The sequence below is a fragment of the Chaetodon auriga genome, chromosome 4, assembly GCF_051107435.1.
Source record: "Chaetodon auriga isolate fChaAug3 chromosome 4, fChaAug3.hap1, whole genome shotgun sequence".
Classification (NCBI taxonomy): Eukaryota; Metazoa; Chordata; class Actinopteri; order Chaetodontiformes; family Chaetodontidae; genus Chaetodon; species Chaetodon auriga.
Window position 1 is genome coordinate 26,457,605 of NC_135077.1, and position 288,358 is coordinate 26,745,962.

A 288,358-nucleotide genomic window follows, 5' to 3' on the forward strand; every position below is an offset into this window, starting at 1 on the left:
CCTGTTATCTTCATATCCTTCCCATGTTCTGCAGGGCTAACGCTGGCCACCTTAAATATCATAGATATATATTAGTACCAATGTTTAGTCTGTCATGCCGTTTCACTGCAACATAAACATTGAAGTCCACACTGAATCAGCTTTTCCCTGTTTAGACAACTATGATGAACTCGCTGCCAGGCCCCAGCATACATATGCACTCAGTCAGTGGAAGTGACAGACTGCAGGGAGTGACACATTGCTATGAAATCCTATTAAATAATATAAAAACAGCAAGTTCAAACCAGATCAGCAGCCTGCGGGTTGTGTGGCAGGACGGCAGCACTCATCACTGTCTGGGAGCTGAGGCGCCTCTGCAAGGTGCACCTCGCTGACACAGAACTGAGCCAAACATGACAGAGCCACATCTCCCCCTGTTGAGGGAAAAGTATACTGCTTGTCAAGCCTCTGCAGGAGACGTCTCACGCTTTGGCTGATGCAGGTGGAACTCTACGACTTGTGTGCTAGACTCAGAGAGACTCCAGGGAGAAACTGGAAGTCATGTTTAAAGCTTCACACAGTTATTTAATGTGATGTGACATGACAGAACTCACAAACATGACAGAGTCCATTCTGGCTTGGATTGCCTGATTAAACTTATCAGCCAGTGATAACATATTGGATGATAAGAGGTGACAGTATTAAAAACTGAATGATAGTTGCATACAGGCTGAAGCAATGACTCTGCAAACACAGACTGAAGGAAGATATTTCTAACAGCATGAATACCAGAAATGATGTCAGTGTTGACATTAGTTTTAAAAGTAGCAGTCGTGTCAGTATTTTAAGCATTGCTTTGCTTCCATTTTCTCATTTTCACTTGGCTCTGATTAATTCCAAAGCCATTAAAATCTGTCTCATAGATACATAAGAAAGCAAAATGCAAATGACTGAACAATCACAGAAGTTGTAAAATTAGTAGGATGACTTCAAGGAGGAAATTGCCTTGGAGAGAATTTACTGACAATCCAGCCACTTGGAACAACAAAAACTCCCGAATTATTCTCTTATGTATCACTCCACTTTATGAGTTTCAGTGAAACTGACACTGTTATCATAAAGACCATATATGAACTCATACAAATATCTAATGGAATACACTTACATTCTATAGTGCACACTATGAATAGAACTGATCTCTAACAGTTGCGATACTTGATCTGTTTCAAAATAATTACATTTTGCAAGTACTATTAAACATCCACACCAAACTGTGATGTGCAGTGGCCGTCACAAGCAGGAATCAGAGATGATATCCTCATTCTCCACAGCTCTGCCACAAACTCAGATAAGACTGCCAGCACCTCTGATGGGGATTTTAATGAAACACCGTCTGTCACAGTAAGTATTGTTTGATCACCAGTCACGTCCACATGGAAAACAAACACAGGCTGGCTAACGTGTTGCAAATGAAAGACTTGGAGATTTTGCACATGCTTATGTATATTCTGGCATTATGACAGAATTAACGATGGAAGCCTCAGAGGAATTTCAGTTTATCAGATGGTGTTCTGGTTCAGTCCAATAATCTGCCAAATAAGTCCAGTGAGCACGAGATTTATCTCACTGGCCGTGAGTTTTATTTGAAGAAGACCATTAAGATAAGCCCGCTGGAATCCTAAGTACTGTATGCTAATGTTCTTCAGCGGAGGTCAAAACCTACGAGATAAATGATACAATTTGCATAATGCATGCCTACACGTGACTGGACGTTAATGTAATCTTCTTTGTTCAGACAGAATCTGAAGTTAAATTGAGTTTGTTTAATTGTATGTTAGAATTACTCGTGTCACCTCATCTGCATCATAACAACTCTGAGTCACACTCGATACACACATATTTTCCTGCACAGATGCAGAGTTATGCAAATCAGCCGGTGGTGATAACAATAGCAGTGCTTCTTTTCATTCTCAGTCAATGGTAAATTCTCCTGTAGGCTATATTTTATTGTCAGCTCCTATTTATGCCAAGGCCAAGGGACAAATACGCCCTTTGCAGTCAAAGCAAAAGATCCTTTTTAGCTGCCTGGTGCATAGCAAAAGGAAAACATGTACAGAAAACCTCTGCTATGAACTAAGGACTGATCAGCAGAATGTAAATGCACAGCTGACCCAATGTGCTTATTCTGCATTTCCATATCAAATGTGATCAATTCTTCAGCTTCGTCTGAGTGCTTCATTTGTTGTATGCATGTGAGCATATCTTCAACATTTTAATCCAATGAAAACTCTAATGGAGTTCGGTGGATGCAAATAATTTATTAAACATCTGTTTGAAGCTTTGGTGCATCTGAGTGACTGTATGTGTTTATCCACGTAAGTGTGCAAAGGCATTTCTATAAATCTTTCATATGCAGCAACCACTGTGTCACTGATCTGTGGAAATGCGCATGTAGAAATATATAAACATACTCAAGAGACTTAACTGTTGTGTGTTGTTTGCATTATTGACTCCGTACCAGTTGCCTTTCAACATAACAAGGTTAGGAACAAAGGCGCCACTCTATTCTCCTCAGCTGCAGAGAGAGCTCCCCCGCTGGGACTCCACCCTTAATCAAATCAAACATTTCCAATAGCAATTAATATTAGAGCATGCAAATTGCCCAGGAGAGCAACATGACATTCCCTCGATGGACATCCAGGCTCCCGCTCTATCTCTCCTCCGTGTGCCCCCTTTCCTCAGGAGACAGTGAGAGTGGAGGGCTGGCTTGTTAGCTGTGGCCTTTCCCTGTAACTTTGCTTTTACCAGAAATAAAGGCTGGATGGTCCCTGCTCACCCTCGCTGCCCTGCACAGCTAAAAGGGCTCTGTAGACATCTGTGTAACTCAGCTTAGCCTTTGCTTATAACGTATGTTGACTTATTTTTAAATGCTGTGTATGACATTTAGACTGAAAATGTATTTTTGAGACTGATATCAATGTTAAAGAATAATAAAAAATGTATCAGCCAATGTTTTTAAAAGGAACAGATGCTTTGACAAGGATATCTTAAATTATGGTTATTTAAAGAAATTTAATATTACACTACCAAAAAGCTGGGGGACTCTCAAGAGACAGGTTCATAATAGTATGGTCAATATTGAAGCAGAGGAGGCTTAGATTTACTGACCTTTGGTGCCAAAATGGGTCAAGGCCAAAGAACACTGGATACAACACGTTCCACATGCAGACATTTGTGTCTTGGACTGCATACATATCATGCTTTTATCCAAAGCACTTCACAATTCACCCATTTACACACACACACACACACACACACACACACACACACACACACACACACACACACACACACACACCCCAATGGCAGATAGCTACCATACCCATCGGGAGCAATTTGGGGTTCTGTCTCTAAAACGTGGACAGGAGGTACTGGACATCAAACTGCCAACGCTGCATTTAGTGGATGACTGGCTGTACCTCCTGAGCCACAGCTGCCCCGTTCCATGCTATTCTTCCTGACTGCTAAATGCCAAACCTACACTCTCAACATTGCAGCACTGGCTCCACTATTTGCTGCAGCCTGTTAAGCTCATTGAAATCACTGGAGAGCCCCTTTAAAAGGACAATTACAGTTTGGCTTATCAAACTTATCAAACAACTGCCAAGTATGCAAAATTATTCTGTTTGCAGTCTGTAAAACTTTAAAAGTGACCTGTAATAAACAATAAATGGAACTGCGCTGTTTGTGTATTTTCTTAAAATGAACATAGGATTAGGTGTAATGCACAGTCAATTCTCAACTGGTAGTGATGAGCGCTACCGGTGTTACGGGTCATGTGTGTGACCCGCCCTGCAGCAAACAGCAGACAGACAAAGTTAGTGCCTAACGGATCTTTCCATTAGGAGTTTGTGGAGACTCAACTAGAGCTAAAAACAGTGCTGGTATTGAAATTAAATTCACCAGGTGGGCAGTAACACACCTCCAAATGAATGCTAATGTTGCTCCATGTCTGCTGTGTAAATAGGCAACTGTTTGCTCAAGTGAATATATGTCAATGTTGTTTTTACATCTTGTTAAGCTGGTTCCAAGTAACCAAAATAAATAAATAAATAAATAAAAATTGAATAAATAATAAAATAAAATAAAATAAAATAAACACAGATTTATATGATTTTTAGTTGTGTGGGTAACACTGTTGCTAAATGATCTCAAATATATTTGGGCATTTCATTTTAAGCCTAAGGCCTGATGTAAATGGAAATACATATCTGATAAGATCAAATCGGATCTGCTGATAATAATGGTTTATCTGTGAGGCTTTCACAGCGTTTTTTTTTACAGTTCATGTTTTGGAATTTGAAGTCCTTCGCCAAATGCTGTCAGTAAAAGTGTCTCGTGACAATCATCACAAAGTGTCACATCACATGCAAGCGATGAGAGAGAATAAACTGAAATTTACTGAAAGTGGTCAACATGAAAAAATTCAATCTTGTCGAAGTGTATAAAATGCTGCACTACTCTACTGGAAAACCACACACAGCTTCCACTACCACACATTTAAAGAGAAAGGAAAGGAACGTATGGTTTCCAGAGTATTGACAGGATATGGAAACTAGCAGCGGAATCAGTACGAGCAGGATGGAACTCGCTATCAGTGTGCACTATCTACATAATGAGAAACAGGTACAGTAGCATTGTAAAATAACAAAATAAATAATGTACCCATGTCTGCATAGGTTTTCTCCAGCAGCTGCAACTTCTCCCAAGTGTCCAAAGACATATGCAAGTTGCGTGGGCTGGAGATACTGGCTATGCTTTCCGCTGGCCATGATTCACAGATGGCACTTTTGGCTCAGGAATTCATGGCTTCAGGAGTTATCAGTAGGTTTTTGGTTTGACCATCCAGTCAGGCAGTTTGGTCTCCAGCTCCCATCAGTCACTGATTAGTCCCTGTAAGAAGGTGTAGCTGCAGTTCATAAGGGAGAGATCCAGCACAGTAAGGCGAGTTTATTTGTATCATACATTTCATACACATATGGAATCCATAGTGCTCTGCATAATGCATTGAAGACATGAAAAGGAAACACTGACGGCATAAAACCCTTAATAAAACACATTGCAATTCAACAGCCCCACAAACAGCCTCCAAAATGACCATAGAGTTGAATCAACACCTCTCTGTTTTTTAAAAAAAACTAAACATTAGAAAGCCTTACTGTGGTAGGAACTGCAGGATTTATTGCGACTGTATTACACTGCAGTTTTACTCAGCTGGCAACTGAGTGTCTGTCTTGCATTAATTTCCTGGAGCACATTTTATCACCTGATAAACTTGATATGGGGAACATACTGGCAAAAAGTGGCTCATTTAAACATCCAGCAGACATCTTACAAGTAACTGAATGCTCACCTGAATAATAAGCTGGACTGGACTGACAACACAAATGCATGATGTTAAAAAGACCAGAGCAGACTGTATGAGCTGAGGAGAGTCCAGGGGGCACTCCTACGGGCCTTTTTTGACTCTGTGGCACCGCACTTATGGAGTGGTTTCTGGGGGCAGCAGCATCTCAATTACTTACAGGAAGCGATTTAACAGACAGGTTAAGAAGCCAGCTCTGTCCTGGGCTGCCCCCTCAACCCAGTGGAGGTGGTGGGAGAAAGGAGGATGATGGCTAAGCTATCATCCCTGATGGAGAACATGTTCCACCCCATGCAGGACACTCTGACAGCACTGAGCAGCTCCTTCAGTGACAGGCTGCTACACCCGCGGTGTGTGACGGAGATATTCCGCAGGTCCTTCCTTCCTGCTGCTGTCAGACTTTACAATCAACACTCCTCCCAGAAGACCACACACACTGAAACTGTAGACTCATTTGCAAGACAAGGGCACATTAAACACTGCAATGTCAGTATTTCTTATGTGCAATAATGTACGTTCAACCAGTGTCTCCATTAGTTATTATACTGTTTACATATTATTCCTCTTTGTTTTTGAATGATTCTTCTTACTATTGCACTTAGGTAAGGATTATCTTATCTTATCTTACATATAGCAACATTAGCATTCACATGGCGTCATGCCTGCGTCCACCTGTTTACTTTATGTCCATTATTCAGTTCCTGACAAAAATATCTTGTGCTTACTTAGCTGATAAATATTTCCATTTCTTTTCCAGCTAGTCACTAGCTGCCTGCTTTAGTGCTGGTCAGGTAGTGTGCGGTGAGTTTAATTGGAGATTTGGTGAAAATAGCTGCCCTGTGGATCTGGAAAAGACACTGATGAGAGCAGTAAGCCTGAGCCAAAACAGTTCAGTTGTGGGATGAAAAACCAAGCACACACACACACACACACACACACACATACAAATACTCTCATGGTAACAATACCATTCTGGTATTGTTTTTTCACGAGTTGGAAAATATTGATTAGTGCAGGCGTAAGCTGAATCATTCCAGCTACATGGTTAGCCTTGACACCTATCCTGACTTATGCTAACCTTGGAAAAGACAGAAAACATTTTAAGATGTGCTACTGAGCAAAATGCAAGTGTAGCTTTGTCCCAGTTCCATCCACAATCCCCTGTCTCATTTAAATGACATTTCCCCCCCAATTTGACATAATTACTACATGAAAAGTGCTGCAAATACAGATGGCAGAAATTCACACAGAAACACACGCACACTTTAACATTAACAGACTGTCAGATGTATGCACGAAGGTGTGTGCACATGCATGCACAACCCACCGTCACCATACTGACACACAAACTGTCACCCCCCTGGCCTGACCTCGTAGAGTTTTCCCCTTCGAGCAATTAGGCTTACTTCCTGGAGCGCTCGAGTCCTCGTCATTCAGCTTTTAACTGACCATGACGTCATGGGCCATTGAATCTGTCATTATCAAAGGTGGCCAAAGCAATGTATTGTGAAATGAAACAGACTCAGTTTTCATTATAAGCTGAAGGCAACCACCATGTCCAATATGCAGGTTAAAACCATTGTAGCTGCTCACTGCAGGTTACAAACAGAGCTTTTGATTTGTGCAGCAAATATGAAATATTACCAAATGATTATTTTGTTATTAGACTCAGGTTTCAGGATTGTAGGAAGGACTCGTAAAAGTTTCATATTTTCCACTACTAACCTTAAAATCAGTTTTTACACAGTTTTGAATACAAACACCTGTATGAGACGGGCAGCTCAGGTGCACAGACACATGCAGGAAGGAACAGTTATATAATATACAGTAGTCTGAGGTCAAAAGGTCTTTTCATTTTGGGCAGTTGTACTATTTTTCCATCTTACCCAGACTGAAAGAACCTAATTGATGCCTTTTATGTCCCTCTGCAGGCACATTGTACACTATGTTGAGCAATTCAGGTTCAGTACTCGTAAAAACATTCCACTTGCTCTCATGTGAATGTTATTTGTAGAAAAAAGTTTTTTTTTTTAAACTGCACGAAAAAGAGTGAAACTATTGTACAAAATGATTTTTTTCCAACCTTAACTAGAATTATTTTACCCGGAAGCCGAGGCTAATTTAGTGCAGCCTCTCTTCTGTTTCAATCTAATGTGATATAAATAGAATTGCAGATTCTTACAGATTGTTTTTCTTTGATAAATGTAATGCTGCCATGGCATTCACTCCAAATGCTTAAGATGGACTGATGTTAATCATGTTAGAAGGACAGAGAGAGCAAACAATACATGAGTTATTACTAGAAAGAACAGACAAGAAGAAATGGGCTGACGTTTGGTATGAATCAAAACAAAGAATGGCTTCACATGTTACAAAATCATTTTTAGGGCAAGACCACTTTGCCCTTTGATAGATACAAATTTATTAGGGCATCACGCCCGTCCTCATTGGGAGGCTGCTAGTTATCAGCAGTTAGTTGTTACTTTAGCAACAAGTGAGGCTATCTGGCCAGAAAATTAAGAACACCTTCAACAGTTTTCTAACCGCCTGTCTTCTCTGTCAGGGATACCTCGAGATCCTTAAAACTGTCTTTCCTTTGTTGTGAATGTGTTTAAACTGCGGAGTCCTGTCCTGGGTAGTTTGCTCATTGCTGGAGCTTACCAGGGGAACACAGACAAGGTCAGAATTTCATAATAAGTCATTCATTTCAGAGCTCTGCATTTTCACCAAGCTCTTCTCCTACAGAAAACATTCAAATGTTACATTTAAACCATTGAAGGACATTTTATGCTTCAATACAACTTTTTCCTACTTGTTGTACTTTTAAAAATATCATGTTTTCATTACAAGTGAAAAACCTTAACAATGTTCCAGTTTCGCGTGGAGGTTTTTCTAGCCATGCATTTCAGTTCAGAGCTTCCTTGGATGATACAGTTCACCTTCCAGTTCTGGCAATTAGCTTAATATTTCTGCATAGCTCTTACCTCTCCAGACCAATACCTTTTCTGTTCCAAAGTGTTAGGAATTTGGCTCATCTGTGTGATATTGATACAAAGCATTTATTCCCCCACCCTCTGCGGGCAATTCCTTTCAACTTCCAGCTTTGACAGCATTAAAGTTTAGCTTCCAGCTTTTCTTGCAATATATTTCATCCCTTTACTTCTTCAGGTGAAACAGTTCAGCTTCCAATTCTGCCAGTTGGACATTTCAGCTGTCAGGTTTTTCACCAGTACAGTGACATGCCTTTTAGCTATAAGACTATTCAGGAAATGCATTTCACTTTTCTGCATTTCCAGCAATGCTTTGAAATTGAATATATTCTAGCTGTCAAAATTCACACTGCATTTTCTATAGAACATGCATTTTATATTTGTAGTTCTGAAATTCTGTAGTAGGTCATGCTGGACTGAAAAGAGCTATCCACCTGTTCTTTGCAGCAGGTGATATGCACCATAAAATTAAATCCATGATTTTTTAACCTTAAATTCAATAATGATTCAATTAGTAGTATTCTAACTATTTGGAGTTTAAGGGGGGAATTAAGGGATAATTAAATGTAGCAGAATACATAGAGATATTCTAATTAATTGCTTAATGGGTTAAAAAAAAAACAAAAAAAAAAAACATGTAAACCATACCTTATTAAACTATGCAGATAATCCATTTAAAATCCCCTAACATGCCATATTCCATTGATTTATCCAGTAATTTACCTCAAATTTAGAGTGAAGCCTTGAACCTAAATTGAAATATTATGGTCCTTTCACTGAAGAAATTAAGATGGACATATAAGACAGGCCCTCACACCTTCATGCATGTCGGGGTGTGTGGCAGCGTCAGTGTAGTTACTGTCCAGGGACTGGGTGGCATGGCTAGAAAACAGTCACTTATTAGAGGTTATGTTCCAGTATAACAAGTATCGCCATGAAAATTTCATGCAATCAAGTGATGATTGTCACACAAGGCTTACTTCCTAGTGCCAGTGGGTGGCACAATGAGTATGATTTCTAAGTAGATGTCCTCAGGCTGGAACTCTTAACTCTTAACAACTTCCTGTTTCATGGCGAAACCTAGAAATTTGAAGAAATAAAATTCTCCAAGAGGAGTTTATTCAAGTAGGCTAAAGTACCAGTAAATACAAAAAAATGGGTTGTTGTGTTTATGTTGTGCCAACAAGAGGCTTTTTGTAGATCTAGATATGACACACAAGCCTCACGGTTTTTGTACTGATCCCCCTTGGTACAGCCAAGCTCAAGACCCATGTTACAGTTCCATGTATTTTTGGGCACCTTTAATCACTAAAAGAATGCAATTAAAAAGTGATTGTTTGTTAATTAGCAGGTTATGTCAAAAGTTTGTACCGAATTTGAAAGTTTGGTAAAATGGCTAATTTTGACTAGTTGTAATTATTATGACTATTCAGAATTTTTTATTCAATGTATCTACAAGGTTCATGGAGACATTACTGCCTAAGTCTAATCCTTTCTGTATGCCATTCCTGTTACAAGCCATGCTGACTAAGCTCAAACTTGTTGGCCATTTGCCATTGTTGGATAAGATAAGGTAAGATATAACTTTATTGATCCCATGCTGGGGAAATCAAGATGTTACAGACAGCAATAATAGCAAGAATGAAAAGAAGAACAAAGAAGAAAAAATACATGATAAAAAGAGGGGTACAAAATAACATCAACTATACACACATTATATACAAAAAGAGTATAAAAATAATATTGGCAATGAAAATTTTGCTCGTGGTATGGTATGTATGATGAAATACAGTGTTTTGTACTATTGTACAGTAGAGATTACATAACACAGTAGATATATAGATAGATCTACGTATATCAGGCCAGAAAAAAAAATAATATTGCACAAAGTATTTGTGCTGATGTGATCGCAAATGTTAAACATAAATAATATAAATAGTGAAGAGTGGGTTTATGATGTTATGAATGAATTATGCATGAATTATGCCATTTTTGTTTGATTAATTATAGCCTATGAATTCCTCCATGGTAAGCAAGCATTCTTTTGGGAAAAAATTAGACTGTTTTGTTGTTGACTGTTTTGTAGGAGTCTCAGCACCAGACTTTCTGTCAAGGCTTGAATATCACATGTCATCTGTCATAATGAGCAGCTATCTATATTTAATTCACTTATCTCTCCTTTTTTTGACAGTTAATAGGTTGTTTGCAGTTATGTGATGTTAAATTCAGGCTGGAAGTTAAAACTGCAATGGATGACATGAAGGAAGTTCTTACAGGGCTAGGGATGACAGTCGTTTTGTTTTTCAAGGGTGGGCAGCTTTTATTTTTCTGTGGATTAACAGAGCAGCAAACTTGACATTTACGTCATGGTTGTTTGCTAGGTTAACCAGTCACAAAGGTCCGGTGAAACGCCACACACAGGCAGTTAACAAGCCATTTTCTCTGGCTTTTCAGTTAATTTCTTGGATTTTTCACTCTTTCGAACAAAGCATTTCAACATTTGAATGAAAGCTCCTTGTGATATTTTCAAGTGCCACTTATTGTAGTGGGGATCCCAGCATAGCTTGAGAGCTATCTATTCCACATGGTGGGAGGCCCGTGACGAGGTCCAGAGAGATGTGTGACCTTGGGGTTTGCTGACAGGGGGAGGCGGAATGATGGGGGGTGACTGGACGAGCGACGGACCAAGAAACATCGGCTGGGCCCGGGCGCCGGCTATCCGCTGGATCTGAACGGCTAATCCTGCTGCTGCGGATACCATCATGGCTTCGTATTGCTGGGGGATGCACTCAATCCTCTCAAAGCAATTCTGTGGTGAGGTGGATCTTGCTGGGTCCATGACTGGTCAGGGGGGTGTAGGACCCAATTGCAGTTCCACCAAAACACGAAAGTCACACAGAGTCTTAGATACGAGGCTGTCATTGTTCCATGCGGAACAATGCTGAGGGTCAGGAATTGTTTGGCTGACCAAACAGGCAACAGTCACTAGCAGGACTTGATCCAGGAAATACAGGGCAACAGACGTAGTCAAACACTGAAGGCTAAGTTATTTACCAGGGAGCAGGCGATCAAGGGAAGTCAAAGGCAGGCAGGTCCGGTAACAAGAAAATCAATTCATATCAGTCAATAAAGACAGTAAATACTTGTCTCTCCTGATTAAAATAAAACTCAAGTGTCAGAAAGTTCAGTCAGGAAGACTATGCTTCTTCTCACTCATAAATCTTTCATCTGGTTTCATCTGTCCAATAGCACGATGCTGTCATGTGAGCCCCCCCACCTCCCCAATCTCTTCCCAGATTTGTCAGCTTCAACATTTCATCAGCCTCATCAGCCAATGAGTCTCAGCTGAATCATCAGCCACCACCACCTGTTGGTGTAGTAGATCTGTAGGTACCCCACAGATCAACTGGAAAAGCCTCTCAGAGAAGAACAGTGGACAGACTCCACCATGATGGACACACACAGCTATCATTTTTGCCCCCCATGTATAGTCTCCGAAGCTAAATTAAAAGACATACAACTGTAAACTGTTACTCTGCTGTAGGGCTTCTTTAAAAGTAATGTCCTAAATATGTTACAAATAATATTAGTGCTACTGCTCATAATAACTTTATATCTATAGCACCTTTCAAAACATATAAACAGTGTTTAAGTCAATTTTAAAAACATGAAACAATGAAGAATCAAAGTAAAAACCTCACCAAGAATAAACAGTTCAAGGCAAAGCAATCAATAACCAAAAGAACAGATAAAAGTAAGTCAATACACAGACAATTACAACACAAGATAAAACCAGGCCAAGAGATAAAAACAACTGAGAGAAGATAGAACACAATAAATCAGAGAGGAAAAATAGCTAGGGGGGGAGCAATTTCTGTAAATAAGTTTCCATCTTTTAGTTTCAGTTTAAATTTAAAAGGAAATTCTGGCAGTTGAATGAAGATAGTCATCAGAATGTAGGCTTACTTCAAGAGATAACTGCCTGTCTTTCTCATGGCCCTCAAAGATGTTTCACTGATGTATGGGCCTCATCATCAGCCTTAGGTACTCTCTTGATGGGCCGCCATCATCAACTGCCCCTTCACCATTGTGATCTCAATTGATCTTTATGTTGTGGCTTCTTGCACAACCAAGACTTCACTGGCGATTTCATCTTGTCCAACACAGTCAAACAAAAGCTAAACACATTTGAGACACAGTGTTATGTCAGTCAAGTTTTACTGCCCTAAAAGTATTCAACATAGTCAAATGTTGACAACAGAACCAGCAGCCAAAGGGATCAGTTAGAAACTCAGGTTAACGTAACACTCAAAGCAGCACACTCTATGGTGTTCTTTGGAAAAAACAGATAAACCTTGCATCAGTGTCTTGATGTCATAATACAGAATGTTTATTTGCTTCGATCAACATTTACATAATCCGAGTCTGACGAGTTCAGCCAGGTCAGATGTGGAAGGAAGAACCTCATTATCTGGCCGTGGAAGCAGGAATGTTTTGCCTGCCAATTAGGTTTTACATGTGGCCACCAGTTCCTCCTGCCAGCACCAATACACCGATGTGTCAACGGTCAGACTTAGCTGAAATGTTTCCAACTAACCAGGGATGGGTAGAGTACAGCATAATTGTGTGTTTCTTTGGTGGGAGTACTGTAACTAGCCACGAGGCCAGTGGACAAAAAAATAATAAATTTGCACCCTGCCTGTAGCCTGTAACTATTCTAGCAACTGTAAAATAGAAACATTTTTGACTACTTTGTGAACTGAACACTAGTTCCATTTTTAGTTTGGTCTATATTTTCACACTATATCATTAAAAAACAAGCAATTTAATGATACTTTTATTTGATTTAATTGTGCAGATAAGATTAGTTCATGATCTTCTATGGTTACCACATTTTCGATATATAGATTTCAGGTGAAAACAGCAGGTAACATGTTTATGAGGCTGGTGCAGGCCAGTAAATTATGCTGCAAATAACAGTAACATTAACCAAGTTAACCTAACAGAAGAAGTAATGTTAGCTTATTTTTTACAAGGTATGTGATTAGTGCCAGCAAACATTAACATCATGAGCCATCCTTGTGTATCCTCTGCATTTCTTGCTGACAGCTCCTGTCATGCATGGGCTGCAGTGTTAAAAATCCTGTCAAAAACTCTCTTCAGAACTCTTTTCTCTTTGGCCTCAGGCTGCTCTGACATGGAGGTAAAATGGCTTGTCACACAGTTACAGTTATATATATATATATATATATATATATATATATATATATATATATCTGTGGTTACAGCAGTATAGGGAACTGCTCCCACAAGCCATTTACCATAATTTCTGACATAACTACAGATAGCTGCGAGATATATCATTTGAGATATCTCTAATCAAAATTCATTTGAAGATATCTATAACGTGAAGATATATATCTACAATTAAATTATGATTATTCCTAATTCCATCATTTCTGCCAAAATCACAGATCAAGACATCTACAACATCATTCTGACTAGTTTAAACTTAATATCTGCAATTTACATTGAAGATATCTCCAACTGGACTGTAGAGAAACCCCATACACACAAATGGCAAAAGAAGCTGGAATGTTATTAGTCAAAATTAGAGCTTTGACCAGCCAAATTATAATTACAGATATCTTGAATTAGAGCTTTGAGAAGGCAAAATGATGTTGCAGATATCAGTTATGAATATCCAGTCCAGCTATTGAAACCAGAAATCAGCCATGGTCCAAGGAGCAAGTCATTCATTTTTGGTGTGAGTCAAGAATTTTTGAATGCATTTTTAACACTGAACATGACTGAATTTTACAATCTGTGCCTTAAAATTCATTGATATTCTTGACCTTGGGAACAGTAATTTGACAAATACATACAACAAGGTCCACTTCTTCAACCACTTTCAGGCACATCTCACTCTCCACCAGTGAATAGAGTTGTTGGCTCAGCTGCCAAGGTCACGTGTTTAGAGATGAGCCAGATCAACAATGGAGCCAACATCACTCATAAAGTCCATGATATGTGGTCAAAAGCCCTAAAAAAAAAAGATTGTCTTGGATAATCTAGATTAAAGATTATTCTTTAAACAATATTACATTTTTATTAATTTCTCATCAACTTCAGCACTTAACTACATAAAACATCTGGCACATGATTATCTTTCAATTTGTGTGTTTTTATGCACATATGGTTTCAGAAACAAAGTCATTTTCTTTTCTATTTTCTGTCATGATGAATTTTGACAGTGTGACCTTGGCGATGTCGCAGGGTGCTTTCTAGTTCATTTTATTTGCCCTCCACTTTGACCTCCTTATTTCTTGAGAGCTAAAAATATTTAATGCATCTTTCTTATTTCTGTTCTGCTATAGCCATACCTGGTGAAAGGTTTTTTTTTTTTGCCTGGTGAAGCTGTGACTTAGCTGTAGAAGGAGTTGCACTCTTGTTAACACTGTGACGTTTTATGTAATCCTCCTGCTATTTACTTTCACCAAAAGCCACTCCTCGCCCCTCTCCGAGTCTCCTTCACACTAAATCCTCAGTAATACCAGCCTGTATTGGCAGCCGGTCTCGTGGGGGCACTGCAGTGCACTACCTTGAGATGTCAGCAGAGCCAGCTCTGTTTTGGAATTGATCTCTTGGTAATCTTCTCTCTCCCAGGGGCGCCCAAGCATCTTCCGGCTAAGAACGATTAAAGTCCGTCAACCACCACCACCCCACCTCCCCGTCCCTGCGCTCTATTCCCGACCGTTCTGTCTAGGCCCCCTCGACTCGCGTCAGCAGCAATAGCATCAGTGCACATTAGTAATGACACTGCCCTGTGGTCTGTCTCTCTTCTCTTTTGTTAAGGACAATGAAGGCCTTTGGATATGTGTATCATGTGAACTATGATGACTCTTTCCCATGAGTAACACACTCATCATTGTTAGTCAGATGATATATATTCCCTCAATGCCTCAGCTGAGATATGCACTGTACACTGACAGCATCGATATGAATCAGTCAAACAGTCAGTCTGTGTTGCTGTGGCCATCATCATTATCACCGCTGCAGCTCCAACCATGGCTATTTTAAGAACCGCATAAATAAAAGTGTAAAAGAGCCAGCGATAATTACTTCTGTCCTTTATGCACTATTACTCAGGTCAGCATCTTTAAAAACTGCATTGATACTTGACAAGGTTATGATCATGCTGAAATTAACAGCTTTGTCTTTAATGACTCCATCTCAGTTATTTAACCCTGTTTAAATATGACAGTATTCTTTCTGCTCGACAAACTGGTCTAAACTGCCCTCAGCGAAGGAGGGAAAGGCAGCTTTTTTTATTATTTGAGTCAAATTTCTGTTAGGTTACTTAAGTTTCTTCCAACTAAGTTGTCTATGAATAATTTAGGGGGGGATGCTAGAATAGCTCATTTAAAGTACTTGAGAACTTTGAGAGAACATTAAAACTTCTTGAGATTGCAGTGAAGACTTTCACCTGGAAGCAATTAGGACGAATCACTTTGGCATGAGCCCGATCAATAAATGGATTTGTTTTTACCAATTTGTGATATGGAAATGAACAGTTAATTACTACTACAGGGCAAGAGGTGGCCAGAGTGAAATATTCATGCCGCATATGAAGGCCAAACATATGAAAGTATACTGAGTACAAAAAATTGAGACAGCACAAAACAAATTTGAGTGCTACTCAGTGGGATGATTCGAGCAGTAAGAGGAATTGTGGAAGTGCAGATGAGCCGGCAGGGATTCTCCTGCTCATTAGAGTCACGGTGTCTTGTGCTCACGTTGGGCCGACTCAAACTGAAGTCAGAGCCGTTCAGTTGACCTGGAAGTGACCTGGAGTCATCCTGTCCGACCTTTCTCTTCAAAATAAAAGTTGGCACAGTAGAATATTTTAAACACAAACAAAGAGCAGTGTTTGTTGTCTGTACTGTGTTAAAAAATTGAATGCATTGGCACTAAATGGCTAAAATTACATTCACTTTGTTTCAAATGCTCTAGTTTTAAAGCCATTCATCAGTCAAGGTCATGCAAAAGTAGAGACAGAGAAGCATTCAGATTGTTTTTTTGCCTAGTGTTATTTGTCTGTTTGTCTGTCTCCCCTGTCTGTCTGAGACTGGGCGGGTCTTCCTCTTGCACTGCTGCCCTGCCTAATTTCCTGCATACCTGAGGTGTGTTAGAGCCTGAGTGCTGGCAGTACTTAGGAGAGGCTCTCTGGACACATGGCTGTCAGTTCGTCCTGATCTTGACCGTGTGACCATCCTGTCCCTTGTGTGAGTAATTAACCAAGAAAACCTTTGACAGCCCTGCAATTAAGAATTGTCCTGGAGTTTTCCAGTGGATCTGTTTGTTGTAGTTTTTGGACTTAATGCTTCTGTTTTTGCTCTTCGTTTCAGTGTTCTCAGTCCCGCTTGGTGTGTCTCTCAGCCTCAGTTTACCAGCGTAGTTCTTTGTCATTTCCACTCGGTTTTTGAGTGCACCTTTTGTTCCTCCCTTATGTAAATAAATTCATTTTTGTTTTTGTGACATTGTCTCCTTATTGGTCTGCTCATTTGAGTCCTGAAATAAAACTTATTTAAGGAAAAACCTTAACATTAACATATTGCCATAGAATAAAAAAATAAAGAACCAGATTTTTTGCTTGAGATCAGTGAGAGTGGCGTCTTTGTACAGTAATCTTACATTGTGTCCACACAAGATTTCATGGAAATTTTCACCCCCAAGCTACTTCTCAGCAATAAGCGGTGTTTCCTAATTACAAATAAAGGCAGATACAGTGTTTGGGTACATGTTGGAAAGCCACCAGGCACTCTGACAGAGAAGGCTATATTACAGTATTGATTCTGTGCAAACATCGTAGAAATGTGTACCAACATAATCAAAGCTCATATTTTCTCTGGAATTTCAACCACATTTCAAATCCACTGTATACCAGGTCTGTCTAAATGCATGTGAATTAGTAATATGTAATTAATATGTGCGTGGAAGAAAATACCAACACATGCTTGTTTTCTTTTCTTTATAGGTTGAGTATTATTTCAGCAAATACATAGTATTTCTTTACAAATATTGTAAGAAAATGAGAACACAGTTAACTGACTTCTTTCCATTTAATAAATATGATTATAAATGCATAAAACAATTACACACAGCACAGTTGAGGTCAAACAAAAACACCTGTAACACCTTACCGTCTGTTCTTATACAAAAGCTGTACAGTAATAAAACTCTTTTTTTTTATTATTATTATTAATATTTCTCTACAAAAATAATAATTTTGCTAATTCTGCGGGGAGGAAGAGATGGAGAGGAAGAGAGAGGGAGAGAGAGGAAGAAAGTGTAGCTCAAAGCTAGTCGACAACTTGATACTGTTTCCCATAACCTGCGGTGCTGTCACATCACAGCTTGTCCTAGCCAGGAGGCCAGAGATCCCTCGTGTTAGCAGGATTTCCTGTCTGTTCAACCTGTCCTCCTCCCACTGAAACTCAAAGGTAGAAGGTGCTTTTATCATGACAGACATCCTGATCTTGTCTGGCCAGTCATTTCTTGCTCCCTGGGGTTAAGGTTAGGATTAGTGCTCCGCTGTTTGTGACGGTGGGTCCGGGGTTAAAGGCTACTGTACGTCTCCGTCCAACTGTCAAAATCAGAGCCAGAGCACCCTTTCTAAAATCTGAGATTTGAACATCACATCATTACTTTGCAAGACATGAAAAGAAATCCTTAAATTTCCTTAAGCATAGAAAATCCAATTATTATTGTATTGCTACATTCCTAGACTTTTCATTGATGTTGCTGATTTACAAAACTCCAACCACGGATGTATAAAATCACCCCTCTACGCCATGCAATGGAACAAGATAAATCACCTCTGAGCTGAGTGCAAATTCTGTCCTGCAACCTCAGATGGAACACACACAGCTACAATGGACATGAAGATGGATGCGGAATTGTTTCCAAGATCATCTTAGCATGCAGCTTTTAAATGCTTTTACGCTTCATTTTAAACAGATTTATCACACCTCATCTAAAAAAACATATATTAAAAAAACGCTAACCACTGTAAATGAGAGCAACACACACCGGTGGCATCCTGATCACTCATTCACACACATCATTGGTGCAACTTGGCGAAGTTGAGAGGTTCAGTTCAGCTTTATGCAAATGCTCTTGACACTCTGGACCAACAACCAAAATATGCTTGTTTAGATTCCCTTATTTAACAGAAGCACAAAGCTGTTTTTTACTCCACTCAGCTATGGAAAAGAGCTTCAAATGGAGGACAAGCTGATCTTCATGGTCAGTTCGTTACATTATAACTTGACGGGGACTTGAAACAGTGATAGGAGAACATTGCATGGCAACGCATCCCTCTGGAAATGAACTTATGAACTTGAAAATACCTGAACATTTGCTCTTCAGTATCTAACTTCCAAAACCAGCACAAAGATGCCCACAAGCTTCAGGCTCTTTGTATGTCTTCATGTGAATGCACTGACAGGATACACCACCATCCTATTTGCTAGGATTGCTGCACAGAAAAGCAGCAATGTTATCACATTCCCTCCTCCGACTGACACATCGTCTTTTTGTATCTGATTGACTGAAGTTAGCTTGTGAAAAACAGTTCATCCAATCACCTGCTAAGCAATTTTTAAAAGCGCCTGCCTTTTTCCAAACAGTTTCCAAGGACAACTAGTCTGGCACGTCATATATTACACATTATATACATAAAAAAAACTTGCTGGCCCTCCACTGTGTGACTTTTTCTCCATCTTTGCTTTTTTTGGCAGATCGCTACAGAGCTTCCATTTTCATTTGGATTAAGTTTTCAACCTTTGACCTCTTCATGTTTTCATCATTGTGCAATCCTGCCTCCCTTGATATCACGCAATGGTTTTTAGAAATGATTCATTTGGGTCCCATCTAAAATGAAAACGTCTCTCAGTTGGCATGGTGCTCAGTGGGTCTTCACTGTTGCAGTGGTCAAATGAAGCAACGCCACACGTAGCAGCCAGTGTGTGTTGCACGTACATGTCTAATCATCATCTTTCTCTATAGCCTGTGGTTACCTATCTCGACTGATTGTGTTGCAGCTGAACCACACTACCTCTGTATTTCTGCAACTCCACAAAGTAAAAGAGACAAAATAAATCTGGAAAAGTTGCCTCCAAAGATCAATCAGACATTTACATCTGTCAGATTTCACACACAAAGTACCACAGGGCTTTGCAGCCCTCTGAACAAGCTAACCATCCATGTAGCCCGGTAGCATCTGCGCTCTAGTTCTCCTGCTCCTACAGTGTGATATAATGAGCTGGGATGAAGACGGGTGCAACTGGAGAGCGGGTCAGGACATTAGCCTGAATGTGTCACCAACCTTAGCCAGCCTTGAGCTTGACAGTCCACATTAAGTATTCAACAAGTCAACCACTTCTTATTCTCTCCAATAGAATGTTCTTAATGCGTCATGACCCCAAAAAGCACTCTTCCATCTCTCTCTCTCTCTCTCTCTCTCTCTGTTTCGTTGCCATGCTCTTTGGAATCTCCCACAAAGTAGTTGTATCTCATTCCAACTGCCACCTTAAGTCTGAGCCTTGATAAATTGTACAGTGCCTCTAGTAGGGATGTTGGCTGTGATCAGGGTATGACTGAGGACGACTTTGGAACACTTTTCTTTGTGGGGTAGTCCTCCTGTTTCTGCCTCTACTCCTACAAGGTGCAACGTCTGGTGATATTTGAGGATCACTTGCAGTCGGAAGGTGCAGTGTAGAGCCTTAGCCATTGAGTGGTCTTATTCTGAAGCATAAAACATTGTACAAACCAGTATGTATCATAAATAGTACCAGAAGCGTTAGATTAACAGCAAAGGTTGAATTAATCCAGAAAACTAAACCCTGTATTTCTGTTAATAAATAAAAATCAGGAAAAAAAAAAAAAAAATCAGTAGAAAATGTGTATTGTGCCATAAATCAGCTTTCCAAGAGACAATGGGCCAAAAGCTTTGAAGTACCCTATTGATATTTTTTTTAACAGCATTTCTGTTTAGTATGACACTTGTTATTAAAATACACTAATTTATAACATAGACATTCATGATTTACAAAATAAATGTGTAATTCACTTCAATAACATACTTCATAAAAGTATATTCACATGAATAAATAACACTCTACTGCTGTTAGCTTCATAGAACAGCAAACCAATCTCAGATATGTAAGCAAAACCAAAACATTGTTGCTTATTTCATTTTTTACCCTCTCTAGTTCATGCTGGCGTTTCCTCTGAAGGATGTATCTGACTTGTACAAAGAAATGGAATTTTTAAAATGTTTAATCTATCAGACATATGTTAAAAGAAAATTAAAAACCTGTACACAGTTTCTTCTGGTTTCAATGAAGCACAGTATGTGTCAGCAGGGTCCAACATGCACAGGTATAAAGCTCAAAACCATTGTGTCCCAAATGGTAAAAAGTATCCATGAAGTAGCTGGAGTGGATATCCAGTCCAGAGTTTAGACGATGTACGTGGGGAGTTCTGTGGAGAATTTCACATGTACATGAGGTTTCATACATCCTGGGGGGTAAACAGGACAGGGAGAGAGACAGGTATGAGAGGATCATTTGTACCAGAAGCTGCGTAAATCTGGAATATTTAGTTAATGAAATTTCTCTACTGTGGGACTAATAAAAGTATATCTTATCTTATCTTATCTTACTGATACTTTAAAGCTGCATTCACTGATTTAAGGATCCAGACATGGAGTAACATTATCATAAATTTGAGTATTCCAATCTAAAAAATATTGTACAGTGTAAATTAAACTACTGTAGTTTATTTATTGTTTTGTTTTGGCCTTTTTGGATTCATTGGATAATGCAGCTGTAGACAGACAGGAAAGGGGGCGAGGGGGGGGTGACATACAGCAAATGGCCCAGGGCTGGAACCCGGTAAGCAGTAAGGACACAGCCTTTGTCTCTAGTGTGCCCTGAGCTGTGAAAATCTTTTAAGAAGAAATTATATAGATTACGTTCTAAATTTGATGAGACAGAATGTATGAAAACACAGAAAAGCAGCTATTAAAGTGAGACTGTGTAAGTCTTTTCAACAGCAACCACTGTGGCCATGAGTGACAATTACAAGATAACGGCAGCTTTAGGACTGAATGTAACCATAGCACAAGAGGAAAAAATCAAGTGAACTGACCCAGTGATGTCACACACAATTTCACAACATATCTACCCACATTTTGGTAACACCAGCTAGTATTAGCTGCCATGAGCCACTGGTGATGTCAGACCAGGCTGTATTGGCAAAACTCAAAACTTGAATAGGGGACAGGTGTATTTTACAGTTTATGAAGGCAACTTCTCATTTGTGGGAGAATAAGTTCTTCTATCAAAACTTACACAGTCTCATTCTCAAGGAAAATGAAGCAGAGCAAAGAATGTGACTAATGTGCTATAACAACAGGTAGCAGAGTTAACAGCGTTCATGTTAGTCTAATAATTTTGGTGGAAGCAAAATGATAACTAATCACTTTTTCAAGTTAAGTAATGCAATTACAATTACTGGCATTCAAATGGGCTCTTCGCACCTTATTTTGGTCTCATCTCAGAATCGTGTGTATCTTTCTACCATATTCTACTGTTTAACCAAGACAATACAGATGTAGTTTACAGGTGAGGACACCAGTCATGGCTGCCCTCTGGTGGTAGGGAGTACAGTATTACTAGCTCTTATCACCATAGTTGTAATGGATGCAGTCATAAATATAAAATTTGACAGTTGTCCACAGCAACACTAAAAATAATATAACTAAAATAATATAGCTACATGGGTACATTATAATAATATAAAAAAAAAAAAAAAAAAATAAGGAAATTGTGCAAAAGCAACACAAAGTGGTTGTCAGTGTAAGTAAATACTAATTGTCAGTAAGTTGCACAGCACTGAGTGTTAATCATGGAAATGTCACATTCATAGACCCACAAAAATCTAGCAGGAAAAAAAAGACTGCATTGATTAATTGCACAAGAGTTGGGTTATGTTAGGCCATCACAGTCAAATATCATGTCAGAATATACAGATGGGTGACAAATTAAGGGAAAAACCCTAATAAATGAGTGGAGACACATAAGAAAATGCAGATGCTTCCACACAGGCCATGAGGGTTTAACAAACTGATTGATTAATATAAAAATGATGTGAATGATATGATATGAGGACAATATCTCAACCCAGCTGAACACCTGTGGGAGATTTTCAGGCAACTTTGTTCCACAGACTTGGATAATCTACGACAAGGAGCATTGAAGCTGCACTAGAGACTCCAAATGAAACAACAGCTTACTGGATTTTTCTGTCATTTGTCACCCTACTGTATTCTCAGGTGATTAAAGGCAACAGTGGAAGCTTTAATCACCTGAGAAGGACGACTGAGGAGAACAGTGTGTTATTGTGTTACTGACAAGCAGCTGTACTTTTTCCTCATACTCATTTTTGTTTAGCTCTTGTTGATCACCCCTTGATCAGACCATTTCACCTCTAAAAAACACAGCAAAAAGCATAGGATGAGTCTCATGAAACAGCAAATAATGGTATGAAATAAGCAATGGAGCAAACAGAGGGAAATGGCAGCCACAGATGAGAGTCAAGCGAGATCGGATATTCACCGATGGGCCGTGAGTTAAACTCTGTGTCCAGAATCTCCAAAGAATGCACCAAGTCCCGCTGTGAGCTGGGTGTGGCCTCTCTTGGATTAGCTGGACTCATCATTTCTTGTTCTTTTTCGTTCTGCATCTGCGCATAGACGTTGAGGCCTGGGATCTTCCTTGAGGAAAGATTTACAGTGAGGCAAAGGGATAAAGACAACAGCCTAACTAAAACAAAGAGCGCAAGAACACAACCAGTGGATCGGGAGGATGCTATGTTTGACATCTGCAGCCACACAATATTTTGCGTTTACTCAACTTTTTTGTAACGTCTGGCGATTTCCTAAAGCACATTTGCATGAAAATCAGCATTTGCACAAATACTAAAAGCAATACGGTCTGTAAAACTGCAGCTTCGTTCTGTTCCTGCTTGTCTGCAAATCTTCATGACCCTTCAAGCCCTTTTCCCTTGAAACTGAACCTTGGTGAGGAGACATAATTTAGCATTTCCGAAAGGTCACCCGCCTACGTTCAAAGGGCTTAATATTGATAGCGACTGATGGCTGACTGACATTTCTTTTGCAAAGAATGACTTGACAAAAGAATTTCCACAGGATCTCTGCAGATGTGTGAGGGAAAAGCCAATTCTCCACTGAAGACCCTGGGTATGCTGGAGAAAACGTTTTGACAGGCAGCTATCAACCTTCTGTGCAGCCTCGCAGGCAGCTTTTGTTTACTGAGCTGTCAGGATCCTGTGACACCTCTCACCATCTCCCCATCACGTACAGTGTGACGACTATATAGACATGACATTTCATGAACACTTTACCTCTTGAATTTGTAGATGACAAATACAGCTAAACCCACAACCACTACTGATAGCAGCATTAGCATGGCAGAGCCACTGTGGTTCTCGCTGGTGTCCACTAGGGGCGCTGCAGAGACAGTGAGACAAGAGCCAAGAGTATAAGCAGCCAAGAGTGAACAAAACCTGTATTTCCAGGCAGCTGAATCATGCAATAAGCACTCAACAGGATAATTGACACCTATGCAGTAGATGAATCATTTTAATATACAGTAGTATGGACTTCTCTTACTCTTTATCTTATAAGCCCATTTAGGACAGTAGCAGCATCCCCAATAGGAAGAGGCACACATACTTGTAACGATGCTCACTCTCTGAATGTCTCTGTGTAGCTACATGGTGGGAGCCAATCAGACACAGGGTTGGGGTTATTAGTTGACTGGGGCAGCAAAATAATAAAAATATACCTGACTGTCCACTGCATCTAGGTCTCTTGGTAATTTCATGCTTTATGTTCTATCCCACTCACTACAGAAGTACAAAGGCCCTCCTGGGCAGCTGTGAACACGGGCAGCTGTGTTTGTTTACCTGCAGATAGGTGTGCTGCGTACACGGTGACCTGGACCCCTGGCCGCAACGTGAACTGGACGAGGTTTTGATTTAAGGCGCTGAGCAAAACCTCAGAGAGCTGTTGGGGCAAAGAGGCAGACATGATTAGAATAACAGTTTCATTTCACGCAAAAAAAATGGAGCTGTAGGTAAAGGTCATTACGGAGAGCACCACACCTCAAACTCATCCATCTCAGGGTTTCACACAGCAATTATTAACCCTGTTCCAACATTTCAGAACAAATTTGTTTGTTGTCCTGATCAATCTTTCCACAGATTCATCCATTTTTTTTTAATGTCAGACTGAAAAATAATTGAGTCCAAATATCACTTGCCCTTGACGGCACTTCTGAAGGCGCTGTGGTTTAAATGTCTGCCACGTCAGTTTGGGAATGATTGATTGTAAATGATTGTAAACATAAATCTGAGAGGTCAGGAGACGATTACTAAGACAGAAAGAAGAAAAAGAAGAAGAAAAAAAACAGGTTTCTGCCAAAGAGAAGTTTATCTTGAGACTTAATTAACAAAGTAATTAGATAGATTGGGAACCTTCGATGCACAACTGAGTCAGATTAAGGCTGATTTTTTGGCCACTTGGGGGCAGCAACAGGCTGAAAACACATCACTGGCATATTTTCATCTTATGAGGTTGACATACAGCTGCCTATTTACACATGCAGCAGACACGGAGCACCATTAACATCTGTTCCGAGTTGTGTTTCTGGCAGCCTGCCAGCTGCTATCAAACACAGACACAGACACACACACACACACACACACACACACACACACACACACCCCTCAAGTCAGCTGTGACAAAAAGGAGCATTTCTGATATTTCCCCAAAAGCCCCCTTTCTTCCTTTTAATGATTAAAAAATAAATAAATAAATAAATAAAATTCACAAGACATTCAAAAAACACCTGGATATTTTTTTGGATGACAAAAAGAGACGACTTAATATGATTGTGTGTGTTTCAGTTGGACTTTAAGCTGAATGCTCTACTGTTTTCATCAGCTAGTGACTATAAAAATACAGCCCAGTGCTGCCAATAATGAACTAGCTAATATCTTTGACTTATACAACATCTCAAAAATCATAGCAGTACTGCCTGAGAGAGACAAAATGAAAAGACAGAGCTAAAAACTTTGCATTTACTCAAATCAATACTGACAAAAGGAGCTTACAGAGACATCACAGCATAAGAAGACAATAGAATTGCCACAGTTTTACACTGAACATTATTTGTAAGCGCCCATGACCCAAACAAACCTTACTGTCTTCACCAACAACCCCATCTAAGCTTTCCTGTTTATATAAGAGTCTTTGTCTGTGGGACCTTTCCACTGTGATGCATAATGCATAGGATGTAGCCTCACTTGATCTCTGCTTTCCAGACTGGCAAGTAACCTTCTGCACTGAGAACATCTAACTTTGATATAAATCAGGCAGATTACCTTGACCTGAAGGTAAACTACAGAAAGCCAGAGTCCAATCTCATTCACTCTCAATCTATTTCAGCACATAGATCCTTTCATTCATGCAATTATAAATCTCAATCCCCAGGCTCTAATCCATATACACAATCTCAAAATGAAATGTGCCTCTTTTTAAATGACATTCCAATACCATAAAGCAGTTTTCCTCTATTTAATCTGCACTCACGAAACAAGCACATATGGAGCTACAGAGAGAAGACACAAAGCTAAACAAAATCCTCAGTTTTCTGTCTGCAGATCCCTTTTTTTTTCTATGCAGAGGCTTCATTTATCTTATCTGCCTCATTTGCCAAATTAATTGTGATATGAGTAATTTCTGTAGTGTTTCATCTTCCCCTTTATATTTCTTAGCAGTTTAAATTTAGACTATGCTGTGACTAATTTCTTTTTCCCACTGTATACCAGGGTCAGTAAATCTATTATACATTCTAATAAGCAGAGCACGCTCTACACTTTTAAGATGCCAACCTTGAATGAAGATTTATTGCTGGCTTGTAGGGCAGAGGATCTTTCCAGGCGATCAAGGTGTGAGCGGGGATGGAAGAGGGAAATCAAATTGATTTCCTTCTCAGTTTCCTTCTCTACAGATGCCCGTGGAATTCTTCCCACGGATCCAACGTTATTATCAGTCATTATCTATTACGTGAGGCTCAGAGCTAATTTGGTCCATCTTGATACGGCGGTGATTTAGTGGACTTATCAACCATGGCAATTTCTTTGTCTGGCTTTTTAGGCTCTTTTGAGATTCTGGCCCCCCTCCCACCTCAGCACCCCACAGGATGTGACTTGAGGGAGTTTAAAAGTCATTCCCCCTGATAACTTGTTAATACTTGTCAGCCTTATTGATGAGTCTATTGCAGAGATTCCTCAGGCGTGTTCCCGAATTAGACTCATGGAAAGACCAGGCCATGCTTCAGTAGATCAATACTGACATCTGCTGGAGAAAGGAGGAACTTAAATTTGGGCTGATTTTCTAGGGAGCAATTACCAGACAAGCTGCTGTTAGAAAAAAGATCAGCCATGAATCACAAAACAGAAAAAAAAAAGGAAACAATGTTTCAAAGTTGCGTACGGAGTTGTGGTAGAATTAGAATGAGGATAACAAGGTGAAATCCATCCACCTACACAAACACTGCCTTGGGCTGGAAATAAGGAATGATGGTGTTGCATCAGGCAGAGCAGCAGTTGTTGTCTCACCTGATCTAAATGAGCAGAGTTCTTCTCTGGTTTCCCCTCAGTTAGCTGTTTGTCAGGGAGAAGGAAAAACTCTGCTGCTGTGGGTAAACCTGGGAGGACAGTGACCAGAAGCTGATCCTCTCTCATGCCTGTGGCCTGAAAGAGAGCAAGAGAGAAAGGCGATAAAAGGTTAAAAATGCAGGCATCCTGCCTCTAAGGTGCTCCAGTATGGGAAACTGTCAAGTACCAAAAGCTGCCATTGAATGCTTGCTTAGATTCATACTTCTGTCTGTACTAATTCTATCAAAGAGTGGTTTTGGTATCGGTACTGAAACTCACGTAGTGCAGTGCAACACTTGAACATGGATGGATTACTAAAATAGCTTATCCGGCACAGGCAGAGGGACCCATGAGCTGAAGGTGCCCCTAATCTGCAGCCAAAGCCTCTGTACTACATGACTGTGATTATTATTTCTTGTTGAAAGTCAAAGAGCTCAGTGGAAAGTAGGGGTACCCTGGTCATGTTTTGCTCCTGAAACCGATCCGAGTAGTCAAGGGAATAATTTCCACTGGAGATGGAAGTGCCCCCATTTCTATAGTTTCAGTTTCACGTACATGGTAAAATATCTCTTTCTAACAACCGAAATCCAGATGAGAGAAGCTCTGAGCTGATCAAAATGTTGATATTCTCATTTAAGTCGCCTTCAATTAAAATCAGAGAAATTAAGCTTAACAAGCAGCAGCTAGTGCTTTGCAAACTTTTTTGCCCCGAGTTTCGCCTCTCTGTCATCATACGGACTGCCCTATTTTATTGGGGTTGGATGTTGAGCTTGTACGCAGCCTGGGAGGAAGACTGCAGGCTCGACTCAGTGCAGGAAAATATACGAAGTGCGAGTTTTTTCGAAAAAGACGGAACTATCAATCAGAGATAAAGGAGGAAAGGAACGGGCTCATCATTGAGAAGATGGAAATACAATATTATTCATCATAAAGCGTGAGGTCTCTATGAAGGAAATTAAGCATGATTATAGGGCATTAGTGTGTCAACAATGCAGCAATTTTCTGCTGCATGCTGCTGTGCAATTACATAGCATTCGTAATTCTAACATAAAAATCAACTCTAACACAATCTGTTAAATTAATAGATTGATATAAATATGTAGAAATGTTTTAATATGAATGCAAAGCTTTCATGGATGGATTATAATGTCATAATCTATTGATGTATCGAAGTATCACAAGATTTTAGACCATACCTGGCTCCTGTCAGACACTTCATATTTTTGTAGCTGAATTTTGCTGTATATATGTTGCTGTTCTGCTCAGTCTGCGAGGAAGGTACAACAAATGAAAAGCATGTAATTTACCGCATGTTTTCACTGATCCCTGCAAGAGCCTCTGTTCTTGTTCTAGCTCTTGCACGGATTTGCTGCAGTGAATCTTGTGAATGTGAATGTTTTAAGCTATCACGTCACATTTTCATCTGAAAGTTTATTTTGGTGTTCTGCCTTCCAGGCTGGGGTTGTCATGAAAAAAATGATGTCAGTAACAAATAACAAAACAGACATGTTCACTGAAGACTGAAGAGCGGGGTATATTTTTGGCATCAATTTTGATTTGCTGGATCAAAAACTGTGAAAATATGATGCAAGGCCCAGATTGCTTCTTCCGAGGAATCAGAAACAGTATTGATGTTGTGACAATGTTGTAAAAGAACAGAAAGTTAATGAGGCAAAATCTGTACCTGACATGTCATGTGTGGATTTGAAACATGTCTTGCACTTGACGTGTTGCAAAGCCTCGACTCCAAGCATCCCTCCAGGTCAGTGCAGAAGACACATCAGGCACACACTGACATTTATTCTTCTGTATTCTGTTCCTCTGTGCCTCATCCAGAACCTTGTTACTGTATGGCCCTGAACTCACACTGAGTGTGTGCGAGCCACTGCCATCAGCATGCTCTTGAACTGTATTTTTACCCCTCTCCTCCCTCTTGCCTTGTCATTTATCATCATAAAAGTCAGATTCATGTCTCAAAGCCTCAGGGAGGTCATGCTGCACTTATAGACTGTCAGAGGTCCAGTCAGGCACTGACAGTATTTACCAGAGTAAAGCAATGGTTTCCATAAAAAGACCTCAGAGCTTTACCTGGATCAGAGAGTTCTTGATGACTCGGCTCACATCCAGCCTCCATTCTGCAACATCAGGGTTGTGGTCATCCAGGTTTGATGAAAAGGCAAGCAGATGAGATTGGAAATAGTCTGCAGGGAGAATAGTAAATGCATGTCAGGATGCTTTTATTTTTCATCTGTCATTAGAGGCTGTGTTCTGCCTTTAGATTCAGCTTGTGGACCAAATCTATCACCTTTTTAGCGGGTAATTTATAACAGCCTGTGTCTTATTTTCACAGGTCAGTAGGTCATACTTCATTATTTCAAATCTCATCACAGTAATGGCAGTAAAATGGGAATACACCTAGTCCATCCTTACAAACAACACAAGAGGTCAGACTACCAGGTTGTAAACCACCAAGCAGTTCATCCAAATTATCTAAAGCACTTTATCTGATGGTAAATACCAAAAGTGAGTAAGGAAGTAATTATGTAAGAGCAGACATCACAAAGACTTTCACAGTAAAAAAAAAAAAATAAAAAAACGGAAAAACAGGAGCCTCAAACACAGACTTGAAGGTACCCTGTGCAGGCTTCACCACCAGCAGCACTACGAACCAGTGTTTTTTCGAGTGGGTCCATGTTTTGCACATGCTTAAGCACTGAAACGACAAGATACGCTCCACCAATTCATGCTATTCTGCCAGTCTACAGTTGGTGGCGGTAAAGCATAAAGAAACGTAGCAATGAATCAAAAAAGGCAAGCTGGAGGAAGAGTACAAGCTGACAAACATGGATGCAAACAATGAAGGATTTATAATACTTAAAAAAAATGTCTTTGCAAATGTTTTATGAGGAAAAAGTAGATTCAACACATTTTTTAGAGCAGAAGAATACACACTATGTTTCTTGGTGTTTAACACTGAATGTCCATGACCTTTTGCATGTTTACAAGAATCCACAGGGCACCTTTAAAACATGAATAAGAGAGTAAGGACCTACTGATCCACATATGTTCCTCCCAATATTGATTCTGATACTCTAAAGCCAGTACTGGTGCCACAGCCGATTCCAGTGCATTTCTAAATAATAGCAATAAATAATAAATACAAACTAAACAAAGGCAGAGTTGAACAGGTGGCTATTGAGCTCCTTTTCAAAGATGTATGTAGTACCCACAGATCTTGAGCCCAGGAGTGAGTTTCAAAGTTTAGGAGCAACAATTTCAGTCGCACTTTCTCGGTTAGCTTTAAGCCTGGAGTGAGGACCAACCAGCCAACCTTGATGAGACGACCTCAGAGACCTGCCAGTGACGCAGAGCTGCAGTGGCGGTCTAATGCAGGCAAATGCTTCGCCGTGTGGAGCTTTGAAAGCGTTGTGAATAAGTCTAATGCTTTATTGCACAGGAATTCTGTGCATGTACGCATATATTATGCAGCAGGTCAGCATTGCACGAAGTCCATCTGTAATTTGTGGTGGGTGTTCATGACAGACAGTCTGGAGACAGAATTTTACTGTTTACCTTCTTTTTGTCATTCAGAGAAGTTTGGCTATCCTGGCGGATGGTTTAAAACCTTCTTAAAGAGGTCAGATCTCAGCAATTAGGTGAGGTACCACTTATACCTTCCTGGATGGTTAATAATAATTACTTACTACTACATAATACATCACATATCAGCCATTCGTAAGAAATGTTCATCACTGAACAACCCTTTCTAAAAGCTGACTTACTAGAAATTGGCACCTCTTAGGTACAATGCAACAAGAAGACAATATTATTATTAGCTATGATAGAAGGGTGATAGCCAAAACATGGAAAAAAAGACCCAAGTTATAATTACATGAATTATCCCTTAACAGTGATTTAAATAACATCTTTGTGTATCTTATTAAGTAGCTTGTGTTGTGACATCTTGTCAGTGTGTTTACACAGCTACAGAATCCCAGTGGAGATGGAGTCACAGACTCAGCTCACCATGGACAGCGATGGTTTTTCTGTCCTGCAGAATAGTATTCCCTGCAGACACCTGCACAGTGACTGTACTGATGCCTTCCCGGGAGAACGTGCATGCCACACTTCCCTCTAGGGTGATTACTGGCTGCTGTGTGAGAAAGAGAGAGAGACATAGAGAAGGTAGAGGAGAGGGACATGGAGACAGAGAAAGTCAGAGTCTGGGGGTTCCGGTGAGAGACCCTTATCAACAGCTGGTCTCACACTGCTGTTATTTACACTACAGAGGTGTCAGCCTGCTGTGCACTCTCACACACACACACATGCCTGAGCATACTCTGAGAGCTGCGACACTTTGTGCTGTGCTGCACACAGAGTCGGGGCCCACAGAGAGCTCCCTGCGTAACACCGGCAGCTCCTTGCTGTCATTACTCACGTCTCCATTTGCTCTTCAAAAACTATAAGATGCTAATGCTGCTGCTGTTTATTACCAACTGACATAAGTGGCTGTCCTTGTGGAAGGCCCGTGTTGGTACTGAACAAACACATTTACACAACTACAATTATGAAGACAGATCGAGCCTCTAGTATGCAGTAAACCTGTTGGTCCAGAGAGATGTCGGTTGATTTTTTAGTGTCTCAAAATCATCTTCCAGTCTCCTCTAGCTGTAACATAACATCTTACTAAGATTCAACCAGCATATTGGAAGTGGGTCTGTTTTCTGAAAGTAAATATTTAAAGGGTTAGTGCATGTCAAGGGCATTACTTCTGAAACCTGCTCAGTTGTAGTGCATTTGACATTACAGTAGAGTATTTGGGTGGGCAGAGCACTTGCTCTGGCATCTAATACTGACCCACACATGGGCTTACATTGGAGTAAGATGAAAGTCCAGTGTGAGACGGCAAGGGTCCTGACACAAAATCGTTATTTAACACTCTGGAAATGAGAATGGGTTGTAAAGGATATACAGCTACATCTGGAGAAAAAAAAGGCTCTAGTTTTCAGTAAACATCCCAAAGAATCTGAGCTGAGAAAAATGATAGAGAACTAATCCCTCTGAATAAACTTATTCATCTGCATTGCACCTTTGTTAAAATGACAATATCAAAATCAGATTTTATAATGAGGAATTGAGGATATCAGCATATCAGTACTAGTCAGAAGTTGTGTATAAAGGCCACACGTCGCATATGAAGATGATTAAACATTACCGGTCAGCTGGTTGCCACACAGCTGATGAAGCATAAGTGAAGCTGCTGATGCCAATCAGCTGATGCAAACAACTTAAATTTGCTCTGCCTGAGGAAACGCTGTGTTTCAGTTTTGTCTAATAGCATAAAGTGAGATTGGTTTGGGGCATGTTAGGTTTGCAGGTGTACACATTCTGGTGACTCCAAAGCTATCATACATCCATTCTCTGTCTTATTATCTGACCAGGTAACAACTAGTGACCCTACATTCAGGAATCACCTAGCTTTTGGATGCTGCATACACTCACTGGGGGTAAGCTCGCTGTTGATGATCCATACCTGCACACCATCCACTGGCTGCTTGTTAAACCATACTATCTTCTGTGGTGTGGAAGCTTTCAAGTGGTTGGCTGGCTGAGAAATAGAAAGTAATCTAAAGGTGTATTCAGGCAGAAAATGAAGTGGATTTTAGATGCAGCATAAATGCATACTAAGTCAATGGAAAGGCATCAGTTAGTAAGAATAGACACGTAAACTGAGCCAAGATTTCACAAATATAAATACTGTTGTTGCTGATGGTACTCAGCCAAGTCATCTTACCATCACACATGGGTTACCACAGTATCAATATTTCCATTTTCTTTCTTTCTTTCTTTTTTTTGCTGATGATACTATCTTATTAATGTCCCAGACTCTACCGCGGCCCAGGCGCTGACCTGTGTTTAGTTAGCTTTGGATGCTTTCCAATTATCACTCCTTCACAAATTATTTTTACAAGCAAAGAAACAAAGTGGAGATCCTGGTGAGATGTGAGACCAGTCAGAGACAGACATGCTAAGGCACCTTCCATTCAGGACACTAGTGCTCGTCTAGCAGTTAGATTTGTGAATAGCTCACGGTTCTAATTTGCTTCACTTTTCATCTAAATGAGTGATGATAATCAATGTAAAGCAATGGCATTCTTTCCACGAGTAATGACTAACTGACTACATTTCCTGAGTGATTCTGAAAAGAAACTTTGCTGTGTTGTATTTCTTTCTTTTGCTTTCTTTATAATACACCTTTTCAGTGCTTAGATTAAATCCTGCTCACCTTGGGGTGTCAGAAGAAGTCTCAAAGGCAGAAATCTTCAAATCTGCACGCCTATAACTGAAACTATCTGCATGACTAGATACCACAAGGGGCTGACCCTTCAACTGTTGATCAGCTCTGTCTGGCAGTTTCAGACCTTAGTTGGAGAAGTTCAGAGTAAAGTAAATGATAGATACACTTCTTGTCCACAATAATATACATAGTATGTGTATATTACCTGAAAATAAAAGTAACCCATTTACAGTAGCTTAATATAAAGTCTGGTAGCAAAATGTTTAATGAATAAACAAAACAATTAATTAAACAGGCAAATAGCAGAAAAATCAATGAAACAGGTTTTTCACATAACAATGTGAGAAAATGTGATTAGCAAATGGCAAATGCTGAAAATTAAGATATACAATATGCAGTGTGTCTGACCCAACTAGATTTGTCCAAGTACCAGAACTTTTCTATGCAGATGCTGTGGATGCTGGACATTGAAGTAAAAAAAAAAAAAAAATCTACAAATATTTCACTGTCTTAAGTCATTAAGTCAGTAACTCATAATTAATGCTACTATTAATAACCTACTACCTCGCCAAAGACATGGTGTCTGCTAACACTGACCAAAGATGGATTTCTAAAAGTCTTGTACTTAAGTCAAGTTGCCCTCTGAGAACCGTATGTAGAATGTGGTAAAAAGTTGAGAGGAACTGAAACATTTGGAGTGATACAGCACAATAACTGATTTGTGGACAAGGTCATACCTGAAATGTAACACAAAATTTAAAAAATGCAAACCTTATGCAATTAATGTTTTGGTTAATATTTCTCTTTTTCTTTTTTCTTTTTTTTTTTTTTTCAGAAAATACCGTGAACAATTATGTAAGAGTAAATTGGGCGAAAGGACTGAGGCTGGCCATTTCTCACACAGATGTTAAAAGCAGAGTGAGATTATCCCTTGGCCTGGCAGAATGTAAACAATGTTAAATTTGTGATGCTGCACAAACAGGCTTGCGAATTCCCATGAATAGCAGCCACAAGTTTGCCATCAGAGTGTTTAGTGCTGGAGGCAATGGAGTCGTGTCAGCAGGCATGTCTGAGATCAGCGAAGACTGACATGCTGGTTTTCTTGGCAAAAAATCCATAAAGGCTACAATGAGTGTTGAGAGGAAGAGATTTCAAGAAATCATGTATTAATTATGAATTTTTTTAGAGTGATTTTATTTTATTTGTTCTGCACTTTATCCTAGCCTTCCTGAAAATAAGTAAATAAATAAATAAATAAATAAATACTGTTCACAAGTGGTTATCGGCAAACGGCTGTTTTAGCTGAATGTACAATGTTTAGATACATTGTGTGAAATTTATATTCGGATTTCTATTATTTCATTTTGTGATCACAGTGTTCTGTGGTTTGTCAATTTATAAGCTAAATGTTGGATATCAGTTAAAAATATTCCATTGATTATAGATATGTGCAATACTTAGATTCTGCTCCTGAGCCATCAGTGAATGACCTTCCTGTTTCAGTGTCAGAGATAGTTTACAGGTCCTATTGTTTTTGTACTAGAATTGTTTGATTTCTTATAACTATTACTTTTTCTTTTTTTTTAACTTAACAAAGTCACAGCTTTTGCTATAATTGTTCTATGTTTGATTGTTCTATGTTCTATGCAAATTCATAAAATGTAATCAATACATGTTGGAAGGAATTCATATCTTTAAGTTCATCATTGAACTAGAATATAGAGCAGTTCATATTTTGATGGTATCTCACGCAGTAATGATCACATCACATTTTAAATCTCTTACACACTGAATATTGAACTGATGCTTGACTTTTAAAAGTTGCATTGCAATCAAATCACAACCTGTCAGAAAGATCACAATCGCAAAAAAAAAATCGCAATTAGATTTTTTCCTTTAATCATTCAGCCCCACCTCCACCATAATTCCAACATACACCTGAGACAATGGTTTCAGTTTTCACTTAGTTGACACTAACACAGTTCTGCAGCTTGGCCTCATAAGTGGCAGACTTCGCTTTTCTAAGCCAGGTGTTACTAAAACTCTCCATCTGACACACACTGTCTGGCAGCCATCATGGTCTCTCTGGTCACAAGAGAACTTAGCATAGCATAGAATAGCATATCAGTACAAAGGCTGGCATGTCACTGGGTTTTGTTTTTGGTTCCCAAGCTAAAGACTCAGTCTGTGTGATTGTAAAAATTTACATCTTGTATCACTGTAGAAAGGTCTGCAAAAAGCATCCAGGCCTGTGGATCGAAACAGCCAGAACTCTCTCTTCAACATCATCCACTGTCACCTCTCTGGGCAAGAGATAAGGGAACCTGCGCATCAAAAACCTCAGGGAGGAATGCGGCAGTTTGCTATGCTATCACTGCCGCATGTTGCAACACTTCGTCCCCACAGGGGAACTTGGAGACCAAGCAATCTGCTGCTGTTGTGAAGTAGTTCCTGACATCACAGAAGAATCCTCCTTGCTGAAGGTTAACCTGGGTCTCAATGAATACATGTGTGCTGCCAACGGATAATCCCTCATCAGTTAGCCTCGTTTCTCTAAAGACTAGGTTAACATCCTTTCTCCAACCTTATCTGTCACTTTGACATGTTCAGCTTTGCAAAAGGTGAGCCAAATTGTTTGATGCTGCAGATTTAATGTCAGAAGTAAAGTTCGGATGCAAGGTTCCTCCTTCTGAAGAGTGATTTGCAGTTTCAAACTGGGGAATGGTCTGTTTCAAAAAAAGAGCATAAAGTTTGATTATGGCTCAATCAAGAAGAACCTAAAGCTTCTCTGGATTTGTCTCTTTCTGTTCTTTCTTCCTTTTTTTCTCTGCTGATTTGAACTGTGTGGGGTTAAATGGTGAGGACCTGTTTCCATCTGCTGACTTACTGCTGGTTTGTATTATGGGATTGAAGATTCTGGAATAAAAAAAAAACAAAAACTGGAGGATAGCTTCTTGGTCTTCTTGGTCAGCTAGCTTGCTGGCTGGAACAGGTGTGTGGGGCGAGATGAGGACTTGGGGGAAGTTGAGAGTTTGGTCTTCACAGTGGGACCAACTGAAGACTTGGTTTTCAGGGTGGGACCAGTTCAGTATGTGTGCCGTAGTTCATGGGGATGGGGAATGGCTCATAAGATCATTAATGCTCTGTTCATTGTTCATGGCAAGTGTTCTTACTATGGCTGCTGTTTTGGTGCTGTTTCAGGGAACATCTTTTTAAATATTCTACACACAACATTCACTGCCACTAGATGTCACACAAGAGCACCAGCATTTCAGACCAAAACAAATGGGTGCCACTTATGCCTCTCACATAACCAGAAAGCTACAGAAACTACTCTGGCTCTACAAGCTGTTTTCACCCCCATGTAGAAAGAAGCAGCTTGGTAAGGAGCCATTTCTTCGATCTGCCAGGTAACCTAAATGAATGAACTTTGAATTGCATTCTGCAACCTTGCCTTTACAATAGGAGGTCAATCTTTTAGTCTCTTTTGTGGGTACCGTCAACCAGCTCATTTGTTGTTATCCATTACTTTTGTTTTCCTTCCGTCAAAAAATTGAGTTTGCTGAACACATTTCTCCCTCAGGTTTTGCTTTGTTTTGTTTTCATTTTGGGGAAATACCTGAATACATAGCTAGTGTTTACATTTTTGTTGTAATTTCATATCACCCCTTCAATTTGCCAATACATAAACATTACTCTGAAAATGCATGTATTTCGATGCTCAGTTATGCCCATTACCTGCTGATGCTTGATGAGTGTTGTCAATATCAGTATTGCAGACTGTTCAGAATGTGTGGTGGTGACATCTGGAGATATGTAGGCATGGGCATCTCTCCCAGTAACTTAGTAGAGATTTCTGCAGTGCATGCACTTGCTTTTTTCTTTTTTTTTATCAGCTAGGAATGCCATGATCTGCCTGTCACATTATGATTATAGGTTTCATTGCAATGATTAATATTCTAATTTAACCATCTGAAACACATGGACAACTTACTTTGCAAACTTAACAGATTATCAAGCAAGCTATCTTGCCAATACATACGTAACATTAGGTTAACTGCCCCAGTTAACAATCTCAACTTCCACACCCTCCAGTGTACCTAATTTGGCAAAAAAGACGAGAAAAAATGGTCCTCGCTTGAGCAAGCTGGAGTAAGGAGGCGCAACGAGAGGGATAAAATTAAGGTCAAGTGTGTTATTTATCGATTTGTTGATCCTAGCTACTGTCTGTAAAAATGATTGTAAAATTAAATCGTGCATTTCTCAATCATCCCCACTTGTGAATATTCTTAGGTGGGCGAGTTGAGTCAATCCAGCGATATGATTGGTTGAATTCAGGCTAGCTTCTTGTTGGTGCATTGCTGCTGCCTCTTACTGTCAGACTTGAGTACTGCACAACTAGTCAGGTTCATGAGACATCGCCACCTTTTGCCGTACTTTATAGCAACGAATCATGCCAGCTTACTTTGACATCAAAATGTGTACTGCTTGGCTGGTTTTATCAAAACTGATTAACAAGGCTGTAATTTTTGCAACCTGGATAAACAAAAATAGCTTAACAAAATAATGATTCTCACATTTTAGAGCAGAAGAGTCAGCAACCTACTTAATTGCAAACAGGCAAAGGCGTAACAGAACTAAAAGCTCAGAGAGAAGTAGGAAAGTCTTGGGCGTACAGTACCTCTGTGTTATTTCCGATCCACCAGATGTAGGTGACCGTTCCCACTTGGCTGGGCCACAGAACAGCAGTCAGGTTCACTTCCTTATTCCTCACTGCCACAAAGGGAGCTGAGAGATGGATATACTCCAGCTGACCTACTCAGGCACATATATACATCACAGAGTGAACTCGATGCACTGCACCACAATGTGCAGAAAGAGGAAGAAATAAATACTTTATCGTTTCAAATGCAGAAAAAAAGAGGTAGAGAGCAGATTTAGAGGTGGGTGGGTGGATGGGGGGAGGGGGAGGGGGAATTTGTTCAGAATCCTCTCCTGCTCTGGGACTGTTGGGTGCCATCTGTGTGTTATTTTTCATCCGTGGCACTCCTGTGCCTGCGGTTGCTCTATTTGTTCGGCTGGCAGATAGGATTGACAGATTGGTGGGGGCAACGGTGCTCCCTGATCAATAAGTCAGCTCCGTTACATCTGTCACCCCCTAAATACACCAGGGGTGGTCAGTGGCGTTACATATGAGGCTGCAGTGGCTTCCGTGGGCTGAGCGCCTGTGAAGCATAAGCTGACTTGAGTGAAGTGTAGTGGGATTTGTTCTGTCTGACTTGTTTGTTTGGTTATGGGAGGGGAGCATGTTCTGTGAAGAGATAAAGCACAGAACGTGCTATACTGTGTTTAAGCTGACAACCGCAATTCCACTGAATGTGATAAAAAGTGGCAAGCAGAAAGAACCGAAAGCATGAGCTCAAAAATCTATCGAAATAAATATACATCCACAATTGTATAGACAAATCACAGAAAAGTCCTCAGTAGCTCACATGTTACATGCAGATACAGCATAGTGGTCTCTGAGCCGAGGCTGTTCTCCCCAGTGGCAGTCACCCGGTAGATCCCCACAGCTTTGTAGATGTGTTTGATTCCATCCTCAATGGAGCTCACATTGGAGTAGGTCAGAGCATGGCCGTCTCCGAAGTCCAGCGTGATGCTTGTCCTCGCCCCGTCGCCCTGCATAGGACAAACACTTTCAAGGAATCTGCAGGTTCCTTTATCCCCCACAGACTCACTCAGGTTTCAAGTAGATTGGTAGATTGCACTTCACTTGCACAGAACACTTGGCTCTTCTTGGAAAAAGATGTGTGATGATGTCCTGGAGCTTGACCCTGTCTGTGGTCATTAATGATTAAAAGGTACTCATGCTAAAAAGATACACATCATAATGCCTGATGTTTTCAATAGATAGATCCACCGAGTGGCATACATCATCAAAAGCTTGAATTCTTGCTATATTTCACTGGATCTAAAGTACAAAGTTCATGGGTGCTGAATTACTGGTCCTCTATGAGTCACAGTTCATCCTTGGGATTGGGTAACACCACCTATTTGTAAATTCATTTGTTAGCATCTGTTTGTGTGCAAAGTCTTTTCTGAGTATTAAAGTCTTTAGTAATACTGGCTAGTTTCAAACTTGTTATTTTGCAAGAAATATTTTCCAGAATAAAAGCCTAATTAAAGTAAAACTAAGTGTAAGTTGATGACTTGGACGTGTTGCGTCATCATTTTTTAAATTCTATTATGGTATAATTGATTCATTTCTGTACTTTTTATTACCTGTTTTTGTTTTTTTTTCTTTTCTGAATTGTGTGAATGCATTTGTTATGGAAGCTGGACTCCCACTGACACCCATTAATTTAAATTGAAACTGCTCACCCAGCACAAAAGCCTAGCCAATCTTGCATTGGTAAATGATCATGTACTGTCTCAGCTCTGGTAAAGTTTCACAAATATATAACTTTTATGGATTGAAGGTTCAGAATTCAAATAGTAATAATTGACCTGGTTTGCAGTTTGAGGAATCCTTTCAGTTTTCAAGATATTTCTTTTCTAATGGTGTTCAGTGGGGAATACTGCAAGTGGCTTCTGATACAAATGGCGGTTTTATGGCAGTGTTGCTGTGTCACTATGTCAAAGTCCTGTTTTTGAGAGCAGCAAAGGCTAAGCTAAGCAGTTAGTGAAGATTTTCCACTCTGTATCTATATCTGCATATTTTCTACTTACATAAAACATTTTATATATTCAGTGTTGGTATGCACAGTGAGTGAAAGGTATGGTTATGAACATTAATATGGTCGAAGCTGAGCATAATTTAGATTTTTCATTTTTTGTCTCTGTAGAAACAATTAAGGCAGGGGAGATTTTCTAAAGTGTGATGAAGCAGTTGCCAACATCAGCTTACTGCAATTCCATATTCCATATTATTTGAACAATTTACAATTTACAGACTTCACCCTTGCTTACATTCTGAAAAGAATCTTATCTTATCTTGTCTTAACGACTGCACTAATTACTACACCAATACTATGCCAAATATGTACTTTGTGTGACAGTTCATGAGGCTTCCTGACAAATACAAAAAACAGCTTACCTCCTCCAGAAAAACAAGGAAGGTGACATTGGTGCCCAGTGTGGCTGTAAGTGTGCCCTCACTGGTGACCAGGTGGAGACCTTTGGGTGCTTGGATGGGACACTGCTGCCTCCTGGCTGTGTACTCTGTGCTGACTCCAGCTGTACAGTTATTAGAGACCACCTTTCTGTAGCTGGGGTGGAAAAACATAAAAAGCTTTATATGTCTGGACACAAACTCTGTCACCCTGATAGAGCGAGTAAAACACAATAAAAAAAAAAGGATAGCGAGGGCACTAATATAAAGGGATATCTGAGTCTGAATACATGCTTGAACATAATTTGTCAAAGCTGTGTACATCATTTTCATTGTTCTGTGGTGGCAGGAGATATGGGATTAGACTGGAGGTGGATATCTCAAACCAAAACAATCTGCAAAGCTAGAAGTCACTAGATGTTGATGAGGAAATGAATGGGTGAGCCAACCCTTTTAAAATGTACTCCATGCTTTCCCAAATAGACAACGTGAAATCATCAAATTATGAAGACTACATGTTTTCTCCGTGGCTCTGTAACATACAGGACTGCCCCTGTAGACTCTACACATAACATAGGTTACAGCAAACACACAACACTGGCCACTTCTGCCTTTCTTTGTGTTAATGTAAGCACCTGGAGTGTTGTTTGTGTGGGGAGTAGGTGTAAACAGGAATATAAACTGGGCACCCTTTGACAAGGACTCATGTGGAGAGAATGGCTGTGTCTGTAGTGCACTATAGTTACTGTCCAACTCTGAGTGTGCAAATTTACATACTAAATCGCCCACAAACATTTCACAATAGAAGGAAAAAAGCAGTGTCCAAAACAGCAGTGTTGTTAGCAGAAAGTATTATTCAGTTATATGACATTGTTTTAATTAGCAGATGTTGTTTTAGAAAATGTAGATGTTCAAATTTCCATTTTTCTTTCAGAGCACTAGATGAGCTTGTTTTGTCAGAGAGGATACACTCTTACACTGGACAGGATATTGAATCTTTCATTAACATGTTTTTCAAATCATTGACATGACTTGCAAACACTGTATCTATTATGGTCGATCACACCAGTGCCAGTGGTTTATACTTGCTGCTTCATGATTGTTTTTAAAAGTGAATGTTTGATCATTCAACCCACATTTTCCTCAGCATGTCCTTGTTGTCCCTCAGAAACTAATTAATGTACCCTGAGCTATTCAACTGAAATACACTGTTCACTTTACCAAATGCCTGCAAGTCACTACTGAGAATGTGTGTGCTGATTCTACCCTGCCCTCGGCCTGTGCCTACCCAGTGCTGTTAAGGAAAGTCATCCCTGTGGTGCAACTCCGGGACACTGATGATGGATGGAACCAAAAGGCAGGAGTGCACTTGCCATTGGTCCGCCTCTCGTAGCCATAATCACTGTAATAAACGAGCAGACATAAACAGAAAAGTTAATCCAATCAGGAGCCACAGAGGAGACACTAACAGACAAGACAGATGCAAATATTTCCGAGACCCTGTTTGGAAATTCACTTCTAAAATGAGACAATGTGACACATGCTTCTAAAATGACTGATATTACTCACAGACAAATCAATCAAAATAAATAAATTAATTAAAAAAAGACGAGCTGAAAACAGATCACCTGCTCTGTATTTTAGACATATTGGATATTGAAATTCTGATGCGGAATTGGTGCAAATAGCATGTAAACTTAATGTCATTTCAGTATTGACTTCACAGTAGTTACAGCAACTGTTCTGTGCCTCTTTGGTGCTTTCTGCACACAGCCCATGCGTTGTTTGTCCTACAAATTAAAAGGCAGAGAAATGCTGTGTCCCCAAAATGATAGGGACAAATTGCCCCAATTAGTGCGACATGCACACAGATGCAAAAGTGTTGTGATTGTTAATGAAAGCTATTAGGCTTGGTGATTTATGGTTTTGATGGTGCTTATTCCAAGAGCTGCCTCACCCAAGAGACGTGCAGATTTGGGGAAAAAAGCAACATTTATACTGCTGATAATTCAAAGAAAGCAGGTTGTGAGGCTGTGGAAAACATTCCCGTAAATGCAGTCGCAATATAAAGAGTCACTACAGCAGCTACAAAAGCATCTGTCAATTATTATTTATGCACTTAACAATTTGTCCTTCAAGTGGTGAACAATGGTACGCATTCAGGTGAATATTCGGTAATGTGCTTTCTCTTTGTTTGAAGTTTTAATGGCAGTGGCATTCCAAAGTTGCCGTTTGAGTGACATTAGTCATTGTCATGGTGACCAGATGCCCCTAATCCCGTCCTGTTTGTCCTGAAAGCTAAACCAAAGTTTTGATTAGTGATAGCCTGATAAAACGTGAAATATTGATGGTTGTGAAACATTCAGACGGGCACTGCTCTGGCTTCCCATTGGCTACAGCAGGGACTGAGGGCTGGCCTTTCAAAATGTAAAGGTCCTTAGTCTACACGAATTATCACTGTTGCAGCCTGGTTTTATTTTAGCCATGTACAACAGTGCTGCAGGCAGCCACAGAGGAGCGATCTGATGCGCGTCACACAGACAGATGTGACAGGCATCACACTGATGAAACAAATAACAGAAAATGACTTTTGTAATGGATAATGATAATGAAAGGATTGAGTTTTGACTTTCACATGACACTGAATGTAACGTACTAGTGGCCATGTGACCCCCAAACATCCAGTCACCTTACTCAGTGCATATATTACATCAATTAATGCACATTGATTTCTTGTAAACTAACCATACTGTACCTGTACTTATTACTATTGATATGCAATAATTGATAAATATGAAGTAACTGGGACACATTGTCAGTCCTGAATGACAATTGCACAATGAAGGGGGCATAGCCAAAAGGTGCATTCCACTGCCCTGTGCTCAATAATGAAACAAGACATGTGCAATTCAAAGTGCAGTCTGATTTGATGATTGTGATGTGGGAACTTGTTTTACAGTCTTATTCAAACCACAGCAGGAAAAAAAATACACAGTATATACAGTATAATATACAGTACAGGTGTTGCCTGTAAAGGGAGCCACACAGACTCAATCTGAACACATGTAACAATGGAAAATTCATCACTGATTTAGGCTGCAGTTGAGCATTTAGGACCTGGCTCAAATTCCCATCAACCACACTTGAAGTGGGGTAATCTTAGAACTCAAACCCACATCCCTGTGATGCCTTGATGATAAGTTCACTCACCATTCAAAGTCAGCCTCCGTACAGTCGCAGGGGCCCGACGTCATCGATACAGAGTACGTCTTTCCCATAACGCACCTGGATGTGGGCTTCAGCTTCCGGTAGATTCTTTTCACTCCCATGAGGCACGGCTCGCCCTGTGGGCCCGATTCCAAAAGAGAACCGATGGGAAAGTCACACACAGAGAGAGTTTAAAAAATGAGCCGCTCTCGTACCTCGCCACCATAAATAATTTACACGATGCAACCAAGCATGTGTGCATCACGCTGTGTGTGAAAAGCACCATCGCCTCACTTCAGCTTGTTGTGCATTCCTGTTCAGCGAATATTTACGGGCTTGTGCTGTGTGGTGTGCTAAACTCAACAACTGTTCCTCCGTCGCAAGTGTCACACTGGTGAATGTGCTGCTTGGGTTCTTTTTTAGAGATTTTTTTTTTTTTTTTGTGATATTGAGATGAATGAATAAGAAAGAGCTTCAGCTGCAAAAGCTGCCAGCACCCAATCCATTTTTAGCCATGTATCTATGCGTGGGAAGTGAATATGAAATCAGTTGGCGTATAAAAAAGATGAGAAGATAACACCAGCCTGTTTGACTGCATCTTCCACTACACTGCTGCTCTGTTGTTATTGCCAGAACATTCTGTCTTTGTGCATTAGGTGTCAGTAGTGAGATGCTTAAAAAATCTGCCTGGATCCACAAATAGACTCCCAGCTCCAGAAAATGTTCCTAACTTTCCCAGTGGTCTTAAAACAAAAGCACTGTCCTCTGTTTTGAGGTAGTGTTCAGTTTGTTTTTGCAGCAGACCAGGACCTACTGTACCTCACTCAGGCGGGTTAGCCCTGTAATTGGCTTGGACCCTTGTCGTCTTCCATGCTATGTGTTTTGATCATTAGCCTGCTCTGAGCATATGGGTGTCTAAACCACTTTCGGAACTTGTTCATGAAAAAAGGCACGCTCTAAGTCTCTGGCTCAGCATCAGGCCTGGCCAGGTTGAGAGGGTTCCAGGCAGGTTTAATGTATGCGGGGTGGGGGTGTGTGGGTGTGTGTGTGTGTGCATGTGTGTGTGTGTGTGTGTGTGTGTGTGGGGGGGGCAGTTCACTCAGAACATCAGCAGGATATCTGCATAAGTGCTCTTGGAGCTGAGAGACATCCAGCTTTAGTCCACTCACTACACAGCCAGGCTAAAAGCAGAGATGGTCAGCCAGTGATCAGATCACACATTACGCTGATGCTTGATGCTTGAGTCTGGTGTTTGATCTCTGGGTCCTGCTAAAGCTGACCTCTGCATCAACCAGTCCTTAACAGGCACTGCTACAGAGGACACAAGCTCCACGGATTTTTATATGATTTCATTTTCCACGAAGGAATTGACATTTTCTTTTGAATTATAGTTCATTAAGTCAAAACTTCAATCCTCTTTGGGGATTTTGTTTGAGTGGAACAGAGTGTCCACAGGCTAAGAGTGCTGGCATCCGGCTGTTTCTGAAATCACTCTTATGTTACCTTGAGCACTATATTTCTTCAATATGATTTCACTGTCCTGTGTCCACCATGTAATTCCCTTAATTGTTCCCACAATGGAATGCTTCATTGTTGATAGATGTGGATATCAATGGTTGTATCCAAAATCACTTCCTATTTACTATATAAAACACATTACTTACAATGACGACGCAAAATAATGATGATTCATAAGGCCCCGTGGTCTAAGGGGTCAGGAGGGCCATACACAAGAGCCTCTATATGGAATGGTAATTAACATTTCTTGTTAATGAAGTCAAAGAGTCAAAGTCCCAGGGGCCCATCAAATGGTAACTTGTAATGAGGTATTTTACTCACAGCCCACGTAATAATCCATCGATCATCAGCGAGATGTCATAACTGCAGATAGTCCTACTGTATTCTCTGGCTTTTAACCAAATATTGAGTACATAACCTGTCAGCGATGGTGCAAAATGACGATGATTTGTAAGCATCTTATTGCTGCTCATTATTGAGTAAATGCAGTGTTTATCACGTCGTAAATACTGACGCTGATTCCTCCACCGACTGTCAAAAACACTTTTAGGATGTGTGAAAAACAAGTCCAGTCTTTATTTCTGTGCTGGCATGGAGCGTACCTGGTTGTGCAGGTGCCACGTCTGATAATCCGCCTCTGTACACCTCCTGTTGAAGATGGACCTGAAGTCTATTTTCACCAGCTGCCACTCTGAGCGATGACTGACATGGCCGAATATCCTGGAAAATAGCCATGCGTGTTGTTGCTTTTTACATACAAAATATGCTACTGTGCATCTTATTCCTCTGTGCCATACATGTTTATTGCTGTTAAACTACTAATGTTAATGAGCCCAGTCACCCAGTGCTGCACATACACCCCATGCACCATCTGAAAATGTAGTATACTGATGCTTTAAAACATCTTTGGTTTTGGTCTTTGCCAAAACCTGGAATATCATTTTTGTTTTGTTGTTGCTGTTTTTGTACAACTTTGAACTGAATATGTTTTTGAAAACATGAGCTAATTTCTTCTAAAAGCTAATCATAATGAATATCCAGATTTTTTCAATGGTCAGAGACAAAACAGAATCCAAGGTTATGAGACTAACCAGATAAATATTCCATCTCCAGCTAAATTGAGTGGGTGTGTTTCTCTGCAATGACCTCCCTCACCATTCATACCACAACATATTTATCACAATCAATCTGTCAATTAGCTCTCAAGGCAGCCGACCATGACAGGCACTTACTGTAAAAATGAGTACAAATTGATAAGAAAACAGTGCATGATGGTCTTCTGAAAAATAATGGTGTGTCTGCCAGCTGAGAGGCTCTGCGCTCGAGAACTTATTCTCAGCGCAAACCCGCCAGCATTGTCTTTCCGCTGCACTCCCCCCACTCTCTTTTCTTTTCGTTCAGACTATTGCTGTGCATTTTCCTCTTCTCCCTCTCCCTCTCCGTCTCTCCAGCTGTGCCCTATCACTCTCCTGTAGAGCTGACTACAGAGCTGACTGTCAGTCTGTCATTTATGGCAGGTGTCATGAAACATTGATGTAATGGATGTGGAAACCCTTTGGTAACACATCCCAAAGTCCTAAATCTCTGCTGCAATAAGGGAGTAGTGCTGTGTCATACCATATGCATGCACTCCAGCTCTGGGCTATTCTAATAATAAATGTGAAAGAACACAAAAGAAATCTTCATAAATCTGGTTTCTGAGGACACGCCAAATCATACTCACTGCTCTTCCCAGTCTTTAATGCTGTTAAAACTTTTTTAAAGCAAAGTTTCTTGTCTGTTTTCTCAAGATTTTTTTTTTTTCATCATTTTGATCATTTTCCTTCATGTTCTTCAAATGGACAGTCATGCTGTCGCTGGCTGCTAAAGCATTGATCTCCTGTGATCATAATCTGGAGGCAGCCAGTTTTGATGTTGGGTAGACCTTGAGAGAAATCTTTTTTATTCATGAAAAGGAAAACAGGCAGTCAGGAATGCTGAATCGGGCAGGCTTAGATATAGATGCAAGCAGCACAGGCTCGGGTGAAGGGAGACATAGGCCTACGAGACGTACACACAGAGGCTATTTGCTGTTACTTTGAGTTTTCAGTGTGATTGATTGATTTCCATGTTGACTAATCTTTGTCACTCACGTCATGATAAGAGTCTCCTCTCCAGGCTCTCCCAGTACCCCGTCCACAAACAGAGGCGTGTTGGTGAAGCTGTACTTGTTCCACTGCCGTCCTTCATCAAAGCTCAACCTGGCAATGCAAACAGCCGTCACACAAGGCACCAGCGCTAACCCCCCCCCCCCCCCCCCACTGTGTGCACAAGCTAATGACCCTGAGAATTGTCTAACAACTTTATTTCATATTCCACACATGGCTGAGGTGCTCTGTTCAGTGAACACTGATCAGTCGAAGCGAGGCTCATTATGGCTTCAAACACAGAAAGGTGAAATTGAATCACAATTGTCAAAGCAGAATTCTCCATGGCTGGTGGGTTTTCTACCCTGAATAATATCGTCCCCTGGTTCGAAGACAAACTCATTTGCCTTTGTTTGACTAACTTAAAACTTGGAGCTTCCTCCAAGGGAATTAGTCATGCTGTGACAAATGGCGTCTCTGTCATAATGACTCACCACAGGTGTCGGATGGGAAGCGGAGTGTGTCTTATTGCAACTAAGGCTCCACCTTGGTCGAGATACAGCACTGCATACTCCTCATCGAAGATCTGCAGGGACAAAAAAAAAAAAAAGAGAAAGCACTCACTCTGCAGTGGCTTGTTATCCATGTGCATGTCCAACACACCTCTGCACACACCTACGCTGCATCATTCAAGTAAGTAAAGTAATAATTCACCGCACAAGCACACACAGCACACATCACGCAACTTGTCATGTTTAAAGGAAGAATTGGCCACCTGTCGAAGGTTGCTCCAAACAAATAGGGGGAAGCATATAATCACAGTGACTGCTAACTGCTGCTCATTATACTTATTGTTGTGGCTGTCTATGGCAGTAGCTACTAGCTGCTGTTAGCTAGTTAGTTCAGGTAGTACAGGGAAGCACAGGGGGATTGTTGGTCTTTACACTGTGGGCAACCACACCGGGTTCAGCAGCCTCCCGGTGAACACTGCTGGACCAGAACTGAACACAGCCTATGACACCGAAAGAGGCCAGACAGACAACCAGGAAAACAGTGCTGAGGTGACCAGCACTCTGACACCAGTGACGATGAAGCCACGGCAGGCCGGGCCAGTGGAGCAGTGAACCTGGAGAGCAGCGACAGCGAGGTCAGCCATCACCAGCGTGAAAAAGCACCATCTAGAGCCAGACACTTTTCACATCTACTACGATCCAAATCAGAGTTGGTGATTGTTGTAACAATGAAAATATGTTACACGTTGCACCTTTAATTAGAAACAAGCCCCATAAATTGAAAATGCCAGGGTCAAGTGAGATAAGGGCCACCCACTGGCACCGGAGGACTGAATCAAATAACTCTAAAGATTACATCTGATTCTGGACCTTAAAAAACACAGGTTTATTTCCCTTTGCTGCATGTCATCCGCTCTCACTCTCACCCTTTCCTGTCTCTCTCCAGCTGTCACTATCATAATAAAGCAGAAATCCAGCAGAAATGTCAGCAATTTGACTGGTGCAATGTTTATGTGGGCCAACACTTAAATTCCCATTGTGACGCATGCAGTCAACCAGCTAGAAAGCCAACGGCACTTCCTACTTCACTCTGATCACTTGGAATCACAACATCCATAAAAGAGAGACAGCTAATGCTAGCGAGACCTGCTCCTTCCACCATTTGCAAGCTATCTTAGCTAGTGAGTGTAGCTTGTTAGCTTCCACAATAGAATACAAACTTAACAGCATGATGGGTCCCAAATGTTCCATTCTGCAAAGGGGACAGTGGATTAAGTCACACTTAACAGTTAATAGCCAACAATGGGAAATATCCACCCAGATCTGAAACTTACAGATATATTTTTTGATCATATAAAAAATGAAAAAAAAAAAAATAAATAAAAATCTGCACAGCAGCTACAGTGTCATTGCACTTTCATTCATTCATTCATCTTCTTTACCCGCGCATCCCATTTCGGGGTTGCGGGGGGCTGGAGCCTATCCCAGCTAGCAATGGGCGAGAGGCGGGGTACACCCTGAACCAGTTGCCAGCCGATCGCAGGGCAACATACACAGCACACAGACAACTCACACACTCACACCTACGGACAATTTAGAGACCAATTAACCTAATGAGCATGTTTTTGGTCTGTGGGAGGAAGCCGGAGTGCCCGGAGAGAACCCACGCACAGGAAGAACATGCAAACTTCACACAGAAAGGCCCTGCCCGACCCGGGGATCGAACCAGCAACCTCCTTGCTGTGAGGCACGCGCACTACCTGCTGCGCCACCGTGCCGCCCCTTCATTGCACTTTATACTTACATATTTCACAAAAAAGTGGGAGAATTGAAACCAGTTCAACTTTAACCGCAGGACATTATTACAATGAAAAAGTCCCCTCACCTGTCTCCATGTGTTTCCTGCATCTGAGGTGATAAACACACTGACATTGCTGGTGGTCAGCTCTGAGCCAATGGAGCCTGGAGGTTCACAGAGTAGACAGAAGACAGAGTAAGTGTTTGAGGTGGGAGACTGCATATTGCAGACAAAGGACATCAAGTCCATTTGAGATCAAATGAATTCCAAATTTTATAAAGAGCCTTTAGACTGGCATGGGGATATAGCAGGGGACTCAAGCCTGCAGCTGCAGACTGGGGCTATAATTACAGTGCTCCACAAGACTTACTGTTACTGTGCAGTGCAACATTTGCCCAGACTCCTAAATTAACCAATAAATCCAGATTACTGTATTCATCTTTCAGCAGTTCTGACCATATTAAGACAAGCTTTCCTAATGCTGTGGAGACTGCTGTAATTGCTTCAATTTAGCCTGTAATTGGTGCCAGGTGGTTAAACACGAGGCTAGAAAGTACTGTAAGCATTTCAGAACCATGGTTTTCCACTTGTCTGAACACTTCTTGAGAAACTCTGCATTTAAGTGTAACCTAGCATCAGCTGAAAATCTGAAAATCTGACCTCCAGTGACGCTGCAGTGATGAAGAAGTGTGTGTGTGTGTGTGTGTGTGTGTGTGTGTGTGTGTGTGTGTGTGTCAACCAGATGATGTCAGTAAAACAGTGCTTTTCAGGTTGGTGTTAAGGTACCCTATAAAGAGAAACTTAACACAGTCTGATAGTGGTCCTTACACTGTTGGACTTGCAGGTTCTGTAATGTCACTGTATCCCAGGTGTCACAGATGAAGTTGGTAAGTAAACTTTTATCATAAGGAATGTGAATGATGAACAAAACTGGGATCTAAACAAACTGAATCTTCCCTTAAGGCCCTGCCTTCATTCCCAAGTGGGAGGTAAAACCACTACTGGACAGAGAAGTGTTGGTTATTTTACAAGCTAATAACAAAATACCAGATTCCCCCTCTCTCCATTTGGTTTGGCCATGTTGTAGCTTGATTAATGACAGAGATCAAACAAAAGCAGTCAATTGTTCTATTCCCACATCTCTGAAACCTGTTTAATTCACAGTGTTTCACATAGGTCCAGACACCAATACTTTTAGCGTGAGCTTGGCCTTCTCCAAACACCTGAGGCGTATGCCGATGTGTTATTGACAGTGCCGGTCCATGCGGGAGTAAATATCACTGAGGTGTGAATTCACCTAGGGGGCTGCTGATCTCATATTCCTCCATTTCTTTGTTTTCTCCCCACTGAGTCAATGAGAGTCTCTGCTTTCTCTCCTGTGTTCTCAGGAACAATGATGCTCTGAGGGCTAAAACCATGAGGATTAAATAGTTTTTGCTGCTTTGGCTGTCTGGTTTGTCATTTGGCCCTGTTCAAAGGTGAGAAGTGACACATGCATATTGTACTGATGCTGAACAGGGACAAACAAATAAAAACAGAAGTAAAGAGCAAAATCCTGCAAACAGCCAAATGCATTTTCATGGAAGAGTGCAGCATTGAGAGCAGCATTGCCATACTGGAAACATCACTGCACTGAAATGTTGAGTGCCAAGATTTTCAACTAACTGAAAGAGGCAGATTTCTTTGGGCTTTGTCTGTCTAAGTGACTTTCGTGGTCTTTGTCTCTTCGAGTTAGCATAACGCTATCTAATGCGTCCATGGATAGAGAAAAAAAACTTGAAAAAAAAAAAAAAACAAGACACACTACTCAATTGTGAATGGCAATAAAAAAAAGTAAAAAAAAAAACAAAAAAAAAACAGGTGGGTCTTTTCTTTTCCCCTTTGTTTTCAAGCAAAACACACAATACAGAGTTCATTTCACCGTCTCCATCGTATGCATTCTCTCAACTTTCTTTCTTTCAAAAGTATATAAGACAATTGTGAGGACCAGGTAGAGGTTTTATTCTGACCACTCAAGAACTGCAAACAATTTATTTATGAATCACTGTGTGAGAGATAAAATACAGAGGTTATAAAGGGTATTCACAGGGGCTTTATTATAAAGAAAACCCTTCACAACGCTAAGAGTGAAAAAGTATTAAAAAAAAAAAAAAAAAAACACTTTTGAGTACCTGGCAGAGATTTCATTCTATCAACCCCAAAACATAAAGAAGCTATTTCTTAATTACTACAAAAAGGTCAGATGGAGTGTCAACATCAACTTTATTATCATTTGTTTTTCTTTAGGTAAAACCTTCAGAACTCCAAAAAGAAAGAGAGAAGAGAAACAACATGTCACTCAGAACAGATTCCCTCTCACCCACCTGATGCGACAATGATCCCCGGCGCTGAGTCCCTGCTGGCTATGTTTCCAGATGTGTAGGGATTTGCAGACACGTGAAGATGGAGGTGCAACGAACAGTATGGCTGCAGATAAGAAATCACAAAGTCAATTATCAGTACTATCAAGCCGAGCCAACAGTATCACCAAAAACCTTCAAAAGCTCCTGAATAAAGCGGCTGTTGCATGCACAACCATCCCAACTCATACGTTTTATCACAAACACCATTTCCCCATTGGCTGGTCTCACCATTAATTTTGATTGGGTTAACCTTTACCAACACAATTCTCATTATGACCCAGCAAAATGCCAGTGGTGCAGGCCATGTTGTGACGGGCTGTTTAGAGGTTTATTAAAACTCTGACATTTCCTGACAAATGACTGTATAATATGGGAAGAAGGCAAGGCGTGCAACAGAATTGTTAATTGGTTTATCAAAAAGGCTGATTATTTCTCATGTAAAGTCATATTGAGGGAAGATGTGCCCTGCTGATGATGTGCTAAAGTATGCAGCTGTGACACAAAGCATCAAATCTACACTGTCATCCCTCTCTATGCTAATTTTCTTTCATTCAAGCACACACATCCATCACAGGGTGGCTAATAGGTGTGCTTCATCGACAAACGGCACATCTGGAGTTGAAAAGACACAGTTACTCTAAATTTCCAACTTTGGCTTTTGGTGAAAACTCAAACTCGTCTTGGCCATGGGAAGCATCAAACAGAGGCTTTCAGGAAGAACGACAGAGAAAAAAGAAGCTTCTGCTTTCCTGTCTGACACCTCTTTCTCTCTGTGTTTCTTAAATGGGAGGTCAGCTTATTGGACTGAATCAAAATGGCTGACCTTTCAGCTCAGCAGCCTCAGAGCACTCAGCTTTGACGGGCGCTGCTCTTTCTGAGCTCAGCCTCTCATTGCTGCTGGGATCAGTCAACTCCTGTCAAGGCCTCTCTTTGATGGAAGCGCACACAGATAAAAACATGTATGAACGTGGCACGCTCGCAGACACGCAGACACTCACGAGCACACAGTGAATGCTGTTGGCCCTCAGGTCTTTGCTCGGGGCCTGCAGTAACCTCCAGTCTCTGCCTCTGTTGTAGGTGATGTGCGTCTTCACTTGGTTATCCATCTTTTTGTTGGCTAGGAACATCCCCTTTATTCCCGCTACCTGTGAAATTAGAAAGACGGCAGCTCACAGCTCCAACTGACAACACTCTTCACATGTCCTTCAGATCTTCCGGTCACATTGCAGAAATTGAATGCAAAGCATTGCAAAGCAAATCACATGCCCTGGCGCAATGCAGCCACGCATACTTAGCTCCTCTGTATTCCCAACAAAACCATATACAGCCTCACCGGTTAAGTGGGAAATGATCGCCTGGCTGGGGACTTTTGAGTAATCAATGTGTTTCTTAAATGAATGTGACTTCTTATTGGAGGCCCCAAGGAAAAGCTCAGGGATACTGAATTGAGTCACTGACAGTCACATCAGGCAATGAAACTCCACTTTCGTAATTGACAGATACTTCAATCTCCCTTGGAGGAGAGATTTAGCATATCCTCCGTTTTGGGTGACGACCCCAATCAAGACAGTGGATTTGATTCTATCTCCAGGGCTACAGCAAGACATGAGCAGCATCATCAACAGCCTAATTATTTGATTCAGAGATATAGTTTTAACCTACGTTTGATGCTAATATTTCTCTAAAAAGTCATACCTGCATACCTGAAATCCGGAGCCTCAACATTAGCTCTTGACGCACTTTTTTCCTCTTTGGATTAGGTGCATTTTGTGAAGTAATATCTGCAGTTATTCATCAAAGAAAGAAATAATCTCAGCCTCCTAAAAATCTATATCCGCGGTACAATCCCCTCTTGCCTTTGTTGATGTCAGCACTTTGAAGCTGCTTCGTATTCACACAATGCGCTCTGAAGACTGTAGGCCTACAGCAGCAGGGTTTCTTTCCAAAATGACAAAACAAGTACATTTCATCATCTCGGCCTCTTAGCTCTAAAATATTGATCAGTGTTCACAATAAACTTGCAGGCTGGCCACTCATCAGGCAGGCCTTTATTTGATACTGTTATTTTAAAAGAAGAAAATTCGCCAAAATGAATGCTGCTGACTTGGGTGCAGTACACCTTGGGGGTTGGGGGTAGGCCTCATGTGCAGCATACCAATACAGTACTAAAGCAGACTCATTCTTCTTTCAGCACCGCATGATACTTTGCTACTCGAAGCACAGATTTTCTATAATCATTTGCTACCAGATCAATGTTGGTTTACCTCGTAGAGGTCGACCATGACGTTACCCTCGGGGCCCATGCTGCTGACCACGTTCTCCAGAGCCAGAGTGTAGTAAACCCCAGACGTGTCTGACACATAGAGGTTGTAGGTTTCATTCTGGTTCCACTCCTGCACAGCTGCCACCACACGGTTTTCATCCGTACTGATCACGTGGAGGTCCTGGCGGAGGGGCAAAGGCAACACCAGTGTAGGAATTACAAAGGTACATTATTCACTCTGTCATGTTACCATGTGTTTCATGTTACTTTTTAATATTCTTTTCTATTCTGTTTTGTTTTTATGTGCAGGCTTTGTGTGACTTTTTAATCCTTCATTTTATGCTGTAGTGTAATAGTTGTAACTGAAGTGACAGTTATGTATTGTTACATCAAGAAAGTTTGTCTTTACAAGCGAATGATTTGATTCATAGTGAAGGCAAATACTATATATATATATATATATGTGTGTGTGTTTATTTGCAATGGTAACAGCAACACAGTGCCATACTGGACCGTATTTGGTGTATGTAATGCTATATTTTATTGTTCTGTTCAATGCAATATTCATTGTTATTTCGGATGAAAGGCAAAACCTTTCTTCTCAGCATGCTCCTTGAATACACCTCTGACAAAGTAGAAAGTCTTTTCTTAACATTTATATTCTAAAAATAAATGAATAAATATGCAGCGAACCTGAATATGCTCTAATTTGCAATTGACATTTGAAAGATTTAATTTACAATTAAAAACATGACCTCTTACGTCTCAATGAGAAATATACAAACTTTCAGATTGTATAGTGTTCTTACACTCCTGCTGGGTTTAATCATATTCAATAATCAGAGCTTCGTCATCCTCCGTATTCATGCATTTGAACTAAGAGGATACTACAATCATTACGGTGTCAGGCTTATTGGGCAGAGATTATGCAGGTGAGGCCATGCTGTTTGGTCGTGTGCTTCATCTACCTCTAACTGTGCCAATAACACCTCGCAGTGAGCTGACAGCAACCGGGGCGCCTTAGGCTTGATTGAATAAAACATGTTTAATTGTGAATGGGGACGTGACAAGCAAGACCGCGTGCACACGGAGCAGCACAGAATAATAATTCTAGACACACTGTGAGAGTTACTTTTGGCCTTGATTTGCCCATAAATAACAAAGAGAGTGTCATGCAGCGCCAGCGATGAACTGCCACTTTACTACATCTTTAGCACACATACCAAACAGAGCTGAAGCATATTCTGAGCCTTTGAATGCAGAACACTTCAATGAATGGGAGCACGAGCAACTAAACTGGAAACTTGTCTCATATATTATTGCTGACCCATGATAAGATATGGACTCCTGCTGAGGATTAATGAATTATTTGTTAATTATCAAGATACTCTCATGAGTACCTGTTCATTTGAGTCTATTTAGGCAGTGTACTTGTTACCTTGGGCAGGGTATACTTGGGCAGCTTCATGGGTGTGAAGACATCTCTTTTAGCAGACACATAGTAGATTGGCCTCCCCGCAGTTGACACCTTAATGTGATGAAAGTGTTGAGTGAAAACATTTTGGAGAGACATAAAAAACAGATAAAGCATTTTCCACCACTGCAGGGACACATAAAACTGCACTAATAGCACCTTTCTAAGAATGACCTTGAAAAATTTCCTACAAAATCCTCACACTTTCTGCCTCATACACCGCTCTAATGCTTTTCACTGAGCAAACTGGACAATTACCTACCTGGACAAACACATACTCATCTTGCACCACCAGAGAATTGGGGTCAATGTAGCCGGGGAATGGCTTGCCCTTGTTGGCATCGGTGCAGTTCTGCAGCTTGCAGGTGACATACAGTGCTTCTGCTCACACACACACACACACACACGCACACACACACACACACACACACACACACACACAAAAAGACATACACGTACCCGCACGTCAGGCCATGGCAGCAGCGATGGTATTAGGCAATGAAGAAAGGCAGCCTTCACCCAGAGCCAAGCGGCCTCTTTTGGCTTCCTACATTACTCGTGTCAATAAAGTGGTCCCAATAAGGGAGGAGTCGGGTGGAGGGGAAGACAGATGACCAGAGAGGCCAATTGCTTTCTTTGCCTTCAATCGCAGCACTGGGAGAGAGCCTGTCCCCACGTGTTAGCCTCTGCCAAATATGTGTTGGCTCCCTCCACCTGCACATGATCAATAGTGATGGTCTCTGGCTGTGTAGCCGTAACATCTGACACAGCTGATGTTTGCTATGTGTGTTTGCATGATTGGCTTTTCTCTATAATGTTGGCCTCAGAGACAGCATTCTGAAAAAAAGGTGGCACTTTGATTACAGTATTTACTGAGTATTGAAGGCTTATTCCCAACAATTTTTCTGTTGCACTTCCAGAAAGTTAGAGGGCTTGCAAGTGACAGATTCAAAAAAAAAAAAAAAAAAAAAGAGTGGTCTAAATTGACACAGCAGAGACCAAGGGTTAAGCTTCAAAAATGCTGGATTTTACACTCTCTATAATGCACCCAATAGAAGATTTCTTTAGACAGACTCTGTCTGATTAAAGGGATGGTTTGGGTTTTTTCTGGAGTTGAATGAGGCACATATCCATAGTTAGCATATGGCAGTCAGCACAGCCCCAGTTTGAAGAAGCAGCAAGGACACTCTGCAGATCAACTGTTTGGTCAGAGCTTAAGTGGTTTACAGAAGAGACAACAAATACATGAAAATAAAAATGGGTGCTTATGAGTGCAACGACAAAATGTCGTTCACTGTGTAGGCTAAAGGATATCTTTATGAACCAGAGCATACAGAAGAACGCTTGCAAAGAGAGAGCGAGAGAGAGAGGGGAAACTTCTCTTCTTTACTGGTTGTTTGAAAAGTTGTTTCATTCACTTGTATGTATTTAGCACGTATCTTACCTGATGGTTGGGTATAGCAGTGCTCTTCAGCAAGTGTCTATTTGGCTTATGTGGTGGTTTTACTTAAGAAAAATCATCACTGCAAACACAGAGTTGTCTCAGTGTTGCGTAAGAAGTGCACATGTGTTCAACAGACTGCCTGACAGCAAAGCAGAATGCTGGAAATATTCTAAATTTAGCGTACACTTAAACTGATATTGATTTTATAGGGTGGGCCTTTTCAGCCAGCTAACATATCTTTTGCTGCTGCTCCCTTCCACAACAGCACATTGTTTAGCGATCTGTGCTGGTACTCCTGTCTGCTTCTCCAACCACCATCTACTGTAGGTAATACACTGACTATGGAGAAGTACCTCATACAATGCCACATCAAAAAACCCTACTTATCCCTTTCAGACCCTTGTCTCAAACTTCATGCAGGCATTCTATTATAATTTTGTTAGTTGAGATAATTCGCTGATGACATAATCAGGGGAACAGTATATGATTGTGTTTACAGGCTGATCTTTGTGTAAAATCTTTTAAAGGGGAAGTGGACTTACTCTTTAAAAGTTAATTTCATTAAAGTTTTCTACATCAGTTGTGGATATATTATTTGTTAAGACTGATATTTGAAAAAATATATATAAGTGCTTGGACATGTAATAGTATAGATAGCAAATTGAAGAAATTATGGAAAAATATAAATAAAACTTGTCAAAGTCAAATACTATATGTCAACCCACAATCTCCCAGTGTTCATTGTCATTCAGGAGGATGTGTGATATTTCTCTAAAGCTGCGACAATACCATTGAGCTAAATCACTTGCTTTTAAAAGCATTCTAATATATGCATTACTTTTCTCTCCACTGTCATTGTGTGTCCCCAGACTTGGCCATTTCTTCTGTTCCCACGCATTACCCTTCTGCAGAATTGTCCACACAACTCCCAATTCCTCTCCACTTTAACACAATGCTCACAATACAGTATAAAGACAAGAGTAAATGGAGCGCTGAACTCGAAATTCAATTACTCACGTCCTTCAGAGATGCTGGTTTCCAGGTGAATTAAGCCCGGCTCTTTGTCCAAACCCATTTTCGACCTGAAAGGCAGACAAATCTGTTTCAGGAACATCACCATTGGTCTTTTTGCCTCTGGGCAGGTGCCACCTACTGTAGCTGTTGTCTGACCTGAGAGACTGTATGCTGAAAGTCAGACAAATTTCTGAGTACAGACAGGTTAAGTCAAGTGCCATGACAGTTGTGGTAAACATCAGCAGGAACTGGCCACAGGAATTACCACATCATTGTCTACATTGTTGATGGCCGTTTAAAGTGCAAAAGGACCTGAGGTTTACTGTGTGATCTAAATGTTTAGAGCTCCCAGAAGGTCCGTTTTCCCCCAGACGGATGGAGGAAGACGTTTCCTGACATCATTAGGAGAGGAAAAGCCATTGATTTTCTTGCTACAGTAGGGATGTCCACAGATGGAATAGCATATAATCATTACGGCATTAAATATGTATTAAAAAGACTGCGGGATCAGAGGAGAAGCAAAGGCAGCACACATGGAGGGAGACAGAACGGAGAGGTAGAGAGAGACAAGGGAGAGAAAGAGAGAGAGAGAATGTGTCGACAGGAAGCACACATAAATGGAAAAAAAATAAATAAAGGGGGTCTGTGTGAGGGGAATGAGAAGCAGACATAGTGAGAGACAGTCAGAGACCACCAAAGCTTTTAATCATTATACATATTGGTAGTATTGGTGATTTCCCACATGAAACACAACTGTGAATAGGATGGCCTACTTATCCACACTGCATTTCCATTTTCACTGAATAATCCATTCAGGTACCCAAGAACAGTGTGAGGCAGGCAAAGAATAAGTCTTTGAGTTAGAGGACTTGTATGGTTTGTTTAAACTTGTATATTCACCACTTAATGATGGGAAGCAAAGCTCAGCTTCTACTGTAGTGTGAATGTATCTTACTCGTTTGGACAGCTGTGTGATCTACGAGGAATCTCAGCATCAGAAAAGATGAGCTTTGTCATGAGATGGAGCTGTTGCCTTGTTAAAATATCACCAACAGAAAGCTCCAGATGTTTTTGCAGAGATTTGTAATGTCCTACGCAAACCATTTCATGGCTGCACTCACCAAGCTGACAAACTGATTATAGCTGAATATGGTGGGATTTAGAGTGCTGTTTGTTAAAGTTTGCGCCTCACACACCCAACCTGTGCTGTGTGACTGAGCGGCGCTCAGGTTGACCGAATCGCAAATGAGCTTACAACTTTCATCTTCTTTCCATGTTTGGTGGCCACATGCACGGCAGACATAAGCTCCCTCTTCAGCCTCATTACCAGGCTACCACCACAACTACCGCACAGTGTGCGTCCCAAAATAGAACTCTGACAGCTTCTGCAGCATCAGCCCTCCAGGCTTCCTTCACTCCTGACTGCCCAGCTTGTTACTACCTCGACAGTTCTGCCTCAGTTTGGTGAAGTGAAAGCTTTTTGTTAATGTTAGTTTCTGTATAGGGGCCAGACATACTAGATACCACTGAACTGCACAGCACCTGTGTCATGGTGGTGAGACGCTTTAGCTGAGGAAAGTCAGGAGAGAATCTTTATCTGAAAGAAGTGAAACCATGAATGCAGTCTGGCTTTAAAAGCCTTGCTGAGAGGAACCATTCACTTATTCAGTTCTATAGTTTATTTCATCTCAAAGGACAACAATACTCAGATTGCATCCAAAAATGATTGTGAGGCCTCTCTCCACAGCTGTACACTGTCGGTCACATAATGTAACTGTCTGCCACAGAGGAAGATCAGGCATGTCAGACACATGAATAATGAAAATCTTAAAAACCACTCTGGCTCATCTGCAGAGTCTGTCCAGGACATTCACAATGTCAAAACTGCTCGTGATTTGCTTTTGAGTTCAACGTTAGTTTTACTGGTCGTTGTCATGGAATTGTTGTTTTGTAACAATGTCGAGAACGGCATGAACTATGTGCTGTGTGTTCAAGAACTGATGATCCTTTACATTTAGACTGTTTTGATTTTTCGTTTGTGGTCAGAAAAATCATACAGTCCAGAGTTTTTGAATTGTGGACAAATCCTACATCGCTGGAAATGTCTGACCCTGAAAACCCAAATGAAAAGGGCTGCAAGATTAGTCCTTCTTATATCTAAGTAATTTTCATTATTCATTTTCATTAACATTTTAACAAGTTGTAAGAAATAAAACTTTTGGTCTGTGAAACTTGACTTTGCCTGTTGATATGCAGATTAAGTCTGTTATAGCTAATAAACAGCAAGCCATGAGGTGGAAGAGGGTTTCTGCTGTTTATTTATCTGTTTGGGGAATTTTCCCGTTAAATATACTGTATATTAATAGCATATTGACTCTTTATTCATCATTATAAAGCACTTTTTATTTCTATGTACAACAACTTCCTTACTATCAATGAGCAGGAGGTTATTAAAGGAAAACTCTTAGTTAATGGTGTAGCAGTTGTGAAATACAGTCATGCAGAAGAGAATATTATTTGCATTATAGTGATTAAGAAAGAGCCAATATACTACTAATATGCATGCTGAGAAGCAGCTGGTTAATGGTGAATATGTGTACCTTAATATGCAGTGTTACCATCATTTCTTATGATTACTAGTTGATTAACATGTCCATCTCTGCACTTACCAGTAGAAGCGATTGGGAGCCACTCTCTCATGCACCAGCTGCCACCTCCTCCCAAACTCCACCGAGCTGTAGAGCTGTAGCGAGACAACCAGGCACCGGTGAGTATTTATTCATGTACCATCTCAACAACCAATCAAATTTACCATCTTGTACGACACACACCATCCGACTATCAAATGCTGTGTTTGCCCTCGAAATGATGTGGAATTGCAATGGATGTTTGTCTGGGTTTGTTTTTACACCTTGATTTACTTCATGTTACCTCAGTGATCCGTTTACCAGCAGAAGTGTAACGACACGTGGGAGACGAACTGTCTCACAGTGTAACACACACTCACACATACACGCATACTCTGTGTACAAGTTCTTTATTTGAATCCACTAAATTAGATTAGAATTTACATAAGATTCAAACACCGCAGTGGAATAACATGGCTTAAGGACATTTAGGGATACAAGCATTGTCTGCCTTCCCACACGACTACCCATTACTGCAGAAACTGCAGAGATCTTTGCCACACAAACACAAACTCACACACATACACACACACACACACACACACACACAAACAATGAAGTTGAGAATGGAAGCATAAAGAAAGATGGGCACGTCTTGTCCTGCACTAGAGAAGTGGCCTATGTTGTAACAAACCTGGGAGTGGGATGGGCAGATGAAGAAAGGAGCCCAAGCGTGGCAGGTGGTGCTCACTACAGCCATTGCTCACAAGTCAGTTAATCACCGGATTGCTGAGATTTTACCACGCTACACAGAAAGGGCGGAGATGCATTTGAAAGCTCTGTGTAATGGAACTAACTGTCCATAAAAAAAAAAGAACCTTCAAGTGTCTCAATTTGTTCCCATGATTGTTCCACTGAGATTTCAGAGGTCCCAGTTGAATTCTTTTACTAAATTAAAGACTCAAGATGGGGTCAGCTGGGATGGTGCCTTAAATCTTACACCATACTGTGTTGATTGCCTGAAGCGCATTCTCCTCGACTCATGCTGGGTCACCTCATCACTTCTTGGATAAGCTAGCAAACCTTTAACCTTAGGGCCTTGACTATTTTGGCTGTTTTAACCAGGTATATCCATATGTATTATTATGATGATGATTATTATTATTGTTATTATTTTAGCTATGCCACTCTTCAAAACAGTTTATGTACACAATTTGAAAAAAGAGCTAAATAACTAGTAATGATAAATCCTCAAATTGACCATCATCAGAATGGAAAACGTGTAACTAAATAGTGCTAAAATATATTAACGTTTACTAAATCATGTCCACCGACAAAAATCTACTCAGATGGGAGGTTTGTATTCTGATACAAAGGAAGCCCACTGACTAGGCATCATGTTTGCCTTGACTTTCTGACAGACAGCCACTGTTAATGTGCCGTGCAAAACCAGTCTCCTGGGTGAACATCCTTTGTTTGATCTTTTCATCCACCAAGACGTCTGGTTTAAAGGCAAACGTCTCCCATAAAAACCCAAATAGTTTTGCAAGGTGGACTATCAACTTCCATGAACACAGGTGTAAGACCAAATGTACAAATCATAGGAAAACTCAGAGCGTGGGCTGAGAGGGTCAGGTAGAGTTAATGACTCTCCCACAGGCATCCAGCTTACTTTTCAGGTTGACAGACTATACTGTTGTTGTGATGTTAGCTACATCAGCAGGAGAGCTGCGAGTATCGCTGTCTGCAGCAAGTGCTCTGTCGGTCAGCTAGCCAAATTGTTAATGTTGTTGCCTTGGCGCTACGCGTCCATGAATTTGGAGGGCAGAGTTTTTTAAAGCTGCACTAATCACTATTTCCATTTGTACAATGGATTGGATGATTGGAAAGGGTCAAAGAATTGTCATCAGACCCTGCACTTCCACTCAGCTATAAATAGCTTTTGAGCCTCTTTAAGAGTATCGTTTCAGTTTTCAGGCCAGAAAACTTTCTGTTTGGTTCACTCTCACTGCTTTCATCAACCTTGTTTTCAGATGCAGCAGGCAGCTGTATTCAGAAAAAAAAAAAAAAAAACCCTGAAATTTACAATGCAGCCTGCTCAGCAAGCAACTCTGTGACGACTGACTGATGAACACTGTGGAGCATTAGTTGCTAAAGATCTAGCTATATTAAAAACATGAGTCAATGTGTCTGGAACATGTTCCTGACTTGTTTGTTACTTTATGGCGACATGGTGTGGTGGTATGGTGATTTTTTTTGCTTGCCATGGATTTATGGCCCAAATTGACAAAAAACAAACAAACAAAAAACTTGACTGATGTATCTTTAAACGTAAGTTAAAAATGCTATGAGCACCACGAACAAAACTCCATTCACCTCCATTTTATTGGGGTGGTGACAGAAATCTTAGAGACAGACATCTCTCAACCTGGGCAAACTAAAACTATTTGCATGGATCACGTTCATACCAGTAGAGGTAAGTGCAGTAACCATAACATCATTTTATAATTTAAATGGTCTGAGCCTTCAAATTCTAGTTCAGTGAACAGCCTGAACAGAAGACAAATGAAGTCTTAGCTAACATTCTAGAAAAGACAAGAAATAAGGGCAGAGAGACATATGAAATGACATGAAACAAAGGCCCCTGACCAGACACAGAGCGGGGTCAGTGCGGTCATGGTCAGTGTCTTAACCCCAACTGGCCCAAATAAACAAATCTAAGTTTGCATTCTGCCTACATTCTGTTGGTTGCTCAGTAAATCAGCAATCTCACTGATGCACTCAGTAAAGCCCTTTTGTCTCCAAACACACCTGCATTCTCTGACAAAGCTCACTAACAAATCCGTTTACTCTATAGCTTACAGATGGAATTTAATGAGGCATTAAACTTATTTCAGTGTTTCAAGGTGGACTTTTTCCATTTTAAGCATGAGCAACCACGCATAATGTGTAAACAATCATTTATTAGTGGATAACAAAAATGTGACTCTGTTTGTTTATATTAATTTATTTTCTAATTACATTTATTTACTCTATCACGAAGGGTGAAGTGTAGGCCTGCATTTAAAAAAGCATCCATAGGGACAGTGTCTTTTATCCCATACAGATAATCACTGCTGTCAAATCAGTAATTCAGGACAGTCATTCTTTCAAATCTTTGCTTCCTTATATCTAATTTTATTTCAGCGTCACCAAAAATTCAAGTCAAGGGCTCAAAACCAGCAGCTACTGCTGACTTTAATAGATGGCCTATGGTTATTGCTTCAACCCAAATCAGCTCCACACTCCCAGCTTTCCTACACATATGAGAACGACAGTAAAAAACAGTGAGGCAGGATGTTAATGCAGTCCCAATGTTACGTGAAGCATAAATTTCCTCCATTGTGTCCAGTTCATTGAATCCCTCCACAACGGCATAAGTACGATATATTTATTGTGACTATTGCATCTGGGGTGTGTATATTCTCATGTCAAACAGGGAGAGACAAACAGCACCATAATTTCCATGACTTCCATGCCAAGCTGTGCTAAGCAGATGCAAGGGAAAGGGGATGAGGCTAGGGGAGGGGAGTTGGGGGTGGGGATGTGGGAAATCACTTTGACTAATTATCCTCCCACAGCAAGTCAGTCTGTAGCCAAGCAAGTGACAGTGAAGAGGCAGAAAGCAGAAGACGGGGGAAGTGAGGTGGGGTGGAGGGATTGACGCAGCCTTTACAACCTCCAAAGGTCTCTCAATCAACAAACGCAGCAGCGCTGCCAAAAGGAGGTGAGGAAATTGAAAGAGAAGCAGTTTTGGGGTGGAGACGATGTGTGTGAGTTAGGGTACGGGTGAGAGAGCGGGTGGGTGAGCGAGTCATCACCTGCCATATAGGGAGTGAAGACACAGCACAAATACAGTTAGTGAACCACAGTCTGTTTCAGTAAAACTTTAAAAATAGCCCCAAATGTGTCAAAAAAATCTGTCAAATTCTGTCCCAGTGCTAGTGTCAGCTAGTGTTACAAAAGTACTTCAGTATGAATAAATAAACAACAATTGTGAGATTTATTTTATGGACAAAACTTTATCTCCAGTGTCAACCTCATGTAAGGCTATGATTCCCATCCTAGCGGTTAGGTTGCCCAGATGGGGTCACAACGTGTACCTGACCGAGTCATGAGATGATTAACTAGATGAAAAAGCAGAAAAACGTATTGTTGATCCACAAAACCATGTTTCATTTTCCGACTTGCATTCAGGACTATCCAAATTAAGATTGATGGTCATAACTACAGTATATGCAACAAAGGGTCAAATCTTCCTTTTTTAGGCAGGAAAAGGTTAGTCACTGATGTAGTGGTTAGTGGTTAATTACCACCAATTAAATTTCTTCTCCTATATGCTTGTTCTTGCAGACAGAAACATTAAAATAAACCTGCTAATTATCTGTCTCTGTATGAAGGTAGCGATAAAGAAAGTAATTGCAACTGTAATTAATGTAATTGTATTGTAAATGTATTACTGCATTATACATACCGAACAATATAGTTCATTGTATTCTGTACAAAACTGAAGTATAGAATATGTGAATACAGTAGCATAATTATTCATCCATTATAAAAGTTTGGATATTTTAGGAATTTTGGAAAGGGCTACCCTGAATTTACAGTCTCAAGTGCCTACTGGCTATGTACAAGCTCCACCAGTGTGAGGCTTATGTGTAGGTGGTTAAGGTTATCTGAAGGCCATTGTCAGCCAATCTAGCCAGATCCTTGTATGGAGCCAGCAAAGAAAGGCTGCCTGAGATACCTAACTCTGGGCATCGAGTGTTTTCTTTAATACTGTTGGCAGGGATGTTGGGTTACTTGACAGTGGAAGGAAATTCAAAGTGGATTGCTTTAACAACTATAAAGACATGATCATCTTTGTTTTTAACTCAGACCCAAGCTAAATGAAGAGGCCTTGGCCAATGTGTAAAGTTGTATGTCAGAGTAGGAAGAAACACTGACACTAGTTTCAGTGTTAGAGATTTGAATGAGAATGGATGAATCAAAGCAGAAAGGAGTCAAGACACAACAGTTTTTACTGCAGAAACAGCAAAGAAAATCTGGGACTGGTTCACTCACTACAGCAAAGCGTGCTATCAAACTTTCTGACTTTGAGTTTTTGTGTTGTGCACCTTGCAGGCAACAAGAGTGCACACCAACATGATATGCAGGTAACGTTATTGTGGAGACAACATGAAGCTGAGAACACATTTTAAAAAAGTGTTTTACTTTACTTACTGTGTTAACTTACAACATGTGTATTAGTAAATACACAAAGTCCAAAATGCATTAACAGGCGCTAACACTACTATCAACCAAACTGCAGCAGTGAGTCTTAACAGGAATAATACTGACAGACTAACAACGTTAACAAGCTAGCAAGCACCAAGTCTGCTGCCTGACACATGGACTGATCTGGCGAGCCCTGAAGCCCCAAAGCGGCCTTTTCGGCACTCTTTGGCATTCAGCAGTTGGACTAGCAAGTATATACCATATGAGCAAGTCGTGTCAGGTCAGGTCAAATATGGTTTGTGCTGAATGGTCCCAGTAGTGAGTGCATACAGTTAGTCTACAGCAAGCCCAGAGGGGAAAACGTGTATCAGTAGTCAGTCACCACCTGCACTTCTTAAAGTCAGCTCATCTTTGTCACACAGTGCACGAGCGAGTTTTTTTTTTTACACTGTTTAAGTCTGTAATGTTTCCATTTTGACTGCTCGCACTTTGTCTGGTAACATGTAAAACCCCGGGAGGCAAAGGAAGGTGAGAGCTTCTGTCAGTGTTAGACTGGAGGCAGTATGTACAACAGTAGACCCAGTAAAAACTAAATAAATAATTATTTAAAAAAAAAAATTTTTGTTTCTTTCTTGCAAGTCTTGATCCAATACGCAAGTCAGATAGTCGAATATGATTATGATATACAAGTGGTTTGTCCATGTATTCATGCCTTGCATTCAGTTATTTATAGCCAGTAAGTTGGAGTCACAGCTGATTTCTAAAAGAGGTAAACTGAAATAAAAAAAAAGGCAACTTGAAAATTGATTAGAAATGTGATGCTGTTTATCTGCTTCAGGCATCTCACAATCACCAGAGAGAAAATTGTAGGGCTATGTGCTAAAGGCGTGTATGTGTGTGGTTGTGTGTGTGAAGGATGATGCTTGCTGCACATTGAAAGTGTGATGTTCATTTCAGGAGGGACTCAGAGACAGAGGCATGCTCACAGACACACGTGTCCTCAGCAAAGAGAATACCTTCATTATTCATTATAACTGAAACATTAAACCCAAATGTGCTATGCTGCAAGAAAAGCATTTTATTAATGCAAACGGTTATTTTAAAATGTCTATAAATGACCTCTCTCTTCTCTCTTCTCTCTCTCTCTCTCTCGCTGTCTCACTACTTCACACACACAATTGTTTTTGCCTGCGCTTTGCCTCCTATATTCAGTCATTATTTATTCAAAAAACATTTTCACTAGGTCCCTAGGCTCCAGAAAGGGAGTACTGAAGATGTATGTAGTTTATGGTGGGATATTTGACTGAGCACTAATATAGCTGCGTTTGAACAGTATCTGACTGTCAGCAACGATACTAAAGTTATGCTATATATTATATATACTATGTGTTTTTTGATACCTTACTTAAGTCCATTAATTGATTGTTATGTTTAAACCAGAGTCAGATTTGTCGTATGTTCACACATGCTTGGCCAGTAAAGCCGATGTTATCATGTCGGAATACAAGCCCAACTCCAAAAAGAGATGGGACACAGTGTAAAACATAAATAAAACAAAATGTGATAACTGTTGGTTCTTTTGGACATATATTCAATTGGAAACAATACAAAGACAATATATTTAATGTTTCACCTCATGGACTTCATTGATTTTTGTAAAAGTTGGGACAGGAGCAATGAAAGACTGGGAAAGCTATGGAATGCTCCAAAAACACCCGGAACATTCCACAGGTAAACAGGTTCATTGGTGGTGGTAGTATCATGATTGGGTATGAAAGAGGCATCCTTAAGAGCATTTTTTGGTGAAACTGAAGTTGTGAAATGTGCTGTCTTCACTTAGAGACTATTTTTAGTGGAGTACAGAGGACTGTTAGAGAGCTTCATCACATGGAGCAACAACAATCACCTGAAGATCAATATCAACAGAACCAAATAGCTTGTGGAGAACCACAATGCCTCAAATATGGATGCTGCTGTAAAGAAGCTATAAATTGTAAAGCGAGGATGCTTCACGCACGTCCTCACCCCGGAAGCACAGAAGATCTATAGAATCAGCACAGTTTCAAGGTGGGCACTCAAAATTAGTGCCACCAATTCAGTATTTGACTAAATGTGAAGTATGGTCAAAACCCCCCCTTCTGTTCCTGAGTTAAGGTGTTGAATAATGGCCAGAAAAGTGTTTTTGCAGAACATTATGAGCGTCCTTTGACCGTTGACCACCAAACTCTAATCAGTTCATCCTTGAGTTCAAGTGTACGTTTGTGCCTGATGTAACAAAATTCCCTCAGGGTGTTCCTGAGATATTGTGCTCACAAGAATGGGACGGACGTGTGGTCACAGTGACCTTTGATGACCAAAAATCTAATGAGGGAATTCTTGCAGTGTCCTCACTATGTAACTCCAGGCCTTAAACATGAATTGGGCCATTCAGAGTAGGTTGTGAATTACTGATATGGTGTATTTGATTTAAGTTAGTTATCACTGAATATGGTTGTGGCATCAAAAAACTCCTATGCCTAAAAGCTCAAAGTCATGGTGTAAGGAAGCTCAGTTCTGCCCGGAAAAAAAGAGAAAAAGATCAGGAATGAAAAAGTCAAAATTATGATATAGGTAATCAGAATTACTTAAATATTAAGTGAGAAAATCTTAGTAGAAATATTTATGGGATGTGTCAAATATGTCAAAAGTTTTGAGAAATTAGTCTAAATTCTACCGAAAAACTCTTATTTTAGCGTCACATCATGTTGGTTTAGCTTAATGTTCTTGTTAATATTCATTTTCTTTTCAACTGTTTTTCTCATTCAAATTTTAAAAAAATTGACTTCGACATAAGTTACGCAGTTTTAACTTAAAAAAGATATGTGCTATTCATTAAAAATTACAACTTAGCGACTCTTATTTTGGTAATACAGATTTTGATACATCACTTACTGACTGTATCTTAATTTTGGCTAAACTTTGAGTTAGAACTCATCATTTTGACTATCTCAAAATTTGCTTTACCTTGACCCCCTTTATGCTTTGTATTAATATGTACATTAAAATATAATTTGGCTGATCAGATTGCAATCAGACAGTGTGTGATCATCTGAAAGTGCAGTTGTAGTTGCACCCAAGACACATGAAGGGCGGACTGTGATCCAATCAGCCGCACCATCTCTGGAAGCCGTCCAGGACACACTGTGACCACAGAGAACACAAGAGTAAATGCAACTGCGTTTCCAATCTACATACAACAACTACGTGGGCCAAAAAAACCAATAACCGAACAACATATAGTCGTGTCTTCTGCAAATAAGATCAGAAGTTGAACGGTGCATGTGTAGGTTTGACACGCAGTCTTCATCCACAAAGGCCCCATCATGATCCTCCCCCACCGGTCCTGACTACATTCCTCTGGACAGTAGTAGCACTGACCACAGCTGATTAAAGCAGCTACATAAAAGAGCATTCTCCTCTGCTTTCGTTGTCGGTATTTCAGTTGTTCCAGACGGCTTCTTCCTCGGCTTCAGAAAGCCATCAGAAGTCCATCGATAGCGCCGCTTCATCTTTTTTCAGTTTTGCTTTGTTGTTGTTTTTTGAACCCATGCAAAAGAGAGGAGGGCATCAGAAGGAAGAAGAAGGACAGTCATAAGAAGGAGAAGCTGGACAGAGTGATTGGATCTCATTCATCTCATTCATTCCCTATGTGGACACTGCAATGTGTGCAATGAGGTCAAATCATATCTGGATACAATGGAAGATCAACGTTTTGACTTCATATCATAGATCTTGTTTTATCTGAGAATTTCAATGTAGAAAGTCTGAACTTTTCATCCTCTCTTTTCTTTAACTGGTGAAAATGGATATCTGTATCAGTGAATTTTGAACTACCTGAATCCATGCTGATCCACCTTTCTCCCAAATGAACATCATGAATTCTGACTGTGTGCTCTGAGCCTAACTCTTGTGTAACAGAATCTTACATTTATGCTCTGAGGCACTGCAACACCAGACTGTTGTTTCTTATCGGGCTTAACACTCAGTGTCTTTTCATATCTTTTAACAAGCAGCCGCTAAACTAGCCTTGCCTGTTCTCTAACCTTCTGGTCGTGGCTGTATGCCAGAATCCAGTCTTCCTGCTCGGGGTGGAAAAGCAGGCTGAGGATGTAGAAGTTGAGCCGGTACTTCTGGTAGGTAGCGCCTTCATCAGAGCTGATCAGTAGACTGCTCTCCACCTCTGGATCAGTTAGCAGCATGATCTGAAGATGACAGAAGTATGAGTGATTAGGGATAATGTTAGCAGGTTGGTGGTTTTCAGCACTTAACAGAAAAGCACAAAACAGCGTTCTTTAAAAGCCGTATTCCATTTGATTTCTGCCCTGCACACTGTGTGACTATTTTCCTTTGATTGCCGAATTCTTCCTCTTTTGTCTGTACTTCATCCACTCGCTTGCGTGCCGAAAAGACAGACCACAGTGAGACAAGTCAATCAAGACTGATTATCATATCTGAGATATAAAGTGTATTAATGCAAGCGTGGCTGCAGATTACCATGTTAAAAACTTGTCATCCACAGTCAGTCAGATGATGCCATATCTCAAATAATAATTTGCATGTGTTAGGCTTGATGATATAATCAGTATGATACATCTTGGAGCAAATGTGTGTGTGTGTGTGTGTGTGTGTTTCCTTGGTGAAAATGGAGTGGCTGTGTGTGCCTCGTCGTTCAGATCTCCGCTGTTTGTCTCAGTCTTCATTTTTCGCCGCCTATGCTCAGTCAGGCCTTGAAAGCACTAATTTCCCATGAGCTTCTTTCTTTTCTTAGAGGTCCAACATTTTTTGCCAAATTCTGGCACGGTCCTCAGAAAACTCACAAAAAAAATCCCCAGATAATATCACATGCAAATATAATTGAATCAGTGGACCTCAAGCCACACAAGCACTCTCATCATTAGGAGAGTGTACAGTAGCGAGAGTTTAGAGAGTGACGCTGTGGGCGTGTGCATGTAAATCCAGGATTTCTGCAAGGCTGTGAGTGATACTGTGTGCTCACAGTGAAGTCTGTAACCAATACTGCCACTGGCAAATACTCACCCTGGTAACCCTCGTTATAGATGACGCACATTGGCTTCGTGTACAGCTAGATTTATAGCTGTCAGCTCAAAAGCAGACAAAATCTCAGCCTTGGTTTCATCCATGAACTATACATAAAGATGGATGACCTGAACTCTCTACAAGTGAAGACAAAACCAGAGGTGATTCACGCCGCACTGAAGAGTCATTTTCTGTATCTAAGTCACGTGGTTCCTGCCACTGCACTATCCATTTAGTAGACTAGCAGAAGGTCTTGACTCTATTCAGTGAACGTGAACATGAGCACAGATTATGGCCAATCCTTTCGCCCAGAAGTCACTGAAGTAAGTGCACTCATTTCTCACAGACAGACAAATTACTGCAAAATGAATTTTGTTTGTTTGTGCAGCTCAGCAAGACACTCTCACAAGATCTTTAGAGTTCTGGAGTGAACATATTATGCTAATAGATAAGATAGTAAAGTGTTCTTTGAAGTAAAGGTACAAATACAGCATTATCCATCAGAAAGTATCAGGGATTTATCAAAAAACTAAAATAGGTTTAACACATTTGAAGGAGGGTCAGTGCATGAACAATACACAGGTCTACATGACATTTCTATCCTTCGTTATACTGAAAACTGAATTTTAAGATGAAGTTATATCATCAGAAGGATTTGCGATGATCAAATTTGGTGCATCTGAACCACCACCATGAACAGAAACCAGTATTCTTACCGCTGGTTCATGTCATTTTGCTTAATGGCATCTCTGCCGGTGACGGTGCTTGCAGGATCTTCGAAATAAGAATTAAACAGCCACACTAAAACTATCAAAACACTTCAACTTCTATAAATCTGTGGGGTTTAAAAAAAGATTTGTGGCCAGCCGCCAAAACACAGCACTGATGACACAGATAATGGAGGTGACAGTGTAAGAGGCAGATGAGAGTCCAGCCAGCCATCCTGCGCACACTGCAGTGATCAGAGCTAAAAGTGTCACTTCTGCTCATCAACCCCTCGTTTTGCACATGTAAAATGATCTTCTTAACACTTATATAACACTTAATATTATATTGGCTGTGTAATGCTCCTCTCTTCCTCCATCTCAGTTTTTTTTTCTGTTCTTTTTCTTCCAGAATTCATAAAGTAACAATAAAGGCTGTTTTCGTACAGCTTGTCGTGTCCTTTTTGTCATTTTGGGCTGTAGGTACATCGACTTGAAAATGGTCTGAGCTCGGCTTTTAAACTCACCAAAACCATCTTGGTTAGTCTTTCCACCGTTTCAACAATCACAAAGCCTAAATTCACCGACTTGCTGTTTCTGGTAGTTATCCTGTGAATGCTAACTACCTATAACATCAAGTAAAATATATTTTAGACAGCTCAAGTTTGATGGTTTCAATTGAATGTGAATGACTTCAGCTGAACATTTCGAACTGCACTCTGCCAACTTGCTTTTCCAGTGCTGAGTGGGAACGTCACTCCCTTAATGATAGCAATAATAATACACTATACTTATATAGCCTTTTTCCGGACACATTTAAAGAAGCTTCACAGAGAGAAAATAAATATAAAATAATCTCTTTATAAATACAGAGAGGGTACTCACAATGCGCTAACATGCATGCAGTTGGACCGGCTACCGAAACAAAGAACAGAGAAACTCAGACTCCATCACTCTGCCCCTTACAGTGTGATGTTATTCTCTGTTCAGGCCACCATTACTCCACATTATCTGCATTGGAAATAGCTATATGCTACATTAATAGAACCTTTAATATGATAGGAGAGAAACTGACTGATGTGATTAAACAATTCTAAATGTACTAGTATGTTTTAATTGTGGTTACAGACTGCCTCAAGTGCAACAGCCCTGTTGTCTCGCGATGCCTCTGTCACCAAATAGGTTGATAAAAGTCATTATGTAAGTGCAGAGAAAGTACTGTCCCTGTGTCACACACATGGTCTTACATTATGTCCAGAGGTGGCCAATGGCATGACAATCTCTGAGTGTGCATCATGCCGTCAGACAACAGTGAGAGAGCATACACGCTGCTCTCACAGCCGATACAGTTCTCAGTGTGGCACTGTACAGCAAAGTGTTTCTGGTCGCTCGTGCCACTGACTCATTTGTCAGCACTTGCTTGGGTAACAGCAGCAATGGTGGGCAGACCCACTAACACCAGATCATCAATCACAGGAGGCAGATATAATGCCTCATACGTGAGCCACATGCTGACCCAATCAAATCAAATGCACTCAAACGCAGTCTGAGAACTACAAATCCCAATTAGCGTTTTGCTCTCTCCCTGGAACTTCAACTCTAGACAGAGGTATAAGTGGCTGATGGACTATATTTCTGGAAGATGGAGGATTACAGGAACATCACATGATCATCAGCATTCTTAAAGAAATGTGAATTCCACCAGTCTATGTACTTCAAAAAGGTTTCGGTTTATTCTCTTTTGTGTGTGTGTGTGTGTGTATATATATATATATATGATTGAACTGAGCCTTTAATTTTACTCTGGGTTCTCACCTTCTTGCATTTTTGGCCAAGAGGTTGGCAGTGTCGACTGGAGATGCTGAGACCTTTAACCGCTCCAGCACATCTTTACGACTGACATTTATCAACCTCTTGTGAATACTTTACTCTCTCCTGGCTAGACCTGCTCCCCTTTTACTGCCCTTTGGCTTCAATTATAAGACTCAGTACCTCTGGCTTAAGCACAACCCGCAGCTAACGTTTCCTTAGCTACACTGATACGGATGTGAAATAATCCACAGTTGCTTCTGTGGCTTAGAGGAGCATCTCTACAAGGAGAGAATCCTACCCCTTGTATAGGAGATATACTGCACTTCATCACACACAGAGAATGAATAAAAAGAGGTAAAAGTGCTTTGGAAAGTGATTAGCGCTTTACTCTCTTTCTCTGTTTCTGATGCTGGTTCTTTGAGAAACATGTACACTTTGAAACATATGAATCAAAAAGACAGGTGAGAGGAAGTGTTAGGAAATAGACTCGACCCAGTGTGCTTCAACAGGAGTTTGCAGACATACAGTAACTGAAGAGCAGACAAACACAAAGAAGGCACTTGTCAGATGATAGAATAAATCTGAACTGGCCTTGATCCTATTCCACAGGTGGATCATTCTTTGTTTACAAGTTGTTGTTTGCTCAGAAATCACAACAAACAGAAATTGGGTGGAACCAGTTCATTAACTTGTATTAAATCACTCCCTCCAAGTTGCTGTCACTGTAAAGCCTGAAAATTGACTCGCCCCAGAGAGAATAAATCTCAAGCTCTTTTCTTTGCTCCCCTTTTTGAATGCTTTTCCAATCTGAACCCACTTAAAGTCTGGCGGCAACAAAAAATCTATTTATTGCAGGGTATTGCGGGAAATTAGGCATAGATTTATAGAGGAGTCACAATCCAATTACTGGGTGACTGTGTGAAATGGAAAATATGAAGCTAATTTCATTAATATTCTATCTCTGAGTATTTACGGTAGTGTGGTGGTGGAATTAACTCAAGTATTCCTTACACATATCTTAAATGTCTTCCAGCAGGCACATATACGCTTCATTAACCTTTGTCATTTTCAACCTTTTTGGCCTCATAATTTACAGCCTTTTTTTGCACAGACGTGCTTACACTCACAGTCTACTGTTCCACACTGTGAAATGTTCCTCTCTGTCCATAAGTGTGCTAAATGTGGATTTATTTATTCATCCAGTGCTGATAAGAAAAGTTTGATGGCGAGCTAAGTTCCCAAAGATGCTGTATATGCTAACTATGACAGCTGTATTTCCATGAAGCACTTGTGATATTTTTCACTAATAGGTGTTCTGCTGGACCAAAAGTAAAGTGGTTTAATGCTGCAGTCTCACCTCTACTAAAACAAGCTGTTTGAGGTTAATTAATATAACTTTATTAAAGAACCACTGAAATAAATGGTTAGAAATACCATGAAGACTACATAATAATAATAATAATAATAATAATAATAATAATAATAATAATAATAATAATAATAATAATAACTGCGTTTTAAAAAAAAACTTTTTAATGTTTTTCTTTCTTTATGTATGTATGTATGTGTGTGTGTATATATATAGATAGATAGATAGAGAGATAGATATACGTGCATATACATATATACATGTGTATATACACAAACGTATGTATGTATATACATATAGCAACGATCAACACATGTTCATTGCAGTCCTGTGAGAACCACATTTCTTCTTTCAGTCAACTTTTCATGAGCTCAGAAGAACAGTCCTGTTTTCAGCTTCGTCACAATGCATTTCCCAGCTAATCAAACAAGGTGTTTACATACTTTGTTTCACTTATGGATGTTTCATCTCTAAGTTTATCAGATAAGATAAAATCTGTTGCATGCAGTGGGGTAAAAAGTATAATATTTGCCTCTGAGATGTAGTAGAGTAGAAGTATGCAGTTGCATGAAACGGAAACACTGAAGCACAAGTACTTTAAATTTGTACCTGTTTTCAGTCTCAGTCTTGTCTTTTTTGTGTGTGTGCACTCAGTGTGATTTGGTTGTGCAGCAGCCCCTCTCAGCTTCCTTCTTGCCACAGTCTCACACTGTCTCCAGTATAGAGCTTCTCCTTCAATTTCACACCATGGGCTCCATACTGTTTTTGTTTGACTTGTCTTTGTTCCAGTATTTCCTGGACTGGCTTGGTTACTGTGCTTGGAAGCAACTGCTTTTTTAGAACTGTGTTCTCAGGCGACACCCCATAAGGAGCAGAGCTGGCGATGCTCCTACATCATCTAATGGTGTGTTCCTGAGGTCCTTTATCTGCATGCGCTTTCTTTAGCATGAGTTTGACGGTTTAAACTCCCCTCTCTGCTAATCCGTCTGACTGTATGTGTTCAATTCCCCAGTCCTTTGAGATCTTTTTGTACACATCTATCTTTTGAGTACACTGAGTAAGTCTTCGTTTTTGTTGGGTGCAAGGAGACTGATCTGACACTGATCTTTTGCCATGGCCTCTGGCTGCAGTGGCTCAATGCAAGGTGCCCTTCTGTGTGTGTTACACACTGAACAACTGCTAACTCTCTCTTTTAGCTCTTGGCCAAAAGAGCAGATTCTTCACTCTCCTCCTTCAGTTTCCCAACCCAAAGTGACTCACATGAACGCCATCAAGCATGTCCTGTCAGTAATTGTGATACAGTGATTCGGCCTCTGTTGAAGAAGGTTCCATTGTAACATGTTTTCTCTTCTTCTCTGTAGTTCCAGTAGTCTTGAATGTTTCTGGGGATTTGGCTCCTCCGTTCTGGCCAGCCTGCATGAACCACCTGTCTCAGTGTGTTTCATCATCAGCTGTCTCCTTTCTACTGTTTTGTAGCTTGTCAATAGACACACACACACACACACACTTGCTACAAACATGTGTACATGAGTCTCTTGATCATTTGTTGCTGTGTCTGATAGGTAAGCTCTTGATAAGGCATCTGGAACTATAATTTCTTTACCAGATGGGTATTTAACATTCATCTGGTTCTTGCGTGCTCTCAGCAGTAACCTCTGCATTCTTGCAGGTGCACAGCTGAGTGTCTTTTTTTTAGGATTTTGTGGTTTGTGAACACATTCAACTTCACTTTCTTTGTCATACACAAACAGATGAAATCTTTCAAGTCAAATAACTTTTGCTGAAGTTTATTTCTCAATTTATGGATAGCATTGCACAGTTTACTCACAGCTCCTGAGGCAAATGCAACAGGTTCTTCTTCCTTTAGAGGCACTGGTCTTATGCTCCCTCGGTTGAGGTCCAAATAATATAGTAGAGGTGCTTCTGTGAGCATTGTTTTCAGTTTGGTATGAGCTCCTTCATGTTTCTTTTTCCAATACCACATCACACAGCAGTGCTGTATGGTCACATACATTATATTAGATATGTTATCATTACCAGCAATCTTTCCCTGTCTTTTTTTGCACTGTGGCATTGACATGTTCTTTATTGCCTCCAAATCGCTCCGCTTTCAGTCCACCGTTAGATAAAAAGTGTTTGGTACAGATTTTATTTCCTCTGGTCCTGTGTCTCATTTTTCTAAATGTAGTTTCAGGTTTGTAGCCCTGGTTTGTTCCAAAACTTGTTTCATTCTCTCATGGTGCGGTTCTTCAGTGTCAGCCCGCACCAGGGTGTCATTGATGTATGTTTCCGCACCATCCAGTCCTTCAAAAACCTGCTTCATTTTCCTATCAGAAACCTCTGCTGCACAATTTACCCCAAATGGAACCCTTAAGAACTGATAGAGTCTAATTGGTGTGCTGAATGCACATTGGCAAGAGCTTTTGTCATCGAGTTTGATTTGCCAGAAACCAGTACTAGCATCAAGGGCTGAGATGTATTTTGCATTTTCTAATTTGGATGTGATTTCATCCGCAGTTGGAGACTGACAGTGCTCTCTTTTCTTCTCAGTTTTTAGATCTTATGGATCAAGACAGATCCTGAGACTTCCAGTCATCCAGGCTCATCAATTTTCTTCACAATTTCATTTCTTTCCACCCTACAGAGCTTCTCTTTCAGTTCAGGACAGGTTTTTTTTCTTGGAGATTGTACTTTTGGCACAGCAGTCTTTTCAAGTGGTGTGTTCTTCTTCTTGGCAGCCCTGGAAGACATCTTTATATTCAGAGAGTCACTATTTGTGTTCTCATCTAGTAGGAAGTTTGTCTTTGTTCCGCCTTTTCACATTTGGTGACTGCATGCACCTTCTTTGTATTATACAGCCGAGCAAAGTGGTTCACTTTTTGAATGTGAAGCATGTTAACCAAACTTCACTGACAAACTCAGCGCCAGCCAATCACTGTCAACCAACCGCCAAAATCTGGCGAAGTGGTATCATTATTCTGCGGAGTGTTACATTATCATGCCAGTTTGTGTCAGCTCCAAAGGCTGTGTGTGTGTAGGCTCTAAAACTACACTGAAACCTCTTAACGCAGAGCTATAACTCTAGCTTTAACCGTAGCAGTGGGATATCAGAAAACACTAGCAGGAATTTTATTTTACCCATGATTTGTAACGAATATCCTCTTAACAGGAGCATCAGATCAGAAAATACTTATATGGGTCAGATGACTTAAGATCTGCAGTGTACCTCATGTAGAATTATTTGCTATTATGATCACATATGTTGATGTCACTCACTCAATTTATCTTTGATTTAAGTGCTGTCACATTCTGTGCCATGACAATGCTATTCTGAACTTAATGCACTACATCTTACAGATTAGTTATGGCAACTTCTCTTTCATACCCATATCCATGCATTGAATATGAGCAGGGGTTCAAGCCAGGCCATCCTGGACTTTCTCTTGTAAATGTAATACGTGCAGCTTGGCTGACTGAGACCATCAAATAATTTGATTTGCACTTCAGAAAAATATATGTGCACTTTCAGGTTAAGACTCACAGGAAATCAGTAAAAGTAAATGGATTGAGTGGTGTACAGGACAGTGTTAGGATTAAAAAGTTCTGTATGCTACAGCCGCATGCCTTTGTTTTAATGTGTGAAACAAAGATGAAAAATGTGTATTTTAATCTCATAATAGAGTCTTGACAGTGTATGACCTGCATTGTGTGTGTCCGTGCTCACATAAAAAGTTTGTTTATGTCAGTAGTGTCACTCAGTAGCACATACACCTGTAGATAACCATTCACTGTCAGCTGCTACTAAATCAGATGGTTAACAATCAAAGCTAATCTTAACAGACATACCGTGAGGGGAGACCGGCAGTGTTAATAATGAGTTAACTGTATCCTTCAATTTCAAGACGGGCCTCTGAGCATCCATGTGGAACTATGTTAAGTTTGCAAACTGCATTGACAGCACGTAGCGAATCAAATCACTCTTGCTGCTTCTTTTCATGAATATTCATGGTAAACAGTAGCTATCAAACTCCATCAAGCTACGTGGCTCTAAGTGCAGGACATGAAAGCAAAAAGAGTCGATACACATATTCATAATTATTACTTCTCTTTTCCCGCTGCCTCGTCCACAGCATCGACCAGGTGCTTTCAACTGTTTGATCCGTCTTATTAAACGCAACTCCTGTCTCTTGATCTGAGGCATTTAAGCCTCGGCTAATTGAACACTGCCTGACATTTTAGTTCACCCAGACCCCTGCCAGACCTGACAAACAGTAACATGTCAGCTTCTGCGTTTCAGTATAATTGGGTTTCCATCTCGGCTAGTGAGCTAGCTGCCCCTTATAGCAGAGCACAAGTTGCGAGGCGTGTAAGCAGTGTGTGAAAACACAGAGCTACACATTAATTACGTATCAATGAACAGAGACAAGACAAACAAGACATGTTTAGATAATTAACTAGCAGCATTGCCACTTTAGACATCTTGATCTGTCTTGAGCTACTGAAATAATGAATTCTTCACAGTTATCATTAATAAATAACACAACAGCATATGCCATTTGGTTCACACTGAGCATGACTGAATGCTTTTGCAGGGGGACCTGCCATTTGGTGCACGCTCAGCCTGTGTTAATGCTTTTGAAGGGGAATTCAGGTCCCGTACTCTGGTGGTGTCAGGTGCACTGAATTGTATAGTTTTCACCCCCAATGCTGAGGAAGTGGTCAATGTCCCGCAAAGGCAAGTAAGACAAAATTTGATGGAATACCACAATTCAAGTAGATTTACCCTTCCCATCCTCCTTACCACTCCACCGCTCTCTCTCTCTCCTATCCCTGTGTCTCACACTGTCAACCTGTCTCCTTCTCTCTCCATCTCTCCATCCATCTGTATTTGTGTCATTCAGCCTGTCTCTCCTCCTCTGTTGCTGTGTCTTCTCGCAGGCTCCGGGGCGCTTGCCTCTCTGCTCATCGCAGCCATTTGGAGATTGTGCCTTAGGGCTGACAGATGTTGCGTCCCCTCCCAGCACCACCTACCCCCACCAGCCCCCACCCCACCACCTCAAACAAAACCATCATCCGTTAGCTTGTCCTGGATTGCGTTACCACCGCTGCGTGCGCTGCATTCCAGCCAGCAAAGCATGGCTGATTTGCAGTGATTCATTTGGCATGCATTGTGCCCTTAAAAAGCTGGTAGACACAAAAAAAAACAAAAAAACTTTCTTTTCCCTGCTTTATCTCAATGTAATGTGCAGTTAAAGGATGTGTTGATTTCCGTGTGCTGCTCTTGCAGCAGGTGGTATTGCTTCAGGTATGTCTGGTGTAAGTAAGCATGTGTCGTAATGACACTTGACCTGTTTAATCAGGAACAGCTCCGTAATTTCACTGTTGCACTAATTCTGCTCTTGGCAAGTTTATGCAGTGTTTTACATTGAGAATATATAGAAAGTTACAACAAAAGCTCTCCTTTGCATTCTATTCTTTTGAATATTAATTTACATAAATAAGTTGCAGTGTGTATCTCGATGTCTTTCGTCTTAAGGGGGATATCTGCTCTTTTGCTGTCATTGAAATTCCAGTGTGTTCACTGAAACAAATGTTATCCGAATGAAAGTCTTAAACTGATCCATCAGCTGACGCGATCCAGAAAACTGGGAAATTGTTTTCTCCTGATTCATGTAGTTATGCAGAAGTATATTTAAGACCAAAACAGATTTGGAAATGATCGTGAAGCCTGAAATGTGACAATTATTTTCAATTTATTACCATTTAATTGCTCCTCATAACACGCAATCTGGACTTAACAAACTGATCATGAGCTCTACATTGTTTCAAAATTGTCCCTTTCAACAAAGGAGGTCTGTCTGTCCCCGTCGTTCCTCACACTCGGACTATGAAACTGTCGCCAAAACAGAACAATTCTGATATTTACTACCCTTAAAAGCATTTCAACAGCAATGCCAAACTTCAGCAGACATATTTACAGTATCAGCAGTATGAGGCTGCCAAGCTTTAACGTACATTGCAATGACACAATCAAGGTTTCATATTCTTCCCCTTGAGTCCTTTAAGTGTACTCGACATGCATTCTCTATGCAACTGACTTAAAAAAAAAAAAAAAAAGTTATTTTAATTAATTCAATCTTTGTTTTTAAGGTCAAACAGAATGTATTTTGCTTGACTTGTTCTCATCCTAATATCAGAGTTATATATGTTAAATACTGAAAATCTGATCACATTCATGATTCTTGCACCTTTGTATTTTAAAGTCTTTATTTTTGGTCTTATTTTTGGTTTTACATATTTGTTTCCTACAAATCGACTCCATCAAGTTTTCACAGTCTATTGAAGCGTCCCAGTAAGCCATGACTGTGACAGTGGCAGCTTATCACCAGAGTAACTAACTGCTCCTCTTTACTGTAGCCGTGTTTGGCTGTCGCTATTAGCTGCTTGTTTGTTGTAATATTGGAAAGACAGTTCTGGCCAGTTTCATTTTGTTTCTGTCAAGTGTGAATGAATTGTGTTTTATGATGTTTTATGACCTTTGTAATTAAGCTCCTCTTTAGTCAATAAAAGAGGGAACACGTGAATTCAGGAAGTATACAATTGTATTTTTCTATTTAATAAGGAAAATACAAGAATATTTCCTTTCTTGACATTTTGTTTGTTTATTTATTACACTTGAAAAGCTAAGAGCGCTTGTCAGAACTGTGATCAATACTTTTTCATGTTCTGTTGATAATAATAACATATATATGGAACTACAATTCTGGCCATATCTTATACATTGCACCTTTAACTGCAAAACAACACCATTGCAACCAATCAGCAACAGCTGGTGTTTGTGCTTGTGTGCGACACAATATTCTCTCTCTCCTTCACACTGCAGTTACACATGTTAATGTGTAACTGCAGTGTGAAGAAGGAGAGATGGCAGAACCAACGATCCTTCTCCAGAATGATTCAGTCACCTTTAAGATTTTCATGAAATGAAAAAGTTTTTGATACTGTATTTTTTCTGCCCTTTAATGCATTTAAATTTGTGTAATTACCTTCAGTATAATAGCTTTCATTGGTAGTGGCAAGGTCCACCATTGCCACACTGGATGGGAGCACAAGACTTTGACAGGAAGTGACGAATGGGTGAAATCTCATCAATATCAGTCTCAGTGTTTATTCTCTTAATGATGTATCACAGCTGTATGAAGTACCAACATTGACAGAGCATCCTGCTGCTGCGCCAAAGTAACAGCATTCAACTGGTGAAACACGTTCTTGTGAAGAAGCCACAGGAAATGCAGTGTATGTGTATTTGTGTATTTCTTTCTTTCTTTCTTTCTTTTTTTCGGGTTTAGGAGCTGCAGGCCACAGGTGTGATTTCAGGAGGGAAATCTTAAAAATTGCAATGTGAAGTAGAACAAAGATGACCTTCCCTGCTGTGTGTGCAAAACAATCACACCCATCTACAAGCCTCTGCAAACTTAATAAACTTTGTATGCTTCACACAGTCAGACCAGCCTCCCCTCTGCAACAGCACCCGAGGACACCACCGAAACCTTGCCGACATCTATGCTTCACAGAATCATCTAGAAAGTGTCTCGTCCAGTTTCAGAGACCCGTGAAAAGCCCATCATGTAACATCCAAAGCCAAGAAATCAATGCAGATTGAAGGAAAATTAACATAAAACGGACCTGAGTTCAATTTATAATGCTCTCCTTTTCACTCACATGGTGCTTTGATGTTTTTTCATCTCTTTGTTTGTCTGCTTTCCATGATTTCTTAATCCAATTTCAATAGTCTGATGTTGCTGATGTTGGTCTTATTATCCAATGCCTATATTCTAAGAGCTTTAAAATGACTCATCAAATAAACATTTGACTTGTCCGTGGCCCAAATGACTTGTTATCAGACTAACTGGCTTAGAGGGAGCAGTCCTATGTTGTTTTTATTAAGATATATATATAATACATATAACATCAGGTCAATAAAGTTATTATCTGTACTATAAATGCAGTCATAAAGGAAAATGTCGAAGCAAAACTAAACAATCCAGTCAAAAATTCATTTAAAACAGCATGAATGAGGAGAGGAGATGTCTTGGTGATACTATCATCAGGTTGCTCTGTTCCTCTCACGCTCAGTGAATATTTATCGAGCCTAACCTTCCCATGAGGTGACACACAGCTACTGCAGAGAAAGGCATGTTTATTAAATCATGGTGAATTTTTGTTATGACATTCCTCTAAGTTTTTGCATCACGCTGTTAGTCTTTGGACACTCTCCCTTTTCTCTGATAGTTTACGGATTCAGCTTCTTTCTGCTCGACTTTTTTGTTATTGCCATTTTGAGGACAGTTCGAGGATATGAAATATTAAAGTTCACTTTTAAGTCTGATCTTGTATCCAAAAGTGAGACAATAAACAAAAGTCTTTGAAGCTTGACAGTGGGAGAGGTCTCATCTGAGGTGAATTCATATTCCACCCACCTGCCTGTTGTTGCTCTCGGAGCCACACAAGGCCGTAATTGTTTTTGAATGCCGTGCATGCAAACACATGCATGCACACACACAGACAAGAAGGCAGACACACGCAAACACAATTGAGGCCTTTGCTGTGAAAACAGTTGAGCCCAGCGATTGTTGTTTTAGTAAATACATTCATGAGAAAAAGCAGTTATGTATTCCTTAAAGACAACTCCAGCTGAGTGTAAAGTAGCAGAGACTGAATCCATCTGTCACTCATCCGCTTCCTCTGGAAAATTTCTCTTTGTTTTCAAACCATTAGAGGCATTACCCATTTGTATGAGGCTGCAATTTGTGAGGGTTGGGTTTTTTTAAACCAGCACTCACCATCCCGAGCCATTTACTGTAATAATGTGCTCTCACACAAAATCTCAGGCTAAAACCCAAAATAATCTCCCCTAATGTGTACTCGAGATGTGTTCTCTCATGTACAGGCTCAGTATGAAGCCACAATCTGAAAATTGATGATGTAATTGCTGTAATTGCCGTGTTGTCACTCTGTTTTCTCCGTGGGTGACCCCTGGGCCATCTCTCTGTTTTTTTCTCTCACTCTATTTTTTTTTTTTCTTTTCCACTCTCCACTCTTCCACTCTCACTTGCTCTCTGTCAGTCTATTTGCTGTCTCTTTCCCCCTCTCATAAAAGCATCTCCCGCTCCATCTCCTCCTCCCCCTCCTCCAGTGCTTTACTCCCTCTAGCCCCGGCAGCCACAGAGGCCTGATTTACTTCCACGACTGGGTGAAGAGAGGGGCTTTTGTCTGCCACCAGCAGCGGTCACATGGCGCCATGCCGGGGGTGACAGCAAGATTGGCAAACCTGCAGTCTCTGCGACCCTCCCTCACAAGCATGCATGCATGTGCTTGGAATGAACTGCGTGTGGGTGGGAGTGACAGAATTTGTGTTTGTGTGTATTTGCATTGTATTTGAATCGCCTTCTGTCTTTTTTTTTTGTCTGTTTCTCTCCATTATTTTTACTTGTATTTAATTTTAACCACACTAGCGGCATGGATGATAGTCCACCTGTCGCTCTGTCAATCTAATGCTACGATCCGGATTGAAATATTTCAACAACTTTTGGATTGATTGCCATTAGATTTCCTCCGCACCGTATTGTCTGCATGAGGTAATTTCTTCTGTCTTTAGTGATCTCTTGAATTTCCATGTAGCGCTGCAATTTACGACACTTCAGTTGATGAGCAGAAACTTCTCAATCTAGGTACACAGTTCCTGTCAGCCTCAGCTCTACTTTGAGATCAGTGCTGCCACACACTGCTAATACTCTACCAGCATCCTAACACACACAGTAACGTACTGTTTTAATTTCATATGTTATTATACTGACAGTATACAGACACACACTCTCATTCAATGGTTTTTCTTTATATGTATTAGTTCCTATATTCTAGATCAATAGTACAGACATCAAAGCTATGAAACAACAATTTATGTAGCAAGCAAGAAAAAAAAAAAAACTGTGGACACAGCAAAACATGTTTTATATTTTACATTCTTCAAAGTAGCCAAAGTAGCTTTGAAGACAGCTTTGCACACTGCTGGCATTCCCTCAACCAGCCTGATGAGGTGACCTGGGGTGCTTTTCCAACTGTTTTGAAGGAGTTCCATATATGCTGAGCACTTGTTGGCTGCTTTTATTTCACTCTGCAGTCCAACTCATCCCAAGGCATCTCAATTGGGTTCAGGTGGGGTGATTGTGGAGGCCAGGTCATCTGTGCAGCTCTCCATCACTCTCCTTGGTCAAATAGCTTTACACCGCCTGGAAGCGTGTTTTGGATCATTGTCCTGCTGCAAAATAAATGATGGTTCCACAACGCACAAATCAGATGGGATGGCATGTCACCGATTAAATGTGCCTTGAATTTTAAAAAAGAATCAACAACAGTGTCACCAGCAAAGCACCTCGACACCAAAACACCTCCTCCTCAGTGCTTCATGATGGGAGCCACACAGTGGCTTATTGCTGTGGTCCCATTGGGTTTTCCAGCTCGTAAGTCCCAGATATAACCATCTGCAAGCATCTGTTTGTAAAAAAAAAATATTCAGGCGGAAAAAACAAGACCTTCTGCTTTACTTCTATTTCTCAATGCCAGGAGTACTTACAGTGATTCTGACTGCTGGGGATAAAAGTTACCTTGTGTGTCACCTTTCAAAAGAGACCAATACCATGCATGTACTCCAAATGGTTCAAGAACAGATATCAATTTTCTTTGGGTATGCCTTGAATAGGCTTTTTAGGGTAATTGTTACTGGAATAGTAAGAGCTTTGTACTTGTACAGAGAGCTGAAGGGAAAAAAAGCCCGCCACTTATCACTACAATTATGTTTTTATTTTCATTCTTTTATATTTGCTCCCGTTTGACACCAGAGTTGCGACCGAAAGAGTAAGGCTAAAATAGTCATGCACACCATAAGAATATACCGAAGCAATGCATGAATTTAAGGGAATACACAAATGCAATTATAGCCAGATACTCATGCCCTAATCATGAAGTAGTGATAATATGAGCCCATAAAGTTTCTCAATTCACACAGTTGGCAATTTTTCCCAGCTGTCTTTGCTGTATTTGGCAGCTACAACTGTGTCCCTTTTAGTCTGCATTGTGTTAAACCTATTTGTCCAGTATTATACTGTGCCCTTCATTTGTAGTTTATGCTGCTCTGCTGCTGGTAGACTTCTCCATGTTTGCAATTGGTCTTATGCTGCGAACATTGTCCCTTTCATGTGGATGTACTGATGGCTATATTGGTAAAACCTGGGCTGTCTGACCGAGTTGATAACCACTGTCATGTGACTGTTCAGCTTATTTGCTTAGTAAAGCCAGATAATAAAAAGATATTCTGGCTATGTTGAACTTGTGCTTCATTGTCCAGGCCCCAGATGTCACTTGTTGAAGAGTAGCCAACCCATCTCCTCAGTCTCCTATTTCTTTCAAGTGTGATTTCATGGTTCCATGGGAATGTCATGATATATTGAAAGCATTTGAAAAATTAGATCATATGAATGCCCTTTGTTAAAATCTTCCAACCTTTCAAACTCACTTCAAATTCACGAGGGCACTGCAGAGAGTGTTACACAGTAGAAACCTGGGCCCACCCCCTTGTATGACTGGTCCATCCCACACACATACATAACACATATCATTGTATGGAGGCTGTACAGCAGCAGATGATGGGCAAAAAAAAAAAAAAAGAAAAGAAAGAAAAATCTATCTGATATTGTATGCTAAAGCTAGATTAATTCATTGTTATGGCACAGCAGGCATTGATTTATAAATACTGTAAAAGAGTTAGAACAGAGTCGCCACAGCTGGAAATTCCTGCCTGACTTGATTACTTCTATATTGAAAGCATAGGCGGTTTCTGTTTAGACAACACTGGGCTGCTCTCTCTCATTCAAGTCAATCTAGCTCACCCAACGCTCGAATAGAATTAAAATGTCAGTGTTCTAACTGAATGGATGCATTGTACCGCACAATCTATAGCAAAAAATAAACATGATAGATTGGTTTTATTTAATTTTCACATGATCTGAGCAATATACCTGCGTGTGCAGCTTGTAATAAAGACTGCACAGACTGTCACAGGTAGATAATAATCTAATCTCTGCACTGAAAATGTTTTAGAAAAAGATTTGAAAAGTTTTAGAATCCACCAGAGATACTAGTTGCCTTCCACAGCATGATATCTGCCCTTTGTGTTGAAAATTTGAAAGGCGAGCAGGCAGTATTAATTTCTGTAAATAAAAGGTCCAGCCAAAATTACTTTGGCACATCAAAACCTAAATTCTGGCGCCATGCCTAGAGCGGTCATCCCCCTATCAGAAGGCTGGAGGTTTGATCCCTGGCCTCGCAGCCTACATGTCGAAGTATCCTTGGGCAAGATACTGACACTGAAAAGGTGTGTGACTGTGTTAATGCTCAAAATTAACAGTATGAGCTCACAATGAGCAGGTGGCCTTGCCACCATTGTGTGAATGAGTGAATGCAGGCTTCTGTTGTAAAAGCGCTTTGAGTCGCCGTTGTGAGGGAATTTTCTATCATGGGCCCTCTGCACAGTTAGGAACCCAAAGGTCTCAAGGTTGGACAAGACAGAGACCTCAGACAGAGACACGTTAACATAAAATTTAGAGACCATTCTAGCAGATAGGTAACCTCTCCCCCTGTTCTTACCATGGAGGTAGCCAAGGTCTTCTAGATAAACTGTGCAGACATGGACCAGACCAATTCTAGGAGGACTGCTCGAGTTCACATTTTAATAGGTCAAAGTGTCCTCAGTTGGAGGTCGGGCATACGTAAGTACAGTAGGAGTTATTGTCTTGGTTCACTTGTGGACATTGTGTTGCTCATCAACTTCTCCTTGATGCATCAAGCCTTTAATAAATACTTCTGCATAAGACATCTGAAATCTCCTGGTGAACTCCCTCCTTCTGCTCACAAGAATTTCCACCACAGTCGTCAGACTAGAAAAGCGCTATGTGAATACAGTCCATTTACCATTTCAGGAGATGGTAAAAGCAATGACATTTAACAAAGTTTCTGTTCAGTCACCTTGAAGAATGGACCTGTTGACATGAGGCACCCCTTCTCTTCTCTTTCAGGCACTTCATTATTACATATATTAAATGTATATATTGAAACTTTGACAGAAGCCAAGTCACAATTGTGAATGGTTGATGTAAAAGCTTTTCACATGTCCAGGTAAAGGTTCAAGTAATACTTGTAATTATGGTAACTCTGGCAAGAATTGAACACCGCATTAGATGCTAACACTCAGCCCAAAGCTTAATTTAGTCTTGGCTTTACTTTCAGGCTGAGCTGTCTGAGATGTCTTGAAATGGACACTGTTCAGATGATAAACCCTTTTGATTTAGACCAAAACTTAAATTAAAACTTTCTTTTTCTCGCACTCTCACACCACCTTTACATTTTGTGATAGACTTGTGAAAAGGACCTGTGGTTAGCAAAGCTGTGTCTCTATTTTTCATCCTTCCAACAACTCCTTCCTTGCATGTAATCACTATAACCTCATGGGGCAGCTGGTGTTGCTATAGACTTTTCAGTCTTGTTTATATTTTCTATATCATTAAAGATGTCATACTTTGGCAGCATGGGGCGAGTCTGAGAGAGAAGTACGACCCAGAGGGTTTACGAACGTGTGTGACAAAGATTATTAGAATGTGTGCCCGTGTGTGAATGTAAGTGAGGGTGACAGGAGGTAGAAGCAAGGATAGTAGACAGACAACAATAGACACAATGTATATGTGTGTACATCTGAGAGGCTGATGGCCTGCTTGTGTGGATCTCAGAGTGTGTACCTAAGTGTTTCTCAGTGTTCCAGTGTGCAAAACAATAACGACCCATCAGTTTTTTTGCAGGTCTTTCTCTGCTCATTGTGCTGTGAGTTTAATCTGAGGCATGCCATTGTAGAGCGAGCTGGTTTCCTAGACTCAAAGGCTCATGCTTTCCCATTGTCTCTCCAGCAGCACTACCACCACATTAGAAAACCTTCAAAATTTCTTCAGTGGCTTTGCCAAGGTCCAACAGAACATGCACTGTTAATTCAAAACACAAGCAATGGCAACAAAAGGAAGCAAAGAAAGGAATTTCTTCCTCACTTTGCCTCTCTTACAGTACTTTAAGTCACTTCAGTGGGTGCTATTTCACAGCATGTTCAAGGGCTCCATACTTAGTCAAAATAATAAATTACACTAAAGAGCTGTTGTCTGCTACCTATCGCAGAGGCATCCAATGGATAAGCGGGTTTAACTAATGGATACACAGACAAAGAAAACTGCAAACAAAGCACGCTGAACCTGAGTATGTGTGAATTAATACCAATGTAAAAACCAGAAGAGAGTTTAAAAAATCTGTGGGGCTTTTGTCCTGGAGCTAGGGCTTCTTACTAGATCTTCCTAGACATTTTTACCGTATTTCCAAACAGTCATGCCAGGTACAATCCTTTGTGCATGAGGGACTTTTTACTGGAACATTAAAAACCGCCATCATGACTGTCAATGTGGTCTCCCTCTCCAGTTACAATAAAACCAAGATGGTGCAACAAGTTCAGGCAAGGGAAAAAGAGATCCTTTGGGGTTAGAAAAAGATGTTTCAGACATCTAGACAGAGCTTAGAGTAGAGTCACTGCTCCTTTGCATCAAAAGAAACCAATTGAGGTGAGTATCTGATAAGGTTATCACCTTGGCACCTGAACTGAAGGAGAACCTGGGATAGCCCCAGAACACACTAGAGGGATTAGGTACGTCATCTGTTGTGGTAACGCCTCAGGATCCCCCAGGAGTAACAGAAAGATGCAGGGGAGAGAGACGTCAGGACTACTTTTCAGGGGTGGAGGAGCCAAGGACATCTCATTGAAGAGCAAGACAATATTCAAGCACAACTGAATCAGAAACACTGTAGTAGACTGATAAAAGAAAGTGGGTGAAATAAAGAGTGGATTATAGTAAATGTTCTGATGATGACATTCTACAATACATTGTTCATCTAGCGCACAGACTCCAGCGCCATGGCTGCAATGCAGCTGGAGTGGCCATTGCAGACAATGCTTGTGATTCCACCAGTAGCACTGCAGTGTGTTACAGAAGTGTCTCTCAGCTTTGCTCCACTGAAATTACACAGAAGCCACATGAAACTGCATGGAGCAGATCCAGTCGGTCAGGACACCCTGTGCAGACTCCCGACTGTCAAGTGAGCAAAGTCGGACCACTTGTGCTTCTGAAATGCTCCCAGTGGGGTACGAGACGGTGTGGAGGACTGAACAAAATCATGTTACAGCTGGAACGCGACACAGCCTTTCCTAGTGAATAAAGCCCCTAAAGTGTAAAGGGCAACAAACACTGGCTGTCTTGACACTTGTCTTTTAACACCTGTTGCACACACAACATGAAAACAATTTGATGTGCATGTCTTGCAGACAAAAGTAATGAAGATATTATATTTAACATAATCTGGCATGGAGTCTTCTGGGGAGGAAATGTGATGAAACAGTTCACGGGGAAATAGGGCAATGGCTTTGCTGACGCAGGTGTGTTTTTTCTCCCTGTGTATTTTTTTTGAAATGGATCTTCATCTGTTTAATTCTCACAGAATTATACTATAATATTTCTCCTGTTGAGTGGGACTGCATCTTATCCCTCCCTTGATAACAAGATAAGGACATTCCAGCCTCCTTGTATAGTCGAGGGTGGCCCTCTCTCTGTTCAAGTTTCACCCGTCTCTGTCCCATTGACTGGCCCAATACCTTTAACTGAGCTCAGGGATGTCCCAGTTACTGACAGACCGTCTAACTGGATCAGGGGGGTGCCTGGGGCTGCATTTCATATTCATTATTAGATAACAATTAACCAATCTGAGTCACGCAAACAGAGAAATGTGAAACTGGAGTGAATAGAGACAGATGGTTCTAGCTATTAATTGACCAAAGCACAGGAAAATGCAGGGGGAATGGCTGCAAATATGAATCAATCCTTGTCATTTGCCCCATTCATCTTGTAATTAATTCAGTTTCAGAAAGAAAGAAATTAAAATAGAAACATATTTTAATTTCACAAACTGGAGAATGTTTTCTTTTTTGCAAGCTAATTGTCTGATTGGATTACACATGTCAATAAATTAACTACTGCTGAATGCATCTTACTGACAATGTAGAAAGTGACAGGCTGAGAGACAGATATCAGACAGAAAATGATGAGTCTGCCCATATTGACTTTGTACATTGTGTATCAGACCAACAGTGGAAGGAAAGAATACCAACTCACACAATCAAGACGATTATCAAAGTCAAAGGAAGTAACAGAAGAGTAACATTACCTTCCTCTTGTTGTTAGGGCTCACGTACAAATAACTGAGTATTGTCTTTGCTCCTACTTTGTCATTCAGCTTCTGGTACGTTGCTCCGTAGTCAGTTGACCTGAAATTTAATCAGAAAGGTCTGATGAGCACTTGATGAATTACTTGTTGCAATTAAAAGTTTCCCTTGAGAATTCAGTTTGAGAAAGGAAAGAGCACTGACGTAATTCAGTCCCTTTTGTGCTCAATGCAACAACATGAACCCCAAAGGGAGAAAAGGGGCAACTTCATTACGGTCACTACACAGTCGCTTGAGCTGCTGTATTTATAACGCACATGAACAACCTGAAACCACAGCTGTCACTGAATATTCAATATTTACCTGTTTTTACCAAGTCAAAAAGCAGAAGAAAATTAAAAAAAAAAAAAAAAGTTAGTGAAAGTGCTTTTTTAGCACAAATGATCATATCTGTATTCAAGAGTTATAAACACACACAGTTTTTTTGATTTCTTTTCTCCAGATGCCCATTGTCAGTGTGGTTCAATACAAATTATATTTTTGAGTTATGATACACTCTTATGATTCAATTCCTTACCTACAAGGCATATTAAATGCACTATACAGGGATTTTTTGTGGCATTCATGCAGAAATGTAAACAAGTTAAATATAACAGTGCATGCTGTGGGATCCACAAGGGTGAAAGCTTTTACCACATTTTAGACATGTTCAAGGAACTAGAAACTATGAAAATATGGATTTCGCTGGAGAAATGAAGAAAACACTGATCCAACATATTCAAGATTCAACCTAAATTTGTGATAATTTGTCCAACAGAGAAACAATAAGACACATTTTGGTTCAAACATCATGTATGGTAAGAGGTTAGAAGGACATGGATGCATGACCCTGGGTTCACCTGGTGTTTTTCAATGTTTTTAACAGTAGTAGTGAGGTACACCGAATTGTTATTTTAACATGTTTCACTGTCAACTCTGCCCTTTGTGTTCCCTGGATGTTAGCATTTCCAATGCCAATTATTTGCATCATGGAACCTGATGCAGTTAAACTGACCAGTTTCTTGGTTATTTTGCAGCAGCCTGGAGCTGATTGTCCAGTGATATAATGATGGATTGCTGTGAATAATTGTTATTTTTTTTCTTTAGATTAAAGGCTACAGATACAATACACCTATCTATCATATACCTGCTTCAATGAGCTGAAGAAGGAGTCTGTCATAAGGATTAAAAGCAGCTGTCCAATTACTCAATAATCTGCATATACTAAATTGTTAGAAAAACACCTGAAAAATACATTAAAAAGTATCATCATACAGTTTCATGCAGTCCAAAAATTTTTGTGTTTAATCTGATGTCGAATATGTGTTTCCATTTAGGTCACATTAAACTGTATACCTTTGTTTCAGAGCACTGTCAAATGACTACACCAGTCAGCTCAAGCATCTGATTTAGCAACAAAAATACAAAGACACAAAGGGTAAATCATCCAAAAGTGCTTTGTATTAAACAGTAGAGGTGTGCACAAAGCAGCATTGTCTGTATTTGTTTATGGATAAAAGTGGAAATAGGCCAAACAATTGTGTTTTTGTTTTTATCAGATTTGTAATTTTAGGGTATTAAAGTATTAATTTAAGTGTTCTGGAATAAACTATGACCATAATTTTGAATATTTCAATATAATATTGGGTCATAAACCCACTGATGAACATAGACACTGATAACAGAGCTAAAAATGGAGGTTAACTGCAGATCCTGCTGTTTGCAAAAACAAGCGGGGCCAAACTGGCTATGCAAATATCTTAATCCTTGTCAACTGCAGATGCAATTTGAAAAAAAATCACACAAAAAGTAGTCCTCGTTCTGCACTGCCAACAATATAGGCTACGTTACAGGGCTAACAGGTCAACCAAGCTCCGTTGTGTCTTCTAAGCTGAAATCGGCACAGAAACTTTGCTTGAACACTTTGAATACCATTCTGTTTCTCCAGGGTGATATCTGCAACTGTGCGACTGAGCAGCGAGCACGCCGTGGAGCTGAACAAGCTAACGACACCATCAGAGCTAACATAGGCTAATTTCATCCTGTCGGTCAAACAAACTCATCTTCACAGGAAGACAAAACACAAGTCACACTATAATAAGCTGCTTCAGCAAACCAGTTAAGGTGAAAAAAGAAACAGTACCCACATTTTGCTGTTTCTTTTCACTCTGTGCTCTCTCTCACCCTTCGATTGTCTTCCTGCCACATTAGCATAAATACAGACCATGCTCACAGTTATGAGGAACACCAGCTGTTTGATAGGTTTGTTTTTTTCCCCGAAAGCAATTTTTCAAATTTTTGTATGAAATACATAACCTTTAAAACCCACTATTTGTGCTTCGCTGAATACTGTCATTGGATTCAGGTCCACACTTTAAAACAAACAAACAAACAAAAAAACGCCCTAAAGTCTGAGCTGGTGTGAATGATTATGATCTTCCTCTCATGCCTCTTCTCTCCCAGCACCTAACCAAATACTCAGCTGTCATGTATGTTCACAGGACTACTGGCTGTAATATTCAGGGTCCACTTCATGCCACCTTCTGCACATAATATTCATGAAACTGGAGTATTGAGTTTTGTCTGACATGACTGGGAAGCAGAGCCACTTAATAATTTCTCAAGCTTAATATCCAGAAAGAGTGGAAAACTAGCTTTCAACAGTTAAATCAAGAGCAGCTCTGAATGAGTCTTGAAATATTCAAATGTTGGTCAGAGCGAAATTTGTGCCTGGTTGAAAAGTAGCATTTCAGACTGTCTCGGAAAGTTTGAACAAATTATTTGAGCTGTCAGGTCTAATTTATGTTGAGGGGTGTGAGTCTCAATCAAGGAGCTATTCTAATTTCACACGCAGATAGAGAAAAAGCCCAAAGCATGCAAATCTTAAAAATCCAGCAAAGACACGGCGGAATGCCTCGTGTGACTTCAAATGAAGCAATCACTCGCATCGACTGATGTTTTTTTTCCTCCACCTTCTTTCCGTGTAGCTGTTAAATCCAGACTTAAGTCCTTGTGTGAAAGGTTCTGAGTTTTCTGAGAGCTTCACGCCTGAAGTTTACAAACAGCCATGAAAATACAGAAATATTCATGGCACACTGGCAATTTTCTCTCATTTATTGGCCCTTTGAGATTTATTACTGGCTGGCTTCCATGGTGCAAAAATACATTGCCACCAGGCGAACACCCCTGGATGAGTCCACTATCATTCATCAGACACCATCAACACCCAGGACCATGGGACAATGACATCATCGGGCTATTGATCGACTCCACAGAGGCCCCTGTAACATAATCACTTGATTTAGGGGCCAATGACATATTTTTAGTGTCACAGCAACTTTCAACATGAACCAATAAAATGGCCCAACCCCAGTAGATCCTGGGAAGATGAAAAGTTATATTAAATGGAAAATGAAAGTTTCTCAAGGACAGCGAATCGGAGTGAAACTCCTGTGCCTTGCTTGTGGTTTCTGAAAGGCTGGTCAATGGTTATGTGTGAGTGTGAAACGCAACTGTGAGCACACAGCTGTGATTTTATGCATAGTGAGGATGCTTGCTCCACAGGGGCTGTAGGTTAGCCAAACGCTTCAGACTGTCCACATGTTGGATTAAATAAGGAGGGAGTAAATGAAACATTGTACAAGGACACAAGAATGATATCAGTCCTATTACAGTGATATGGCTCACTGAGGAAAATGGATTCTGGATATGCTAGGAGGATGACTGAGCTATTCCCTATAACATTTAGAAACACACTCTTTCACACACATACACACACTCAATCAAAGGCCTAAAACCTCCTTGATTCAACCCCACTTTTTACTTTCTCTGAAAGAGATTACAATTATGTCTATGGACACTTATTAAAAGGTTTATTAGATAGAGTTTCAATTAGAATTTCCTGAGTCTACTATAGGCAGCTACTACACATATTTTACATTTTCCGTGGGGGATTCGATTAATCACGCTTTGGAGGATGAGAGCTGCATACATCTTGGGATAGTTAACATTAGGTCACTCACTGCATTAGAGCGCTGAAAAAAACCAACAGCTTGAGACACTGGACAAATGGCAGCTGAGCTGAGTGTTCCAGGATGAATTTATGAAACCCTCAGCATGCTCAGACAGTATATCTTCTGAGTAGCAGGCTAAATCATACCCTTCCCTGCCTCCCTCCACATCCGCAGTCCCTTCCATCATATTTCTGCCCTTCAGGTCTGGTGGCAAACGTCCACTCTTAAAGCTACACTACACTGGATTGGGTTTAAAAAGGTAAAGGCTGGAGATTGTAACAGAGATGAGCATCCCCATATGACAAGCTACTTCCTGGTGTCACTGTCACAAATCCATCCAATCAGAGGAAACAGATGTTATAAGCAGCCTACTGTAATTTGTAAAAAGTGTTTTTTTTTTCCAATGATACACTCAGAAATATCCAGAAATCTATGTTATTTTGCCTCAAATCAATCAAATAGTTTTCTTCAGTATCAGAAATAATTGAGCTGATTGTTTGATGGTTACTGAGTGATCAGGAAGTATAATATAGCATAATGCCAAATTGAGACTAAAGTAAATGTGTTTGCCCAGCCAAGGAAAACGACAATGTGTAACTCTATAATCTGGACCTTTATTGTGGAGGATGTAAGGACTGGACCTTCTGGAATTTTAGCTGAATACCCCTGCTGTGGAGTCATAGTATTGTACGTCAGTATTAGGTCATGCTATGTTCCACTGGTTTGCATTTGCCTGTAAAACTGACATGCATATCCATTCGTATGATATTTGTTTATCTTTGCAATGGAAAAACCTTGGACATACAAGAAAAAATAAATCAATCAACAATCTTTGCAGGGAAAGATAACAACCTACTGCTCAACGTCAACAAAAGGAGGGAGGTGATTGGTGATTTTAGAGAAAAGCAAGCAAAGACGCAATGTCAGTCTAAGTCAGTGGAGCAGAGAGGGAGCAGGTGACCATTGGTTATTAAGGAAACTTAATAGTCGGGGAGGCAAATTCTCAAAAATGAGTTGAACCTGACATGGTTTGCCATACTTTTTATTTGTGTTTTTTTCTGTTAACTTTGACCCTAAGAACCAATAATTGGAGGGTCTGCTCTGACGGAAATATCGCAAATAAAAAAAAAAAAATAAAAAAAAAATGTGGCCATTGGGTGTATTAGTGTATGCTCCCTTTATTTTTTATCAGAAAAATGTGAAAAATGATTTTTTTTTTCCCTCAAATCCTCAGTGTATTGGGTAGGCTGTCAATAAATGCATCCCAGATACACAGAACACATGTGCTGACAACATCCACTGAAAAAATAACTCTTAAAACACATTTTACATGATTTTGCATCAATTTAATGCAAAATATTAGGTGTTTTCTCACTTGTTTCCAATATTTTCATCTTTACTTCATTGGCAATCAACTATTCCCCCAAGTTATGACATCAGTCAATATGCCATTCTTTTCACCAAACAGTACACTCATTCCACAGAAAAAATTATAAAAATCCAAGAAAAATCATTGGAACTGTGATGATTTCACTACTAGTTGGCAATCAACAGGCTCAGAACCTAAATAGACTTTTAGGCTACTCTCAAAATTCCGAACGACATACTGGATATTTAACATGGTTGTTAATGTCCACATTATTAAACATCATGGCCTAGGCATCATTTTAATTCTGAATAGATGACAACTATTACAACTTTAACAGAACAAAAAAAATTAACATAACTTAATTAACTAGGTGCAGGTCCCTGTGAGGTGGGATAATCAGGAGGGTGGCACACTGCCGATACTGCCCTGGGGACAGACCTTCACCCTCACCACCCGAGGAGACAGCAAACAAGACCGGCAGGGTGGGTTATACGGCAGGGCGATAAAAGATGCCCCCCCCCCAACACACAAACACACACACACACATTTTGTATTGTAAGATCTGAAGTTGCAACATCATACTTCCCCGCCAGAGTTTCTGTGATGGCATGAACAGGTAGGAAGATATCCATCGTCTAGTACATGCACATCATGATCACACCTGTGTCAGTCGCAACCACTATAGCCCGTTTGTGGTGCAGAATTTGTACTGAGTATGCAATGTGAGCAAACATCCTGGCATCTGCCTCCTCATGTTTCTCACAGGAAAGTTCTGGAAGCTCAACCTGACAATTCGCTGACAAGAGGACAGTGCGACCAGGATCACAAAAGATTCCACCAAGAATAAGTGTGCATCCTGCAGGAAGTGACTTGTTCTGATGCTTCCCACATGTAGTTCAACAGATTAGCTTTATTCAGTGGATTGTGAATGAAGCCTTTCCATTCAGGTATAGGGAGAGTATCATGTGGCTTGTACTCCTTCATTTTACTGGGGCAGGTCATCATCCTCTTCTCTCGTTCCTCACCTTTCGGGATTTCAGCAGGGGAGACATCATATCGATCACCAACAAAGTGGATGCAGTGACACTTGTCTGGGAGGATTCTAAGGAACTGCCTCAGATACGTTCCTTGCAGTTCATGGAAGGTGCTGCTCCCAAGATGTTGGTAATGTTGAATGAACGCCATGGCATCTACTACCATTACAACAGGCTTGTCAGACGGCGGTAGTTTGTCCCCTTCCACTTGTCCACTGTTGTAGGTTTTTTCAAGTACCATGTCTGTCCAGACACCATTGAACCGTCCTTCTGTTTGGCGTACAGCGAACTTCCCATCCTTGAATTCCCTATAGATGTTTGGAGCCAGTGTAGGCAAGCTTCTCATAGCTTCTAGATAGTGGGGATGCAGGATACGTAATTGTAGTGGCCAGCCATTACAAGGTATGGTAACATCTTTTCCACTGCAGCCAGGTGTTCCTCCCACAGTCCTGCACGCTCAGCATGGATGAACCGTCTAAGAATCATCACCATATCCATGTACATTAGCCATAGCTTTGTGGTAGGTGAGGTACGTGCTTCATTAAACTCAGCCATCAAACATGACAGCTTTTTCAGTTGGTCAGTTGCATCAGCTCATGCAGAAGTTGCCTTCTCTACATTCTCTTCTGACAGGGCATCTAGGAGTAGCTGGACATTGTTGCTAAGCACACACGTACTCCAGGTCCTTCCTTTCATCGACCAACCATCTGGCAAATGCTTCCCAGTGTAGGGCAAACATGGCTGCATACACCATAGTGTAGGCATGCAGCATTGAATAGTAGAATCTCTTTCGACCGAAATTAGCTAAAACAGCTAAAGCTAGCTAAGTAAACAAGTAGAGCATTAATGCTGCTTCTAGAGGGATACGTTTGGGATGAGGAATCATCAGAAATATACTTGTTTGAAGACTAGCGCTGTCCTTTCAGTAAATTACCATTACAATATCCATATAACCATTCTTTACCCACAACGCTAGGGCAGACCTACCGGTATTCACTAAAGTTACTGTCACTTACCACAGACAATAATGAGCAGCTTCGAAGTCCGTTGGTAACCATTGGTTGGTTGTTCCAACCTCATCCAAATTACTAAGATCATGTGTGTCTGTGTGTAAGTGTATCATGATGCTAAATATCCAGCATGTTTTTTCAGAATTTTGAGAGTAGTCTAAAATTCTATTGAAGTTCTGAGCCTATTGATTGCCAACTAGTGGTTAAATCATCACAGAACCAATGATTTTAGTTAGATTTGTACATTTTCTTTCTGTGGGATGAGAATACTGTTTGGTAAAAAGAATGGCATATTGACTGATGTCATAACTTGGGGAAATAGTTGATTGCCAATGAAGTTAAGATGAAAATATTGGGAAAAAAAGTGAGAAAATGCCTTATTTTTTACATTAAATTCAGCCAAAATCATGTAGAAATGTGTTTTAAGAGTTATTTTTCATTGGATGTTGTCACCACATGTGTTCTGTGCGTCTGTAATGCATTTATTGACAGCTTACCCAGCCCACTGAGGATTTGAGGAAAATTTTCATTTTCCAAAATTTTCTATCAAAAAATGAAGGGTGCATACACTAATTGGCCACATTTATTTTTTTGTTTTGTTTTGTTTTTGCAATGTTTCCGTCAGAGCAGACCCTCCAAATATTGGTTCTTAGGGTCAAGGTTAACAGAAAAAACAAATAAAATAAAAAGTATGGGAGACCATGTCAGGTTCAACCCATTTTATTGAGCTTTTGAGACTTTAGCTTCCTGACTACAAGAAAACTTATGAAGGTAGTACAGAGGACCAATAGAAAGCATCCTGACTGTAAGCATTGCAAACTGTCATCAGGGGTGCACAGAACAGGAAAGGAAGGCTCTGCAGTGGATGATTAGAGCCACAAAGAACATCATCGACTGAGCATCAGCAATATCAGTGAGGTGCCTGCGCTCAGCCCAAAGGATGTTAAAAGCCCACCCCAGCCACAGCCTGGTCACCCTGCTGCCGTCTGGCAAGTGATACAGAAGTATCTGCTGCTGTACCACCAGACTACAGAGCAGCTCCTTTACTCAGGCCTTAACTCATCTTCCTCACTCCACCATAAAAACAGAGTTTTATTTTTATAACTCATTATTTATTCATCCATTTATATATTTTCTATTTAGTGAGTAACATGCAAGGACTACAGCTTGCATTTCATAATACAACCCTGTGTTTTTTCAGATGATAAATGAATGAACCTTGTACCTTGTACTGCAAGCCTGTAAATAAAGGGAATGAAAACTGAGGAGAAAAAAAACCCTTTATTTGTGTTAAAGCTCATCAGCGTGAGACCTTTTGCTTCATATGTTCTGTTGCATAAAGCAGTGACAGACAGGTTGACAGACTTGTGCATGCTCAAATCATGCCACGTGATTTCTAGGTATAGAAGTTTCAAGCTGTTACCTCATGCTGCTATTTGAGGCCACAACAGGCAGAGATGCCTAGTTTAGCTTCAAACTCTCCCTGAGGAGTGCTGGATTTCTGGCAGACCAATTGGCTATCTTAAATGCAGTTATCTGTTGGTTTGCTGCTCGCTTTCCTGGCTGTAAATTGCTCACTAATGTTCTGTGCTCTCATTTTCCTCTTCGCTCTCTTAAAATGTATATCATCTGTTCTCTCATCTGTCTTTCTGTCAATCTGTCTGCTTACCCACGTGCACCTTTAATCATCCATCCATTACTAAGAGCTCTGTTTTCTCAAGGCATCAGATTTATAATAATGTGAGTGAATCAGTAGTAGATGTACCATTACGAGGGTAATGCAGTACCATCATCTGAGACACAGAGCAATAGCCGCACTTGGGCCTCGATGGGTCATGTAATGGTACATTTACCATAGCTCTGGGTGAGAGTTTAAGCCTTTAGGCAGACTCTGAGGAAAACTGTGTGTTGTTTACTCCTTAAGCCTGATGCCTTTTTCCTCCCACAATGGCAAAAGAGAAGAGAGAATCAGGAAATACTTTTATCAAGTAGGCTAACAGCAATTCTACCAATTCAATCAGCCACTATTCAAGTTCATCTGTCAAGACTATATGAAAAAACAGTCCTTCATTAAAAGGGTCTTTTTTCTTTGATTTGACAAATGGAATACAATTATATGAATATGTTCCAAGATCCAAAGGTGTATGGATTAAGTGTCATGGTATAGTGTTTTTCAAACAATTTAATGATGCAATGTATAAAGATTGTATTATTATGATCACCAATATTACTAAAGTGGGTGTATTGGATATGGCGGATATGGCAGGTAAGGCAGCCACTAGCAGCAATTCCAACTACATGATCTCCTTGATTTTGTCCCAGTACCATCATCCAAATCCCAAATATCCTCTAAACTTACCTCACCACCTATGTGCACGATTGGTCAGAGTTGAGAAAAGTAAATGTACATTTTGTTGCTCCACCTCATGTGTTTTAAGAGGGAGGACTATTTATTTATTTATTTATTTATTTATTTATTTATTTATTTAAAATCAAGATTTAAGATTTTATATAAGAGTTAATTTCCCTGGTCAGTTTACAGTTATAATTATATCTGCTAATCACTACTTTTAAGCTATTTCTTTCTTGTATTTCTTTTCTAATATCAATATCACCAAAGTTACTGCTAACTGTTGGTCGCTATAATCTTTGCTGTAGCTGTCTTGGCTGTAGCTCTTAGCTGCAGTTAGCTAGTTAGCTCAGTTAACTGTGCAGCCAGTGGCCCTATTAGCTGACCTGAGTCTGCTATGACCAAGAGCTTGATTGTTGGTGTTTACACTATGGGCAACAGAATCGGGCTCAGCCGCCCTCAGGGAACGCAGCTGGGTTGGGACTGAACACCGCATCCATTCCAGGACGGAAAGAGGCCAGTTTGACAACAGGAAAAATGGTGTTGTGGTGATTTGCAGTGGCTCCGATCAGGATTCTAACTACAGGGACGATAAAGACTCATCAGGCTAGTTGTATTTTTCTGTTTAATAGGGAAATGGGTGTAAGATGTTTCCTTTCTTGACATTTTGCGAGTTTATTTTATTCATTCATTGGATTAAAACAAGCTAAGAGCCCTCGTGAAATGTAACAAACTCACATACATCTCCCAGCTGAAACAACAGCGGGCTATATTATTGGACTATCACCTCTTGAGGTACAAAGAGGAAATCTGAAAATCTTCTGTGGCCCCACTATGATCAACACAGGAGATTATAGTTCTATTTCATAAACAGAACACCTCTCAGTGATGTGGATTTACAGCAATGCAGTACAAATTAAGTTCTGGCGGTTTGACACTGGATAATAAAACATGTATCCATACAATTTTACAATATCCAAGCCATGACAACATGAAGATAAAACAGATAGAAAATATCACCTGAATGTTGAATGAGGCCAACACTTGCAAATTCGTGAACACATGCATTCTGATACAGTTATTACAGTCCATTACAGCTGGGCTCAGTGCTGTGTAATATTTGAGGTGTTTAATGGCACGAGTCCATAAAATTATATTAGCACAAGATTTACTCCAATCTCTGTGATACTACACACAAACACTCTATCTGGATACACTGGACATGAATCACACGTTGGGTGATGTTACATTTCGTCACCTGTAACTCACCTAATGAGAAGGGCGATGTTGCTGCATGGCAGCTGTCAGAAGTCTTCCTCTCTCGCTGACTGGATGTCAGCTTTAGGCAAAATCAGGCCCAACATCTATTTTATTCTTACACTTTGTCTTTAAAGCCACAAGTGCTGAAAATCCTGTTTCACACAGATAAGTGGGAGCAAAGGCATCAGAAACATCAATGCCTCCTTAGACAGATCAGTATATTCAGAGAAAACATGCATCCAGACGTATGCCAAGTGCTTCTGTGTGAAGATCACTTTTGAAGTGGTATCACAAGAAAACTCCACAAGGATGTCCTGCAACTGAGACCTATGATGGCATCCTCATTATGGCGGCAAATGGATTCTGGATCCAGCTGCGTTGCTTGCTGAGCACAGGGACGTATTCCTGGAGCTGACTCCTCAGGGTTTGCAGGTACTGTCTGATGGCACCTGTCACAGAGGTCAGATCTGTCTCTCCTCTTTGTTGAGAAATTCACACAGATTTTCAAAGGACTTGTAGTTGTTCTGAACCACTCTTCTGTCCCACAACTCCAGCTTCCTTATTGTGGCTTCTCGCTTACTGTGGACATGACATATGGTTGCTGCTTTTTCTTGGAGGGATAGCCGAAAGCCACTTGAAGTCACTGAATTGATCTGACAGCTCAAACCAGGTGTCCACGAAAAATGTCCTGACTTCATCTCACAGTTCAAAACGTGGATGCAACTGCTTTCCTCCAGCTCAGATACTCTCAGCTTGTTTCCAAAAAAATGGTCACAGCATGGGTGAATATTGTCCATGTTTAGATTCTAGATGGCGGCACAGCTTGCATGGTTGCAGGGCCTCATAGCTAGCACCTCCAAGCCTATCACACATACAGGCAGGGGACTGTCTTCTGGTCCCACACTTAAGTTGTTTGTACGAGTCCTTTCCGTTTTCACAAATTCTTTTAGGTTTTCTGATGATTTGCTTGTTGTGGTTGTTTCTCCACTAACAGCTCTCCTGTTGCCGCCATAGGTCCATTTTAACTCATCCCCTCCAATGATGAGGTATACAACTACGATTCCTGACTAGTGATACAGATCAAAAAAAAGAGATAATTTAAATAATGTGGCTTTGTTTTATTACTTCTGGTTACTTTTTCAAATAGAAATATTTAATCCTAACCCTTTTAAGATCATTTCAAACTTAATTACAACATTGAAAATCAAAAATATTTGATTGCTTGAATGTAACTGACCTCTCACAGCCCACCTGCACTGGGAATCACTCCCCCAAACCAGTGTGTTTAATTTGAAATGAGTGCTGTTTTTAAGTCAGTGTGACGCTTCATTTCAGCCAGCATCTGGCTCACTTAGTTTAAGTTTTAGTTATCATTGTGCAATCTCCCTCTCCATCTCCTCTCCCCTCTCCTCCACCAGCCTGGGTCTCCATTCACTCTACCGGCAGCTACCTCAGAAGTGAATGGCTGTTGAGCATCTGATAGCAGCCCTTCACTCAACCCTCATCTTGGAGAATTAAGCAGCATAATTCCACAAGACCTTGGGGTGAATACAGTCAAACAAGTACTCCTGGATGGTTTTCTAGTTCATCTCTCCTCAGAAAAGAAACACACTTTTGCCTGCGAATGGTGCCAAAACAGACCTTGGCTTGAGTACTCTGTGACAGGCGACCCTTTCATGCCATACGTCATGTCAAGAGTCAGCGGCTCTTCTGGCAGCAGCGTCCCTCCCTCTACTCTGTACAGGCAGGAGTAAGAGTGAGCTCCTTTTCAGTTTAGTTTGGAGTGATATTCAGTATCAGTGAAGTAGGTGCATTCTGTGACATTACCCACCTCAGGGTCTGGGTCATAATAATCATGTCAAGTTAATAATCACGGTCAAAGATAAGTAAGTATGGTTGATCAGGATACTTGTTAACCTTCAGACATCACAGCCTAAATCAGGAGACCAAATCTAGCGAGGGTATCTGAAGATCTTCACAATTCCATTCATGATTTTACATAAGCATAACTTAATAACAAAATAATTCAACGGCTTGTGTTTTGTCTATTTGCATGTGCTCAGTTGCAGTGCTTTGACCTCTCAGGGCCTCCATCCGTTTAAGAATTGTTTCACTTTAAAATATGTTGCATATAGCTGATCACTCACTACGTTTACATGCAGTCAATATTCAGGTTATGGTCAATATTCCGGTTTCTGAAACATTCGCAATAACCTGTTTACATGCGTGAGCAAACAGGGTTATTCCTCAATTGGGATATCCCGATCAAAACAGCGATGCACGGACAACATGTCGACGCACGGAGAACGTCATGACGCAATGCGCGTCATTTCAGCTGAACGTAGCGTAACTTTTCGCTCACCTTCTTGTATATCTCGCTATCCCGGTACTTTCTACCGTCTACAAAGGACATGATATTCATGTCTTTCACCACACTTACGCGGTGACTTGTCTCCTCCTCGCTCCAAAAGGTGTCCTCTGTTTCGCCATGTTTTCAACAAGTAGTTCCTGCACTCAAAAGACCAAGATTCTTTGCGAATAGAACATGCGCAGAACACAAATTAACGTTCCGTTTGATGGGGATATTCCGATAGGCGTATACATGACCAAATATTAGGGTTAGAAAAGGAGTAATCCAGGGGTCATATTCATTTTTTTAAAAACCCGAATATGATCATATTCCGGTTATTCAAGGTGTTTACATGGCCGTGCGCAACCGGGTTATTGCTGATATTCCGGTTATGAAAGGGTTTTTGACTGCATGTAAACATGGTCACACACCCAAGTTCTGTGCATCATGTGTTGTTTAGGCAGTGCACGTTTCCTTCATGTTCTTTGCTCTATGTGTTCTATTTGTATTTCATTACCATTCATTCATACATTTATTCATTCTTTAAATTTATTTTCATGTAGTCAGTCTTTTTCACCAACGTTCTCTCCCTCTGAGTCAAGATTACTTTCCTTGAGAGAGCATGTCTGTGGTACTATATTTCATACACAACAACAATAATGAAAAATATTTTTCATAATGATAAGTACTTTTGTGGATCCTCTTTGGTTATGACATTCTTTCTTTATGGCACATACGTAAGTTACATCAGAATCGAGTCAGAAATGAGGCCAACACTCCAAGCAAGGCTACGCTGTGTTCAAGGCTGGTCAAGGTAATTTGCTGGATAACACTGCCAGCTCCAGTGTTGATTAGTGACTTTCATGTGAGGGATTTCTGGTGCGGCTGTTCAGGGTTGTCATTTGAGGAGATTTTTTTTAGACTGTTGCCTTTTTCTCAAGCTTTGAATGTTTCATTAATTCCCATTATGAGATCCTTGTTAGTATTGGTATTCTTTATTCCTAAGAGCAGTGCTGGGAGCAGTTTAAACCACAGGATTAAATAGATCAGAAATACATACAACTAAGCTCAGCAGTCCCTTCTGGCCAATTTATTGTGTCAAACTTGTTTTTCAAGGCTTTTCTAGAAATGTCACAAGCTCATGTAGTGTGAGAAGCTTACCTCCATAATGAACTCTCAGTCACGCTGTTGAGGTTGAAGTCGAATAGTTTGGTCAGCATCAAAATCACCTGCAGAACAAGACAAGTATGGCAGTCAATGGACAGGGCTATTGAAAAAATATCTAGTTAGAAAATTAAACATTAGAAATGCAAAATTAACAAGAAAGACAACAAATAGCCATTATTTGAGACCCTCTTGTATCCATTATGGTAGAGTCATTGTTTGGTTTTGTTGTTTTTTTTTGGAAATAGAGATCTTCACGGGTCCCCATGTTCCTAGTAACTGGGACGTGATCCAGAACTTTAGTAAAATTGGGTCCAGGTAGGTTCATGTAGGGTTTTGCTCTGCAGATCTGTGTGTCAATAGTCAGGTTTCCATCCAAATGTAGCAAAGGAGTTGAGCAGTGAGCACATTGAGGAAAAACAGCTGGTGGAACCAATTTCAGTTCTGATGTTCAGATCAGATTCAGTTCAGATCTGATGTTTTCATTTCATGCTATTTTTCGCTTGAGTGAAAAATAAGCTACATGCTTCATATAGATTATGATCCATTCACCAAGTGTGTTTCCATTGCATTTTGAATTTATCAATACATCAAGCTTTCCACTTCAGACAGGCATAAAAACTTTATTGCAATATTTGTACTTTGAAATGCTCCTGAAAATAATTGGGTGGAAACTCCCTTATTGTGTGCATGAATCCACTGCTCTCTATCAGTTTTGATCTCGTGGTATTTAATAACCATCACAGGTGAATATTATGCCTTTTGATGTGACACAGAGAGTGTGAACTGTGCAGGAAAAATGCCACGTGTTGCTCCTCTTTTCACCTGCATCTGTCATATGCTGCTGCTAGCATTAGTGTTCCTTTTCAATTTGCCCCTGTTTGGGTTGACCACATTTTGGATTGCATCAAACTATCCTCAGGTCTATGTGGAACAGGTCGTTTTGAACTATGAAGACCTGCAGTTTGAAAGTGTGAAACTTATCCCTAAAAACCAAACTAAAAAAATACAATTTACATATTCTAATCTTTTATCTCCGTGTTTTAGACTTAGGTTAAGACTTTACTTTATTGATCCCAATTGGGAAATTCTTCTGTTGCAGCAGTAGGTTAAAGATACCCATACACATAAAATATACGCAGTAAAGAATAAGGATGAGAATAAAACTAAGAGAAAAGAATGTTCTCAAAAAATATAATAGAGTATGGATCAACACAGAGTAGCAGCATTTCTGAGAATAAAATTAAGAATATAACTAAGTATATAAACAGAATAATAGCAATTGTTAAAAATATAACAAAGTACAACTAATTTTAATTTATTTTTTTTTAACGTCCCTTCAAAACATTAAATGCATTTACAAAAAATTATCCAATCTAGTGTGATTAGGAATGACCACCTCATCACGTAAACCTGCACTTGAATAATTATGAGCTGTATTATGGGACCTGTTGTAAATGAACTCTGCCATTCCACTGCGTCTTTAAGTTTGTCTTTAATTAGGTGCCTTGATTAATCTTAATTTTAGGACTCAAATCATTGCGTAATATGAGGCGTTAGTGTTTGCCAACAGCAGGGACCTACGCCCATGCCACCCACCATGCATACTGCACATTGCTGAACATGATTCCTTCTAATTGTTTCAAACTCATTACTTAATCATATCAGATTGATTCTAAACACTCCACTGTAAATATTCCTTATTCTGTTAAAACCCTCAAGGTGCACAAGATGAGGGAAAGTGGGTCAGCCAAAGTCTTCAGGGAAAAGCAGAGGCAGAAACATCACATTTTGCTCCAAGCATAAAAGAAGTAAAGCAGCACGGAAACTCACAATCTATTTACTTTGTGACTGGAGGTGTATTTGAAATGGATAAAATTCCAAAGAAGCAGAAGAGGCAAGAAAAAAAAAATCTTCACAGGGAATGCTGCAGTTTCAGTTTAATATAGTCTTTTTTAACAGTTGTGCAACGTTCTTTCCCTGCTCATGAGTTATGTTTCATGTTGATAACACTGTGAAAATCCTCAGGGATACTGTGGTTGACAGTTATCTGATGACCCTTATGTATTGTAGGTAACCCACTGCACAATGGTCAGGTGATATGGTGTGGGCGAAGAGGAGATGCTGCCAATGGAGGAGCATCTATTCGCATTATGTATTGCTCTTGATTTGGTAGTGCATCCTTATCTCCAACGTTGCTATCGAGGAAGCGGTTGTACAAGGCAGGCGATGCACGCAGATATTTCCCAGTGCATGGAGTAAAATAAACAACCTGAGTCAAACAATTTAGATTTGCTGTCTTGATGTCATGTGACACACTGTGCACAGCAAATATCTGACTGTTTCCTCTTGGCTTGACCGCCTTTTGATACCTCCGCTGCCTCTTATTGCGGCCTGACCGAGCCACTGTATGACTTGTGTGACTTTGTGAAACAGTTCCACCAGCATGGGGTTCCTGTGAGTACAAGCAGAACAGATGCACCTTGGGTAGCGGAATTACATTGCGAGGTTGGGGCTCCTGTGATCAAGCTTATTAAGTATGCACTAACATCTGCAGCCCCCAAAACACTGAAAACGTGCAGTGCACTCAGCCGAGCTGTGGCTGGCAGGGTTTTGGAGTGTTGTTGAGGATACGTTATGGAAAACAACCACCAGGACAACAACAAGTGGTAAAAAAGGCATTGATTAAGAGCGATTCAGGAAATAGCTGGGTGTTTTCAGCATGGGGAGGATTAGCCTGGGGAATGAATAACCTTAAATGTCCAGACTAGACCTTTGCATGCTAATGACTGACCAAGTCCATTTAGCTGCCCAGCTGGGAGCTGAATTCACACTCGCACCACGCAGCTTCTCTCTTTCTCTGTATTCCCTCACTTTCTTTTTTTTTTTCCACTCTCCATAGATCCTTGTTTCTCTCTCCCATCACATCTCAACATCATTTTCTACCGTGAGTCTTCATGTGTGTGCACATGTGAGTATGTGTAGGAGAGAGAGTGGTGAAGGTGAGGGTAATGGCACAATTATGTTTTTTAGCATCTCTGAGTCAGTCTGCTCTGTGTGTGTGTGTGTGTGTGTGTGTGTGTGTGTGTGTGTGTGTGTGTGTGTGTGTGTGATGGCGGGGGGTATCTGGATGTAGGTGAAGGTGAGGAAGGAGTAATGCTTTTACAACTCTGAGTTCTCGCTTGTGGCTTTTGTATATGTTTGGCTGTGTATATTTTTGGGTGTGTGCATGCTGTGAGAAGTGGCAGTCTGGCTCCAGATTCTGAATGAAGTCCTCTAAATGGCTGAGGTATAATCCAGGTGACTTAGCTTCATTAGTTGAAGGGCAGTGTGCATACGGGCCCTTCTGTCTGCCACATATGGAGACTATGTGGGCAGTCATCAGTGAGTGGCCCTGTCAGATGGGCTCCCACTGGAAAGTGCATATGCTCCATTGCTGACCATGCCAATTAGGCCTGTGGGCTTCTCCTACTGTAAATACTACGATGCAGCAAGCCTCCCCTCCGCCAGGGCCAGCAGAGACGGCCTCTGGACAGACACACATTCGCTTCTGACAGTTCCGAGACGTGCAGAGAAGCATGAAGGCATCAGATTGAGACAAGATATACCTGGTGGCCGAGTGTAACAGTTTGAGAATAGAGATGCAGTGATTAACAGATGTTTTAAAACTCTGCAGTTACAAGTTCCATGCAGTTAGAAAGCAGTCTCTCCTTTGCAAAAGATTGTACTGTACCTGTGAATTACGATGTCAGTGTGTTTTTGTACAAAGGCTGCATTGACAGACAGAGGGGAGACGATATCGTCAATGTAATGTATGTGCCCCGAAAAACAACCAGAGTGAAATCCACTAATGAAAGAGTGGCTGCCATAGTGTCAAAGACATCTAACTCGGAACAGTAGCTTCAGGATCACCAGTCAGCCTTGCCTGCTACAGTCCAGATAACAAGAGGGACGAACAGGAGGAGCACTGGTGTCTGTGGCAAATTGCTTCAGAAAAGTTTAAGCTGCGTTCTGTAACTCTCTGTACATTGAAACTACCGCAGAGATGACAACTGGTGCATGTACATATACAGTTGTTTCAGCTCATTGTTTTTGGTGCTTTTGTGTGTGTGTGTGTGTGTGTGTGTGTGTGTGTGTGTTTTCTTTCAAAGGGGAGTCTTCAGAGGAAAAAGTAAAAGTCTTGAAAGTACAGACAATGATTTCCTGTACTGTGAAATTCATTTAAACATTTGGACACTGTTGTTGTGTTGTTCCATTTGCCGTTTGTCTTGTAATGTCCAGCTGCTATTATTGGCTACAGAAAGCACGAGTCAAACGCTGTGGTCATGATCACTTCCGCATTTTTGAGGAGATCATATAACATGACATCACCATTTCAACCATTTCAGTAAAAAGACAACCCTTGACCTGCAGCAATAACTTGCTTATAGCTAGCCCCACTAACTTACTTGTCATTTAACTTTATATTATGTAATAGAGATGTTATCACTAGTAACATTTTCAATAATCAGTTTGTTTCACAATAAATAAGGCCAAGTCATGGAAAATCTGTCATGGACTGTGTGTAATACTGTAACTAACTAGTTCTGTGTTACAGGTAAAGAAATACTGAGAAACACTCTTTTTAAAGAATGGTTTCTGTTATGATATGACATTGTTATAAACACATATTAAAACACAACTACCATCACAGTCTGACGAGTCACCATGATTATTATATCAGTAACATGGACAGCTGATCCTAGAGCTGTGTGGGAGAACTGATCTAATTAGTGCAGCGATGTAAGCGGTGGATATTTGCTGGAGAGGAAAGTCTCTTCCAGCTCTGCCTGCCCTTCATGTTATATTATAAAACTGGTCAGCTATTTGCTAAAATGTGGGCACAGGGTGATCGCAAGCGGCAGATGTCAGTCCACACAAGGTGAAACACCACCACTTCAGGTGCAGACAGGAAGTTTAAAGGTATAAGATAGTAATATATAGTAGATCAGTATAGGTCATAGTGTCAGTGTTTTATAACTAAGGGAGTCGCTATGATGCTGTTTTGTTGTTTTGTTTGCACTGCACATGAGCATGAGATCTTATAGTTGTCATGATGCATTGAGCAAGCTGTAGAAAACAGCATCGCCAACCTACAGGTGCAACCAGACAAACCACATCAAGATTTCTTCGATAGCAGACCCACACCCTGCCAGAAAGATGGATAGAGTAGCAATATACTAATTAAAATAAATGTAGCTTCTGCGAGAGAAGAGGGGATTACACAATTAGCAACTGTTGATTCAGCTGCTGATTCTTGAATTCTAAACACAACTACATGTGTTCAGTGATGTGGAGTGTTTGTTTTCTATTCAGGACTAAAATAAATATTTGAATCAATTCAAAAAATGTTAAATTCTACAATTATTAAAAACTTCTTTGTTGCTGTCTATTTTTTCTTCATTCATTTTCTGACCATAATCATATCATCAAATCTGATTCAGCCTTGGTTGAAAATCCACAGTATTGATTGGTTGAGCAAGCTTCTTCTTTGGACATGATTTTGAGGGAGACAGAGCGCAGCTCCAAAAACTTGGGATGCTGTTTAAGAAGGTTTCCAAATGTGTGATGAAAAAGTGCAGCGACATTAGTCATGCAAAGGGAAGCCTCAGCTCCGGGTGGGGATCAGTAACAACTGTGTCTGTGCAAAGCTTTAGGTGTTTAAAATATCTCCCCATTATTTCTTTTAATCAAAAGTATGCCTTTGCTGCTAGCAAACACTGTTATCTCCTATACTGGTTGGTAATTGTCCTTGGATGGAGGAGAGGAAATATCATCATGGATCAAAATACCCAAACATGCATATACAAACAACAATTACCATTTCCTGGGGCACAAGGAGGCAGAATAAACAAATATGAAATGCAAAGTATTAGCACACATTCTAAAGCATCCAAAACAGGAAAAAGTGCTGGGTTCATGTTCTGCAGGGCATTATGAACTATTTGCTTTCCTCACATCTCATTTTTGTAATCACGTGAGACCAGATTTCTCTAGGGGACAGATCTTTTTGCACTGTTTCATTACAGGGGAAAAAAGATCCAAGCCCAGAAGACGATGCATATTCAGAGGAACAAAAATAAAGTTTCTTGCCACACTGATGCATTTAATGAAACTGAATACTGTTTGCGGTTTCTTTAATAAATTCTTTTAGTAATGAAGATTCAGTGAGAGAAAACACTGCAATACACACATATAATGATGTAAACAAGTTTTACCTGCCGACATTTCCAAATACCTCAAACTGTCAGGCTCATGGGGGATCATTGAGCCAGGAACGCTCCTCTCTGTGGATTAGCCTGTCACATCTTCCTTTGGAAGATTCACCACTTGTGCCTATTGCTAATATAAAAGTGAAACATATCAGGGAAACAGAGTTTTCAGGTGCTTGTCACATATCTAAAAATAACATGTCGTCATCAGCATCAAAATCGATCAAGACATGTCAGAAGTGTGCGTCCCACGGATGTTATAGATGTCATGGCATACTAATGTTCAGCAATCTGTGCTGCGTATAGCCAGCAAATAATCAGTCTTTTGTGGCCTCATTTAGCCTGATTTCTCTCAGTTTTCATTAGAACGCATGCACGCTGTAGGAAAGCATAATTTAAACATGTGCCCGCCTGCAATGTAGAGTGTGCTATGCTTTCAAATTATTAAAATCTCATTTCTCCCATTTTTTTTCCCTGAGATAACAGAAAACATATACATTTTCTATTTTTGATTCACATTGGAGCACTTTATTTTTGGATGTGTGATGTTTGAAGAGATGCTCACAGAATACTGAGGAAGTCTTGAGCTTTTGTGTCTACCTTCAGTTTCATGTGCTGCTTGTTTGATCCACACAGACCTGTCACCTTGGTTTTGTTTATTTTTTGATGATGACGTGGCTTTAAGATTGCAGGCAAGTATCTTCCCTGATCTTTAGCTATTTGCTACTCCTAATTGGTTGTTAACCCACTTTCCAACTTGTAGATTTTCCTCTACAGTATCTTGGAGGGATTCAGTGGATGAAAATTATTGCAATTAAGTCGCTGATCTTTCAAGTGTGGAGTCTGTGGATGCATTTCCAGACATGAAAGGCTTAAGGAAGACATTAAGAGGATACTTACTGATAATAAGCATTAAGAATATGCAGATAAATCATTCAGGGTATCACAAGTTTTGTTTGTGATGTGACACAGATGTGAAATGAAGAGGAGAGTTTGAATCTCTACCATGGTTCAAACCCTCTTCATTTCACATATCATTATCGATAATATCCATGAGAAAAACTGTTTTGTTAACATATGCATGGCTATGTATTAATATGGCCATGAATAATTCCATGTGAAATGTGTCAGTGTGTATAATGGGCTGTGCAAGCTTCAAGTCGTTCTGGTTCTTTCACATAAAACCCCAATTCCAAAAAAGTTGGGACGCTGTGTAAAATATAAATAAAACAGAATGTGATCCTTTTCTGACATATACTCCATGGAAAACACCACATTGACAATGTATTTAATGTTTGACATCATCAACTTCATTGATTTCTGGAAATACATGCTTATTATGAATTCGATGCAGCAACACGTTTCAAACAAGTTGGGGTTGTACGTACATTCTTTCAGATCCATATAGGTATGTAGGTCCTTTCACACACGTACAGTATTTTCATATTTCTATACCACCCTAAATATCATAAGTATCCTATTATCCTCATTCACACATATACACTATAATCTCAAACATATTATTCCTTCTGCACTCCATATATAATTACTCATCTCACATACGTACTTCATCTGAATGTCTCAGGAGGATAGTGGGACTGATGGATTGTATGGATGTCTTCATTTTTTGCTGACTGCTTATAAAATCAGACAAAGAACCATGTCTGAGAGCAGTTATGTCCTGTAGCCTCCATCTGTCTTGACAGCAAGGGAGACCTTGATGCAGTATTTAAGGATCCTATAAAATTTGAATACTCAAGTTTCTTGAATACTCAAGACCCTGCACCAGCTTCTTAGCCAATTAGAATGTGGTAAATGACCTATTTTTGGTTTCCAAGATGCTCTCACATACACAGTACACTTATTCTTTTCTGACATACACACTGTACATACTGTTTTTTTTTTTAAATTTCAGTGTTGAATTATTGTGTTTGTAGTGAAACTACATGATTATTAAAGGGAAAATAGATGTGTGTGAGAGGCCCAAAATGATTGTATGTGAGGGTGAAAGTCGAAAGGCCTCCCATGTATGGGTATACTTTGCTGTGAAAAACTTTCACAGCTTTATTGGAGTGATGTGCCTGGATAGAATGTATGTTTAGGCAATAAATCACTGCTTAGCACTTTGTCATAAGGGGGAGATAACACTTGACACAATTATTGAAAAGAAATTCATGGACACTCGTCCTGCTGATAACAAACACATCATCACTCCAAATGTGTTATGTGCTCCTGCACTGAATGAAAAACTAAACAACACTTCAAAGCTGGGTTCCGCACCTAATGGAGGTGGATCATGTTTTTAAGGAAATACTGTCTCTCTATTCTGATCACTTGAACAAAAAGAGTGAATATATGAATTTTAATGGCATGTATCAATTTTGCTGTTACCCAAGGATGTTTTTCATATGCTGCGATAAATAAAAAACATGGATGCGAGTGCCATTTTTGTGAAGTTTGTGAGAACTGCTGAAGGCACTGCCTCGCTCCAGAGATAGATGTATTCGTCCCCAAGCGGTGTTATAAAGTAGAATCAGGAGTTTGAATGGAATGAATAGAGAGTATATTCTTTGGAGAGGCTGCTGGGACCTGGAAATAAATGCAGAAAATCAGGGAATCTCTGTCATGTCATCATTTTAGCTTACTTTGAAATCTGTTATCATATAGGTACAAAAGATGGACTGTGATGAATTGAACCAGAAGAATCTTGCCAATGTAGATTCATTATTAAACTTGGCATTGACATGAGTACCCTGGTTGGCTAATTGGTTTATTAGGCCTATAAAGGAATTTACAATAACATCATCCCAAGCCAAATGCTGTGGTTACAGAGGGAATGAGGGAAAGAATTTTGTCAACTTTCTCAAAGAGAATTAAGCCTCATTGATTTTGCTTAATTTCATCCAGTTCGGACGCTTTAGGGATGGGTAACTGTTGCCCAAGGCGGTGCTAGATTAAAAGAAGTCCCCTTAGGACCTGCCTGGAGAGCAAACCAATGGCGGTAACTAACAAGCTCTTATGTTTCCTCCCATCTCTCCCTTTGTTCCCATTATTCTGAATTAAAGATTCCCTATTCACATCATTTGCATTTGATTAAAGGTGATTAGACAACACTGTGATGAAAAAAGAAGCACTTCTTCAGAGCAGCTCACCTAACCTCCACTACAGCTTAATCAACACAGACAACAATGCAGAACAGACATTGACTCCCGTTTGTTTTTGCCTACTCCTTGTGTATCATTGAAATACAGTGTAATTTACTCTCTCAAATGCCTGCATTAAATGTGTAATTCACTCCAGTGGGATATCTGTGTTAAAGAGTACTGACAGTGTTTAAAATGATAGAAAATTAAATAACACAAAAGACGAACAGGCCTTTTGAGGAAAGCTGACACGTGTTGAGGCGAGGACGTACAGGAATGTTAAGTTATGATCACACTGGTCGTGACCTTGTCTCAATGCCATAGTAATGAGATGATCAAGTGCCACCCCCCACGCCTGGAAGTGACCTTTTTTCCACATGTACATACAGTTACAGCTGTACGCCCATACTTTTGCTAAGAGAATTGAATTGGAGACATATGGTGCACAAAAAATAATCTATAGATCATTTAATGTAGGTGCTGCGGTTGTTGGTTTTAAGTACACCAACAGATACACCTTTTAATCAGGAAGGTCAAACCTGACAGACTTTACTTCAGTTACTTTTGGCATTTGATCCATCTCCTCATGATACCAGTCCTGACCAAGTCTTCAACTCAGCCCACACAGGATGTCATTCAAGGCCAGGCTGTCGAGCCAGCCGTGGCCTTGGCTGCAGTGTGCATGTACAAGCTGAGACAGAAGGCATGCTGGCTCCCCTATTAGAGGAATAAATCCAAGGACAAATGAGCAAGCTTGGCAGGACTGAAAGCGAAAGGAAAACAGGCAAATCAGAGGAATTGAGCCGTTTCTCTCTTTAAGTATCATCTGTAGAAACTTGGTGGTTCGTAACCACAGAATCCATTTGCAGACAGTTCAGTCAGAACCACTGATCTCAATGAGAGTCATTAAATGCAGGTTAATGTATACATCATGAGTAAACATGATCAATGTAAATGGTGTAAATAACCACAGGCCATCAATGTGAAGCTCAGTTCAATACAACTGTTGGCCTTCTAGTACTGCTGCTGATTATATGGAGGATATCATATTGGTGTTCTCCTCCCAAGGTGCTCTTTAAAGTTCCAATGCTCACTAATTACATCAAATGCTATTTTTGATACTATTTGTGGCAATTTTCAAAGGCAGTTCAATGTGCAGTATTTGCATGCTGCAGTTGCCTTTCCACATTTGAATTTGAAATGGTTTGGGTTTTGAAGTGTACACACAACAAATATCTGTGTATCAATTGATTGAGGAGCGTATACTACTGACATCTAACGTCCATGCCTTTTGTCAGCCCTTCACTTTATCTGTTTTCAATGGCTCTGCTGCTTGCCATGCCATCACTGGAAAGAGTGAGTCACATCGATTCCAGGAATGTGTGTATCATGTCTGTATGTTCAGATTTCACAGAATTATGACTCAGAAGAAGGGGTGCATGTTTTGACTAAAATTACATTAATCAAGTTTCAAAGGATAAGCTTATGATTGTGCCCTCACTCTTAATGCTGACCTCCAGGTATGTGACATTAAAAGCATTGAACAGTTCACAAAGGCTTGAAACCAGAGACAAATTCTTATTAAAAAACAACTCAAAGGAAATTATGTGTGATGTTGTATGGGTGGAGGCCTGATGGCTGAGGAGGGAGAGTGATTGATTGTTGACCTGCTTCTGCCAGCTGCTTTATAGTTTTTAATGATATTCCTAACACCACCCAATTACTTACTGTGGTATAGAGCTTGCACTGACGAGTGGATACCATTGGAAATTTCAAACTGGACCTGTTCCAACTTAATGCATAAATTAATAATTGCCTGGCTGGGACAGGAATGTGGAGTCTATTGCAGATTGTAGGGCACAGGAGCAAACTCTAAATACAGCTCCACCATAGAAAGCCATAAACCTCAGAGTTACTGGGGAACCATACCTTTCCACTCCTTATCTGCAAGTGTATTTATTGTTTACTGTGGCTTCCTTTAGTCACAAAACAAAAGCTCAGCTCACTTCTGCTCACTAGAAAAGAGAGGGGTGATCCAGGAGGATTTTGTGTGGTCAGCTAAAATCAGCAGAGGGAAGAAATCCTCAAAGAAGATATATGCAAATTATGGAAAGAATTACCTACTGATAGGTGTATAGGTCGCTTCAAGTTTGTTTGTTTTTTTTAATCAATATGACTTTCTGACCAAGTATAAGATTCATAATAAAGCTTGTAAACTGACCTTGACCCAAATATTTCATTTTTACTAATAAAGTGGAGAGATTAAAAGATGAGTTTACACCTACATGTTTTCCACAACCAAGTCTGCTGGAGACTTGTCATTCGAATGACTGGAAGCTGTGAAGAAGACAATGTGCCTTTTTCTGACTAATACATTGGATTTGTAGGAGTAGAGCTGTCAGTTTCAATACAGACTTGATGAAATGAAACTTATCCTGGCTACGATCAAATCAAAAAGGGAATCTGTGAAAGGTCATTGACTAATTTGTCAAATAGTTATGAGCAGATTGGTTTGTGGGCTTTGACAATCCCCTGTAAATCTGCACATTTCTGGAATGTAAATGACATTTTCAAATGTTCTCTGTGGTTGGAGTAAAATGAATGGCGGGGCTTTATTGTACTTCAGCTTCGGTGTGCTCAGTGAAATGCAATTACTGTTGTGTATCCAGGAGATATTGTGATTAGCAAAGGATGTACGAGTGCCTAAAGGAGCAAGGGCCTGGCTCAACATTACAATTCTTTTCCTTCTCTCACCAAATTTGCTTTATCAGCACTCACATAATTTGTCTGATCAATTTCACTGTCTTCTGTAATTAAAAATTGGCTCAACGCTGGAGGCTGGAGTTAACTGTTACTCTCACTAAACAGCAAACAAGGACTTTGCTCAGTCCTATGACAGCAGTCATATTTTGTAGTTCATTTTCTGATGGCTTCATAGTATCAGTAAGACTGTCAGCAAGAGCACCATTAATTCCCTCAGAAATGGCACTAAAGTCCAAAAATGTCACAACCCTGACAAGGTACACAGCAAAAATACAATGGATAGTGTCCTATACAGAATCAGAAAACAGTGAACAGAGGTGTGAACATCTCTTCCAATTACTTCACCTCACAGTCTACAATGCCTGGACAACTCATCAATCCTACAGTAAATTCTGTCCCTGCTTCAACCATCAAGCTTGTTTCCAGATCTCTTTATTGCCACCAATAATAGATAGACTATGGAATATAGAATATAGATCTGCTGTTGTTCAGTGATGGCTGGAAAAAAAGACAATGGAATTCAGAGAATTCAGAACTCTGTTATTGGGATTAAGAATGGGTACATCATCATCCTGTGTAAGACCTTGAAAAATGGTTAAAAGTGTGGACACTAATGCAACTATACAGGCTAATCGAAGTTGACTCATAGAAATAATATCTCTTACACATGACATGACATATCGATGGCTGTGACAACTGTTAACTGCTGCAAGCAACCGCTACTGAAGCGTCATTGTAGACTTAAAATGATGCTAACATAACTGATACATCAGTGGCTCCTGATTGTTTAAAAATAACATTTCCAAAGAGAAGCTAAAAAGAACAAAATTGATTGTTTGACAACCTACACCATATACATAAACTTCTTTGCTGAAAACACTGTGCCTACTAGGAGAGGCAAGTATAGCTACAGGAGGAAGCTTGAGGAGAGCTTTCAGGGGAACAACGCCAGAGAGGTCTAGAGAGGCCTGAAAACCATCTCAGGCCACAACAGTGACAGGAAAAAGAAGAAGCTGAGGAAGATGAAGGCCAGGACGGCTACAGGCCCTGATGGCATCTGCTCCTGACTGCTCAGGGACTGCGCAGATCAGCTCTGTGGGGTCATTCTCCACATCTTTAACATAAGACTCAGTCTGAGGAGAGCTCCAGCCCTGTGGAAAACTTCCTGTGTGGTTCCAGTCCCAAAGACTGCGCATCCCAGAGAGCCCAACCACTTCAGGTCTTAACTTCTGACATGATGAAGACCATGGAGAGGATTATACTGAACCAGCTCCGTCACAAGGTGAGCTGCAAGCTGGACCCCACACAGTGATCTACCTGTTTCACTGCTCTTTTTCCCATCTGGATAACACTGGGAGAACTGTGAGGGTCATGTTTGTTCACTTCTCCAGTGCTTTCAACACAATCCAACCATCACTGCTCAGGGGGAAGCTGGAGTAGACTGCCACCTGGCTGCATAGACCATCAACGACCTCACCAACAGACCACAGTATGTGAGGCTTCACAACTGTGTGTCTGATGTGGTAGTCTGCAGCACGGGGACTCCGCAGGGTACAGTGCTCTCTCCTTTCCTTTTCACTCTCTACACATCAGACTTTGGACACAACACTGACAGGTGTCACGTCCAGAAGTTCTCTGATGATACGGCTTTCATTGGACATGTAGCACAGGGGAATAAACTGAAATGCAGGGAATTCGTCACAACTTTTCAAATGGTGTGGACTGAACCATTTGCCCATAAAAGACAAAGGGGATGGTGATAGACTTCCACAGGAAGATGCCACAGATTATACCAGGGGACATCCAGGGTTTGGACATTGAGATCTAGGTGTTCACCTCAACAACAAACTGGACTGGACTAACAACATAGATGTCCTGTCAAGTTGACTACATCAGCTAAGGACACTGAAGTCAACTTAGGTAGGTATGATAGTTTGTAGGGGATTGTTAAAAACAATTTAAGGTGTTTATTTATTTATTTGTTTGGTGGCATCTGCTATTTTCTAGCAGAAAAAGACTATACAAACTGGTCAGAAGAACTGGCTGACGGGGGTTCCCTCAGCCCCTGTACGAGATGGTGGGGGCCCTAAGTAGCTCCTTCAGTAACAGACTGCTCCACCCACTCTGTGAAAAAGAACGCTACACTACTGGCTCTGCCCTGGATTGCCCTCTGGACACCATTGAGGAAGTGGATGAGAGAACGATGTTAGCCAGGCTTTTTTTTTTTTTTTTTTTTTGACCTTTTTATGCCACTGTGTTTGCTCTGTTTGGCTTCAACGACTGAATTTCCCCAGTGTGGGATCAATAAAGTCTTATCTTATCTAATCTTATCTGAACATAATCCAGGCAATGTTTATTTTTGTCACCATAACATAATTATGAATGTAAATGAATTGGATGTAAAGGTAATTTCTGGGAGACAGGGTTGCAAAAACTCCCCAGCAGAAATCATGGATGGATTGATAATAATAGTATTGATACTATAACGACTGCATTGAAGAATCAATACTGTACAAGCTAAATATTATTAATCAGTTCAAAGCAAAATACCACACAACTGCATTATGGCCATCTGCTGTCAAAAAATTAATTTGGCCATAGATGCTGCTCTTCTTCAGGCCAGGTGGTCATGATATACAGTCAGGCTGTACAGCACCACAGTTATATGCAAACATATCAACAGTTAATCAGGAGAGTGAGCATTCAAAGTACCAAAGAGATGGAGAAGCCTCTATGAGGCTGAAACAAATTCCAGTGATGGTTGCCTTCTGGATAAGCCGAGAGTTTTCAGATAGGATACTTTTTGTTGGATTGCACTGTGATATTATGATAATTATTCTTACGATCATAATTCAGGAGTTCAGTGCAGGAACATTGTTGAGCAGGAACTGAGAGTTCCTGAGAGCCTGCTGCCTGAGACTGAAGCCATCTTTATTTTTTTCTTACTTTTGGCTGTCATGTGTGATTTGCTGGGGATTACTCAAGATCTTTTGATGGGCTTCTGGAGCATATGTTGAGTGACCTCCCAGCAATCAATTATACATGTATAGATATCACCACTAAGTGGTCTGAGGGAGCAACAGTGCCTTAGCCCAGATTTGGTTTAGGAGCATTTAATCTGTCAACAGAGGATCTTCTGTAGATTCAGATTCTTGTGGATACAAGATGTAAAAAAGCATGGTCGATAGGGTTAAATAATGGCAATAGGGTTAAAAAATAATAGATTTGGTTAGCTTTTCTCGTACCAATAGTTCCCAATGCAAGCTGTATCAATTATGTTCAAAACAGATGAAAGCAGAAAGTGTTCTGGTTAGTATGGTGAACACAAACACATCTCTCAGCTGTACAAACAAATGGATGGGCAGCAGATGGGTCAGTGCAAAAGCTGCTCTTTAACAGTCTGCCCATGATCAGATGAGAGGAATGTTGCATCCTTTCTTTTCTTTCTTTCTTTCTTTCTTTCTTTTTTTTTGAGATCTGTGTTTGTAGTAAAGGAGATTAGAGATTTGGTGGGTGAGTAGACTGGGCTCCTCTGGTCTGAGCGTTGAGCAGTAGCTATGGGATTTGTGGAGTGTAGGTGGTGAAATATGTTCACTGTCTGCCATGTCTATTCTCTGCTCTGCAATCTAGAGTCAGTCTTCACAGTGTGTTGCACTTCGTTCCCCCTCCAATTTCATTTAGGGTAGCACCTCTCCCAGCTGTGTGAACAGGTTACTTTCCACTGTCTTCCACCATTCCATCCAACCATCCCCATCTTTTTAAGCAGCGATTCAATGGCAGGACAGGCCCATTTTTTACACTGATGCTCAGAATTAGGCAGACTTCTGTGGTGAGCTGCAGGCAAGAGCTAACTGGAGCAAGTAGAGCACAGCCCATCAACATAGCACAGTATGATTGCTTTAAGGACCTCTAGCACTAGTCTGTATGGTGACTACATGTGACGGGGCCAAATGAGAGGCCTCAAGATATCCATGTGTCTTGTGATAATTGCTCTTTCAACATTGGCTTGGGGTTATTTGGACATTGTTTTGTCTTTTATTTCAATCTGTACTTTCTTCAGTATATAAGGCTTCACTCCTTACTGCTACTCCTTGAATCATTATTTTATAGAAAAATGATTCAAATCAAAATGTGTCACATAAAAGGTGTTACTTGTACAGACAAATCACAAAAAAATTGGTTACTCAACTCTGCAAGTCCCTTAACTCTGCAAAGAGCTTTAGCTTCTTATAGCTAATTGTTTTGGTTTTCTTGGTCACACACATTGGAAGAGCATTCATTTACCATTTCTGTCCCCACAACTCATATCTACTTTTATGACTAACATTAATGTTTCTTTCTCTTGTAACAGAAGATATTTTTTGTTAATTACAACCACCCTGGACACTTAAAACAGTCTAATTTCCCTGTTCCCTGTTTCCCTGCTCTTGTGTTGTCTTACAAACACTTTTTAAAAATATTTCATGAACGAATGTCCCGTTTACTCATGAAACAGCTGGTCCTGCCTCTGACCATACAATCATAGCCAATCATAGTTTAGCCAATCAAGCCACGCCCCTCGACACACCCTGCTGTAGACATCTTTCAGACTGTGCAGGCACACAGGAATTGCAGGAGTGGCAAGAGGAAAGTGGTGGACTTGCTATTGTCATTAACAGCAAATGATGTAATCCTGGTCATGTCACAGTTAAAGAATATGTGTAGCCCACAACTTTCTTGCTGTGAGCTTTTGGCCATTTTATTTGCAAAAAGACAGGGTCCTTTAACTTGTGATGTAATGTCAGTGAAAGATAGGAGAGGAGACGATATGGTTGAGTTTAAGTTTTACCCATATAATAGTTAGATTAATTTATTGACAATTCTGATGGAACCACTAAACAAAATGATTATTAGCATTATTTTCACATTTTCATGTATGTAACATATCCACAAGGTCAGTATTATTAAAGAAACAGACTTCATTTGTTTGTCATTTAAAAACATAAAATAAAATATTTCATTGTTATGATTAGATGTGAAATAGAATACTGCTGGATATGTCACAGACAATTAAACAAATTAATGTAACCGACACTTTCAGCATCAAGATAAATATTCTCATTTCACTGCTGGCTTTAAATGTGTTTGTAACCATGAGATTGTCTATAATAACCTTTTATAAATTAGAAACAGGATCGAAAACATCTGCCGCCCAGCCACAAACAATCTGTGAAAGGAAGATAATGAACCAAATTAGTCCAATTAGGTTAATTATTTAGACTAATTATCCAAATTAAATGATGTCATTGAAAAGGTTTCTCTAGACGGCAGAAAATGAGTAATTCTACGTCTTAAGCTGTTGGGCCCTCTTGCAACTTTCTCCAAACACAATCTAATCATTCCAGTGATAATGACAGAATTAATGAGATTTTCAACACTGTCTGGCTGACAAACACACTGTTTAATTTGGGATCATTTCCAACCAAAACAACATGTAAGGAGCACTTAGGAAGCGACTACAAGAGAAAGGACCAATGTTCAGTTGGGAGTTTACTGTTGGAATCTTATTCCATTGTGTCTCTATTACTGCTAAGCTGCTGTCAATATCCATGAAAAGGGAAGGATAATATTAGAAAGTAATACTGATGACGGTCAGTGCACTGAATAACAATCCCAACCTTGCAGGTGTTCTAAATGATCTAGTGATGAGGAAACAAGGATACTTGCGTGAAAAATGATGACAACATACTAAGAGAGTTGAAAGAAATATTTCAGCGATTATCTGAAGCTCTCTTTAAAGAAAGAAGATGTTGTTGTTTTTCACGCAGCTGTTTGCTGTAATGGAAGGCTAGTGGATAACATATATAAGAGACCTTGAAAGCCTTTCAGCATATTATACCTTCATGCAAGGTCTATTTATCAAAACACAATGTCACCTTCTTGTCATTCTTCCTCTTTAAAGGTATAATGTATATGAATTGGCCACATCCTCCAAACAGATAGGCGGCAGCATATAACCAGAGTAACCATTAACTGCTGCTCATTACTACCCTGTCTTTGGCTGTAGCTACTAGCTGCTGTTAGATAGTTAGTGAGTTAGTTATTTAGCTCAGTTAGCTGTGCAGCTAGTGGCCTATTAGCTGACTGGAGTCTAGCCTCACTGAAAGCTCGGTGGAGGCAGATTGCTGGAGTTTACACTGCGGGTAACAAAACCGGGCTCAGCAGCCTCCAAGTGAACATGGTCCAATCAGGACCGTACACAGCCTCCGAGACCGAAGGAGGCCAGATTGACAACAGGGAAAATGGTGCCGAGGTAATTTACAGTGAGACGATGAGACATGAAGCAGGAGAGCAGCGAGAAGAGGGTTGTCTTCATCAGCCTCAAAAAGCAACTACTATTTTAGACTACAAAAGCTGAGAGCTTTTGCGAAACGTAGCAAACTCGCATACATCTCTCAAGTCTTGTTCAGTAGATATCTCTGCAATATAATACATAGACGTCTTTAATATACCGTCAGAACTGTTACTTCTTCACGTTCTGTTGATAATGTTCTTGTTTTGAATGTTTTAAACTACAATTTTGGTTGTATTTTACACATTGTGTCTTTAACCCTTGGTGTTTTAGTACAGCACATGTCTAAATATGTGCTAGATCCACTGGCTGTGCTTTGTGTAGTGGCAGACGTTCTCCACCCAGAATGCTGAAGTCTGGCGGTCTGACAGTGGAGTTGTTTCACTGCATAGATCTCATTACTTAAAATCCTCAGCTCTGAAACAGAAGGTCAGGGATCAGCAAATCCTCACTTCTGGCCAGGCTTATGATTCCATTCTGATGCAATTTTCCAACTCCAATTCCCTGATTATCACACTCCTGCCCGCCAATTTGATATCTCATCTGTCTAAGTTCAGACACATTCACTCTGCTTCAATTTTCACCAAGCTCTGGCACTGACAAAGCATTCCACGGGCTACTTTTCCAAAACAATTTATAGCTTGCTTTTCACTCTACACTGTTGGCGTGCACTTGCTGACACACTCTCAACAAGGACTGTACATCTGAAACGCTGACCCTTTAAGCATTTCTTTTTTTTTCATCTCGGCCAAAAAGATTTGGAAAACAAAGGTTAATTCTCCATATTACTAAATTGTCTGTTCCTGACTGTTACCTGTGTAATTGCTTACCACTTTAAATCTATTCCAATCCTTCAGAAAATAATACATTTGAGAAATGTAATTCAAACAAAATGTAATTAACACTTGAGTCTGGGGTGTAATTTAATTTGATGTTTGTAGTGTTGTATTAACAGTCATGAATTGGAAATAAATATACTTTTGTAATTTTTGAAAAACTATTAATGGAATATTGAATTAATATTGTTATATGTGACTACAACTACTATGCTTTAACCATTTAATGGTCCCCAGTAAGACATTTCCAAAATTTTGCTCAGTGACCCCTCTGAAGCTAAAGTAAGTTTAAGAGTCTACAGCCACCAGTAGCAGAGATGCTTTGAGGTAATCACTACCTTTAGCATGCTAACATGCTGATGCTATATAAAGTACCATTTTCAGCATCAGAGTTTGGTGTGTTGACATGCTCACACTTGCTCATTAGCATAAAACACAAAGCACAGCTGAGGCTACTGAATGTCATTAGTTTTGCAGATACGTAACCAATGTATTGGACAAATACTTGGATGAATTTTATAGATATTTTATTATACTTTTTGACTCATAACAATCTTGAGTTTTACTGCTTCGTGTACCTCTATATGCCTTTATATATGTTATGTCTTTTTGTAATTGTTGTTTTCTTTTTGTAAAGCACTTTGAGCTGCATGAAAGGTGTATGTATATATGCAAGTCTATGTGTGAATGGTTCTGTATAAATACATTGTATTATTATTATTATTATTATTATTATTAATCACTAGTAGTAGTAGTATTAGTAGTATCAGTGGTTTTGCACATATTTGGTTATAACCAAACTATATGACTAAGAAAAAAAATTCACCAAATGATTGTGCTAAACAAAAAGTTACATCACCAAAGTTATTACAATTTATCCTTTGGGAAACATAAGCGCTGTAACAAGCTTCAAGACCAAAAAAGCTTGATCTGGTGGTGGCGCTAGAAAAAAAAGCAAATAGGATTCGTCCTCCGTGTACCTTGAATGTCAAACAAGATTTCAAAATTTCATGATAATCCATCCAATAGCTGTCGAGGTATTCAAGTGTGGACTTAATTGGTGAACCAACTGACAAACACTGCCATATAGAGTACAGTAAGCTGCTACCACTGGTCAAAAATATGATTACCTATGAAAACTATAAAAAGTTTCCAGCAGCACAAGCAATATAGCTGTCAATTTAATCCAAAGGAAGTGAATTATTCTCTGTGCACACACCAAATGATAAACAAGCACACATGGTAACCCCACCAAAATCTAATGCATATCCTGGAAACATTTCCAACAATTCCATAATGTTATCTCAAAAATAACATCAGATGATGCATAATTAGGTGTCTCAGAGGTGAAAAATGTCCCTGCAGCTAGACAAACAGGTGGCAAATCTGATTACAACAGTGTCAAGGTGGAGGGAATCTCAGCTTTGAGGCTCCTTGGAGGCACTGCAGATAAGATTTATGGTGGACAAAATGAGCCGTGTTCACATGTTATAAGTGAATCCATTGATCCAGCATCAATAAGAAGCTCTGCCATCTTGTAGATATATGTATCAGGACTGAATATAATTTTGGTAACAATTTATAGCAATGGTAAGTTAACATTCAGAGCTGTTCAAAAACTGTATTGGGACACCTTTAGCTGTTCCCGCTTCCACTCCCTCTGACTCATAGTGAAAAGCAGCAAAAATTAGGTTAAGAAATGCTTTGAAACATAAATTTAGGGTTTACACCTCCAAAACATATAGTTTAAACTTTAAGAATTGCAGGAGGCAAAAATGCAACATTAATACTGCCTATTATTCCACAGCCTGATTCCCTTTGATGCAGCCTTTCGCAGGGACCTTTAAAAGAAGCTGCTTAGTGAGAGCCATGAAGATCTCTGGGTGAATAATGTCCCGACTTTTCTTATCAAGGTCTGACACGACAGCTGACAAAGTATTACCATAACAAGCTGCAGTGCATTTTCAGGACTTGACGAGCAGAATCATTGGTGTCAGCAAAACAAAATATGGCTATAACAACATGCACGCCCTGGTCTTAAGCCTTAAAGGGAAGAAAGAAAAGAGGGGAGTGCGATACAACAGCAGCAGCCTTTGAAATTACATTCATTATGTATTTGATGCTAATATGTATTGCTAACTCCTCAACAATAAGGCCATGGAAAACATGCTCCAGGATCCATATTTAGAGCAAAAACACATTTTCTAACCACACTGGGTGTTTCCATTACTGTATCAGGCAAACAATCTCTAATTGCCTTCATGAGGTAGCATTTGGGGAAAATGTAGGGCATTAACAGACGCACCTCCCCACCATTTTAGGGGCATCCAAAAATGAAAAAGGAAGCCTTTTCCCCTGTGTGTGTGCCCAGTGAGACATGACTAGGAGTCGTGCCAGGCACTTGCAAATGTGTTCTGCGCCCCTCAATAGTGATCCTTTAAGCTGCTATCAGCACAAATAGAACAGAAAGCCAGTACTTTACATTTTCATTGATTGAGGATTAACTTTTCTTGTGATTAAAAAAAAAAAAAAATGCTCTTTCGAAGAGGGATGCCTCTGTGTGGCCATTAGGCCGTATCTTGTCTTTTGCTCCCTCCACCACCCGCAGCCCCCCCATTACTGTCAGCAAATCTATGATATCCAAGAGCAGTGTTTCACGCCAGGGCTCCCCTTCTACTGACAGTCCCGAGTGGACAGATGCTGCCAACACAGTATCTGATGCTTCCAATCTTTTAAAGGATACTGTCTTGAATTCTAAAGGCTGTTACACATTAGTAGCCTAAACCTATTTATATACAGAGATCATTTATCTAAGCAAAGTATGTCTGTCCTTTATAATTAGCAGGACTATGCTTATTAGTTTCCAAAGTGTGCAAACAGCTCACACCAGGCGGCTGTGTGTTTGCTTTTATATCTGTAGAATGCATCCTCCCACAGAGGGAGTGGATATCCAGAGAAAGGATGAAGCATTTAATATATATGTAATATATGCAGCCCATTTTATTGTAAGCTGGGGATGTAAGGTGATAGCTTGGACCAGAAATTGCAGGTGTAAGCAGAACATGGACAAAATGAAAGTGGCCAAGCTGGACTTTAGCTCCGTGCTAATCACCGAGATCATCCTGCAGTAAGTTCAAGAACTAAATGGAAAATAAATGTAATGAGACTCAAAGTAATGCGACAAATTCATGGAATGCAAGAATCTTTTCATTCATTAGATTTGGAGATCTTGTTTTCAAGTAATTTAATGCATTGTCTTAATAGAGGTCATGCAGTTAAAACTTTTTAAAATCTTTTTGACACATGATAATAATCAGCAAACAATCCCCGAAACAACTGAGATAATCTTAAAAGTCAGGCAGCATTATGTTGCAGAAGTTTTGGGCCCTTCCTCTTATATTCAGATTTATTACCTGCATATTATTGCTCATGAATTAAACATTGCAGTACATTTGAAAGCAATTTCATGAATTTAGGGATTATGGCTTAGTTAAAATTCTCCAACTGATCCCATAAAACAGCCACTTTAGAGGCTTTGTATAGGCAAAGGAAAGACTACAGACGCAGCCTTTCTGTCACTTTGAAATTTCCAGGTAAATGTATAATAAAGATTAATGGCTTGCATAAAAGAAAAGCATGGGAGCTAAACTGCAGCTTTAGAATAGCAGCATATCATAATTACACAAGTGTCTCAACATTTTATAGTGAATCACAGCACAGGCCTGAGACTGCACTGCAGCGCTGCTCAGTAATGCCTCATCATTACTCCCCAACAATGAAAAGCAGGAATCAAAGAGGCGATAATTGATGAAGAAGTTCATTTGTGCTTTGTGTCATCCTTCACAGTGGTCCCATAAATGTTGGAATTACAGCAATTACCAAATAGCAAGGGACTCGTGAGTAGAAAATAGTAAATAGAAAAGAAATAGTAAATAGTTAACCCAAAAGCAAAAGTACTAAGCATTATACAGCCTGGCATAATCCCTCCCCTATGTCATCAGTTTAAGGAGAAACATCTCATTTGGGGCCAGCAACGCAGTCACTGATCGCCACACAACAGCTGGCAAGGGCACTATAAAGAGGGCACCGTGGCTGATGTTCCTCACATTAACTTTGAGCTTGTGGATAGTGTGGCTCTTCTCCAGCTGTATCTTCAGCCCCACCATTATGACTGCCAAGGTCATATCTGATGAAAACATGATGAAGCAGCAGTTTATCTTTGCACCCTTTCTTCTCTTTCCTTCCCCCTCTCTCTCTTTCTTTCTATCTACCTCTCTCAATCTCCATCCCCACCTTTCTGTCTCTCTCTCTCTCCTGGCACAGAGTTATTGAACAGTGGGGGGCCGCTGAGTTTTAATTACAAGAAGATCCGTGGAGTTAATTGAACATAGCGCAGGCCCTAATTTCACTTTACGCAAATCAAGATGTTAGTTATGTAAATTCCATCCTGTCCCACTGGGACACTGGAGACTTCTGCCAGACACCAAAGTCATTCTCTTCCCACTGGCACCAAGCTGCTGTCTCTGCAACTTACCTGAAGGACTTTTTATTAGAATACTCCCTTAAAGATACTTCATACACTCACCAGGGCAGCACACACACACACACACACACACACACACACACACACACACACACACACACACACACAAAAACACACCTCCACCAAGGCAGCACAATCCTCTAGATTTGTTTTTCTAATAATAGTAAATGTTTAAAAACTTTAATATGCATCAAAATTTGGATCTGTATCAAAATACACAGAGGGATGGATAATCATGCTATTTGACAGATGGCAGCCATGATTTTGAAGAAGACCTAAATCCTTTTCTGCCACCTATGGGCAAAAGGGCATCAAATTTGTTTTTATATGTCTCTGTCATATAAGGTTGGTTGCAATTACATGATTAATAGCAATCAAAGGAACATATGTAATCTGAAAATAAAATGCCTTTGGTTGGGCTTATAGGCAATTCTAATCTTTCATATAGCAAACATGATTAAATGAATTTTTTTGAAGCTGTGGTGAAACTCAAACTGTTTTGCAATAGATTTAAAGGTAGCCTATGTGTTTTCAGTAGCTCAGCTCTTTGATTGATGAAGTTATGTAGTGGGGTCCACACCAGCTAGATTTTTCTCAAATATTTCTGAGGCTCAAATGAAGCGGAGCTTGCAGTCAGAAAGCTAAGGATTAGTAGGTGATGCAACTGACGTACATGGACGTGTTTGTGGAGCCAACAGATGCACTTCCATATGACAGTTACATCATGCACCAATCCTTGATCCCTACGACGTCTCTGCTTCGATGTACTAAATTACCTTTGCCATGGTACTGTTGCTTAGCTTGCTACATTTCTCTGGGGGTAGCTTTGGCGGAGTGAAGCTTCATTTAATGTAGAGTAACTGGTAGCTTAGTTCACTACACTTTCCAAGTAGCTTCCACAACACTGAAAATCACTAATTGCAAACATAACAACATAACTCTGTTTATAAGAAATAATCTCTTTAGGAAGGCATGGACAGGGTCTATGCAGATTTGTCTTGACCCAGAGAATTCATGTATTCTCAATCTTTGGTTTTACATTGATGAAAACTTGTGGAGTCTCTTTGTTGCTTTCAGCCCATTCATCTCAGTGATCCAGGGTTTGATGCTATCAATACGGGATACAAAAGTAGAAAACAAACAAACAAAAAAACACACAGTGGTTTCGAGGAGGAGTTATGAGCAAAAATGTTGGAATGGCCACATTGTGCATTGTTCACGTGCCACAGATTGGCTCCAAAAAACTAGCCACTTGTTCTTCGGCCGATAGCCTAAATGGACAAACAATTGGGACCACAAATATATAGAGTCTACCTTCCTGGCAGAAGAAATAACAGATGTGTCATCACTGTAGGTGATGTGTGTTTCTGTTCCAATGAATCCAGTTTACACCCAAAATCTGGCATACACATGCTCTAACTACATTTTCAAGACTGACAGCTGTAGAGGGCTGCTGCACCACTGGATGCTATGGAGCATTTTAATGAGATCAAATAGATTAGAAGGAATCCTTTACTGCTGACAAGGTGTTAACTGTAGCCTGTGTCTTAAGGCCCTGTCCAATATCCCAAGGACTTATGGGAACACAGCAAAAGACTGAAATCTCTGATCCAATTTAAAAACAATGTGGCGCCATTAAATTCATCAGCACACAAACCTGAACATAACTAGGGATTATGTTTGTTGGGTTGATTTGATTTTAAAGTGATGATGAGGTCTAAAGGGGAAAGATGTGTGGATGCCAATCTTCCATTCTGAATGCAACTCTGTTGAGCTGTAAAATGGAAGGAAGCTTCACATGTATTGATTGAATTGAGGTCTCTAAGGGGATGATTGGCTGGCAACGTCCAGACAGGTTTTGTTTGAAGTCCCACGATACCAAGCGCAGCCGCCCTCCCTCCGCAGGAGGTTCGCTCACTCAGTTCCCCATAAGGTCTGTTTGCGCTCCAGGTCTCGTGGGAAATCCCATACAGCCGCGGGCATGGTTGATAACAAAAGAACGTGGTCTGTCGGCCTCTCTCCCCCATCTCTCTCCATCTCCACCTGGGCCTTATCTTAAATACCTTGAAGTGGATGGAGGCACTGGTTTGTTAGATGCTGTCAGCAGTGCTCCAATGAGAGGGGCCTCTCTGGGGTTGATAGGATTGTGGTTAGCTCCATACTCAACATAACATGAAGCTGCATTACACAGTTGGGGCTTGTACATTTTTCATATGCTGCAGTGAAATTGCCTTAAAAAAGAGCAGCGCTCAAATTCTATAAATATGGAAACATGCCTAAAGAAATGATGTGGGAACTGAAAAAGTAATGCCCATTTTTATCCATGCTGTATTGTGGAGACATCTCAAAAGAGCTTGAGCAAAACAAAGATTCAAGAAGTTAACTAACTTCGCATTTGCGGTGGAAGAATACGTTTCATTCGTTTCCCCAATTTTGTTCTATCCTCTGTGACCTGACCACAAATGAGCTTTCAGCTCAAAAGGATGTTTCTAAAAGCCCCAAGAACTCAATGAGACAGCATGAGTCCTTGTGAATTATCACAAGAAGCACCTTTACAAACACCTCTCACAGACATGACGACCTCTCTCCACACTGCGGGCTATTTTGCCACTCTGATGTCTTGGCAGAAGTGAATGATACGTAGTGTTCTTCTGTGGGATCCACTGCCAAAGCCCTCATGGTGAGGACTGCTTGCATCAGTTTCCAAGATAAGACAGCTAGTGAGAGATTTAGGGATGGCGAAGTCAAAGGCGAAAGCATGGCACTTACTTAAATGTCATACTGTCTATTTCATTTGCATGTGGGAAGCATCAGGACCAGAGAGACTGCCAAGCCTCAGACAGCAGCGCTCTACGTATTGGCTGTGTGTGTGAGATGGGAGGAGAATACGGATCTCTAGGAAGACAGCAAGTTGGATGAGCTATTGAACATAAACATGGCTATTTACTTCAAGAAAGTTAAGTCTTTAATGCGGCAGATTATCATTAAAAGCATATTTTACAGTTCTGGGATCCTATTCATAGTCAAGCATGAAGATGATTTCTTTGCAGGTGTTTCATGCAGCTTAACATTTTCCCTCTACTTTCCCAAGTCTTAAATTTTGAGTCAGTAAGTAGCACATCATCTTGGAGAACATTTCATATACAATATTTGAAATCGAGTTGTTTTTTTTTTTTTTTTTTTTTTTTTTTTAGATCTGTCATTCATGTTTCAGTCAAGTCAGTCAGTCAGTCCAGAAAAGATCCCCTGTGCCCCCAAAAGTCTGTGGTTCTTCTAATTATTATAGGTGTTAAAATCTGAGCAAACAGAGCCAAATCATGGGTAGAAAAAACAAAATGATGTCTGTGAATGAAGAAACATGGCTGGCCAAGCATTGACAAAAAAAAAGCTGTCTGTGCCTCACTCTTCATTCCTGTCCTTCACTGGGTTTGCATTTCTCTTTTTGCCTCTCATCCCGACAGAGACTAATTATTTTACCTGTTCCCGCAAAAATGGAGTGATGGCATGAAAGACAGAGTTTTTTTTTTTTTTTTTTTGCGCTTGACTTTGATTTTTGCATACTGCTTCAGGTTTATTTATGTTGCTGTCTGCTGTCGTCTCTTTTACGGGGGCAGGAAGAGACAGTTGAATGGCAGCTATAGCATAAGCAGAATATTACTGAAGGGTCAAAGGACTGTGTCACTAATTTGTTGGTCTTCTTCATCATCATCATCATCATATCCATGTAGAAGCCTCATCACCTCACAGTGAATGAGAACTGCAGAGTTACAGTCAATGATGATGAACTGTACACCCAGAAAAAAAAAAGGTGGTAAAAAGTGTCTTTTTTTTTTCAACCATGCTGTCAACACTTGTCCCAGAAACGTGATAAGCACTGAGCCTCAAGCACACTAACACGTTTTATTTGGCTTATTCAAATTTCTAGACTTGGGCGGATTGCGTCTGACAAGACATATGTGTTTTCATTTTTATGAGAAGCACATCTCTGGCTAAAATGGGAGACTAATTTGCACACAGGCTCACGCACAGTTTCAGGGTAATGATTGATAATGTTTTATTAATGCAAAATATTCTCTGCCAAGGATGTAAACAAATTGTGGCAATTTAGGCTTTCCATTGTGTGGTATCAATCATTTCCACCAAGGAAAGATCATGCATCAATGCCATTTTCCCATAAAAGAGGTTCACAGGTCCAGAGGCAGCAGCTGCACATTTTTGGCAGAAGAAAATCAAAAGTTTTTTTTTTTTTTTTTTTTTTTTAAGCCTGATGACATTTTCTGAATTGTTTATGTGCTAAATGATTTACCTGGAGGGTAAGGCTTTGATTGTAAGTCTTGCTATGTATGCAATAAACAATTTATGAACACAGACTTTTACACAGAGAAGAAACTAAATGTTTCTGCAGGTCTAATGAGTAGCCAGCCATAGACACAAAGCAAGCAAAGTCCCAGGGCTTACTGCACTGAGGTATTTTTCTCTTTATAAAAAACCTTTTTTGTGTATTTTGACATGGACACCATTTAATGAGGAAGTCTCCATTACTGAATATGGTGTACTTTTTCTGTGTGTTTGTGTTTATCTCTCTACCTGTGACCATAATTCTGGAACCTGTTTTCTGTTTATCTAAAACCTGAAACCATCACGTGTTGACCTTTACGCCTGTTTATTATAGTTAGGATTCATGCCTGCTCCTTTTGGATTTACTTGCCTGTGTTGGACTGCTGCCTTCTGGTTTTTACCCTTGCTACCTCACTTTCCCGTAAGCCTTTTTGTACCTTGATTTTTGCAATTAATCATTCAACTGCACCAAACTCTCCTTAAAAGTCTGCATTTGGGTGGTTCCCCCATTACCCTGTTTGAACCAGCCAGTTTTGGCCACCTCAGTAGCTTCATGGCCCCACAGTCTGATTCTGGTTGGGAACCTCTGTTGGATGTCATAACTCTCTCTCCTCCCATCTACAGGGAGAGAGATAAAACAATGAATTGATAACAAAAACCTTTGTGCCCACTGTCCCCACACACACGAAAAAAAACACACAGTAAGTATTGCACACTAATCAGCAATTTAAGAGCCCACACTTATAGAATCTGGGGTTACAGAGTGTAACCAATGTTCACTTGGTTTAGCCATTACTGTACCAGAAAGAATTTGATGAGTATTTATCAAGAGTGTAGATATGGAGGCCTATTGTGTCAATTACAACAAACTAGAGCTAGAACTAGAGCTTGGTAAATCCCCCACTGGCCCAGCGCCCAAAGGGCATGTACACCACAGACCACCACTGGCCGGGCCTGCTTTTTGGGTCCCAGTTGGACCAGGAAGTTGCAATTACACGGTTTGACCACTACATCAAATTGGCTTCAAAATCTGCTGCTGTTTCTGGAGGCTTGCTCAGAAATATTCAACCGGTTTCAGAGCTGTACAACTCAACTTACTGACTGAGTATCAAGTGATCCAGTCAGTGACTCGCACAGACTGAACCCACTCTCAGCCCGCACTTATCCACATGATTACACCAAGAGTTCTCAAAGGCAAAATGCTTCTTTTTAAATCTCTTCCTCTCAATAACCTTGTTAATAATGGGATGTTGACTGAACGAAAAAAGTGTAACTCAACTGTGAGGGAGTGTATCACCCATCATCAGCACGCACATGTTAGAGTTGTATATAGTTCATCTTCAAACGAGGCAGTGGTTGCAAGCTTTTCTCTGGGTATTTTGCACTATGAATGTGAAGTATAATTTGAATACATTCTACACTGTCACATAGAAACTAACGATAGTGGAGCAGAGAAGGCCCTGGACTGGGAGAATGAGCACAGAGCTGAAACAAGCACCAAAGTGGTTGCTTTCTCACAGGGCCAGATTAATGCAGTGATAAACTTGATAGATTTCTACAAATACAACTATAAAAATTGCATAGTAAAGTGAGTGACACATGGTCTCGCCTCATTTTAGCAGTTTGCACTGGCTAGTAGCAGATAGGAGGGGCGAGTCAGTGAATGAGTAAGTGGAGATGCAGACTGAATCAGTGAAAAGAGTTTGTTTCAAATGACGCATTCATGATTCGAACATCACTTTTAGCTCGGAGTACATCATGAACCAGCAAGGCCATGTTGTTCAGCTGAAAGAAGGCATTCCATCTTGACATCTTGGATGAACAGCTGCAGTTTCATGACCAGTAAGCATGCATGAGTCCACCTTGCGTGGTGCATCCTTCTGCATCACCTTGAAGGCAAAATCATGATCCAGGAATTTGGAGAAATCCATTTGGCATCTTCACTCCTTCGCTACTGCAAGAAACTGGGAGGTGTTCAAACTGCCCTGCTGCAGTGTAGGTTGTATCATTGAGATCGAGAGTTATTTTCAAATGTCTAACTTGTGGCTATAAAGGAGAAAAGTAAAGTGAGGATAATCTTCAATGCCGTGCAGCTGGTCGCCCATACCCAGATCTAGGCCCGGGTGAGTGGAGTGCAGCAGCAACTAGGGCCACTGAAGGCCATCGTAGTCCCGCTGTGGGTCCAGCTAAGGCAGTGAGGCCCAAGGATGCACCAGCAGAGCGGATCTCTCCATTCTGCCGCTGCTTCACCCCCGATGCCAGATCAATTCTGTCTGTCAGCTTAATAGTCCTTCAGATCTACTACAACTGTTGCATTGGCAAATCAAGTAGCTCAGTCCTGGTCAATTTGACAAAAAAAAAAAAAAAAAAAGGAAACGTAAATCTGAAAAAGGACATTTGCACAGTGTAATTTCTTTTCTGATTGCTTTATCAGTTTCATCACACCAATCTTCATTGAAGATGAAATTTGGAAATTTTCATTGGACCAAAACGATGTCAATATTTTAATCTGGTTTTCTAGGTTAGGGAGGATGTCCTCCATTGATTTTAAATTTTCTTGCCTCTCAAAGATAGAGGAGGAGCAACCACCTCTGCCTCTGTGGAACAGCCTCCTCTGGTTCCCACAGTTCATACAAAGGACATTTTCTTCCATCAACTCTGGTCTCCAACTGTCTCCAAACCATTTGTGTTTTGTGGAGCAGTTCAGAGGAAGTTTAATAAAAGTGACTGGTGCGACACAGTTAATGAACTATAATAGCATCCTCCATTTTAGACTAACCAGCCTCCCATTTTCTCAGTGGTAAGCATATTTTATATGGCTTGCTATTGGTGCTATTGGTTGTGCAGATTTACATCGCCACTGTGAGTGAATTCACGAACTGCAGTGACTTGATTTCACCATTTTAAATGCCAGTGTGACTGAGCTTTAACACCAACTCCCCGGACACACCAAAGGAAAAAGGTAGCATGACTGTAAGATGAGGCAATCTTTTAGGTAAAAAAATGTTACTGATGTTTGTGTGGAGTACTCCTGGCAGTCACTTGTGAATGATGCCTGCCAGCCTGACCTTCACAATTCTCCCTGCACATTCAGCTGGAGGAGGAAGAAATGGAAATATGTCGTCCAGCTGCCAGTTCAGGGAGATCAATCACTTTAGACGGGTCATTGTTCTTCTCAGTAGTTAAAAGGACGGAGGTCTATCCATGAAGTAAGGAGGGTGCTTCAGGCAGGAGCCTTGGCCACCAGCCTGAGCACCAGTGCCTGTGGATTAATCATGAAGGTGCATGCCAAGGATGATATGGAGGGATGCTATGAGGACTCTGGACTATTTGTTTCTACAATAAAATGTCACACATTTTAAAAACTCAAGTTAGAGATAAATATGAATGCATTCATTTTTATAAGGTCTAGATTTTATGGAATCTTGATATTATCTCAACGTGACGTCAACTGAAATTCATCTTTCATGTCCAACTGCCCTTCCTCAACAAGCATGTTACTATATGCACATTTTTGCACGCATCTTCCAAGTTAAATGATATATTTTTTTGTGTATTTTATTGACTTACATCAGACATATATTTTCACATTTGTGCATCACCTGACAGTTAGAATCCATTGGTAGTTCCTTGTGTACTATACTGTATTTCATGTATTTTTTTCTAGGCTAATTTATCAAGCCAGTAAGATTTTTCAGCAATGTTTTTCTATTGCCCACATTACCTCAAACATATCACTCATGTGCTTATTCAAATTGAGTTATCAATTAGTCTACGAGAGACAGCTTGGTCTGTGCTGTGCCCACTTAACTGAGAAGCACCTGGGTAGTTAGCTAATCAAGCTCAAAATCAAAGTAAATCGCCTTTTGCTATCATATGTAAAGCAGGTCTCTGTTGAGAGGAACCCCTCTGTGAACAAAAATTGTCCACTTTTTGATTCATAATAATGATGGAAAACCACATGAAATGATAACAATATGTGACATGGCTGAGCATTAGTAACATACTGAAGTGGCACAGTCCACTTGACCTCTAGAATAAGATGTTGTTCGATTTTCTTTATTTTCACTGATGAGATCTTAGGACAACCTTCTTGTAGACTGAAACTTTCTGAAATCAAGTGCCTCTGCTTGTTTTATTTTCTCTGTGGTGCATTGAGCCTGTTTTTTTTTTTTGAAGTAAGTAGATCTACAGATGTCACTCGTATAACCGCGGTAATGCTGCAGAGGCAGTGAAGGGGGATGCAATTATTTAACATATCCAGGAACAGCTGCAGTACACACCAACAACACCTAGGTGGCACTTGTGAGGAGTCATTACAGATAGCGACCATGCTGAGTATGCAGACAACATGGGGAACACAGAAATGCCATGAAACTCTTGTGGTGAGCCACTGCACTCTGTTAAATTGTCTACTGAGCCTGTACAATAAACTTACATGTCACAAACTCTTAATGTCATTGTGAACATTTGTGTGATAATATTGGAATGAAAAATGTGCCAATACAATTTAGATGTATCTATCAGATGCCGTTTTAATAATTAATGACAATAATTATCTTCATTGTCACGTTCATCAATGATGATAACTGATCTGAAGCCATTATTGTTTTATTAGACTTGGAAGTAGTAGCATTTCCTTGAAACAACAGGTCTGAAATTTGCAAGGTTTCCTTGATTAATCTCCATATTTCCTACAAAGAACTCTTCAGTGTTCTTTGTTGATATCCAAATGCACATCTCTCATGAAGACCATGATATTACGCATGACATCACTTGGGAATTCCCAGAAATAGATAAATTACGCAGTCCCTGAACACACAGGCACACACAGATACCCATTGTCCCCTCTTAGCATTCATCCACAATGGAAAGACAGATGAAAGAAAAATATCAGGAACAAACACAGAAGGCCAGCTAATGAATATCAGCTCAAACAAAGAAAAGTCTCACATGTCGTGGATTCAACAAGTGGAAATACGGACAGCGCCACTCTGACATTACAACCCACTTTGTGTTATCAAGTTATCAAGTGTAGCCCACACGTAAGTCCCAAAACTAGTGACGTGTCCCAGTTTGACTGTTGACAAAATGACTGATTTGGTTTTACTCTGTCTGAAACAAAAAGTCAGTTTAATTAAGTCTTTTATATTATCAACTTATATCACAAGTATTTGTCAGATGATGAAGTTCAACTAATCAAATCATACATTAAAGGGAAAAAAAAAAAGGCTCAGCATTACAACACAAAAGGAAACAAAAATGACGCACAATACCAAGTGGCAAACTTAACAAAGCAACCACAGACCGTCTGCAAAGAAAAATATATCCTCAGAAAACTGTTTTAGGCTGCCCTGCATGGGTCAGACAAATAGAGTGCCAAATCATAGAGCAGCAGTTCAGTTTCTATCAAGGTGGAATACCGAAACAAGAGTCAGATGAAACTTTTTTTTTTAACCCAGTACATTATTTTATACATATATTAGAGTGGGTTCAGTTAAGGGGCTCAAGCTGTTGTTAATCCATCTCTGTATTTGTCTCTACATCACTGAATGTGAGGGAGCGTTGCTTTCAGACATACATACAATTGACTATGTTGCCCGGCAGGCAAGTAGGATGGATAGGGCTGAATGTAAATAGCATTACAAAATACAGTTGTGTCTAAATTCATGGCAGGAAAAAGATGTGAAATGTGAGCAGGGAGAAGAGGGGAAGAAAAGGAAGAGAGAATGTGAAAATGAGGGGGAGATGGAGAAAGTTGGTTGGTGGTTGTAATGCTGCCTGACTTGCTTGTGATGGAGAAGGGAAGAAATTACTGGTGAATCTTGACTTTTATTGTCATTCATCTGTCTTGCCATAGGTGCTACCGAAAAACATTTGTTTCACATACTGTGCCTTCCCTGGAATAGTCAGCTACTGAATTGTTATAGCACTACAGATGTGACAAATAAGCAAGTGAACTGGTCAAGAGATGTCTGAATGGCAGAAAATCACTGAACACTGTTTGAGCAAACTATTGATTAAAAGATCCACAAAGAATGGAGGTGGGCAGTGAGTAGATGATGAAAACTCTTACAATTAGCAGAGGATCAGGGCTAAATCTTCTTTCATAGGTTTAAGTAACACAGTGTAAAACCCCGGAGACAAGCAAAAGCTTTGCATCAATACCCAGTATGCAGTAATTGCAGCAGTGACACAAATAATGACCATGTGCAAAGAAATATCTAACAATATTGATCACTAATGCTTAGAAGGGGGTGTAGAAGGTCCAACATTTCAAATATAATTAGCATGTAAGCATTTTACAGAGTCAAAAGGAAGTTTTCAAAAATATGATATTTGGCCTGCCCTCCATTGGCCACGTGAGATCAATATGGCCTGAATTAATGGGCGACTTAACAAGGCACTTAAAACCCTCTTAACAGGACAGATAAAAACCCAGTGAACTTTGAAAGGTAATGAGCATTTTTTATCCTTACGAAGCTGTTGGCTTTATTAGCTGAAACAAATGGAGCAGGCACTTAAATCAGACACTAAAATTGACTTCTAAATAAATTAAGGTGGCTGAAAAACAGGTCTTCTAGTCAGCTTTGCAGAAAATCATGAGTAGGCAAAGCGTGAAGAGATGATATGTGTATTCTCCAGCTTCTTCCCTGAGCACTCCACATAGACAGAGACGTTCTAAGACCATCAGCAGCTCCAGACTGCGACGTGGTGTTTGAAGAACGGAGCCTAAATTCATCATTCATTCATCTTGTTTCTTGTGATAATAGCAGTCAGCCAGTTTGCTGTCCATCACATTTGTCTGATCAGGACAATGGGGAGACCAAATCAGAATCCAGCTGTCATATTTATTTCCTTCAAATTGTGCATCGGGCTTCAAAAGTTTATTCACCTAATTTTCCAGCTTTTGAGGTGGGATGAAAAGCTTCCTCTCAGTGATACATTTTCTTTCTTTGCCTTGCCTAATAAATCTTACCTAAAGGAACTACCTAAAACAGGCTGTCCAAAATAACCATATAGCTATTAAAAAAGAGTGTTTTCTGATCTGCCACCTCTACGATTAAAGGCACAAAAGTAAATCTTTCCATATGAACAGTGGGCCAGATGACTGGCACTGTGAAATGGGTCACTCATGGTGACGAGACCGCAGACATCTATTATCCTACTCTGCTGTTCCTGTAAGCTCTACACAGCTTTTTAGCTGCTTGTAGCTGATTATTTTGGTTTTCTCAGTACTCTCATCAACCTTGTTTCCAGCTACAAGAAGCGTAGCAAATACCTGATGAACCCACTGTACATTACCTGCCCTGCACCAAATGACTACATGCTAAGTAAACAGCTAGTGTAGATGGCGAACATAGTGGAGCACAGCAGCTAAAGAAAGAGATTCCCTTCAGGAAGTAAAAGTAAAAGACAGTGACTATTATCAGATGACCGGGAACATGATTCCAATGAATGCTAATGAATGTTTGTTCAAGATTATTTTGGGGCATTCTTTTGATTTTTTACAAACAAACTAAGTAGGAACAGTCATTGAGTTATACAGACTGACACATAACTCGTTGATTGGACAGTGTTGGGATGCATCATCAGTACATTATCAGGACCCACATGGAGAAATAAAATTCCAGTGACTGACTGAAGTTTATGCAGCACTTAACGCTTTTGATGTATATATTTTTGTTTTGTGGTACCTCAAAGACATAACTGATTATGAGCATTATTAGTATTGTTAGACTGCATATCGACTGCATGTTATGATTAATGAGGAACAGGTAGAGACAGGTCCAAAGGAGGTGTCTGGAACAGATACAGGGCTTTTTACTTTAGGATCGCTGTCAGACACTTTTTAATGAACTGACAAGGTACACACAGCAGGATACAAGCGCAGCAGTTTTAACAACTTTTGACCTGTTAATCAGTAAAAATACCCGTGCTGACATGCATACGTGTTACCATGGTTACCAAATGATTTGCATAAATATATACAGGCTTATACAGATTAATTATGAGATTGCTTCCTGAACAGACCTCACGATCAGCAGATGGATTTATTAGTCATTTAGCTTTTAAAATCACATTTGTGCCATCATAAAATCCTGTGGTTGTTCTATGTCCTCAGGATACGAGGAACACTGTGTGCTAACATGTTCAGCATGGACACTTTCTAAGTTGTTGTTATGCTTACAGAGGAAATAAAATGTAATTAATGCAGCCTTAAAGTTAAAGTAGCTTAAACTGCTTGATTAAGGTTCAGGAAAGATTGTGCTGGTAGTTACCCCCCCCCCCCCACACACACACACACACACATCATGTGTTCATTATCATTTGTATGATGATGTGGCCCTTTGTAAGATGTACAATACATTATTCTAAAAAGCCCTAATGGTACTATTTTGACATCACAGTGAAATGTTATGAGCTGATTTTTTTTATGATTCATCATTCATAAACTGTTATAAATGCATTATGACAAACTGAACCCGGATCTGTCATAAGTGATCCAGTCACACTTCTACAAATTTCTTGTGCGACACTGTCGACACAACTTTCTTTTGACGTCTTATTACCTTTCTGACTGTATTTCTTTGGTTTTTGTTACATTTGGTATGGTTATCTTATCCTTTAGGGCGGCACGGTGGGGCAGCAGGTAGTGCGCGTGCCTCACAGCAAGGAGGTCGTGGGTTTGATCCCCGGGTTGGGCAGGGCCTTTCTGTCTGAAGTTTGCCGTGCACGCGTGGGTTCTCTCCGGGCACTCCGGCTTCCTCCCACAGACCAAAAACATGTTCATTAGGTTAATTGGTGACTCTAAATTGTCCATAGGTGTGAGTGTGAATGGTTGTATGTCTGTCTATGTTACCCTGCAATCAGCTGGCAACCGGTTCGGGGTGTACCCCGCCTCTCTCGCTCCAGGCTCCAGCCCCCCGCAACCCGGAAAGGGATACGCGGGTATAGAAGATGAAGGAATGAATGAATGAATCTTATCCTTTATAGTACAAATGGCTAAACATGTTTGCCTACATGCCAGGATGTCCTGGAGCCTGCTTAAGAAAGAATGGCTCACAGTCAGCGCTCACTGCAGTTAACTTCATGAGTGCACAGCCTTTGGCAAAGATTCTTGTGCATTGCAAGCAAAGCTATTTTAGATCACTTGAAAACACTGCACACCAGAGACTTTATGACACCCTAACAACAATATGTCATGCTTGTAATGAAATGCATCTTAGAAACAGTGGTCATTATTTTTCAAGAAAGTTTGTCAGGACAGTGTGAACATAGACTGTCTTAAGCAGTCAAACAAATGACTAATGCTGCTCTTCCTTTGGTGTGGAGGATAAGAGGTAGCTGAGTAATAGTGTCGTAGTGAATAGTGTAGCACTAAAATGACTTAGTACTCATTACTACCCTAAAAACCATGTGATTTCTTAAATACCAGTCCTGGATGCTAACGATCCCGAAGAGACAACTCTAATGTCATCCAGAGAAAGGGCCTCCAGGAACGAGCTACAATATTACCCTTTAATGAGAAACAAGTCAATGTCATTTCTAAGTGAACCAATCCAATTTTAAAGAACAGATTAACAGCTAACTGCATTAATTGACTCGCATGGAGAGCACCAAGGAGGATTCCATGAAAACATCATCTCCATAATGTTAATTCACTTGGGACCCACCTACACCTTTGAGTTCACCCTGTGACACAAACCTTTACCCCTCTGGATTGCTGATTCTGGATTGCTGATTTTTGACAGGAGCGACAAACTTTGTTTGGTGAATTATCAGAGGCTGTGATGGGAGCCGCACTCCCCCGAGCAGATGGCTCCTTTTGCTATAATCAGTGTGCTAAACACTGGATGATACAAACTTTAATGAGTTCAATGCAAACTTTCTCTCACTCACAGCTGCTTTGCCTCAGAGTCACAAATCAATCCATTATTACAGGTAAAACAACAGCAGAGCGAGAGGGAGGGAACTGTGGTCATTAGTGCTGACAAATGAAAGGCCTGGGGATCCAGGGTAATTCATCTGGAGCTGAATATTCTGCTTCCAAAGCCAATAAGGAGACCAGGTTTTGGACCACTTCAAATACAACTATAATGTATAGTTAATGTGGCATTTCAACAAACAATTCTGCTTTAAAATAAAACTTATAGAGTTTTTTTTTTTTTGTTCCCTTCTGTGTTTCCTTTTTATAGTCATGCCACTGTTGTTAATTTCCCCTACGCGGGATTAATTAAGTGTTATCTTATCTTATATGTTATCCGAAATGACGGTTGTGGGGTTGTCAGTCAAACCACACCCACACAGCCTTTAAACATGTGGGTCAAAATGACATGTGAAAATAATTTAAAATAACTTTTTTTTTTTCCTGCCAGGAAATTATATGTCAGATCACAAGGTCAACTTACTCACTAGTTCAGAAGCTTTTATCCATATCAAACGGTCTTTATTATCTTATGAATTTTGCTCAGTTGTCATGGAACTGTAACTGCTGACATTTTTTTGTTTCCAAGGTCAAGAATGAGCTGTCAACTTATATTTTCACGGTTTCACTTTAAAGGCACTTTAATGTTTGCTTTTTTGCAAGTTTTGGACAAGAAATACAAAAATATTTCAAGTTTACAGCAAAGACAAACCAAGTTCAAGAGAGAGTCTCAGTAATTCCAAAACCCTCTGTGCAGATGACTGTGAACTAAAAAAACCTATACGACAATCTCTTCCACCCTATGGACAGACTGTGCTCACATTTATTAAGTGAACAGGGATTTACACCCCCAAAAAATCCACATAAATCATATGAAGTAGCCTATGTTGCGGAAAGCCCAGAAGCCCCTGTTTGGCTTGCTCTCTGTTAGTGCTTGTCCTGAGTCCTGCAGACAGCGAATTTAGGTGAGGCCTGTAGCAATGGATCTCTGGGGCACCGAATGACAGATTTAACAACGGCAGCTAAAGCTACCGTTATTTAGGGCTTCATTTAGTTGAATCCACGCTCACTGAGAATGCGTAAGGGAACCAGCTGCAATTATTCAAAGGCCTTCAGACTGTGTAGACCTGCCAATCGAAGCAAATCACATACACGTGATATTGTTTCTATTTTTGTGTCATTTTCCCCGGCATACTGTATCGCTGGTCAGAGTGTAACCCTAAGAAAGAAGAGCAGTTAAAAAAGATGTGTATGGGTCTATACCAGACATTACTACTTTCAAAATACAGTTCAAAAGCTTTCGCACTTGACTTGATGCAACTCATACTTAGGACCATTAATAATGAATTGTTTCTTTAAATGCTATAGCTTCATGAATATATTATCATGATGTAGAGAATGTGTTGGCAGAAATCTCATATATGTTACACCCCCAATCATATTTAATGAATGTGTTTTTTTTTTTTTTTTTAAATGACTGCTTTTGAAGGCTGCATACGTATAATGTGCTGCTTCCCAGCACCTGATCCTGAAAGAAAAGGTTAAAGAGATAAACAGATTATTCTTAATCAGAGAAATACTAATATTTAAGTAAGATGACAAGTACCTTTACAGGTATAAAAACATGAATATACCTCAGCTGAAACCTGGCTAACTTAGTAAAAACAACAATCGCACTCCCTTTGTGTGAACAAGACCCAAATCCTTACAAATGACTTGACAGACTGTGTTGCTCCTTTGAAAAGAAACTTGATATTATTACAAATGACATAACAACGGAGAGACCAAACATTTGTCTGATGAGCTTTTTAGCTCAGGATGACAAATGATGGTGCATAATGTGTTGTAATTATGCAGAGTAATGCAATTCTCCATAAAGCTCTATTCTCTGCAGCCTTTTGATAGGGAAAACAAACCAAAAGCAGAATCAGCTTCAGTTCAGCACAGAGCTGTCTGTCTGGGCCAGCTGTTTAACAGGGATAACAAAGAACCTCCATTCAAACTCACACTGAACACTGCAAGTCTTTTGATTTGCTTTCTCTTTAAAGTGCTTTGAAAGTGCTAAATAGAGAGAAATCTCATTTGATGCTGTGAACCTCTTCAAAAGTCCTCATATTGTGCCACTAGTAATAGGTACTACCTGTCTTCAAGTTGTCATTGATTTTTGAACAACACTCACATGTCGTCCTTTCAAAACTGTACCACTGCCTTTGACTGTTGGCAACATAGGTGTGGGCTCAGATTTTTTTCTGTGAAGATCACTGGCTGTATTATCAGCAAATGTGCTTCCATTATATGCTGAATTATCACACTGTACCATATCTAATCTGGCTGATTACCAGTCTACTGCGTACAGCAGCACACACTGAGCATTTCATACCGATGCTCATGTAAAAAGCTTTCAGGGACTTCCATCTATTACAATTAACTATCTTCGATTCAGAGTTTCACTTAAAACGGCGTTAAGGAGATGAGCAGAAACACAGCGAAGAGGAGCTAATTTGAACTACTTTATATACAGTTGCACAGTTAAATCTGAAAACTTGCATCTTATTTTAGACTCAGATTTTTGAATTTAAAATCTCGAAATGTACATAACTAATAACCGCAGTTGGAACATAAATTCATTGGAGTAAAAAGTACAATATATGCCTTTCAAATGTAGTGAAGAAGAAGCATAAACTTACATAAAATAGAAATTTGGAAGTGAGGTACAAGTACCTCAAATCTGTCCTTTCAAGCATGGGCACCAGCAGCAGCACTTGAAGTGGAAATAGACAACTTTTCAACCCCCACCCCCCAGCATTTCCGAGTGACATTACAGTTGGTGCCGCTGTCGCGCTGCTTTTGTTTTCCTCAGCGCCACAACTACCAACAACTCAGCACACGCAGCATTTGTTTCCACGATGAAATGAGAGGCACCACATTGGAAAAAAGACAGAAGAAAGACAGATGCTTACTGAAGAGGTAAAGCGTATTGGGATGGCATTGCTTCATGCAAACAAGTAATTACAGGCCAGGTGGTGATATGTGTTTTTTTAGGAATGCATTCACTCGATGAAAAAACTTTTTTAATGCTTCTCCTTGGTGGCGAGTGAGCTGTCTTCACTCACTGTTTGAAGCACCCACATGAATGAGGAATCTTTTTACTGTATGTCATAATAAGGTATAAACTGTGTGGAAAGAGATACTGCAGACGCTGTGAGGCTTTCTAGACAGCTTCAGCTAATCTCACCGCGAGCTCACATTCTGCTACATCACACTATTTCCTCATGAGCTTGAAGGCAGTGAATAACTGAAATAGCTTTAATTGTATCAAGACCTTTAATAAAACAATAATTGGTTAATATTTTACAACCAGACACCTCTTGGGGACACAGTACATTAGACAGTGACTTCGTAAATGTGCCACATGCGGATTTAATTCAAGTTTTCTTAATTCTAATGAAGATGGCCATCATTCTGTAATGTGAGTGATAAGTTTTCAAATTGAGCTGTGGTGCAACATTAATCATCCCCAATGCAACTAGGAGGTGTGAAAAAGAATTACAAATTATATGGTGCACATCAGAGTGCTGAAACTCCTACCTGTTTGATGTCTGGCTAGATGTCATGACTACACACAATGACTGATGGATATACACAATCTGTCCTCTCTTCTGGGCGCTGACGGGCTGGAGTGTGAATAAAAAATGTCACTGACATTAAAAGGAGAGTTATGGTCCTCTAGGGGGAAGATCAGAGAGAAGCATCACATAGCTGCACACTACAGGATCAGTACAAACATGTTATTCAAATGACAGCAAAGAGCTGGATTATCACCCCACGCAGGGGAATGGGAGGAAAACAGCAACATGCCAATATACAGGAGAAGAAAACAGATGTCTGTCCAATTTGCAGCTAAATGGAGTTAGATTGCAAATTGTTCATTCTGCATTTCATCCAATTTCCCGATTTGTCACACACAATGTCTAATTGTGAATCAAAACGGGCGCTGCTAATCACACTTCTCTGCTTCTGTCTTTTCAGGGAAGTTTGATGATGATCACACCGGCTGCTTCTTATTTCAACCTCTCAGTCTACAACTAATAAAAACTGTAATTAAAAACCTTAGCACACAGTAAATCAGGCCGCACCATGGAGATGTTATTGAGATAGTTAATTGCGTTTGCCACACCGCTGTTAGAGCAAAACAACGCTGACTAGTTCAGGTAGAGGACTTCATGCATAATTCACGTCATATCGGGTTATGTCAGCTGACTTTCACTTTGTCACACATTAGATGGCGTCACTTAAAAATGCCACGACTATGCTATCGATCGTTACAGATCATGATCAAAGTATTCTGCTGTTCGCTAAGATCTGCTGCAGGTAATAAGAAATGAGAAGCAACTCCGACACGAGCTGTTTATTTTTTCAACGCTGAATTGTTTTGTAATGCTTGAATGATCTTCATATACTGTATATACAATCCAACCAATCAGAATTAATCACATAATAAAGAATGAAAAAAGAAGATCTCTTAAATAGCGGTTTGGAAGCTATAGTCAGAAATAAGCCCTTCTGAAAAGTCTATGATTAAAACTGAGGAGAAATGGATAAAACGGTCACAGTAGTTCATTGTGTCATACTGTAAAATTCAAAAATGAGTAAGTAAGTGAATTAAATGAAGGTTGTGCATGTAAGGGGAGGGGGTCCGAATGAAAAGGAAAAATGAGTAAATGACACCTGTGCTGAAGCAGTAAAACTTTGTGAAAAGTTTTTTCACTATCAACAATGTTTGAATATTGAACTGAAAACTATCTTCACCTTTGTGTGAATGTGTTTTTTTGATGATATTTCTTTTGACATTTTGGCAAATCAGCACCAGGGAAAGTTATGCTACATACTATCAGTTCTTGGTTGTAGTCAAACCATGGATGATAACAATCAGTTGAATTACTGTTGATACTGAAGACAACGTCTACATCTTTTGACATGGAAGATAAATATGGAGTAACAGGAGTGCCCTCTTTATAGAACTTGTGGATTTATATCAGAAATGCCACTCTCACTGTAAAGAGTGAGTGCATTTGAGGTAAATTGTGTTGAGCAGGTGACGGGTCGACTAGGAAAAAGAAAAGCAAATAATATCGCACAAATTTGGAAGCCATTAACATCTATCAAGGGTGCATAATTTACTCATATCCAAATATTATACTTGGTTACATCCCCTTGTACTGACTAATGTATTCCAATGATGGCTGTTAACATCCTGAATTCCAAATAAGGGGTGTGAGCATCCAACCACTTGCAACCATCGCTTATTCATCCCAGTTAACTATTTTTTAAACAAACATTTCATTTCTATTTATCATTAAGTCTTAAATCATTCCCTCATTGCTCATTATACACTCACATTCATTTCTGCAACATTAGTTTTTTAAAGCTTTTAAAAGCTTTAATTTCTCCTTGCTGTGACATTGCTTGGCTGGAACCATCCCTATGAACTAAATATGTGTGTAAAGACAGGCAGAAATAGCAAAGGAGACTGAAGCCAACATTAATCACTGAAATTAACAATTTCATGATTGATGGTAATGAAAAAACTGCCTCAACTCTCCTCCCCTGTGAATTCCATTAGCCAAGTTCAACACCGTCATGGATGCTGGAGATATCTGTTTTCTCTGTAGCGTTATTACCACGCCTTGTGCAGAATCTCAAGCTACGTTTGACTTATATGTCTGGATATGTAAACAGTAAACTGTCAGAAATAGAGAAAATGTCCCCAAATGTATCAAGCTGTACCAGCTGTCTGTGTTCTACACGAAACAGCCAGAAGCCAAAATAAAAATGCACTGAGTGCAATAAAAACTGAAGTAGAACAAATGAAAACTTGGGTTTTTTTTGACAAGTTGCAAGTTTAAAAAACTTACCTTTTGGATACCCTCAACACAGCGAGATGTTACCATCTGCCATTGAAAGGTATACTAATTAACGCTGCTGTATTTTTTCCATATGGATCCTGGTTGATATGACAAAAGATCCCGTTTAATGACACAATGCCTCTGTCATTCTGACTGATGCTCATTACTCCAACAATTAAAACCTGCAAAGTGCTGGTAAACACAAGATAAGAAAGCTTTAACTGATGCCACCATCCGAGAGTGAAGCTCTTTTTTATTTTGTTTTTCCCTCAGATCAACTCATCAGTGTTGGGTTGAGGCATCAAACAGGCTGGAATTTCCTTGAGGTGTGAATCTGAAGTCCTTCAATTGAGGAATACGATAATAAGACCTCCTCTAACTGAGCATGGCTCTTGAAGCCCCCAGGCGAGGGGAAAAGCATGAGGAAATCTCATTAGGCACAATGCTTTTTTTTTCTACACGGCTGCCCCATCACAATGTCGAACTTAAGGAATCCCAGCAGTCAAGTTTAAGGACAGTGAAAGAAGGAGTATCAGCGCGGAGAAACAAAGACATCCCGCTCGCCTCGTTGTGCCTCGGTGGCACTGAAACAGACGCTTTTAAAAAAAGCTGCCGAGCTGCAAATTTCCCGCCATGAGATGAAGTAAAAGTGCTTGAACCAGCAATATTTTAGATTCCCAAGTGGAGGAACGGAAGCTCTTGCATACGAAGCACATATAAACAGAAAAAAGTCTCTCTGAGATAAAAATAGACAGCTTCAAACAAGTCTAGACTTTGTTCAGTTGCTTTCTGAAGAAAGAAACCTTTCTATGAGTCAACACTGCTGCTGAAGAGATGCTGGTGGAACTATCTTCAAGGCCAGCTGCAACTTTATAGTCCCAAGAAAAATGCACTCATGCTATAATTTTACTTTAAAATTTTCAATGAGGAGCTTTTTGTCTTCAATGAATCGCCCACTTTAATCTGTAAAAAATGTATTTATAAAAACCATGGAGCTGGATGAAACTCACCTCTGTTGAGCCTGAGTCATTGAATTTATGAGGGAGTTTTATCTACGACTGCACTGATTAAATTGATATAGCAAAGAATTGATTACTTCAGTGCACATGGTTGACCTTGGAGGAGGTATAGAGGCTCAGTGGTTAGCACTCGGTATGGCACTCAACCTATTTTTAAAGGATCTCTTTCCTGAATAAATTGTTTTTTATAGTATAAAAGCTTGAGCCAAAGTCAAATGCCTCCATGTTCACTGCTGTCTTCTTTTGTTATTTTTCATGGAATCTTGCCTATTTAATTGACACTGAAGACAGAAAAATCTTATCAAACCGTATGTCAAAAAGATTAAAGCTGCATAGCTTTTGTATGGCTGCTGGAGGGCTGTGTAAACAGCTGAAAATATTTGACATGTTCGCAACTTAACATCCATGTGATTTATTGTTATTGTAAAATAAATAATTAGTGTAGCTTTTGGGTGCACGGTGGCACAGTGCTAACACTGTCACCTCACAGCTAGAAGGTCCGGGGTTCGATTCCCGCCTGGGGCGCTGTGGGCGCTGGGGGTGTGTCCTCCACCATGCCTTTGGTGCCTGCTGTCCCTTATCGTGAGGAAAGGGGCCTTTTTGTGTGGAGTTTGCATGTTCTCCCCGTGTTCACCTGGGGTATCCTCCATAAAAAACCCCACTAAAAACATACAAGAAGATCACCACCTGACCAATGGTGACAAGGAACTAGGTCCCCGGGCGCCGCTGTCGGCTGGCAGCCCACCGCTCCGGGTCTGCTGCGGAGGAAGGACTTCCAGGATGGGTTAAATGCGGAAGAAGAAATTTCACCGAAGCATGGCATGTGCATGTAGTGTTGTTGTGTGTACCGAAGCATAGCATATGCATGTTGTGTTGTGTGATTAATAAAGGAAAGTCTTAATCTTAATGTTAATCTTTAAGGCTGCTGTTGCAGTCCTTTGGCACTTGAAAGTTTACTGGAAGAATTCATCACTAAATAATTATCTTATTCTGTAAACATAATCCTTAGATTCTTGTTGGCATATGATGTTAATACAAGGTAATATGAGTGTGTATGTTTGTAGGTGACTCTATATGTGTCCCACACTCCCCCACAGACAGACACTGGAGAGCCTCTTGTAGTAGAGATGCTACCTGAGCATCAACACAGATACTCACACGGTGACTCTCGAATGAACAGCAGTCTTCACTGGTTGGTTCAAACTACAGGCTCTACGTCACATTCCATAATACACTGAGTGGTCATCAGTCACCGCCCCCGTCATGTTCCCTGACCCTCTGTGTCACACTGCGTCACACAGTACATAGCCACAAGGCCACGCCTCTGACAGTCATTGACTCCTCACTGCCTCTACTGCATTTTGTAAATATGCTGGGAGGGAAAGTTTTAGCAGAAAGAAAAAAAAAATGCATTTTATTGGCACACATAAAAAAACTACAAAAAGATATCTTTCCAGATAGCATGACTCTTTGGGCCACATGTGGCCACAGGTTGACTTGCAACGTCACAGTCAAACTGTGGGATCACTTTAAAACTACCTCAGTTTTACTGTTGCCCTTCAGGTGTAGGTCAAACCTGATCTGGATTCATAATGAGTTTGGGCCAAATAGATGGATTACATCTTGGCCCAAAGTCTTAATAACCCTGTGATGGACTGGTAACGAATGACAAGGTGGTAGTCCAGATGATTGCAGTTGTTATTTTACGATAATTGTAGCGAGTATAGATGCAAAAAAATGACATATGGTCGATATTCAGATTACTGAGAGCTCAGTCATAACTCACTTGACAGCTAACAGCTCCACGGTTAAGAACTCAGTCTTGCTCCTATCTATGTGCTGTTTCTCAGGTTGTAATGTGGAGTTTACTCCCATCGTCAAAGGTGGAAACTGGAAACGTTTTGTGTTTGTCCGTGATGACTCTCCTTACCCCTCTCTGTGACCATGAATAAGATAAAAATGGATGAACACAAGGCTGTTTGGCCACGGGTGCTGAATTAATTTCAAAAGCCTTGAGTGCAGTCATCAGAAGAAAACAGATTACAGCTAATTTTACAACTAATATTTAGCACTAACATGCACTCAGCCAGCATTTGCATGATATGCACTGCAATACTCAAAATTATCATGCTATTCTGGGAGGAAGTAACGTCTGATCTAAGTGTGAGGACACTGAAAACAGGTAGAGAAATGTGTTGTGGGTGAAACTACGGATTCAGGCAATGCCAAGAACAGGCAGACAGGCAGAGAGCCACTTAATGTCAAGACTATCTGTGCTCATTGTGTCAGACTTTATTTGAATAACAAATCAGTAAATGTCACAGTCACATCAAGTAAAACCTGTCGTGTTCTGTCACCGCACCACTATCAGCAAAGCGCTTTATTACTCTGTGTCTCTGTGCTGCCTATAAATCAGAAAACACTTATATTGTTTGAGATTATAGATCTCTCTGATTTACATGCATATTTCAATAGTCATTGCTTGTTCTTAATTCATATTTAAGTCTGTTTCCCTTTCCAGTTACTCCTGCACACCTGCACGACACATTCACAGGTCTCTTTTTTTTGCAGGTTAGATAAGCACGTTTTCCTGGGGAAGGAAGCAAGTGTGTGCATCTCAATATCCAAACAGGGTAGATGCATTGTCATTTTCATCAGCGATGCTTCTGTTTCTGCACCTCCCATCTCTAACCTGATTCAGTCAACATCTGACAGCAGAGAGTGAGATGGAAAAAGAAACAGTGGAAAGAGGGAGATGTAAGGAAATACCCCCACACAAAGCAAATACTGTTCCTGTCTTTGTCTCTGCCTCTGAGAAATGTGAGAGGTGTCATGTTGTGGGTTATTAGTCCGGGAGGATTGTGTACTCTTGATCTGGTGATAAACTGCTAATTTATGAGGATTTCACACAAAACAGCCAAAATATGACAAAGCTTCTGACTTACATCAGATATGAAAAATCCGAATCTAATTATCTTTTAACACCTCTGACTGCATTTATTTCAGCTAAATTTAGATATCCATCTAAATTTGTGATCATTACATCCTGACAGTTTTAATGCTCTTTATCAAACTCTTATCTTCTATATTTTTTTTTATTCAAATCAATAACTGCGTCTATAATCTCCATCTGCAGGCAAATACCATTGTATCAACAGCTCGGTCGTGTGCAGCTCTGGGGATGTTTCACATGAGCCACTGGCTGAGCTGCTTTTTACAGATACCAAGCGAATAGATATGCTTGTACAGTTCCTTCTACGAGTAACCTCGACCTTGTACAGGCCTGCAGGGGGAGTGTGCATTGTGTGGAGAGTGGTCAGATCATTTTGAGATCCAGCTACCCTCAGTATGCTATTCTGCAATGGACTCTGCCATTTCATTATTCATTGTTCCTTTCTTAATTTACAGCAATCAAGCTGGGAGAAGTGATGCAAAAGGACTGCATGGCCTCTGGCATGGTCATTTGACCTTGAATTCAAGTCTGTCCTGATTGGCGATATTATGAAGAATTGCTGATTTTATTTCAAACCTGGGCAGACTGTACTATGCTGTAAGTATTGTACTGTGTCTATACCAGAGAACGTATATAAATCTGATATTAATGTAAGCCCAAATATTTCCACTCAGCAAATGTCAGTTTTACTTGGTAAGGGACATACAGTACAATTGCAATGGCTTCTGCTTCAGTATGTACTTATTTATGATTTTTTTTTTTTTTTTTTCTCAGGTCTGTTTGTAGTCATACATTTCTGCCTTTTAGGATTCTTCATTTTCATGGCCAGTGGTCTCCAGAAGGACTCAAGGGGAGGGCTGAGTGATGTAGCCCCATGGAAGGGCCATCTGGCTTGAAGAGCGCTACCTGACCCCAGCCCCTACACCGGGGCCACGGGCACCTGGTAAAGCTGGCAAGGCACGCCTTGGCAGGTTTCCAGTTATGGAAGGATATAACCTGGATTTGGATGGGCCCACTCAGCATGGAGGTCCTCTGGCTGGAAGGTTACCAAATAGAGTGGAGGAAGTTCAAAGGGCAGCTCTGCTGGAGCTTCATATGCAACTCACACTAACAAAAACAATCTAACTGAAACAGGGATGCTTTTCAGAAATTAAGCAGCATTATAAGTGGATAAATTAATATGAGCGAATTGTAGTGGTGATAGCCCAAAGGTCAGGACACGCAGTTAACACTTCATTTAGTACAACAAATTTAAACTGAAGAAAGTAAAACATAGTTTAACGGTTTCCCTGAAACATTAACAAGCTGCCATTAAAACTGTGTTTATGAGAGGACTTAAAGTATAAGGCTGGCAATATTCTATATTTTCATTATGGTTGACAAATCCCATAATTGCTATCTTTCATTATTTTCTGACATTCTTACCTCGCCTGTGTCACTTAGCCTCAAGCCCATGTGTTCCCACTGAAGGCTACAGGACTTCCTGAAACAGCTGCGCACTGCAAATGTTATTCAAACAGAACTAAATGCTGTATATGGTGCAGACTATTTTGGGCTTTTTAGCGAGGATCTTTAAGACTAGCTGACGGCAGGATGTGTAAATGGGATAGATTCTAAATAAATGACAATGCCCATGTTCGTGGTACTGAAGGGACCTGTCAGCCACTGTAATGGTGTGGCTTACTGATGTGTTTTTGTTGTGTTTAATTTGCTGGAGAAAGAAGCAGAATCCTTGTTAATAGGATCAATTCACAGTTGTGGTATTTTGTTGACAATAAGAATACAGTAGAATATAACCACACTTCCCTTACTGAGAAGGATATATAATTATTTTACTAAAAAAAAAAAAATTCACTACTTATTGTTAACTGATAAAATCAGAAAAAAAATGCCATTAGGAATAATCAAAGTAAAAACCTATTGATCAACCTGAATCAATGTGTAATCTGTATTATACATTGATTCAGGCTGACACGTACCATTCCTCTGATCAATCTACTGAATCTCACTTCATCAAAAATGTGACATTGGAAAAAGCCTTTCTCTGCTCTAAGGAATAGATTTGTGATTTCTGTTTATTAGTTAAATGCCAAAGACAATCCTGTAGATTCTTAAAATATTAGAGGTAGTGTCCTGAATCCACCAAACTACTCCTCTCATCCGCCTCCCACTATCATACACCTCCACACAGCACCGCTCGGGCAAGTGGTGAGTCAAAGATGTGAAGTGCCTACCACTCACACAAGGATAATCACATGGAGTATCACCTCATCTCACGCGGTTGAACCTGAGCTTGATTTTGACTCTCTGTACATTACCTCGACAGCCGAGAGAAGTATGAAAGGCATGACGCATGGAGAGAGCGCTCAATTACGTGTGACGGCCACACTGTTTTTTAAACTGGAGTGGGCTGATTTCTTTTCAGTCCATCTCAGCCCTGGGAAGGATTCCTGCCATGATATAGTCCTTTATAAGGTCCTCGCTGCCCCCTGGACAGACTCACTGCTGGGTGGATGAATTAATTAGACCCCTGTATTCCTAGTGTCCAACAGGAAGATCTGAAATACTAATGAGCCTGATGTAGGCAGACACGGCAATCCAATCTATCATCCTGTCACCTGCACTTCACCTTTTTATATAAAACATATTATAACCAAAAAACAGCTTTTTTATTTTTTATTCTCAGGTGAAATCCAACTTTGTCCTTTTCAAATTGTTGCTATAGGGCCTTTATCTAGCTGATGATTTGAAGGCTTATTTTGAGATGAGTCTTTACTTCTTTCTTTTAATCTTCATTCCTAATTTCCCTCTTCCTTTTGAAGTACATTATATCATATTTAAAAAAAAAAAAATGTCTGTTGCTCTAATTCTCTGTTGATGATATATGCTATTTATGCCAACCCGAAACATCTTCTATAATTTACATTTTCACACTTTCATCACTACATCACTACAATTTCATCACTACAACAACAGTCATGTCCTACTCTTCTGCCGAGATTCTTCTTTCTCTTTTCACCTCTGGTCATGGGTACTGTGTGTGTGTGTGCTGCTTGCATTATAATCTTAAGTGTGTTGCTTTTTATAGTATCTTTTTTATTCTATTAATATTTTTATGCCATATACTTGTAATTATACATTACTTTTTCACCTTTCTCTATTCATCTCTACAGCTACACATGTCCTTGTGTGGCTGCAACACCTAAATTTCCCCTCTGGGGATGCTCTCATTAATAAATTGTAGCTGGTTCTACTTTGCCATTCTGCACTGACGATAGGTTGAGAGCAAAGAGCAGAATAGGAAAGTAGAAGGATTTGAATTTTGGTTAAAAAAAGAAGATTGGTAAGAGACTGACATGCCATTGTTTTTGTACTGAAGTTATTTCTGTGGTGTCTTCATTTATGGTATTTACTGACTGCAGGATTGGTGAGCTGTGAATAGTGTATATACATATGATTGCTTAATTAAAGAAGATACAGTTACAGTTGTGTTAAAAGTGACTGAGGGCTGTGTCATATTCATCACTCTGCTGCTCTGCTGCTGGACTGATAGAACTACTGCCATGTGAGCAGGTTATTCAAACCCCTTCAATATATTTGTGTATAAAACTATTTTTGTGAGAATGTACAGTATGCACTAACATGCTATGTATATGACTTTCTCTCTGTATGTTTCTGAGCTGTTAATAGCAGATGGATATTTTCTAAATGTGATCCAGTGCTGCTGCTGTAGCTGCCATGTCAACAGTCTCACTTTGCTGCTGTGTAATGGGCTTTGATGCCTGGGTGCTGGCTTCAAGAGCTGTGACAAGGGGAGCTGGGCCGATCAAAGCATCATCCGAGGGATACATGCTAAATCACATGGTAATGACAGGGGTGAGGTAAATGTATTTAGACATTAGCAGATGTGGCAGGTACTGTATCTCCAGATGTCTTCATCTGTCCCTAGTGTGTCTTTTCAAGGATGACTCTATACACAGATGGGGCCTGCCAAAGCGCAGGAAGTGATTTATTTTTTTTAGGCAAGTATCCTGGTTCATAAAACACATGGACACCTCTTGCAGGGCATTGCCAATGGCAGAAGAAAAGCTTAAGACTGTTCATGGAGAGCTGGTGCCAAAAGTCAGCAAGAATGTAGGACAGCTTGATCTGCCCACACCTTTTTGTACTGAACAATACCTAATTTATGAATTCACACCTGTTGACGAGATGTTTGTCTCACTTGTAAAATGTCTCGCATTTAGTTATTGCTGCAGCAGCTTTGTCATTTTGATTCCACAGATTTCTACAGTACAGAGGGCTCTTCAGCAGCCATCAGTCTTAAAGCTACAAGAAATGGAACAATCTGAGCAACAAAAGAACCCATGAAGCATTGTTCTTTGAAGATGCAACATCATTTTTATCCTCACATACCACAAAATGATAATATTCAGAGGGATTTAATGGGGCAGAGCAACACAAATTACTCAGTGACGATGTTATCAGGTACTGACACTCCTGGCTTTTAAAACACACGTTTGGACCTGCAGATTATTTTGCATGGAGAAGTGTCAACACATTTTCTGCAAAATTATTTAGCAAATGTTTTATTTATCTATTTATTTTAGTGTGCGTGCAAATTATACCATGATCTGTAGAACCAGAGATCAGTGACTATTATGGGTTGTCTGCATATCCTCAACAACTGAAACGATCCATTGCCCATGACTCCCAAAATTGCATACATTGCTGTTGGAGGGTACCAGCCACAGGCAGACCTTTGTGGAACTGGACGTTCATCCTCATGCATTTAACGCTGTATAATGGTTGCAGTTTGCTCATGTTTAGGCACCAAAAGTATGTCGATAGGTTAAGGAAGAGATCATGCGTTAGAATCTGTATGTTACTTTTACAAACACATTGTCATTTGAGTACTTGCTGTGACTTAAAATAGGTTAACATTGACTTTCAGTCTCACATGGCATACAGCAGCCTCTTGGGTGAAAGTCCTGTGTTTCTTTGACCCATCCATCCACTCCACCTTCCTCCAAATGTTGACTTTCTTGCTCTCTATACTATGTCACCTGACTTCCACCTTTGCTCCCATCATAATTACTTACAATAAACATAAATATGAGTGTAATACCCTGCTTCCACAGCTGACCTGACTGTTTTTCTGTCCAGGACAGAACAAAAAAGAATTATCTAAATATAATAATTGAATATTTTTGACCCTCGGTACCTGACTGATGTGTTGTGCATTTCTGCATCAAAACCAGACCACTTCATGTCTGTGTCGTGATTCAAACTAGTGGCGCTCCTTTAAATGTGAGACAGTGCCTCATAAATCATCTAAATCAGTAATGAATCTTTTAGATGTTGTTTGTACACCCATGGTCACAGAGCATGAACTATAACGGTGCACATTCACCAAAATGTAAAGAATAAAGGGAATCAGTTACCACAAACTGAATACATACAGTATGCACCCTATATTGATTGTCTTCGTATACTGTTTTGCAGTTACAAAACAAACAAATAAGATTTAAAAAAAATCAAAAAATCAAAAAAATCAATGTATTTAAATTTTATAGCAACAGCAGACTACAACACACACCAAAGCATGTTAACCAAAATGCTATTTTGGAATTTCAGTGCCAATTAGACATACCAACAAGACAGCAACATATATTTTCAAAGATTCAGCAGTTCTTTTCTAAAGCTGTCTGGTCTTCATAAAGCTGTTCTAGGACTGTGTTATATTTTTCACCTGTGAGCAGTTCCTCTCTTTCCTTACTGCAATGCATTGTGGAAATATGGTGTCAACCAGCAAGCTCAGAAACATGTTTTTCACACCTATCCTATGTGAACACACTTTATAATCAAAACCTGCTTAGAGCTGGTATGTAGTATGGATGTGGGACACCATGTGTGTCAAATTTATTCAACATACTAATTCTCTACAGTATATACTACATACTAATCTTTATTAGGTTACTGTTGCAGCAGGTAGTGTGCTAATAAAACGTCACAAACAGACATCAGTTTTTCAATGAAAAGAAGAAAAACAGTTTACATGGAGTGCTGCTCAGGTGTAAAAACAAACAAAGAGAATCGTTTTGGATATACTAAATGAAAGCTACGCAATACCCAGGTTTGAATCGAGGGAACTCCATTTCTCTCTGTTTCTGTAACTGCCCTTTATTTAGAAATTTTTATTTTCTCTTTTGCCTTTGTGTACTGAAAATTGAAGATGCTGTTTCTGTCTGTTGCTTCTGTTCCCTAAAGAAGGCCTTATGGCTGAAACATGGAAGCATGTGCTTACTTGTATTTTCAATTAATAACCAAGGCTTTTTGATACAATACCTCCTTGATCGCCTGAGGCTTCTTTACCGGCTCCAGACATCAGTTTTTCTTTGGGAACTCTTTCACCACCATGCACAATTTATTTATTTTTTTTATTTTTTTATTTCCGCTTTGAACTGCTCCTCCATTTCTTTGTGTATTGCATTGTGGGAGAATAGTGTGCCTTAACAGCAAACTCAAAAATCAGCCATATTTTGTATGCATTATTTTGTCACTTGTGTGAATATTTCTCATACTGAAAATCTGCTTAGAATTAGTATGGCGTACTTAATTTTCAAATCACCCAAAGCATGATGGGAAATGGATAAAATCCATCAAAACAGGTTGTTTTGTTTTACACTTGTCAAGTTTTTATTATTACATTAGATTACAAAGGCTCAGTATGGCCCATCAACATGGATGTTGTATCTCTGGAACAATGACTGTCTCCTCTGTCCATTCATATACAGATATTTCATGGGTTTGGAATTCCAGTGGACATACAGGTAGTGATGAAGTGATGAAAACTATTTCAATTTGCATACTTTTTTTTATTGCAAGATTTGTTGTATAAAGTGGAGTAAAACATATATAATATAAATGACATGCTGATTGGTGGCATTTATGGTAGCCCACCTCATTGTTCAAATAACAATATATGGCATCCCTAGCTAAAAATATGAACCTGTAGATAAAGGGAGTGGAATGCAAGTACACATCCCAGCCCACTATTTATAGCATTAATTTTCCTTTTCCGTCCATCCAACAGTATTAGCTCACAGAATTGATGTTACCTCCACAAAGTTGCTAAAGCTGTGAGTAGCTTCTCTTCCAGCAGTCAAGTCCATTCTGAGATTCAGCTGTACTGAATCTCTGCAATCTGCAGGGAATTATTACAACTCTAAGACTGCTCAGCCTCTTTACAAAGAGTTTCTGTCTGTCTCTGTATTATCTTTCCATCAACAAACATCATAATTACAGGATCAGCTTTAAGTGTCTATTTCTGGATTGTGTACTGTCACTTTCACATTACCAATTATAATTCATTGTGTTGATTTGCTGCACTAATGTGACATTATGCACTAAACAGAGGTGTTAACGGAGCTATTAGTCACACACTGAAATAAGCATTTTAAATGCCATGTGTTTGATGAATATACATTCATGTTTCATACGTTCTTAATTATAAGTAGGCTCACAACAAAGACCTAATAGGAGGTAATTATTTGTAACTTTTCTAATGACGCTGATAGATAAATTATGATTATTCAAAACAGGGGGCTTTATTCTCTACTGTTTGGCTGATCAATGTAATGTACTCTGTGGTTCTGCAGCAGCTGCTACATCACACACACACACATACACACTCATGCGCCCACAATGGATGCCCTAAACCAGCCCTTAACAACCTTGGCAGCTCACAGAGAAAAGAAACACTGTGTGAACTTCACCACCCAGCAAGATAAGAGAAAAATGAGAAATAATGAATTTCAGCACAAGTTCTTAACAGCATTGTTTGTATTGTACTTTTTCAAGCAGCAGCATTTGTACAAGGAAGCAGGAGAATGTATTGATCATGATGAAAAACATTGTGATACGGACTCATTAAACGATTTGTGAATTGCTACATTGGGTCATCTACGCATGCAGAGCCAGGAAGTGTGTGGGCCGTTGTAAAAGCAGAGAAAATGAACAAGGCTCAGTTGTTTTTACTTTTGAACATTAAGCATTCTCCGTGCACCATGTCAATTTCAAGAGCATGAGTGGGCAACACAAGGTCCCTGATTGAGTCTTATTTTGATACACACAGAAAGAGAACAGGAAAAAACTGTTTATCAAAAACAACAACTAGCATGTGTTGAAATGCAGAAACTGATCCATCGCTATTCTTCCTTGTGTTGTTTAGGGTCTTTCTGGGTTATTCCTAGCACTCTGTGTCTCCATGTTATATCAGACTTGGTCAATTAACTTGACCGGCCATCTCATCTGCTCCTCACAGTCAGTCTGCCTGGCTCTTGAAAAACACCTTTTTCATCTTCACTTTCAGACACATTGCCATGGTTTACAGATTGCCAGGGATTCAATTTGTGCCACAGAAATGTCCCATACAATTCTGAACCTGATCAGCGGGTGAGATGGGACTCTCTGCCTCCTGAAAGAAGACCTCTGACTGCCTTGCAATAGCTGTGAGAATCATCCTTGTCAATCTGAATTGCTACGAGGGGGAAGAGGTTTCAAAGGAAGCAGATAATATATAAACACCATGACCAGCAATTGAATCCTTGTGCCTCACACTGAAAATCTGCAGTCAGGGGGTATCAGCTATTTCACCATGAACCCCATCCGGCAAATCTGACTTTTTCAGATATTCCAAAGTAAATTTCACTCCTTGCTCTTACTTAATACTCTCTGTGTAGTGTATAAATTACGTTTGCTCCCCTAACTGTCACAAATGTCCAGACAAAATCTGATCTGTGAGTGTGCTCCACCTTGCAGCTCAGCCTCTAAGCTGCGCTTCAGTACTCTCGTAATAGTTTGCAGAGCTCCTCTCTCCCACAAACCCATCACCTCAATCACCATCACTCACATCAAAGTGTCAATCACGTCACAGAGCAGTAGGGCAGCTGCAGTAATGTCACCAGAAAATACAGTGCACTGATATTTGTGAAGAGATTATGCCAAGTACATGTGTTGTATCTAACTTGCACACAGATACAGTCACATGCAATATACAAGTTGTGGCTAAAGGTTATTTTTCATCTTGAATGCAGGAATAGCAGCCTTAGATGTGCTTTGCTCCAAAGCTAACAAATCTTCTTTCAAATGTTTTATTTCTCCTAGCTCCTATTAGCAAAAAGCAATGTATCTTATAAAATAGGAAATAGTTCAGGAAACCGTTCTCTAATATTATATGGCACACAACTACCTTTGTCGGTTCAAATGACTAATGACTTTGTGAACAGGAGGTTATATCTGCTTCAGTTCCAAATTCCTTTAGTAACGTGTCCAAAAATCAAGAGGAAACTCTTGGCTATTTGTTTTATTAGTGTCCTCGCTACAAATAGCTGGTACTGATTTATTGTTGAAGAAAATGCAATACATACATATGGTTCTTCATGAAAAGATCAATACCACCGTCATGTTCTGTGTTACGTATGGAGTTACAGCAAGGAGGTGGTTACCTTACCATAGCATAAAAAGGCACTGGAAGTAAGGTGATGTAGTATAAAGACCAATAAAGTCTGCATTTGGAAGAAGGTGACATGGATTGATGGGTCAAACAAACACGGGACTTCCACCCAGGAGGTTGCTGGTCGTGTCCCCTGTGAAACAGAAAGTCAACGTTGACCCATTTTAACTTGCATAATGTACTTAAGTTATGTCATGTACGTAACAGTACGGTACTTATTTTAACCCATGATCTTTTCCACAACCTAATCAAGTAATTTGGTGCTCAAACCTAACCAAGTACTTTTGGTTTCAGTTTCACAACTTAAACCCCATGAGGACAAAGATCCGGTATCACAAAGGTACACCTGTTACTGGTACTCTCTAATGGTGATATCTGTCATTTTAGGAGTCATGGGTAATCAACCTATTCATTCATTCAGGTATGAGGATGTTGGCAAAATCTAAGCATTTGTGCCTCCTAAATATGCCACAGACACTCTCACTTCTACTTTGTCCTCTTCCCTGGACTTTCTCGGTCCTCTCACGTCTTGGCAGGCAGCTCCAGCTCCGTGGTTGTCTGATTCAGTGCATGCTGACAGATCCACCATATGTGGTCTGAGGACCTCCTTACCTGTCAATGCCCACTCTCCTCTTTTCATCTCAACCACCTCATTAATAAATGTTTGAAAACAGGCTCTGAAGTCACCCTGTTCACATCCTGCCTCAAGGACTGCACTTACAGGGTAACTTGAAGAGATTCTGTGTCTGAACCTTGTTGCCTGAGTACTGAGGTCCCTCCAGGTTCTGTTCTGGGTCTAATTCTGTCTTTTCCCCAGTCTGAAACCCATGTGGCAGCTCAAATCTTGCTGTATCTGACTGACATCTCTTGTGTGTATGTCTAAAGACAACCTGAAGCTCAACCTTGACAAGACTGTTCTTCCATCTAGGAAAGGCCTCTCCTCTTGAGATCTCTGTGGTGTCCCAAGCTCAGACTGCAAGGAACTTGTGAGGATACGTCTATTCCTAACCAAGGAGGCGGCAAAGGATCTGGTCCAGGCTCTTGTTATCTTGTGTCTAGACATCTCCTCCTCTCACCTAGCTGGTGGCCCTGTTTGTACTATCCAATCTCTGCAGCTCATCTAGAATGCAGCAGCTCTGCTGGTCTTCAACCTGCCCAAGTTCTCAGACCCATCATTCATCCAGGACATGGTCAAACCATCCAAGCCTGTCCACTATGTCCTGCTATTGTCCAATGACTTGCTATTATTTCAGTATGAATGGGACCAAGGTACTGCTCAACAAAATCATGGCTGCGGTCAAGACAGCAGTAACTCTAAACATACTCCTTAGCAAACTCATCTGTTCATACTGCAGATTAGCATCCCCAAAACCCCTCTATCTCTCTTTTTTTAAAAAAAAAAAAAACAAAAAACAAAAAACATAGCACTTGCATGATTCTTGCAGTTTTGGGTTTGCACACGACATGGGTGAAAGCACTTACTGTAAGTTGCTTTGGATAAAAGCATCAGTTAAGTAACGTAATGTTAGGAGTGAGACAAAAATGTAAATAGGACTGCAAAGGGAGAGAGAACAAGGATTTCCATAAACCAGCCTCCTTCATGAGATACAGTAAATTGAAGGGGCAACAAATTGAGTGGGCTGTGAGAGAGCACAAGCAGAAATATCGTCATTGCATGCCTGAAAAAGAACTTAAGGGGGAGAAGCAGAAAGAAGAAGAAACAATAAGAACGATACTCCCAAGAGCATCTAAGAGCATTTACTGAAATAAAGTGTGCGTTCCTGAAGCCTCACAGGTTTGAGAGTACCCCAACATATGACCCAGAAAGTGAATATTTGTTTTGTCTAGAACCTGTCTACAGGAAGACTCTGACTACTCTAGAGACAGAGTTTTACAGCATATAACTTCAGACTAAATAATGACTTATTTGTGAGATTTTCACATGGCATTTTTGCTTCTAGAAAGAGAGAGGGACTGGGAACCTAGTTTGTTTATGGGCATATGCAGCCTGATGGCAAGTAAATGCTGCTCACTGGAGCGTGACACCGTCCGCCTGCCTGATCACTCCTAGGCACATACCCGAAGGATCACTTAGCCCACACAGTGGCTTCAGTTATGCTTGTTGCTTCAATGTGTCCTTTTTTTTTAAATTCTCTCCTCTCAGCAGGATTTGTTAAGTAACAGGTCTGACAGTACACAGATTATTCTGTACTTGTGTTGCAATTGGATGTTCACAAGGTGATTTGTAAGTTCACATAGTGATTTGTAGCATTACATGTAATGAATGTGGCTGAGATACAAGGTGCATGTGAGCAAAGTGGATGGTGATCAAGGAGAGAAGAGGAAGACAGACACATGGGCACAGATTTAAGAAACTAAAAGCAAGTCATTGAGAAAGTACATATGATGTTACCAAATCCAAGACCCACATGGTCACACCTTTGACTCAAGTGTGTTGGATAATGTAAACCTATTATCTATGATGGATAACTACGGTAACTCAGACTTGTCTTTTTTGGATTTTGTCATTTTTCCTCAATTTACAAAAAGGAAAAGATAAATTAAGGTGGAGAATCACCTGGATTTTCTACCCACATCCAAAACTCTGTTTGCTGTGAGAAGACTGAGGTTTACAATAGACAGGGACCCCTTGAAAGTGAAGAGAAAAAAGAAATATTAAGAAATAAAACCGAAAGATATTTGCAGAGTCTGTTGACTCAGTAATTACCAGTTTTATGAGTGTGACTAGAAGTGCAGTGCTCAACATAATTTCTAAATGGTACAATATAGAGGTTATTTTGGGGTTCTACTGAAATTTTCACTTCCCTTGTTGTTGGTAGCTTCAAGGTAAGACTTAGCTATGCTATTGCTTGTCGTCATGGTTATGTTAATGGCTTCTTTGGGGCAGTTTAATCACTATCAAAAATTGTTACCTATGTACTTGTTTGTTAGTGTGAAAAAAGAAAAAAAAAGATTTTTTTAATGGACCGGACTCCATCTCTATTCATTCTGCTTGAAATGGTTTAGTTTTAAGCACCACCAGGCAATTCGTAAATAAGAACCTTTTCTAAAAAAAGCATTGAAGCATTGAATGTAGCACACATGTCGCAGCTGATCACATCAATGCATCATGGCCTGTGTTCATTCTGTGAGTGTTCATTCATTCATTTTCTATACCCGCGTATCCCTTTCGGGGTTGTGGAGCCTATCCCAGCTAGCAATGGGCGAGAGGCGGGGTACACCCTGAACTGGTCGCCAGCCGATCGCAGGGCAACCTGATGTGGGAGGAAGCCGGAGTGCCTGGAGAGAACCCACGCATGCACAGGAAGGCCCTGCCCAACCCGGGGATCGAACCAGCGACCTCCTTGCTGTGAGGCACGCGCACTACCTGCTGAGTGTTGTGTTTTCCAAAAGAAATGGACAAACACTACACTACACTGCCTACATTAGTTTGTGAGGACACAGTCACAGTGATGATGTGTTGTGGTGAGTGAGCTAATAACCCTAACCCTCATTCAGAAGGAGATTTGTGAAGGAGTGCTTTGATGCTGCTGTGGAGCTGCTAGCACCAGACAAAATAAAATTGTGTCAGTTTGTCTGGAATAATTCACAGAGATGAAGGAAAACCAGACGTGGAAACTCAGTGATAGCAAGTGTGTGATCTTGCCTTCATGGTGGACATTACCATGCAGTTCGCAGAGCAGAACCTCAAGCTCCAGCAGCTTCTCAGCTCTCTGCTTTCAAATGTGAAAACATTTGATGTGGAATTAAAGCTGTGGAAAGTGCAGCTGGAAAGAGGGAACAGTGAGCATTTTCCTTGATTTGGAACCAGCTGATGTACCTTCAACACAAAATCACTCAGCTGCAAAGCAACAACCTACAAGTTTGAACAGCTTTTCAAAACTGACTCTGCTCCAAAGTGAGCAGATGAGCTGAACCCCCCCCCCCCCCCAATATTCAGCTCACCGCCACCAACGCCATCCCCCACTGCTCCTCCCAGCTCCCCATCCACATCACAAGACACTCAGCCCCCCTGCTCCAACACCTCTCCAGGTGAGGGATCAGCTCAGGAGGATAAAGACCAGGAAGGCTGCAGGATCAGATGGCCTCAGTCCCAGGTTCCTCAGATCCTGCTCTGATCAGCTGAGTGGGATCATAGGACATCTGTTTAACCTGAGCCTGAGACTGGGAAGGGTGCCACGCCTCTGGAAGACATCATGCATGGTACCTGTGCCAAAAAACCCCACATCCCAAGGACCCTAGCTGCTACATGCTGGTGGCCCTAACGTCCCACCCACAGAAGGCCCTGGAGCAGCTGGTCCTTGCCCACCTGCACCCCCTGGTGAGCTTGTCCATGGACCTGCTGCAGTTCGCGTACCAGCCTGGCATCGGAGTGAACGATGCCCTCATCTTCCTCCTCTATCGAGCTCTGTCTCACCTGGAGTTGCCTGGGAGCTCTGTTCAGGTCCTTTTCCTGGACCTCAGCAGTGCTTTCAACACCATCAGGCCGGCCATCCTGAGAAACAAGCTGGAGCTGGATAGTGCATTACCTCTCCAACCACCCACAGTATGTGAGGACATGGGACTGTTTGTCAGGGACTGTCCTCTGCAGTGTAGGGGCCCCCCAGGGAACGGTGCTGGCACTGTTCCTCTTCACCCTCTATACAGCTGACTTTTGCCACCTGCCACCTGCAGTTTTCTGATGACTCTGCCATTGGTGGCCTCATCACAGATGGGGACGACAGGTCATACAGAGAAGTCATCCAGGATTTTGTGGACTGGTGCCAGGACAACCACCTCCTGATTAATGCTGGAAAAACCAAGGAGCTGGTTGTGGACTTCCGTCGGCACCCATACTCTTCCCCATCACCAGTGAACATCCAGGGAAGGGACACTGAGATGGTGACATCTTATAAATACCTGGGTGTTCATCTGAACAACAAACTGGACTGGACTCATAACACCACTGCACTTTATAAAAAAGGACAGAGCAGACTCTATCTGCTCAGGAGGCTGAGGTCTTTTGGGGTGCATGGGGCACTCCCGAAGACCTCCTATGACTCTGGTGTAGCCTCTGCCATGTTTTACAGTGTAGTCTGCTGGGGGAGCAGCATCACAACAGCTGACAGGAAGAGGCTGGACAAACTCATCAGGAAGGCCAGCTCTGTCCTGGGATGCCCTCTGGAACTGGTGGAGGTGGTGGTGGAGAGGAGGATGACAGCCAAGCCACTGCACTGAGGAGCTCCATCAGTGACAGGATGCTACATCCAAAGTGTGTGAAGGTGCGGTATCGCGGGTCATTCCTTCCTGCAGCTGTCAGACTACACAACAAAAACTGCTGCAAGTAATCTGTGAATTATCTGTGCGATAATCTATGCAATCCAACCTGTACATAAAAGTCTGTAAATACTATTTATAATTTCTGTGTTACATTATCCGCTTTATTGGTGCTGCTGTAAACTGGAATTTCCCCTTGTGGGACTAATAAAGGAATATTGAATTGAATTGAATTGAATGTCATCATCATCGTCATCATCACTACCATCTGAGATAAGATGCCTCGCCAAAGAGAAGCAATTCCAACCATCACAAAGGTTATTGTGATATATGTTTTCACCCCCCCTCCCAAAATACCAAAGGGTGAGTAGTACTATCTTCTAACCTCACCACTTACTCCTGCAGCACAAATCTTGTACATTTAGCATACTTCTGTCCTAAACTGCATGTTTGATTTCTGCCATCTCGGATGAGTAGGTTGTAAATGTGTTCAATTTATAGCTCTTTCTACAAGTCCATGTGGCAATGACACCCATCAAATGTCTGAAAATGAGCAAATTATGAAGGCTTCATCATGTAGAGAGAATATCGCTGCACAGCAGAGACATGACTTTGGTGAAACAAATCTGGGGTTGGCAGTAAATTGAGCATTGCCATGGCTATAAGAACACACACACACAACCATATATTCCCTCAACACCTAGAGAGGTAGTGCCAGGCTGTCAACTCAGATAGCAGATGTGAGTGAGTTTCTTAAAGCACTTGTGAAGTGATCGACTCTGCATTAATTGGTGACAAAATCTTTTTATATATTACTTGTGTGTCTATGAGAGTAAAACCGAGACACCACTGTTGTCTCTGTGGAGTTTCATTTTAGAATTTACATGCTTCTATTTGCTTTTATTGGACATGTTCCAGCAGGACATGGCATATGTCTCCAGCAGCAATAAAGCTCAAGAGTAAACTTCTTAGACTGATAGACAGTATGTCAGCCTGAATCAATATGAGTGACAAAGCAAAGTACTCAATGCCTGACATTTCCTCATGTAAATAATACTGTTCTGGTACATGTTGTACATCCATCTGAGCAATATGCCACCGGCCCCATGGTGAGACTGTTCTTGGTAACCTTTTTCTCAGAATCTCAGTGCTGCTCTGCCAGTGCCAAGACCTCAGCGGGTATATGTTTGATCAGTCTTATTTCTCTCTCTGTTTCCATAACTGCAGATAGGAGCTTCAAGGTGCCTTTATTTTCTGGACCACTCCAGTAATTACATATCGAATAAGTGAGTTTTGCTGCTTTTTCACAGCTTCAATGACGTGGTACGACATGGGATTAATTACAGCCACACGGAAATTTTTGACTTTGGAGCTCCTCTGTGGTAGTATGAAAAACATGTTGTGGCAGACAGCAATATACACCAATACCCTCCATGGATCCCACCAGAGACTTAAAACAACACATAGACAATTTACACAAGGATTGTGTAATATTCCACAAATTTACACCATCATCAGAATCAACTGAAACCGTCTTTACTCAACGTATTGTAGCCTGTAATTGTGTACAGGTTCAAACTGTGTAATAGTATGGTTAAATGAGGTTTGCTCAGAGTATCAAGCTTAAGAGAACATTATTTTCTTTGTGTTTAAGTATTAATCATTCCCAAGGTATAAGACAAAGCTAAAAAATAGCATCTTAGTTTTCTAACTCCTGCTGTGAGAAAAGAAAAGTGAACAACTCCATTCTCTCTGGCTGTTTCTGAAACTGAGGGCCATAAATGTTACATGACACTGATGCTCCAAGCTGTCCTGGTTCACTGCCTCCAATCTAAGCTACACACCCATACGAGTTTAAACCATTCTTAAAGTGCTAGCAAGTTGTGAATACATTACTGAAACAGCCTCTTAACCTGCTTATAATTTACCATATTAACCTCGATTATCGAGAATCACCCTTTTTCTTGAGACTCCATTTTGGATTTTTTGAAGATCAAATCTTGCTTTTAGAAAGAAAAGATTTAAATCTTACCAGCATACACCAGCAACACATTGAAAAAGACAAGACGGGCTGATATGCAGTCAGTAATTTGAGTGAATGACACCTTGTCAATACATGTTATAGGCAATGTTCCTACATACTGCCACTTGCTGTACCGGAGGGGAATGCAGCAAACTAGCATCATCATCAAACAGGTGATTATGCCTCCTATCAGGAGGGAAGTGTAAAATGTGGAAGAATCCCAGAGCAAATGAGAGGGTTAACAGGTCTGTACACTTGTTTGAATGAAAATAATTAAAATGCAGCCTACTGGTAGATCTATTTCTAATATATTTTAAGAATCTAAAAGTGAAAAATAGAACCAGAGATTATATTTTGTAATTAGACTCTGATCAACATTAAAATTAGAATCATTCTCCTCCTCAATTCTTAGTTTATTTGGCCTACTTTCAACACTCTGAAAATGATGGTGGGTTATCTGGCATTAGCATTAGTGCTTTTTGAAGGTGGCTGTGAGCTCAGCTTTTAAGCATCATATGAATCTTGGAATGAATTTGTTGATATCCAACATGTCATGCTATCTTACTGGAAAACAGGCTAAGTGTTCCTCCAAAGTTGAACCATCATTACCGCAAGGTCTGTGACATCTCAATGTCAAAGGACTGCTTACAATAACTTCTAATAACCACTTCATGAGCTCACCTCATCTCTGTGACAAATGAGGGACCTGCTGCTGTTCTCAGTGGCTGTTTCTGAAACTGAGGGCCATGTGTGTCATGTTCAGCTTCGCTAGGTTTGTATGATGCTGATTAATTCATGTTATACAAGCTAAATTCCTGGCTGACTGCCTTCAAACTAAGTAGCTTCTGATACGAGCTTAAACCACTCCTAAACTGTGTGAGTTGTTCTCACCTTTCGTTTGAAAGAAATTAGTCAAAAGCTGTTTTCCCTTAGTTTGCCTTCTTTCTCTTTCCTTTTTTTCCTATCTTTTTTTCTTATCTCTTGGTGCTCCATCATTTAGCGATGACTCCTAGTGCAGAGCACAATCTGAGTTCTCAACAATTACTTTGAAGAGTACAATGTTGCCACAATTGAGAGAGCTGATGACATAACTTGCAATAAACCATTTTCCAAAACTAAGTAATAAGCATGTTTAGGATAATACAGTCAGAGAGGAAGTGCTGCCTTGCTGGCAAAACTGAGGACAAAGTCAGCCTGCTCATGCTACACAATAAGAGTTTAAGAGCTTGTTCCACAAATCTGTCTAGAAAGCAAATAATCCCAGGAAATATTGTTATATACCAAAAGTGACCTTTTTATGGATGATTGTATTTTAAAACTCAAAAAAAGGAGATAATGTTATGCATTTTGATCAATCAATTGACAGCCAAACATGTCAGAAGTATGTTGCATGTTGCACTATTGAGTGATTTTATCATTATTGTGCATCATTATGAAAATGTATAACCCGTTTTTTGTTTGTTTGTTTTTTTGTTTTTTTGTTTTTTTTACTGTTGTATCTTTATTTATTCTATTATGTTGAGAGTCAATTTAGCCTGTAGTTTGGGAATAAAAAAAAAAAAAAAAAATCCCTTGTAATCATGGATAACAGTTGATTATGTAAAACACAGAAACAGAGTTGTTATTTTATCAAATATTAAAATCTTAATTTGTGACGAAATATTCAGTTACATGAAATGTTGTATCCTTAAAAAAAAAACTGTTTGACAGTGCTGGTATTGAATGAGATGCATGTCTCAACTGCAGAGGGACTCATTCTTTAGATCTTTCCTTACCACCACTACAGAGCTGTCCACCTACACAGCTCAATGCACAAGTTCACACCAGTTCTCCGAGAGCTATCAAATGTCTTTCTAGACAACGCAGGGAAATCAGTAACTGAAGCAGACAGATGCAAAGGAAAGGCTGAGAGGAAGTGGATACTACGACAAAAGAAATTCCAACCAAATTACAAGTAAATTCTGGTATAAAACTGATAAAGCAGTGAGTTTCAGGTCACATTGGGTGAGTCGTTTTTGGAGAAGGTTAAGCTTTGGCTCAATGCTGAATGTGGTACAAAACTTGGGTCATGATCAGATCATGGATTTTGCCCAAAGTAAGGCTTAAACCAAGAACACAACACACTTTTTTTCTCCTTTTAAACAGTGTTGCTTATATTTACATATATTTACGTACATATACAAATGTATGTAAGTACACAGAGTAAGGGGTAAAACATACTCACTACAGTCTGCATCTCTTACAATACCATTTTGCCATCATGTGCTAAATTCAGAACAGTCCATTCAGCTGCCGTGTGTGTATTTTTACTAATAATACATGCTTTCCCTGTTTTTGCTGTACAAAGCTTCAGCATGAGTCATAATTATAACCTCCAATCCAATCTGACATACAGGCTTCCAGTGATGTGAGACGGTTAAAAGACAAGCTTTATAAATGCCTTAAAGGTTAAATATTAAGAGCAGCGAAGCCCTTATCTGTATCCTTTTCACTTTAGCTCTGTGGCATGCTGTTGACTCATCTGTTTATTTATACAGCAGCTCAGATTGTAAAGACAGAGGACGTCTGTTCCTGCTTATAGCAACAACTCTACATTTTTAATGTCGGATCCTCTATTCTCGCACGGCCTCCAGTAAGTTGTCTGCGTCAACTGAAAGAATAGGGGCAAATTGTTTCATAGTTACACAAGTAACATTTATTCATATCACAAAATCAAACATGGCTGCTAAATAGTAATGGCTCATTTGTTTTGAGGGTAAACACAAATTGGCAGAAGCAGAATAGCAAAAATGGAAAGAATCCTGTTTCTGACATTTTCAGGACTTTTTTTTTTTTTTTCGCCTTCACTGTAAGGTCACTTTTTGTCATGAGCCACAGTAGTTTGTCAAGCCCACAGAAACACCTGAGGCGCAGGATGGAATTTCAGTCAGAAGCGAAGTGGAGGGCATGGGAGCTGGTGATACGTGTTTGACTGTAATTGGTTTTGTTACAGACAGGGCTAAGTGGTGTGGGTGGAACAGCGAGCTGTGCAGTTGTGGAACCGTCAGGACACTGACTCATGGAAAGCCCAGTTTGAGGATAAACGCTCACTTTTTCCTTCCAGGATGGCAGATTTTGTTGGATAAAAGACAATTTTAGGCGTTTTATTGCCTTTGATTCTCAGTCCATGCTAATTATATTTTGACTCTGAAGTAGAAGCAGTCGTGTTGAGATATCAGTCCTTGCAGCAAATGAATACATTTGAACTGTGCTCCAGTGCTTTTTTGGGTTAAGCTGCCTGAAGACATTCTTCTTCCCGTGTTAATTAAAGTTAAAAGCAACAATCTAAAATTGCATTTAGGCTTAGATTATCTCTTGGGATACAACATAAAGAATGTTTGTATAGGTTCAAATTAATGCTGAGATTCAACACAAGACGGTTTCTCTTTCTCTCCCACATCTAGTAAGAAAATGCTGCATTAAAGGCAGCTGATAAAACCTGTAGTAAAATGCATTGTAACGTGGATGGCACTGAGCAGAATGGCACATCCAGCAGCACTGCCCGTTATATTGTAGAGGTAGATTCACTGCACATTAATGCTCCAAGGAGACAAGCTGTTCAGGGACTCCAGCAAAGATTTCTGAAAAACCGAAGTGTTTGTTCTCAAAAAATTCCGACATTCTCTGACATTTGCTCCTTTTCTTCAATGTTGTATTATTATTTACATTGAAGTGGAAGACATCTTAAGAGAATCCAGGAGCTGTGACGCCGTAGATGTGACAGAAGACAGCACGAGTGCCTGGAAGAGCTGAACTCAGGCGAGGGACATGTTTGACACTGTCATCGCCTGGACAGTGACACTTCAGAAAATGCTCACTATTTGTGTTGTGGACATTCATTAATTAGAGAACCTTACCTCAAAATTTTGCCTTACCAGTGTTGATATGACAATTTCAGTTTCAGTTCTGATACTAAAACAATACTTTAAAAACCATTTGTGAAACCAGCCGTCGATTTATTGATCGTCATAAAAAATTCTCTGCAACAATTTTGATAACAGATTAATAGTTTCAGTCATTTTTCACACATATGTAAAACATTCCACAGACTCTATTGTAAGGATTTGCTCTACTTGTAAACTGAATATCTGCAATTTAGGCTGGTGAATGGACAAAAAAAAAGTTAAATTAAATATCACACTGGGCTCTGACAAATTACAATTAGCATTTTTTCACTATTCTTGACCTTTCATTAATGACATAATTAATTGATGACTTGAACAAATAATAAGTAGTTGAAAATGCCTACAGTATTTTTCTCAATACTTTTCTTTGAGAAGTATGAGCATGTGTTTTTTTTTCTGACAAACCATCTTTTTCTTTTATTAAAAAAAATGAAAATAAATAAATAAACATGTGTCCAGAGATTTGATGTCAGCTTTTTGCACATAATGGTGATCTAAAGCAACAAGGTGTTACATACACAGGTAGGTACCAAAAAAGCACAGAGGTTTGATAGTCAGCCCTGCTGCTGGTCATCTGATTTGGATATGTGCTCCACCCTTGTCAGACTCAAATGTAAAGCAAGTAACTGATCTTATTACCTGCTATAGTCTGGAGCACCTTTAAGGTCCTTGCTGCCTGATGAAGAACTGCTTCACTGATCTGATCTTCTCATTCCTGCTATTACATGGCAGGATCTAATGCCAACAAGTGAAGAGGCTAAGAAAAGAGGCTGCTCTGCAGCTTCAAAGTTTGTGGGCACTTTAGGCCTGTGGCTCAGGAAACCTGGCTTCAGAAAAGGAAGGAGGAGGGCTGAAATTGCTTAACCTCTCCCTAAACCTTCAGAGCTACTTGAAAATCCTGCCCTCTGGTCAGAGATGCTCCCTGCTCAACAGGAACAGCTTTCACCCGACATCAATTCAGCTGCTCAGACTGAAGAAGCTGCTGAGATAAAGCCTCTCTCTCTTTCTCTCTCTCTCTCTCACTCCTCTACTACAGGCTACACTGTCCCTCTACAACTTAAATGAAAGACCTCATCGTACCAAAAGTGCATGCATTTGTCAAGCTGAAATTTCATCTGTAATCAAAGTGTTGTGGCTTAAATAATCTCAGTTCAATAGAAATGGAAAAACACCACCATCTGAATGCCATTCTATACCAAGTTCATTATGCACTGAAACCCAAGCATTCAATCTTGGGTTGAAACATAGATGTGAAGGTGTTTAGTGAAAGACAGATGTCTGGCAGCAGTTTCATCTCATAACTTGGAGTTGACAATTTAATTAAAGAAGTGTGCTGCTCTTTTGGGCTCGCTCTCCGTTTCTTCTGCTTGCACACATACACGCGAGCGCACGCACACACACACACACACACACACACACACACACACACACACACACACACATTCATCTTAAACGAAGATTTACTTCCTCTCCCTCGAGGATAATGTGTGCGCACCTGACGGCTATCATGAGCGCACATCTCCCTCCTCTGTGGATTCGCGCATACGCCCAGTGATGCTTAAAGCGGACATAAGAATAACTTACACTGCTGTTCTGGCCGGACCAGTGCACCATAGCCTGGTTGTGAGATGAATCCCCGGTTAAGGCGAACGTTGAACTGTTAAGTTTTAGCTCCTCCTGCCTTGGACCGGCGGCTCTCCGCTCCTCTCCGCCCCAGCGCAATTCAGAGCGCGTCACTCTGCGTCCAGCCGCCGAGCTCATGCCCTCTGCCGGGTCTTCACTCTGGGTGGAAAGCAGCAGTCTCGCTTTATCGTCATCACTGTTCCTTCTGGCGCGCTTTCTGTACCTGGAGGCAGAGGTAAAACCTGCACCACCGCTGCTCTTCTGCTGACCACTCATGTTGACATGAGAAACTTTCATCTTGGCAAACTCGCTCTCACCAATGTCGCCTTTTGCGCGCAAGTTGTCAGTATTCCGTTTCAGCCTTGGCTCCGTGTGTCCCGCCCGTTCAGGAGCGCATTCAGCGGACCCTGATGCGCAACGGAGCCGCCGACTTTCGGCACTTGCAGCCTCGGATCTCCTTGCCGGGTCTCCGCGTCCAAAAACTTCTCCCTTTAATCCTGTTGCGGATTCACTTGTGTCGAATTTCAGCAGTAATTCCTGTGCACGCCACTTATTTCCAGGCTGGCATGACCTGCAAGTTATTTCAGCTTTAGCTGCATGAAATAAACAGAGCATCATCAATAGCAGAAACCAAAGCGCACTGTGCCACTTCGGACAAAATATGACCCCCCTCTCCATTGCTGGCGGCAGAGAAAGATGCTGTGGATGCAAGGAGTCCTTTTCCGCGCTCTTCTCTTTGCCTTTTCGGAGACTGAATTGCCGCTCGGCGGTGGAAGGGGAACTGCTGCGCAAGTTGTGGCGTTGCTCAAATGCAGTGTTGAAAAAGTGCGGCTGAGTCTAAGTGGTCCAAGTTGAAGGATTTGATCAAATGAAGCCCTCCACGCATGGGGGAGGAGCTGAGGAGCCAGACGGAGAGATGGAGGATAATGTTGAACTGTCTTTCTCCATATTTGTTATTTTCTACCATATGGTCGGCTATAATTAAAACAGTCCGTATAACAGTCGTTTTGTTGTGCTTCTCTTTTATTTCTCCTCACAGCCACATTTTCAGAGAAGCTATTCCTGGTAGTTTTTCTCCTGATGCAGATTTTATCACCAGCCTGCCCTCAGGGAAAGTAAATCGCTTAATTTAGCAAATGAAACTGTTCTTTTTTGCCTATGATGAACCTGTTTCGATTCAGTCCTTTCAAGTCTCAACAGGGGTTTCCGGTAATTGTACATATTAATATGTTTCCAATTAAGTGCAGTGTCAGGGTTGGTTGCTTCTATGACTTATTAAACAGGAATAAAGAATTCAACAGCCCACAAAGGAACATGAGATTTTTGCACAACACAGCTCGCATGCATTTTAAAACTGATCTTTCATCCCTGCAGGATAATACTTTGAGTTATTTTTGTGTATGCACCAGACCGACTGAGGGCAAGCCAGGAAATCACCTGTAAGGTGAAACATACACTCTGGATGAAGAATATTTAAATGCTTTGCAAAAGAAGGAAAAGACATCATGTTTAAGTATATACCAAGAAGAAACCAGAAACCGTCTTCACTGACAGGAGTGTTACACTAGTTTAAACAACAAGGCTGGAAGTTCTGATTTCGGCCCTGCAGCTCTCCATGTCTAATGACTGGGGCTTATGATGATTGCTGATGAGCACTTAGTAGCGCAAAGGGATATACAAATGGCCACAGACAACTACAACAGCTGGTTGCTTTCTAGTTCACAGCAGAGGATGCTGCCATGAGGGAGTAAAATTGGCAGATTGTGCCTGGAGAGGTGATTCATTTTACCACATGGAAATATAAGATTAAAGAGTCAAGGATTATAGAATTACAGTGTCACGTTAAAACCTATTTAGACTAATGTTTCCTCCCAACACATGTTGCATCGTGTGTTCTGGACAAGAGAGCCGAATATAAACACATTCGTTTAAAGACAGTCATATGCTGATAATGACCCATCTGTGGTGATTACAGCTCGATACTGCTCATTCCACCACATTCATTCTCCTTCTGTTGTTAGAGCACAGAACTATTTCCTGAGGACAAGTCTACCTAATCCCATTTTTATCTCTATATCAATCATAAGGTAATTTAATTGTTTGCTTGTTTTTAGTTGTTTAGTTTAGACACTATGTGAACTGCATGCAAATTACTTTGTTTTTGTAGTTGGTTTTCAATTCTGAGTGTGGGGTCACCTGGAACATCCTCATTTGTGTGTTTAAATGGTCAGTTTGTGAACATCACAAACAATATTCCATAGATTTCCTTTAATTGTACAATGTGTAACTTTGAGGAAAACCTTTGTTATTAATGACACTGGTGGCCGTTAAGTGAACTGCCTCATGTTAGCTCCACGATAGCAACTAGCTTTTCGTTTGCAAATTATTGTGACAGCTGACATTGCGAAGCAGCCAACACCAGGTCCATTCCACGTAGCTAAGTGACAGCTAGCTGGCTAACTTTAGCTTAGCTTAGGTTACAGTTAGCTTGTTGGCTATCCCTGTATTTCTTTGCTCTCACTAAGTGGGAGACCGTCATTGGTTATAATGTCACAGCTTAGCTTGGCACTCTCCCATCATTTACTGTTGGCTAAAAATTGAGGTAATTTGGAAATAGAACCTTCATTACAAACATTTTCCAACAAAGAACATTGATAAGCTGATATTTCAATTTTAAAATGTCCCGCTCGTTAGGCCTATGTAAAACAACAACAACAAAAACACAAATCTCACTTATCCATATCAAGATAGTTCATTTATGTTATGGCATGGTGGTACAATGTCAATGTCTGTATGTGCCTCAGCAATCCTTTCAGTCAGGCTACAGATTACACGTAATTTTTCTTGCAATTCCCAGTTTGTTGCTTCAAAAAAAACCATATTTGATCTGAGTCTGCTCAGATCCATTTGGGTACTGCTTACTTACACACAGTCCTACCTGATCTGATTCAACTTCGTTTATGGGTTGGTTTGGGCTGGAAATGGGACCTGGGACAGTCTCCTGCCTCTTACTGCACTGTTACGGCTACATACAGTGACCTTAAAAGTATCTGCATGACTAGACACCACTAAAGGTAAGAGAGAGAAAATATGTTTTTTCATAATGTGAGTGAAACGACCCTTTAAATTACACTTTTAAACTGAAGTCTGATTACACCCTCCTTTTTTTGGAGGGCGGAGGGATCCTCCCCAGCAATGTCTGACCAGAGACGTTAAAGATGATAAGTGTCGCCTCTCCTCATAGCACACAGCATTAAGCAGACATATTGTATTGGATTAATGGTGCTGCAATGGACAGGGCCCATATGGCTCGCAGACACTTATCAACCAGTTCTCTGTTGTGTTCTGTGTGTGTGTGTCTGTGTGTGTGTGTCTGTGTGTGTGTGTCTGTGTGTGTGTGTGTGTGAGAGAGAGAGAGAGAAAGAGAGAGTGTGTGCGTGTCCAATGGTAACACACCGCATCATCTCCTGTCCCCGCCTGGACTCACCATCCATTCACAGGGAATCGATGTCCTGCCAATAGCAGAAATGGATTTTTGAGGATGTTGCAGAAGGCAATATGCAGGCCTGAGTTGTCTGTTTTGTATGTACCCCCTCAGACTGCGAATCTACAACAAGGTGTTAAGCTTCAGAAATCTGAGGAAAATGTTCTTGTATACACAAGTGAGGGCAGAGAATATGCCCTCCGGCTGAAATGTAACATAGTAAAGAGAGCATGATTGAAAGCCTTTCCAGAGGCAGGTGCGGCCTCACATTTGGTCTTTTATACTTGCATGCTTCCAACATATGTTTATTGACATCTTAAAAAGTGCTATTACAGTCTGTAGCTTGTCTGGCTTTTCAGATAAACACTATATGTAAAAAATACCCTCTAAACTCACAGTCCTCGTAGCGCCTTCTTTCAAAGCTTTCACATTATTTCAGTCATTCGATCGAAGCATGACACTGACTCATAAAGTCTCTTTTCACAACTTTTTACAACATTGTTCCCCCTCTCTTGCTCAGCTCCCAGGGCTACGCTCAGCCCAGTAAAAGCTTTAGAGCATTAACACAAACAAGACTTGGACTCAGTGGAACAAACAGCGACATGCTCTTTTTTTTCCCGAGCCAAAACATTCCCCTTTCTAACAAGAGTCAGAGACAAAAGAAGCCCAATAAATGTTGAAGCAAAAGCTCAGGTTTTAAAGGTTCTAGGTGAACAAGTGAGAGTTGAAAAGAGGAAGGAAGTCAAAAAAAAAAAAAAAAACAGGAGGCGAGCAAGAAAGAGAAGAAGGGGAGGGGGGATTAAGTAAATGGCTCTTTTATATTCCCTGTGTTCGACTCAAATGGAAAGTTACTCATGATAAATAAGTTTCCCAGTAACATATACTCTATTGGTATTCACTCACAGCAGAGAGCAGACATGGGGTCAGGAACAATCAGTTTGCCGTGGGCTCATGCAGAGGGGTTCAACATCTGAGTTCAGCATCTTTCAATTTCCAACAATTTTTGGCATGTTTGTGTCTCAGCCTGCCATTAATTGCAAAACCATCCACCCATAACAATATGAGTTTGTGAGATATAGACTGCAGCCTGAATCAAAGCCAGTCCTTCACCAGGCAAAAAAAAAAAAAAAAACAGCCTACAGAAATAGACCAGTGGTTAGTTAGGATTCCATTTCCAATTCATGAATGGAATTTCAAGCAGTGTCCCAAATTGGCTGAGCTGGACCGCAGCTCTGCTCTGTATTGTCATGGCATTTGAAAAGCAGTAATTGGATAATCCATTAAGATGCTGATGAAACCCCAAACTTATGCCAGTGAGTGATCTCCCAACTGACTGCGGATGTCATCTCGAACAACAGCCTCCATGACGTACAGTAACCTTGGCACTGTCAATCTAGCTGCTCAGTGCATAAACATCCTTTGAGAAACTCGTCCTGTGCAGCACTTTCAAGCTCACTTCTTCTCTATAGAGATTACTTGCTAGCAAATAGTGGCTCTTATTTATTCCCCTCACACTGGACTTTATCTTCGAGCAATTTATGCCCCACTGCCCACTTTCCATTGGTAAGGTTCTGCCCAAGGCTCAATCCTTATTGCACTCCCTTTAATTCAGTTAATGCAAATATAATAGCCACAAATTGATGTTTTCTTGCAATACACCAAATAGGCCAATGAAGCAGCTACTGTGGCTTGTCGAAGTTGTAATTGTCAGTGAACAACAGAGGAAGAAGGAAGGATTTCTCTGTCTATTGAAGGAGGCATTTCACTACACAGTGACTTCATTCATGCGGTTTAGGAAATGTGCATATTTCACACACAAAGCCAGCTCTCACTAGCAGCATTCAGCTTCTTCTGAGATGTGTTCTGCCCTCCTAGAAATTCCCCCTTTTCAACATCCTGCTGGGGTGAAATAGCTCTCTCATAAAGCGCTGGTGATTGGACACATAATCAGCTGTGCTTCTAATATTCAGAGCAGACCTGAATCCAGCTGCTGTTTATTTGCAAGGTGTTGTTCAGCCACAGATAAGCAATTAGCTCATATTCATCAGACTGGCTTTTCTTTTCCTCAAGAAGAATACAAACAGAGAGGTGGGAAGCACAATTTATGGGACTGTCACCGTGGTTTCCTGCTAACATCTTGAGTTGTCAGATCAACACCAGCCATAAGAGAGGGGGGAAAAGTTTTGGAGAGCTAGGTAAAGAGAGAGAACATGATCTGTCTTAATCCATTTGAAAGGCCAAATGAGTGACTGCTTTAAAAGCTTGCCTGCCGGGGCTGAAATATTAATATTTGCTGCTCAGGAACATTACCAGTATCCTCGGAGTGAGGCAACGATAATTATTAATGAATCTCATTTTCAGACCACTGTGCTCGATGTTCAAAGTGCCTGCGACCTTCAGAGGGAAAGCAAAGCACAGCACCGCCTTCTACCGGGAGTCAGCAAACTAGAAATGAACAATCTGTTACAATTCTCTTATTGCAGTTGGAGCTCATCTTGCTGATTTGTTTACCTCAGTGGTTTTGCTCTAGATGACTTATTCATGAACATGTGGAAAACCAGAAGATGCAATTTGAATAGACTGATCAGACTCTTTCTTACTCAATGATGCTTCTGACAAGGACATTGTTTGAAGCGGCCAGTGTCACTCTGTAAGAGAGACAATGTTAGCATGAGGTCCTTGAGGATAAAAAAAAAAAAAAACATGTTCTACAACCCACAAGCATTACAAATGGCATCAGAACGCAGAAGCTATTGTACGCCAGAAACATGTCACAAGGACAGAAGTTCATCTGCTTTTTAGCGAGACTAACATTTGCTGAACAGCGGCCACTGTGGTGAAAAGTGGTAATTACAGGATAATGGCTCTGAATTTCACAGATTGTCCCAAGATTCTCTGAAGCCAGTTGCTTTAAAGCTGCTCAAATCAAAATGTTAGAAATATATGTAATGCCTATGCAATGTGCAGGAATAGAAATAGTTTGAGAATATTGCACTCAACATAAGTTACAACAATGAAGTGAGTTTTTATTCTCCTCACATGTCTGCATGGCATTCCTCGATCTAGTCCACGTTCAACCTTTCTGTTTGTTCATTCTCAAAGAGGAACATCTCTCTCTCACCCTCTGAGCCCCCCAAGGTTTTCAACAAGTTTTGAGCTGAAGCAGTCAAAACTATAACAGGGATTACTGTGAAAAACAGCAGACTGTCCTCACAAACCTCACTGAAGGGAAACGTTCCTGTCACCTGGAGAATCCCCAACATGCAATTTAGCATTCAGCATTTAGCATTTACCCAGACCCAGCATGCACTTGCTAGTCACACAGCATAGTGGGTGCATATGATTAGGATCACTTAGTGTACACGCCTGGTGGGAGATACAACATTTTTTAACAATGCTGACGTACAATAAAGCTAACCTTTACCCATAACGACCTCATCCTTAATTTTACTGCATCGGTTTGTACTGTTCACTAACTGCTAGCTGTCTCACACCTCTCATACCCCTCTGACACTCAGCCAGTGAATGCTGACATGTAGAACATGTGTGTTTTCTCATCAACCTCATTTGTTCATTTATCTCCAGGAGTTGGTCAAGACTGGAACAGGGTTAAAATATAAGATAGAACTTTATCGATTTATCGCAGTTTTGAGAAAGAATTTCCTTTTTACGCCATGTTATTTTCCCCATAAACTTTAATTACGGATCCAAAAAAAAGTCAGCGAGAGAAGGAGAGTCTGTCTGTCAAGAAACACGTTTTACCTTGTTTATTTTCATTCCATTCCACTCAGTCACATGTGAGGGTGATAATCCTGAACATTTAACCTAATGAATGATTTCCAGATTCCAAAATACATCATAATCATATTCTGGGTTATTACGTAATGAATTCACAATGAGAATATCGTATAATAAAAACAGATGCAAATAATGAATAACAATATAATGATATGAATGTATTCTGCAGTAGAAATAGTTTCTGTGCCTCTGAGTGTATGCTGGTGTCAAACAGGTAATAGGCTACAGAGAGGAAACATTGCTGCTCTGCCTCTGATAAATGTGCGCCTTTGTTAATACGAGCACAGTGCACATGTGTGCAGACACATACTCATCAAAAGTCTCTACAGCTGTTAAAGCTGACTAACAGCTAATTGAGCTGCTGCTGCCATGAGAAACTGACGTGGCTTCACAAGACGCTCCTCTCCACGCATGCATTTCCTTGTATCGCTCCATGTATGCTTGGTGGGAGGGACTGAGATGCAAGAAAAAAAATAAATTGAGGCAAGCATGGATGCAATTTACTTGGGATTAACTTGTAGTCTTTCTTTTATCATCACACTTTCCCGTCTGCTTTGGCAGAATAATGATCAAGATTTACATATTTTTGTGAGGACACATCTTTCGAAGTACATACTACAGTTGGAAGATAACTGATTAATTTTTTCCTGAGGATGAAATTGCACACCACCCACTAACATGCACCTCCATGCAAGTAAGTATATTTGTAATTGACCTCACATCTGAGCAGAGCCATCGGTCTAAGAGGATAATTATGAGAGGAGCCGTGCTAATGATGTCTTTAAGTTTCAGTGCCCTTCGCCACCCAGTCAACTTTGACCTGAGGAATAGTTTGCAATGGTATGATTGTGAAAAGTTCAATTAAGCTGCAATTTGAGGCAGAGACTGCTGAATAATTGCAAGACAGTGGGTGGTCATTTAGTTAAGTATGAGCATGTCTAATAAGCAGCCTGTCTCACTTCTCACCAGCTATTAGCATCTGTTCCCTGATACGACATCCTGCTGAAGAATGCCAAAAAGAGGCAACAGAACCTTCCTGTGTTTATGATTTATGTCTGGTGTCTTCAAAGTTCAGAGAAAAATAATGAAGAGCTGTTGTTGCCCTGCATTCGATGGGTTAATCATCCCAACTACCTGAAATACACAGAAACCATATACACGTTTTACGACCTAGAAACAGGAAGGCTAGGTGTTTTTTGAGAATTTCTTTGCACAGTTGCTTGTAGCTAACAGCTCATATACAACTCCCTGACCCTTGTTAAACGTCAAAGATCTTCTTCCTTAGAAAATTCTGAAAATTTTCAATCTTCTCTGTATCTGATGTATTGGCCATAATTACCGGAAATATGCTGGACTGGGTATCAGGACACATCTGTTCTATCAAGGGGCACATGCTCCTGGGGATTTCTATACGAGTGCTTTCATTAATGAACTCACTTAGAGAGCAGTGAAAGGAAAAAAAAAAAGGAAAAACACAAGATTCAATGAATGCACTGCACGTTGTCCTATGAAGTATAATCGATTGTTTTCAATCACAAAAATGGCACAACTCCTTACTGCCCTCGAACCACATGGAAACAAATCACTCCAAAATTGGTGACAATTACCCCGGCACCTCGGATTCCTTCACCTGAGTCAAATAAATAACGTGCTTGTTTCTGAAAGGGGTTCATGGTAAACTATGGCCAGGATGGCTGTGTGTATAACACGCTGAGTAATTGAGTCCACCATGCATATTTATGACTAAATAGACACCCTGTCGGCCCCTGGATTTATTGGGGAGAGTTGTGGTTTTGGCGGACGCTCTGCTCTGCAATCTATGGCTTTATAAAAGGGCTTTAGCGAGCAAAACAGTCAATCTGTCATTCCTAGAATGATGTGGGATATATCAGCAAAATGACTGCATGGTCAACAGATCATGTTTCTATAGGCTCAAAACAGGCCACAGAAAGGAAGTGATCACCATCAGCCAAATACACCAGTAAGAATAGATCAGAGCTGAATGCATCAAATACAGAAATATTAGCAAATTCATTTTATTCAGTTAATAACAGTTGATGTTTTAAAACTTCATGGAAAATAATGACAAAATCAACGGATATAGAAAAAAACAGAAAACCTTTTGTAGTTTTTATTTGCATTCTCATAAAAAGAAGATTGCCTCTCATATTGATGGACTGAAGATAATGACATGTAGATGTTTGGAACCTATTTTGCAGGTTTAAATATTGCTTATAAGCAACCCAGCTCAATTTAACCACATTACTCTTTTATTTCAGGTTCATAGCACGGCATATTTCTGAATGAGTCAAGGGTGAAAAATGATAATGACATGTATATTGTATAAAACACACTTCATATTTCATAGGAAATGATCCAATCATTAAAATGTTTGAATGAGGCACACATCGCAAAAGACCCATTGCTTAAATAGAATATGTCACATACAATATTTCAGGTAGCCATAAAAGCCAAATTAATCAAAGCGTGCAGATGTGATGTGCCACTGAACTGAGTGGGAAAATCCCCCATCGAAGCAGATTTGCTCTGGTGGTGAATTGATCGAGAGAATTCATTCTTTGAGTTCATTACAGCTAAGTAATTAAAATGATACTGTGGCTATGATGCTATTAAACAGCCTGGATATGACACCGGGGCAGTCTGGACTACACCACAGCAGTGATGTGAGCGAACAGTGTTTAACAAACATGCTGCATAGAGATGCAGGGGACTGTCTATACCCTGGAGGCATTGTTAATGTGATGGCATTTACAACTCCTGGCTCAGTGTCTTGATCAGAGAGAGAAGTGCAGTGTCTGCTAAGTTTTCTCACTAAACCTCTCAGTGACGCAGCGATGTGAAAAACACAACATAGCGAGAAACATTCAAAGGTCATCATCTAATTAGGTGACTCGGAATTGATATTAACCACTTGTTCTGCTGATTAAACTGGTGTAGATATAATGATATTTCATAAAGTTATCCCTGTAGGTTTAATATGTGGTGAGGAGACTTTAAAGACTTTCAGGTGTGGTTCTTAAACTCTTTGCTGACTGCGTGCGCCTTTTGTAAGCAGTGCTGTGCTTCACATTCAATACTGCGTAGTTACACACTTTTACACCTGCCTGCCAAGTGCCAAGCATCTCCCACTACTGGCCACTGAGCAATTTCACTGGAGCTATTAAGTTTGCTGAGACACCCCGACTGGAACAGTGGAGCTGTTTTATTTGATCTTCCAGCTGAGATTTTAACAACTGCTTCTCAACTCTGAATATTAGAATGGAAACTTCATACATATGTGTATTTCTGAATATTCAGTTTATGAAATATCTCATGTCATGTTGAAGTTTTATGTGAAACACAACTTAGGCAGTTTATAAGTACATGACATACATTTTAACCTCAAAAGAAATCAAAAACAAAACAGAATCACAGTCTTATTGGTGTTAGAGACAATGTTAGTTATATAAAAAAACATAATAATTCAGTAATGCATATACCTGCATACATATAAACATGTACGCAAATGAAAAGGCAAGTTGGAATTAAAAAAGAAGTAATTTACCACCATGCCAATAAAAAACACCATTTCACATAATTTCTGGAATAATCAAATAATCATTTGAGCTCTACATTTATAAAAATTACAAAAATTTCCTGTCACAATTTCCTAAAGCCCAAAGGTGATGTTTTGAAAAGTCTTGGTTTGTCTGACAAACATTCGAGCAACCAAATATAATCAGTTTACCGTCACTTAAGACAAAAAATACAGAAAAAAAGTGACAAATCCTCAGTCCTGACAAGCTGAATTCATGTTTGGCATCTTGGCATTTGCCTTAAAAATGACAGACAATGAATCAGCTATCAAAATTGTTGTCAATTAATTTTCTGTCAATCAACTAACTGATTACATGTTTCAGCTTCAGAATGTTAGTGTTTGTGAATGTCATGGATATGGAAGAAGCCAAGTCAGGGCTTTGATATTACTGCTGCCATGCTGGTAAATTGGAAAGGGAGCTGTAACATTTTCTGTGCTAACAAATTAATCATTGTTTCATTGAACTTAAAACTGCAACCACAAAGAAAGGAATTTCAAATATCAGGTGTTGTAGTAAATGCTAATTTTTCTAATAAAATGGACAGCAAACCCCTGGGTACACAATATGAAAGAAACAATCAAATTTATGATTGCACTCAGTTAGAGAAAGTAATGGAACAGCGGCTGGCCTGGGCGAGATGCAGGTCCTGCATTAGAGGACAATCGGACAGAGGCCGACATCACTGACACCGAGTACTTCTTTCATCGATCTTTCTGAAAAAGTCAAACTTGCTCCTGGGGTTTATTATTCACAAATAAATGAGTACCTACTACAACAAGCTCAACGACAGTTCGTTTGTTGGGATTCAAAAAACCACAGCTCCACAGCGAAGTGTCGTCAGCATGGCAGTGACCACACTGAACGCACAAACATTTTAACCGAAATGTGACTATTGAATCAAAACGTACTGACTACCGGAGTGCTGCTGTTTATGTTAGCGGGCCACTGATAATAAAATCCAACCACAATCACACAGTCCAAATGAAGTGTTTTTGAACATTAATATATTTAATATTGGTGTTAATATAGTGTTACTAGTACTGATAAAGATTTCCCCCAAACTTTGACTTAGATATGTATAACTAAATATGCACGTCTAAGGCTGCAGAAAAATACTGTTTTCATTTGAAACCACAGTTTCAGGCGTTTTCTGGGCAGAACCCAGAAGCTCTTATTATTTTACACTCTGTGCAGAGTTTTAAGCCTTCTTTTAAAGGTGCTCATAATTGGGGTGTATTTTCATGGAGGGCTGGTCTGGAACAGACCATGATGAGCTGGCTTTTCATGACTGCAGTATTTTGAGTCAGTCATGCTACATTTCGCATTTCATTTCTCTGCAGAACATGTGTTCAAGTACATGGGAGATTAAAATGGATCATGCCATAGGTACAGTACGTTCCCCTCTACTGTGAAATAGTAGGTCGGTCCTCATCTCAATTTAAGCATGCCCTCAAGTAACAATAAAGAAATATTGGAAACAGAGGAATATGTAATGTGAACACTATAAATGAGCGACAAAGAAAAATGTTCCACCGGATTTCTTTTTATCTACTTCACTATCTTCCTCCCTGTGTCTGGACCACCATCGTTATGACACTGTACAACACATACTTTTTAACACAGCCGCTTTCAATTATTCACCACCTTTGCAATTTTCATGAGCTAGGTGATTACATAGTGAAATGGTACTGCAGGCAAAACAGGAAAGTATTTCTTCACAGCATTAGCAGCGCTGTGGCAGAAGCAGCAGAGGACTTCCCAACATGCCAAAGGAAGAAGAAGAAGAAGAAGAAGAAAAAAAACATTTTGAAAGATATTCTAATTCAGTTCAAGGCATCTAAAAATGTCTTCCCTGCAAACTGTCTGTTGCACCTTCTAATGAGGGCCATGACCTCTGGCTGGGTTGTGCAGAAGGAAAAGATTTTTGTATACAGGGAGTGTGGGAGCGATGCATGAATAATGGAGACTTGCAGTTGAAGTCATTTTAAGCAGTGCCCACAGGGTCTTCAGTTTGATGGTTTGGTCAATGACTTCAATTGTGCCAGCGGAACCTTTGCTTTATATGGCTGATGTGGATCAAGACCTGTGGTGCTCTCTGATCTGGTGCAAAATAACTGGCATAAAAATTAAATTAGTATCCACTAAATATCTGGGTGTCACGGTCCTGTCACAGTCCTTTTTGGTTTTGTTGTCTGTTTCCCTCCTGTGTTCCTGAGTTCCCTCCACACTCTCTCCCCACACCTGCCCTGCATCTGCCTTGATAGCTCTGCCCTGTTCCCAGTGTTTTCCCCAGCCAATCAGCTCCTTTCCTGTTCTTCCTCATTACCTCATTCCCCTCACCTGAGCTCCTCTGAACATCTCTCCACCTGCACTTAATCCCTCATCTGTTTAATTTGTGTTTTAGGTCTAGTCCACATATACAAAGGTAGGTTTTAAAACACATTTTTTTTCTGTGGAGTTTTGACTTTATGTCCACAAACAAATGCAGTTTTAGATCAGTGGAAACTGAGCTGTAGGAAAATTTCTTCCAGGGCTATGTCTGTCACTACTGCCTTCTTCTCTTGTTTGTCTATCAGTACAATGTCTGGTTGGTTAGCAACCACCATCTTGTCAGTCTGGATCTGGAAGTCGCACACAATCTTGGCTTGGTCATTCTCCACCACCTTAGGAGGTGTCTCCCATTTTGACCTTGGGGCTTTCAGCCCATACTCAGTACAAATGTTCTTGTACACTTTGCCTGCCACTTGGTTATGGCCCTCCATGTATGCTTTTCCTGCCAGTATCTTAAACCATGCTGCTATGTGCTGAACTGTCTCAGGGGCACCTTTGCACAGTCTGTACCTGGGGTCCTGTCCGGTGTGGTAGATCCCTGCTGCTATTGATCTTGTACTGAGGGCTTGTTCTTGTGCAACCATGATTAGTGCCTCTGTGCTGTCTTTTAGTCCAGCCTTTTCGAGCTACTGGTAGGATTTCTTGATAACAGCCACACAAGGGCTTGTCCTTACATGATGGTTGGTCCTCCTCTTCTGCATTTTCAAGCTTTTGTTGCCTGAGGTATGAGCAAATTGACCTCATTTTGTTGTTATTTCCTTGGCTTTATTTTGAGTTTTAGTTGTGTGCTGGACAGTGTTGGGAAAGTTCACTTTCTACATGAACTAGTTAAAAGTTCAGTTCACAAATTTTAAAATGAATTAGTTCAGTTCATAGTTCATAATTCAATTCAAAATTTTGAACTAAGTTCACTGTTCTAAAAATGAACTAGTTCATAGTTTTTTTTCCATATGTTGCTGCGAGCTATTATTTTTCAAAATTATTTCCACAGCCCATATAGAACCACAGATAGCAATTATTTTTCAGTTTTAACACTGTAACTATGCATTAGAACATACCTTGAAAGGCTAGCTGGGTGCTTCAGTTCAATGTGCCATTTCAGGTTTGCTGTGGATGTGACTGAAGTGCGGATTTTCTTTTTAAAAGCCGGGGGGCAAGGTTTGCATAGAAATGTAAGATTTTTCCCAGATTTTTTATATGGATGAAACAAAACAGATATATCATGTTAAGAAGTGAGATTAAGAGAGTTGGTTGGCAGGTTTTTGGACAAAATCTGGCTAGCTTTTCCCCCTCCTTTCAGCCTTTATGCTAAGCTAAGCAATTGCCTGCTGACTGTACCTTCATATTTACTGAACAGACATGAGGGTGCTACCATTCTTCTAATCTAACTCTCACTAAAAAAGCATTTAAGTGTTGTTTCCAATAACTCAAAGTGTTCTTTTAAGCCCTTATAATTTAATCCGATCTACTGGCACATATTCCATTAATGATTTGCAAATTATCAAAATACAACAAACCAGATGACACACAATGAATATGCTGCCTTTAGGGCCAGTGGAGACCAGAGGCAGTTGCCCACTTTGCCCAGTTGATGGTCCAGCCCTGTGTAACACAGTCAAGTCTTAAGTAAAGGTGTAACCACCTGTCATACTGTCTATGAAATAAAAATGTTGTGTTTTGGATAATTCAAATTCTTAACTCGTGTATTTGTATGCAGTTAATTGAGTCCACAAAAAACGTGAGCTTGAGACAAAGCAGTGATTAAATTTTAGAAGAATTAAGGACTGTCAGCCGTGCTGTGTTGGGCTCAGGAAATCCTTAAATCTTGCGGGTGAGGCTATCCATCTTTGTCCACAGCCTCAACAAGAGAATGATAGATGCACTCAATAAATGCGGTCTTGAGAAATCTGCAGGAAATGATTAAGAGTGATAAATGGGGACACAGGATTTTTTCACGACCAAGTTTCATGTGACATCCATTATATCATCAGTGGCAAAATGGGCTTTTCAAAGCACATGATGGCAACAGCTTAAGTAATCTGTGTAAACTCTTGCCATATTTCTGCATGTGTCTTTGAAGCAGGCAGACAGAACATTGTCTTTGAAGCAATTATCTGTAAAAACCTGCACTGACAATAATAAGAATAGTATGATGAATGTTTCATTGGGTGAAAAAAATGTCGAAGCTAATTAGCCAACAATTTGTCACATTCTTAAAAGCACGAAAACTCTAAGTGCAAATGTTTTTACCTCGACTCTGACAATCAGTAAGTGAACTAGTTCTCACAGAACTTTAATGCAAAATGCATAGGACAGTTGACAGCATCCGTGAGACTGTTTTTTTTTTTTTTTTTTTTTCCTTTTTTTTAGCTCTGCTGGCATTTCTTTGCTCGTAATAAGTGCTAAGAAATGAGGGCTAACTCTAAATGCAGCTACGCATGAAGGGAAACAGACAGACCCTGTGCTCCCTTCTATTGTTCAAATGGAGTCTTTGTTACTGAGGATGGATGCCTATAGGGGCTGTGTTTGTCACATAGTCACCGTGTTCTCTTACAAGAGATCACACTAACTCTGAAGAGATGTAGAGGGACCAAACCAAGCTGTCAAACCTCCAGAGAAAGCACAGTACCTGTAGCGGAGAAAGCGTATCAAAGCAAGTGCTCCACTTATGAGGATACAAGTTGGTTTTAATGTACTTTCCTGCTGCTAAATCCTTTTCTTTTTTTTAATTCTATCAAAATGTTCTTTTAGTTGCTGTGGTATTAAAGCATTTTCGATTGGGTGTTGTTTTAAACACACTGATCTTTGGAGAACAGACACTGGATTGTCTTTGTAAGCATAGTCTCTTCTGGTTTTTGACAGTGTTGAAATTGTGGAGAGGTTTCAGAAAACATATGCCTTCCTTCAGCCTTTGGGAGAAAGGCAATGCCTTCTAGGTGACATATTAATTCTCCAGCCAGATAGCTGGGCTTGATTGATTCAAAGTCTATTCTTAGTTGGCATTTAGCTTAGTGCTAAATGATTTTCAGCTCGAACTGTCTCCCTGGCTCTGCTGGCCTCTCACTTCCTCTATTTCCCCCTTTTTTGTGTTTCTGTCTCTCTCCCTTAGTGGCTTTTTCCTTCCATCTTTCCCTTCTTCCCTCACCTCATCTTCTCTGTCTTGCTTCCTAATTACATCTCTTTCCCCATTCTCTCTCTCCCCTCTCCACTCCATCACTCCTAATTTCTTGGTGTAAAAAGCCGTGGTCTGCATTCTGACTGGCTGTGAACAGCTGCCTCTCCAGTTGCTAAGGCATGGACAGATCTTGTTACAGAGCTGGATAAACTACTTTTTAGGCCGGCCATCGTGAGCATATAACTCTTTCACTCTCTCCTCTTAAGTTTGGGGTAAAACTGTTCTCCCAGTCAGCTTCATTTGATTGTTCAAGTTAGGGGACAAGGAGAAGAAGCAAGGTCGACAGCTTTATGTATTGTAGAGGGTCATAGGTTTCTGGCACATCCGTAACATTTTTCCTCAGCCAGTCTGGGAAATGAGCCGTGCTGCTAAAAATGAATGCTACTATAAGATGCACTAGCCACAATGGGAGATACTGGCAATCAGGCAGTAGATTGTAATAGGTGGTCGCCAACTTGGATGCTAAGTCCAGGATCGTAGCAAGGGGAAATTTTTAACCATGGTCTACTGGTAGTTGTGAGGGTTGTGAAGAAAAACTGGCACAGTTTCCTGCTGTCCAGGGTAGCGTCCATCTTTTCTCAAATGCTGATTTAACCTATCCGATTCTCTGCATCATCACCATCATCCTCTGCCTTTGCATCTCCTCTCTTTTTTCATCAAACTGACTCACTGACTGACTGACACTAAGGGTCTTTGGGAAGAGAAGAAGACTTTCACATAACATAATAAAGCTAAATACTGTCTACATATGAGGTGGCTGTGGGTCAGGAGGCAGAGCGGTCAACATACTGATGCTGTTGACTCGCTCCTGGTGCTGAGCCATCAGTGTGTGAATGTGCATGAATGGTTATTGCTCTTGATGAGCAGGTGGCACCTTGCATGGTAAGCTGAACCACCAAATGTATGAATGTGTGTGAATGCTGAGTTGTGTTTCAAAGTGCTTCTGTAAGACTAGAAAAGTACTATTTAAATGCTGTCTATTAACCATTTGAATATATCACAGTAAATTCAGGAAAAAGTGTTAAATTCAACAAGTTGGATTAGAAATGTTAAACCTAAATCAATAAGAATTTTACTGTAATAACAATGTAGGCAGCAGGGTAGCAGTGTTACTTCATGACTGTGATGTGATCACAGTGTTTTGGGGTTCAGGGTTCTTTAACACTGATGACATTAGCACAAACTTGAGGTCTTGTTAATGGATGTCATCGCTCCTCCTCAATGCAGGAAATCCTTTTTCTACTCTATCGATACATTGTCCCTTTAATGTCACCCTTTTCATTTAGTGGCATTTCTTTCATTTCTTCCTTGCAGGCTCATTTTGGGTTTAGTTTTTGGTTGATAACTTGAAAATACCAGTTCATTTTCTCATGTCATCTCATTCAACTCAATCAGATATTAACAGTAGATGATGCACCCTGCGTGTGAGGTGTGTCTCTGCCGCCATCATACTGCAGCAGGTTCTGATGTGTTCATATTGTAGAAAATGCTTTGTTCTACTTTGAATGTTCTAATGAGTGAAATGCCAAAACCAAGCGACAGGAAATAACATATTGCAGGTTATTTTACAATATTTTGCTGTTACTATTCGACATATATAAAAAAAATTATTAACCTTGTTATTAATGTTATATATCAGTAAGCTGGTGAAAATGGTATCTATCAACTTCTCAATACATTTCTATGACATTAGAGCTGAATTTATTGACCTCTCTTGTATAATCTTGCAGCCCCAAGTCATTTATTTATTTATTTATTTTGTGCAAACATGTAAGATTAATTTAGCACAATTGTTACATTGCGACTGCACAACCCTGCTGATACATTATGTGTGGCTTAGAAAGTAAATTAACCAAACATGAATATTTCACTAGACATGTAATTAAAAACTTTTGTGAGTCCTGTCATAAATTCAATTCAATTCAATTCAGTTTTATTTGTATAGCGCCAAATCACAACAAAAGTTGTCTCAGGACACTTTCCATATAGAGCTGGCACAGGCCAAGCTCTTTTATCTACAGAGACCCAACAATTCCCTCATGAGCAAGCACTTGGCGACAGTGGCGAGGAAAAACTTCCTTTTAACAGGCAGAAACCTCAGGCAGAACCAGGCTCTGGGTGGGCGGCCATCTGACTTGATCGGTTGGGTGAGAGAGGGAGAGCAAGAGAGAGAGTGAGACAGACAGAGAGAGACAGACAGAAATGCAGTCAGAGAGAGAGAGAGACAGACCAGTAGCAGTTGCAGTGGATGTCAGGCAAGGCCACGGCAGGAGACGCAGCTGTAATCCACAATCCAGATTCAGCCACTATCCATGGGAACCTGCGAGACGACAAAGCACAGAGACTCCGGGGAAGAAGCTAAGTTAGTAACATGCCGTGGTAGGACATGAAAACATGCAGATGGAGAGGGAGAGAAGGACAGAGGAGCTCGTGTATCTTTGGAGGTCCCCCGACAGTCCAATGCTATAGCAGCATAACTAGGGGCTGGTCCAGCGCAAGCCCGAGCCAGCCCTAACTATAAGATTTACCAAAAAGGAAAGTTTTAAGCCTGCTCTTAAATGTAGAGACAGTGTCTGCCTCCCGGACAAAGACTGGAAGATGGTTCCACAAGACTGCTTACTTAAAATCTTTTTGTAGTTTAAAATTGTAATTGTATTGTATGACAGCCAGGTTACATGCAGTAAAAAAAAAACAAAAAAAAAAAACTTATTAGTAAACTAATTAGTTTCTACTAATTATATCCAGTAAGTTAAGCTTTAATTATTAAATTATAGAAATATGAAATTACTGTTTCTATCATCATGACCATTTTTATATGAAAACCTTCATCTTGAATAGAATTTCATAAATAAATGTCTTGCATGTGGAAGAAACCAACCGCTTGCATCTGGTTGAAAATTCAGTCAGTTGAGATGACTTTAATTGTGGATAGACCTCTTGCCTCAATAGACTTAGATGCATGGGACATCCCCGGAACATGGAATGTGCACAGCTTGGAACATGGCTTTTGAGCAGATTATCGATTACAACTACGAATTTGCATAGCAATGCACCACTGACTCACATCACGCAAAAGCAAGTGGTTTTGTCTCACACACATGCATTACAAAGCTGCATGGCATGAGTGCTACTGCTGTAATAGCATTCATCACACAGACCTTGTCTTTGTAGCACATGCAAGATTTAAGTCACACTGCACAGCTCTGAGACACACAAAGCAGTTATTATGTTTAATAAATAAAATTACATTCTGACTGTAGTTGAGTCCACAGATGGAACGGTTAACAGGAGAAGATGAGTTATTACCTGTAGCCTCAGGCGGCTCCAATGACCTCTTCCATTTCATAAGCTGCAGACTGTCTTCACAGTGCTCAGCTGAAGAGTAAATATGTCCAATGCATTTTTATGCACTTACAACCCTGATTGCATTAAAGTTGGGATGCTGTGTAGGACAGGAATAAAAACAGAATGCGATCATCTACAAATGGAGTGTGCTCAACAGGTTTACAAAGTGTTCCTGAGCCCATGCAGTAATATCCTGTATACAATCATGTGTTCACAAAGTGGTGAACCTCGCTCGACTGAGCCTTTCCAGGATGCCCCTTTCATACCCAATCATGATACTATCACCTGTTACCAATGAGCTTGTTTACCTGTGGAATGTTCCAAACAGGTGTTTTTGGAGCGTTCCACATCTTTCCCAGTCTTTAGTTGCTCCTGTCCCAACATGTTTTAAACATGTTGGCATCATATCCATAATAAGCATATGATGGCTGTGGACTATTCCACCTTGGAATATTACATGAAAAAGTCAGAATAACAGGTGGCTTCCTGGTCGCTCTTCCCTGTCAGTTGTGAGTGCTGTATAAGTGGTGACTTTATAGATATAAAGGCAGGGTCCACAATTATGCAATTCATCATCACCCTCTTGTTTCTGTTGGAAACATGAGGGGCTTTGAAAGGTCAGTTAGACTGCGGAGGTTGTGGCTAATATGGCTCTCCATGTTAAATGGCAGCAGGTTCCAAAATGGAATGGACTGAGCTGATATTTAGCTCAGGCACAAAGTCATTACCAGGTCAAGGTCAGCCTGAAATGAGAGCACAAACACCCACACACACTCTCAGACACACACATATACAATATTGGTTTAGGTGGAAAAAAAAAAAAAAATGCAGCATACAGTCTGTAATGGATATGATTTAACACTTAATATGATTTACTGTTTGATCAGCCCTGCAGAATTGAATTTCAGTGAAAACAGTTGCTGATAACAGGAGATGGAGCTCTTCATACAAAGAACTGATTGCCTGTGAGGTCTATGTTACTGTATTATACAGATGCATCAGTTAAACTATAAATCATTTGTGAATTACATTCCTGTGCAGTAAAACCCCATGCTTTTTACCAAGATATTTAATACATGTACTTAAGGTGTCCGAGAGCTTCATGATAATTACAATAACAGTAATACTTCCTACAGTGTCTTCGTGTAATTTATGCAGCCTGTCACTGCTGTTCTCTTTTATATAGGTCATTCTGAGTGGCTGATTTATGAAAGCTCCAAGCGAAACTTCTTATCTGTCCAGTTTTATACCTCCATTAGGCCCTCTTTGGGTGTTATTGATGGGTCTGCAGAGATACATCATTTATGTCACTACTTCTGACACAATTCCTCTAGATCAAAATCTGGGGCCAAGGCGTTGTGTCTCCACTTCCTCCAACGGCCTTCTCTGTTTGTCTCCCCTCCTGTCCGTCTTCTTTATTTCTTCTTTAGAACTTCTCTCTCTCTCTCTCTCTCTCTCCAGTAGTTTATAAAGATGCATGGAGATTAAGTGTCTTGGATAATAACAATTTTAATGTCCAAAAGTAATGTGCTGCACTGATGTGGCTCGCCACCATGGAAACAGCTGGTGGGCAAACTTCAAATCCCTAATGTGTACTACAACATTTGGCACATGGTGGTTGGTTGACAAACCACTTCCATGATTGACGGCGAGGATTGCTTTAATTACACTCATTCGCTGAAATGAATGACAAAATGTCATTGATTTAGAGGATTTTAATTGTATTTGATTTTTTTTTTCTCGGCAGCTCTATTTTTGTTGCTGTAGGGTGGCTACACAGTTCTTGATTCACAAACATTTCTCTGCTAAGGATAAAGTTGTAACTGCTGCTGTCACAATGCTCAGTCTCTTAAAGCAGTTGATGATGTGAAAGTATGCAGAGGATGTGACCGACTATCAGATTTCAATACCATACTCATAAATTACAGGTATGTTCTCTGAGGCTTCTTTTTTGGAGTGACAAGCATGCAAACCAGTGCTGCAAACTAATGCCAAGAGTATTGAGCATTTATAAGCAGTAAACGTGTCATAAATGCTTCATAACATACTGTAAAGCAGATATGAGGCCATTTTCACCTGTTCATTGATAGCAGCAAGAATAATAATAAACTTTAGTTGTGCAGCAATTTTTATACAAGAATTGTGACTCAAAGTGTGTTACAATATGTTGTATTTGTAAAGATTTATTACTTCTCATATGGAAGGTATATTTGATATTATTGTAACAGTGTTTTACTATATTGTCATTCATTATCTGGTTATACATCTGCTACCAGATATGGGTGCCCACAGGATGAGTTATAGTTGGCAATGACATTAATAAATGCTTATGTCGACTTACAACTACATTATAGCATAATCTTGTTTGTGCATTACAGCTTCCATCCCCCAGCCTGCAGCTTGCTAGGGTTAATGAAAACATTGGGCACCTAAATGCAGTTTAGTTAAATACATAGGTACACTTCCTATTACTGTTGACATTTTCCAAAGCATACCTTAAGGTTAAGACTGATTCCCTGGCCACTTGTTTCATGAATATCAAGTGCTTAAATTGAAAGTTGCTGGAGATTGGTAATCTACTTCACTGAACATTACGCTGCCTTCAGTTTTTGTCAGAAATTCAGAATATATGATTCAGCCCCTGAACATCTTTCATGCCCTTTTCATTGCTTCACATGCATATTTTGTATTGAGTCAGTTTGGCTGACAGATTTGAAAGTAGCTGACTTACAAATTGTTGGATTTTATTGTGTGTACTGTACTGAATAGTATTTTAAATCAGTACCTGTATTGCAATTTGAAAACAAGCATTATGAAGCCGCACAACAGACGGACACTTCTTAAAGAATCAACAGTCGATCACCAGTGCAGACAACACAGAGCTTATGGTATAAACAATGTAAACTCCACAGCGACTGCAGCCACAAATGCACATATTAAAGCAGAGAGCTGCAGTTTTTACTCACCACGTAGTGCACACACACACAAACCCACATTGCTTGGCAATGCAGTGGTTGCTGATGCTGAAAAGTGAGTTTGTTCACATGTCTGAATGGCATTCCACAACCTGCTCTCAGTTCAACTTCTCTGTTGGTTCATTTTCGGTGCATAATACAACCACTCCACTCAGTCTCTTGGTGCAACTGAGCTCTTCTAAGTTTTCAAACATTTTGAGCTGAATGAAGCTCTGCAGTAACAGCTTTGAAGGGAATTAACAGTCAGAACAGCAGAAAGTCCTCACACACCTCACCAAAGGTAAACATTCCTCAGTGAACAGTGGAGGATCCACCATAAGCACTTTAGCTTTTAGCGTTGAGCCACGCACTGCACGCACGTGTTGGTGCCACCTCGCCAGGTGGTGCATTAAACAAGTGATGGAAGTAAATGTAATCTTTTTAAACTATGCTGACATACAATTATGACAACCATAACCATAACCCATGATGTCCTCAATTTTATGGCTGTGCAATTTTTACTGGCCCTGGTGTGACCGCACACCCTGACACAGCCAGTGAACATACACATTTAGAACGTATGTTTTCCAGAGTGTCAGCTGATTACAGAGTAGAGCTCTCTGGAGCACTGCTCTCCTGCAGCCGCAGACACACCAGCAGCTTCTTCTGTGTTGCAGCTGCTTAAAAAACCACACACAAAGACCATCATAAGTCACTGTTTCATAACACAAATTATGCCACGGCCACTAATAATTTTTGATTCTGACTCGTTGAAAGGTGTGTCTTAACCTTTAGCAACCGGACATTAGCCTTCGTGTCATCCATTACAATCATTAGTCCTTACTTAAAATGATATGCTGTATGTGTACGGCATGCATTTGTACATACATACTGTAAAAGTATGTGTGGATGTATATAAATGTTTCTACAGAACTAATATTGATTTGACTCTTTTCTGACTTATTTTTTGGAAATACTTCAAGTTAAAGGATACTGTGTAGGACTGCATTAATGATTATGGTTTTGTTAGTGTCTGATCACCTGAAAAGAAGAATCATTGTGCAGACAAATCAAACATTTGCTGTAGAGAGTGCCCCAGACCTTTCCACCACAGACGAGGTGAGGAGAGGGGTATTCGGTTACAACCTCACTGCTAGATACAACTAAATCCTATGCACTGGACCCTTAAGTAGACATAGTTATGGAGTGGTAATTTGACCTATCAACTTATCCTGTACCTGCTGGACTGTTGGTGATCGGTTTAAAACATAGTCAGTTCCAGCATACTGAGACATAAATTGTGTTATTCTGTTTCGCTGTGCAGTGAAAATAAAAGACTGGAGGAAAAAGTGTTAATTTGGTTCATTTGAGTGTGCAAATGCCTTTTGAATCTGGAAAATAAGACTTGTACTTGACATGACTGGTATTCAGTCTCACTGATCTGGGTCGCATTTTGCTACCTCTCTGGTTGACGCCATCAATAAAGTCTGTTCAAACCACAACTACTGCACATACAGTGACAGCATCCTATACCATAATCTGAATTTCTTGTGATAGTTTAGTGTGTCATTTTCTTACTTTGGCAGATCAGAAATTTGGTCAAGTTTTGTTTTGGCTATTTTGAAGCTCCCCTCTCGATGCTCTGCCATTTTTGTAGTAGCATGTAGAAAGCTGGCTGATTATGATAAAAGAGATTAAATTAATTTGGGCAGTACTTACATTTAAAAGCACTGTGCTCAATTAAAAAGCAGCCTTGGACTACACAACCACAAGTTACATTTCAAACAGAAAATTATTCTTCTTTAACCTGACTGCAATTGCTTCTCTGACGAGAACACGCAGGAAACATACTCAGCTATGTGATGTCTGCGTATGATGGACTTCTCCCCTAAAGAACATTCTCTCAATGAACACATACAGAATGTCTTTGCAGGCCAGACTGCCAAAATTATGCAAATACTGGTTTTCAGACAGCACAGTGACATAAGAACATCACAAGACGACAATTCTGACAGTATCCTCAGTGGTAAGGGAGGAGGAATTAAGCCATACAAACTATACCAACTTTTACACATTATAATGAAACTCCTGGCGATGCAGAAAGCTTATCTGCACTGCAGAGTGGGCGATGTATACTGTGCATAAGTGTTTAGAGCCTAATAATTTGCTCATAGAACTAATTTAGCCACCATTTGAAAAACAAGCCATTAAGGAAAACCACAGGGGTAACATGATAATTGTGCATGTGCCATCTCCATCAAACCCTCTCTTGAGCCTTTTCAGGGTCTCCACCCTCTTACTCAGCTGGTGAAGGAAATATTAGCTCACTGATACTGCAGCACACTTACTAAAACAGCAAATTGCTAATTGTCAAATTTGTTCACATGTCAGCGTATTCTAAATAGGGCTCATGAAGGGGAAAAAGCTGCTAGCACAGCCGAGAGCGGTAGCAGAGGTGGGGCTGCACTGGCCGTGGGACTGCCGCTAGCTGCGAGCTTAGTGGGGGCGGCAGATCTTGAATAGTCCTCTTCATTGCCAGCATGGCTCTGAACAATGCTGGGAAGTCAAAAGAATCACTGAACAGTCAGAAGAAGTAAGAACACTTTTTCTTTTTTTTTTTTCTTTTCTGTTTTTTTTTTTTTTTTTGGGGGGGGGAACCTAGGCCTATCTTTGTTTCCTCCCCTGGGGGATTAAGTCCTTGAGCATCGAATGGCACAGACTTGTTAAACCAACGCGCTTTACTGAACCAGAAGAGGCTGCAGAGAGGAGCTGTGAATCTATCAACCCCTTCTTTGTCCAGGGGCATCACAAAACATTACTGCATTGAGAGTGTTCAAGGCAGGGCACGAATGAAAAGGACAGTTTTATGAAAAGCAGAGCTTCTTGCAAATTTGAGCTAAAAATAAAAGGCTGTAGTTTTCTATTAAAACAAAAACATCAAATATGTTGGGATATACCTATAATTGCTTGTTGAATACAGAATAGTTGTGCTTAAGATGAAACTATGTGCATGTTTTATCATTTGTAGCATATACTATTTACCATACATTTAAAAAAAAATGGTTACCTTCACTCCCACATTCGACCGACTGCTCACAGTTGCACATAAGCACTCTGTACTATCAATTTCAACTAAATAATTTTCACCTTGTTGCAGCCACTATAAGTTTCACTTACAATGGTTAATTACTTTCATTTGCTGCATGAGAACAAAAATCCTGTGATGAGTAATGCTGTCAGCCGTCTCTGTGTGTGGTTCTGTTTACACACAATTCTAATAAAGGCCAAGATCTGGCTTAGGGGATCCATCCCAGTGCTTTCCCCTTTAATAAGACAAGAAGGATGCCAATTATGGGTCCTTTGCTGCAGACTCAACTCCCAGACCTCCCCTTTAAATTGGACGCTTGAGCTGTCGATGTGTACAGAATGTCTACCCTGTCCTGCACTTGCGTTGAAGTTTAACAGAGGAGGGGAGGAAGAGACAGGTCTTGTAGGCATACAACAAGCTGCTTTATTTGGAAGGTTACAGTGAAATATGTCATTTATTCATCATCAGTCGTCAGTGTCAGGGGCCTTGAGAGGGATCTGGAATGTTACAAGAGGAGAAGAGGTTATAGCCTTTTAAAGGAATAGGAAGAGGGGGAAGAGGTTGGGGTCATCATCTATCACAGAGGAAGTGATTTAGTGATAATCTATGGATGGATGTTTGAATTTGCTTCATAGGCTATGTGTGCTGAGGATCAACAATATAGCCAATACAGCTTGTATGTAATTGCGAAGGAAAACTGAATAAAAATCATGTAAAGTTTATTAAGAGATTGCTCCATGAAGGGGCACATCAATCTCTTTTTATATGTCATATGTCCTTAGAATTCTTGCAATGTTAAAATGCACATTATTTCTGTTGTAAGGTTTTAAATTTCAAGTGGAATTTCAAACAATTTTTTCACTGCCTGTATTCATGAATGACCTTCAGTATAGTCCCAGAGGTACCGGTGGGAATGAATGAATCATACCTGTGTTTACCAGAACAAATACTCAGCACCTTGTGCTGCATAGTGCTACCTGATTCACTTGGTAGAGCTGTGTGGAGAATGGACCTCACAGAAATACTTCTGAATTTAGATGCTTCTCATGTGCTAATTTAATATAATACACTAATTTGAATAATCTGTCATTTTTAAAAACAAATGTAAGCTGTAGAGTCTTTTCTCTGCTGCTATTTAAGTTGAATCCATATGCACTTTAAATGAAGTATTGTTTATATAGCTGCACTGTATATTACATTAATGATAATAGTCTTCTTAATTCTCTAACACTTTTTGAAAGTGCTTGTATTTTTTGTTTTTTTGTTTTTTTCAAATTAACAGATCAATTAAACAGAATTTTCTGAGAAAACAGTGATGTCAGTCCTGATAACCTTAATGCCCATACTGATACATTTGATCAGTAGCAAATACAATCAAATAAATTAATTCAAGGAGTGTCTTAAGAGAAAAGTTTGCACACTGCACAGAGGTGGCCATTGTGTTTTGCACGTGTCAGTGTACTCAGACCCCTGACTGTACTATATACCACAGATGTCTGTATCTGGACTAAAGCATGAACAAAGTTTAAGATGACAGCCATGCGAGTGGGTCTGTTAGGCTGTACTAAGGCACAGTGGTGCTTTGAGCTAAATACTTACTAGTGCTAAGGCATTTGGTCATAAACCAAAGTACTGGACAGATTAAAACCTTTGTCCTGATGAGAGCACTTGATGAAAAGCCAGGGGATATCATGAACGTGATTAAATTTACCCTTTGAGGGTTACAGTCTGAATATACAAATTTAACATCAATCCACTTGGTGGTTGTCCCCAAAGTGGGGACCCGTTACCATGTCTAAAAAAAAAAATCAAATTTGTAATTAATTTTTCAATTATTCACTCCACCTGCCAATTAACTAATGTAGCCAATAGAACAGTGAGTGTAGGCTAATAACTGACCTGACTGCTGCCAAACATTTGGAAAGTCTGGTTAAGTTTTGAGATTTTCAAATGGAATTTATTAAACTATGGAAACTTTTACTGTAAGTAAAGGATCAGGATCAGGGATTGCCCCCCGCACTTTCCCTCTTTAACTTTAGAGTGGCTATCGTCAGCATAAAAATGGAAGAGGACATCTTCTGTGTGGCCAAGAGGTACAAAACAATATAAGAACTTTTGACAATTCCATTTCTGTTTCTTTCTTTTCTGACCAAGCCACATAAAGGGTGTTGGTGTTGTCCATTCAAGGATTTAGTTAGAAAACAGGTTCAGTTAATCCAACAGTGGACGCCAAAGCACTGGCTTTAAAGGCCCAATCCTTTACATCAGAACGCACCATGAACTCGCAAGGCTGTTAAAAACAAAACACGTGCACACAAAAGAGCACTAATCATTGTGTGTGCGCCACATTGATCTGTCCTAGTCCTACTCCTCTGAGCTGATCCAATCACCAACATGTTTTCAGTGTGTAGATGGTATTACCAAGAAAGATTAGAAGACAGCTAGGATATACTTAGGGGCTTAGGGCACCCTTTTGAAAATACAGGAAGAGACGCTTATCAGAACAGGTCAGCTACCTACAGGGCCTATACAGACTGCAAAATTATTCATTTGTTATACTCTTCATGTGTATTTGGAGTCAGCACAGTTCTATATGTAAATACAAATGAAATTTAATGTCTTTTGGCTGTTGTGTTCTTTGCAACTTCAAGATACAATTCTGTAAATTAAAGAAAAGGCTGAATAACACATCCACTTTGGAAAAGGAGGTAAAGAAGGGGTAAATTCACGGCTTATTAGAGCTTTTGAGGCAAGTGTGAGAGTGAAAGATATTCCCAAAAAGTGAGGGGAACTGAAGAGTCTGGTGATAATTCTCTGTGGATTGATCATTATACACCCCATTTACACTGCACATAGTGTTTTCACCCATTGGAAATATTGACTGGTGCAGCTTTAAGAGCAGGACTGTTATAAATGTGTCTCTGTCATTAATAAAGATATGTTCCACTATAATAATCCATACCAATTATGTTAATAATATGTCAACCATGCCCTTTTTTAGAAGATACGTGGACAAAATGCCTTGTTGTGGGGCAACCCTGCAGCGCTTCCATATGTTTTAAATGTATTTCAGAAATGTCACAGAGGACATAAGGCCCTGATCACTGATGAATGAGATGGACTTACCATATGCAACATCTATTTCAATGGCTATGGCGAACCCACATTCAGATTCAGAATATGCAATCACTACACTAATACATAAAAACAAGTGCTGAAATAACCATAATGAAACAATACATCTTAAGGCAGAAAAATCTATATTCCAATAGGTATACTATCACCACTATAAAACAACTATTTGTGTACCATTGTCTACATACCAGTATCTCACACATCTTATACTCAAAGAAGACCTCTGGTGTTCCTGGATGAGGTGAGCTGCCTGTCCTGGTTCTAATATATATTCAGTCTTTTGAAAGAAGGGTGAAATTAAAGAAAAAAAGGGTGAGAAAAGTCCTGTTTTCCTTTTTCTGGTACCTAATAGTGTACATTTCTTCAAAGGGTGATAGGTCCTGGCCTATGATTTTTGATACAGATCGCACCACTGTATCCAGCTATTTCATGTCTTGAGCTGAAGTGTTACAACACCACACAGTTATTGCAAGAGTGAGAGGCATTTTTTCTGTCCTAAAGCCACTGTGTACACAAGTAGTTTTAATTAGGTTTAACAAATTCTCCTTTTCTCAGTTCATGTACATGCACAAGCTTTCTTTGTTAGAGACTCACCTCAACTCAGGAAACACTTGTTCATAACATCTTGTTTTTAAAACAATAAGCAATTGATTAGAATTTTTTATGTGCCCTTGATTATGCACATTAGGTTTACAGAAGAGAAACTGATGCTGATAAGCATGTTGGATTGAAATAATTAAACAGATTGAATGCATTCGTGTTTACTCATTAATAAGGCTATTAGTTACAACGTGTAAAGCCTTTGTAAAGTCATCCTTACTAGCAAGTGGAGCTGAAAGGAACTATATATGTTTTTATGTGAAGGTCAGGCTTGCCATTTTGTAGCATGCTAAGCATATTGTTTGCCAGAGGAATCTGAAAAACAAAACGGAGCTCTTAATTATGTGTTGAAATTATACTAGTGTTAAGTTCCCCAGTGCCCAAACCTTCCACATCATGCCTCTGCACTCCAAAAACTCAATTTCACAAAAGTATGAGATATTGATTCCATACAGATGCAGTCATGTCTGAGCTGTTACATTAGGACTTGGTTAATCTCAGGCCTAGAGAGAGGACTGAATGTGGTGGGCATAAGCCATAAATCTACACCTCCCCTAAACCTGCAAAAAATCCTCCCACAGTAGCTCCACATTGCTGATGTATTAAAAGCAACCAAGTGTAAACATCTCTTGATAGACTTGGGGATGTGTGAATCAAACTTTCACTCTTGCTCAGTATGTAAAATCACAAACCTACTGCAACTTGTGACATTAATACTAGACTAATCTTTGTCACTAAACAGAAACAGCTGAAATGCTTAAATTTTTAAACCTTTATGACCTCTAAAAGGGGAAGTTTATCTTAGCGTGGCAACATAAAAGGCAGCCTATTATGTGTGTTAGACTCCTTTAGCTGTGTCAGCTCAAGCTCAGAGAACATGTTGGTGGTCTTTTCATACAACAGTGGAGCATGGCCTTGGAGCAAAACCAAAGTCCCGAACTTGTTCCACCCCACAGCCTTGGACTTTGGTGAATGGTAGAAACCTGCAAGGGAGACTTTCCCCCCACTGCTCTATGCCAGAGGCTCTCCATCTGGAGAACAAGTTTCAAACCCTGGAGGCCGCAACTGATGTCCTCGTTCAGCTGGAGTTCCCCCCTCCGTGGGGATGACCCCAATCCTCCATGCGATCCTCTCTGGCCATGCCTGGGCAGTCTGTTGCCCAAAGAAACATGCCAGCATAGCAGCTCGCTCTCGTCTGGCAATCAAGCAACATTGCGGACCTCCTCCTTGCTCCTCCTTGTCGGTGTGCCAGCTTTCCCCTTGTGCATGCTTTAGGCTAACCACAGTCAGTCACCTTCAGATCAAGAGGTGCTGCACCTCCTGCCACCCAGGTGCCCTTGTTAAGGATTCAGGACATTAACACCTATGGCCTGCACCTACTGCGTCAGCACCCAACATTCCCTGTATGGTCAGTGAGTACTTGTCTCACAGTTTGTCCCATCATAAAAAACTAGACCCATGCACTATTCCAGTAATCAACAATAAACATAACTGTAGTAAAATATCACTTAGATCAGTCAACCATTATGGTACTCGGAAAATCTGTTACACCCGCTACCTGCTAGAATTTGAAGGCTGGCACTGCTAAATATCTTATCCTTGACCACAAAACTTTGTTTTCATTGTTAATGACATTATATGTAACAACACGATTGTATTATGCTCACTAAGACCTGGCTGGATGAGACTGGTAACAAATAGTTGATACAAACTTCACTTACAGAGTTGCTGATCATTCAAGCTTTACTTATATGTTTTTGGAATTTTCTCATCTTTTGAATATGTTGGTGATGTTTGTAAATCTGTATCTCCTGCTCCATGACCCTCTTTAACTCAAACATGGCTTCTTAGAGGAATTTATTAAGCTACTATCCAAAATTTAGGTTGAATTTAATTGCATTATAATCTCAGGGGCATTCAGCATTTATAACCCCAATAATCCAGATACAAAACTGTTTACTGAACTGTTCATTTAAATTCTCACATGTTACAGGGCTTACTCACAGAAAAGGCCACACGGTTGACCTGGTTATCTCAAAGGTTCTGAATATTACAGTTAGTTCCATTCTAGATGTTGCGATCACAGTCCATGCATATTCTTAATATGACCTCGCTCCCAAAGCACAGCAATGCAGTCACAACCATAACTAAGCATTTCATCCATGAAAATGCAATAGGTACACTGAAAAAAAAGGACTTTTTGGTATAGTAAAATGTATTCAATTTATTGTCATAATATCTACATTATAATATCAAGATTCAGTGAGAACTACAATTTCATCAGCAAAAATTTAATTATTTACTCCTTTTATTCGTGTAAAAAATGAACTGTGTGAGAAGAGTAAGTTGTATTATAGATTTACTCATAATATTTAAACGTTTTATTGTCACTGTACTTAAACTCAGAAATACTAAGTAAATTTTAATGTGAAAAGTCGAGCACATGTGTCCTTGGACGATACACGGCTCCTGCCATTTCAGTGTTTGAACGCCTTGGACCAGAGAAGTCAGGGGCTGCATTGAAGGTGCTGCACAGCTGGATTATCTCCAATATAATGTAAATTATTGCTTTTCTGTTTCAATATGATAATACGGGTTTGTGTGCATTTTGATAGTTTAAGTCATGTTTGGTTGAGGCAAAATACGCTATTATTCATTTTTACTAGGTTAAATAATAGCTTACTTGCCTAACTGTTCTGGAAAGCTTGATGACTTCTTTGACTTCTATAAAACTATCCTGTGCCAAAGAGGGGAAAGGTAGTTGAAAGTAGCGGAGAGCATGAGTGGTAAATATAGAAATAGTTACCCTGTCAAGTTGGGGCAATGAAAGTAGTGATTATTAAGTTCACGATAAAACTCTTACTTTAACAGGTAACTTATCAAAATGAGCCAAAATAATAAGAAAAAAACGCTGGTAAGACCAGTTTGTGTGCTGACTATTCGGACAAATCGTTTATACATTGCAGAAAGTCTTTTCACATTTAACCAAGTGGAAAATGTGGTCATTTTCCGCATGTGTTCATTTTGCAATGATAGTTAAGTCACTTTGAATGACTGAAGCAGTTCTATTTGTATTTGTTTCTCAATAGAGGTTTCTTGAATTTTTCTTTGTAAACTGTATGCATGAGGACAGCCACAGTGAGCCCACACAGTACATCCTTAAGATCCTGGTCATCCATGGTGCTGATGGAGAGGATCCAGTGGATGTATCCATCCTCCTTGAAGGCAAGGAGATACTGCCAGGATGCAGCAGTACCACTAAAGCTTCCACGCTACATTTACTGCAACAACTTGTAAAGACACTGTCAGCTCCATTGGACCCTGCACTCACATACTGTTGTGTCTATATTGCATGTCCCTAACGACTGTCGTTGCAGCGCACTGGGTTCTAACAATGGAGATGTCATCCTTGACAGTGAAGAGTTGGTTCTACAGCGTGGATCGGTGTGATTCTTTGCTCTGCTGAAGTGGGTGTGGCCTATTTAATTTTCACAGGATAAAACCACCATGGACGCACAGTTCAAGCGCACAACAAGAACACAACAGAGACTCCATGTTGACTTTGTTTCCAATCCCCTTTCCCTGCAACTTAGTATTGTAAATTAATAGGTAATAAAAGATCTTCATAGCATAAAGGAAATGCTGGTTCATTGACTCTTTCCCTGCACCTAAAACATACAACAGCTGGGCTTTATATGGACCCCCACTGTCCAGACACTCAGACTTTCGATCTTCTTCCCAGCGATCTTTTTTAGTTTTGAATCTCCAAAGGACTTGGATGTGGTCAAATATGGCCAATACGTGTGGAGTTTGAAAACTATTTTGCTGTTTTTAAGATGGTTTTAAAGCATAGATGCAAACATAACTGTTGTGAACTGATAATGTATGGTGTGTCAGTGTGAGTATCAGTAATCCTTCCATTAGAAACTCTTGGCTCCAGTATTCTAAGACCAAACAGACAAAAGCAAAACAAAAACCATGATGGGGGCTTCTGTGATGTTGTCCTGCTCGTACCCTAGTGGAGAATTAGCACTTTGCCTTTGAGTTCAAGAAATGCAGAAATTAGCAGTGATCTTTTTTATTTGACATATTTTAAAGGGGTATTATGCTGCTGCCATATAATGTGCTTGGGTTTTGCTTGTCCAATATGGTGGCCGAATTGTAACAAACTCATATTACAGTTAAACAGATATGTTTCTTAAAAAAATTGAGGCAAGAAATATGTCATGCATTAACAGAACCTGTGTTCCTATTTGATCAATACTGCATTGTTTTACAGTTAAAGTTTTCAGGCTTGTTTCTCATAATACAGTGCTTTATATCTGTCAGTTTGTTTCCAGATTTACACTGGGGTTCAATGTTTAGAAAATAAACAGTTTAACTGTATTGTATTTTGTGTGATTTGTCATAAAAGTATGCCAAATGCATTTAGAAAATTTATCAAAAGAAAGCAATATGAATGGAATTACAGGTCAACAGAAGGCATTCTTAGCTTGCTGGTGTCCATGCACATCGCTCTCCAGAGTTGCAGCTACATTGTAGAGTGATAGCAGAGCTGTATGTTTAGTCAAGGCCAAACTGTTGTTGGAAAATATTTTCCACTGGTAAAACATAATGGGACTGTTTTGGTGACTGCATAGAGTATAAACTCTTGTAAACTCAAATGACAGTGACCCAAAGAGCGCTTTTAGTAGCTGCAAATATTATCAAGGAGCATTAGCAAGCTAGCATATATAGTGATTCACTTCAGAGATTAACAAAGCTGTTATTTGTCATTAACAAGGAAAGCAGAGGTATAAGTGATAATATTGCAAATGACTGAATTCCATTTAGGTGAGATACAGTAGTTCCAGGGTACTGGTATTGTGTGTATTGTGTGTGCTGGCTAGCTATTGCTTATTGGGCTACTTGACAGAACTGAACAATATTTTATCTGTGCTTTCCTGCTATTAGTCAAAAAAAAGTCATGAAAAGGGAATTCACTGCAGTTAAATGTGAGGCTGCCAACCAGTAAAATTGGAAATGAAAGAATTGTGTGGAGCATAAAAAGTCCTACTCAATCAGTGTTTACCTTTGTCCACCAAAGTATTTTTTCACGGCTGGAAACACCAGGCAGTCTTCTGATAACGCCCAGTCAGGAGCTTTAGAGGTGTAACGTTTTTACAGCTGATACGCTTTTGGTTGATACATAATATTTTCTGAAGTAACATTAATAATTTATGTTTTGCAAGTCCCTAATTTCAGCGACAGTGTGTGTTGTCAACAAATACTGAATATACAAATGTCGGCTTCAGGTAGAATACTTCCTCTGGCCATTGCTCCAGATGAAGGGGAGGCTAAAGCACGTTGGAAGAGAGGACGGCCCGGCTGGTCTCTGTGGGTTCATGAGGTGCTGCGAGGCAACATGTTGGTGAGTAGCATCATTTGGTTCAACAGCTGAAGTTGGATGGATCCCAGTTCAAGAAGTAACTACTTTCGTATGACAGTGAGGAGTGTAGCGTTTTACCTGAAGCTTAACATTTCTCAATTCTCTTTGACGACAAAATAATGCCACACGCTATAAGCTCTCAGCATAGAATAAAACACTGAGCTCATGCTGCTGACGTTTACAGCGTATCATATAAACATGGTGTCCCTATTGCAAACAATTAAAAACAGATTCTGGCCTCAGGAAAAATACTTTGGTGGACGCAGCCCTCTTCTCTTCTGAGGTGTTTATAGCAGGACTAGAAGTCAAGGTGGTTACATCGCCGTTCTTAGAGTGATAGAGTTTATCTTATCAACACCAAACAATTGTATCAAAGTGTTTCTGCCTGTTGTCATTAACGTAGAATGCACAGGTAATATTATGAAATGTTTTGAACCAGTTTTGGACCCAGTGTTTTATTGTGAGACTCGTGATGTTATCCATGGTCCTGTGAGGTTGTGTGGGTAATGGTGTTCAGCATATGTTATGTCAAGTAACAATTTAAATAGGACAGTGATGTCATAGAGAGTTTATAATGAACAACTAATAGAATAACACGCCTGCCCTGATCCTGATGCTTAATAATAGGCTTAGATGTTCCATATTCAGTAAGCAGCAATAATTGCATTACCAATCTGCTCATTAGCCAACCCACAGACTACCCTTAGTCTCACTTTTTAAGTGTAAAATTAAAGCTACCATGCCAGACAGCAATAAGCCTTTATCTAATACTGTGGCATCCCTACCACGCTGTATGCCTGGCTTCCAAAGGCAAGATGATAGAGCCTATAATCTATCACAGAGAATACTAACCACTTTCCCCCAGCAGAGTTGAAGAGGTGAACGATTTCCCCCCAAAGGGATCTTTTCAGAAGGCTTGAATATGGATGAAAACATTCATCTTTTTTTGTGTTGCATGAGGATATCGAGGATATTGATTCAGCGGAGCTGAATGGACAGTCATATTAAGGATGTCCTCTAAAGCTGCAGACATTTTCTGACGGTGTTGGCTGCAGCGTTGATGGAGGATTCCTCAGAATACTGAGCATGTCTGTTTCATGACAAAGCAGGGTTAATTAAAGCCTTGTATTGATGACCGATTTTTATTAATGAGAAAGTAGATAAGTGGGACCCCTTCACCATTTTATAATTTGTGAAAAGTCGAGGGAGGTGGGATGGTATGACTTACACTGTGTCTGTATTCATGCCCTGAGTCAAAAACCCTGATTAGCCCTTCTACTTTTAATTACTGAGGTTTTTCTGCACTGGAACTCGCTGCTAAAAGAGTTCTTCGTTCTGGCAGCTTTGAACTGTCTTGTGTGTACATGTGTGTGAGAATGCAAGTGCAGGAGAGAAGCAGCAAGAAAAAAGAAAGAGAGGGAGTGCAAGCTAAGCCCTGGCCTAAACTGGAGTCAGATGGAATCCATGCAGCTCATTAGTAGAATTTTTGTTCTTGAACAAAAGCTGAGGCTAAAAAATATTGTAATTGATTTCTACACTGGCTCACCCAGCCTTCTTTTAATGAATAATTACTTCAAATGAGCACTGAGCAAAGAACTGAGGTAAGGTGGCTATTTTTATATGTAGCTTTCATATATTTCATTATATTTCATTTTTTCATTTGTCCACTACAAAATAAGTGACATAGGTCCATCTATAATTGCACCATTGATAAATGTACCAGAGAGGACGTGATGCAGCTAAATGTCAGAGGAAGACATCAAAAAATACAAGCCAATTAGTGACTCTCCATCGATCTCCCTCAGCTCAGAGATGAACAAAGGGTTGGACATTAGTTCATGACTGTAATACTTGTGTTTTGCAGAGTAAAGTTTGAGAAACCATTTCTCTGCCTTGAAACTACTTTGCCAATGCCAGAACCAAACAGCTCAGAGGCTTTGTTTTTGAGATCCATCTACTGTAAATATGCAAAACACGCAGAGGTCCCATTTTTTATACTGCAGCTGGGGCACTGCTAGACACTGCTGGGTTTTTTCAGCCATGTAAAAATACAGAGGGAACCACGGTTTTATGCAGACAGATTTATTTTTTTTATATCTTAATGTATAAAATGGCATACAATTATTTCTGATAATGAGTTCACTTGTGTGTTACCTGTGGAAATGATTTTCCTGGCCGATCACACCTGAACTGTTCCATACATGCAAGTACACACAGCCCATCATACTCGTGGAAAATGCGTTTTCAACACATCTTGATATGATAAATGATCATATCAACTGACAAATGAGAAATCATCATATCAAGCCTAAAACTCTAATAGAGACAAATAGAGACATGCCCCCCTCTCCTGCTGCTGGATTCAGTGGTTCCTTTGCTATTGTAAAGAGTGAAAGTAATGAAATACAAAGTCATTTTTGTGTATTTGTACTTTTGGATTATTTCACAATTTACATTACGTACTTTTTATGAAGTATTGCACTTTGCTACATGTCAAGACATGTCCGTCGGAGAGTAAACACAAAGGCTGAATGAGAAAGTCTTGATGAACTGTATGAGAATGAAAGAAAGGAGAAGAATGGAGTCAAATTCGCAGCTGTAACAGAGAGGAAGCTGCTGGTGCGTCTGCAAAAGCTGGAGAGCAGAGCTCCAGAGAGGAGACACTATACACAACCGAAGTGACAAGTAAAACACACTGGTTCTACATGTGTACATTCATGGGCTGAATGTCAAGGGGTGTGAGAGGTGGTGAACAGCTAGAGCACTTTGTGAACAGTACAAAAAAATACACAAAAATGTAATACAATTCATAATTAATATCGTATGGAATTAGTGTTTTCATGCCTTCTGTATCTATGCCCAATGAACATGAAAATGTAAATGAGCAATGGATCAATTCAAATGTAAACATCTTAAGACCATCCAACCAGCCACCTCACCGACTCAATGGAGGTGAACGGAATTTTACTTGAGGAGCTGAAAGCACTGAAAAAATTGAGTTTTCACTGGAACTACATTCTGCTGAAAAAGTAGTCCCAATGGAAGTGATTGACAGTGAGGTCTGTGCATTACCTATGATAGCTGTGATATGGTTTGTGGAAAGACACAGTGCAGCACATTCTCGCTCCCAGCTTGTCATATGCACAACCTTGGTCAGGCTTGCCTTCACTTTTTAAGGCATTGGGTACTTCGTTAGTGTCATTTTTCAACATGCAGAGTTCCACACTCAAGCTAGCAGCCATAAATATGCAGCATCTCCTTAGCAGTGTCCAGGTAGATTTTTCTAAATGAAGCTGGTTGGGAGCAATAATGGACATCATCAAATGGCGGCACTTTGGTTAGATTTAAACAACAGAAGTACTTGGCTACCCATAGGCACCAACATCTTTTGGGTTAGGTTTCGGAAAAAAACATAGTGTGGCTTAAAATAAGTCCATTATGTACAGTTGTTACGTACGTTATATACATACATTAAGTTACACATGTACGTTACTTTGCTCACAAAACAGATCAGCCTATACTTTTGGTTTCATACGGGACATGAACTGCAGTCTCGTGGGGAAAAGTCCTGTGCTTGACCCATCCACCCAACCCAACCTCCTCCATAGGTAGACCTATTTCAGTCGTTATACCCCATCATTTGACGTGTTGGGAGTGAGAACAGGCTGTTGATAGAACTGTATAGGACTACCCTACATGCTCGATTTTTTAGCAAAAGCCTCTGGAGGGCTACTCATATACAGCTCCCTCTACATTTTTAATGACTGGCATAGCAAGCGTTTTAGAGACGCATATGTCAAAATGTGGGCACATAAACTTTCAGCAAAACATAGATACCTTGGTTAACTAAGCATTTACATTCTCCCATCAACAAATGTTGTGCTCCTGAATGTATGAAACATTTTGATGTGAGCAAAAGCCTCTTTGTTACATTTACTCTGACCTTCAAATATTGTGTATGTCTCGCCATTCAAAACAAAGTGCATTTGTTTTCCCTTTTTTATGTACACATCTTAAAATGAATTCAGTTTTCTGATCAATATATACACAATACTCCACAGTGACCGATAAAGCAGGTGTTAGTTTATTAAAAATAAAAGACTGGCATACCATTTAAGCATTCAGACTCTTGTTATGACACTGGCAGTAGAGCTCTGGTGTATCGTACCAGATGGTCCATGAGATGCCTCTACAACTTGATTGGAGTCCCTCTGAACCTAATTTAATTCATTAGACATAATTAGAAAAGGCACCCAGCTGTCTATATAAGGTCTCACAGCTGATAGTACACAGTATGTCAGAATGAAAAACAAGCCATTAGGTTGAGAGAATTGTCTGTAGACCCATGAGACAAGATTTTGTCAAGGCAGAAATCTGAGGAAGGATACAAGAGAATTTCTGTAGCATTGAAAGTGCCCATGTGTAACAGGGATGTTAGGACCCAAATGCAGGACCGCCAGAACACGGATATAGCTTGTACCAACTTTAATCTCAAAGTCTAGCTTGGATATAAAGTGTCAGTATAATTAATGCCGCAAAGCACTCAATGACCTGAGGAGGCTCACTAAATTCAGTCTTTTTCATTGGACTCTGAGTCTGTCACAATCCACCCCTGAACTTACCTGCCAGTCTTCTCAGACACACCGTGGTCACCTGCGTACCTGGAACTAATCAGGCTCATCAGCTAGGGTATTTAAGGAGTAGTGTTTCACCAGCTCAGTGCCAGATTGTGATAGCTTCTTGCCAGACTTTCCAGCCTTTTTTCCTTGCCTGATTCCAAGTTTTGGACCCTGTTTCACCCTGACCTGATCTCCTCGCCCGTTTCATGGGTTTGTTGTTGCTTTGCCTGTCAAGACCTTGGATATGTTGGGTAGGAAACATCTTTTTCCTTATTCAAGATCTGCATCTCCTCCTCTGAAGTCTGCCAGTGATTTTAGAGGTCAAAGCAGAGACTACAGTAAACCCATCTGAGCTTGCTCTCGGCTTAGTACGGTACACTGTTGGCTTGGTTTCCCTGTTGCCTATCATCTTCGGTAAGTTACTGCACTTGGGTCCTTTACTTGCCCGTGATAGAGTCTCTTGAAGTATTTGGTGAAACAAACACTAAACTGTCGCAGTCAATGAGTGAGTGTGGGAGAGCAGCTTAAACACTGGGCTGATTGGGAAAGAGGATCTGGTGAGGATCAGGTGAGTGGATAGATGGACGTGGCTGGCAAGGAGAGTGAGGGTGGAAAAGCACTAACTGAGCAAGTGAACAGATGAAAAGAAATGGCAGAAGCTAGGAGACTGAAGGCTCTGTGACACCATTAGCATCGTACCCTCCATTATTATCAAAGGGAATTGACCACCAAACCAAAATGAGCGATTAGAGAAAAGGGGCATTAGTCAGACTGGTTATCAAGATGCCAATGTTCACTAGGAATGAGATCCAGAGTTGCTTTGTGGAGATGGGTAAACTTTACAGAAGAACAATCATCAGTGCAGCACTTCACCAATCAGGCTTGACTGAAAATATCCTCACTAAAAGGCACATGACATCCAACTAAATGAAATGACCAGACGTATCTAAGTAGCAGCTGTGATAAAAGCTGTTCAAATTATCTAAATGCAAAGGAAAAAGGCATTCCTTTCATATGTGTTTTAGCAAAGGATACACTGGACCATCTTGTATAAAAAAAAGGTGATAATGCTGTTCCGCAATTCCTTGTGGTGGCAACATTTAAAGCGATGCATCATTTGGCTGTTGACAACTACAAACAATCAACATATCAAGTTACACATCCACAGGCTTTATCAGCCATAACTTCAAAGCACAATCAAGTCAACATTTCAAGGTGTTTGCTGAATTGTTAAGCTTTAATGTGCATGGGTTTATAATCAGATGAAAATCAGCACATTGACCCAGAACTGTCTTTCAAGAAAAGGGCATATGAAACATTTTTAGCAAGATGATGTTTTTAATTCAATTTGGTTGAAACTTAAGATTTTACTATCATATTAAAATTTGTAGGCCCAACTCATTACACCTCATGGATAAAGAAGAAAATGCATGGGGTTAACCCTTAGATGCATAAGTGGGGTCAAAAATGACCCCAGTGATTGTTTTTTGGCAATATCTTTGTCATTTTAATTTTTTATCATTTGATCTTCCATGTATTCCTCAAACAGGTTGTCTTTGACATGATGCCATTTGGATTTGTATCTAATTGTTATATTTTTTAAGTAATTGCATTTTTTGTATCAGTACCACACTCTTCCATACGTGGGGTCAAAAATGACCCCAAGCATTTTCTATGGAATTCTATGGAATATGGGGAAGTTCAACCCTAGGAACCTTTGATTTTTATCAACTGTGACTGTCAGGTATACATTTACTGTCAATCCACACATCTTATACCAGCAGTCTCACCACCCTGAAGGTTATTTTTACACAGCAGCAAACCTGTAAGTATAATCATCATTTTTATACCTCATAATATATGTGCTGTTAGAAAATATGAACTTATTTTCCACATCCACGAATTTTTGTGCGATAGTGGAAAATTGTCATCATCAAATTATTATTTTGTAGTTAGCTACACTAAGCTAACACTAAGCTAACTAAGCTAACAGTAGGTAACTAAGCTAGCAAAAATCATTGCATTTGTTGTGTAGAGAAACGGACTCTTACTATGATATTTAAAGCTTCCAGTAATAAAACCTAACCCATTAGGTGGCCTATTATACCATTATACTCAATGATATCATAAGTGTGTGTGTGTGTATGTGTATGTGTGTGCATGTACTTATGCAGCTACATATTGATTCATAGTTTTGTGTGCCAATCAAAAAATCTTCTTTTATGTTCTCATCTAGAGTATCATGGCTGCTAGGATGCCTGCTAAGATTTCTTTGGACCTTGCCATAGAAATGATCCTGAAAGATGATGAACCCATCATGGGGTTTGACTCAGGATCTGACATCTCAGAGGAAGAGGACCCAATAGAGGACCCAGACTATTGTCCACCTGGCGTTGTCAGGCCATGTGTGGACGTGCAACAGAGGGACACACAAACACTGAAAGTTAATGTTTTGATAGCTGTATTGATAGCAAGTTTGTGTTCAAATGAAAGATGATAAGAAATTAACATGTAAAATATGAAATTATTCTCATGTTGGGATTATTTTGGATGTTTACTTTTTTTTTTACCTTTCTCAAAGTTGTTTTGTGATAAAATGTTAATAAAAACTGATAAAGGAACATGTCAAACATGAAATAATTCTTTTGTTGACCAAAATGTGATAAAAATAATCATCTTTAACCAAAAGGAAAGAAATTTCTTAAGTTTACAGCTTAAAACGCATTCATTCTAATTGGGGTCATTTTTGACCCCACTCATGGAAGAGTGTAGGTACTGGTAGGTCATGCATCTAAGGGTTAAGTAAGATGTACATTCTGACCTCTTTAGATGGTGCTGCAAGAGTGGCAGTAGTGATTTGCTTTTTACTCTTTCCTGAATTACTTAAAACAACACTGGGAGATCCGTTCGACCATTGTTTACATTTGGGAACAGCTGATAGGACTGTGCCACATGAAGTTACTCTCAAAGGAAAGAGCGGAGATCCCTACAGAAATAAGGAGAAGGATAAGGGGATGCAGAGCAGGGGCAAAGTGTGCTGTGAGGAGAAAATTGGTATATTCCATTCATCTCTTGTTATGGAGAATATGAGATCTCTCCCTAATAAGATGGAAGCGTTAATGGTGCTAACCAGACTGCAGAGGGAAAACCAGAAGTGTAGCATTATGTGCTTCACTGAGACGTGGCTGAACGAACTCACACCAGACACGCATGTTAGATTGGAGAGGGACAGAATGTGGAAAGAGGCTGGGTGGGGTAGCAATGTTTGTGAACAACAGATGGTGTAACCCAGGGCACATCAGTATAAAGGAGCAGCACTGCATGACAGACATAGAGCTATATTAGCATTCGGCAATATTATCTCCCAAGGGAGTTCTCGCATGTCATTGTGATAATGGTGTACATTCCTCCATCGGCTGATGGTGTAGCAGCATACAAGTTAGAGAGACATCTTTTATTAGTCGCGCCACACAGTATATGCAAACACACACGCCATGCTTGGTGAAATTCTTCTTTTGACCCATCCTTGGTCAGTCCGCGGCAGACCAGGAGCGGTGGCCTGCCAGCCAACCGGCGCCCAATCGTCACCACTGGTGCATGTTTTTAGAGGAGGGTTTCATTTTATGAGCACGGCCCCTTTCCTCGAGATAAGGGCAGCAGGCATGGTGGAGGACACGCCCTCAGCGCCCACAGGGCCCCAGGTCGAACCCGGGACCTTCTAGCTGTGAGGCGACAGTGTTGCCACTGTCCTACCGTGCCAGCATACTGTGGTTTCACAGCTGCAGACATGGTATCCAACGGCCCCCTCATCTCTGGAGACTTCAACCAGACTTCCCTGTCTTGGTGAAAAAACTGCAAAACATGACAGAAGTCATCACCAACTTTGTCAACTGGTGCGGACTGAACCACCTGCACATAAACACCAACCAAACGAGGGAGATGGTGATAAATTTGCGCAGGAATGTGCCACAGATTACACTGGTTGAGATTGTGAAAGAGGTACACATACCTGGGTGTTCACCTCAACCACAAACTGAAAAGGACAAACAACACAGATGTCCTGTAAAGGAAGGGCTAAAGTAATCTCCATCAACTGAGAAGACTGAGGTCCTTTGAAGTTGGACACTGTTAAGAACATTTTATAACACAGTGGTCTGCTGGGGCTGTGGGACCTCTGAGAGGGACAGAAAACAACTAAAAAAAAAAAAATGGTCAGGAGAGCTGGCTCTGTCCTGGACTATCCTCTGGACACCATTGAGGAGGTGGGTGAGAAGAGGATATAAGTCAAGCTGACATCAATCATGGACAACCCCTCTCACTCTCAAGATTCTCATATCCTAGCCGCTTAAAGCGGCTTGCACGAGAACGGTCTTGTGACCTTATTTGTAAATAGTTTATCTGAGGATTTAAAAGATGAGCTTGCCATTCAGGATGAGCCAGAATCGTTCGAGGAACTCATTTCATTAGTTATCTCATTAGATAACAGATTGAGGGAGAGAGCCAGGGAGAAATCAGGCAAGTTGAAGACTGGTCTTCAGTCTCCTGCCCTTCCCAGAACCATTCTGCATGGAGGGACTGGAGCGCCCCCTGCAGGAGAGGGGGAACCTATGCAACTGGGTCGAGCACGTTTATCCCCCAGTGAGAGACAACGGCGGGTACAGATGAGACTCTGCCTGTACTGTGGACAAGCTGGACACTACATCTCCTCCTGCCCTCAGACACCAAAAGACATGGCTCACCAGTGAAAGGGGACACACTGGTGAGCTGATCCCCTTCTCAACACAGCCCTCCTCCACAAGTAAGTTTACCAGCCATCTTACATTGTCACCATTGTCAAGCGCCGCTTACAGTGTTAGTGGACTCAGGGGCCGATGATAATTTTATTGATAGGGATTTAGTGAACAAACTCGGATTTCCCTAAGGATGCTAGTGGTCTTGATGGCAGGTTAATTGCCAGGGTAACCTACCGTACAGTTCCCCTAACCCTAGTCTTGCTGGGTAACCACAGTTTTGTGTTCTCCTCACTTCCACTTCCCTTGTGGTTCTTGGGCTTCCCTGGCTACATGTCCACAATCCCAATATTGACTAGCAAACCATTAGAATAACCAGTTGGAGTTCAATTTGTCACACCCATTGTCTTCAGTCTGCTGTTCCTATCTCTGATTCATTTCCATTAACATCTCGAGAGTCACTGGACTTATCCTCTGTGCCTCCTGAGTATCACCATCTGTCCCAAGTCTTTAAGAAAGATTTAGCCCTCTCCTTGCCACCCCATAGACCGTATGATATGGCCATAGACCTCCTTACAGGTGCTAAACTTCCAGCTAGTAGACTGTACAATACCACCCCCCCCCCCCCCCCCCCCCGAGACGGAGGCCATGGAGAAATATATTTCGGAGTTGCTGGTACCTGGCATTATCCGACCATCTTCATCCGCCCTAGGAGCTGGATTTTTTCTTCCCAGAAAAGAAGGATAAGACACTCTGCCTGTGCATTGACTTCTGTGGTCTAAATGAAATCACCATCAAGAACAAATACTCCTTGTCTCTCATAAATCCCTCCTTTGAACCATTATACAAAGCTACAGTCTTCATTAAGCTGGATCTCCACAACGCATATCAGCCTTTAACACACCTCTAGGCCACTTTGAATACCTGGTAATGCCTTTTGGCTTGACAAATGCCCCCACTGTTTTCCAGACTCTGATTAAAGATGTGTTAAGGGACATGCTTAACAGATTTGTGTTCTTCTACGTAGACGATATTCTCATCTTTTCCCAGTCACATGAGGAGCACACACTACAGGTTCAACAGGTTCTACAGCGTCTCCTGGAAAATCGCTTGTAAGTAAAACCCAAAAAGTATGAGTTCCATGCCAAGTCTGTCAACTTTCTGGGATATGTGATTGCATGGGGACAGCTGCAACCGGATCCTGCCAAAGTAAAAGCAGTGGCAGAGGGGCCCATCCCTACTTCAAACAACTTCAGCGCTTTCTAGCTTTCGTTAATTTTTACCGGAGATTTGTGACTACAGTAAAGTAGCAGTCCCTCTCATGAAACTCAAAAGACCCCTACTGCTGGAGTCCTGAGGCTAAAAGTGCCTTTCGTGGGCTGAAAGACCTGTTCACCCAGGCTCTGGTGCTCCTAAACCCTGACCCCGAGCGGCAATTTGTTGTGGATGTTGATGCGTCCATGTCTGGCATAGGAGTGGTCCTGTCACAACGGAGCCCCAAAACTAACAAAATCCATCCTTGTGCATTCTTTTCCAGGCAATTATCCGCTGCGGGGAAGAATTATGAGTTTGGAATCCGTGAGCTTCTAGTGGTCGTGCTGGCACTCCAGGAATGGTGGCATTTGCTTGAAGGTGCAGCTCACCCATTTCTGGTATGGACAGACACAAAAATTTGGCTTGCCTGCGGACAGCGAGGAGATTAAATTCCCAACAAACACGGTGGACCTCATTTCTAAGTAGATTCCACTTCTCACTGTCCTACTGCCCAGGCTCAAGCAATGTTAAACCAGATGCTCTGTCCTGTCAGTTTTCCTCTGACTCCTCTGACACAGATCCTGAAACCATCTTGCATCCATCCTTCATTGTCGGGGCAGCTTTGTGGGAGATTGAGAGGGTGGTCAGGGAGACACAGAGGAGTGAACCAAATCCTGGTAATGGGCCTGTCGGCCGCATGTTTGTTCCGAACTCTGTTCATTCACAGGTTTTTCTGTGGGGACATTTGTCTAAATTAACATGTCATCCTGGTCTTCTCCTCAGTATCATCTGGGACAGCAAGTCTGGCTCTCCTCCGCGACCTTCCTCTCATGGTGGACTCGCGTAAATTGGCACTACTCTACAAAAGGTTCGTTTGAGATTGTTAAAGTCATTAATCCCTCTGCTGTCTGTTTAAAATTGCCAAAGTCTATGAATGTACACCTCACCTTTCACATGTCTTTGCTGAAGCAACCAGAGGTGAAGAAAGCCAGCCTTATATACAGCTGGTCTGATGAGCCTGATTGGTAGCAGGTGCGCAGGTGATTAGGTGGGAGCCAGCGGAGAGTGTCGGAGACCACGCCCAGATCCAGACAGACAAGGGAACAGACAGATGGAAAAATAACACGAAGGGAAAGGGGGAAAAGGAAAACACTAGTGACAGACAGGTGAGCAGATCCTAACGCTGTCTTTTTATACTTCGCTGGATGTAACAATTTAATTTCCCCAGTGTGGAATTAATAAGGTTTTAATTATCTTATCTAATCCTAGTAGGCAATCTTCGTAACACTGTAGTTTCACCATGGTAGACCCATGTCAATAGCGTCCACTGTTGCATACTTATGTTGGACACTTACATAGCTCTGTGGTTGTCTTTTCCAAAGTCCTTATGAATTCTCCTTCATGCCTTTCCTTGACTTCATGAAGTTTTCCATTAAAGTCAAGGAAAAGTGTGTTGGACATAACACAAGATGTAATTTTTTGACCATTCAACTGAACCCATTGCTGGAGAGATCTGAAAATGGATGTGCACCGACACCCTCTATCCAACAATTCTGCCAATATAAAGGTGTATCGAGCTTGTGGGAATATTTCCAAAAAGATTCCAGCCAGTCATTGCTGTCAAATTAGCTTTAAGTGAAAGGTCTGAATACTTATGTAAATGGAATATTTTGTGTAAATTGATAAAAATCTAAATCTTGAGAAAAAATAATCAATTTTAAGATGAGTCTGAAACATAACAAAATGTGGAAAACTCAAAAGGGTCTGAAAGGGTTTGAATGCACTGCAAACATGTTTTTATGTTGTTTAGAAATCTCTCCACAGGAGATGAGCCACTCCTGGAACTCTTAACATTATCATCTCTTTCCTTCCAAAATCCCCTCCTAGAGAGGGTCAATTCCAGCGAAATTAAAACCCTGGAAATATACCTGAGTGGCACTCAATATAACCCTACTAGACATTTCTTAAATTCAATCAAGATGGACTGAATGATTCATGACCACCTTACATGACTGATAATGTGACAGCCATTCAAGTAGCCCGACAACCCCACACTAGGAGAGTAGGAAAAATTCCAAAAGGAGCAACAATGAAGATTACAAAGCCTTCTCAAGGAAAAATACTTAATATCACTCTGAAGGAATCAATAAACTAATTTGAGATTTTTCTTTTGAGTTCTCAGAGTCACAGGTAATGGGCATTTTGGAGGTATTAATTGCTTCTTTGTGTTTCATTGAACCCGGAATGGATGGTGATGTTTTGGGAGCTAAGATTTTTACAAAGGGCTGTGATTCAACTTGTAATCACGCAGTCCAATTTAGAGGCTGCTGCTGCTCAGTAATATAGTATCTGTATAATTTATTAGATAATGATCCCATTGACTGTCTTATCTGTGAAAAATATGTACTTAGTCTTGGTGAAAGTATATAAAAAAAAAGCTTTTATTGCATAATCTCAAAAAATAAAAAAATAAAAAAATAAAAAAATCTGTCAAAATTTTACAGGAGAAATATCCCAAATCCAGAAACTATTCTCCAACACTGTTGATCCAGCTGGTCAACTGACAGATCAGCTGACACAGCTGGATCAGCTGTCAGTCAGCATTAACAGCTATAGAGAGTTTGATGAATTTGTGTCTGCACACATGTGCATCGTGCTAATACAATGCCAAGGCACACAGTTATCAGAGCCAGAGCAGCAGTGTTTTCTCTCTGTAGCCTGTTACCTGTACACCTGCACATTAATAGCAACCTTGAGGGAAAATTTATATTATGTAACTTATTATGTAACTTGTACCTTGCATGAAAAGTCTTTGTTGACAGACTTTACCACTCTCTCTGACTTTAATTGGATCCATAATAAAAGTTAATGGAATAAATAACACATTTGAAAATAAAATCTTTCTTATAACTGAAAAAAGTTGTTTGTGGTCCTTTTGTTGTTCAGATCTACAATAATACAGATTAATAACTAGATGGTGAATCAGAAAACAATTAAAATATAAAACTTGGGAGTGATATACTTGAATTCCATCTGTTATCTGTCTTCACTTTGGTGTGAAACTCCAGTGATATTGTGATGTGTCAGTTCATTTCGATCAGCTGCATTGTCCAATTAAGAACTGTCCAACAAAGGGGTGTGTCAACCAGTAAAACACTTCCTTGAAGGCTGCTCTTTTAAATCTTCACTACGGGCTCCTCAGAGAACAGTCATCTGTCCTCGGAGCAGTGAAAAATTAAAAAAGGCAAAGTCTTTATTGAAGAATCAGGTAGTCATACGCGGGAAGTCAGTCTGATTACGACAAACAAATCCAGGCAGGGATTTAGGGTGCTTGAGCTGCTTTGGCATCAGGGCTTTCCTGGGCCAGCTCGTCATCACTTTCTGCCTAAGTGGACTGACCAGGGTGATCTGGAACTTTGGCCATTTGAGGATTTTAAACTAAGGACGCCATGAAACAGTCTGGGAAAAGGTCTGTCCCAGGGCCAGTGGAGGAGGTGGAAGCTGGAAACTTCTCTTTTTTTCTCACATCAAACTTCTGCTGCATTGAAGCCAAAGCTGTGGCAAAAATGCTGCCCTCATCCTCATCTTCCTCAGATTTTAGGAGCTTGAAGGGGTTGTCGTCATATTCCAAGGCCAGTGCATCTTCCATAGGTGGAGCTGGCTGCTGGTGAGGCTTGGTCCAGCTGTGAGCCCCAGCTGGTATCAGCACAGAGACTGGCATCCTTATTAGTCCCTTCCTTGTTGTCAGCAGGCAAGTAAGGGTCCCCTCCCGATAAGCCAGCTTGGCATGCTAGCCATAAATGGAAACAAGGGCTATGATTGAGAAATGTATATATTTTATTAGATTCTTTGAAAGTCTTCACTACATGTAATATATGAATCTGGACAAACATGGATGTAAATTGCGACTTGATCGGCTGGTGTGATTATTTGTAAAACTTATAAACAAGATAATCAATAGTGAAAATAACTGTTGGTTGCACTGCTAGTATTCTTCTTGGACAACTGTGTTACTTGTTATAACCTGTTCTTTCTTCTGATACCTGCACCAAAACCAACCCCCAGCCATTTTCTGCTGTTTTGACCTTTCAGAGACCCATAGGAAAGCATGCATAGCATAACCTGGTTAGCAGCCTCTCACCAGTTAAACTTTCCACCATAAGGAATCTGACTGCATGTGGTCAAGCTCATGCGGCCCAGCTCTGCATGCAGAGCACTGGAGGAGGACTGTAATCGGGTTGCAGAACTGACAGTGGGCCGGTGGCAATCAAATGTAATGGAACAAGCCTGAGGATCAATATAAGCCAGTGATCGCAGACAGACAAAGGTTGTTTAGCAGAAGGTAGCACTAACTGAAATCAATGGCTAATCTGATGACAGTTCTTAACCTTTACACCTCTGAGGATTCATAAAGGGGTGAGAATCATGGAGGAGCAGCAGGCAGACTGCCATCTATGTACAATTACTTTGCCCCACAACACCTTTGTTATTCTGCTGATTCACACTTTCTAAGATGCCTAACTAAGCCACTCAATGAGGGTACATTTCCCAGGATCAATACAGTACAGTATTAACACTTTGGTTTAATGGTGATTCTGCTCTATGTGGTGATTTATTAATAAAACCATAAAGGTAAATAAAATATACATGTTGACATCCAATTGTGAAAAGTCCATACTGCATGTGGAAAGTCATTCATCTGGTCATTGATTAATTCACTGAGGAAATAGAAGTGTCAAATAGGGCCATAGAATTTAAATTTAAATTAAATTCATATAGATGCACATGGTAAGGTGAATGTGGTGTCTATCAAATAGGATTGAACCCAATTTATTTGCAATTACATGTAATGCCCTTAAAGTATTGTATAATTGATCGAGAAGCTGTAGTCTATTTTGTATGGAGGATGAACCACTAGTCAGGTGTCAACCGGTGTGACAGCCTAAGAAAGGAAGATGAAACTTAGACCAGACATTTTAATCACCAGATGTCAATAACCAATCAGGCAGGACGGCACTAAAATAGATAACATGGTGAGTTGTCACAAACAAATTGTCAAAAAAAATCATAAGAAAACATTTGAAGTTGATTGGTCACTGAACGCACTGTCACTTTCGGCTGAGGGATAATTTTCTGAGCAATATCTCATGTTCCGGAGCTCACTGGATTTCCAAGCAAAACACCACTAAAGTGAAATTATATAGTTTCATGATTGCAACACTAATTAGCAGCCTACAGCTATATTTTCATTATTCAGTCCAATGTTCCTGCAACAGCTACTCTCAGCCTGAGTTGTAGGTGAGTAGGAGTACACAATAGAGACATCAAGTGTGTTGTAGTAAGATAATTACCTCAAGGGGTTTAAATATATAATAGGTAATGTTCTTCTGTGGAGAAATAGCACACATAGCCACACAACTGCCCTACTATAACTTGATGACTAAAACGTTTCTCTATACTTGTATAGTTGACCCTCTGTTTAATTGTGCTCTCTTTAAATGCAGGTGCAGTATTCACTGTGTGGGAAGAGCATGCTTGACATGTGTGAGATTGTTAAAACACAGGCACAGAATAATGTGTAAGATGAAACTTTATTGATCGTCCTGTGGGAAATTAGGTATGCAGGTAATGCCGACCAGTGGTGTGTTGTACCTTTCTGTTGCCAGACTCAAAGAGATCTTTTATATAGGTGAAGCAGAATCTTTTATGTCTTCATCATCTGTGAAGTTATAATTTCAAACAAGACAAGATATTCCATTTGCTCCAGCTGTTGCTTGGTGATGGCTTGCTTTCCACAAGGTCCTTGGAAAACTACAAAAGTGGGATGTGTATTATGCTATCAAAGTAGTTGCTGCTTTCTTGTCTAATTTGAAATCAGAACAGTGTGTCTGTATTTGAACAAGGCTTTGATTCATGCATAGACACACTTCCTGATCCCCCTGCTTAATCCCTCTATTGGCTGGGACAAGGACAAGATGACAATTTAAGACCTCTTCCCTCAAACTCTCTTAAACAGTCCTGTTGACCGATCACAGCATAGTCTCTGGGATTTAGAAGCATGCTTTAATTAATCAGCTTGGAACGGGCAACCCAACTAGGTAAATATATTCTCAACAAGCTGACATTTCCTCAGAATGGCTAACTGGCAGGTGATATTCTGAAAAGTTTCATCTACAGTCAAGTTTGTTTAACAATGTTTGTATTGCATGGAGTGTTTAATAGCTCCATGAGGAATTTAACGGTCATTGTTTTATTTAATACTCTCTGTAGTCTCATTCTGTAAGGATTATAATTTGGTACTATTTTCAGGGAAAAATAGGAATGTCATTGAATGAACAGCTCCTTTTAAACCCAAATAAATTTTCAGTCATTATTTGTTGGAAATTTTGCTCTCCACATATGAGAATGTTGCCTGCTCTCTTCACTCTAAGACCAGATAAGATGAATTTACTTTAAACATTTGAGGTAACTGGTTGCAAGGATCACAACAGATCACATCAAAATACATCACTGAATACACTTTGGATAGTTTTGCAACAAAATTTAAACCATCAGCTTGTGTAGAAGAAAAAATTCTAACCATATCCTAAATTAACAATGCTGCCAGTATGGGGTTACTTTCCTAATGCTAGGACTGGGTAAATAAATAATCATTTTATTTATCAAGATCATTACTTGAACAATCAAAAATGTTTTCTTACAATCCCAAGAATATGCTAAAAATGCTAACTTGTTTTAATAACCTCTTAAGATTTTTGTTAGATATTACTTTAACACCACTCAAGTCCTGACAATGTGTTCTACTGATCCATCAGTATATGGTACTTGGAAATTTAGCAAAATAACAGGTTTTGAACAAATGAACGAGGGGTCTTGTGAAAGAGAATCGAATCAAACCACAACATCAGTCCCAAGACCATAAGACATAAAGTGCAACCAATACAAACATGTTTTTTCTAAAAGTGCAACACTGAAAACTAAGCACCTCATATCTGGAGCAGCAGTGTAACGACCAGAAACCTGTTTTACACTGTAAGCAGATTTTTCAGAGTTTGAATTTTGGGTACCAACTGACTTTTACAGAGGTTGAGCATCACCTGCTGGACAAAGTAGAAAGTGTTTTTCATCAGTCCAAAAAGGACACAGAAGGCCTGAGGAAGGATTGCTAGCTCATCCATCTCCTCACTCCCTTCCAAGACGATTCCCGCTCTGGATGGGTTCAGCTGAGGGTTTCCTTCATCAAAGCAAAGGATTCCCACTGGAGTTTGACTGTATGAGTCTTTGTCAATTGCACTCTTACAGAGAAAGAAACAGATCGACAGGAAGATGATAATGTTATTTGTTCCATGTATTAAATTAGCCAATTTGCATTAGCCTTAACTGAGCCCATTTCAATAAATAGTCATCTCAAAATACAATGTATTCACTTACATTAGCTTAACGGCACGTACCAGACACTGCAGACTGTAGTGAGACAGCCAGACCATCGCCCTTCTCTCTGTTTGGCTGGAGGCACGGTGTGCAGCCGGCTTCGTAGGACCGTGTCCGTAATGCGGACAAGAAAAGTAGTTAGCTAGCTAACTTGTGGCTGACAGATGAAAATGTCCATCAAACTGGTAAAGGTTAAAACAAAATTTTCACTGCTTGAAGGTTAAAACAAACCTTCCCATTAGTCACCATCAGCCACTCAAATCCACATAACAGTTATGCAGAAAAGTGCATTGTGTGACTTTGTTGCGTGGAGGAGCAGTGCACACTTACATTTTGGAAATAAATAAAGAAAAGCATTTTTTTCTTCTGTATTTACAAGTATTAGAGTGGTACTTGACTTACGTTATGTGGGGATCTATTATTTCCTTCTTAAGTTCAAATTGTCACTAAATAATTTATAAGTAAATCTCTTCCTTGGGACTAATTGAAACAAAACACCATCCAAACTCCCTCTCTCTTTGGTGGAAGGTGGTCTGTAATTGTTATAGACTATAAACTTAAAGTAAACAGGAGCTACAGGCTAATATGAGAGCCAATCTGCTGCAAAAATATCGACTAAAGAGGCAACATGTTGACATGGAAAGTATAATTCATATATTAGGTGACAATCTGCCATTTGTGATTAGAGAATGAGACTTATTAACTGATGTATCTGTAATGTCCGGCTTGACACTGATAGCAGCACACTGCTTTGATGAGTAATTGAAAATGCCAGCGTGAATGTGTGTTAAAGCAGCTCAGGAGTATAAAAGTAAGCTTTGAAGGCCTAAAGTCTCAGTACCTGGCAAAGTAATTGTGGAGTCACTAGTATTGATCAGAAAATGCTATCAACCTCCGACAGATGTAACACAGTCATGTGTGTTGTGAGGCAGTAAAAGTCTTACTTTTATCCCCTTTAACCTTTTCCTCTTGAGAGAAGGTCTGCTGCTGTTTTCTGGATGTGCACAGCTTCACATTCACACACTTCCATGCAATTACACCTCATGTTGCCTGATGCAATCACAGTCTTTGTGTTGTGCTGTGGAGATTTGATGCCTTGCTCAAAGGTAAAACAGACTATTGATACTGACTATTGATTAACTTTCCCGTCACTGTGTTCTGCTGGGCTTAACTTAAAAATCATCAAGCCAGCATCTTCCTCTTTAAAACTGATTGACTGAGCCATGGTCTGTGTTCATTCTAACCATGACTTCACCATTTATTCTGAAGTGAGTTTTTACAATAGATAACATGTATTTTACTCAGCTAGGTATGGAAGCCCAGTTTTGCCAAGACATGCCTTAAGCATGATTTTTAAAAGAAATACTCATGGCAGTACTAAGTACTAGTACTAAGTCAGAATTAAGTATTTTTTTTTTAATTTTATAATGTTACTTTTAATCTTTTTTCCTTTCTTTTGCAGGTGGACATGGGCTTTCATCGTGAATGTTGTGTTAAGAAAGGATCAAAGTTGATCAGCTGCACACCTGTGGTGCATCAGGCTGATTAGTTCTGGAGTATTTAAGGTCTCGGTTCTCAGTTCTCTCTTGTGACTAATAAGTGTTTCCCAGTGTGAGTAGCACCAAGAATATTTTGCCAATTGATTCCTCATGTCTGCTAAGAACTTTGATATTGGATTTTTTGTTCTGGATTGCCACTCACGTGTGCTCTTTTTCTTTCCATGCCGACCAGCCACGTCCAGTCTTTGCTTTGCCTCAACCCGTCCAGTTGTGTTCTTTTGTTATTTTTTTTCTCCCGCTCCTAGAGAGAGTGTTTTTGTTATTACCCGCTCTTTGAGACTGCGCTTGTGTTTATCATTCATTGTGTAAATAAATTACTTTTTTGTTTGTTATCTTGACTCCGGTCTGCACATCTGAGTCCAGTCAACAATTCTAGGCGAAAGCCTAACAGAAGTTTTGTGTTTGATTTAGATTTTTAAAGCCACTGTGTAAAAATTTTTGAAAAGATTTGAAGTCTGGTGCAACCTATTAATAAAGGCACTGTGGCATGCTGCACATTTGCACCAATTTTCATCTGGCTTGAAATGAACTTTTGGTGAAAGTTTGATAAGATAGATCTTTTCCCTCACATTTTGCCTTTCTTCCTCTTCACTTAAATTTCTGTGATTGCCTCTTTCTTATCTTCTTAAATTTCCAGTTAATGGAGACCAAGCTGGTCTCTTAAGAGTGAATTAGTAATAATCTACATTCTTTAGCTGTAATTCATGACGAAGTGAAAAAGTTCTGTTAACACGTGTACCTTATTTGTGGAAACATTTCAGAATTGATACAATGCATGAGTTGGCAAAATGTCCAGCTGGTCGTCCACTTAACACATCAAATCAAGTTGTTTAGAAACACATTAACTTATTGACATACTTTCCAGCATGAATTGTATTTGGTTTGTAATTCTCCAGAAAGCCTTCTTTTTACAAATTTGAATAAAGTTACGATTGAGTTTCTTATCTGTTGTTTTATACATGTGTTTCAGTCAGATGACTGACATGGTCTCTCCAATTAAAATTAAAATTCATGCAATGTAATTTATACAATATAGAGCCAGGATGCTGCTCTTTAAATATAACTACAATCAGTTAACATCTATAATTATTACTATTATTATAATCTTATCCAACAATCCATCAGTGTCCAATGGACAACCTCCCCATCACTGCTTCAGGATGTTCAGAGAAATTCAGCTTAGAATTCTGTTCCCGTCTTCCACCTGCTGGCGTAACTCCACCACCATCTGGCCATCGACTCTATCGTTAATAATAACATTGCACTCACCCAAGTTCCTGACAGTTTGGTAATAATTCAACCATTCGCATCTGTTTTCTTGTTTTTGTAAAACCTGCCCAATCATTTGATGTCTTGTGCTTGACACCCCATTGGGCTGATATGCATGGTTGTCGCCACACACCCAGACCTCGTCTCTTAAATAATTTGATGAACGCAATGTTGTTAGATTATTTCTTGCCCGTAACAGTAATTTCCTGAAGTCTTGTCATCAGCATGAGGTTGCCAGGCAAGACTTCAGAAAATTACTGCTCATAGCCAAGAAATAGTCCTACATGTAATGCTGCCTGTAAAACCGCATATTGTAATTTGTCATGTACAGATCAGAGATTGGTATTGATCTTCTTATCGAACTCAAAGTCTTTCTACCCTCAACAAATATTTTTGGACACTTCCAGTTGATCTCTCCGAATTGAAATGAAGCTGGTGGATAGAGTAAGAGTAAATTGTTTTGAGTGGTACTGCCACTTTCTAGCCACATCAAACAGGTTGCAAGTATTACCCTTAATCTACGATTAAGTAATCCTGTGATGTACCTTCTTAAGTCAAAGCTGACATCAGGAGTTGGTTAAAAATGAAGTCAGCTCATCCCTGAAGTTGTGCTGCAGGTGCTGGCAGGTCTGTGTCTATGTGGAATATTTCTATGTCTGTCTAGCCTGCAGCTCAGTGCAGCGCTTCATGTTGTGCCCCAGTATTCCTTGTCCACATTCTAGGTTGATGGTCAGCATGGTGGAACATGTGTTGGGCCTGTGCAATGCTGTCATCCATGCTGATTGTTTATTTGTTCATATTTGTTGCCTGGACACAATGCTGCTGTTCACAGTGTTGTTTATTTGTGCATTTTGTAGCTGTGAGCACACAATGATTCTGCACATGCTGATACTGTCTATTATGTGAGTATCTGCTATGATGCTTTTGTGCCCACCTCCCCTGTAAATCAAATGCCCTCTCTGTTTATTTGCCAGGGTTGCAGGGAGGGAGTTTTCCATTTTGCATTCAGCAGCGGGAGACATGTTCAGTTTCCTGTCAAGGAGATGCGAGGAATTGTCACAGTATATGTTAGCTGGACCACAGTCCCATTTGAACAACAAGCAGCTCTTGTATTTTAGCAGACAAACAAGTTGAGATAATGATGACTTCTCCCATTGGGGGGAGATAAAGGGTAGACAGGGAGACAGCACAGGTCTTTTGAAAAAGAACACAGTGTGAAGCACCAGAAGTCATCAACTGGAATTACACTTCAACTTGTATTTCTCCCTTCTTTTAGGTTGTGCCAGGCAATCACCAACAGAGGGGACACAACACACTCCCAGAACAGACCTGCACTTCTTTACAATCAAGCTCCAAGCTCTTCAGCTCTTCAACAGCATCAAGCTAGGTAGCAAAGAAAAAAGTGGCTTGATTCTGGGCACAAAACAATAAAGAATTGAAATTGGGTGGCAGTGGCTACACCCTCAAGGTATAAATCTGTTGCAAACTGTCTCTTCTGCTACATTTTATTACTGGTGGGAGAATGCCACATGATCTTCACAAAGAAGACGGAGAAATAGGTCACGGTATGACATTGTGATCACTTGAGACACACTCCAAACAGTTACTGCTGAGAGATATGGTTTGTCCTGCTAGATAATTAGTGAACAATGATGAGCGCAGTTCGATGAAAATATCACTCATGCTTTCCCTCAAAGACATTCCATAGGAGGATTATCAGTCACCTTTTTACTTTTATACTTGGTAAATTTGGGGGTTTGTGAGTGCATGTGTTTTGGGCGTGTGCAAGAAGAATGCTTGCGGGCATGACGGTCTGTGTGGGTGGTTGTTTGTTGCAAGTGTTTGAGCGACTGTCTCAGTGTCTGTCACTGTCTCATTGTAAGATGTAGACATCCATCTGGTTTACTGAGAAAGGAAACACATGGAAACCTTTTTTTTACCACATGGATTCATCAGGTTGAAGAGTTGTTTCCTCAGAGGGTGTGGTGGTGAAGCATCTTGTCACGGGAAAACACACAGAGCCTCACAAGCCTGAGATGACTCGCATCAGAGCACACGCTCAGATTTAATAAAAAACAAAGAAGCGATGAGGGAAGATGACTCATTCCTCATGAAGAAATTAAGAATTGTTTCATTCTTCAAGTCCAACAATTTTTAAATCATCTTCACGACCACCAACAGTTTTTCCCCCAATGAATACTAAGAGAGAATCAAAATCTCTAATTCAAGCCTGGTGTTTTGCATCTCCATCATTCAGTGCCAGTCCAGCTGGATGAGCAATGGCACACTGCAGTGGAATCTGACAGTGAGTGCTTTTGCTTTAAAATGGCAGCTCTGTGTGAGAAGAAGCGAACTACCCACGGGGTACTGATACTCTCATGTGAAGTAAGCAATCTGTCAACTCCTCCGCTCTAAAAATAACCACCAAATAAAGGGACAATATCTTATTTATCTCTCTATGTGTGAGTGTATAATCCCTCTGTTTCTGCTTGTTGTCTTCATAACTGACGAGAGCATCATAACCCGTGGAACAAAGCGTTGATTGCTTGATATATTGCATTACTCACCCTGAGTGAGCCCAGTGTCTAACTGCATCAGATTCAAACAGGGGGACTGAATATGTGAAGGACTCTCATACCGCTTCACTTAAATTCACAGGATGGAAAGAATCTCAGATTAAGGGGATTGGAGATGATAGTTGTGGCAATCCATCCAATTTCCCGGGTGGTGACTGTGTGAGTGTGAGGCTTGACATTGTGACTGATTGCTGACAATGCTGCTATGTGTCACTCATCAGGTAAGAGGTGAAAATCACATCATGTCAGAGATCTGCTGTTAATTGAGATGCATGTAACAAATCTGTTTAACTCTACCTATAACACAGGAAAGCAGTTCTCTTCTTCATTAGCTCCTCATTCAGTGTTCATTGCTAACACTTATTTTAATGCCCCCTGTTATAGGATTATAAACATATAACAGATACACAATGAATAGATTGTAACATATGGGAACACACAATAAATAGTGTTAAGCAGAAACATGTATTACTGTTGTTGTTTTCAACAATTATAACTTGTTTTATGAAGCATCCTCATTGGGTATAAAAACAGTTATGCAGTATGATACTGTCTTCACTTTCACCTGCTGATTGGGGACTGTTGTTTAGTCTATCTTTCTGATACACCTTACGTATATAATGTCACTAAATCAATTTACATATGGGATTATTCTGATTCAGCAGAGATCTTAATTGTCACGCTTGTGCATCCAGACTTCGCTTCAAAACAAGTCTAAGAACGTCCAAACTGAGCTGGATGGGTGGACTGGTTCTGGAGGAGGGACTCGGGGCAAGTGGCCTGGGAGATGAAGAGCAGAATCAGAGCAGAATCGGGGGGAGTCATTCCCCTTTATTCGTCACACACATGTACATGCAGGACACTGCACACGTTGTCCTCCGCTTTTCACCCATCCTGGTCGTCCCTCCTCCGAGGCAGACCAGGAGCGGTGGGCAGCCAGACCAGCGCCCGGGGACCCATCTCGTCGTCACCATTGGTCAGGTGGTGATCTTCTTGCATGTTTTTAGTGGGGGTATACTTAATGGAGGATACCCCAGGTGAACACAGGGAGAACATGCAAACTCCACACAGAAGCAGCAGGCACCCCCGGTGCCCGCAGCAAGAATCGAACCCAGGACCTTCTTGCTGTGAGGCGACAGCAAGAATCGAATCCAGGACCTTCTTGCTGTGAGGCGACAGTGTTGCCACTGTGCCACCCGGATGGGGGGCTAGACAGTGGCAGGACAGGAAACGTCTAGCAGGCGACCTGGTGGCTAGACACATGGGTGAAGCCGCTCAGGAGATAAGCAAGATGCAAGGACACTTGGATCGACCCACTTAGGAGTTTATGGCAAGAGGACAGCCAGGCAGTCAGAGTCACTCTGGAGGATGGCCTGAAACCTGAGCGGGCAGATGAAGCTGGCAATGAAGGCAGAACTCCCCTGGAGGATGGGCAGGAGGCAGGAGGCGAAGGCAGAAGCCCTTTGGAAGTTGTAGGAGGCCAGCAGCAAAAATAGAACCCCTCTGGAGGTTGCGCATGAGGTCAGCAGCAAAGGTGGAATCCTTCTAGAGGTCAGGCTGGAGGCCAATGGTAAAGGTGGAATCCCTGTTAAGATTGGGCAGGAGGCCAGCAGTGTAGGCAGGACCCCTTGGAAGCTGGCGACATGGTTGGAGCTCAGGACCAGCAGTAGGAAATCTGAGCTGGAAATGAGAGGGTGGTAAGACTGGAGACCAGTGGCAGAGAGACTGCTGCAGCTCAGTAAGAACAAAGGTTTGCTGCAGTCAACCGTATCAGGAGACAGTTGAAGCAATGACATCGAAGACTGCTTCAGCTCAGGAACTGCTTGCTGCAGCTGCCCTGGAACGGGAAACTGCTGCAGTTCAGCAAAAACAGGAGGTCACCACAGGTCAGCAGGATCAGGAAATTGCTGTAGCACTGGCACTGATCACGGCAGCAGGTAAAAGCTGCAGCTCCAGGTAAGTGGATCTCACTGCAGCACAAGAACAGGAGACAGGTGCAACGCAGACTCAGGGGGTTGCAGTTGTTAAGGTTGACGAGATCACCGCAACATGGGAACTGATTATTGGTTGGACCACCGACTGGGAGCCAGGAGCAGGTGTCGGTGGAACCACCAACTGGAAACCAGTAACTGACGTGGCATTGGGTGACCCAATTGTTGAAAGGACATCAGACTCAGGAACAGGAGCAACGTGAAGCTCAGACTCTGGAACAGATGAGGCATCAATAGACCCAGGGGCTAAGTTAGCAGTGATCGACACAGGTGCTGGGCAGTGGAACCTCCACAGCAGCGTTGAAGAGAGAAATGGACTCAGAAAGGAAGCTAGCCAACTCAGCAAATGGACACGGCTGGAGGTGAGGAAGCCAGTGGCTAGCCAATTCAGGAAGTGGAGCTGGCAGTGGTGGCTAGCAGGCTGGTGGCTAGCAGGCCAAGGTGCAGACCGAAAGCTAGAGGGCTGAATGCTAGGAGGCCGAGGAGCAGACTTGAAGGGATCTGATTAGATGCTAGAAGGTCAAGATGCAGACTAGAAGCTAACAAGCTGCAGGTTAGATGACTGGGAAGCAGGCTGAATAGATATGAAACCAACATGCAGTGAGGCTGGTGAATCAGACAGGACAGAAACAGGATAGCTTGGCTGCTGTAAGCAAACAGCTTGAGCCATTGGGTTTGACAGGGGGCTGGCTGAATTCATGCAAAGACAAACATGAGAGCCACTAGGAGAATCCAGATTAGTCAGCATGGTCTTATTAAGATTATCATTCCCATTTAACAATTCTGTCACGCCTGGAGCTTAAAAAAAAAAAAAAAAAAAAATCAGGTATCGAGCTGGTAGCTAGTTCAAAGGGGTTTATGGTCCTAAACCAATTATTAAAGTCTATACAACTACTCAAACAAAAGTCTGCTGTGTCCATCTCTGGCCAGGTTGTACTGTCACACAGGGAAACAAGGAAACATTAATAGTTGTACCGCATCATTATAAGCATTTAAAGATATATTTGGCATTTCTAAAAATAAGATTTTAAAGGGAAGACACCCACTGTTTAATATATAAACTATGCAAGGGTTTCCATGTTAAACTAAGAATTTTCTTAGTTGTAGTCAAGCAAGAAAAATAACAAAAATAATAACAAACACTTAATATCATTATATTTGCTTACACAGAGATTGTAGTGTTTTATAGTGTGTTAGAAACATTTATGTTTATGAATGTTTATATCTTGCTTAGAAATACTAAGTATGATGGTTAAATAAAGTATTACTGCAGAACCACAGTGAAGCTTAAAGAAAGTGCCTTCTTTATATCTCTCCAAGCATTTTTCCAAAAGACCTAAATGTGTCTTACAGAGTGTGTGAGCTTATTAACTGCTACGTTTTCACATGCAACTCTCCAAAAGGTTCAAAAACTGTATCTCTAATCTGGACTTCACTCATGCTGTTTTTCTGGATGTACAGTATTCTCTGGGGAAGCTTTCCTTTTAGTGTAAAGTTTCTTAATACACAAATTGTAAGTAGTTAAGAGAGGGAGACAAGATGAAACTCGGGTCTGTAAATCCTTGTCACAGTGATTGGTTTTCTCTGACAAGGCAAGGAAAAAAAAAAAGTTCAAATTCATCCCTGTGCCAAAAACACAAATAAAAGTAATTAAACACAGCAACATCATCAATCTCCCCAACAGTGTGCCTGCCAGGCTGGTTTCTGCACTGAATGAACACTGGGTGGGCTATTGCTGGCCAGGGTGGTGGCTGTCTGGCAGCCTGGACTTACTATCTTACCTGGCGCTGAGCCAGAGTAAGATGCTTTGATTGGACATGAGAGATGGGAGCACATCGTTCACTCCGGGGGACGATCATCTGAGACTGTTTATGATGAGATTATTCTACAACCAGTTGATTAAGTGCATGCAGACATATCTGTCTTGGGAGTGAAGGGATTACACCGGGTGGACTGGGACACACAGCAAATTCTATGCACAACATTCATGTGAAAATGCATCAAGAAAAAGTTCATACTGTAATCCTGTCGATTAGCCATTTCCTTGTGCATTGCTTAAGCATTCTGTGAATGAGATTCTGACTTCCAGTCTGGGTTGCCTGTAAATGGAACCTGTAAATATCCCATGAGGACCATGTGATCATGATTATATGTATCTTTATGATATCAGTGTACCATAGCAACCTATTAATTCATGGATGACATCCTGCATGCAAGCTTGCTTCATGTATTAGTAATGTGCGATCGTAAACATTAGCATTAGCTTATCCTCTAACTGCTTTTAGACATTCAGCAGGAGATGTGTGACTGCCTCCCTTCTTCCTACCACTCCATCTCAAACTACACTTGGGCAACAGTGGATGTCCACATGATAAATGTGATCATTTGATGTCACTCAGGTTAATTAAAAGGCTGTCGCATCTGACTGGTGATGGAGAGGATGTGATGAAATAGGCTTGAATAACCAATTCTTTCTCTTGCCTGTTATGAAAATGAGCAGATTTGAGTGCTGGTTTCTCCCTTGCTGATGTAAAAGCCATTATTTTTGTTCTGTCCTTCACTGTGCAGTGTCACAAGATAGGAAAAAAAAAGAAAACAATAATTATATTAGGAAAAATAATAAGAATGAATATTCTAAACAATTCTGATGGTGCAAACTGCAGAAAAATTAAACAATATTGTTGATAATTGTTGACTTATGTTTTGCTTTCAGCTCATTAATCTCAATATCCTCAGGTATGATCAGAGTTGGGAGGTGCTTCACTCACGAATAAACAATCACTTTTGGTTTCACAAAGGGCACGAACCCCAGTCCCCTGGATGAAAGTCCTGTGCTTGACTAACAACCACCATATTGGTAGACTTTTCTTCCTCTTTATACCACGCTATTTGATGTGTTGGGAGTGAGAATGGGTTCACATACCACTAGTCAAAGTGACATACCTCTCAGAATCAATATGTGACACTAAAAAGAATGGCACACTAACAGTATGCCAGTCGATAGTGGTATCTGCCAGTAGGTGAGTAACAAGCTGTTAATAAGTCATATGAACAATCTGCACATGATAATTAGAAATAACATATGTAAATGGATTGGTCATATTCCAGTGAAAAGTGGCACAAACATGAGTGACATACCGTTTAGTAATACAGTTGAACAGTAACAACATACCAAAAACAGTGACATGCCATTTAGAATGGACATATGCCACTAGAACAAGCTGTGACATACCATCAGCCTCTTCTCTCCACTTCACTGCTTAGATCTCTGCGTCCCTCTCAGCATCTTACAAATCATGTGCTGCACAAAATGCATTTCCCTTGTAGAGCACCATTATAATAGAGACATCTGTAAAACTGTAGACAGAATACCTTGCAAACAAGGTCAATTATTACTTCTTGTAGCTTAAAGGTTCCATATTTTTAAAGTTTCCAGAGCTTAGAAAAGCTTTTTGTGTGATGCCATCTCATTGTAATGTCTAGGACGGTTGGGCTTGGCCAGAGACACTTGCTCTCAAATTGTTTGTCACATAATACAAAAAAAGCAGGAGGGAGGAAACTTGAACTTTTTTATGTAAGGTGTGAAGCTTTCATTATAAATGTCAATGCCTGGTAACCAGCTCTCAAAATACATCCATGGGCAGGACACAGACAAACAATAAAATTCACACCTAATGGCAACTTCCATGATAAAAAAAAAAAAAAGCTGGCATTAGTTTGACAATTTCTGGATTGCAGTGGCACACAGTTTACAGTCAGCTTTGTTCTGGGGAATGTGGTTAATCAAACCCTCAGCTGCTGCTGACATTTGGCTTTCCACAACAGCTCTCTTCAGGGTGACAGTAATCATATATTTCCTTGTCTCCCTGATTTTATCTCATATTTTTTAACTTTGTTCCTGCCTACTGCTGCTGTCGTCAGACAACCCCAAGGTGTTGGTTTGTGCCAAACCTCCCCTCCCCCTATCTGTCAGTCTCCACCCTATTTTTCCTGAGTGTGAGGTAATTACCTCCATATGAATTCACTGACAACTAGATCTGCGACAGATATGATAAAAATAGCTGACAGCGATTTTGACATAATAGTCACATTGTCTCATAGAGAAAGGGGCTTCTAATGAATTCCGATGAGGCCCACCTCGATAATTATCTCCATGTCATTCAGATGAGGCCAGGATAAGACATTTTGTTTGCTAAGGCTGGCAGTGATTGTTGAGCAAAAGTGACTCGCAGCTGACTTTAGGACAACCTTGGTTTGGAGTTTATGATGACTTTGTCTAGACTGAAAATGCTGTTCTGCAAGATATCCTTGAATGATAATCGAGTGTCTGGTCCAGTGGGTTGTCCGCTGTCTTTGTCGTTATGCACGGACATCTTTATTTGCAGCATAAAAGCAGCTGTTAGTTCAATCAAATTCCCAGTAGTGGGCCTTTTAGAGTTTATAAGCAAGAAGAAAAATCTAAGATTTGTGAATAAAAAGCTCTCCTAATCCTCAGAAGCTTTTTTGAGGGTGGCAAGAAATGGGAATATGACTGCAGAGACAGTCAACCTAACACCTTTCAATAGTTATTTACAAAAAATGTTTTCCAGCCAACAGATTAACAGTACCCCAGAGTGTATTAAGTGGAAAGCCACATTGAATCTCATCATAGTTAAGAATTTTCATTTTTCTTTATAGAGTCACATTTCCAGCCAAGGTCAGACTCTCTCTGAATCAGTCCCACAGGGACACAATACATTAATAGCTACATTAATTGCTTTCTAATGGTGAACTGAGCTGACCTGTAAAAGCCAAAACCATGCTAAGAAAAGAGTGTCCTGGGCGTTGTGTTGTACAGGTGAAGAGACCAAAGGGAAGCCATTGCCTCCTTGGCTGTTTACAATCAAATTGACACAGGGGTTTGTCCTTTGCATGCTGCAGTGTGAATCTTATCAGAGAGGCTACAGGAATCGCACAGGGATCTGCCATGTCAGCCTTTTCTGATCCTCGAGTGAGAGACTAGCACGCTGTCGCTCAAGAATTTAATTTGGAGAACAAACCTGTAATTATCTACTTGGGCTGTAATGACAAAGATGAGTATGTTTTGGTGTTGCACTTGACAGAGCAATAATTGCAGCAAAGAAACAGAGCTTGCTTTAAGGTTTTTGTCATAGAGCTAAATTTGAGTTTTACCAGGAGCAGGGACGAGGAGCTGCCTATTGATTTTAAGTACAAATAAAAGGAACACCTATCATCACATTTCCCTTTACTATAAAAATAACTATAGAAGCAATAAAAAGTCCTGTCCACATGAGGTCTAAATGACTCTATTGTAGAGTTAAATATCTTCTGTGCCATGTTCAAATTCTTAAAAATTCTGAGAAACTCTCACACATCACATGTATCAGGGATAAAGTGAGTTTGATACAGAATGTAAAAAGAGAGAGAGAGAAACATTTTCGTACTTGTAATGTCTAAAGTCCATTCTGTTTGATCACTGCTCCAGCTGAAATCTGCAGGCAATTTATAACACGTGATTCAACACCATATAAAATCCTGATGATGTGCAGTGGATGGATACTCAACACAGAAGCTAATTTATTTTCTCCCAGCTCTCTCATTCTCTCTGTGCTGTAATCTCTATATGATTCTATTCTTGAGAACTATGAAGGGTTTTAAGGGCTGAAACTAATTTTATAAATACATAAATCATTCTATGAATAAATGCTTAAACAATTAATAAATGTGTAATTATATATATATATAAAAATCAAATGATTATACAATGCGTAATATTAGGCATCAAATTTATTGATATTATGTATTTATTTATTATTTATTTGTTTAGATATAAATGTGTTTATATATTCACACATTTCATTCATATATCTGCTTATTTATTAATTTATTCACCCATTTATTTTTCTCTTTACTATTTATATATACTTTGACTTATCCATAGGGTAAGTTTCTGCAGTGAAAATAAATCTGTCATCTTCATCCATCAAAAGTCAGGGGGTGGACTCTGCTCTGTGATTGGTGGTTGGACTTGAATCTCCTGCTTTTGCCTTGGATTAGGCAACCTGTGCAGATGTTAACGAACTCTTAGGTGCCACAATGGTATATGTCGACTGGAGCTGAACAGATGGATGCAAATGCCAGTTCTTATGTTTTCGTAGATCAGATCGAGGCGTTGGAATGATATTGGCCTTGACTGACACAGAAATTTAGCTGTATTCACAATTCTCATGGAGATACTACAGCAACTGAGGCTGCAGGGTAATGGAGCAGCAACACGTCCTTCTTTTGATTTATCCGCTGACACAACTGAACATTACCTGCTGTGTGGCCTGAAAATCCAAAGCTTCTGGAGTGCCCAAGCATATGATTAAGAGGTGAATGGAGCACAGAGGCATCAGGTCAGTAAAGGTGAAGATGGTTAATCTTTGCTGGTAGTGTAGTGTTACGTTATCACAACTGAGGACCTGCAAGATAACCATGTCACGGTCATACTGTTAGTACTGTCAAAGTGAACGTGTTCATTTTTTAATTAATTAGAAATATTCAATGCATTCGAAACTTAAGATGAATGCATTACTGCTTGTCAGAGGCAGTAGTGGGCTCAGTTTTAAAGATGGAGTAAATATTCTGGCATTATATGAAACTAGATGACCAAAGCTCAGGGCTGCTCAGGGCTGATAAAACACTCCAAAGCTATGCCTAATTTAGAGAGGGGGAATCTAGTTTTTCATATTTGCATTGACTAATGTGGACCTTGTCAAAATTCAACTGATTATGGGACACATTTATTGTTGTTAATTATTATTTTTATGAGTGCATATAAGAAACAATTGTCTTCTAAGCTGATATCTAACTTTAATGGCCTTCATGGTTTTGAAATCAGATGGTACTTTGACATATAGGCCTATGTTTTGTTATTATTTCTGTTAGGTCATGTAAGAAATATATGTTTAAAGCTGACAGCCACCTTGATGGTATTATCTATAGTTCATGGGACAGAATCTTTGTTCAGAGTGAAATTATTAAAATAGTATTAAATACTATTAATCAATAGTATTTGATCTGAAATATACTTAAATGGTGTTGCTTCTACATTAATTCTCTTTTTTTACATTTTGATATCCGTTATTATCAGCCTCAATATAAAGAAGGAGAAAAAGTGATTAATCACAATTAAACACTGCAAATTGCGAGAGGATTTATTTATTATTATTATTTTTTAAATCAGTGTCTGTCTGTCTGTCAAAACATCTACCCCACCCACAAGCACACAGGTTTTTATGCACAAAAACACTTTTGTAAGATATTTAAAATAGCACTGCCTAATGAATCAAAAACATTATGCTGTAGAGCAAATGATCCCCAGGGGCATTTGCCATATTATACCTTCTTTCTTTTCTTTTGATTCTGTTATAGTAGGAAAGAGAGACACAACATGACAAACTCAAACAAATGAATGGGTAAAATGAATAAATCCAAGCTCAACCACATTCTTTGGACCACAGTAAAGGTTGCTGTTAGTTTGCCAACTGAGATCCAAACACACCTCCTACTAAGATATTCATAACGGTCATGTGCTGTTTCATATGATGGTCAGGGTAGGCTTATCATGCCAAATCACATTTGACAGGATACATTTATGTAATGAGTTAAAGGGAAGTCATAAAGTTCTATTTTTTGAGATATGTGGCCGATAAACACAGAGGCACAGGAGAACTTAGACGTGTAGTTTTCATTTCACTAGTCTTTAACATGCATGTTACTTTGTCATTTAATAACATGCTGATATTTTGTTTAGCATGGATGAACAGGAGCAAGAGCATTTGGCAAGATTTGCCAGTACACCTTAAAGTGTAGCTGAGGCCAAATTAAAAATGAGTGTATAACCAGAGTTATTGAGATTAAGCCTCTGGGAACTTTTAAAATTTGTACCAAACTCATGCTACTCCATGCAGTAGTTGTTGGTATATTCCATTTCAAAGACTTGGGCAGCCAGACCAACTTAATCAACACTGCTATCCCTAGATCAAGGATAACCAACATGGTGCCCATGGGCACCTGGTCGCCCACAGGGACCAGGTGAGTTGCCCAAAGGGCATGTTCTAAAAATAGCACTAGTCACCATGGAGTTCCATCTAAAATTGTATTTAATTGTGTTGCTCTTCTTTTTGAATCAATAACACTTGCATTGATGGTTGGTTGATGGCAGGTTTGAAAATGACAATATTAATTACAAAGTTTTGAAAATACAAATGTTTTATGTACACTACTCACACAAAGATAGCCCTCAGGTCATTGAGGGAGTTACGAGCCTCTACACAACAACTCAGCTGATCCTACAGGTTTTCTATGAGATTCAGGTCTGGAGAAAGTACAGGCCCCTCCATTTGAGGTACCCCAGTCTCCAGCAGACGTTTCCTAATGATGCGACCTGGATCAGTTGGAGCATTGTCATCCATGAAGATGAAATAAGGCCTGTGTTGTTCATGCAGGGGCACAATGACTGGATTAATGATGTTATTCAGGTAGTATGGGCTTGTCACTGTACCATTCACAAAGTGTAGGGCAGTTCTGTATTGACTGGACACACCTGCCCACACTGTAACACCACCACCACCAAAGGCACGTCTGGTGACAACAGTGGGTGATGCATAGCGTCTCCAATATCATTGGCAGCCATTATTTCTGCTCAACGTGAATCGACTTTCATCAGAGAGCAGCACTGAGGCCCACTGGTCCCTCGTCCGGGGTAAATGCTCCCTGGCCCATGCAAGACGATGACGCCTATGCCTGGTGGTGTGGTCAGGTACCCTTGCAGGTTGTCTAGCACACAGACCATGCTGATGTAAACGGTTTCAAATGGTCTGACGTGACACGTGGGTGCCCCGCACCTCCCTTAAATGTGCCTGAGTTGAGTGGCATCCATCATCTGGTACCGCAGGCCACTGTTCACAATGAAGCAGTCATCAGTGTGGTATGTGTCGAAAGTATGTGTAAAGTTCTATGCCTTTCTGTGACTCTTCTGGTTTCTCTGTATCTCTGTTGCAACCTGCTGATGACACTCTGTGACACTCTAAGCTTAGTGACCACTTCCCTCTGAGAACATCACGTTTGAAGCCTCGCAATGGCGAGGTGCTGTTGATCAATTGTTAGGTGTCGTTTTGGTCTCATGATATCAAAACAACATGATGAAGAGGAGTGTTTAAATACCAATTCTAATTGAACCAGGAAATTTATTGGTCGATTCATGGATCAAACACTTGTGAATTTTGCCGTTCAGCTCCTTGTTAGAGAAGAGCAAGCTGTGCAAAAAGTACTGAAACACTGAACAGTTGGATATGTGCATTCAAAAGTTTATAGAAGGTCAAATTAAATTCAGTTGTAAAGATTATAGTTTATTTTAGGTTCATCCTAAAATTTCACTCGAAAGCCGAATATCCCTAACTTTTTTGAGTAGTGTATATATGAAATCCAACCTTGTCTGGGGTCAAAGTTCAATATCGCGTGCAAGACAAACCTCCATCTCACTCTTTGCTGAGACAAGCAAGCGAGCGCAGCTATGATGGGGAGCTAGAAAATAGAAAGAAAGAAAACGTACTATTTTCACAATGATTGGGAGGAAGAGTTCTGTCAGTGAAAGAAAAGTGTATATGTCTCATTTGTGGGACTGTGGTTTAGCATCCAGTGCGACCACTCTGGGACACCAGAACATCGCAGCTGATATTTATCCGAATGGTGTTTGATGATAACTGATAATTTGTACAAACACGGGACAGAGCTCATATTTTGTTCAAAAATGTTCCAAAAGAAGTGGTTAGTACAAATGGGACATGATTTGAAGATGTGATGGTTAATGGTTTCCGAAAAAAATGTTATAGAAGTGATAATTTGGTGTGATTTTGAACAAAATACTACAAATGTGCCCATTCAACCCTAAACAAATGTTGAATGTTTAAATATATCTGTTTCCTACCATGCTAAATTTTTGTTAATAATAATTGTGAGGAATCATTAACATTAACATGTGATCTCTCCACATATATGAATATTTATTATTAATACTAATATTATTTTCATTAAAGGTGAACCGTGAAACTTTATGTTGTATCAAACAAGTAGCCCTTTGTATTACTCAGCACCCTTGAAGTAGCTCTCAGTTTCAAAAAGGTTGGTGACCCCTGCCCTAGATCTACACTGCTGGCATAACTCAATAAAATATAAATAAAATAAGCATCCAGGAGTTTGTCAGCCTCTGCATAAATAAGGAAAGTAGTATATTCCCCACCAAACTTTAACTGACATTGTTCTGCATTGAAGCACATCTCTTTGCACCACTGGATTCCATACAACAGACATCAGTTACGTGACCTCCCACACTCTTAAGGGCTTTGTTTCTGCAAAGTGGAGAGATAAAGCAAAGATAGCCTGAGGGTAGTAATCCAGCTATGGCTCTCTCAGGTGAAGAGGGAGTCTGGATCTCAAGGCCTTGGGACATAGCAAAAGGTATGATGTGACACATGCGGCCCTGGGGGTCATTTGCAGTACAGCATAATTAATCTAACATGTCACGTTCAGCTTGTTAACGCTGGTGTTCAAAGGAAAACAAACGAGCGCCGCCACGCAGCGTCCGGTTCTGCACTGTCAACATGAATGCACTCAAGGATTCCTTTGAGATGTAATGGATAAAAAGGGGCTGGAATAATGAATAATTTATCACAGTGTATTAATTTCATGGTCCGCTAGTATCCTGGACAATGGCACAATGTGTAACATCCTACTGAAGGAATATTATGCAATTCACCCTCTCAGAACAAGAATTAACATTTATACCGTGAGTTAAATAAAGAGCCACAGAAAAGAATGTCAGCATTTTTTTTTTTCTTACTAAATCGCAGCAAAATAATGATATTAATAATGTGACATTAACGGTCATGTTTATTTAATGTCTTGTTAATAAGGAGTCCAGCTGTGGTTAGTGTTTCTAATCAAATCCTGATTACATGAGTCTAATCATAATTCATAGACGCTTTCATATTAATAGAGCATATTTATTTCCTTATGGGGTACATGTGGATATTTGTAATGACACGGCCAAGAGGGCCTCTTCTAATGTCACTATCATATTTGACACCTTGTTGGACAATGTCCTCACACACACACACACACACACACACACACACACACAACTGTTGTGTTAGCTGTCATAGCAATGCATATTACAAACAAAATGACCCAGATTGTCTCTGAATGAAATCAAAGATGTTATGGCAATATAATTCACAGTTTGCAGCATTATCTTAATAATCTCTGCTGTTTAGCAGCACAGGTGGAATGCAACAGTGCATTTACTCAAATACAGTGCTTGAGTGCAAATTTAAATTTGGTATTTTTCCTTTCATTCCTCTTTGTACTTATTCGCCACTAAATTTCAATTTAAAAGACCTCATCATCTATGTTGCATTGTTTTAGACACTGAACTGAAGTATATTAAATGGTTAAAAATGCCTCAACCACAAACATGAATATATATGCCAATGTATATACCAGAGTACACATTGTATTTGAATCACACACATTACAACTATGTATTATTTTCTTCATCATTTGTGGCACACTAAAAAGTAGCCCCATGAAGTCAGCAAAGCTTTTCAGTAACAAAACAATTTGTTGACATTCAATTGTTTGCTGAATTAGCATTAACATTAACCTCCGCAGGGTCCCCATCATACCAGACCAAGTGACGCTGTGGCAGCAAAACTCGTGAGTGCATTCAATTTATTTTTTTTATATATAATATTAATATATTTCTTCTTTCAAAAATGTCTCACTGTAACAAAGCTCCAGCAGAACTACTTAACAATCACCTGGTATTGAGCTCAGATTATATGATTTTTTTGGCACTTCAGGAAACATGCTGTCTTTTCTCTGTTAATTTGATCAAATACAGAACACTGGGAACAGTCTGCAATCCTTACAATTACTACTGCGGTCAATATGGTCGTTGTGAGGGATGATTCCACGCAGGATAACTCTCTCTATAAGGGTGGAGTTGGTTCAAACAGACTCCAACATGACCTTTAGGAATTAGATGATGTAGCAACTTTACGTGCTGCTGTTCTCCCCCGTCCTAAGGCCTCCAGTCATGTTTCCTCCACTCTCTCCCTCTCCACCATGTTTTCTGTTTGTCCCAAGTTCTCCCTTGAACCACTCTAAAATATGCACACGCACACACACACACACACACACACACACACACACATACACACACACGAATATAATTGAATTCAGAGCAGGAAGTTTGTGCTGTGCAAGTGTTCTCCTTTATCTGCCCACCGACTGAGTCAGATCTAAATCTTTTTACTGTTATCTTTGATTGCACCAGTCTAATGTTTATCTTATGGGTGAATAATGGCCAATAGGAGTGTCTTCAACAATTATAATCTATAGGGGGAAAGAGATGTAGATTTCAGTGCAGTGCATTCTTGACAGCGTCAGTATTAAGGAATTAGAGAGTAATCCATGATGCATTGGCCTGGGCTTGCTACATTTGCATGACTTCTCCTGTGGTGTGGAGGGAGATAAACACCACTACACAAACAGGCAAAACTGCAACAGCCTTCACAAGTGTGGAACCTTTTTCTGGTGTTCTCTTAACTGAGACACATTTCCTTGAAAACTTGCACAGATGCTTTGACCCCTGCTGCATGGCCGTGAATAAACCCATGATTAATTTCTTGCAATGATGAAGAAACGAGCCTGTTCTGTATGGAAATTTTAATTACAATAATACAATGCAGGTCTGGTTTAGAATTCTCAACTGCCCCTAGCTAGCTCATTTACCATGGCCATAACTTAATGAAAGATGAATGCTAATATTGAATTCATGCCATTTAGGGTTCATTATACTAATAAATCTTGTACGCTGTTAAATGGCATGAAACTGTTGGTTGCGTCTCCACAGCAACCCTTTTTTTTATTATCATCCACGACACAGATGACATGACCTATTCTGGATTCATAAAAGGAAACTTTGGAGGGGTTGGTGTGATATTCGCAGGCTTGCTCTGGGGGTTTTGCATACTTTATATGGGGAATCGACGTTTTGGGGCTTCATGACCTTTCTGCTGATCTGACCAGAGTTGTGAATGACAAGTGCATTGATTCCTGTAGCGGGTGCTTTGTTCCTACATTAAAGGTGAGACTGCTGCTGTGATAGGAAACAGGAGTCTACCGCTGACCACAGAGAGCAACAATATAATGTTAGAAGGTCCACACAAGCAACAGATTCAATTTTCCATGTACACTTATTTTTCAAGGTAATCAGCACACATTTTAATAATAGCTAAGTAATAATAATCAGTAGTAATTGTCCCTTTGAGACCACTTTTCAAACATGCACACCATTCTGATTTGGAAAATATTCTTTATGGTGAATTTAAGATGAGAATTAATCATCCTTATCTCAGCAAGTAAATGCCTGTCATGCTACACCTAGTGCAAGCAGTCCTTGCTTCAGGGATTCAAATATCATTGGCGAGAGGGTCTTATTGTCCCGGTTAAGAGGAAACGTGGGACATAAATAACCTTGAGCTCTCATTGACAGCTTGTTACTCAGTCTTTATTAGCAAAAGGGGCCTATAAATCATGGCCTTAGAAATGATTAGCTCACCATGTGAGCTATGGTGTGTGTCAGCAAAGGAGTTAACAGAGGTGGGAGAGAGTCTAGGATCTTTAGGGATATGGAGCAGAATACCTTTTAAATCGTGTATTTAATTCATTTAATATAAGACTTCTTGTCTCACAATTAACTAATCTGGATTTTAGTTTGGGATGCGTTCTCCATCACAAATTCAATCCCCAAATCTAGCACAATCACTTTTGCTATGAAAATGCACAAAAGCCAGCATTGCCTTGATGTATTCCTGTCACACTTGTTGCACCACATAATGAATGCCATGTGCTCCACCCTGCCTCACTCTCTACCAGATGATTTTTAGGGACCTTGAAAGTAGTTCCCCTGCAATTTTCAACCTTTCGAAAAGCTTCCCACCTCTGTCTGGCTCCCCTGGGGTTCTTGACAGCGCTGCAGCCCTGGGCATCATCAAAGCCCTTCTGCGAAATCTCTGACATTGAAGCACCTCGTGCCATATTCTGCAGGCTATGCACCCCGGCAATGATCGCTCTGGAAATGTCTGCCAGTTTAGCACTGCAGGTAGTAATGGGAGTTCCATTTCGCTTCCCAAATGACCTGCCTTTACTCTAAAGCTTATTCCCCGTATGTCATTCTCTTGGTTCCTGTCAGAGGTAAGCTGACAGTAATACGGCTAACTAACAGTACCCCATGAGGATCATGGGACTGAAATTATCGTTAGGACTGGACATGGAGTCTGACGTTCACTCCTTTTCCACTTCAGTAATGTGGTAGCAGAGCAGGAGTAGCCACATATATCATCTGTTTTCACAGGATTCTTGTGCTGTTTCTTTTACTTGTATGTGAGCCCCTGATGACCTTTTTATCATCTTTGACATCATGTTCTTTGTTTTTTTTATGTCTGCTGCACAGACAGAACCAGAGTCACATTAATTGTCAATAAAGTGAAGGTTGAGCTGAAACTGGTACAAAGATTTAAGTTATTGCTTCCAATATTATTGAGACATCTTTGCTCAAGATGTCTCTGAGTAAAGTTGCTGCTGATGTATTTGAGGACCACATTATTTTCACTGGCTCGTGCATTCCAAATGAGGAAAATAAATAAGATTAGATAATGCTGTAGCCCGATATGAGTTCAGATGTCCATCATGATCAAATCAATTACACGATGCAGAGTTGGTTGGAGACTTTTCCTCTAAACAGCTGAGGCAAAGACTGCACCGTTGAATATCCAAACACATGTCAATTACTGATGGTGAATTAAAGACTAGCGCTTGGCAGAGAGGGAGAAGGCTGCATCCAGCATGTGCTCTCATGCTTTGGTTCTGGTAAGTTCTTGATGCACGGCTGAGTTGATTTTTACGCAGTGATATATTTACAGGAGCTCTAAGTGTCTTAGTTACATTTAAGCAAACTGTGGCAGTGTGGGTAGTCTAATTATTATGGACCGAGGAACACTCATATCAGTAGAAATAATTACTATAAATGGCAACAATCAACATGTTTAATTTCACCTACTAGTAGAACAAGTTTGCAACATCTGATGCTGGACTGGTTATATTGTGGTCAAACTTGTTATGGTACATTTTATTTTTCCCCTCTTTTCCCCTTCTAAATAAGAAGAAAACAGCTGTTGGTAGAAATATTTTTTCATCACTTCCATGCATAAAGAGTGTATTCTGTGTTTTTCCATCTAACCCTTGTTCATATTATTTTAAGTAGTTGATTTTAAAGGAAACATAAAGCTCTGACGCAGACAGGACTGTTACTGTGCATATGGCAAAGCTGTAAGTGTAATGTCAACAATTCCATTGTAGACTAATGAAACAATTAGTCAGCAATTGAAGGCTGAAATAAATAAGGGAAGAGGAAATAAAAGACAATTGCCTGCTCTCTCAAAACATAACTCTCAATCTCCCACCCTCTAAACAATTTCCATACAGTCTCTAATTTGGTTTAGTTTCTCCTCTCATTAACATTGTTTCCAGCTGCAGCAGGCAGGCAGCTGATTTCAGCTACAGGTATGTTACCTGTCCAGCACCAAATGGCAAAAAGCCATCGCTAGAAGCTAGCTTGGAAACATGTTGGCATATACATTGTTCTGAAAAGATGTTGAAGATCATGCTGAGATAAAAGAAGAGTGAATATTGGACTTAAATTTGGCAAACACTCCTCCAAATGAATGCTGATTGTGCTCCAAATCTGTCAGATGTTTAGGCAATTGTATGCAAACAAATTAAGTATAAGAGCTTTATATGTCGGTAATTTGTCAGATGTTGTGTTCTGCTGTGCTTGTTCCACTGCCCCCAAGTGGAACCAGAAATCTATTATCCTGGCTTTAAATTACCACATTTCCAAAATCACAAACAATATGAAGATGAACATGTATCCGAGAGCATCCAGACATTATGTGACAAAAAGCCCTGTGTCCCTGGGCTATTACTGCAGATTAGAGGAGTGCTAAACAAAGTAGTTGAACCAAATAAGATCCACTTCCAGCCTTTTTTAGTAATGCATATTCATTAGACTGAGCCCATATAGTGCAGTGTGGAGATCAAGCTGGGAATTCACACTGAAACTTGGATAACTGCACTGATTCGGAGGTCTGCCTTCCATATGCTCCCACTAATGAGGTCAGACCAAGTCTCACACTTTTGCGAGTGGTCCAGCTGCCTTATAATAAGGCTCCATGTTTGTGTATGCTAATGATCTTGCTGCTAATAATCTCATTTAGAAACCTGCCAACATTTCTCCCTCTCAGATAGTTGATTCTTCATGTATCGCCGTCTCTTTCTATATGAATATGAATTCTAAATATGACATACGACCTGTGGAACAAGGGCTGAGCAAATGTCAAGGTTTGCTAGCTGGGCATCAGCAAAATCTGAGACACATAGAGTGCAGCTGCTAACAAGGGAAGTTGAAGAGGTTTTTGTGGAAACAACTAGATGAGACACCAGTCTAAGGCTTTAATGTGAAAAACATTGCAAGTGGAAACAAGCCATTTTAATGTTTATTTCTCATTGCTGCAATTAAGGCTTTTCAGTGTCGGATATAAAACATTCATGCAGGATCTGGGAGTAAAAGTCTCTCTGCTGTCCAGACTCTTAAGCTGTTTCCACTTCCACGCTTTTATCTGATACAGGGAATATTCTCATGAAAGCCATTGACAGAATCTACTGATTTACGTGAACTCATTTAGAAAAAAATCCATATTCTGTCATTAAAAACACTTGGCCTGTCCTATCTTGTCAGTACTAATCCAGCAAAGGAATGTCGAGTCAACAATTTAAGATTTATTTGTTTATTTATCTTTAGTAACCTGTACCTCAGCTGCTTAGAAACAATCTAGAAAAACAGATTGATTGTGAAATAATATTAATATTTAAAAAAACATAATTCTTCCAAAAGCTAATACTAATTATACACCACATTTATATTGATTTATTTGACCACTCAAGGAAATCAATCTGTAGACTATGTTAGAGTGTTTATCTTGGTCCATCATCACTATTGGACAGTTTAATTTGATTGTAGCATCTTCCCAAGTCATGGATGTCATTTTCAGTATGGCTAACTGCTGATCCAGAAAGGACAGCACTAATTTCTACAATGCATTGACTGAATTCTAATTTTCATTAATGATTTATCAAATAAGAGCGAGACTCTTTGTCTCCAAGAAATTTATGTCAAATATTGTGGGCAGTAATCTGTAAAACTGCCATTATTGCATTGACCTTGGCATAATGAGATGAATAAAAAAGAAGTGACCCCCAAGTTCACCTACTGACCAGCAGCAACAGAAATAGCACCAAAAATTCATCTAAACACAATATGGATCACTTTAGTCGCCGGTGTTAGTTTATTTCCAGACCACATAGCATATAACAACATTACTTTGACAACAATTGTATTGGCATTTCTCAAAGTAGTGTACAGTAAAGTCATTTAAAAGCAGTACCGTAAGCATGTTTCACTCTTTTATCTGATTGGTGGAAAAAGGCAAATACAGCAGGTCATTGAGCTGTTGAAACCAAAATGCTGATCCAGTAAAAAAAATCTTTGATTTTTAAGGGAGAAGCTGGAAATACACAGCCTTTGGGCATATACAGAAGCTGAAATATATTCTGGCTTTAGCTGATGATTTCCCAAACTACTGTCTCTGATCACACTGGCATATATAATAGATTAGTGAGCCTTGGTCTCTAAACTTTCCGTAAAGGTATCATGTTATATTCAGTCCTTGGATTCTCTTACTGCTCTTCTTTCCTGTATTTTCATGCGGTAACTTATAGATAATACAGCACATTGCACAAGTTTTAAATCTCCCCTAAATCACTGGCTTTGCACTAAATGGAGACAAAACACCGTTTCTGGGGGGCTATTATGATGCCAATGATTAGTTATTTTCCATTTCATGTGCCCTGAACCATCGCGGATGTTCAGCTCCTCATTGCACTGCTTCATTTTACTGTCCTTCCTCAACCCCCTCTGATCACCTCATGTTTCACTGTATCTCATGTAAGCCGCTCCTGGCTATTATTCACAGCCTTTCTTCCTTCTTTTTTTTTTTCTTTTGCCTGCAGAGGATTTTGCCACATTGTGTGATAAGGTCTGAAATCTTGACACGAGGGGCTGGAAGCAGACTGCTTCCTCTGCAGGGGAAGGAGAGTGGTGTGTTCTATGGAGTCCATCTCAGCATTAATGAATGCCCACTGTAGGACTCACAAATGTATTTTGGGATTTATGTATGAATGACTCCACGTAAATATTTTTCAATGCACACAAAAAATATTGAGCATTGTATATAAATGTATAACAAATCCACATATAAAAAAAATATGGGACACAAATGTATTTTTGATGCACACACAAATATTTCTGTTCTTAAACAAATGTAGTAGAAATGCACTCATATATGTATTTAAAAGTATTTGAAGTTTTCAACAAAAACCTCTTCGATGTAACATTTCTATACCAACTGTTGAACCTGCATTTACAAACTGCTTGAACTTCACTGCATTTGTGTGTGAGTTTGTGACTCCAAATGCATTTTTTTCCACCATGGAATTATCTGTAGCCAATCAGATGGCTCCTTTTGTTTCAGCCCATTGTGAAAGCATTGATTAGACCGCATCATTTAACGTGATCATGGAGCGTTACATCCATAAATATGAGAAACAATATGGTAAAACCACTTCACAGCTGTGAAATAGTGTTCCCTGTTGTATAATACTGTCACTTGGTCTTGCCATTTCCTTTGTCAGAACATCCAAAAGCAGCATAAAAGTCAGACATTTTGTCCTATTTGAATAAGTCAGAAACAACCCTGAAAGAAATGCAACTTACAAGCCTGAATGTGGCATCTGCTTTCTACTGTCTCGATGGCATTATGGACGGGTCAACCTCAACATAGAAGTAGCTGCTAGTGGTAACCCTCTCTTAGCAGTAATATGAAGACTTTTCAAATATAGGTAAACCTGCTAAAAGTAGGTGACTGACTCCTTTCCTGTAGGCAGGAGATAAGTTTGCCTTTCTGTTTTTTTGTTTGTTTGTTTTTGTTTTTTAATGGTGTGTTAAGTTCAACGTCACAAACTCACTGTTTTCCTCTGTTCCTCTGAACAGGGAACAGAGGAAAACAGCATGAAGGCCAGTGACAATGTTACGGTAGTTACTTTTTAATGTCTTCTACTTGAGACTCTCATTGAAAGTCGCTAACTGAATGACGTTGGAGTGGAGCTATTTATGTGCCAATGTCCAGAATTTCAACAGGTGTCATTGCATTGTGCTGGATGAGGGGAGAAAATGAATGTGTCCACCAGAGCTCCAATAAATACCATCATTTGGCTGTTTGTGCCCTTTCCCTCTGAAGACAAAAGGCTGATGTTAGTGGGTGTTAATAGGGTTTTTGCCCAGTGTGAGGGGTTTTAGTTAGCTGATGGATGATCCTTGGTTGTCTATTAGTTGTCAGTAATATACATGCTACCACTTGGAGACATCATCACATAGTCATGCAGATGACACACAAATGTACATGTAAAACCAACGATGGTTACGTGTGTGGAAATTGATGGTTAGGAAACATCCGAAAAATTTATTGTAATTTAGGAGGTCTTTATGATGATTTATTGGGGGTGAGAGCAGCTCTGACCGAGATCAAGGAGTTCACAATAATAGACTGGGTTAAAATCATTCTTTGTGATCTCAGCTACATAGTTAAAATACAGTCCGGCCTAACACTAAAAACAGTTAAAATTATTTAAAAATGGGGCAGTAAATTGAGCAAGCCAGAATAAAATCTAATTAATTGTGATACAAGGTTAAAAGTCCAAATCTTAAAAGTAAGAGCCGAAAAGGCTAAAGGCCACTCAGCTGTCCATGAAGGGGGAAATGATGGTGGTGTGTGGCCTGTCCCAGTGTGTAGCTCGACCGTGGCAGTCCTGTGTCTCCTCTTCGGCTCATTGGTGCCACCTGTTCATTTCTCTGCCCGTTGCCCCTCCATCCAGTGGCGTCTGCCTCCTGTCTATACGCACTCCATCTCGACCTGGCCAGTAGCTTTTAGCCAGGTCGAGAGTCGAATACCAACCAGTCGGGTCTGGCTCGTCAGAGTTTTCTGACATCTGACATCAAACACCATGGGCGCTGCCTCCATACGCTTCTCTTTCATGATTGGTTAATTATACCAACCATTAATTACTCCACTAGTGTAGGTGATCTTACATCAAGTGACATTCAAGGGCCGAAGTGAACTCTACAACGTGACTTAAAAGCATGCAATAAAATCAGGATCAAACAATAAAAACAAGGATTAGAACACATCTAATAAATGCATAAAACATGCAATAAATTAACTATTAAAACATGCATACAATCTAAAAATTACAAATTATCACAACAAAATCACTTCCGTCCTGTGAAATCCACCTGTGCTGAACCAAATGATGGTGCAGCTACAAAATGCATTACTAACTGTCTTTTGGCAATAAATAAATGGAGGGGCAATAATTTCTTGATGTTAAATGAGGACAACTGAAATCCTACTAGTCGGCCCTAAAACAAAAAGAGAAATGCTGTTTAATAATCTGAGGAAATTAGCTCCCTGGATTAAATCTGAGGTTACAAATCTTGGTGTTTTCCTAGATTCAGATCTAAGATTCAAGTGCCACATCAACAAGGTGACAAAAACTTCATTATTCAACTTTAGAAACATAGCTAAAGTACGACCATTTATAAATCAAAAAGAGGTTGATAAACTGATTCATGGCTCTATTTAAAGAGGACTCCATTACTGTAACACATTATTTATTAGCCTCTCGGAAAAAAACACCGACAGACTTCAACTTATCTTATCTATTATCTTAACTCTGCAACTCTATTGTGAGACTGTTAACCAGAACCAAGAGCAGAGAGCACATCAGTCCAGTTTAAGCTGCTCTGCACTGGCTTCCTGTAACATTCAGAATTGATTTTAAGGTCCTCCTCCTTGTATACAAAGCCCTTAATGGACTAGGATCAAGCAACATTGCTAAATGCCTTGTTCACTATTTGCCTTCAAGAACACTGCAATCTTCTGCTGCTGGTTTATTGAAGGTTTCCAGCAACAGTCGAAAGAAAATTGGGGATGCAGCCTTTATCAATTACACCTCAAACCTCTGGAACACACAACCTGCAGATATCAGGGAAGCAGCTCACTGAATATTTTTAAAAGAAAGCTAAAAACTCATCTCTTACTTTAGCCTTTCAGCAGCTATGACTTCCTGATACAGACCTGAAACTTTTCACACTCATGCATTGCAGCATTTCTTTTAAAATGTTATTATTTCCCTTAATTTTATGCCTTCTGTGTACTCTATTTTTAATTATTTTTATTTAATTATGTTATCACTACAATTCAGTTGGTTTTATTTTCCATCTTATGCTGTTCGCCTTCTTTTTTCTATATCCATCCTTATTTTTTATCTTACATTTACTTTAATTCTAAAGTGGGTTTTATTCTCCAGTTTATTTTAGATTAATGTTCTACTCCTGTTTTGTAATCAAGCTTGCAATGTAGGGTAATGTAATGTTAATGAGGCAGGCATGTCTTTCCAGCCTCTTGATGCCATGCAAAACACTTAGTGCTAAAGTGGTTGGAGCACACTTTTGTGTTGGATGTAATCTGTATGAACATTACACTGAAATATGTGTTCCAGTGAGCATGATGTCACATAACATTACTGACTTAACCAAGCTTGATTACATCCAATGGATTTTACTTCCAGGCTTAAATAAATGTGTCCAAGATGTGTACTGATATGTCCTACTCATGTAACACTATTAAACAATAATGTTAGCTAGGAAGTGGTTGAATGCTAATGTTAGCTGCTGTCTAATAGTAGCAAACGGGTTCTCAGATATGTTGTTTTACCTTGAAACATAGCCTGATGTCCATCCAGTTTTTCCACTATATCCATTTTCAGTTGCTGATCAGCTGGAAAGCAGTGAAGTGAAAACAATTTGTAAGACTCCCTACAACAGCATTTGAGCTTCCCACCCTGAGCGTGAAGTCAGAGGAAAATGGCCACTGTGTGAGTATGGTCTATTGCTGGCAGCCTTTTGTAATATCAGTGCTTATGAATGGACAGTTTACAACAAGCAGGTCTGAGCTCTAACAGCCACCCTGATGCAGCCTCCTCACTGTCAGCTTCATTCATCCCACGGGCATTTGCAGCTTCACTCGTAATGAAAACTGTATCTGCTACGTGGCCATTTACACCCGCCTTTGTATGTAGTGTAATGCAGACTACAGCAGTTGTGCCTCACTCAAACATGTGAGGCAGTAAGGTTCTGAATTATACATGATTTAATTAAATAGATTCAGGAGTTGATTCAGAGAACACAAAGGAAATGAGATTACTAACACAAGATGGCCTGCTGAATTTTTTCACTGTAAGATTAGCATTGTATCGCCACTTTCCTTTGTCACTGCCTGCAATTTGAATGGGACAATAATAGCTACAATTTCGTTGTCATTAAATAATGAGTGGTGAGTGGAGAAATATGCTGAATTCAGACTTTTGCTAGAGATAGCTTTGCCACTGAAAAGCCAGGATGTGGAGAAATGCTTAAACCCTTTTTTCTTTTATTCCTTTTTTGCTTGCAGTAATCACTTACTGTTAATGATTCATATTGATTCTTCTCAGGAATTTAAAGCTGATTTATTTTGCTCCCTTGAAGAAAACAAATCAACATGTGTTATCAGATTTACACGACAAACAGAATAAATTATTGTTGATTATGAATGATGAATAATAATTGTGTGATATACATTCCAGACTTTTAAAGTGGTAATTGATATTCTCCATACCTTGCTACATCTGTTTCCCACCTTTTCGTAGAATAATTCCCCTACTGATTGGCTGGTTGGACCTCAGCTGATGAGCTGGAATCATGATCTGACCTTTGGCTTGTCTGAGTGGATGAATCAGAGAGTGGTGGAGTCTCGGTGACCCTCATTTTCCCTGACGGTGTCTCAAACGCCACAGCTGATGCTCAGGTATCTGCAGAATAATGTGATTCCAGTTCATCGCAGACACTATTGCCATGCAGACAATGGTGCAGGGAAATGAGGCCGTTTTCAAAATTGCCATGTAGGATGGCAGAGCTGTCCCCCTCTAGTCAGCAGCATTTGTCAAATTCAGATTGAATCAGCGGTGTTGTGCTCAAACAGGCGATTAGGGAAAATAGGCTGGGGTTCAGCATCTCACGGCGGAGGCAGTCTATACAGCCACTGTCTCGTATTTCACTTATAAGCCATAAAGGTTATGTGACTCTTCAAATTAATGGCAAATCTGTTACAAAGTATGGCAACTACTGGAGTGCTACTGCCTTCATAAGAGTGAAACGGTTTCACTTAGTATGCTCTGGATATTTACAGCCACTTGATATCTTGTAAAACAAACAGAGCAGCAAGAGAACCTCGACAAGAACTTAATCCCTGGAACTGAGACTCTTGCTGCTATTGTTCCAGCTGCTATCGCTGCCGCTGTAGTGTACGCTTTCTCCCTCCATCCAAAATAATGAGAAGTCCCTGCATAATGTACATTTGGAGCTCTTTTTACATTCCGAGTGCCAAGAGATTCATTTTTTTCACGTCTTGGTGGATCCAGCTACTGCCATAGTCTAAATTTGGATTTCTCCTCTGTTTTGCAGAACTATGCTAATATGGCCCCCAGTCAACCGATGGTTACCCCAGCCCATTAGTGGCAATTACACTGTTTGTGTGACTAGTGACAAAAACTTGGACCCTGTTTGTGAAAACGGTTATTTTCCCATTAAGTGTTCCAGCGTTTTATCAACCCAGAGCTGGCTGTGCTCTGAAATCGCACCATAAAACATCTGCAGAAGAAACAATGCAATTATGGAAGCCATCTGGAACAATAATGTAGGAGAATAGATATGATTAACACTAACAGAAACAGATGGCAAAGTGTTAGATTGCTGTTCGACAATCACATAATAGGAGCGAACCTTAAGTCAAGGGCGAAATCTTTAGTCAGACATTGGCGGGGTGGAGGGGCAAGTGGGTGTGGGGTTGTAGGCGTATCTTGGACTTTTAGCTGCTTCAAATAAAAATGTATTGACAGCTCTGATGGAGCTCAGGATTCATCCATAAAGGCTGTTGTACTACAAGCAATTCCACTTTGTGAACGTGGAATCTGTGTGCAACAGCTGACCCGTGTAGATGTGTCGCAGAACAGAGAATAATTACGGTCAGATCCTGACCAAAGCTATTGTCCCCTGCGTCTAAATGCATACATCACTCTCTCAGTTTAAAGACGGACCTATTGTTCCAGCTGCTGTGTGATGCTGCAGGTGTTTGATAAACTCAAAGGACAGAATCTGACGCTCAGCCAGCTGTAGACAACAAACACGACAGCAGCACTGATGTTTCAGTGAAATTCTGGATATGTTCAGTGACATCTGAATCATATTATGGTAACATTCAGACATGAAGATGTTTCACACCTGCATGAGTCACAGTAATAGCTGTAGTTTGATGGACATTTCAAGTAGATTATGTTAGAGATGCGATACAATAGAAAAGTGAAAGAAGCAAAATACACAAAAGCTGGTTTGTGATGTTGGAGCTCTGTGAGCACCTCTGCTGACTAAAGCCACGCAAACTGAGGCTTTTGTGCTGTCTGTAGTTTTCATTACGGACCAGTCTCTGTGCTGAAAGGTGGAGAAAAGCACTGCAGACACTCCGCTCACTGTAGAAATAACTGTACTGATCTTATAATAGCTGCATCCATGGCCTGTGCTGTGTGTTTTGCTATGTGCAGCACTATATTTCCCTCCTTCCTTTGACTTTCTACATTAAGTTACACTCTGCTCCATTAGAATAGCAGTTCTGAGGACCAGAAACATTCTGTGCTAATCTCAAACAGGCTGACTGAGGCAGTGGCCGATCGCAGGGCCTACAGGATGAACCCAAATCTTTGGCACCACGCTCACAGCTGCTGTGCTCACTGTTACTGTTGACATGCACTCAAACAAGACGCAGGAGGTTTTCTGTGAAAACTACACATCCAGTGTGTTTTGGAGTGGCTTTAACTCTGACTGTTGGTGCAAACAAATCCACTTTCTTACAGCTGTTTGGGGGAAGCTGATGTGTCAATTACAAATACTAGTGGGGACAAATGTCCATGTGTCTTATAGGTGGACATAAAGAGTTCATCACATGATTTGGTTTAGAGTAGGTTATTTAAGTGAGCTGACAGTAAGGCGGGCTCTTGTGGAACTGACAGCATGTGTTCAATAGTGCCTAGAGTTGGATGCTGGAGATTCAGCCTTTGTTACATCCCACCTAATGACCACACAATCAATTATCAATTAGAAAGTGTGCCTTCATTTGAATTCACTCCATTAGCAAAAGCAACATTAGCCATTAAGTAATCCTGTTCTCTGGAAGAGAGTTTTCTCTGAGGATGATGTCTGATGCTTTTCTCTGCCTGGTTTTTAGAGCACAAATTGGAGAACAAAATCAGATTTTTCTTTGCAGCTCATTATCAGCTGCTTGTGGTGACTGACCATTCAAGATGGAAGGATGGAGAGATGGGTGAGAGTCATCTTTCCCACTCACCCTCCTTTGGATCAGGAATGTATCATTTGGGAAATGTAATTGCATTCAGCAAAACTAGCCTCTTCAACTAATCTCAGTTCAGCATCTGTTCACTGTGCACCATTTTGGTAAGCCATGTACAAAACAAGAATCACCCCCCACTTCTTCAACACCACCACCTCCCCTCGAGCATCATCCAGGGGCCTTCAGACCTGCCAACAATGAAGCTTCCGCAGGAATGCATCCAGGAAAACATGCCCATATTTGTGTGGGATTATACAAAATGTATTTGGCATGAACTCCTACTGAAAATAAGGCTTACCAATGCCCTCTTATTCTTTAGGTCACGGTATACACTACAGCAAATGTAATAAATCTGATCTATTCATTGCCAAGAATAATCTCTGGTAGACAGACTTTCAATATAGAAGGGTTGCTCCAGTTGAATAAACTGCAGAGTTAGTGACTTTGCTATTATGATGGCTTACCTCTTGTTTTGTTTGAACTAAAAGTATTTTCCTAAATTCCAGCTGTCACTGTCACTGGCTAGTATTGAATTTAGTATTTTATGTTAAGGCTAACATGGTAACATGCTAACATTTGGTGTGAAGAGCTGAAGTGAAACCTCCTTTCAAATCATATTGACAGTTTTAATAACACAGATTACTGCAAAATCATCACAATCATCACATTTCTCTGAACTTATGAATAAAAACTAACAATACAAGAATTCTTTTTTTCAACTGTTGATAGTCTCATGAATCCTGCCCACAACAACTATTCAGATCACCTGAGCGCTACAAAATGCAATTAATTTTCTGCCTATTTCAGAGATTACAAGATCACAACCATCAGAACAAACATTACTCAGAATAGGATGGACAGTGAACCACACTGTATTACTCCAAAATGCAAATGCACCATGCATTGCTTCACAGCAGTGGACCTGAAAATGATCAAGTCATGTCTAACTACAGACCAGTCTCCAAACTGCCTTTTCTGAGGAAGATTTTATGAAAAAAAAAAAAAAAGTTTTAAAACAGCTGAGTGATTTCCTTTGTGACAACAGTGTGTTTGAAACATTCCAGTCTGGTTTTAGAGCCCAGCACAGTGCAGAAGCAGCTCTAGTCAAAGTTGTGAATGAGCTCACAATGAACACTGATGAGAAAAAGCTGTCTGTGCTGGTCCTGTAAGACCTCAGTGCTGCATTTGATACTGTACATTATAATATTGTGCTGGACAGACTTGAGCACTTGGTTGGTTTCTCTGACACAGTTCTTAAATGGTGTACGTCTTATTGACTGATCGACAGTTCTGTGCAGTCATGGATTATCACTTCTCTAATAAAATAGACCTGACATCTGGTATCCCGCAGGGCTCTGTCTTAGGTATAGTTCTTTTCCGTTTCTCTATGTTACCTTTTGGCAATATCATTAGAAATCGCAACATCAATTTCCATAATTATGCAGATTATACCAGCTGTATATATCTGGACGCTCAAGTGAGTACGGTTCTATCAACAGCTTCATTACATGCATCTCTGACTCAGAACCTCCTAAATCAAGACAAAGCTGAGATCCTTGTTATTGGTACAAAGAATATTATGATTTGCTTTTATGTTAAGCACTATGTGTTGCATTTTATGTGTGAATTGTTCTGTATACATAATGCTTATTATTATTATTATTATTATTATTAAGTCCTGTGGTTCACTCTATGTATTCAGAAAAGGATGGAAATTTGTTTTAAGAAAATATGCAATATTGCTGTTTATTCGGTATTTCTGCTTTTAGCTGCCTCTATACTGCTTTTGGCAGCAAAGATTACAGCTAAAAAGGGAGGTGAATTTTCATGGGAGCTGTAGTTTTTTGGGCTGCTGTATGCTTGTAAACATTGACTCTGTTTATATCATGAAGGTTCCCAGCTTGTCTTAATATGGAAAGCACACTACAGGAGCACGAATCATTTTATGACGACCAATTAAAGAAATGGTGAATGAGAGATTGCCTTTAGTTACAGATGCTGGAACAGGTTCTCCATGAGCTTTAGCATTGTGTTAGCTTTCTAATGTGCACAATTAGCACGTCAGAGTTTGTGTGAAAGCTAATTCTTGACAAGATAATTGTGACTTGCTGCTCTAAGAAATATTTTCATTTTAATATTTTAGCCACTAAAGACACAGATATTTCCTTCAGAAGCTGGTGGAGACCAAAAACAGAGCTAAAAGAAGAGTGAATATTGGCCTTAAATTAACCAGGTGCCCAGAAAAATTCCGAATGTTGCTCCATATTCAAGATGTTTGCCCCCTTCGTCACTGAGGCCTGGGTAATTTCTTTGAACAAGGTAATCCTTCTCATTGCTGGTGTATCTGTTTGCTGAAGTGTAACACAAAGCTGATTTGCATGCTTTTAATGGGCATTGGTTCTTGTTGATGTCCTCCCCTAAGCCCAGGATGAGGTGCTCAAACCTCCAGGTCCATGATTTGTTCATGAATGTGAAAATATGTCCTTGGTGTTTGAGCATCATTCTCATCCAGCCATGTACAATGAAAAAAATGAATGTGTCAGACATTAACCTCTTGCCCACATTGCCGTCATCCGGATGTATAAATTGGTGAAGACAAGGATTAGAGCTGCTGGTAGGTATGATATCGCTGATGCACACATTCTGTTGATGAGCTTGACATTTCAACCTGACATGCACTTCATTGAGGCTGACAGCTGTGGTAAATAATCAAATTAATTTATTTTGCTGAGATGGATCATACCACTGCCAGGTTTGATGCCTTCATATTTCATAAAAGTAGCATCAAACACAGAATGTGCATTGTCACTTCAATTTCTTTTATGTTGAAAAAATCAGGGAAACCGAATTTTGAACTGTCAAGTTGTTATTGTCAACATATGATTCAAATATAACTGTGGGACAGGAGACAAGCAAGCCCGTACCCATAAAACTGACAAAATAAAATAAAATGCAAATGATATGATCAACTCATAAAGCTGGTATAGAGATTCTTGCAACAATTGTTCCATTTATCACCAGATTTAAACAATGCCAACACATAGTTTTGCTTATTTAGAATTCATCCTTTCTTCAAGTAAAAACATAAATTCAGAGCTGTGTTAATTATTTATTAAAATACATGAGAAGCAAAACAATGTGCAGTTGTGTACTTCTCTTCTGTTTTTTTTTGTTTATTTCACCATATATAGGCTGCTGGGATATGTTGCTTTTCCAGGAATATTATGACAGAATTTATCATCTCCCTTTCTCTCAGCATACATGTGTGTTCATACACACACGCACACGCACACACAGAGACACACACATACACATATGCACACACGGAGTGAGAGGAAAGAGGGATCAAAAATCTCCTAACTGCACCCTTGACATCTATTATTAATCACTGTACACCGCAATATCTGACAGCAAAAGTACCAGTGCTGCACACATCAAAAATGAAGTTCTTTTTATACAAAGATGAGCCACAATATAACAACCACCAGTTGAAGTGAATAACATTGATCAACTTCCTACAATGCAAGGGAAATGTGCCCCAACTCTCCACAAATCCAGTCACGATGGTGACTGACAAAAGACTCAAGGTGCTGATCTGGCCCCCAAACTCACCATATCTCATTTCAATCAAGCACCCACACACTGGAACAGAACCAAGCAGAACCCAAAGGATCCACCATCAATATCCTAGTGCTAGATGCCACAGGAAATCCCCAGAGGCCTTGTGTCCATGCCTGGATGGGCCGGACCTGCCTTGGTGACATGAAGGTGACAGCATTAGGCAGGGGGCTTTAATGTTCTGGATGATTGGTATAAAATGTAACAGGCGTCAAGGAGTGAGCACTGAGCCTTTGCAAACAACACTTGCCCAACAATAGATAATGCTTTATCTGACAAACCCTCACCATTAATACACTGTGACAGAATAAACTAGAATGACTCTGATCTGCTTCATTTTACTTTAAACATTGTGAATTATTGATAAAAGTACAGGTCTTAATTTTAGTGTATGATAACTTGAGGGCACCTTCGTCACATCAGCATGGAGATTACCAACTCTGGTCAGCGTGCTTCAATAGCATGTGTTATAATTTGCCACATTTGCTTAAGACTGTTGCATCACGGGGGCCTGTGTCAGCCTCTGAGGGGATATATTTTATTGAGTCTAAAAGCACTGACTGAACCCTCACAGACTGCTCGGGGATGGTTTTACACTGTAAGATTCACTCATGTGCTCAGCATGAATATGTAGGTTTGCTGGGGCACTGCATAAGATGGTATCTGTCCGCTGAGAACATTTTTTTTTTTTTAGCATCTTGGTGCAGTCAGCTGTAAGAAATCTTCAATCTGAAACTTGTACTTCTAGGTTGAGCATTTGTGCTTTGGCTGTCATGTAATTAATGTGTAAAACTGTGTTAAAGTCCACTAGATACAGGAAAGGCCTACTCTGACCTATGGTGTGATCATCCTTCAGTGTAAGAAGAGGAAGATTCATCCGTGAGCGTGTGAATGGTATTCTTCACTGGCAAGTGAGCCAACAACTGCATTCATGAATGAAAGTCATTAGATGTGGTACAGAATGCAGACAATATCATGCCATTGTGTTCTTCAGAGAGGATGCGTTTTTATTTGTTTTCTGCCTCAAATCCTTGGTCTTCTGTCATGAACTGAGGTGTTCAACCAGTGGAATCTCTGACCTGTTCGTGGCACTAGAGGAAGATTTGCATGGTTAATGAAAATTAGAATTAGCATTAGACTGTCGGGGGACCTCCAAAGATACACCGAGCTCCTCTGTCCTTCTCTCCCTCTCCATCTGCACGCTTTCATGTCCTACCATGGCGTGTTACTAACTTAGCTTCTTCCCTGGAGTCTCTGTGCTTTGTCATCTCACAGGTTCCCCTGGATAGTGGCTGAATCTGGATTGTGGATTACAGCTGCATTTCCTGCCATGGCCCTGCCTGACATCCACTGCAACTACTACTACTATTATTACATCCATTGTCATTGTTACTGTGATTACAGTTCTGTCTCTCTTTCTCTCTCTCTCACTCTCTGATTGCATTTCTGTCTCTCTCTCGCTATGCAAATAAAATTGAAACTTGAAGCTTGATTCATCCTGTGAAGAACATAATTGTCTGTACCAAATTTCACAGCAGTCCTTTGAGATATTGCTGACAGACCAGCCAGAGCTGGATTAACCCACTATGGAACCCAACATCAGCTGCGGTGCTCCTACTCAGATCCCTCTAACCCTTACCCCCAGTTGGTTTGCGGTCACTTGTGATTATTTACATTTTACATTACATTTTTTCTTCGTAATATGTATCATTTAATCAATGTATCAGCTGAAATGGTAATGGTATTACAATTTGATTTTAACAAAGGGACCCTTTAGTATGGAGCACCTTTCATTGTTATTAGGATTTTAACAAGAATTGTAAGGGTGGGGCAGACATATGGAAATTTTCCATTAAGTACCAGGTATATCAATGTAGCTTTGCATAAAAATAAAATACAATAAAATAAAACCTTTTTCTGCAATAGGTATAAGGCAGAGTGTCTACAAATGTATGGGGCGACTTTTAGCTGTGAGTATTACCAAACAAGCATTTCTTTTGCCTGCTTTGCCTGTTTTTTGACTGCTATGGCCAACTGGTTGACTACCTATCATTGGTGTGATGTAAAACGTGAATCAAAACAGAATGTAATCATCTGTGAACAAACTGTGTCTACTGAACTGTTCCACTAAGTTTCACAAGTGTTCCCTTTGTACCATCATGTGTTTCACAAATGGGGAACCTTACTCCATCCTTGATTGAGAGTGACCAAGTCTTTCCAGGATACCTAAAGGTGGTCAGGGGTGTGAATTTGATGAATAAAAAAGGGTGAGGTAAATTTTTTGTAGTTTAGAAGGTCTTGATAATTTGTGGGGGGATGAGAGAAGCTCTGACTGTGATCAAGGAGGACACGATGGACAGACTGGGATATTATGATTTATTGTTCTCTCAGCTAAATCATTAGAATACACAGTAAAAGGCTAAAAGAACAAATCTTAAGATGGAGAGCTAAAAGGGTAAAAGTCCACTCTTAAAATTAAGTTAAAAGGCTAAAAGACCAAATCTTAAGAGTGAGAGAAAAGCCAAAAGCAACTCAGCCGTCCATGAAGAGGGCAAAGATGGCGGCCTGTCCCAGTGTAGCTCAGCAGTGGCACTCCTGTTTCTCCTCCTCGGCTGAGCGGGCTCTCTTCCTCCAACTTCACAACCGGGAGTCATCCACCTGATACACATAAAACTGTTGGCAGTATCGTGTGCAAACTTAATCAAACCACATTGTTCTCGTGCACCAGAGTGCTACCACTTGCCCATAAGGATACTCACACTGGAGGCAGAGCTCCTCACTCTGCCACGGCGTGTGTGTCGCATCGTAACACTCTGGATTTTCCTTACTGCCGGTTGGTGGTTGCCTCTATTTCCCATCACTTCTTCGTGTCTCCTTCCTGCATGCCTGTGCTCCCTCTGTCTCTTTTATGCATGCGCTCTTCCTTCCACTTCTCTGCAGGAGTAGGTGATCTTACATCAAGTGACGTTCAAGGGCCGAAGTGACTCTACGTCACTTAAAAGCATGCAATAAAACCAGGCTCAAACAATAAATACAAGGGTTAAAACACTTTAAATAAAAGTATACAACATGCAATAAATTATTAAAAACATGCATTCAATCTATAATTTACAAACAATCACCATAAAATCACTTCCGCTCTGTGACACTATCACCTGTTAACAATGAACCTGTTTACCTGTGGAATGTTCCAAATGGACATTTTTGGAGCATCCCATAACTTTCCCAGGCTTTTGTTGCTCCTGTCCCAACTTGTTTGAAACATTTTGCTGCATCAATTTCCTGCATCAATTTCAGAATAAGAATATATTCACAAAAATCCATGGAATTGATGAGGTAAAACATTAAATATATTATCTTTGTACTATTTTCAATTGAGTGTATGTCAAAAAGAATTCGCAAATCATCTCATTCTGTTTTCTTTATGTTACACTGCGTATTTTGGAAACAGGGTTAGTCCACACAAGGGCAATCAATGAATACTCGAAATTTGAATTTATGTTTGAATTGTAAAAAGAAAATTCATACACTCGACTGTGAAAATTAATATTTGATTATGGAACAAAAGCAGCACCACCATTGTGGCTGTGCAGAAAGCAATGCATAACGGACAGTAACAAAATCCGAGTTTCCTTTGTGCAGTAATTAGTGTTTTCTTTTACTTATTTATTTATTTTGTTCATTCTCTCTTGTGGGGACAATCTGTTTAAGTCTGACATATTCAAGTCTCTCCTGTCATAATATCTGGTGAAAATAATTTGCCTGTTACATAAAAAGAAGATTCCAGCTCCACATGTTGTTTTCACTGCTGATGTCCGCCTTCTCTCTCCCTCCTCTCCCAGTTTGTTCAATTAACAGTTTATTCAGCCAAACCATAGTTAGTGATGCTTGTTGGAACAGTGGAAAGACAAACCAAGAATGTTTTGGTGAGTTTTATTTAGTGTTTGTTGCATTTGAATGAAGTGTTTTTTATGATGATAAAATTACTGCTTCTGTGAATGGAGCCTGGTGGCTTTGGTGACAACAATATAATGGGCGTTTTTGGTGAAACCATATGGATGTTACTCTTTAACAGAAAGGTTTATCTGTAGGGATCCTTTCCATATATTATGTATTTAAATTTACATTACATACATATTTACATATATTCCAATATTGTCAGACACTTGTTATAACAATATGAGCCCTCAAAAAGTGTTGTCTCCATTAGTCACTTGGACACATAAGCATGGGAAAATAGGATTCATAATCAAATAATAAGTGCCGGAACTCCTTCCATTGATCCGGGACATTGAAATCTTCCAGGACACATGGACATCGACACCAACTGGAAACCATGCACACAAAGTCACTTTCATTGACTGAAAATGAAATGTTGGTCAAGGTGAAATAAGCACACAATTCAACGAGTCAGTACAGGACAGTATTTAATTTTCTCTATTTTGTAATGTGTCGGTATGTGCTGTGTGTGTAGCTAATGCCGCAACAGAAAGCAAATGGAGACAGGTAACTTAATGGTTAGAGTCACAGTTTTGCAAACATATACAGCCTAACTGAATGTCGCACCTTGCAAGAACTGTCCGCAGTGTTGCAGCATTACTCTCTTGTGTTAAGTGTCATTCAATATTATGTAGACAAACATTTGAAGGGTTTTGACTGCTGCATGGAAAGACTCTCATATCCTGCCATTTGTTTTGGTGAGCAGAGTTCACAATTAAGTACTTGTGTCAACATTTTGTTGAATAAATGTTTCTAATTTCTCCTTATCTTTGTTGACATAGGGGAGATCCTCTGAGAGTAGATGTGTTTAGATGAGCTTTGTTCACTTTCAGCAGAGGACATATAACATTTAACTTGCTGAGTATGGTTTTGCTGTACCTGTTGTATAGCAAAACCATTTTTTTTTCTACCAGCCTGTAAATAATGCTCATTTCTGCTGTGAAGCAGAGCCTTTTAATATGGGAGTCTAAGGGGATTGACTCGCTTTTGGAGCCAGTCTCAAGTGGCCACTCCAGGAACTGTAGGTTTTGGCGCCTATATGTTGGCTAAAAATTAACGTGTTCAAATTATCATTGTGAGCATATAATTATTCTGATGTGAGCATTTAACTCAAAGCAGCCTTATGCCTGTATACAGCCTCACAAAGGCACACATATGGCTGTACACTTTTATAGGCTGTAGTCTTGTTAATTGGTAAACTCTGAGGTAATGACCACAGGCTCTGCCATCTGCTTTATTACTGTCAACACAGGCACTCAATCACAGGTTATCAAAACTGCATGTAAAAAACGTAAGCAAAAAAGGACCTTAGCTGGACTGTGGCCAGTAGCCGGTTAGGTGACTTCATGCATGCAGATGCATTCAGTGTGAACACTTGATACTGACTGGAGACAGCAATTATTGGGGTGGAACAGATCATTTTGTCATTTCTCAGACTAGTTTCATGCTGTGTAGCCATGCTCATGTGAAGTGAGGGATTGGCATAAATAAAGGTCTCATACAGACTTGTGAATTTCTGTAAGGAGGCTGAGTGTGATTTATTTTCCTCTCATGGCAGATTACTATGCAGAAAATTTGAATTATGATGTTCAAATTGCACTGGAATATTGAGCAGTTTATGAATTCCATAGATGGGCTGAATGAGCTGCAAATACATTGAGGTTACTCTGAGAAGCATTAAAAGGATGACTGTCTAATAACCAGTAAATTCACTGTGACTTTACTGATAATATTCCACCATAACTGAAAAACAAAACGTCTTGTACAGTTGCAATTGGGATCACAATATTCATGACATCTGCATGATATCTAAAGAATGTTTTTCTTCACCTTGTTTCTGCCCTCTATAAATTGTTTTTAAATTTATTTCTCTGCATCCCAGTTTTTATAAGTTAAGTCATTTTTAAGTCCTCATTTGTCTTCTCTGCCATATTCATTCCATCTCTGCTTTCTGTTTTCTTCATTTTAATGTCAGGAACACCATTAAAGGGCATCTTTCAATCTGCAAACATTGTCCGTGTACTTTACCGGGCTTGTTGTTGACAACCACCCATGGATTCTAAATTGCCTGTTCTTCTTCTAAAGAGGACAGACATGACCTGGTTATGTTGGTGCACAACGAAATGAGAGCCCTCCACACTGGCCTCCATGGCTATTTTAAGGAGAGGTTGGTGGGAAAGCCGAGTTGGCAGATATTTCCAGACTTCATAAATGAGCTATGCAGAGGCCGCAGGGGACAAAAGGGCATAAGATACTCTCCATGAATTGGACACTGAGGGAAGCAGAGGAAAGGAGACAAGAAGAGGAGCCGTGATCAAGAAAGTTAGTGGTCATATTGACGTCACCCGCAACTCCCGGAGTATCTTCTGCACTGTCTGCTCATTTCATGATGGGAACGTAGTGGGAAACTAATTTGGTAAAACTGTCACAATAACATCTTTTATATCAGAACAGAGACAGTATGTTCTGCACCTTTGCTGTGCAACAATTTAGCTTCTTTTCACAAGGGCGTTGGTGTTCTTTATGAAGCAGAGGAGGCAGCCAGGATAAGAGTTTTGTAGTGAGAGTGGTGAATCTGTAGACCAGGAATGGGCAAATGAACTGAATCTGTTTTTCAACAGATTTGATTCTACCCCCATTCCTTCCCCCATCCACCTGAGCCCAGACCTTACACCGCGACTTCTCAACACCCCCCCCCCCTCCCCTCAAAGCACCCCTGACACCAACAGCACCCTCTTAACACCACTCTTCACGGACTAAACTCACCTCCCCCATGTCACTCTACAAGAGCCACCCCCCCAGTCCACCCCCAGCCTCTCAATAACAACTGACCAGGTGAGGAAGGAGCTCAGGAGGATGAGGGCGAGGAAGGCTACAGGCCCAGATAGCATCAGCTCCAGACTGCTGAGGGACTGCGCAGATCAGCTCTGCAGGGTCTTCCTGCACATCTTCAACATGAGCATCAGTTGGGAGAGAGTTCCGACCCTTTGGAAAACTTCCTGTGTGGTTCCAATCCCAAGACCATACACCCCAGGGAGCCCAACCACTTCAAGCCAGCGGCCTTGACCTCCCACCTGATGAAGACCTTGGACTATACTGAACCAACTACGTCATCTGGTGGGCAGCGAGCTGGACCCCCAACAGTTTGCATATCGTCCAAGCATCGGTGTGGAGGACGCAGTCATCTACCTGCCCCATCGATCTCTTTCCTATCTGGAGCATGGTAAGGGTCATGTTCTTCGACTTCGACTTCTCCAGTGTTTTCAACACGACCCAACCATCACTGCTCAAGGGGAAGCTGGAAGGAGCCGGCGTAGACTGCCACCTGGCTGCATGGACCATCAACTACCTCACCAACAGACCACAGTATGTGAGGCTTCGTGACTGTGTGTCCAGTGTGGTAGTCTGCAGCACAGGGGCTCCACAGGGGATAGTGCTCTCCCCCTTCCTTTTCACCCTTTACACATCAGACTTCAGACTCAACACCGACAGCTGCCACATCCAAAGGTTCTCTAATGATACAGCCATTGTTGGACGCATATCACAGGGGAACAAATTGGAATACAGGGAGGCTGTAACCAACTTCGTCGACTGGTGTGGACTGAACCACCTGCACCTAAACATCAGCAAGATGAAGGAAATGGTAAGTGATTTCCGAAGGAATGTACCACAGACTACACCAGTGAACATCCAGGGCTTGGAAATTGAGATTGTAGAGGATTACAAATACTTAGATGTTCACCTCAACAACAAACTGGACTGGACAAATAACACAGATGCCCTGTACGGGACGGGCCAAAGTCGTCTGTACCTGCTAGGAAGACTGAGGTCTTTTGGAGTATGTAGGACACTATTAAAAACATTTTATGACTCTGTGGTGACATCTGCAGATTTCTATGCAGTGGTCTGCTGGGGCTGTAGGAGCTCTGAGAGGGACAGAAAAAGACTTAACAAATTGGTCAGGAGAGCCGGCTCTGTCCTGGACTGTCCTCTCGACACCATCGAGGAGGTGGGTGAGAGGAGGATGTTAGCCAAGCTGACATTGATCATGGACAACCCACCCCATCCCCTGCACGAGACGGAGGGGGCTTAAGCAGCTTCTTCAGTAACAGACTGTTGCATCCAGTCTGCAAGAAAGAACGCTACTGCAGGTCCTTCATTCCTGCATCTGTCAGACTGTTTAACTCCAGCATCCTGTAATGTAGCATTGTGTTGATGCTGTCTTTCTCAATTCTATACTTCACTTTTTGTTTGTACCACCGTTTCAGTGCTAATATATGTTCATGTTATCCATTTCAACTGGTGAGTTGTATATTTCTCTCAACTGTGCAATAACACTATTTGTTACCCATATTGGCAACTGTATTTTTATAAATTGTATATATTGTGCATATACATAAACCCAGTAATGCATAAGCAAAATAGTATTTTCTCAAGTACAATTGAAAAGACTCCCTGGACCATGTGTTCTCTCTGGTCATTTTCTTTCCAAATAAATATGGTGAACCTGCCAAATTGAACCCAACGGATACCTGCCACCTGACCACGCCCACCTTACCTGCTGCATAAGGGGACGGAGACTATAAATTGTTTGTTCACCCTTCCATTCATCCTTTGCACTCCCTGCCAGCACTCCAGTATATCCATGTATCCTGATTTGTGTGCGTCTTCAAAGTTAACATGAGTGTTAAATTCATCATTTTGATTGTTTCATTTGTATGCCTTTTGTGGTGGCTTTGCTGACATGTGCTCTGCTGCCCTAATCCCTTTGTTCCCAGACATGTGCCAGGAGCCATGTAAGAAGACTGTTTGTTGCTTGATTGTTTGACTGTTTAGTTGTGGATTGTATATTCACACATAGACTTATTTGTTGTTTCTTGTTTGACTGACCACTCCGTTGTTTAATTGTAATTGTATTGTCACTTTGTTTATCTCTTTTCTGATGCAGCACACGCAAAACAGCCTTGGCAAAGACAAATAAAAAAAATCAAACACATCAAAGATCAAATCAAAGATAAATAAAAGCCACTTGGTGTTGCATCAAAACCTGCCTTCTCCCTTGCCTAATTCCATCACTCCACTCCTTGCCATTGATGCCTTCTGACCGAGACTCACCACACACTCACTCTCCCCAAACCACATCACCCTACAGTTCCTACAGTTCCCAATAGTATTCTCAAGTGCAAAACAACACATCATGTCAGTAGTTAGTTTTCTCGAGACTACTAGCCACAGTACTTCTCTACGGCAGTAGGATTATTTGGCATTTACTATTTTTATAATCTATAAAAATATACATATACATAGTTGTTCTATCCTATATCTTGTAAACTTTCATATTTTAATTTTTTTACCTCATTCCACTGTGCCTGCTTTCTGTAACCTGCTGGCTGTAACAACTAAATTTCCCCAGTGTGGGATCAATAAAGTCCTAACTTAACTTCTCAGCTGATGAAGACCTCAGAGAGGATCATACTGAACCACCTCCATCACCTGGTGAATAGCATAATAGATGCCTTACAGTTTGCATACCCACCAGGCATTGGTGTGGAAGACGCAGTTATCTATCTGCTTGACTGCTCTCTTTCCCACCTGGACCCACACTTGGTGCATAGTGAGGGTCATGTTTTTTACTTCTCCAGTGCTTTCAACACAATCCAACCATCACTACTCCATCTCATTCCAGCTTCCCCCTGAGCAGACTGTCATCTGACTGCGTGGATCATCAACTATCTCACCAACAGTCCACAGTAAGTGAGGCTTCAAAACTGTGTGTCGTGGTAGTTTGCAGCACAGGGACTCAACAGGGAACAGTGCTCTCTCCCTTCCCCTACACATCAAACTTCAGACACAACACTGACAGATATCACGTCCAGATATTCTCCAATTATACAGCCATTGTTTGAGGTGTATCACAGGGGAATGAACTGAGATATAGGGAAGTCATCACCAACTTTGTCAAATGGTGCAATCTGAACCACCTGCATATAAATACCAGCAAGACAAAGGAGATGGTGATAGATTTCTGCAGGAAGGTGCAACAGATTGCAGCAGTGTACATCCAGGGTTTGTGCATTGAGATTGTGGGTGAGTATAAATACCTGGGTGTTCACCTCAACAAACTGGACTGGACAAACACAGATGTCCTGCACAGGAAGGCCCCAAGTCAACTGCATCTACTAAGAAGAGTGAAGTCCTTTGAAGTATGTAGGACACTGTTAAAAACAATTTATGACACGGCGGTGGCATCTACACAATAGTCTGCTGGGGTTGTGGAAGCTCTGTCCTGGACTGCCCTCTGAACACCATTGAGGAGGTAGGTGAGAGGATTATGTTAGCCAAGCTGACATCAATCATTGTCAACCCCTCTCACCCCCAGCACAAGACGGTGGGGGTCCTAAGTAGCTCCTTCAGCAACAGGCTGTTGCATCCACTCTGTAAGAAGGAATGCTACCGCAGGTCCTTTATTCCAACAGCTGTCAGACTGTTCAACTCTAGCATTGTTTTAAAGTAGCACTGCGTTTACATACATACAGTTTGCAGTACTGTGTGCTGTACTGTGTGCTTTATGCTTCAACACCATGCTATTACATCCATGCAATATCTTGTACAACAATACATTTTTTTAATGTTACTTTTTTTTTCAACTGTGTTACATATATATTTATCTACTGTGCAAAAGTGCAAAACACAAAAAAAAACCTGTGCAATTTTTATCCCCCCAATTTTTTTTTTTTTTTTTTTTTGTATATAAGGTACATATATAGAGATCATTATCAGTTTTTGGTGGTCTTTGAATGGTTTCAAACTGCTTGTTATACCACAGCATCTCATCTTGTCTAATTCCACATGTAGCATATTAAATACAGATGTGATGTGTGGGTACGGTGGCTTTAGATCTGTTTGAGGGCACCTTTGACGAAGCTGGGCTAAGTAACAATAACAGAAATTGTTGTTGTTTTACAACACTTGATTGATTGGTTGATTGACATTCACATGGTGAACCAAGTTTTGGGGCTGCTCATGGCAAAGGGCTGGGTACCCCTGTATTTCCCAGGGCTGTAATCCAGCCTTGTACATGGAAGAGAAACATTAAGTTTGTAGTATGTCAATTTGTCAGTGTGCACCACAAATCTGGAACAAACTCCTTCTTTTAAATCAGGGCTTAAAACTACTAGGACTATGTATTCATATTGTTAGTTACCTTTCATCTAAGAGTATAGGCTTAGCCCTCTGCTATTGGGTTGAGGGACTCTAGAGAGACTCTAGAGGGGTATTGAGACTTTCTTTCTTGCCTCTGCATACTTAGGTCCTCATGTATGGTATGTAACACCATTGGGACCTGAGCTGTGCTCCCCAAAGCCAGTATTTTCACTAATGAACTAGAACCTCACAAACGTTCTGTTTCATAGAATTGTTGCTATAAGGTCAAGGGCAAAGGTGATGTAGTCAGCGCCAACTGTGACAAGAAAAGTCCACAAGCAGATAGCATACACCAATTCACAAGTACATAATGCATAACACAATAGGGCAGGGAGGTGCCAGCTGTGCTGTGGTTTACGCCATGTCAGCCTTCAATAGAAAAAACATAGTCAAGTTATATTACAATCCACATGGCCCTGCCACTGCAAAAAGGTGGAACATTGATGACGTCCCAAAATGGTCCCCCATCCAGCTCACTAATCCGTGATGATTGGACTAGAGGTGCACTGTTAGGCATGTGCGTAAAAGCACCAGATCTGACAACATGTCATTTAGCACATTGAAAACTGAATGATTCAGACACTTCACACACCTAAAAACAGATGAAAGGTCACGGAGAAACCGAGACGCCACTGCTCAAATGAATGCCACTGTCATCTCTTTGAGGGGGGCCATGGATGAGGATATGGCTCTTGTGGAGTGCATCCTGCAGAGGCTCCACTCCCACTGCTCTGTAGGCTTGTGTGATAGCATCACAGAGCTGTTTTGACAGAGCCCTCTAAAATGAACTAACTGCATGCAACACCAAAATAAAGTGCGCACAGGGCACTGTCAGTGGGACGCTTCTTCCTCCTCATTTCTGTGAGGTGGAGAGCAGAACCCCTTGAGGGAAATAACTCTAGACCAAAAAGCGTTTGTTAGGATTTAAAGTGAAAATGAGAGATTTGACTGTAAAGTGGCTCTACTTGTGTCCTCTCTAGTAGAAAAGCAGGGCAGTGAGATCGACAGTGCGCGTAGGTTACTCACCCTCTTAGCCAGTGTTAAGGCTAGGAGGAGCGCTGTTTTAAACAATAGCATCTTGAGAGAGATTTGGGAAATCGGCACTAGAGGTGCCTACTCTACACCAAATACAGAATGCACAACAGGTTTCTATCACGACTCCCTAAAAAGTGCTTCACCAAAACATGTGTGAAACTTTTATTATAGGGAAAACATTGGGAACATCCAAAGCCTCTTATTTGACATTTCCTCTCTCCTCAAACTTCGCAAACTTCCCAAAGCTCTTATTCCTGACATGCAAGGATGGAAGTCTGAGGAGCCCTGTATGAGAATACACAAGAGCGGCCATTACAGAGCTTTTTCACTTGCCAAAATGCCCCCTTATTGGATATCACTTAATGATGGACCCTGCAGCTGATCGGACTGATCTGATTCATCACAATCAGTGGAGTTTCATACAGATGACAGAAAAACTGAAACTCAAGTATATCAAGTTTTATATTTGATTTGTTTTCTGAATCACCAGTTAGTTAGAAACTTGTATTAATTATAGCTCTGAACAACAGGACCACAAACCACTTTCTTCAGTAATGAGAAGGATTTTTCATTTCATGATTTGTTCTTTCCCCCCTTAACTTGTATTATGTTTACAATTAGAAAGAGAGAAGGAGAGTCTGTTTGTGAGCAAGTAACACTTCCACCATTTACTGTCATTTCCATGCAGTCACATCTCAGGCAGATCAGTGTCAGGTTTGATATGGTTACATAATATTAATTTCCATGAAACATTTAGCATTTAGAAAACATTTGTTAATAAATGATTTCCAGTGTTCAAAAGACACTATAATCATAATTTCGGTTATTAAATAATGATTTTACATTCAGAGTATCAATAAATATAGATGCAAATAATGAATAAATACTGCAATCTGCAATAGGAATGGTTTGTATCTCTGAACAGGACTCAGTACACAGTATAAATACAGAATGCAGGCTGTTATTCGTGTGCAGGTGTTTGTTAAACTGGTAACAGACTACAGAGGAAAAAAAAAAGTGCTGCTCTGGCTCTGATAAATGTGTGCCTTATTAGTATTAGCACTATGCACATGAGTGCAGAGACAAATTCATCAAAAGTCTCTACAGTTGTTAAAGCAGCTTTACTGCTTATCCAGCTGCTATCAGCTGCTGCTGTCATCAAAAACGGACGTTACTTCATGTGACACTTCAGAGGAAAGGACTTCCTAAAAAAAGATTTCCACCTCGTCTTGCATTTGTTGTGTCTTTCCATGGATGTTCAGTGGAAGGGACTAAGACAAAGGGAAAAGACGCAAGTGAAGGAAAAGTGGATTCAATTAAGAGACTTGGGATGTACCCCAATGACATGCTGTGGTCCATCACTAAAGATAAGATAAGATAAGATAAGATAAGATAAGATAAGATAAGATTTCTTGATCCCACACCGGGGAAATTAATTTGTTGCAGCCAGCAAGTATTACAAAAAGCAAAATCAGTGGCACAGAAGGGTGACGATAAAAAGTATACAGGATATAGAACAGAAAATCAACTATGAGTATGTCCATTATGTGTAGATTATAAAAATACTAAATGCCGTAAAAATACTATTGCCAATATTCTTATGAGAAAATCTACCAATGTCATATGTTGTATTGCACTTGAAAAATATGGTTGCATAGAAAGGACATTGAATTTCACAAGCCTATATATTATACACAATATGTACAGTTTATAAACATGCTGTTGTCAATATGGATAATAAATAGCATTATTGCACAGTTGAGGAAAAAAAATATACAACAACTTCAAAATTGCACTAAAATGTAATGGTATTGCACCAGATGAAATGGATGATGTGAGCATATATTAGCATTAACAGTAGAGCCAGAAACAGTAGGTTTATGATGTAGAATTGAGAAAGACAGCACAGTGCTATATTACGTGATGCTGGCGTTAAAGCTGTCTGGAGCTGCTTAAGCTTCTGGTGCCCCCCGTCATGGAACTGACGCTGTGACCAAGCCACCTTTTTTTCTAATTTGTAGGAGCCTTACATTGTTCACATTAAAACACTTTCCATTGCATGCCGCTGAAAGAACTGTTAGAGTATGTAACCTGGCCATTTTCAGCCAAATGTATAAATACATAGTAAGTTTTCTGTTGAGGCCTCATTGTGTGGATAAAGAAGAGTGTCCTGCCTGTAAAACTAAAAACCTGATAAAGAACTCAGGACAAAGAAAAAGAAGCAGCACCATCAGATCTTGCAAATCTCACCAGAGTGCGAAACTGGATTTGTATCCCAAACCTGGTTTCTCATTGGATGAATCCCAGTGACACAGCCAAGGAGAGAAGGATCAATGCACCCCGCTCTACCTCGCCTTTCCACTGTGACGTCAAGTTGCTAGAGGAGCTGTATCATTCCAAATCAAACATTTGCACTTAAATGTACCGAGGACACAGTCCTTGAACTTGCTGGATGAGTAATAGACCGTCTGTGCTCACCAAACTATTGGATCCAGGAGGAGATCAGCTGTATGTGTCACCTGTTTTCTTCAGGAAAACTCTCTTTCAGTTAAGTTGACTCTCCACTATTTCCTCTACTGCCTACAAGGACCTGAATGCCATTAGAATAACACAACTGCCACAACATGACACTAGGTGGACTGAAACACGTCAGTCGCTCCCAGTGTGATTTCAAGTAAGAGGCTTAGGTTAATGTAAGCTTTATTATCGTATAAACTTTTGTGTATTATTATGAAACTAATGGTACATCGACTTTATTTGTGTATATGTGTTGTGGCAACAGCTGACTTTGAGGCTCAGAGCTTGGATTCAAGCCTTCACTGTCCACCTGATAAATGTTAATGGTATTTGAAGCATTGCAATTTTAAGTGCGCAGCGTTTTGTGAGATGGCATACACATTTTGGTTATTGGTCCCAGTCTCAGGGGGGCGGCCTGTCCTGTCTGTCCTTTTTTTTTTGGCTTGCAAATGATCAAATAAATACTTCGTGGGCTCTTAGTTGTCTCATGTTTTGAAAAAAAGATAGCTGACAAATGCATCTGTTTGTTTTTCAACCTAGCCTGGGCTGACCCACCTTTGTAGCAGTGTGTGTAACTGTGATCAAGATATTTCAGCAAGTGTCATTTTCCATTAGGTGTTTAGATTATTCTGTCTGCCCCCTGTAGCTAAAAAGCTCTTCGACGGCAGCTTTATTAGAGTTATCGTGTTTTTATGAATCATTAGCAGGGCTCATCATGTCAGAATTTGTCTTTGGTCCCTGAAATAGTTATTTTTGTGTTCTTGGATAAAAGAACACATTCACAAAGATGTATCACACTGTCATTTCCTTTAAATGAAAAACCTTTAATGATTTTCACTACTTTAATGAAATTAAACAGTTAAAGGGGCAATTAAAATGATTTGTGCTGCCCCACTGCAAAACACCTCTGCAGGGGTTTGACAGAATTGTTGATCAATACAGTGACTCAATGATTACTTTGCCAGGTGCTGACATTTAAAGGCTTTTATTTTCTGGCCACTGCTCTGTTTTCAAGCTAAAACTACCCATTACCCACAGGACACTCATTCCCTTCACCTCCTGCATTTTATTCAACTTAAAGAAAGGAGATGTCTCTCTGAATGATGTTCGTGGACAACTGGACCACAAATGCCAATATACAAAGCCATGTTAGCAGAGGACAAACCACTGTCACCTCACAGCAAGGAGGTACAGCGACAGAAGTGTGGCCTCTCTATGTGCCTCTGTTGTTGCCTGCTATGATAAATTATTTTATTCATTGATTTCATGTTTGGGAGGAGGTCAGGATTGATTATTTGAATAAACTGTCTGACTTGACACCAGCGACCACAGTTTGCATGCCTGTCTGTCCCATGTCTGTGTTGGTTTTGATCAATAATGATCATGATCTTTTCCATAAGCCACATTGTGTAACTTTTGCTGAACAGCAACTACAGTGGCCACAAGTGGGATCATCACAAGGGTCATTTCAACAGACCATCTCCATGGATCCTCTTCAGTCAGTCAATTAAAGCTACAATAATCCATATTTTTATATTAATTATGGACCAGTTCATTCTATGTATGAGAAAGGGGTTGCTTTTAATGACGAACCCAAAAGTAATGTGACCCGACTCTGCAGCTTAAAAGTGGCTTTCAGCTCAATGTTTTGGTTTTACCAGTTTAAAGTTTTCATTCACTCTCAACACCCTCAGTGACACAAGTAGCCAAAATGTCATGGTATGCAATTTTAAAGACATAACTATTAAGATGAGTCATAAAGTCAGCAAATTGATGCAAAACTTGGAAATGTCAGTCACACATGAATATCTAACCTTTGTGAAGATTAGCTATGATAAGCTGCTGGACATACCAGAAATAGTGATGCTGTTGCAACAAAAACCCTGTGTGTTCTGATGTGAGCAAGATGGCCATCTATTGCTCATGAATCAATGTTGTATTTTATATTTGTACAAAGAAATACTGTGTTAGCACTCTCTCAAATCCAATATAGTCTGTCATATGGAAGGTATTTTTGAAGACACTGACACCTATTTTGTTGTATTTCCGGCTGGGCAGAGGCTGATAAAGGTCACATATTGATTATTACCCTAGTTACGGTTAAGTAGTAGTAGCTTGAGACATATGGGTGTTTTTATTTGCACATATTATTACAGTTCTTAGGGTGAAGCAGCTGACACAATTAGAAATAACTATCTGCCTGAGGGCGCAGGTAGGCCATTAAACCAAATGTCTCCCTCCTCAGGCTAAGCCCTCCAACCCTCCCTCCCTGGTGGTCCTCTTAAGACACTTTATTAATTGAACAACGCGTGTGCTCTAACACTTGTGCCGTGTCAGCAGGGGAATCCTCCTCTCCCCTCTCATTTGAGACCTTAAACAGCTGCTCAGGCTACTCTGGGGTAAATACAGGTTATGGTTCCTCCTCCTACACACAGCAAGTCCTCTGTCTGGAACCCACAGTCCTACGTCTGAGTCTGTTTCAGCAAAGGTAATGACTGTAGTTATCTTGTAAGGGTACTGCGACTGTATTTGTAAAACACATAATGTGCCTATCCGAATGTTTGTGTCTTACAGATGCTTTCGGCTTGCAGATACTTACCGGCATTTTGACAGCTGGATGGCACCTTGCAGCTCCAGGTAAAACTGTGCTTTGGTAGCTGCGATCCCTGTGTTTCCCTATAGGACTGTGGAAATTGGAAATCAGTTTTTAAGAGTTTGTTGGCCCTTTCCATGTGCTGATGCACTGAGAATTGTGTTTTGTACGTTGGGCATATAATTCAGCGAAATGTTGACAGTTGGATGGGAGAAATGTTTCACTCACCACTGTACAATCACTTACATTCTCTCTGAATTTTCAGGATGACATAAGATGCCTGGTAAGCTGACATTTTCAGTATTCAACTGTGATATTTAATATGTTTAATTGGCAATTTTTTAAGCCTTTGGAGGGCCGTTTAATTAATTTACTGTGTAATATCACTGACAACTGAAACCCCCACCTTTTTTTCTGAGTTATCGGCTGCCTCAAGCGCTTGTGAAGGCTTTAAGGTGAGTAATTTCCTTAGCCAGACCTCATTAGCCAGATTTATCATCCCTAAACGTGTTTTGTCAAAGGCCATTGGCTCACTGATAGCCACAGTCAGCTTCTTTTCGTATCTTTCACCTTGCTACACATGTAAAGGTTCTTGTAGTGGTCCTGTCATTGCAGAAGAATTATATCCTTCAAAGAATCTATAGTCCAGATCCTCTTCTCACATTGCTTTAGTTTTAGAAAAAGAAGACAAACAAACAAACAAACAAACAAACAAAGATTTATGAGTGAAAATAAAACATAAAGTTAGTTTGGAACTATTTCTGTCTGTTGTGGACAGGCTTCAACAAAGAACAATGCCAGGAAAATGGCCCAGTTAGAAACTCTCAAATTCTCCCTTTTGGCCTGTTAAAATCTCGTCTTAATTAAGATGGCTCTGCTGACAAAATCCAGCAACTGTGAATGTCAGGATTTAACAGTCATTCGCTTGAAGGTTTCCACATTTTCTATATTTTTTCTGCGTGCTGTAACAAAGTTACTTCAATCATAACTGGAGGGTTTATACAGCAGCTTTCATTGCACTTTTCCATCTGTCAAGGAAAAGGAGCTACCCTACAGCTTAAAGACAGTATCAGAGAGATGAAAAGGGAGGATCGACTCCTCTCTTGAGACACCAGCTGATGTATATTCAGGAGTACAGGAAAAAGGTGACGAACCTATTGAAAATATGTCAAATGGCATTCAATCATGGGGCAGTGGGGCACTCTGCCAAAGGAGAACATGCGTCTAAAATCAGTTCAGGGGCCATCTCCCTTTCAAACCTCTGGAGCGGTGCCCTTTTAGAGTTTAACTTGCTGTGTCATCGAGTTACAATTCACCCCGGACGACAAAAGAGCATTTTTTTTTTACCACTTTGCTCTGTTTCACAGCCAGAGAGATACCCTGTTTTTGCAAAAAGTTTGTTTTATGTTGCTGAAAAACATATGTGTATGTCCCCTCTTTCCATTTGTGATTCATGTCCGCACTCATCGTCATTGCAAGTATCAAGAGCTGTTTTCCTCCTTTCAGAAGAAGTAGAAGCAGTGGCTTCCATTGGTTGGTATATTGTTTGGCTGACCTCACTCTGCACTGCCCTAGAGTTGAGGGGGCAGAGCAGCAAAGCAACTGTTAGACCACAACAAAGGGCTGAGCACAGGCTGTGAACAAGGGAAGATAAAATAGGATAATCCTTTATTAATCTCAGAACTGGGAAATTTGCAGTCTTAAAGCAGCAAAGGGGATAGTGTTATAGTAAGAGGTGTCAGTGTAAACAAAAAATAAAAAAAAGCAAGCAATGATACATTAGTAAATAATATCATAAAAACATACATACAATGGTTGAATTCACATTATTGCACAGGAAAAAATTAGATTGCACAGATTTGTATGCAGTGATACTGCACATGAGTGAATTTATCGGTCTGGGTGTGTGTGGTCTACTGGGAGCAGTGTTGATTGTAAAGTCTGACAGCAGCAGGAAGGAAGGACCTGCGGAATATCTCCGTCACACACCGCGGGTGAAGCAGCCTGTCACTGAAGGAGCTGCTCAGTGCTGTCAGAGTGTCCTGCATGGGGTGGAACATGTTCTCCATCAGGGATGATAGCTTAGCCATCATCCTCCTTTCTCCCACCACCTCCACTGGGTTTAGAGGGCAGCCCAGGACAGAGCTGGCTTCTAAATCTGTCTGTTAAGTGTCTTTCTGTCAGTAATCAAGATGCCACTGCAACTACAGACCACTCTTTAGAAGATGGCTGGTGCCACCACAGAGTCAAAAAAAGGTCCTCAGGACTGCCCCATGGACTCCTAAAGATCTGAATCTCCTCAGCAGATATAGACTGCTCTGGCCTTTCTACCACCAGGAAAAGTATTCAACATATTAGACAGACCTTTAGGATGCATGTAATGTGATTTGGTGAGTAATATTGAATATACTCACGAAGTACATTTATTAGTCAGAGTTCATATTTTAGTGTATTGTTAATCCATTGTGCTGAGTTGAATGTTTTCATGACAAACAGTCTGTTAATCTGCATATTGTGAATCCCCAGAAACACAACAAACAGACATGGTTGTTAAATAATCCCTCAAAAACATTTTTGTTGGCCAGTATCAACAGCTGGCTCTGCCCAGCTGAAATTAAATTGCATGTTTTTGCTATATAGATCTGCTCTGTACATTATATCTCATGTCCCCTCTTTTAAGTACCCAGAAGGGAGAAATTTATTGTTCATATTTTTTGTAGTTTTATGACCCCCTGCCAGAATGCTAGTGTTTCTCTGTTTCAGTAGATTGAGAAACAAACCTGTAGTGCTCTATCCAAGGTTTTATTTTCCCCCTACAGGCAAGGGAATCATTTCCACTGGGATGAGTGGGAAATGTCCCCCTCACTTCTCAAATTCCTATTTTTTTGTCCCTCTCATTTTTTTCCAAGTACTGTCCAGCTGTTGAAATACCAAGAACAAGATCAATAATACAGTCATTGTAAATATGTTCAAGTTGGTCTTTTCAGTTATTACCATGAGTTCACAGAAGCTAAGCTTCACGTGCAACAACAAGTCAGTTACAGAGTCTTTTTTTCCCCAGGTTTCACCTCCCACACTATGTAGATGCTACTGCTCATCACTGCAACCTGAAAGAAAGACACTAAACAAAAAAGATTTGCTTTATTGGGGTTGAATCATCTTTTATTTTGAAGGAACATAAAGCAGATCTCAACTTAACTCTAAATGACAACTGTGTTATTTAACAGGCAGAGGGTGTGCACAATAAGCATATAATGACTGCATTTTCACAAGACTGCAATTCTCTTTAGATTAAAGTGTGTTCTGAGGTGGGAGAGTCAAGACAATTCATCACTTGTTTTCTGGATATTGAAAAAGAGAGTGCGTGTTTATCAAAAAATGAAGCTTTTAAAAAAGGAATTACTGAATCTTTGGACTGTTTTATTTTAGTAATTTTTATTAGTAAGCAGTTCAGATGGCTTTCATGCACTCAGGTTATCTTGCTTCATTATAAATTCATGAATGAGAATCAACACTAACATAAAAATGTTTGATGAACTCAAAGCCTTTGCTTATTATTCTACTTTCCAACCACCATGTATTCTCCCATTCATTTGGCTGTAAATGCATGCCAATGAATCCTTACTGAACTGTCATTGTGTCCTTCAGTTGTCCCTCTGTCTTCCAGGATTACCAGTCCTGCTAAGCTTGAACTCCAACCTTTATGTCAAAGGAGAATATAGAAGCATGATGTTGCTCAAGCATATGAATGTAAGTACACATTAAACTGTCGAGCGAAAGCGCGCAACATTCAAGTTTTTTTTTTTTTTTTTTTTGGTTGTGTGTTTTTCATTTTCACATACAGTTACACCAACGGACATAAAACAAGTGATTTAAAAGAAAAAGAAAGTAACACTATATATGACCAAGCAGATTGAAAGCATTTGGACACTTGTGTCTTATTCAATTGATAAGAAGTACTTGAAAATACACCACATGTACAAATTGCCACATTATAGGCAAGTAGGACTTTGTCTCCAAGGGTTCTGAACCCTTGACCTATGCAACTCAGACAAGGCCACTTTGCACCACTTGGGAGACATACTTTCTACACAGCTTTTCACAAATTGAGGCAATGAAATCACATGTGCAACACTGGAGTATTTCTGTCTATTTAAATATGAAATGCATCAAAACTGAATTTTTGGTTTCGGGTTTATTGTCAAATATTTTGGTGAAGTTTGATCAAGCATTTGATGAAATAGTAAATATGCATTGTCACTGCAGACTCATTATCTGACATAACATAGTATGATTTTGTCTTGTATCTAAAGACCGTCTGTGTCTTTTTTGGTAGCCTTTGAATGAAGACTTGTGGAGATATACATCTTAACTGATTTTGCATATTTGGAGTAATGTACATCTGAATCGGCCGTAGGTTGCAGTGAGGCAAACTTCTGTCACGCATGACTTGATGTGCTGAAAAAACAATCAGCTCTGGAGGACCTGCGGTCAAGTTTAAACAACTTTTAGAAGTTATGACCAAGGCTACATCCACACTTTTCATTGGATTCTGTTTGCCTATGGACTGTTTACTTTGGCCTTGACCCTCACCTGGCTACCCTTCCATAAGTCTTTGTTAGTTCCCATTTTATTTTAATAAATTTAATTTATTAAATTGCACCAGCTCTGCCATGTGGTCTGCATTTTGGTT

At 40.2% G+C, this 288,358-nt stretch overlaps 1 protein-coding gene across 3 annotated transcripts; it reads right to left on the reverse strand.

Annotated features, from left to right (window-relative positions):
- Positions 1–17,424: 17,424 nt before the first annotated feature.
- sorcs1 (sortilin-related VPS10 domain containing receptor 1) lies at positions 17,425–177,349 on the reverse strand. Of its 3 annotated transcripts, none has more exons than XR_013077045.1 (27): positions 176,518–177,349; positions 106,162–106,229; positions 91,578–91,677; positions 70,340–70,498; positions 61,044–61,117; positions 58,378–58,442; positions 56,179–56,297; positions 55,881–55,970; positions 54,444–54,623; positions 53,178–53,324; positions 52,141–52,243; positions 49,865–49,941; positions 47,962–48,053; positions 47,474–47,581; positions 45,944–46,061; positions 43,827–43,960; positions 41,905–42,018; positions 40,602–40,773; positions 38,998–39,184; positions 38,187–38,320; positions 31,234–31,360; positions 29,296–29,408; positions 27,169–27,303; positions 24,451–24,550; positions 23,887–23,992; positions 23,079–23,232; positions 17,425–20,979 (listed from the first exon to the last, which is right to left on the reverse strand). XR_013077045.1 is itself a non-coding variant. In XM_076727426.1 (27 exons), exons 1-27 carry the CDS (start codon positions 177,232–177,234, stop codon positions 20,918–20,920), a joined length of 3,756 nt encoding a protein of 1,251 aa, XP_076583541.1. In that variant the 5' UTR covers positions 177,235–177,349; the 3' UTR covers positions 17,425–20,917. The 3 variants fall into 3 exon arrangements, 2 of the variants coding, with proteins under 2 accessions (XP_076583541.1, XP_076583540.1); XM_076727426.1 differs by having other exon boundaries at positions 23,079–23,236; positions 31,234–31,357; XM_076727425.1 differs by having other exon boundaries at positions 23,079–23,236.
- Between the last annotated feature and the right edge of the window lie 111,009 nt (positions 177,350–288,358).

Coding starts and splice junctions, on each gene's coding strand:
- sorcs1 (XM_076727425.1), bottom strand. CDS start 177,234: ATGGAGAGGGGGGTCATATTTTGTCCGAAGTGGCACAGTGCGCTTTGG. Junction 47,582..47,961: donor CTTCCCATCCGACACCTGTG/GTGAGTCATTAT, acceptor TTGCATTGCCAG/GTTGAGCTTTGATGAAGGAC. Junction 23,993..24,450: donor CGCAGCACACCTATCTGCAG/GTAAACAAACAC, acceptor CTGTCTCTGCAG/CGCCCCTAGTGGACACCAGC.